This window comes from Lycorma delicatula, chromosome 2, assembly GCF_047948215.1.
Source record: "Lycorma delicatula isolate Av1 chromosome 2, ASM4794821v1, whole genome shotgun sequence".
NCBI classification, from domain to species: Eukaryota; Metazoa; Arthropoda; class Insecta; order Hemiptera; family Fulgoridae; genus Lycorma; species Lycorma delicatula.
This window is the reverse complement of record NC_134456.1, coordinates 158,530,266-158,818,076: the sequence shown is the minus strand read 5'-3', so window position 1 is coordinate 158,818,076 and position 287,811 is coordinate 158,530,266. Positions and strand designations below refer to the sequence as shown.

At 29.4% G+C, this 287,811-nt stretch overlaps 4 long non-coding RNA genes across 5 annotated transcripts; 3 read left to right on the top strand and 1 right to left on the bottom strand.

Annotated features, from left to right (window-relative positions):
• Nucleotides 1-69,983: 69,983 nt before the first annotated feature.
• On the top strand, nt 69,984-73,511 carry LOC142319354 (uncharacterized). The gene is made up of 3 exons (XR_012755180.1): nt 69,984-70,166; nt 71,499-71,607; nt 73,296-73,511. It is a non-coding gene; the product is annotated as an uncharacterized LOC142319354 (long non-coding RNA).
• A 42,880-nt stretch (nt 73,512-116,391) lies between these two features.
• LOC142319353 (uncharacterized) lies at nt 116,392-215,643 on the top strand. Of its 2 annotated transcripts, XR_012755179.1 has the most exons (4): nt 116,392-116,406; nt 127,453-127,545; nt 210,734-211,512; nt 215,275-215,643. It is a non-coding gene; the product is annotated as an uncharacterized LOC142319353 (long non-coding RNA). The 2 variants fall into 2 exon arrangements; XR_012755178.1 differs by lacking the exon at nt 127,453-127,545.
• On the bottom strand, nt 134,279-142,735 carry LOC142319352 (uncharacterized). The gene is made up of 2 exons (XR_012755177.1): nt 142,398-142,735; nt 134,279-134,860 (listed from the first exon to the last, which is right to left on the bottom strand). It is a non-coding gene; the product is annotated as an uncharacterized LOC142319352 (long non-coding RNA).
• A 48,384-nt stretch (nt 215,644-264,027) lies between the features above and the next one.
• On the top strand, nt 264,028-276,341 carry LOC142320282 (uncharacterized). The gene is made up of 3 exons (XR_012755335.1): nt 264,028-264,294; nt 270,212-270,440; nt 276,219-276,341. It is a non-coding gene; the product is annotated as an uncharacterized LOC142320282 (long non-coding RNA).
• The last annotated feature ends 11,470 nt before the right edge of the window (nt 276,342-287,811 follow it).

Genomic DNA, 287,811 nt, shown 5'->3' with positions numbered 1-287,811 from the left:
CTAATTTTACCAATAAACTTATTTTACAATTATATCAATATTTTAGGCAACTTTAGTATTTTGTAATTTACTTTTTTATTTGTATTATTATTTGTTTATTCTACTAAAGCCATCGGCTACAAAGGACATAAAACAATGTCAATTAACTACAGCAAACCATTTACTTGAATGCAGTTTATCTTTATTCGCATTCCATATACTTGGCACTCACCCGGATGTTAAAACCTGCGGAAATCAGGATAATTAAATGTTTTCGTATATTACAACTGCGTAAAGTGACAACAACCATAGGTAAAAGACAGGGTAATTTATTATTATTATTTTTATTATTAATTCTATAATCTTACTCAAATGAGTAAGATTAAAATGTTCTTATATTTTGTATCTCAACAAATATGTAAATAAAACTAAAACATCATATTCATTGCTAAGACTTCAACTTCAAAGTTAATAACTTCAAGCAGAACTTCATTTAGCATCAACATCAAGCTAAGACCATTTTCAACTACAAAGAAAAATAATATGAAAACCCATGAATATGTACATAAAAAGTATCAAATTCTGTATAGATTTTATTCTAAACAAAATTCACATTGTCTCATCCCAGTTCCTCTCCATCTCCAAGAACTAATCTAACATTAGCTAGATATCACTGTAGCAGAGCTATTTCTCTACGCAGGAAAGTATTGTAATCGATCCAATTTGTGCATATACGATTTTCACCGGATTTTGATGTTTTAACACCTAAGGAACCCAAAAAACCGCATGGAAATCTTTTGGATGTTAATGTTTGTATATACGTGTGTGTGTTCAATATTGGCCCTTAAATCACCTTATATCTCTATTATTACTGAACCGATTTTTGGCAAACTTGTTCAGATATCCTTTTATATATGTGGCACGATAACATTAAATTCAACTTAAAAGGTCAAAGGCTGTAGAGCAAGGTCACCTAGGGTATCTCGAGATTTCGCCTAATTAACATCATACTTTTCTTAAGCAATTTGTTTACAATTATAAAAATAATATTTTAAAAAAAACGTTTGAATAATCGCACTCCACAACAAAATTGCTACTAATTTTGTACACGTAATTTCACAACTTACATAGAACAAATTTCGCTTGAGTGGTTGGCAGACTGGTATTGCCACGAGGCTGAAAAGGACCAGGTATCAAGTCAACCGGACGATCGAGTTCGTGACCCAGCCAGACCGAGTTACTTTTTTACACTTTAAATTTATTAATTTATTTAATTGTACCGTTCACCTGTGACGTTACAACTTAGCAGACGACTACAATTTGTGAAATTACGTTAGTTTAGTTAGTGCCAACCGTCACTGCTAGTAACGCCACAACCGCGCGAATTAAATACGGTAAGCATGCGGGCTTAATTAATATCATTGAATTAAATAAAAGAAAAGATATAATATTTAAGTAAAGTAATAAATATTTTAAATTGTGTGTGTCATGCTTATTTTTTCGATTTAGCAATTGTAACACTACTATTATGAATAATATTTAACTTTTAAGAAATAATCTTATATTAGGTTATTTAATCCTGATTGCAGTGGTATATCTCCGTGTCTCGTGCAACAGAAACAACTGTGTTGTCGGATTTTATTCATTTATGTTATTCATCCTTATTGTGACTGTATTGGGATAATTTAGTATCAGTCAGTTTTTTTTTTTTTAATTTTAACATGCATTTTTTTCTAGGTAATAGGAATCGTCGCGGCAAATGTTCTTGTAAAGGCTGTCCTGTATTTGGTGGTATATATCAAGGAAGTGGACAATTTACTCCTTTTGGAAATGCTATTTCTACTTCACAGAATATTGGCTCTCACATTAAGTAGGTATTCATTTCATAACTAACTTGTTCTTGATTTTTTTTGGGAGAAAATGTTTAGTATAATTTATATAGTTTTTAAATAATGCAGTAATTTTAAAGAATAAAATATGGAAATAGTATTTATATTTAATTAAAAAAATTATTATTTTAAAATTAACAAATTTTTTATCAGGAATTATTTTATGTTTTTTTTTGTTTTTTTTTTTTAACCTCCTGGACCACCGTTACGTACGTATTACTTCAGAGGATGAGATAAATGACAATGTTTGTAGCGTGTGAAAATGCCATGCCTGACAAGGATACGAACCCGGGACCTCGAATCCCGGTCAGGCATGGCATTATCGTTTACTATTATTAAAATAAGAAAACTGTATTAACTAGAGTAACACTTAATATGCTATTAGAGTAAAATAATGATTTTGCTCATGATAAACAGTTAATAATTTTTTTCATAAAAATGGGTTAACGTTTGTTAAAATATTCAGGAGACTTAAGGGAAAATTCTTAGTTAAAATTTCGGTTTTCAGATTTCAACGGAAATACCCATCTTGACCATTCCTGAATCCATTTTGTCTCGGCATGACATCTCAATGTATGTACGTACGTATGCGCGTATTTATCTCGCATAACTCAAACACGATGAGCCGAAGGATGTTGAAATTTTGGATTTAGAACTGTTGTAACATTTAGTTCTGCACCTCTCCAAATAAAATTTGTCTATAGGCACATCGGTTCAATTCCGATTTCAACTCATTTTTTTAAACTTCGTTTTAATTTAAATATATTGATTTATTAATAATTTTTAATCTCTGATTGTAAAAATACTTTTAAAAATAAATAATAATTATATGACAATAAAAAAAAAAATGTGAAAAAATATCAGAAGTTATTAATGAAATAAATTTTTATATACTTTTTATTTAAAATAAATGTGTGTGTAGTTAATAGACCTAAAAGGAAGTCATGTGATTGCGATGATTGCAATGCAATGCCCTCGGATGAGGTGAGGATAGGGACCACACAGTAAGGAGGTGACGGACAGCCTCCTGCGGAGTCGCCGCCCGTCCGCGCCTGCGTGGATGGGCGGCGATGATGTTGCCGGGGAACTCTAGATCCCCCGAGCTCGAAGGAACCTTCCGGGGCTGAGGATGCATAAGTGCTGGTCAGGCCCTGGGGAGGAGTTGGTGAGGTGGAGGAAGTTTAGTCGGTAGGGCGTAAGCACACATAAGCACCTGAATAGCATCTTGCGGACCTGTTAACGAGCCCGATACGTAGTGTGTAAATGGCATTCCTGCTCTTACCTGAGAAAAAAAAATGAAGTCATGTGGGGTCCAAATCAGATTCTTTGATATTATTTAACGCTCTTTTTCTTAGAATTAGGTAGGAGGGGTTAAATGAATTTTTAATACCGGATTTTTTTCTGATACTATCTCAATACGAGGTGGAGTGTTGCGCTTGTCTCTCTCATATTAAACATTTTATATGAAAATATTTCCTTTTCTTGCCTACAGAAAGCAAAGGAAAAAACCTGTTTCTATACTTACTTAATTTTTTCGTTTTCATTACACTTGTTAACTTAATTAAAAATGTAACAAAAAATTATTTATTCTAATAATATCTTTTCTTATGTTGCAGTTCCAATAGTAACGGTTAGAGAAAACAAGGATCTATTGTTATAAAGAACGATCATCAATTTTTAAGTAGTAATACATGTAAAAATAAATAAAAAATATATGTAAAGTATATAAATAAAAGAAAAGAGTACATAAAAGGATTCTACAACCAATATTCTGTTAATAATATTATTAATATTTTTTCGATTTGACAACTGTAAAATCAGTATAATAAAGAATATTTAGCTTGTAAAAAATAATCTAATTTAATTTTATATTAGCTTATTTAGTCCTGATGGCAGTGGTAAATCTCCGCAGTAATTCCTTAACCTTTTTTTTCTCTTAACCCATTACAGTAATCATATAACCTCGTGATTTCAAGATGAATTAGATGACACACCGTCATGTCAAATGAATTTCGGTGAGCCACGTTTTTACGTTTAAGAAAATTAATATGGTCTTTGGAAAAACAGTCAGGTAAGTTGTTCTCCTTACAGGGGATTAGTTCACTAATTCTGGTTGGTAATACTTTTTCACAAAAAAAAAAAAAAACTAAAAATAAATAAATAGGCCCTCTCACTATATTTGAAGAAAAGTAAATTAAAATCCAGTCTGCTTCTTTTACAACGTTATACAGACTGAGATAGTCATCCCGAGGGCAGTGAAAAGATTGCCACACAGATTTAATATCTATCATCCTTTCTACCTTGACATACAATGAAAAACATCCTCATGAAGAACATCAGGATAAACTAGACGATCATTGTCCATGTCCAGATTCAGATCAAGATTTGATAAAACATGATTCAATATCTAAGTATGACCTTCTGGCAGGTAGAGATTATATTGATCTATTCTAATATTATCCATAAACTGGATAGGCCGCAGGCTATTCTTTAGCGTACTACTGAATTCTAGATTTAAGAGAGCGATCGTTTCAATTATCTCCGGCTCATTGAAGTCATTCACGCTCATTGATTAAGTATCCAATAAATTTTACAGGAAATGCGGTAGACTGGTGTAATGATTGCCAGTTAGCATGCTATTACCACTTGCCATCAGTACCTCAATTCAAACACACTCACAATTCACAATAAACTTTAAATCGTATCAGGAAATAAGATCTTCTTTTATTTCCTTTTTAAACAATGTGTTTTCTTATTAACCGTATTAAAGAAACCCCTTTACACGAGTTTTATCCATTTCAGATCATTTCTATCAGACATAGAAACCATCCAACTATCAGCAAATTAGTCCAAGAAAACATTAAAGTTAAGTGGAGTTATGAAAAGAGGCGTTAGTGGCACAGATATCGTCATGTACTTTTTTTACCTTCTCCTATTTAAAATAAAATATTTTGATGTATAAAATCTTTCTACAGTTTTATAAAGTTAGATACCTTACTTCGAAATTTCTTCAGCTAATAGTAGCCATGGTAATTACATCCAGAATTTTGAAAATATAAAGAACTATACTAGATTGTATTCGAAATAGTATTTAGAAGCGTGAATACTTTACAATCTTTCTATCCTTGCTGAGATAAAATTATTCTAATTTATTCTTTTACAGTTTTCTTCTAGTTAAATGCTAATTTAACAAAAGATATGCTACACTGAAATCTTCCTCATCTATAATTTCTGCCGTCTAGTTTACTCCAACGTATTAAAAAATTAGTAAAATTACACCCATACAGAGTGTTTATATAAATCTTGTACATTTTATACGTTAATTATTAAAAAAGGTTTTCATTATTTTTTGTATATTATGCTACCCTTTATCTCCTTTAATAAGTTATAAATTCATGTTTAATTGATATGTATAGGAGGAGAATACATGACCACATTGTCCTTTCCTAAGACAACGCATACAATTCTTTACAACAACTGATTAACATGACTTCACAATCGGATACATTTTACTCTTAGATCATACATTTATATCCACTTAAATTTAACTAAATTTTAAAATTGATTTTTCTTTTGTTTGATGCAACAACCTGAAAAAGGTATTTTATTGAATTTCAAATGTTACATGATACGTGTTTATTGGAATAGTTTTGTAAGACAGATTGTGTAAGATTGCCCAAAAAGATATAGACTTTCAGCTTTCAAAATTGATTACCTTTCATGCTGCGTCTATTCTTCCTTAGTTTTATTATTTTTTATCCCCTTTGATCTAGCAGTTGTCATTTTTACTACTAATGACAAGGAATTGAAATTTTCCAGTGACTGAGCTATTACTACCATTCACTACAAGATTTTCAGCTTAGCTAAACATTCAATAGTATGATTAGAGTTAGAAGAGCTGACAGTAATAATCGGAGGTAGTACAGATTCAGCCATCTTTTTAATATTTTCATTATTTTAATTAACTATGACATTTTTCTTAGTTTTACTATGCTAAGATTTAACTTTTGAAAGTGTAGTTAATTTTAATTTCGTACTACTGATTGTGATTGATCGTTCTTAATTGATGATTTTCCGATTTAGTATTAATAAATTATTTTTTTTTTTAATACTAATGTATTATCTTTAAGAAAATTATAATAACGTTAGATTTATTTTCAATCATTTACTACATCACACTAACAAATCTGGTTAACAGATCTCAGGCTATATTTTCATGCACTCTAATTTTATTACTATTGATATGAGTGGTGAAATCATCGTTAATCAGATTTAAAAGTTCCATCAAGTTTAATTATTATTATTGTCTTCAAGTTTTGTTTCTCTTAATAGTATTTCATGTCATCGTTTTTATCTACTCGACCACTCTTATCCACAATAACGTAAACATTACAAATATTCCTCTTTTGCATGCATCCAATCTATTTATAAGATAATTCTTGTAAAAGTTGTTGTCAACCTCCAAAAACTATTTAAGTTAATTAATAGTTTCTTGATAGTTACTCTTTCTTACAATAAACTAAATGATCTTTTAATAACAAGAATAAAAATTTTGACCAAGCAGCATTTCTGCATGCGTTCAATTAATATTCCATACCGTAATTTAAATTCAAATAAATATTCAGAACATTAAAAAAATGAATTTTGTGTAAAAGATCTTCACCGTACCGAATCTGCAATATCTAAATATTTACGAATTATTTATGTTCTGACATCTACGATAGGACAAGTTGTTGGCGATGGATTATTTCGTAAACAAAGTATTTATAATCGGATTACACATGATTAATATTGAATTCATAAAGCATATTTGGAATTGGAATTACTAAGGTGATGCCATCAGTAATTCGGAACAATAGATTATATTTTTAAAAGTTTTATCGATTCGCAACGCTTATCAATAACAATAATTGTCCCGACTAGAGCTGTTATAGGCTGCTTTGCACTATGTAACGTTTTTACTACATGCTTTCGTGTAAGTAAAGATTGGACCATAACATTTAAATCAAGATGAAATTAATATAAATTGAAGACAATTTATATATTTCTAAGTTTCTCCAACTGTAAAGAGTGAAGAAATACAAATGCCTTTGAAAGACAATGAACAAGATTAAACTATGGTTAATTTTTTCAAAATTTAGACTAAAATAATTTTAAAATCAATAAATAATTAAGGCATTTCTTACATCCACATTGCCTGTTAAGTAAATTCTCAATGTACTTTTAAATTCTTCTATGCACATCTTTTAAAAAATTTGATGCAACTGGAAGTATCGAAATCGGTTGATAATTTGTTAAATCAAATTGCAATCTAGATTAAAAATTGGGTGGAGGAACCTATCGCAGTCATTACTGCGATACTTCAGTAATTCTTTCTTTTATAGATGCATTAATAAAACAGATTATTTATAATTGTTAATAATCTAAAATTATTTAAAACCTACAAATTACTTATAATGTACACATTTTTAAGGTCAGAGTCTTATTAAATCAATGGTTCTAAATCTCTCTTCATTTAAAGATAAGTTTAATTTTACAACTCCCAACATTAACTACTAAAAAACGGGGTGATATAATTGAAATTTAATATTTTCAAACACTTACAATGTACATTAAAATAATTAATCAACAAAGTAAAATATTAACTTAATTTGTAATTCGTATGTTCAACAAAAAAAGGTTTTTAATGCTACCTGAATTTAATTAAATCTTAAAACCAAACAAACAAATAGGAATTGTGAAAAAGTGAAAACTAACATCGAATAATTCAAATTAGGACGCTATATTTCTTTTAATGTTTAGTTTATTAAAAAAAGAACCATTAGAAATAATACTTGAAATAAGATCACCATCATAACTGATTTATGTAATAAAATGCTATATGGGATAAACTGATCAAACATAGTGTGTAAATGGGCATGCTACATCATTCACCCGCTAGGTGGCGCTGTGATTGAGATATTTGGAAAAATTGCATTTATGACCTATTTGGTTCATATTCAGAATATATATTAGTTACGTGAAAAGAAAGATTTATGCAAAAATTATATCCGCTAGGTGGCGCCGATGTCGAGAGGTATTTATGAAACAAACCAATATACAAACAGACTTTTTTCTTCTACGAGTATGTATAGAAAAGGCAATGCTCGTATATGTGTCTGGTATAGACTAAAAAACTACTGGACCGATTTACGCGCGGGAAAAAGAAAGAAAGGGGAAAAGGAAAAAAAGGAAAAAATAAAAAAGGGAAATATTATCGCATTCATCCGATTACGATGAAACTTTGGTGAGTTGTGCGCATACCCGCAATGGTTTCTGAATTACTTTGGATTGGATCCGCTAGGTGGCACTGTGGTCGAGATATTTCGGAAAATTGTATTTATGGTCCGATTTGGATCATATTCATATTAGTTACATAAAAAAAATAATTTTGCCAAAAATGGACCCGCTACTGAACTAGTTATATAAATGACATCTCTGCTGGAATTTCTCAAAATGTTTTTCATTTTGCTGATGATTTCAAAATTTGTTCTAAGGAGAAGTTAAAGGATGCCCAATTAGCTCTGCTGAGTAACACTTTAGCCTAATAAAACCTTTGTCATCAAGAATTCAAGAAAGACATTAAAATGTAAATATTTTTATGAAATCTGTCGGTGTACAATATGAAGGAAAGGATATGTTATGTACTTGGATTTTTCTTTGAATTAACATGATTTTCGAGTAATATCTTAGGCCAGGAAAACTCTTTATTTTTGTGGATTTGTTTCAAGATGTTTGTGTATCCAAAATGGAGTAAGGTTATGATGATGACAGTAACTGAATGCAGTGTTCTGGTTTGAAATTAATTAGGGGTTATACTCATAATCAAATTGAGGTAGTTCAGAAAAGAAATTCTTTTCTGAGGGAGTTTTTAAAGAGGCTTTGGTAAAGCTTCTTCTGATTATGAAATTCATTGTGATTTCTGAAGCCTTAATTTCCTCAGTGGTTGGTAGTTAATTCAGCATAACATATTTTCTAGTAAGGGCTACTCAAAGGATGTCTTTAGATTGTAATATAAAATATTAGTGTTCGATTGCCTCCAATTAAGTCCAGGAACTAGGTCTATTTCTTTGGATAGAGTACCCAGCTTTCTCGATCTTTTCAGCAAGATGCTTACCGAAAGTGAATATCTATCTGGCTGATTCTTTTAATGTTACTGATGACATCTCTGTTGCAATAAACCCATCAGTCTGAAGTATGTTTCTGATATTGTTGTAAAATACCTTCCAGTCGAATGAGGAGGATCCTATTCCCGAGCTTTTTTTCGTATACTATTTCTAATTGGAACACTGTGGTTTAAATTTCTGTAAATTTTCGAAATTGTATTTTTAGTGTAATAATAAATAGATATTTTATGTTATTATTTCACTCTGTATAGTTCATTCTGAATTTTCAAAAAATAAATTTTCGTTTCTGGTTTTAGATGGTTTTAAGAAGGGGTTATGGAGAGGAGGCCGTAATAGATGTAATATTATTAAAATTATAATTGAAACAGTAAAGTAAAAGAAGACATTCCTCAACAAATATAAACTTATTTGTTTTTGTCGATGATAAAAAACACGAGTAATTTATCAGATAGTACACATAAAACCATAATAATTATTTCCTTCTTTGATATACAATTGACCACGCTTTGATTCAAATAATTGTTACATATTATTTTAAGTCGCATAAACCATAAACATGTTTTCCTTCTTTAGCATTAATTAATCACACTCTTTCCGGTAAAATAACTTCTAAATAGAAAATTTTATCATTTAACTCCATAGGAAAACACAATTATAAAACCTCATTGCGTTAAAAATACATTATTTATTTATTTATTAAATACAAAAAGAAACAGAATTTAGGCAATTTTGATAATGTAGAACAAGATAATTATCCGGAAATAAGTACAGCAAAAATTAAAGCTAAAAACATAAATATAACGTTGCAATTAAAATCTATAAAAAATAAAAAAATACAAGGGAAAAATAAACAAGACTTATAAAACATCCCTCTACTGAAGGACAATTTATTTTATGTGTTTTTCCCTTCAATTGCATTAAAGATGCAGTTTTCATAAATACTGTTTTTACGTTATAAGGTAAGGAATAAATAATTTTATATACGTACACCAAAAATTCTTATCAAATATTGTTTACCATCTTTCCAATATTAAAAGTATGCTTGGGGATATTGTATTTATATATCATATTTAGGATATTGTATTTTAACTAACTGACTCGATTCAAATTATACAACTATGTCTTTCAAGAAGTGTTGAAACAAGATAATGAAAAAAGGGGTTCATCGGAGAAATTTTTAATATGTTGGTTTTGATTATGACATGTTCCTTGTTAAAAAAAAGTCGAAATCATAAATGCAACATTAATTCTCATTTGGAACATAGGAGGAAAATAGAATAATTTTAAAAAAGCGTGAGGTATCCATAAAAAGGGAAAAGTAGAGAAGATATGAAGAAACTGGTAAAAAAAAGTAATAAGTTTAAAATTTCAAATTATATTTTAGGATATTATTAAAAATACTCTTTTCTGTATTCCAAAAGCACTGCTCATCTTTCAATTATTATTCATTATTATTTATTTCTTATGCTGAAATACATGCCTGAAATACAATTGAGAATGAACGGCACTTTGTTTAGAACTTTTCTAATTATTTACGTGTCTGTTTACAAATCGATTATAATTTACTGCGGTTTATTACCCTTAACCCTATGAGATTAAGGTTACTTAAGAATAACATTATTCTGTTTGAAATATAACCACTGCTTATTCGATATAAATGAGATAAATCGTAGAGCTCCGTTACAATTAAAAAAAAAAATGTTGGCCGTTTAAGTGGACAGATGTTAGGAGTGACATATTTGATTTCAATTCATTAGAAACCTATTTATTGTAATTATTTATTATTATTATTTATGAGCTTATTTTTTTAACTCTACGTACATTATTTGATGTCTAAATATCGGTAATAGGACGATATGAAATATGTTCTTGTGTCGTTACAGAATTCTGCTTATTTCTTTACGGTACTGTAGTAAATATTTTAGAAAAATATAAGCAGAACGTACAAAGAGAATATTTAGAATATAAATGTTCTGATATTTTGATAAATTTATCAACACATTCACAGATATTAAATTTTTTTAAATTAGTACAATAGTTTTCATCTGAAAACATGAATTTATTAAGTGTGGAAGAAATTAAATAATTCCGTATTTAATTAGAAACGTCAATAAACTCGTCCCCCATAAAGTAACTAACATATAAAATTTATTAATAATGTAACTTTACTAATTTTTTTTCTATTTCTTTAGCCTAATTTTTACACAGTTGTTTAAATTTCATATTACAGTTTCTTAAAGAAATAGTTTTTTGTTAACATTATTGTTTGACTGTATAATTATAAAATCTTTATCCGTAATTTTTTTAATTTCTATTATTATAAGAAATAAAATAAAACTTTGGTAGATATTGTAAAGAAAAAAAGAATATTTAATAACTCCCAAGTTAAAATTTTTCGCTATATTAGGGAGTGACTGAAGCCTTGGATAAGATTTTTGCCATTTTTGGGTGTTTTCAGGAAGATTGACTGTCGAAGTTTTCAAAAGCTTCGAGTATTCTATCTTTTTTATTGTGCAAAAAAATATAAATGTAACTTATTCCAACCCCGTAGAGGAAGACATCCGCCTAGTGACGTTTTCCGGTCGCCATCTCCCCCACCCGCTCTTGGGCTTTAATGGGAATCGTCTATCGCCCTCTGACTGTTTACATCTCATAATAATAAGCCTGGCCTCGTTTGGATGCCACCGATGCAAATGCCTCGGTAGACATTTACATCGGTGATTTAATAACTCAGCTTATTGCCTTCGCTGTAGGCCTCATCCGAAATAAGTTACAGCAAGAACAAGGAGAAAATATTAGAGTAGTATTTATCACTGTGAGGTTTTTCTCATTCAATGACATTATAAATGTTTATATTTCCCCCATTAAACAAATGTGGATATATACAGAATTATTAATTTTCTTTAAAAATATTCAAAAATACCAGAATAAATAAATATATACTATTAATTATATTTTCTGATTATAAAAAATTCTTATCATCAGGATAAAAAACTGGTAACTTTTCCGCTTTGTTTATGGTTTTCCTTAGTAGATTATTGATAACAATTAGTATATAAAGTAAGACTTTTCTTGATAATTAATGATATTTGAAGATTTCTTTTGACCACTAGTAAAGTTTGATCGATCTCTTCTAATCATGAAACAAACGACACTTATCTTCCTTGCTCTTGCATTTGTAGCTGTCATTTCATCAGCAGTTGCTTTCGACAGTTATTATTACGAGCCCACGTACACCAATGGTAATTTTATCGATTTCAAATAAGTATTAGTATTTAATTTTTTATATTTAAAAAAATATAATTATAGTCAACCTTTTTTTCAAACTGACATTTTTATGTTTATGTTAAATAATCGAATACATTTTTAAGAAATATTATTTATTGTATTTTGCGTAAAATTAATTTCAATAAATAACCTTAATATATATTTTTTAATCTAATATGAGTATAATCTGTCACATATACACAGTTGAACAATGTTAACTTTAGATTGTGTGATATAATTGTTTAAATATATTAAATTTGTAATAACAACAACATTAATTATATTTTTTTATTATGGATTAATAATTACATTTGTAGTTTAAATTATTATTTATAAGTTTTAGGTAAAATTTATAAGAAAACATTCTAATTAGAGTGACTTTTTCTTAATATGGACCTTAGACCAATAAATGATGATGCCGTAACTTGTTATCAGCAGCTAGGTTTATCTAGAAAGGATATACTTAATAAAATAAGAAAACTAGTCATCGAAACTTTTAATTCAGTTTTCTGAATTAAAATAATCAGAAAGTTCTTCTAACTGCAAACGATTTTTTTTTAAACTGATTCTATTATTACATCTAATAAATATGTAGTTTTAATATAAATTCTTCTAACTTTACATACACACACTCTAACGAGTGTGTGTATGTAAAAAAATATTTTGCGTAATTTTCTGAATTTTAATTTTTATAAGTTATTTTATGTAGACAATGTTTCTTGGACATATGTTTATCATAATTGTTGATCCTTTTAATGCACATTGTATAAGATCTGTATACACATTTATTTGAAATTTTTCAATGGAAACCCTTCTAAATATGTAAATTTTTTGAATATAGTTCCGATAAATTGTAACCGATAGTAAATTAAACATTGCGGCAAAAAAAAATTGTATTGACTACTACTAAATGTTTTTCCATATATCGGAAAGAAAATTTAATAGCTCATATTTTTCAAGCCATCAGATTAACATTTTATTAGATTGACGTCTTCTAAATATACTGATAAAATATATTCTGAGAAGTTATATTTTCATTTTTTTCTTTAATTAAGAATAAAGTATAATTTAGAATTTTTAAGCCCCGTTGTCTGATTTCAGGTTAATGTTCTGTTTCATTTCATTAAATATTTTATATAAGATTTCAGAAAATATAACTAGAATACACATATTCATATATTTTTATTTTCTCTCCTTCATAAGAAATAATAGTAAAATAGACGTCTTACATATATTATTATTATTATTTTTATTTAATTTATATATATTAATTTATTTATTCATTTAGTTAATTATATATTTATTTATTATGTAAATAGATACCATGTTAATAATTAGATATATTATAACATTAAAACATATTTTATTTAACAGGTGCCAGATTTCGCCGATTTTACCATGGTGGATCTTTCCAAGGAAACGGGCAATTTACTCCCTTTGGAAATGCAGTTGCTACATCTAGTAATTCTGGCGGAAACGTTGGGTAAGAACTTACATGTTGTTCTACTATGAATTTTACTAAATTTATAATTACAGTATAAATATCGCAAATTTTAAATACCACAAAAGGAGAATTTAATGTTATTGAATTTAGAAGAGGTGATAATAGGTTATGTAATACCTTTTGTATATATATACTTACAATGTATAGTATAATCTGCAATATATATTTTAAGTATATTCTGCAATGCATAAATTTTTATAGTTGAAAAGGGTGAAATTAAACAAAAAAAGAAAACTATCCTCTAAAATCAAATCCAGAATAGTAAATATTCAAAAGATTTTTACAATAATTATTTAGATTTAAAGCGCATTTACTGATAAGGGCGTGTCATCCAAGAAAAGAAGGCTTTACGTAAATTAAAGTAAATCTATCCTGCTAATCTTTAGAAAAAAATGAATTTAGAGAAACCTTAGTATTGTGTGTAAGAATACAAAGTGTGGAAAGCAATAGTTAGCAATGGAAACTGTGTTAGCGGCGATTTAGCGTATTCCTTGAATTATTCTATCAACATCTGAACTTTAATGTAAAACACTCACGTTGTAATTTTCAGGTGTTAAAAAAAGTGTAAAAAGGTCTATGTGAACTGAAATAGTATATAAATTTATATACATATATATATATTTTTTGGGATTATTTCACCATATAAACTTAGAAGCTTGTGCATGAGAACATGAGAATACGAAATGGAAATTTCTAGCGTATGAAAAATGTCATGTCTGAGCGGGATCGAATAGATTGACAATAGATATAGATAACAACAAAAATATAGATTATAACAACTAGATTATAATATAGATTATAACAATTAGAATATAAGTTGACAATATAAGCAATAATTTCTCATAAAGAATATTCAGAAATACTTTGTTACCGGGTTTCTACTCAATAATAAAACGAAGCAATTCTAAAATTCATAGGTCCCAGAATTAAAGGATACATTTAGAGATGTTTTTCACCTAAAAATTTAATAAAATTTGTCAAAACGTATCTGCTGCAGTTTCTGAGAAAACAGTGACAAAGCTCAAAGTCAAATTTAAATTTTCTTTTAAGTTTTTCGTAACTACCTTTCATACCCTCACAATAACAAATAATCATTTCTAAGGTAATTTGTAGAAAATTGGTCTCTGACGTAAGTTTTTTTAAATAAGCCTTATTAATTAAATTAGAAAATCTAAAAGAAATTACGAATAAATTATTATTTATATAATTATAAATTATTCTTTAAACCTATTTCAAGTAATTTAATTTCAAAAAATTTTATTTTTTATCATAAGAATATATTTTCATTTTGTTTCAATATCAGAAGAAATTACGTTTAGCATTCAAAAGAAATATTTAGATAACTTAATATTATATCGGACGGTTAGTCTAATTTGCATTCAAAAATCTGAAGCACCGTTTGTAATAGTGTTTTAAATTAGTTACAATTGAAACATAACGATATGAAATATAATATCAGTCATTTGCGTTTTTTTTTCTAAGAAAGCAGAATATAGAACAAATTTCCAGCTTGAAAAATTACCGCTTACTAAAAAACAAACTCACTTTATATTAAAAAATACCAATGAACACCTCTATAATAACCGATAAAAAAACTTAAGTAGGGAAGTAATTAGGGTTACAAGAAAGGTCGTTATTATGGTTTTGTTTTAATTTTTAACAAATTAAAAATTTGTGGGGAGAGAACCTACGGTTTTCTGTCTACAGTAATTTTTTTTGATACTGTTATACGTTTATAAATGTTAAGTAAGAATACTGGATTTAATTATTTTTATAATTTTATGTATTAATTATTCACCATTATGTATCTTTTCTTTAATTTATTAAGTTGATAAAATATACTTTATGTTTGCCTTCATTCTTATTAAAGTTACTTATTAAAGTAACTTATTCATTCTTATTAAAGTACTTTAGTTATAATTATGTAACAGTAGTTACTGAACAGAGAATAAAAATTATTTGAGAAACCAAATAATTTTAGTTTTATTAGTTTATGTTAGTAAGTTGAAAACCATAAATGTTAATTACTTATTGATTCTTTCTTTTGTTTTAGTTCAAACACTTTTGGTTAGTCGGGAAACTTTTATGGAGATTTTTTAACAAGCTTTATTACAACGTTATATTAAAAAATTGGTATGTTTATTTTTAAGTAAGATTATGGAATATGCTTTATATATTCAGAAAATTCAATAAATGATGTTAATTATGGTTTTTCCACATTTATTAATTCAAGAATTGATAAATAAATTCTATTAAAGCAATACACATGTAGCTGTTTGTACTCTTTTACTCATTCATTGTTTTTTTTCCAAATCCTCAGTCCAATGTCATCTAATATCTAATGTACGAAATTAGGTTATTTATTTTCATGATATTATTTGGAAATGTCCTTATACGTAAAGAATTTCTGCTGCATGTTTGCACTTTTGTTACGTAAATAAAATTCCTTAGTAAAATATTGGTTTATTTAAAAAGATCTATAAAAATCAAATCTATCGTCATACCTTACCGTAGTATATGATTCTAATACATATAAAAACAGTGATTTGTTTTACTATAAAAAGTGAAATGATCTTAAATAATAAAAGATTTTTTTTTTTTTTGGTTATTAATCTACTTAGTTCCAAGCATTTTCTCTGACATGAAGACAACTGACTTCTTTTGAATATTAAGAAAAAAGCTATAGATATTAGATTCCGTTATCACTGTTGCTGATGGTTCTCAGAAAATTATAAAGTCTGTTTAGAGAGCTGATTTCTGCAGAACCAGAAAGAGAGGATGTATCAATTTTTGAGTTGAATTTCCTGAATTTTGGGGGGCTTGACTTACTGAACGAACAGTTTAATCTGCAAGATGAAGAATAATCGTTTAAGAAGAAACGGAAACCATTTCATTCAAGAAATCTTAACAAAAATCAAAACACACACATACATGCGTATATGTATATACGATAATGCGCTGAATATTAAATCATTATTCAAGGATTTCAGAGAATTAAATGGAAGTTCTTGGGTATTAATACTTAAAATGTCTCAAAATACAAATTAATATATAACGGACGTGTGCTTATCGACTTGAAAAACGTTTACCAGTGGTAGACGTTTACGTATACCATACTGAATCATTAGCTACAATGAGTAATTGATTTTTCTTGTAACAAAAACCAACATTTTCCATAAATGTTTAAGAATATTCATAAACTATTTAATTTCATCTTTGTATAAATTTTGTTACATAACAATGTGACCTTTAGAGAAGCTCCTCTATGTTATTTAACAATTTGATGACTGAAAAAATGTTGAAATTGGGGGTCTCAATATTGAAGAAGAATTATTCAAAAATTGCTAAAAAGTATTTAGATCCTGAAATTTTTTTTTTGAAATCTGTAATCAGGTAAAAACATTAAATGATTAAAGAGTAGAAAAATAAAACATAAAATCAAATAACATTATGGAAAGTTAAAAAATTATAAGTATAACACTGATCAACAATGTTGTTGTAAAATGAGAGTGAATAACTGATTCTTATAGTAATTTTCACGGTGATTTTATATATAAAATCAGAATTCTTCTATCAGGCTTAGTTTTTTTGTAACTACCATTTTTATTTTCAAGTAGTATCCATGAGGTCCATAAGCATAACATTTTGTGTACGTATTTTATTATATTATTTATCAAATAAATAGGCCCTTAATTGTTGTCACTTTGATTTGTTAGACATTAGTCATCACGTTTATTATTTACGCACTAATTAAAATGAACAAGAATGTGACTTATTCTTCTTATTTGCATCTTATTATAAACATATAATCCACTCATTAGTTATTTTTGTCGTTATTATATTTAATAATAAACTGTTGTGTAGACTAGGAATATTTTTAATTTTCATTCAAGTGCGAGTTCTCGTGTGTGTAACATTCAGTTTTGTAGCTGGCTTTCGAATTTGTGGGTATATATTGTTCAGTAAAGTTTTTTTTATTTGCATCGCATTTCTCCCTCCACCACTCCATTCGGTCACCCTAAAGATCGAATGTCTGTCCCACAAACGGCTACTGAACCTCGAATCAGTTTAGCGACCAGTGTCCTAACTAGCTCCTAGAGCTAATCTAATTGCGTGAGCGAACTAAGCATGGTACCACACACCATTTACTTCGTGCCCCACAGCTCACTTGTCATACATACAGACGGAGTAGGTGTACCCCGTCAATTACTAAAATATATATGACATTCAATAAATTAAATTTACTTCGTCAAGACAGCAATTCGCTGTCACGTCTAGGTAGCTTATTGCCAGCAAGTACCCGTCCACCAATATTAAAGCGCTTGCAGCTTTAATTGGCTGATGACCAACCATAACTGTCGGGTAGTTTCCCACAGCAGCGAGGTAGGAGTCTTTCCCTTAAATAAACTATTGATAATGGTTGAATAAACCAACAGCATCAAGGAACACTCACGCGGTCCGACAATGAGTCTCATGCCACATTGACTCGCCGCTTATGAGTGGCCAACTTTCACCTTGACCTCTAAGTTCCAAGGTGGCCCGAGTTCTGGTCCCCCAAGAGCTGGGCAGTCGAACATCATATGTTCGTCCGACTGGACCTCCCCGCAGACGCACAGCTCATCAGCTGCCAAGCGGAACCAAAACAAATGTTGGTTCAAGTTCGCGAGGTTGGAGAGCACCTGGGCACCCATTGTCCTTAAAAACAAAGGAGAGGCATACCATCCTCCAAAGTCCTGTATAAATCTATACAAGGACCTTCCCTTAGTCCTGGTGTGATCATTCTTGCTGCCATGCATCCTTCGTAAGGCTGTAAAGCCTCCTGCGCAGGGGAGAGATGGCAACTGAACGAAATTTAGAACCAGTGCATTGTGATCACCGTTTCAGTAAAGTGAGTGTATGTTTATTAAATTAGTGTCTTTATAAAGTTATTAGTGCCTTACAATATTAATTATTGTGATGTATTAGCAATGACTCGCAGTTGTATTGATCACCACACAATTTCTGCTACGTCTGTGGTGTGATAACGTTGAATTCTCAGAAAAGAGATATAACTCTACTGATAAAAAAGTCATATGAACTGCATTTTGGATGTAAATTTGAAGCTCAGGAAAAATCTTGGGCTCCTCATATTTACTGTGCTTCTTGTGTAATATTGTTCACTGGTTGACTAAATGGATCTTGTCACATGTCATTTGCAATTCCAATGGTTTGGAGAAAACCGAAGGATCACACCACAGACTGTTATTTTGTGTAATAAAGATATCTGGGATAACAGCTAAAGCTAGACGTACTGTTAAATAGCCTGATGTGCCTTCTGCCATGTGGCCAGTGCCACACAGCCAAAAGCTTCCAATTCCAGTACCACCATAAACATGGAACTTAGATGAAGATGAAAATGTCAAATCTTGTGTTGATTTATCAGGCGATGAAGAAAGAGATCCAAACTTTTTAGAAAATAGATATACTGAACCCCATTTAATTAATCAGCTAAAATTAAATGATCTGAGTCGTGTTCTAAATTTAACAAAGAATCAAGCAGAAATACTGGCATCAAGATTGAAAGGATGGCAGCTTTTACAACCCAACACTCAAATAAGTGCTTTCCAGGACAGTCAGAATGTGAACATTTCTTCTCAGTATGAAAACTTAGTATATTGTAATGATATGGACTCTACTGGAAGCTTTGGAACATATGCACCATCTTGAATAATGGCAACTTTTTATTGGCTCGTCATAGCGTAGTTTCTATTCTTCATTTTCTACCTCATTCCTCTCTATAGCTAGAGAAGATGAGGATAATATTAACATTTAAAACTAAACATACCTCCCTAAAACTGTATGTACAGCTAAATTGGATGATGTAAACTTAATTGTATTTTATTTTTCAATGCTTGTCAAAACAATACCTTCATTTCTTTTGATAGAATAGTTTTTGCTATAATCAGCTATGACAGTGAAGGTCACATGATGCCGTAGACTAGTGTCATTGCCTAAGATTTTTATACTGTAAGTGAACTTTTGTTTTCATCTTCAGAAGTATTATAATTGCATTTGGAAGAATAACTTTGATATATCTTATTCTGACAAAGAGTTAATGATGTGAACTAGATTTTCATTATTCCTAGATTTCCCAGTACTTTTAGAGAGGTTATAAAGTAAACGGTGTTGTTAAATCGTGATTTTTTATTTTACATTTGTTGAAAATAATTTAATCTTGTACCTTAATATAATAATTTCTGTATGTTATAAATAACATATTTTATATTATTACATAACAATTATTTTACAAAAGTATATGAAATACGTTTCAAACATTTCAATAAATTCTCCAAAATTAAAAAAAAATGAAAGATAATTTTTTAAAAAATTAATGTAAAAATTAAAGTAATTGAATTATAAACAAAAAGATAAAAGTATAAAATAACAACAACAAAGTATAAAATAACAAATAAGTATAAAATAACAAAGTCAAAATAACACAGATCAATTCCAAAACATAAAAAGAAAACAATGAAAACAAAGAAATGTATCTCTCAGTTACATAAAGAATCACAAAAAACAAACCAAATGAAGAAATATCAGAAAGAGAAAAATATTATAAAAATAATGAAAATAAACGAGTTATTTCGACGAAGCATAATGTCCTAACGTAGTGGATTCATCCATATCTCGTACATTACAAATCTAATACATGCAGCCGCTTTAGGCTTCGAACTTCTTCGTTATTATCCAGGGGGTTAACTGCGAGCTAGCTCACACGACTGTTTAGTCTCATTTTGTATTTGGTATATTTCATTAGTTTGTGCAAATTTTAAAGGACATACCTTTTCTTTTAATTTCTTTTGTATAACTCTAAGGAGTTAAAAAATATACCTTAATCATCATAATAATTTGATTTGGTTTAACTACATGTAATTTAATTTCAAAATCGAATCATTGTAGTATCATGTACCAGATATAAAAAATTTCTAAAATTACAAAAAAAATAAAATAAATTTCATAGATAAACGAAGATGCACGGCCAGTAATTTAGCTTTGCAAAACGTTTTATGGGTGTATATTGAGGTCTAAATGTAAATATTAACTTCACATCTATAGCTGTAGAGGATAACTAACTAGAGAATACAGAAGATATTACTATTAATCTTTATATTATAAAAGCCTGAAATACAGTAATTTAAAATCAAAAAAATGAACTCCTAATCTCTTGACGTTTCATTATCTAATCTCACTTTTTGTTTTAGTTTGATACTCTTTATTCATTTAATTTTTTTACTCGTTTCGGATATCAAAAAAATATCTGAGGTCCAATACGTTTTTGCAATTCGTGAATAATTAATTCTTAACTATTGTTCGGCCCATTTTGAATTTTTTTCGGACTTGAAATTGTTAAATAACATAGAACAGCTTCTTTAAATGTCACTTTGTTATATAACAAAATTTATACAAAGATTAAATTCACTACTTTACGAATATTCTTAAACATTTATGAAAACTGTTGGTTTTTATTATAAGAAAAATCAGTTACTCATTCTAGCTACAGACACAGTATGGTAAACGTAAACGTGTGTGGGTGTGTTTTGTTTTTTGTTAATGTTTTAAAAAAATCCAAACAATTGACAATTAAAACAACTTCTTCCTGCCAGAACTATATGGTGAACTGTTGAAAGAAACAATTTCTGTTTTCTTCTTAAACAATTACTCTTCACACTGCAAAATAAACTCTAGCCTTTAGCAAGTCAAAGCCTCCAAAATTCTGAAAAATTCAACTCAAAATTTGATACGCCCTCTCTTGCCGATATTGAAGAATACAACTCTATAATAGACTTTATATCTTCTGAGAACCATCAGCTACGTGAGAACAGAATCTAATATCTATAGCTTTTTTCTTATTATTCAAAAGAAGTCAGTTGTCTTCTTGTTAGAGGAAATGCTTGGAAAAAGTAGATTAATAAAAAAAATATCTTTTATTATTTAAAATCAATTTTTATGGTAAACAAATCACTGTTTTTATATGTATTAGAATCATATGCTATAAGGTATGCTGATAGATTGATTTTCACATTTTTTTAAATATTCCAATATTTTGCTAATGAATTTTATTCATGTAACAAAAGTGCAAACACGTAACAGAAATGTTTTACATATAATAACATTTCTAAATACGGTCATGAAAAGAAATTATCAGGTTTCATACATTAGATATTAGATAACATTGGAGAGAGAATCTGAAAAAAAAACAATGAGTTTAAAGTACAGCTGCATGTGTACTGTTTTATTAGAATTTATCATTTTTTGAATTAATGAATGAGGAAAATCCATAATTAATATCATTTATTGATTTTTCTGAACACAAAAACATATTGCATAAACTTTTTATTTTTAAATACCCCCCAAGGCAACCGGGCCCTGCCAGTTAGACATAACTGGGTTGCTTCAGGGTGTCGTGGCAGCTGCCTACCCTCCCTAGTTTCATTTAACACAGTCACCCATCGGGGTCCCTCCTGGATTGCAAGGACGTTCCAACTCCCTCTACTGGGCAGCCAAGACACCCCTCCTCAGGAGGGCTACCCGTCTGTTCCAATTCTACTAGGATCCAGGCATGCATTACGATGCCTTTCACCTTACCCGTGCCCTTTCACACTGCGAGGGTCTCTCATGCCATCAATAGAAGCACCCGACTCCCCCGCTCTTAGATACTTGCATGCAGACGAGCCAGGATGTCCTAGGCAAGGGGGCTGCCTATCTGGCCACACACGTCGCCACGTTTCAGATGGTTGTTTTTTCCAGATGGTTGGTTACTTTGGCATTGTAGAGAAAGACACACAAGTCACAAAAACAACAATCCACAATAAACATATCACAAAATACAATATTATTTCATTTATTATTTAATATATTATTTAAATTATCAAAATACATAATATGGTAAATAAACACAAGAACGTAAAACATGAAAAAGAAATAGAATCACTTATATAGAAGACTTCATACATATATATATATATATATATATATATATATATATATATATGACATAAACTTTAAGCATTTTTGTGAAGATTTATTTCGACTGAGCGGGTACTTAAATAATGCTTTCGAGTCAAAAATCATTCGTCAGTTATTTGGTAACTTAAATTTTATTGAATTTTGAAATGTAATAATTTAACTCAAATAACTTGCTTTTTAGCTCCTCAAAAACACAGAATAGTAATTTAATTTCTTTTATGAGGAATGAAATTATTTCCACTTCTCCAGTTGCTACGATGTCAAAACTGTAAATAATATACCAATAAAAGATAATTGCTTCGATAAATTTTCTGGTGTTGGAAATATATAATACGAGTATTAAAATATTACCAAATAATTAAAAAAAAATGTTACAAATTAAAAAATAATGCTTATTTGCATACGATAACAGTATCAATATGAAAACATATGAATTTTGATTTTTGTTTACTCAATCTGGTTTTAAACATTTGAGACGATAATCTGCAGATTAGTGTCTGTTAGTCTTATTATAGAACGTACCATTATTAGTTTTGCCAGAAGAGTAAATATCATAAGATAAATTGCAAACCTTTTCATACTTTTTATTCTTTTACCCGCGACCAGGAAACCTGGTTAGGTTGTTATTAATAATTATTTCAAATAATTATTATTACAAATTTTTTGTGTACAATGTTGTGTACCTTTCGAACAGTCTGATACTGATCTTTTACCAACCCAGAATGGGGGCTTTTTTTACACATATTAAATGCAAGTACGAGTAATTATTTTAATTTATGAGAAAAATGTTTTTTACAAATATTAGGAGTAAAATTTTCTTTATGTTTTGATTATTACCTTTTTTTTCCTTTTTAAGCACCCCTATGGTAACCGGTCCCCACCGTTAAGCAAAGGCAGTTCCCATAGGCATGCCGTGGCAGCAGACTGGCCCTTCTACTAGGGCTTCTCCCAACGGGGTCCCCATGGTATCGACAGAGACCACAGACATCCCTCTTCTGGCATGCCCATGCCAGAAGAGGGGCCTCCCCCGCAGGGCTACCTTCAGCATCCTATCCACAAAAAACCATCCTATCCTATAATGGGCAACATGTCCTCTACTTGTCCTCATTGCCCCTTGCGACTCATCTCGTTACCTCGAGGGTCCCCAGTGCTTCATCGAGTAGCGCTGACCCACCTTCCTCTTACATGTCAGGTGGACCTGCACCCTCTCCACAGTAGGGCTGCTGGCTCCCTGGCCCTAAACGTCGCCATGCTTCGTCCCCATGCCCTGCCCACTGCTTTTTTTTCTTTTTTATGTTTTATTAGAATAACCTTTCCCTCCCTTTTACGCAGTGGACTAGGCTTTTTTCCCCCCAGGGCGCGACTTGTAAACCCCCGTTACAAGTCAACGACGATTGGGTGGAAGCAACTCACTTAAATCTACCTTATATCTAGCTTAATTCTAATCACACATAATAGTGTAGCTAGCAGGCCGCCTAAATTAACTTACACTAACTTAACATAATCTTTGCTTGCCCATTGGTCAGGGTGGTTCGCCTGACCAGCACAAGTCCTTTCCTTACACCTATACGAGCTCGCAGGCTCATCACCTACTTTTATTTAACCATGCCGACTGAGTATAGGTGATAAATTCCCTATCCTCCACACCCAGCGCACGTCCAACACAGCACTCTTAACAACTAGATCACAGCAGGCACGCTGCCTACGACTATCTGCTTACCCATTGAGTGGCAGTGAAAGGCATCCTTCCACTACCACTCAGCATAAGTCCTCAATTCCTAGCCTACCAATGACACGCAGGTCACGAAGGAAGTGCTTGCCAATTGGAAGCTGCTGAGGACTTCACACAATTCCCAGCACAAGTCTTTCCCACCCACATCTATCTTATGACTAAATGAAGCACACAGGCTTCCTAATTTAAAACTTAAACTAAGCATACCCATTGGAAGGTCCAGGTACCCCACCCTGTGCCTCCCAGCGAATGTCGTTTGCCCTAATACTAGACTTAAATCTAATACCACTTATGCCTATCCTACCTAAGGGTCATGCTCTAAAGCGACCCTGTGCGAACATGCTTCGCCCAACAACTAACTAAGACTGAGAAGCCGAGCTACCTGCCCATTAGACCATGCAAGTCCAGTCCCACAGCGAGATTAGCATGGCTCTCGTAGAGAATCCACTCCGCCAAACTCGTTATTCACAAGCTAAAAACCCCATACTCATCATTCGCCTAGGCGATCACAGGAAAAATAAAACAAAGCAAAAAGAAACAATACAAACTTAACCTACAAATAACTCGCACTTCATATCCAAGATGCGTAAAACCCTGGTTAAGTGGGCGAGCATGTTCACCCACATTAATCTACTCACATTACATTATGTTACACAATGAGAGTCCAGCTTCCACCCGTGCACTCTTCCTTTGGTTCCGGAAAAACCCCATTGAAAACCATAGGGCCCCAGGACCATCCCACCCAGACTCCTGCCCAATGGCATCCCATAGGCAACACATAGACATAAAAAATTCCTAAACCTAATTTACATCCAATCTGAGCCTAGCCTCACGCAGACGTCCCTCATCTTCCTTAGTTCGCAGGATTGTGCATACCAACTTCTCCACCTGGCTCCACTGTCTCCTTCCTGCCAACATGTACTGTAGCGTGTTGTCAGGGGTGAGCCATGTCAAGCCCTCTCTCCTCGGGAAATGGTCCCACCTCTGGCACTCATAAATAGTGTGATGCACCGTGTCCACTTCTTCACAGTATGCACAATCTGCCAAAATTCTTTTCCCGAACCTGCAGAGGTAGGCCTCAAAATCACCATGACCGGACAAGAACTGTGTGAGGTAATACCCTACCTCACCATGTCCACGCCTAATCCACAGTGCCACTTGCGCTATGAGCCGTCTCGTCCACTCTCCTTTATCCGAGGCAGCCCATTTTCCTTGCCACTCTGCAAGAAGTTTCTCCTTCGCCTCTTTTCTCAGCATACCCGTTTTGACACAGCCATACGCCGAGGTATTTTACCTTCCTCGACGCATGTATACGGACTCCCTGAGCCAGGATGCTCAACTCTCTCACTCGTCGTCTCCCTACCATGGCCACCATCGACGTCTTCTCTGGCGCCAGGCTCAGACCATTTTGTTGCAGCCATCCTGCAGCAATTCTCACAGCCTCCGCTGCCCTGTCCTCTACATTATCCTCCGTGGCACCTGCTATCAGGAGAGCCAGATTATCCGCATAGGCCACCGCCTGGACCCCATCCGGATAGTTCAACCTCAATATTTCATCATACGCAATGTTCCACAAGTACGGCCCAAGGACCGAGCCCTGTGGAACACCCGCCCGCATGTTGAAGACCTCCCTGGCTTCTTCCGTGTCAACAAGTACCCTCCTCTCGTGTAAGTACTCGTTGATGATAGATATCAGATATTCGCTGAGGCCTTTCCTCCTCAGCGATTGCATCATCACACGCCAGGGAATGCTATTAAAAGCATTTTTGATATCGAGGAGGACCACCAAAGGGATCCTCCTAGTTCTCCAGGTACCTCCTCGTACTCGCTTTGCCCAGTCCACAACTATCCGAATGGTATCGAGCGTCGACCTTCCCTTGAGAAAACCTTGATTATTACCTTAGTAAGCCTAAACATTACTCAAATCAGTAATTGATTATAATTAAAAAACATATAATTAAAGTATAATTTAAAAAATGTTACAAATTAAAAACTAATACTTATTTGAATACGATAAAATTATTATTGTTTATCTTATTATTATTGTTTATCTAGTAAACACACTGGCTCATTATAACTATTAAATGCTTCGTTTGCGGAAACGTTAGTTACAAATGTAAGGTGAAGCAAGATACAATTTTCTGCCTAATGGTTAGAAGATGAATTGTCAGTAGTAAGCCAAAGATAAATTTTCCAACTCTGTAAATTGTCAAAATGCTTCCGTTTTCTAAAAAGTATGATTTATAATTTAGTAAGGAAAAGAATATCTGATTAAATAGAGAAACAAATAGGAAATGGTTTTATAAAGTAATTTAAAATCTAAAAAGTTATCGATGTAATTTTTCTTTACTTTTCCTAATTTTATTTCATTTTGTTTTATTTTGCTAAATTTTACTCATTTATCTTTTTACCACATTCTGGATTTTAAAATTATTAAGGATTGATTTTTATTTTTATTTTTGTATAGTTCTTAAAATTTATTGTTCGACCATATTGAGTTCCCATTTTGAAATTTTTTTTCTGATATGAAACTTTTACAAATGGACAAATTCAATCGGTTCACGTACATTTTATCTGAATATTTTATTACTTTACCACTATGCCATATATAGCAGCTTTATATATGTTTAGTTAATAACGGTTGTTGACTGGATATTAGATAATTTACAACAGAAAAACTTCTGGAAGGATAAATTTGTTATGCTAAAAAACTAATACGAAGGTGAAATTAACTATTTTATTTATATACTTAAAAATTTCAGAAAAATGATGGGTTTTACAACAAAATGAATAACTAATTCTATCTTCACATACAATATAAATAAACGCAATGTATTCGTTTTCACGCCAGCACACGTCTGTTATGCAATAACTTGTAATTGGGAAATTTTAAGTGTCAATCCCCAAGACCTTTTACCTTCACTTTAATTCTATAAAATCGCTGAATAATAAATTAATATATAGTGTACTAATAAGCTTTAACATGAACCGATTAAACTAGCCCAGATGTACACATCCTGAACTTCAAAATTAAAATAAACATTCACCCACCGCGCGCGCGAACTCTCTCTTTCTTACATACATTTTTTGTGACTTTTTTATTTCCTTGTACAAAGTAACGGAAGTATTGTGATCGCGAAAAATTTCAGATTTCAGATTTCAACGGAAATATCCATTTGATCATCCCTGAATCCATTTTGATTAGCTTCGGCGTGACTTCTGTACTTACATACAAATGTACGTATATATCTTGCATAACTCAAAAACTGTTAACCGTAGGATGTTGAAATTTTGGATTTAGGACTGTTGTAACATTTAGTTGTGTACCTTCCTTTTTGTTGCAATCGACTAAACTAAAGTGTCCAAAAAAGCCCAACATCCAAAAAAATTTGACTTTTTCTTAACTGCAGTAATAAGTTCTCATTGAAAGCTTTTCAACGATATTAAAAGTGGTACTTATTTTCGTTGGTTCCAGAAGTTATAACCAAATGAAATTTTAATTAACGAAATATTTGTGTCTTACAAGGGGAAGAAACGTCGGTAAAATCAGACTACATTTCCTTATTTTTAATTTTTTTTTATTTGAATATATTAATTTATTAATAATTATTAACTTCTGATTGTCAAAAAAAAATTACAATAAATAATAATTCAATAATAACAATAAAAAAAAAGAAAAAATATCAGAAGTAATTAATGAAGTAGAATTTTATGTACTTCTCATTTTAAAAAAAATGTGTATATGTAATAATTTAGTAGGCGTACAAGGAAGTCATGTAGTGTCCACATCAGATTTTTTTTTTTTAATATTTTAAATAATTTAAACAACCATTTTATGACAGAATTATTTGGTGAGGTGCTGAATGAATGCTTTTCTTCTTAACCGATAATTATTCACTTTGCAAAATAAACTGTTGCGTTTCTGCATACTTAGTCTGCAAAATTCAGGAAATTCACCTCAAAGACTGATGCGGTCTCTAAAACCGATACTGTAGAAAGCGATTGTATAGTAAATATAATAATAACTCTATGAAAACCATCAGCAGAGACAAAGACGGAAACCATCAAACACTGAGAACCGTATCTAATAACTATAGCTTTTTTTAGCATTAAAAAGTCAGTTGTCATAGTCAAAGAAAATGTTTGGATAAGATATAATTTAGTCAAAAAAATAAAATAATATTTTATTCAATAAAATCATTTTACTTCTTATCGTAAAATAAATCACTGGCTTGATGTAGTATAATCATGTATTCTAAAGTATGCTAATAGATTCGAGCTTTTTAAATAAGCCAATTTTACTAATAAATTTTATTCACGCGACAGAAATGGAAGACGCGTTATTTTTGTTCCGTGTTTTATGGGACAAGAACAGAGGAGGAAACTTCTAAAATTATTTTATTATGGATCAACAACTGAATTCCAATTTTAATATCCTTTAATATTTTAGAAATTTTTTTCACAAAATATGTGGAAATAAATAATAAAAATAATCATTTACCTATTATGACATTTCTAAATTAGATTATTTATTTTCAGAAATGATCTAATTTCATATACATTAGGTAGTAGGTTACACTGGATGGAGGAAATGAAAAAAAAAAAAAAAACAATGCATAAATTACACAAACAGCAATATATGTATTGTTTCAATAGAATTAGCTCCTTTTAATAAATTATAAAAGAAAAATATATTTAATATAATTTATTAATTTTTCAAAAAATAGAAAACATACTGCATAAATTTCCTTTAAAACAAACAAATCACTTACTAAGTTAACGTTGTACTAAAAGTTGATAAATAATTTTCATAAACTTTCCTGTCTAACCAAAAGTGTTTGAGCTAAAACAAAAGAAACAATCAATACGTTATTCTCATTAAATGTTTATCAGCTTACAAGTAAAGTATATTAAAAAAAAATTTTTTTTTTCTCTCTCCATTAACTACAGCTTTACGCTCAAATAATTACTTTACTCCATTTTTTGGTTGGTTATAATTATGTAAAAATGTAAAATATTGGTCTTTAATAAGATTGAAGATAAATAAACATGGAAAATATTTGATTAGCTTATTTAAAGATAAGTTACAAAATAGAAATAACTTTACGTAAAATTATAACAATAATAAAATTTCATATTAGTTCTTTTATATTTATAAAAATACAACAGTATAAAAGAAAGTACTGTAGACAGAAAAATAATGTAACTCCTGCTAACATACGTAGGTTTTATAATTAATTTAAAAAAAAAAAATCTTAATCAGACCTTTTCAGCTCTATTGGGTGTTTTAGAGGTTTTTATTGATATTTCTTACAATAAGATAAATTCTTTTTTTTGAATTCAGCGGAAGATTTTCATTCTGAAAATTAGTCCTGATCTTCTGATTTCTTAAAACTCAAGTAACTGATATTATATTTCATATTTTAATGAATTAATTGTAACTGATTTAGAAGAAACTAATGGTGCTTCAGATTTTTGAATGCAAATAGGACTAACCGTTTTCATTTTTTAGATTGGCTAAATGGTTTTTTTTTATTGCTAAATGTAATTTCTGCTTATGTTGAAAACAAAATGAAAATATATTATCTTATTAATTGCAAATAAGAAATTTTTGAACATAAACTACTCTTACACAGGTTTAAAAAGTAATCACATCCTTTACGAAGTAATTAACTTGAATTTCTATCAATAACCTAATTTAAGAATTCTGAAGAAAAGTTTTATTATTGAAAAAGCAAAGATTTTTTGCTACATTTTCGCTAATAAACTTTATTAACAATTCTTGACTTAGAAACAGATTTTCTATAAAAAAAAATGTCTTAGAAATATCTGTGTTAAAATAATACATGTATTATGAGTTTATGAAAGGTAATTTACATAAACCTATAAGAAAAATTTCACTTCGACTTCTCTTTTCAGCTATGCAATTGTTTCCTGAAAATTGCAAAAGATATAGTTTTTCACCCGTTTTTTTTTTTAATTTTAGGGCAGAAACATTCTAATAAATTTATCCTTTCATTTGGAACCTATTATTTTCTGAATTGCGTCGTTTTCCCTGCAGTAAAACTCGATATCAAAGAACGTTACTAAACATTGTTTATGGTAACCTTTGCTAATTTAAATGAAATTAGTCTGGTACCAAAGATTGTAGCGCAATATTTTTTATCAATTGCTTATTAAAATTTGAGTGTCTTTTTCAGAAATTATACTGAACTAAAGCCTGAAATAGACACGTAATATTATTTATTCCAGTGGCAATGTTCATAATAATTTTCTTTTCTCTAAAGACAATCAATTTCTAAAAAAATAATTAAGTAATTTTTTTTTTAATTTAAAAAATCATACATTTTAAGATTAAACCGTACTTAAAATGACTTCAAGAAATTAGGGGTAAGCAGGCTCAAAACCCTTTGCAAATATAAACCTACGACAGATTATAAATTATTCTATTAGCTTAGAACACTTACTCTTGATTTATACAGTAACTGTTGGTTTATTAAATTTTCTTCCAAAAAATCATAAATATTTGCAGAAAATGACTGCATAGCAACGCAATTTACAAGATAATATAAATATATTTTATGGCTAACACTTTAATAAGTTAACTAGATTTGTAATATTTATGTGAATATAAATTTTAAAAAATCACTATATAATCATTTGATTACTTACTTGATATTGCTACCTGAATTTTGAGAAGAAGCAACTGCATTACCAAATGGAGTAAATTGTCCATTTCCTTGGAACGAACCACCGTAGTAAAACCGACGAAATCTGGCACCTATTAATCATTTTAATTATTAACATGGTATCTATTTAATAATATATATATAGAGAGAGAGAGTTAGGGAGAGAGAGAGAGAGAGACAGAGAAAGTTCTAGAAGTTTAGTTTTCTTTAAGTTATTATGTAGGAGAAAATAAAATTAATTACGGGATTTTATATCACAGATTCTGATAAAAAAATTTAAAAATTTGAAATAATATTTTTATTCTTTAACTAAAAAAGTTTATAGTAAATAATTAAAAATAATCTTAGACTAGACTTCATTTTAGTAAATATATTGAAAAATAAAATTTAGTTATTAAAATTTGAAAAAATAAACAATATTTAAATAATTCAAAAATTCATATTCAAAATATTTTATAAGAGTAATTTTGAAGTTTTATAATTTGTTTTTCTGAAACTTAAATTTTTTTATAAATAAATATATATATATTTAAATTTAATATTGGATATTATTATATTATTTCAAATATTATTTAAATATATGGTGTACATATATATATATATATATATATATATATATATATATCATATATTACACAACTTTTGTATTAATTTATGAAAAAACAAATTCTGAAATATAACAAATATATACAACTTAACAAATTAAATACTAATACATATTTAAATTCGATAAAATTACCATTGCTTAACATCGGCTCGTAATAATAACTGTCAAAAGCAACTGCCGATGAAATGACGGCTACAAATGCAAGAGCAAGCAAGATAAGAGTCGTTTGCCTCATGATTAGAAGAATTGGATAATGGATGAACTGTTACTAATAGACCAAAGGTAAACCTTCCAGGATAGTAAATCAGCAGAACAAAAGTCTTACTTTATATACTAAATATTATCAATAATTCCTTAAGGAAAACCGTATATAAGGCGGAAAACTTATATTTAAAATTCTAAGTAACGTATATAACTATGTTTTTAAGCAGTTACCTGGGTCAAAGCATAGCTTCCAGAGTTTTTTATCCTGCTGATAAGATAACTTTTTATGCAAATTTAACATAATTAATAGTATTTAATAATGAATTGTGTTTGTTTTGTATAGTTATAATGGAAATTAATAATTTTGTACGGGTATTTTTGAGTAGAAAATCATAAATGTCGTATGTGCCATGAGATGAGACATGTATATGTCTCATCATATATGTACAATAATTATAATAAGCATCTTTTATGACTCAATTAAACTGAGAGTGAAGGGATTATCTGCTGTTTTCTATACTGAGCAAATTATTTTTACATTGTATATATTATTTGATGTACTGACATGATTAACATTCTTGGAAGTACTGAACACTTCGACCTTCTTGAAAGTAGGCAAAAATGTTAAACAAACCTTATCTGAGTTGTAAGAGACTCCCTAAAACAACAACAAAATAAATTCTAAATTTTAGTTACTACAATTAATTCCTTTCTCCGAATTTTTATCTACAAAGTTGTATTTTTTATATTTTGTAATTTTAGAAACCTTTTATGTTTGGAATATGATAATATAAAGATCCGATTTTTAAATTAAATTGAAAGGTAGATAAACCCAATCCAATTATTATTGCCGGTCTCCGTGGCGCGAGTGGTAGCATTTCGGACTTTCATCCGAAGGTCCCGGTTTCAAATCCCGGTCAGGCATGACATTTTCACACGCTACATGTCATTCTTCTCATCCTCTGAAGTTATATCTAATGATGATTCCGGAGGTAGAAGAAAAGAAAAGAATTATATTACAAGGAGAATGGTCAATTTTTTCATCCCTTTTTTTACTGCGTTTAGTTATAGAAAAAAAGCTTAAAAGAAAAAGTACATCCTTTAAAATTTGCACAAACTTATGACATATTAAACATATATTTTTACGAATTAGTAAACAATTAAAATACATTCTGGTAAGTAAAAATATATTTAAGCAATATATTTCTTAATAAGATTAAAAAGTTACATATTTTTTTTTATAATTAGATGATTATAATTTTTTAAACTTACCTTTCAAATTTTTTTGTTTCTCATTTTTTTATTTTTTAACATATTTTGCTTAATTTTTTAAATTAACTTTCAATTTTGTATTGTAATAAAGCAAAATATGTTGTTTGTAACATACTGTATTTTATTTTATTATGAAAAAAATTAATTTTAACCAAAAGGAAAATCGGAAAGCAAGTCTTATTTAATCATAAACCACATACCAACACAGTATAAAACTCGCTCTTACAGTACTGAAGAATGTAAGAAATCCCGTTAAAGTTTGAAATCAGTAAAGGGAAAACTTTATATTCGTTTCGTGGTATAGTCGGAGTAACGATTGAACGAGTATATTAAAATTGCTATTACATACAAGCGTCTTACAAATGAAGCGATAGAGTTACTCTCGGTGTAACTTCCCTCGATTAGAGGTTCCAACGGCCTCTTCAGAGTACGGCTGAGCGATGATGTGTACTATATTGCCCTGAAAGTGGGTAATATTAAAAAAAAAATCAAAGCATGTTAAAAAAAATCATCTTTAAAAGCTAGCAAACTTTATTTCTTACATGATTAAAAATTATAGAAAACTTTTACTGAAAGTTCTTTTACTAAATATTTAAACTATTAAATTAAAAAAATATGTATACTAAAAGTTGAAAAAAAAACTGTAAATATTCTTCTTTCTAGCCGGAACAGACAGAACTAAAACAGAATCACAAATGTTATTTTAGCAAATTTTAATCAATTAAATGTAAAATATAAGCAAAAAAAAAAAAATAATCATGAATGAAATTTGAAGAACTTGATAAGAGCGATATTACAAAATATAGAATTACTTATAAATAAAATTAGTTAAATTCCATATTAATACATTAATTATGTAATTGTAATAATAGTAAAGAAATTTTTGAAGAATTTTAATAAATAAAATAAGCTAAAAAAATGACAATGCTGTTGTGCACGGATAATTTTCGAGCTTGTATTGATCGTAAGGTTAAAAAAAATCATCATTTTTCATAAAAATATTTTGTTCACTTTGATATGCAAAATCTGAAAATAAATAGTAATATATATTTTATATTACTAATATATTATTATACTATTTTATAATAGTAATATATAGTATATATTTTTTGTTATATTCTGCATATTATGACGAATGTTAATACAAATTGTATGAGCACTGAAGATTTAACGATACGATATTTTAGGATTTTTCTACTTTTGAGCAATAGAATTTAAATAAAGAAGGTTCTTGCATTTTAAGTCAGAGTTACAACCCTGAATACTTGCTCTTTCTTTCTTATACAGTTATTTTATGAACTTATCTTTATACGAAAGAAATTAATAATCTGAACTGTAATTGTTCTACATTAAAGAGCTCTGAATAGTAATTAAAGAGCCCCCCAACTGCATTTAAATATTTTCGTTGAAGGAGAAAATTTGCTTATCGATGCAAGACCTGGTGAGAACTAATCATTAAATAAATGCGTACTATTTCTACAACATGAAAAATTTATTTAAAAAAATTAAAACTGTCTGAAAGTTGATTAGTAACCCATTATTTTATTTAATAAAATACTGCATAATGATGTTTAATCCTTTATTTCCATGTTTTCTTTTTTAATTCAATTCATTGTGTTTTCTTAGTTCAATTTATTTTTTATTTTTATTTTTGGTAATCTTGTTTTTTAATTTTTATAATCGTTTTTGTTATTTAATACTTTTAAGTGATCATCGCGAAAAATTCATGAATCGAAAACTTATGGATATAACATATTTAACGTACAGAGCCAAATGAGGAAAGAATAAATATTTCAATTTATTTATTTAATTGGCGTATACCAATCTAAACTTACAGATTTTTTAAGCGATTAAGTCCCTCGAGAAACTTTTTATCGTGCGGATCACACAGTAATTTTCTGGGATCCAAACAACTAATTGTTAAACTATCCGATTGTCTCACACGATTCAGTGCTGAGCTAGGCCTGGGCCTTTGCAAAGATGTAAGTGCTCAGATCTACGACAGCTCTATCTAGGTTAGTCCTTTGTAATTTATGCACCGTCACAGTTCAGCACAATATTAGTGGCAGCATAGACCTTTCCGCAAAAAAACATTAGAAACCATCAAGTTTACCCCTTATATAACGCTTTAAAGATTTCAGTTCGACCTCATTTTACCAGGGGAACTGAATTCTGAGCGAAACTTTTCGCTAGGTGTAGCTCGATAATAAAACGTTTTCGAGTATAAGTTTGTAAGAACATTTTTCCTTCTTTCAAGCTTTAGAATCAATTTCCAAATTATTTTCCTTCCTTCTAATCACTCTGTGTATACTGAGTCATTAAAATTGGGTTATAAAAGGCCGTTAACTTAAATTATATTTATACTTTTGGCGTTAAAGAATTTAAAAAATCAGTAATTTCTATGAAGCTTAATTACAAAAATTTCGTGGTTATTTATCTCAAACTGTTAATTTCGACTCAACTCACACTGTAAAGATGTGGGTTGAAAATTTTAAAGTAATGATCTCCATATTCAGTATAGAGTACACAAGCCCTACAAAAAATATCCTTGAATGGATTAGCTTTTCAGATTCTCGTCGGTCTTTGAGAAAATATAACCTAGATTTTAAAATTTCATTTGTGCAAGTTTCAGATGTAATAATTAAATCACGGGTTTTAACGAGGGGAATATGTTTATTTTTTATTTTAGCAAAACTTAAGCAAATTATTATGTTAAATATATAATATAAAACTTAATATTAAACAATATTAATAATGCATATAGGTTAATAGTATTAAACTTAATAATAACAAAATATTATAAAAAAGCTTATGGTTATTGGCTGTAACCCATTTTCATCATGTTATAAAATATAATGTTTATTACTAGGCTGCCAATGTAAATAGTATTAGATGTCATCAAAACAATTTTTTTTTGGCTGTTGACTTTTTTTTCTAGATGATGATATCCCGCCGTCATTACGACTTCAGAATTATAGATCAGCATCATTCAGTTTTTCTCAGTAATAACCCACACAGTTACACTATGAAAGACGCCATTTAGTTTTAACAGAATGAAAATCTATAAATTACTCCCCATTATGCCCGCGAAAGGCGATATGGTTTGGCTTAAATTTAGGCCGTCTTTTTATAAACGTATAGGTATGAAAAAATAGTTTCATGATATATTTTTTGACATATTAATTATTAATGACATATTAATAATTCATGACATTAATTCGCCGAGAGGAAGTGGTCCTCTGCCGATTGCGGATAGGACAAACGAGAGCTACTCAATGGATACCTAATACATGTAATGGCAGCTGAAAGTGTACCGATATGCGTACAATGCAAGTGCCGCTTGACTGTGCGCCACATCCTTGTGGATTGCATACATTATGCGGCCTTGCATGGTAAATTTAATTTGCCCAGGAGTTTTCGTCACATTCTGGGGAATAATAAAGAAGTTTTGGACCGACTATTTTTATTTCTCCAATGTATTAAAGTTTTATATATTTTTTAATAGTGTTCTTGATTTTTTTTTTGTACAGTAGTTGTATATTTTTGTATTTAACGTTTAAGTTTTTTATTTTGTCTTTGATTTTAGTATTTTAGTTTGAATTTTAATTTTGTTTTTAAATTTCTACTTGAGGTTTATATTTTATTTTTATTTTTTAGTGTCTTATTAGATTTTCTATTTTATTTTTATATTTCACATTTTGGTTTTCCGGGCGATAACACAAAAATGTTTTTCGCCCACAAAAAAAGATAGATTTACTATTTAAACCACATATTACCGTGTTTAATTCGGCGGATAGGAAAGAATTTGAATAAATTATTTATATTTTCCGTAATAAATAAAGGAAGTTGATTTTAATAATGCTAGAAAAACTTTACACACAACCACAACATTAATAATACACATCTAAAAATATGTTTGTTTTTTAACTCAATAAAGTTTTATCACAAAGTTGGTCATTAAATAGAGAACTTCCTTATATAAGATAAAAATATTATTTATTTAATATTATACAGTTTTTATTTTATATTATATTATTTAATATTTTATTTTATATATAAACACACAATCATACTCAACTTTTCCTTTTTATTAATAGGTCATAGCAAAATTTTAGGAATTTTCCTTTTTCAGCTAATGATAAAATTTAATTTTAGTTTAAAATAAAGGAAATAAATTTTATTAAAAATAATATGAGAAAGAATTTAAAAGAAAAATGTAAGTTAATATGCAACTAATACCTAAGATAAAGTGAAATTTTTACAATATAAAAGAAGAAAAAATGCAATGGGTATTGCAATTTTTCTGCATTGCATTTCGTCGTATTTTAAAGATTTATACAAAAAAAAAAAAATTTCCGTAGCCTCTGTAGGCGGCCCTACAGAGGCAAAAGGTTCCGTTAATTTTCAATTAACGGAATGGAACGCAAGAATAACAGGGAGGGGGGATACATTTCCCTTATTCATCTCAGGAAGCCCCTTGCTGCTGGGTCTTTCTTATTGTCGGGCGGGTATTTGTTTATTTTTACTACCGGTTATATGTTTGTTTTGTTTATGGACGGAACTGTGGATTGCGTTTCAATCCTTACAGATCAGTTTGAAATATCAGTACTTGGGCTAATCATAGGAGATAGCAATCGAATTTGAGTCTTTCACCCGGCACGACTCCCTTGCAGTTTGTCCACTGAAGGCCTGTCGGTGCTAATGCCTTTCCGTGTAGGAGGAATGCGCCTGATGGGACCCTAATTATTGAAGAATGCAATTAACTCCCTTCGTCAGGAGGAAATCGCATGTGTTAAAGTTAGATCAAAATTGCAACTTAAAGAAAAGAAAGGTGGTTTATAAATTTATAAACTAATTATATTTTTTCTGTAAAAGAAAATTGTTTAATTGTATTTTAAATAAGTCGGTGAGATGATGTGCTAATCGGTTTTCACTTTCGCCATTTTTTTCGACTGGGAAAGACTGGGCCGGGTTCAATGTCATGGGACGTAGTTTTTTCATCTCGAAAGCGGTTCGCCCAATTTCCAAAATTCAAAAGTGAAATTAAATATGAGATTTTATCTGGATTTCATTCTCAAAAACGGTACAAACATTTCTTGTAGAACGTCGTTCGAATCTGAATCAAACAGATTTTTTATTTTTTATAAAGTGATATCTTTTTACTTTCCACATAATAGTTGAATTAATGGGAACAAAAATGTGGTGATCGTGTCAAAAGTAGAGTGTATCGGATTTTTTGCATATCTTTATATTTTAGGATCCATCTACTACATCTATCTACTTCATCTAGAGAAAAAAACACATGTAAATATGTGTACCGCACTGCTTTTGAATATGGTTTTTGGATTTTCGGTTTTTTTTAGACACTTTTATTCCAGTCGATTGCAATCAAAAGGGAAAGTGCACAATTAGATGTTACAAAAGTCCTAAATTCAAAATTTCAACATTCTACAGCTAGTCGTTTTTGAGTTATGGAAGATACATAGGTACGTACAGACGTCATCCCGAAACTAGTCAAAATTGATTCAGGGATGGTCAAAATGGATGTTTCTGTTGATATCTGAAAACCGAAATTTTTCGCGATCACCAATACTTCCTTTACTTTGTACAAGGAGGAAAAAATTACTAAATGTTTTACAGTTTCTTGAATTCTTAACTATTAGTAGGCCATACTGAATCCCAATTTTGAACATGATTTTTTTTAAAAGGAAACTGTTGATTAATAGCGACAAAATTCTTTTAAACGGACATATTAGAGTATGGTGGTTATACTGCGGTAAAATTAGGGAATTTATTATTTTTCTTTCAAATTTAAGAAAAATATAGGTCATATGGTAATAAAAACATACACTTCAACATTAATAAAAGGTTCATCTTTAGATACTAAACAAAAGATATAAACGCAGTTAACCTATAAACTGCGTTTATATCTTTTGTACACATATCAAAACCGGTTCAGCAATATTACATTTTTTACCACTAAACATCTTTCAACTTTATTTGCTGTTGCATTATAGATAATAATATTATTGTAGATCGGATTACTCCCTTTTACTGCACAAAATCCGTGTGTAAATAATATAATCTCAAGTACATTATCATTTTAAAAATATCTGTTTGCAATTGTCCAGCTATTATTGTTTGAAGAATGGTAAATTAAAATACAGATAAGATTTATATTCATCAGTCAAACCTTAATTTGAACTTAAGAGTATATTTATGCTACATTTTAATAGCAGTACCTGAACCTCTGGATTTTGAATAATTGTGTTATTCACTGTTGCCTTTATACTATAAAGTGACAAACGGTCTGTAGGCTGGTATGATTCTCTGATTGTAAAGTATAATCTTTGTTTTGCGAGTATAGGAACTTATTTTAATTTTGAACGTGTTAGCCGGATAACGGTGCTTTTATAAAAAAAAAAAAAAAAAAAATCTACGATATCCATTCTAATAAACTAGTACGATGTTGATCTTTTTAATTTTTAATTTTTTTTTAAATTTTGTATCATTATAAATATTTTTAATTGCAACAACCAATACATGTCAGCTTCTTCTGTTCAAAGTATGTCTGGTGTTATTAGAGTCAGAAGAAAGACTACAAAGCAGCTTTAAGCAAAAAAAGAACAGTAATTTTTATTTTAAAACAAAACGTAGTTTTTATTACTTGAGGAAGTATGTACATTAAATTTAATTTTTATATGTATTGTTATGTTGTATGTACATTAATATATGTTTATTAATTTGATTATTTTTTATATGGAAACGATATGGGTTTTGCATAACTCGCATACAAAAGTTTTTTATTTGGTTTTAAAATTTTAAGACATTTGGTTTTTAAACATTTGTTGTTTTTTTTAATACAGATAAAAAAAACCCGGTACGATTCTTTTAAATATTACGTCATATCTAAAAGTGTTCTTAATAATGAACGAATGTCAAATATAAGAAATTAGAGGACACTGAAAAGAGGAAATTAGAGAAAGGTAATGTACAAAAGGTAAACACAGCAGTAGGTATGTAATTTTAAAACAGTTTATTTATTAATTTTGAATTATTGAATGTAAAAACGCATAATTTTATAATTTAATGTTTTTCCTGAACACTGAAAACAAATTCCATTAACTTCATCAACAACAAAGAAACCGCTTACTAGAATAACATTGTACTGTAGGTTGATAAATGATTTCCATAAAAGAATACTTGTTTAACCAAAAGTGTTTGAGCTAAAACAAAAGAAAAAGTAATAAAATTTTGTTAATAAGTTTTAAGTAAATAAAAAAAATCAACATAACAATAAATAAATAACAACAAAATTTGGTCAACAGAAATAGTTTTAAAGTCACAATTTAACACTAAATATGATTTCTCCAATTTAATTATTAAGTTCAGCATAAAAATTTAATATTATCTATACGTTCAATCAATTATTTTCTTAGAAATAAATTATTAATTTAAAATAATATATGAAAATAAGTGAAGAAAAATTCAAGTATGTTTTTATTTTTTTTTAAAACTAATCAGAAAGAAAATATTGATTCTGAAAATAAATAAATACATTTGTAGCAAGACTTTTAAATGGGTTGGTAATTTATTACAAAAGCTAATAAAAGAGAAAAGGACGGGTTTTTAATTCAATGCGAAATAAAGATGAAGGAATATGATTTTTTTTATTTCGCGGTAAAAATTTAAGTTAGCTCTTATGTCTAGCATTATGCGTGGAAAGATACGAAATTTCTTGATTCCACGTTTGTTTAAATTACTTCAACAAATTTCAATTAATATTTTTTATTAAAAACTGGTTTAAAGTAAACCAGTAAAAGATATATTACCGACAGTATAATTAAATTAAACCAAAAATTTTACGTCACTTTATGTGCACACTACTAATAAACAAAAATGATCATAACACAACACAAATTAAAATTAAATTATATAAAATATTAACTAAACTGAAATTGTAAACGCCTTATAGTCATCAGCAGAAGGTTATTTATACTTAATTATTGTTCTTATTCGCTACCATACAAAGCCTTGGTAGCAACATTATTGAAAATATATTTTCAATCTAGAATTTCAGAGAAGCTTTTTTCTCATTTATCCTTCTGATCTTTAAATTATCCGCTAATGACACGTTATCTAGTTGTTAATATATATTCTACTTATAGTGTATTTCACCCTACTCTGATGAAAAATTACTACATCCTGAATGATATATAGAGTCAAAAATAGAAAAGAAAACACAATTAAAAATTTGATATCAAACAGCATACCTGACACCGTTTCCTTGATTTTGAGATGTAGCAACTGCATTTCCAAATGGTGAAAATTGTCCGTTTCCTACGAACGAGCCACCGTAGTAAGCCCGCCGAAATCTTGCATCTAATAAAATTAAGAATGCAAAATTCAGTGATTTACTTTACGTTTTCGTAAAAAAAAAAAAAATGGAAGGTAATTGAGGTTTTAATACTTATATATATTTAAATTTAGCTTATCCTACTTTCATTATAGAAATAAACAGATTGTTCTCATCCGGTAGAAAAAAAAATTATATATAACGCTGATTTAATTTTTCTATTGCTATTACAACATTTTTCACAAAATGTTTCAAAGAAAACTAGTAAATAGACTGACGTAGAAACGTTAATTAGTTGAAAAGATGATTAGCCTTTCCAGTTTTATGTTTGTTGATTTTCTACTTACCCTCCTGCCGCAAAACAAAATTTATGAAAACCCTTTTAATAAATAATTTCTGTAGTATTTTACCTTGGAAATTTAACTTGAAACAGTGAAAAATAACATTGAGCTAATATATGAATCGTGATGTTTATCTTAATAAGATTACTGACAATCAAACATTAAAACAGCATTAATGTTGGCATAATCTCTGAATTGTGTTATAAAATCACTTTTAAACACAGTATAAAATTGTTTATTAAGAATTTATTATTTCACAAAAAAAAATTTGAGAACATATATGGAACGTATTACCTTTTATTTGTTTTTATATTACGTATGCTGAAGCGCTGTCTCTTTGTGTTAGTGTTGGCATAATTTCTACAATTGTCAAATTGTCTTTTTGAAATGTAGTCATTTCAGAGTAAAGCGAATCATCATAAATTATAATTTAGTGTATTTATGGAAACATTTTATTCATCGGAATTAGAATGTATTTAAAAGTACAAATTCTTTGACTATTTTTGTATAGACATTAGCCCAGCTAATTTGCCGAATAGCTATAATAGTTGCATTTCAGCAACTAACCATTTCATAATGCAATCATGCAAAATAAAATTTACAAAAATCATAAAAACGTATTTATATTACCATTGTTATACTGACTGTCCATATCTTCCCATGGGTTAGCCGATGTTAGAGAAAAGACGGCGAAGAAAGCAACAAGTGCGAACAGGATAATTGTTGCCTGCCTCATCGTGTTTAAGAACTAGATGTGTTTACAGAACCTTTACTTGACAAAATGATTAAACAGGATAAGATTTGGTTGATTTTATACAAAATATTATCACTGATATTAAAAGGAAACCATCCAAAAAAATAAGTATATTATTTTCAATAAATTAAAACAATAGGTATGAGTATTTATCAAAACCACTAACCTAAATATATATTTTGAGAAATATTTCTCTTTTCTGTTTCCTTATTATTTCCGTTTTTAATAATATTACTTCCAGGAAATGTTTTTTTTTTTTATAATTGTTTTTGTTAGTTTACTTTTAGAACGAATTTAAACGAAACTACAATATTTTACGCTTAAAGTTATTGTTCTACGCAACTGCATTATGATCTCAAAAATAAGTTCAACTTGTCCGTTACGGCAAAAAAAGTTCTATGAGAACTATAATCAATTTCTGATTTCAATAAAAAGATCACTTAAAGAACAGATCAAGTGTTGATCAAAGATCAGCATTAGGAATAGTATGGATCGTTGCTACAATTTAAAGTGAATGCTATATACCTTATTATGTGATCTAATTATCATTCGCAGGTTTCTATTGATTTACTTATCATATGTTCCTAATGGTTAAAAAGTCACAATATTAATGCCTTTAATTGTGCATTATTTAGTTTGGAAAAAATTAATTTGTTGACTAAAAAATTATTAAACCCTATTTCAATTTTGTGAAGAAATTTACGTTTTCTTTTGCGATTTTGAAATTATGCAAATTTTTTTTTTTAGAATTGAATTAATTTTTGGACAAAGAAATTACGAACCGTTAATATTTTTTTCAGATAATTAATTAATTATTTTCAATAATTGAATACTGTCATGATACTGTCATGAATTAAAATTAATAGATCAAAATTTATTTTTCATTAACTTAAAACATTGACAAAAATTCAGATAAAAAATTAGGTATATTTTCAAGAAAAATTCGAAAATAATTATACACATTATTTTACATGATACTACCGAATTACATCAAATTATTTTATACCACAGAAGTGCTTATTAATGACTAATTAGTATTTTGAACTAGACAATGATCGCTCATATGATATGCACTGTGAATTGTCGTCTTTCAAAAGCAAGAAAAGAAGTAGAACACTCACTTATGGATCATGAATAATTAGGATTTATGAAGTTGTTTAAACTATGAAATCGGGCCGGCAAGAGTTTTTGCTTTTTCAATCGACAAAATTGAAAAAAATTTTACGAATTTTTTACTATATGATTTGTGTTAAGTATATATACAAGCATATAAAAAAGTTGTTTATCTCCAATTATTTCTGGATGATTTCATATTTGTTTTATATTAAAAAAGTTCTATCATTTAGTTACAATATTAGCAGAGGAATAAAATATTTAATATATAGGAAGTATATATTTAACGGTATATATTTTTGTGTTAGAGAAAATAAAGTAGGAAAGATATATAAAACAATTATTATTATCTCGCCTTTCATACATATCTGTATTTTTTTGATTAGGATAATGTTTTTTTGAAGAATTATTAATAAATAAATAAGTTGTTAAATTTTGATTTTCGATTTTTGATGTTTTTAACTGACGGCAAACTCTCGCCGAAACCTTAACAATTTTGTTGTTTTAGGAGGTTGGATATATTTATATGCAATGTAATTTATGGAAAATAATGTTTTCTACAAATATTACGAATAAGATTTTCTTAAAACTATATTTGATTACATACGTCTTATCACTTCCAAACTAATTGGTCCTGAAAAAAGAAAGAGTTTTTTTGTTACATGAATTCAGTAAGGTATGTCCTACAGTATATTTTTTTGAACTGATGTCAAATCTGCAAACGAAAATTAAATGGAGGATAGAACTTATTAGTAAAACCGATTTAAAGAAAACTATATTTTTATGGAATCATACTGATATTATCGTATCTAGTGTCTGCTTTTTCTTTAGTTTCCTCCTGTAATCAGAATCTGAAATATCCGTTTTCAGTCTTCAGCAGAAATCCACCATCACATTTTGGTTTGTTTTCTATGGTAGTATGTTTCCATAATTGATTTATCCTAAAGAGAGCCTTCACGGTGCACATTATTTACATCGCTAAGATTTGGAACAAAGTGCAAATATGATTGCAACATATGTCTATTTTTACTTCCTGGTACAAAGTAAAGGAAGTATCGTCATCGCTAAAAAGTATTGTTGTAACATATACTTGTGCTCCTTCCCTTTTGATTGCAATCGACTGAACCAAAAGTGTCTAAAAGAAGCCCAAAAATCTAAAAAAATTTGGATTTTGAACTTTGTCTTAACTGCAGTAATAAGCCCACATTGAGAGCTTTTCAACAATATGTCATAAGTGGTCCTTATTTTCATTGGTTCCAGAGTTATAGCCAAATAAATGTTTAATTAACGAAATATTTGGATCTTACAAGAGAAAGGCACATCGGTTGGAATCCAACTTCATTTCCTTTTCTTTTTTAATTTAAATATATTGATTAATTAATAATTATTAACCTCTTAAATGCAAAAAAGATGTTATGATAAATAATAATACAATAATAACAGAAAAAATAAAAAATATCAGAAGTTATTATGAAATAAAATTTTATGTACTTTTCATTTAAAAAAAAAAATGTGTATGTGTAATTTAATAGGCGTACAAGGAAGTCATGTAGTGTCCAAATCAAATTTTTTAGATATATGTTGCATATCAATTTTTATTTTTTTTGTTTTAAAAAAAATTGGTGGTTTTCTCACCAATTGCTCTAAACCTCTCTTACTCTTTTTTACTCGGAATGATTAAAATAAAACTAAAATGATAACCATGCTGCTTTTTAGATTCAATCAAATTCCTCTCAAAGATTGAATACTTCATTAGCTTATGTATTTGTCACCTTTAAGTTTCCACATATGGGCAAATAATTTTTTTTTTCATTTTTATAAAGAAAAATATAATCTCGTCATGTTTCTTTCATTTGTGCTGCAAAATTATTAGGAATTAATGTTTCTCATTTCTATTATGATCGAGGATGACTTTTAAACTCGTTTTAAGGAATCTACAATCAATTACCTTTTCATTGAATTGTGATGATGACCTAGTAAATAAAGAAGTTACGTCATTCAGTACACAATATTATTCCTTATGGAGAACAGGTTATGAAATTCTTGCTGCCTAAAAACATATTTTTTTGTCACTTTTGAGATGGTTTTAGCCTTGCATCTTAGAAGCATCTATTTTAGACATTAAAATCAAGAACCAGATCATTGAGTAATTTCATAACGTTTTCTGCTCTCACCTTGGAAATCTGAATCCTCCTCTGCTTCAAAACTTTGTATATCATCAATGCCTTCTTCACCATCAATATTTTTTTCTAAACTCCATGTTCCTGGTGGAACTAGAACACTAGAATATTTAACTCTTCATTGTTAGAATTGGTCTAATGGCTGAAGATCTCAGCTATAAAAAATTACAGTCATTTTTATGGTCTTACAATAACAGATTACTTGAATTTACTTGTAATGTATTTGATTTTTTGGGATTCAAAAACAGCAGCTCATCGATCGGTGCTTAAACTCTATTCGTACCACAGCAATACAAAAAAGGAATATGTCGAGGCTTCCCATTTTTAGTAAGTAAAATTCCACAAGAATACAGAAAATAAGAGAGGCCCAAGACGTCCTGATCTCCTACAGCCAAAACAGACTTCATATAATATTTTAACCAAAGGATTATTATTTCAATTTTGATATTAAAAAGGTTAATTCACCACACACATACAAAAATGTTTTAGGATGAATTGTAAACTACGACACCTAATATAAACATTATTAACAACTCACAAAGAAACAATATGAATATTAAAAAAAAAAACAAAAAAAACACGTCAGTGTAAGAAAAAATACGAATAAAATAAGACCAAATTGTGATGGTATTTCATGAAACCCAGAACAAACTGATTCTATGATCTGAGTTATTCCAGAATAGAAAGAATGACTGAAATAACTACAACTATTATGATGGTATTATATTTTAACGATTTTGGATACATCATTTAACAATGTGTTTTCTTAATGGACTTAAGAACTAATTATGCATCAAAAGAACGTAAACGTAGTGAAAATATTTTCTAATATATGTAACCGAAATGTTAGTTGTTAATTAAACAAATCTAGAGTGAAATTGGAAAGGAAGAAGTCGAAACTATTTAACGAAGTGTAACTTCAATTCGTACGGCCTTTAGTAGTATAAGTAGCGTCTCGGCCTTTCATTGGAGTATCCCAGGTTCGAATCCCGGTCAGGAATAACATTTTTTATATACACACAAAATTCTATTTCCTTATACCCACGTACAAGCTATAAATTTCTGAAGACAGTAAATTCACTAAAAAATAAAAGAATGTCTCGAGAGTTTCTTTCTAGTACAAATTGGAAAAAAACATGTATAAAAAATATTTATTTACTGCATGTGTTGGCAAATACGAGGTAAACTAACAAAAACAATTATAAAAAAAAAACATTTCCAGGAAGAAATATTATTAAAAACTGAAATAATAAGGAAACAGAACAGATAAATATTTCTCTCAAAAAATATATTTAGGTTAGTAGTTTTGATAAATACCCCACCCATACCTATTGTTTAATTTATTAAAATTATATACTTTTTTTTTTGGAAAGTTTCTTTTAATATTAAAGAAAAAATTTTGTATAAATACAACCAAATTTTATCCAATTTAATAAATTTTGTCAAATAAAGGTTCTGTAAACAGATCAAATTCTTAACCACTATGAGGCAGGCAACAATTATCCTGTTCGCACTTGTTGCTTTCTTCGCCTTCTTTTCTCAAACATCGGCTAACCCACGGGAAGACATGTATAACAGTATAGCAATGGTAATATAAATACGTATTTATGATTTTTGTAAATTTTTTTTGCGTGATTGCATTATGAAATGGTTAGTTGCTGAAATGCAACTATTATAGCTATTCAGCAAAATAGCTGGGCTAATGTCTATACAAAAATAACCAAAGAATTAAGGTACTTTTAAATACATTCTAATTCCGATGAATAAAATGTTTCCATAAATATACTAAATTATAATTAATGAGGATTCGCTTTACTGTGAAATGACTACATTTCAAAAAGTCAATTTGGCAATTGTAGAAATTATGCCAACACTAACACAAAGAGACAGAGCTTCAGCATACGTAATAGCAAAATAAATAGAAGGTAATACGTTCCATATATGTTCTCAAATTTTTTTTTGTGAAATAATAAATTCTTAATAAACAATTTTATACTGTGTTTAAAAGTGATTTTATAACACAATTCAGAGATTATGCCAACATTAATGCTGTTTTAATGTTTGATTGTCAGTAATCTTATTAAGATAAACATCACGATTCATATATTAGCTCAATGTTATTTTTCACTGTTTCAAGTTAAATTTCCAAGTGGTTAAATACTATAGAAATTGTTTATTAAAAGGGTTTTCATAAATATTGTTTTGCGGCAGGAGGGTAAGTAGAAAATCAACAAAGATAAAACTGGAAAGGCTAATCATCTTTTCAACTAATTAACGTTTCTACGTCACTCTATTTACTAGTTTTCTTTGAAACATTTTGTGAAAAATGTTGTAATAGGAATAGAAAAATTAAACCAGCGTTATATATATATATATATATATATATATATATATTTTTCATAATAAGAGTAATATTAAGAGTATTATTAAGTAAAAATAACTTTCTGCTGATGACCATAATTCATTTACAATTTCAGTTTAGTTAATATTTTATATAATTTAATTTTAATTTGTGTTGTGTTATGATCATTTTTGTTTATTAGTAGTGTGCACATAAAGTGGCGTAAAATTTTTGGTTTTATTTAATTATACTGTCGGAAATATATCTTTTACTGGTTTACTTTAAACCACTTTTTAATAAAAAAATAACTAAAATTTGTTGAAGTAATTTAAACAAACGTGGAATCAAGAAATTTCGTATCTTTCCACGCATAATGCTAGACATAAGAGCTAACTTAAATTTTTACCGCGAAATAAAAAAAATCATATTCCTTCATCTTTTATTTTGAATTGAATTAAAAATCCGCCTTTTTCTCTTTTGTTAGCTTTTGCAATAAATTACCAACCCATTTAAAAGTCTTGCTACAAATGTATTTATTTATTTTCAGAATCAATATTTTCTTTCTGATTAGTTTTAAAAAAAAATAAAAACATACTTGAATTTTTCTTCACTTTTTTCATATATTATTTTAAATTAATAATTTATTTCTAAGAAAACAATTGATTGAACGTACAGATAATATTAAATTTTTATGCTGAACTTAATAATTAAATTGAAGAAATCATATTTAGCGTTAAATTGTGACTTTAAAACTATTTCTGTTGACCAAATTTTGTTGTTATTTATTTGTTGTTATGTTGATTTTTTTTATTTACTTAAAACTTATTAACAAAATATTATTACTTTTTTTTTTGTTTTAGCTCAAACACTTTTGGTTAAACAGGAATCTTTTTATGGAAATCTTTCATCAAACTTCAGTACAATGTTATTCTAGTAAGCGTTTCTTTGTTATTGATGATGTTAATGGAATTTGTTATCTGTGTTCAGGAAAAACATTAAATTATAAAATTATGCCTTTTACATTCAGTAATTCAAAATTAATAAATAAACTGTATTAAAATTACGTACCTACTGCTGAGTTTACTATTTGTACATTACTTTTGTCTCATTTCCTCTTTCCAGTGTCCTCTAATTTCTTTAATTTGACATTTGTTCATTATTAAGAACACTTTTAGATATGACGTAATATTTATAAGAATCGTACTGGGTTTTTTTCTGTATTCAAAAAAAACAAAAAACAAATGTTCAATACAATTTTAAAACCAAATAAAAAACTTTTGTATGCGAATTATGCAAAACCCATATCGTTTCCATATAAAAAATAATCGAATTAATAAACATACATTAATGTACATAAAACATAATAATACATATAAAAATTAAATTTAATGTACATACTTCCTCAAAAAATAATCAAATTAATAAACATACATTAATGTACATACAACATAACAATACATATAAAAATTAAATTTAATGTACATACTTCCTCAAGTAATAAAAACTACGTTTTGTTTTAAATTAAAAATTACTGTTCTTTTTTTGCTTAAAGCTGCTTTGTAGTCTTTCTTCTGACTCTAATAACACCAGACATACCTTGAACAGAAGAAGCTGACATGTATTGGTTGTTGCAATTAAAAATATTTATAATGATACAAAATTTAAAAAAAAATTAAAAATTAAAAAGATCAACATCGTACTAGTTTATTAGAATGGATATCGTAGATTTTTTTTTTTTTTTTTTTTATAAAAGCACCATTATCCGGCTAACACGTTCAAAATTAAAATAAGTTCCTATACTGGCAAAACAGATTATACTTTACAATCAGAGAATCATACCAGCCTACAGACCGTTTGTCACTTTATATTATAAAGGCAACAGTGAATAACACAATTATTCAAAATCCAGAGGTTCAGGTACTGCTATTAAAATGTAGCATAAATATACTCTTAAGTTCAAATTAAGGTTTGACTGATGAATATAAATCTTATCTGTATTTTAATTTACCATTCTTCAAACAATAATAGCTGGACAATTGGAAACAGATATGTTTAAAATGATAATGTACATGAGATTATATTATTTACACACCGATTTTGAGGAGTAAAACGGAGTAATCCGATCTAAGACAATATTATCCATAATGTATCAGCCAATAAAGTTGAAAGATGTTTAGTGGTAAAAAATGTATTATTGCTGAACCGGTTTCGATATGTGTACATGAAAACCTATAAACTGCGTTTATATCTTTTGTTTAGTGTCCAAAGATGAACTTTTTATTAATTTTGAATTGTATGATTTTAATACCATATGACTTTCATAAATTTAAAGGAAAATAATAAATTACCTAATTTTACCGCAGTATAACCACCATACTCTAATATGTCCGTTTAAAAGAATTTTATCGCTATTAATCAACAGTTTCATTTCAAAAAAAAATAATGTTCAAAATTGGGATTCAGTATGGCCTACTAATAGTTAAGAATTCAAGAAACAGTAAAATATTTAGTAATTTTTTCCTCCTTGTACGAAGTAAAGGAAGTATTGGTGATCGTGAAAAATTTCGGTTTCAGATATCAACAGATTTATCCATTTCGACCATCCCTGAATCAATTTTGACTAGTTTCGGTGTGACGTCTGTACGTACATATGTATCTTCCATAACTCAAAAATGATTAGCTGTAGAACGTTGAAATTTTGGATTTAGGACTTTTGTAACATCTAATTGTGCACTTTCCCTTTTGATTGCAATCGACTGGAATAAAAGTGTCTAAAAAAAGTCCAAAATCCAAAAACATATGGATTCAAAATAAAAGGTGATATTTAAAACTGATAGGAAGCTAAAACGTCGCATCATTGTAAAACAGTATTAGTAAAACAGTATTAGTGGAGAAGTTCAGGCAACTTCCATCTATTACATTATAAATGTTCGAAAATTGCAAATTTAACGTTATTGTTTTTGCAAGCTATTTTCTTTGTTTTTTGGGGAGCTGTGGCGAAAACCAAATACTGCTAATGTCAACTGTCAGAGTTAATGCTTTACATATTAATAAAAACTTATAAACAATATGCTCGTATAGGCTAAACGTGAAGGAAAATTGTTATATTTAAAAAAAGATTATTTTATACATAAGTATTTTCAGGACATGAACAAAATGGACGGTAATAATTTATTATAATGGTCATTCACTCACAAAAATATCAATCAAATTGAAGAATATTTGAGGAGTAATAATCATAAACATCTTACGGAAATCACTCGTTAGAATCTTATTGACATATATTATTTTTTATTTTTTTATTTCCTGAAGATAGTTAAAACTCCACAATTTATTAAAGTGTACTCCTCTTTAATGTACGTTGGAAATGAAATATACAAAAAAAAAACAAAAAAAAAAAAAATGTATTTTCCAATGAATGAAAAACGATTCATGTGATGTGTGTGAATGCCACATTTATATGTCCCATATGAATGTATAAAACCGTAACTTTACTGGTCAACATAAAATTTGGAATTGAAAAGGGAGGGTGAAAAATGTTTGGCGCAGTGTTTTATTGAACTCCATGGTGAAATTTTTATGAAATATTTGAAGTAATTTAAGTATTTATAAAATAATTATTTTTATTATTATTTATTTCTGTAATATTTCAGTTTACTTTTTTCCTTAAAATATTTTGATTTTACAATGAATAAAAATCGGGTTTGTAAAACTTTTCCAAATATTTTATGTTACGTTTCCGGAGAATTCATCACGAAAAGTCAACGAAAACTAGTCTCGAATCTGTTGCAAACTGCTTGCAAACATTATTTTGACTGTCCCTTGAGAGACTAAAATAAATCCTGGGCTCCACATGTAGCACGCATCAAGTGCTACGTTAAAGTAACCCAGTGGTTAAAAGGTAAAAAAGAATATTTGACTTTTGGCGTACCTATGATTTGACGAGAGCCTACTAACCATTATGATGACTGCTATTTTTGCTTAACAAATGTTACCGGTTTCAATTCAAACAATAACAGCAGTATTGTATACCCAAATATTTGTTGTTATGAAACAAGTCCTTCATGGTGTTGATTTACCTATTCCGATTGGTCCAAATTCTTTGAAAGAAATCTCTGATTCCCCTGAAGACCCTACCGATCTATTCTCAACTTCAATATTAATTACATTCCAGAAGAATCAACTACTGAATCTTAACTCATCACACAAGCAGAACTGAGCGACCTAATTCGTCACTTGTGTTTGTCGAAACAATATGCGGAACGTCTAGGATCACGTCTTAAACAATGGAATTTATCAAACAAGAATACTAAAATTTCAGTATATAGAAATCGAAACGAAAATATACTGTAATATTTTAGAAGAGATGGTTTAATTTGTTTCTGCCATAATGTTAGGGAGCTATTCTATGAATTGGACATTGAATATGTTATTCATGACTGACCTTTATTTATATTTTCATCAAAAAGAAGTTTGAAGGCAGTGTTGTTGCATAACTCGAATAAGTTTTCTTCTATACCGGTAGCACATGCTGTAGGAATGAAAGAAATTTATGAAAGTATGTCAAACATTTAAAACTATTAACTATGATGAACACTCATGGCGAATCATTGCTGACCTAAAAGTGCAAGGGCTTCTTCTCGATCTTAATACTGGCTTAACAAAATATATGTTTCTTGTGTTTGTTGGATAGTCGGGCTACAGATAAACACTACAAAGTTAAAGACTGGCCTAAAAAAAATCAGTTTATCCCAGGAAAGGAAAATGATGTCAACAATTCACCTTGTCGAAGCAGATCATATTATTTTACCACCTCTGCACATAAAACTAGGTCTGATAAGAATTTTGCAAATGCATTAAATAAAGATGGAGACAGCTTTAAATATCCAGTTTAGGTTTTTTCACGATTAAGTGAAGCAAAATTAAAAGAAGGAACATTCATTAGGCCACAAATAAGATAAACAATTCGTGAAAATAATTTGACAGCAAACTGAATCCTAATGAACTAGCAGCATGGAATTCATTCACAGATGTCGTTACTGATTTTCTTTGAAACAAAAAACTGAAAACCATGATCAACATATAAATGAACTAATAGTGAACTGCAAAAATTTTAGGCTGCAGAATGTCAATGAAAATTCATTTTTTACATTCTCATTTGGACTTTTTCCCTTTAAATTTGGGTGACATCAGCAACGAACAAGGAGAAAGGTTCCACCAAGATATATTGCAGATGGAACAACGTTATCAAAGCAGATGGGATGAATCTATGATGATTAAATACTGCTGGATGATAAAAAGGAAGACTTCGCTGAACACAAATGAAAATAAGTAAAAAGAAATTCAGATAAACGTAAATGTCTGCAAAATAAAGGTACGAATTTTAATTGTAATTACTATATTTTGGTATTCTATCACCGTATTTAAGAAGTTTCTCAATATTTTATAGGGTCATAATTAAAACTATGAAGGTGATGAAAAAAGTGATTTCATTTTAAGATTCAGCATAAAAAATACATTCTAATTCATCTACTTTTATCTCCATTCGAATTTATTTATTTTTTTTTTTTTTTGACTTGCGATTATTAATAAAAAGATTTCTTAAAGAAACATTGTAGGAAAGAATGGGGTTTTAATTTGGTATAATTTCTTTCTGGTATGTAAAAATTCGTTAGAATATTACCATAATTAAATTTCTGGTATTTTCTTTTGTGTTCATATGACAGAAAATTGTGCTAAAAGTTTTTTTAGAATTATTGTTACTACCCTTTATTCAAATTCAAGGAAAAGAGCAAAAGTAAAATAGTCAAGATATTTTTAAGCTATTAACAAAACTATATCCTGAATACAAGCGGAAATAATAAGGAAACAGAAAAGTGAAATCATTTTTTATAACAAATATTTGTTCAGTGGTTTTGATAAATATATATTGTTTTAGTTTTTAAAAATTATATCCTTATCCTACGTTTTTTCAGCGGTACCGTTTTTGAGTTAGTGATTAGATTTTGTATAAAAGTAACGAAATTTTATCTTATTTAACAGTACTTTTAATAAAATTACTGAACCACCACGATGAGGCAGGCAACAATTATCCTGTTCGCATTTGTTGCATTCTTCGCCGTCCTTTCTCTAACATCAGCTAGCCCATGGGAAGACATGGATAGTCAGTATAACAATGGTAATATAAAAACGTTTTTATAATTTTTATTTTTATAATAATAATTTTTTTTAGCGTGAATGGATGACGTAACGGGTATTAGATGAAATGCTATGATTATCTACTGTTGTAAATGTTCTTAGATTTAGCAGGTCCAGATATTCGTACAGTTATGATATCTTTAAATGGATTTGAATTCTAATAATATTTTTGTACTTACGTGACTGGGGAATAATAGTGTAATTATGTTATGAATGATTGGTAGTAATACGGTAAAGATTAAGGAATAACGTTGTATTTCGGCTACTTCGCTGTACAAAGATTGGCATTGTTTAGACTTGCTTACTGACTTAACATTAAGACTTTGTTTTCAGAAAAATATGTATTGTTCTTGTATTTTTCTTTGAAGTGACTTCATTTCGCAAAAAAAATTTGACAAATGTAGAAATTATTTCAATACTAAGGAAAAGAGAGAGTCCTTCAACAACAGTATAAGTAGAATGAATACAAGAAAAAATCTTCCCATATATATAAACACATACACATTTTTTTTTTGTGAAATAATAAATTCTTTTTTTTTTTTTTTTTAACTGAATTTTTACGGGCATCGACTGCTAAGGTCATTAGCCCTCGTCACATTCTTTAAAAGAAATTACTATCACCATCAGGATCGTCATATGTAAGGGTGTAAAGGGCCCTTACATATTATTTTAAAACTCAAACTTCACAATAAACATTAAGACATAAAAGACAAGGACAATCAAAAACACGTACGGGGTGTAAAGGGCCCCAATATTAAAATTTGAGATAAGGTTCTCAAAAGACCATGAAATTAAAAATTCAACTTATCAATACCATTTCTTTCTTTATATATATATATATATATATATATATATATATATATAAAACTACCGCTTAGAGATTCTTTTATCACAGCTTTAAACTTTCATTTTATAGACTTTTAAGAAGTCCACAGACGTGTAAAAATACAACTATATTTTCTTCATTTCCATTATCCAGATCAACACTAATATTATTTCTAAGACGGAACCTCTTTCTGAGGTCCTCATATATGGTACACTCTTCTATAGATGCTTGATTGTCAGTGTTTTATTACAAACACCGCACATTGGTCTCACTTCGCCGGTTAACAAATATAAATTTGTTAATCGCGTGTGACCGATTCTAAGTCTGGTCACCGCTACTTGTTCACGGCGAGTCAACTTAAAGTCGCTTTTCCATTTATAAGGAGAAGTTTTTACTGAGTTTAATTTTGTATTTAAACTCCTCCATTCAGCATTCCATTTGTTTTTTACTATATTTGTTAGACGGTTTTTAACATCTGCCACTCTTACAGGAAATGCATCCAAATCATTGCAGACTGTGGCCTTTCTGGCAGCTTCGTCTGCGATTTCATTACCTGTAATACCAGCATGCCCCGGAGTCCATACAAATACGCATCGCTGTCCTCGTTGTTTTAGAACGTATAAAATGGACAGGATGTTTGCAATTAGGACATCCTTAATGTTCTTGTTCCGAATTGCGACAAGTGCACTTAAAGAATCGGAACATATTAACACTCTCTCTTCGCAATAGTGTTCAGTGTAGCGAAGAGCTTGCTGAATTGCAGTGAGTTATGCCGTGTAGACACTGGCCACATCTGGCAGTTTCCAAAAGTGGGCTTCTCCATTTACATATATTGAGCATCCAACATCATGTTCGGTTTTAGAACCGTCAGTATAAATTCTAATATGTTCTTCGTAAGTACTGACGGTTGCCAAAAATTCCTGTTGGATGATCACTGCTGGTTTCTTTTTTATTTCTCCTTGAGAGAGATCCAAACTTGTATTTACCGCTGGCAAGAGCCATGGCGGTATTTCTCTAGTAGAAATTGCCAATGTATCTGGAAAGGCAATTTCGTATTTACTTCTTAATTCGTGGTACCTAATTCCGGCTGGTCTGGAATAGGTAGCACGACGTTCGTATAATGCAGCCATAGGATGGTTATTGAAAAGTTTATTATTTATATGGGCAGAATAGGCCCATATATTTGCTGCGTATCTTAGTAAAAGGATCTCTCTTCTATAATGTAGTGGCATTATTCCGGCTTCAGACATCAGACTAGCCGCCGGACTTGTGCGGAAAGCGCCTGTTGCATATCTTATTCCACTATTATGAACTACGTCTAACTTTCTTAAGTGCGACTTTCTAGCGGATGAATATACGATACATCCGTAGTCTAGTTTAGAATCTTGGAAAATGGCATACCGCAGGGGTATGCCATTTTCCAAGATTCTTTCACATGAATATTCATTGTTGACGCGTACTTGGAAGGTACGGTCATTCATATAGTTGCTCAGCAGTATAGGCAGATTGCCACGAATGCCCCATTCATGTATCTGGAGCATTATACCATGACGCCAGGTATATAGTCTGAAGATCAAAGAAGACTCCGACACAATGTTTCCTTTTAATGAAGCTGTTATATATAACGTCCTCTAAGCTCATCATTTGATCAGTGGTAGAATGGTACTGACCGAAAACCTGCTTGATACGGTGATATCAGGTTTTCTTTTTCCAAAACCCAGACGAGTCGATTATTAATCATTTTTTCAAATATTTTTCCCATAGCACACGTTAAAGAAATAGGACGGTAGCTGTTGGGATCTGTTAAATCTTTATTTTTCTTTGGTACTGGAACAACATGAGCTTTTTTCCACTGCTGTGGGTACGTTCCATCCCGCCATATTTGATTATAAAGTTCTAATAATCTGCGTTTTGCAGTGGTATTCAGCTGCCTGATCATATTATAATGAATTTCATCCGGACCAGCAGCTGTGTTACCTGCTTTTTCCAACGCTTTCACGAATTCTTCCATTTTAAATGGTACATTATATGAGTAATTATAAATTCTTAATAAAGCTTTTATACTTTCTATTAAGTGCGATTTTATTACAGAATTCATAAATTATTCCAATATGAAGGCTGCCATATTGTTTCAGTGACTTTATTATTTATGCACATGATGACAAACATGTATGTTTATCACGAGTACAGTTTTCACATTTTTAACAAATCCATGTAATCACATTTTCATTAAAATCCAGAGTGATAAAATACAACAGAAATTGTTTAGTAGAAAGTCTAATAAATTTGCCTATACGACAGAGGGAGGGGTAGAAAATAAACGATAAATTTGAAAAGGTTCAAATTTATCCTTTTTTACATCCTTTTTCTTATCTCTTTATCATCTTTTTATCTTAATTAAATTTTTGTACATCGTCTTTTTACTCGTCTTTCTTTACAACGTTTTGTGAAAAAATATAGTAATAGCCATATTGTTATTATTGATATTATTCTTTTTATAAATTTAACGGAATTTTTATTATTTCTGAATTTAACTACATCAGGACAATATAACAAAATATTAGCTTACCAGCAACAAGACGAAACAATAACTTAATTGGGCATCGTTTTATAAAGAAGTATTGTTAAGTTTACATTTTAAAATTTTATTATTGTGTTCAAAGATTTTTTTTATGAAGTAAACATGAATTTGCCTATTTTTTAAATAAGAAAAAATTAAACTAGCAACTTGTATAATTTCTTCCACTGGATGTAAACAATCTGCTAGTTGCTATATTGTAGGTAGACAAAGTTAAATTTAAATATTTAAAAATGTATGAAACCGAATTATTATCCATCTTTTTATTTATGAAAACATAAATTAAATCACTGAATTTTGTATTTTTTATTTCATTAGGAGCAAGATTTCGCCGGTTTTACCATGGTGGATCTTTCGTTGGAAACGGACAATTTTCACCATTTGGAAATGCAGTTGCTACATCTCAAAATCAAGGAAACGGAATCAAGTATGCGCTTACATATTTACTTTATCTATTTTTGCCTTTATATAAAATTCTTAGCGGACAATTTAAAGATCTAAAGGGCAAATGGCAAAAGCGGCTTCCTTGTAATTCTTGGTCTCAAACATCTTTTCACTATTTTTATTACCTAAGCTTTGTATGGTAGAAAATAGTATTTAATTAAATATGTCACAATAGCATTAGTTAAATAAAAATAACCCTTGGCTGGTGAACATAAAATACTTACAATTTTAGTTTAGATAATAATTTAAATAATTTTAGTTATAGATTGTTATGTTATTTTGATTTTTGAATTTTTTTTACTAGTGTACGTAATTTAACGAAAAATTTTTATACTTAAATTATTATGTAGGTAATATTTTGTTTCACTAAGTAACCTTTATAAGGCAGATGTAGTTAAAAGTGTTTTCACGTAAACCAAAGACCATATTATTTTACATCTAAAAAATATTTAAAATATATTATACTTCGTACTAAAATTATATAGTATACTCGTAATTTCATGTAATAACGTTAACAAGAAAAGCCTTTTTACTGTTTTTTTTTGGCTTTTATAACAAATTACCGACCCATTGAAAAGTCTTGCTACAGATTTATTTAACGTCAGTTAAAAAATATTGATCGTTTTCAGAATCAATATTTTTCTGTTGATTAGTTTAAAAAATAATAATTTAAATAATTCATTTATAGATTGAATTTTTCCTTATTTATTTCACTTAATGGCTTTTCTGATGCACACACGCTTCTTTGTACAATTTTGTTTTTATCATTTTAATATTTTTTTAAATAATTTATTTATAAGAAAATAATTGATTGATCGAGTAGATAATATTAAATTTTGATGCTGAACTTATAAATTAAAATGGAGAAATCATATTTAATCTTAAATAGTGACCTTAAAATTATTTCTTTTGATCAAATTTTGTTATTTATTGTTATTGTTGATTTTTTTCCTTGTATTTAGTTACCAACTGATTAATAGAATATTGTTTTTTTTTTTGTTTTAGCTCTAACACTTTTGGCTAAACAGGAATCTTTTTATCGAAATCTTTTGTCATCCTTCAGTGCAATATTATTTTAGTAAAGCGGTTATTGATGAAGTTAACGGAATATGTTTTGTGTGTTCAGAATAATCAATAAATTACAAAATTATGCCTTTTTCACATTCAATAGTTTATAAATGATAAATAAATTCTATTAAAATCATGAACATATTGCCGTTTTTACTTATTTATACATTAATGTTTTCCCATTTCCTCTGTCCTATACCTTATAATATCTTACTTTTGTCATTTGTTTATTCTGAAGAATCCTTTTAGATATGACGTAATGTCTCAAAAAAAGATATAATGTGTGATGAATTATGACTCCAAATAATAAACTTCTGTATACATGTTATATAAAATCCAGAGCAATTCAATATAATACACAATCAGATTTACTAACACAGTTTAATATGCATACTGCGACTAAGTTAATAAAGCAACGTTTTGTTTTAAAATAAAAATAACTATTCCTTTGTTTTTTGTTTTTTTTTGCTTAAAGATACTTTCATAATCTTTCTTCTGACTTTAATGACACCAGACATATTATCAATAGAACATCAACTTGACATGTACTGGTTGTTATAATTAAAAATATCTATAATCTACGAAAAATCGCCTAATAAATATTCATCAAGATGGATATTTTACCTTTTTTTATTTTGCATTTATTTCAGCAATAGCGTTATCCGGCAACAACGTTCAAAAGTAAAATAAATCCCTATTTTGCAAAATAAAAATTATATTTTACTATAAGAGAACCTTACAAGCCTACAGATCGTTACTTTATATTGTAAAGGCCACAATGAACAAAACGGTATTCAAAATCCAGATGTTTACACACTGGTATTAAAATTTAGCAATAACACACACGCTTAAAGTTCAAGATACTTCGAAAAAGGGCAGTTTGACTGATGAATTTATATTTTATTTGTCTGTACTTTGGCATTATTCCAACGTTAGCAGACGGACTAGTGAAAAAGAGAATGGACTGAAAATTAAATTGCTTTCTCACGAATTTTGAAGAGTAAAAGGAAGTTATCCGATCTAAGCCGTTAACACGCATAATGCCTCAGTAAATAAAGCTGAATGATTTAATGGTTAAAAAATGAATTATTTCGGTTTATCCGGTTTTTATCAATTTGTGTCTGTACGAAAATATATAAACTGAATTTATATCTTTCTTATTGTGTAGAAAGATGAATTATTTATTAATTTTGAATTATCTTTATTACCATATGACCTATCTTTTTTTCAAAAATTAAAATAAATTCAACTACAGTGAAATTAAGTTATTTCACCACAGTTTAAGCGCTGTACTCTAATATATCAGTTTACAAGGATTTAATTCGCTATTATTCAACAGTATAATGACACAAAAATAATATTCAAAATCGGGAATCGATACGGCCTACTAAAAGTTAATAATTCAGAAAAACTGTAAAAAATGTGGTAATTTTTTTTATTATTACGATGTGATCCCTAAATAATATTAAATATCCGAAACAACGAATAAAATAAAAAATTATTAAAAGAGAGTAAACTAAATGAAAACTTGAAATCATGAAGAAAAAAATTAAATTTAGAAGTACTTTATTATGACATAAAATTATTTTATTCGGCTTTTAAAATTTACATAAATTATCATTATTATCTTTTGAACTTCCGGGGTTGTTAAAATATTCATCGTAAATCATTTAAGGTTACAAACCTAGTAAAGATAAGTAACTTCTATACGGATTTTATTATAGTACCGATGTACTTTGGTCGTTGGGATTCAATTAACCACAATCTCACGAATGTTCGGCGCGGTTCAGTACACCTCATTTACATGTACATATCATCCTCATTTTATTGCGCCACGGGAGGTTGCTTTCTGGGTCTGTTCAGTAGTTGAACAGTTTATAATGTACACTTTAAGAATAGAAAAGAAAAATAATATCTTCTGCATTCTCTGTATGCTAATATTTATAATAAATTTCCCTAACGTTTACCTGTCGTAGCGAAGACTGAATTTCGTTAATAGGCTTCCTAATAACAGTAAAAGTCGCTGATTGTTTATGTAATTTTATTTCATTATTAAATTATTTTTTAAAAGCAAAAAACTGAAGTAAAAACAATTTACTTTTATGTGATATTAAAGATTTCTCAATCTAATTCATTTAAACATCTGAGTGTTGTACTCAAAAAATCTAAAATTACAGGCTCTTCTATTAACCATCTAATAAAAAAATATTTATTATTGTCCCCATTCATTTTTTGATCAGCACTTTAGTTTTTTCCCCCAAAAATATCTGTTTTAGGCAGGAATGATTATTACAAGAAATATATAAAAAAACATTTAAGTTCGTTTTAGTAAGCTGCTAATATGTGATTATTAAGACACGGATAAATGGCATTCAGGAATAATAATATTATTAATCATAACGCGTTGGAATGGGTTTGAAGCTGTCGTAAATAAATAATTAACCTGTGCATTGTCTTAAGAGCCAAACAGAACAGAAGTAACGAAGGTAATTTTTTAACTTGGTTGATACAATACTCTTTTCTCTACAATAGTTAATGGAGTAGTTATTTCAAAAGTAATTTCTCTTAGTTCCAATAACGGTTACTTTTAATTACTGCATATGTGTTCTTATTCAAATTATTAAGACGAATACAGTAGAATTTTTTTTTTTCATTTTATAAATAACCATTCCTATTCAACGCCTAACACTTGAAGAATGATATATAATGGGTAAGTCGCTAGTCCAGTAATTCATTGCAACACTCTGCGTAGGCGACACAACCATATCGATTTCTGAATATAAATATTTAAACGGAACTGCAAATTCTATTAAGTAGTGCAAATATTATCCACAAAATGGATTATAATCATCAAAGCGTAAGGGTAAATATGGATATTATTTCTGTTAATAATAAAATGAAATTTCTGGGTCTATACTAGATGACAAATTCTCGTCGGAAGATCAAGTTGTTTCAGTTCGTAATTCATAAAAGAATATTGTTTAACTTTGAAAGCTTAAAACATGTCATCATTGTTAAATACTTATTATATCTACGTATATTCCCGTCTGAAGTATAATCTAGCTTTTGGGGCTTTCTCAAAAAGTCAGTAAATTAGTAAACGTACAAAATTTTAATACAAAAGAAGTGTTAGTTATTAGAATTCTTGTGATAGACAACTACTACAAAAACAACCTTGTTGAAATACGAAAAGTAACCAAAAATATAGTTTGTCGGGCAGAGTGCTTTATATAGTGTAACGGAGGAATTTTTTATCAGTTTATTTAATTGCTTGTATGTTATTTTATTGGCTTACATTCATTGTTAAATGATTATGATTAAATTAAATTATTATGTCACCTCTTGGGCTTCCTAAAAAATGCCAGCACTAGTTTTTAAGATACAAAATTGTACATGTAACTGAATATAAAACGTCGCTTACGAGAGAGGCCTTCATTATAGTTCCGTTGCTATTTTTAATAAATCACTAAACCATTTGAGAAATCTTCTCATCAGTTTATTTAAATAAATTAAAAAAAGTTTCTTTTACGTAAACAATATTACTTTGTTGATGTACTTTTAAATAATACTAATTAAAAAAAGCAACTGATTTTTGCGCAACCCGTTCAATGTGCGCATAAATGTGTTCAAAGTAATTTTCAATAGCGCCATCTGAATTTTGAATTCTTTTTTAGTCATTTTTTACATTTAATGTATTTATCTTAACATTATTTCATTAATTTGTATTTAAACATTTAATTAATTTAGTCTTTAATCACAACTATTATTTATATTTGTTACATATTATTTAAATTTGTTTAATATTTATCATTTTATAATTTATCTTATAAAGATAAATATATAAGAAGTTGATCTACGTAATGTATTATATAGAGCTACATAATATATTATTATTTATCGATGAGAATAGAAGATTTATTTATTTATTATTCATTTTATTGTTCTTGAAGATTGAAAATAACCCTAGATCTTAGCCAATTTTTCCTTCTACTTGGACGATTGTAAGCTCGACGTACATGAGTATAAATGAGTATTGCAAAACTTTATTTATACTCAGCTTATATATTCGGTTTAATTACTATTTTCCGTGTTAATAACTCAACGAGATTATTTCAGTTAAAAGCTTACATTAAATTTACAAAATACTCATAAATCCTTTCTATAAGAATTCTAACACAATTATTTGATGTTACGCACACCATAAAGTAACGTCAATTGTCACTATTTGAAGGAATTTTTGTGAAAAATACTTCACGTAGGCTTGCATTCATTTTTTTTTTTTAGTTTAATTTATATGCTTATGATACAGTCAAATCATTAAAGCTGTAGTTTGTAAACATAAAAGAAATTAACTAATGAGTCACACAGACTGGTTAAATTGGCTTTTCTTTGCAGACATTTATAAAACATGGAATATTAATAACAGTACGTATAAAGTAATTAACGTTAAATAACACTACAAAGTGTCTGGAACCCGCCGGGTTGGTCTAGTGGTAAACTCGTCGTCATAAATCAGCTGATTTCGAAGTCGAAGTTCTCAGGTTCATAAATCCTAATAAAGGTAGTTACTTTTATTCGGATTTGAATATTACATCTTTTTTATATAATCTTTGTTTATGCACATTTATGCAACTATCGCCTTGCAAAAATATATGATACTGCATACACCCAACTTAGTCACCGGGGAAAAGTAAGCAGCCTTCTAATAAAAGCTACGCGACCGTCCATCAAATATTTTCACTAAGTCCTGCAGCTTTGCATAGATCATCACTTCCATACCGACGTTTATATTTTATCATTCAGCCAATAAATCATCCCATTGGAATCGTAGGAGAAGACAATTCATTTTTATCATTCTTTAATCTGTTCGACCTTCGTTTTACTAGAGGCCAGGAACACACCAAGAACATAGCTGACATCATAATAAAAGTACGTGGTGAAAAGAAAGTCATGCAATGAATGCATGATTGTAATAGAATTTTTCATCTTAAGGTAAGTATGATGTTTTGTTTAAATAATTTTGCATCAATCTTTATGTTTAAGTACAATAAAATAAATGTTTTGATTTTGATTTATCAAAAATTCTTTTTGAACAATAATTGAAGATTTCACCGTACTCAGTAGATGACCGAAGAATTCAAAAATTAACACGATGATAACAATTTTAAATTAAAATTAAATAATCTAACTTTTATTGAAATTTTAGTTTATGAAAAACAACTCCCTGAGGAGAATTTTGATAGTTTCTATATAGTTTATATCCAGAATAAGAGATGGTATTTAAAACTGATGAGAAGCTAGAAAGACGCATCATTGTAAAACATTATTTCTAGAGAAATTCTGTCAGCTTCTATCTATTATTACAACGTAACTGCTCAAAGATCGCTATTTTATCGTCAAAACTTTTGCAACGCTGTACGATCAAGAAATTGTTTTACAAATATTTTTTTACGATGATGTTTCATAAATTTGAGGAATACAATATAGCATAAAACAATGTGAATATTGGTTTGACCTTATACTTTTCCCTAGTTTTTTGGGGAGCTTTGACGAAACGAAATACTGCCGATGTCAACTGTTAAAATTCAATACTTTACATATTTATGTAAACTTACAAATAATATGCTCGTAGAGGCTATGTATTTCGAATCGTTGACCGAAATTTGTTATTATAATTTTTAAAAAAATACTTTATACAAAAGTATTTTTAAAACATAAATTTAGAAGAGCGGTATTTCATTATTACAAAGGTCATTCATCACAAAGTGCTCATTACCAGAATTCTAATCAAACTCAAGAAAATTTGTAGAGTAATTAAACAGTTTCCGAAAAAAATGGTATAATGTTAAGTAGTTCAGAGAAGTAACCGATTGATTATCCTTTCTTTTATGTAAATAGGACTGCATAGAATACTTAAATACTTGTACTTAAATATTTAAAAGCACTGACAGCACTAGCAAAGCCAAATACATACAAAAAGACCCAGCCCATTTGGTAAGATACAAATTTAACAAATTTATTTGATTAAAATCATTTACAGTATTTAGAATGATGATAACAGGACAAGCATTTTATAATTTAATATAATATTTCTGGCACAGAGAGGTCAAATATTATTTAACGCTTCCTTTTACTTTGAATGCTTTCTTGCTTTCTAAGATACACTAATCTTAGTAACTGCAGAAAGCCACTTTTAAATTACAATTTAAAACAACGCTTCTGCTTATTGGGGTATATTCTTATATACTCGTATGTATATATATATATATATATATATTTATATATATATATATATTATATATATATTAATATATATATTATATATATATTAATATATATATTATATATATATTATTATATATATATTTATATATATATATATATATTTATATATATACTAGGTGTGTGAGAAAATTAATGAGATTGGTAACAGTGCGAGCGATCTGGCAACACTGTGTGTATCGGTCTGTGATAGACCGGTTTGTTCATCCCTTTCACATGCTCAGTACGAGTTTCAACTCCGTTCAGCCAAAATATTATTTTTGACACAGCGCCATCAGTGAAGTTGTGTTTTTGTTGTGTATTACGAAAAATGGAGCATCGGAATTTAGAGCAACGCTGTGCAATCAAGTTTTGTGTTAAACTTGGGGAATCCGGGAGTGTGACCTTTGAAAAGTTGAAACAGGCCTATGGGTAACATTGCTTATCAAGAGCACAAGTTTTCTGCCGGCACAAATCATTTTTGGAAGATCAACCTCGCTCAGACAGACCTTCAACTTAAAATCTGACGAAAACGTCGAATGTGTGAGGGTTCTTGTGAGATCAGACTGTCGTTTAACAATAAGGATGATGAGTGAACAGTTAAATTTAAACACTTTCACCGTACATCATCAAATCGTACATCAATCGAAGAAACGTGTGCGTTGATCTTCTTGAGGATTGACAATGACCAAGAATTCTTCAATCGTGTGATCAAAGGTAATGAATCCTGGATATTTGAGTACCATCGTGAAACAAAGCGGCAAAGAGAAGAGTGACACAATCCGTCATCTCTTCGACCGAAAAAATGTCGAATGAGCATATCAAAAATCAAAACCATGCTGATTTGCTTTTCTGACAGTAGGGGTATAGTGCATAAAGAATTTTTTCCTGCAAAACAAACAGTCAACCAAGTGTTTTACAAAGGTGTCCTTGAAAGGCTCAGGAAAAGAGTAATTCGCGTGAGACCAGACACTGCAGATGGATGCTTCATCATGACAATGCCCCGTGTCACACGGCCATTTCCATCAGGGAATTTTTGACCTCAAAACGCATTCCTAGGATTCCTCAACCCCCTATTCACCTGATTTGAGTCCTTGTGACTCTTTCCCTTTCCCGAAATTGAAACATGTCTTAAGAAGACGTCATTTTGGAACTCTGGAGAACATTCAAAAGATTGTGGCCGACCAGTTAAAAGCCCTACCAGTTTAAGCCTTCCAGCGCTGCTACCAGGAGTAGGAATAACGACTCCGCCGGTTTATAGCTGCCCAAGGGAATTACTTTGAAGGGCATAATATTGTTGTTTGAAAAAAATAAAAACTTTGGTAAGTAAAAAGTCAGTCTCGTTACTTTTCTCACACACCTCATATATATATATATATATATATATATATATATATATATATATATACAAATCAACAAAACAAAAACCTGTGCTATAGTATATTTATAAGAGGTGCGGTTATGTTTTGATCATATTAGTGGTGAGGCTTCATTCATGGCCTTTAAATTTTAAGTCAATGAAAACGATTTTCCTATTTAAAAATATTATATAAAAGTGAAAAAGAAGAAATTCTTGTTCTATAATGACATATTATGTTAATTTTAACTTCCGAAATGAGTGAAAATTTATAAGAAAAATGATTAAAATATATACTTTTGAATTATTTATTAATAGTTCTAATTTTATTTGCTTATTTATAAATTATTTGTTTGCTGGATACTTTTAATTTGATTTTGTATTTTCTTAATTGAAAAAGATTCTAATCTATCTGCTGATAAATGAAATCTGTATTATTATCAGAAAATTTAATATTTATTTAATTTTAAATGAATAGGTTGTTTTTACTCAAGCATTATCAACAAAATACTTTAAAAACAAAAAAAAAAAGATAAAAAATGTTAACTAAAAACTGAGTTCACTCGATACACTAAAACAGTAAAAAAATTCAAAAAATTTAAAAGTCTAGTTTGTAATAATTTATTTTTTCTGTTTAGCCTCCGGAACTACAATAAGGTGTTACATATAGAGCAATAGCTCTATGTATATCGTAAACTACATATAATTCTCATATAGAATCCAATATTTCAGAAATATTTCTAATTTTTTACTACTCCAAACAATTCAAGTAGTTTCAATTAAGAAAAAGAGTTTAAATTTTAAGTAGTTTAGATTTTATTCAAAAATTAACTGACTAACTCTAGTGATAAATTAAAAAAAAAAAATATATATATATATATATATATATATATATATATATATAGATATATATAATATTAAATATTAGTATTTTTGTAAATTCAGTTTAATAATTGTTTATACTGCATAAAACATTCTCACCTCTTTTTGGCCTAATATTTATTGGATTTTATTTCTACACGTTACATAGATTTCTGCTGAGATAAATTCTTTTTCCAACCCATCGGTATGGTTGTAATTTTATTCACATCTTGTACGTGTTCAAAAACAATACGAGTAGTTTACATAAACCAAATTATACAGTTCTAATCATGTTTCTTGCAAATTATTATTCATAATAAATACAGAACAAGAAATATAGAGAAACCTTGGTCCTACCTAGCTTGTATTCTGATTAATGCTATTTATGCAATGAAGATATGACGTTGCAGTTTTCCCTTCCCAATTTTTTAAAAATATTTTCTAAATCTGAAAAAAGATGTATAATTTGCAAAAAAAAATCGTTTAGAAAAAAACATTCATTCGATGAAATTTTTAACGGATCGGCGATCCCCGGAAATAAGACAGTCGTTTTTTGCGTAAAAATTGTAATTTACTATCGGTGAAAATAGGTAAGCAAACGTCCGGCTTTGGAAGTAAATAATTTTCTTTTATTTGATTGTACAATGTTTATACCCGGAGAAACGGGGGTTTTAAAACTATTTATCTAAATATACGTTTTAAATACAAAACAAAAAATATATTTCTAAAGACGGAGCTTTGCTTAAAGAACTTCATAGCTTGTCCAGATGAAATATAACAATATATACTGAAAAAGGCTATCAATTATGACATTTTTGGACTATGACCAGAGTCTAGATTTTTAATTTTCAAAATTTGAACATCATTGTAGAGACCTAATCAAAAGAATAATGATAATGTAATAAGCCCATTTTACATTTTTTATTTTGTCATTTCGAATAAAGTTAATAAAGTTCAAATTCCTTTGTAAACGTGTAATGCAAAGGGTAAAAATCAAATTATTTATAATTCGTAAATATATACTCGTATAAGATATTTATAGTTGCAAATAACGAATAGATTTTATTTCAACTAAAGCCGATATTAAGTTCGTTTTACTAAAATAAATTAAACAAATCAACGTAGTAAATTTCAAATGCATCCATTCCTCAATGAATTGAATAAGTACCTGAATATAACATTTACATAATCATGTAACATTAACAATTTTTACCACCAACAAATTAATATTCTTCTTATTTGACAGTGTTATCTTTAGAATATTACTGCATTTAACAATGAGGTAAACTATATGTTATAGTATAGTAGCGGTTTAAATGTAGTGTTTATTGCGCGTATACTGAATAAATTTAATTTATTAAATTAAATAATTTAAATAATTTAAATTAAATAATTTAATAAATTACGTGTGTAAATTAAATTTACACGCGTAAACGTGTAAATTTACATATACAGGCAGTCTACTTATATTAGGCAGTTTATAAATAAATGTATTATTTCACTACTTATAATTTGCACATTGCAGATATTTATATTTCTGTTTATTGAGGAGAAATAACTATTTCTATATGACGAGAGTTTAATGAAACAGTGAACGGGTCTTTAATTTGGTATAACTGTTTTCTGATATGTAAAAATCTGTTAGAAAATTAGCATAACTAAATCTCGAGTATTTTCTTAATGTCTAAATAACAAAAAAATGTGCACAAATAACTTTTAGAATTATTTTTACTGCTCTAATTATTTTTAGAATTATTTTAAATTTTACGGAAAAGAGGAAAAAAATCGTGCATTTAAGATATCTTTAAGCTACTAACCAAACATATCCTGGATAAATAATACAAGCGGAAATAATAAGGAAATAGAAAACTAAAATAATGTTTTTCATAAATTATGTTTGGTTAGTGGTTTTGATTAAGATATGTAACTACTATTATTTTATTTTTACTTTTTCGTCCGTTTTTTATATAAAGATTACAATTTTTTATAAAAGCAACCAAAGTTTATCATATTTAACAGTTTTTCTAATAAAGATACTGTAAACAGACCGATTTCTTAACCATGATGAGGCAGGCAACAATTTTCCTGTTCGCAATTGTTACATTCTTCGCCGTCTTTTCTCTAACTTCAGCTAACCCATGGGAGGACATGGACAGTCAGTATAACAATGGTAATATAAATATGCTTCTATGATTTTTCGTAATTTTTTTTAATTGTGTGTTTGCACGTTGTAATTGTTATTAGCTGAAATACAATGATCATCTTCTCTTGTAAGTGTTTTGAGATTCAACAGGACCGATCGTGCTATATAGATATTCGTAGAGTAAGGATACCTTTAAACACAATTTAATTCTAGTAATATTTTTGTACTTATGTAAATGGCGATTAATAATATAATTATAGTATGAATAATTGGTCGTAGCAATTTATTTCGGCTACTTCACAGTTTAAAAATTGGTATTGTTTTGACTTAGTTACTGATTTACCATTAAGAATTTGTTTTCAGAATCATATATAATGCTATTATATTTTACTGTGAACTTCCTTCATTTCGAAAAAACTGTTTGACAAATGTAAAAATTATACCAATACTGAGACTAAGACTGTGCTTCAACAACAGTATTGGTAGAATGAATACCAGGAAAAATCTTCTAATAAACACATTCAATTTTTTTAATGATATAATAAATTCTTAAATAACGCCTGTATACTTTGCTTAAAAGTTATTTTATTACATAATTCAGAAATTACACCAATTTTAAAGCTGTATTTTTGTTTCAGCGACTTTATTATTTATATACGTGATAAACATGTATGTTTAGTACGTGTATTGTTAAATATTTATCAAATTTAAAAAAAATTCATGTATCACTATTCTACGTAAATTTCCAGACTGCGGTAAAATACAACAGAAATTGTTTAGTAAAATAAATTGCCTATATTAAATAGGGATGGGTAGAAAATAAACGATGAGAAAAGTTAATCATCTTTTTCCTCATAATTAACTTTTCTCTGTCGTCTATATTCTTGCTTTATTTGCAACGTTTTTTTAAAAATACTGTAGTAGCAATATTACTATTATTATTATTATTATTATTATTTTATGTATGAATTAAAATTTTTTTTTCTGAATTTAATTACATCAGGCACAATAGAACAAACAATTAGCTTACAAGCAAGAATATGTAGCAGCAGTATAATTTGGAATCGTTTATTAAAGAAGTATTGTTAATTTCTCTTATTGTTAAATTTATATTGTATAATTTATTATTGTGTTCAAAGCTTTTTCTTATGAGGCAAACATGATTTTCCTATTTTTTTTAAATAAGAAAAAATTAAACGAGCTACAATTTCTTCTACTGGATGTAAACAATCTGCTAGTTTCTATACTTTAAGTAGTTGAATTTAAATATATAAAAATTTAAAAAACCAAATTATTATCCATCTGTTTTTATAAAAACATAAATTAAATCACTGAATTTTGTATTTTTTATTTTATTAGGAGCAAGATTTCGCCGGTTTTACAATGGTGGATCTTTCGTAGGAAACGGACAATTTTCACCGTTTGGAAATGCAGTTGCTACATCTCAAAATCAAGGAGGCAATGTCGGGTAAGCACTTAGATATTTATTTTTGCCTTCAAATAAAATTATTAGCGGACAATTTAGAGATCTGAAAGGTAAATTAAAAAAGCGGCTTCTCAGCAATTTTTGGTCGAAAACGACTTTTCGCTATCTTTGTTGCCTAGGCTTTGTATGGTAGCAAAGAGTAGCATTAGTTACTATTTAAATAATTTAATTTTAGTTTTTTATGTTATTTTGATTTTTTTATTAGATGTAATAAAGTGGAAGAAACATTTTTTTTTATATTTAAATTATTATTTGGTAAATATTAACATTTTTTTCAGTGGTTTACCTTAAACTTTATAAGACAATTATAATTAAAAGTTTTTTTTACAAAAATAATTGCAATGTGTTGGAAATAATTTAACAAATTTAAACCAAGAATATTTCGTACATTTATTTCCACTCATAATGATAGTCATAAGAGCTATACTTAAATTCCTATCGCGATATAAAAAATCGTATTCCTCCCACCTTTTATCCTGAATAGTATTAAAATTGTCAAAATCAATCATATAATCGGAAAATCCCTAACTTAGAATTGCAATACAAATTTTATTCTAACTTTGCTAACTGCTTTGAAAGAAAATTATCAATTATAATTGAAAGTATAATATTTTTTTTTCTAGAGCAATACTGGAATATTTGAAAAATAGTAAAAAATTTGCCTGCTAATTAGTTCATTAGTTTTAGGTTTTATTTTAGAAAACTAACCAAAAATTAATTTTATATTACAAAAAAAAAAAATTATTATTTGGTAAATTTCCGAAAAAGGAAAATAAATAAATGACCTGCTCAATATTGTGCATTAAAAAAATACACTATATGTGTACTTTACAAATATATTTATTATAAAACCCTTCAACGATTATCGCTAACAAGAATATTCTTTCTTTTTTTCATGTAATATTTTTGAACTAACTTTATATTGATATTTTTCTATTTAATTCCCATAACAAACGGTTAAACATAGTAGTACTAGATACAATCTTTTTGTATAACAGACGTTTTATACTTGACAATTAATACCCATTTATTTTTAATAGTTAATTGTTTTAACTAATTTTTATAAGATTATTTTCAAAATAATGTTTGTTTTAATATAATAGCTTACAAAATGAATAAAGAGTTGAAAAACGAATTTAGTTATACCAAAGAACATATCATTTATATCTTGTCTAATAAATATTTAAAATATATTACAAATCATACTACAATCATATTACAATTTCATGTAATAATAAGAGGAACAATAAAAGCTTTTGGTTGGCTTTTATAATAAATTACCGACTCATTTAAACGTCTTGCTACAAATTTAACATCAATTAAAAAATTTGCCTTTTTCAGAATCAATATTTTTCTGCTGATTAATATGAAAAAGAATAATGAAATTAAATAAAAAATAACTTAAATTTTCTGTAACTATTTTTCTTATATTTTTTAGGAAATTTATTTTTAAGAAAGTAATTGATTGAGCGAGTATATAATATTAAAGTTTAATGTTCAACTTATCAATTAAAGTATAGAAATCATATTTAGATTTAAAATGGGACTTTCAGACTATTTTAGCTGACCAAATTTTGTTGTTTATTTATTTATTATTATTGTTGATTTTTTTGCTTGTATTTTACTTACAAACTGATTAACAAAATTTTATTATTTTTCTTTTGTTTTAGCTCCAACACTTTTGGTTAAAGAGGAAGCTTTTTACGGAAATCTTTTATCAACCTTCTGTGGAATGTTATTTTACTGAAGCGGTTTATTTGTTATTGATGAAGTTAATTGATATGTTTTCTGTGTTCAAGAAAATCAATAAATGTTAAAATTATGCCTTTTTCGCATTCATTAATTAAAAATTGATGAATATATTCTATTAAAATAATGCAAATATTGCTGCTGTTTTTACTTATATCTACATAACGTTTCTTCAATTTCCTCTGTCCAATGCCTTTTAATATCTTATACTTGACATTTTTTTTTTATTAAGAAAACTTTCAGATATGAAATAATATTTAAAAGAATCTTACTGTTTTTTTATCACTGTTCCCAAAAAACCTTTAACGTGCAATGACATTTTAACTTCAAGTAATAAACTTCTGTATGCATGTTTTGTAAAACCCGTATTGTTTCCACACAATAAATAATCACATTAATAAACACAGTTTAATATACATGTTTCCACTAAGTAATAAAAACAACGTTTTGTTTTAAATTAAAAATTACTACCCTTTTTTTTGCTTAAATCTACTTTTGTAGTCTTTCTTCTGACTCTGACAACACCAGACATACTTTGAACAGAAGCACCTGATGTGTATTGGTTGTTGCAATTAAGAATATTTAAAACGATACAAAAATTAAAAATAAATAAATAAACATCATCTTAGTTTACTGGAACGGATATCATATATTTTTAATTTTGTATTTTTTATTGCAGCTGCGTTATCTGGAAATCACGTTCAAAAGTAAAATAAGTTCCTATACTTGCAAAATAAAAATTATATTTTACAATCAGAGAACCGTAAGCCATACAGAACATCACTTTATACTTTGCAACGGTGAACAAAACAATTATTCAAAATCCAGAGGTTTAGGTACTGCTATTAAAATGTAACAATAATATACCCTTAAGTTAAATAATATAAATCTTATCTGGATAACATTGAATAATTTACCGTTATTCAAACAATATTAACTGGACAATTGGATACAGCTATTCTTAAAATGATAATGCACTGGGAATTAAATTTACTCACGGATTTTGAGGAGTAAAAGCAAGTTTTCAGTTCTAATCCATTATCTCCCAGAATATCTAAGCAAATAATTGATGGCTCAGAGGTAAAAAAATGTATTATTTTTGAAGGGGTCAATTTATATGAGTTTGTATCTAAGCCTTTAAACTTTGTTTACAAGTTTCTTCTTGTGTCGAAAAGTGAATTTTTATCAATTTTGAATTGTTTATTTTTATCATAATACGAGTTAAATTTTTTACTCTATACTCTAACATGTCAGTTTGCAAGAATTTTAGTATCATCAACATGATGTCATAAAATCAGAAATCAAAATTGGGACCCAGTTTGGCCTATTAAAAAGTTATTTATTCTATAAAATTACACAAAGAAGTGTAAAATGTGTGGTAATTGTTAGATTAATATGCTTTGATAATCTGAAAATTACTAAATAAAATAAATATCATAAAAATTCCACGTTTGTCATAATATATATCTGAAATGAGAAATAAATTTAAGTGATTAAAATGATGAAGCCTAATTTGAAACTTGAGATGAAATTATTAAAAAAAAATCAAAAACTAAAAGTATAATTTTGTGATTTAAATCTATCTCATTCAGGCTTTTAAAATGTTCGTAAAATTACTATCACTGAATCCTCAGGATTTATCTAGTGTTTAGGTTCTTCCGGAACCTAAAACTTTAAAACCAAGATTTTGAAGTTCAAATGTTAGTATAGTTACTTTTATATGTATTTTAATATTAGACAGTAAATACAGGTGTACTCCGGACTACACTGTCTCCCCAAGCTGTAAGAAGTGTGAATTAATCACATTTCTCACGATTGATCGCACTTAGTCTGTACAAAACTATATCTACGTTACATGTCATACATCATTCTCTTTTCGTTGGGGCTTGGGGTTGCTTATTGTTCACAAGATGAAGAAACTTTAACGTTCACATTAAGAACAGAAAATAATGTTGATTTCTGTACCCTCTGTTTCCTAATATCTGTAACTACAGAAGATAAAGTTCTCATACTAAATTCTCCTGGTGATTAACTGCCGTAGTGAGGACTCAAAGACGTTAATAGACTACCTAATAACGGTAAATATCACTGTTTATCATACTTAATTATCCAAAGCTTTTTCGATTTTAATAATGATTAAATCTAACTCGATTTGATATCTGAGTGACATGCTCAAAAAATCTAAATATACAGACCCTCCTGTTTACCCGTAATAAAAATATATTTAACATTGTCCCAAACAACTTTGTGGTATTTCAACCAACACTTTAGCAGTTGTTTTGTTTTCAAGCAATACCTATTTCAGGCAGGAATGATTATTACAAAGAATAAATTTAAAAAACTTTTAAGTTCGTTTTAGTAAGCTGCTAAAATGTGGTTAAGAAAATGCCGTTATTAAGACGTGGATAAATGAAATTCAAAAATAATAACACTCGTACATACTTACTTATCCGATTGTTCACAAGCAGTATGGAATCTTGACCGAAGTAATGATTCTCCTCTCTATCTCTCGATCTAAGACTGCATCCTATAACCATTAAATAATCCCAATGTTACACATGTCCATCATACTACATCTCTTTCCAGTTATTTTCACATGTAGAAATCTCTTTATAATCTCTTCATGTGTTATAGTTTTGTTAATATTAATATCCACACCTCAAGTCCATACAAAAAATTACAAGATTATAATAGTATGAATAACACCTTATTTTGGATTCTCTATTTATAATATTTTTATTCAACTTTCAAATATTTTTTTATTAAAATAGCTGAAGATAATATTTTGAAGTTTTTTTTATTCTACGTGAACTAGTCAGAATTTACCTATAGGGCTGAGTTTGTAAATTTTATATAAATTTGAATTGATTAAAAATTTTAGTTTTTAAATATGTGTTCTAGTTTAGGTCATAAAGTCATAAGAATAGAAATAGATTTTCCACTTATAGGAAACTGATTAAGTTGTAAGCTTCATGCAGATGTTCCAGTAAAAATTCAACACATCTCTTGGTGAGATGATTTACATAATACCGTTTCATTGTTCTCGTATAAATTTCGTGTTACTTAGTCTTTATAATGAGAAACTTTATTGCGAGTTAACGGAATGCTGAATTAAAAGTCGTAGTGACTATAATGGATTTATAACGTAGAAATTTATTCATGTTTTAAAAGTACAGTACATAATAAATTCTCGGACAAAGACTGTTAGATTAAACTTGATAAAAAAATTGGGAATTTAAACTGCCAAAGCGGTACATAAAAACCGATTTTGTATTAAATATAAAAATAAAAAGTTGTATAATTTGCTCGTTAAAATGTATATGTACAATTTACTTATTATTATTTTTTTAATTGTAAAATTGGGTTTATATACTCGAACATAAAGATATAAAACAATTATATCTACTTGATGAAAATGTTTATTTATTCAGTGAATTAACAAGTTACTGCTACTAAAGAAGTCACACGCCTCTTTTATCCTTGGAGCTAGTAGATGGAAAAAAAGGTTTATATTACTGTAACAAACACTGATATTGAAAGACAGAATTAATTTAAATAATTAATAAGCAGAAATTTATAAATGAAATTCAAATTAATCTATTTTCTTGTCGTCACATTACCAACAATTAAAACATATGTTATAAATAGATGAACACACGAGTGGGTATATTTGTAAACACTATCATTTTTAGGATATTATATATTATTTCATTACATAAATTTCAGTTCATTAATAATTTCTTTATCATGTTACATTACTTGAAACATTCTTTTGTTTTGTTAAATATTGGACTAAAATATAATCTTAATTCATACGGCTGATTATTCATACATCATAAGATCTGAAACGCTTAAAACTTAATTTTTCGATAAAAACAATAAACGTTGATATTTACGTCAAGACGTAGAACGCGGGATGTTATAATGAACAAGTGCTTTGTCCCTTGCTCTTTTTTAATTCAAAGATTTATTTGACAGTTTTAAAAATGATACGTTACCCGTTCAAAAAATTATTCATTGTATGAATTATGTATGACTTTAAATATGAATAAAATCATTATAATGTGCTTCTCAGGTAGTCATAATACTGCTAGCAGGTAGAACTCCCATTATACAATAAATAATTATATAATAACGTATAAGTTAAAAAAAAAAAGAAAAAAGAAAATGGCTTTTAAATGTGTAATAAATTCTCGTGAGAAGATCAAATTGGCTTGATCTACAACAAAGTCTGGTCATCCTGTTTAAATTCGAATCGTCTTAATAAAACTGTAAGCTTATAATCAATATTAATTAATTATCGTGTCAATTTATCGTCTAAAATGTAGTATTGTAACGACTTTTTGCATACAAATATAAGCTTTCATCAAAACACTGTTTGCCATCCGTAAGTATTAATTTAGTAATAAATTTAAAATATTAAATTTTTTTAGTGTTTATATTATTAATTGCTAATAAAATCTAACTTAATCATAAAATAATAATAGTAGTATCATTTCAATGATATATTATTATAATTACACAAACCCACTTTATATCATTTTCTCATCAATTTAATTAAAATATTTTCTTATAATATTAATATTATTTTACCTTGTCGATGAGTTTTTTAAATAATACTAATAATGTAAAAAATTTAATTTTTGTAGTTTCATTTAAAGTGTAAAAATAATATGTAAGCAGATTATTTCAATTAACTCCCTCCAATTTTTTATTTTATTTTTTTATAAATTAAGAGTTTATTCTGTTTGTAATAGTGTATGAGTTTTGTTTATTTATGCTACTCGTGAAACCGTAGATCCAAGCTCTGTACCACAATCAGTTCTCTAATTTTTATGAGAAGAGTTCCAAGAATAGTATAAAAAAAGTTTTAAAATTCGATGGCAAAATATTAATGTAAAAATTTCTTAATTTGAATCTAGAACAATTATATTTCCCGAGCGATTCGCTCGATCCTTTGTTTGTAATTCTTTTGCTGTTGTTAGATATTACCTTATTTGTTATATGAACTATAACCATACTTCTTTTTTTCAGGTAACTGTTCCTAAATATTATAACTCTACTTTGATCAAGATTTTCCTACGTTTTCATTTTGATCATTTTCAGCAAATGCTGGGGTATTCCTCTTTTTAATCGTAGTGTAGTACACCTATATATTACTGATGTGATTTATCAAGAAATTCATTAGAACTTCGCCAGTAAAAGTTCGAAGAACTGGACGGCACGGTGAAGTCAACGAAAGCATGTTCTAATCTAAAAGTGAAATGAAAATGGAGAAAAAAATAAGCATGAAAACATTATATTTCAGTTCAATTAAATTTTTAATAAAGAATACTTTCAAAGAATACCTAGAATTTTGTTAGACAACGTTTTTTTCTTCCATTTGATGAACCGCGGGATTCGAACATGTCACTTTTCCTCAAAAAGGTGTTGGGTTTACGAATCGCGCCGCTAGGTAGCATTACTTAACGGAGCCTTTGAATTTACGAATGATCTCGTACGAAAATTTCATAATGTACTTGAAATAATAAAATTTAAAAGAAAATTTACTATAACTTGTTTAATAGTAAATGCTCTATGTAAATGAAACTGCTGAAGATGAAACAGTTTTTTTAATTCCCATCACTTCATTAAAAAAAAACTAAAAGTATTAGTTTACAAGAGTTTATAGCTGCTAATAAAATACAAAAAACACGAACAGTAGGAAACTATTGCAAATGTGACAACAAAGATTAGTTACATAAAACAGAAATAAATTCGATTGGTAAAATTTTTATTTATTTGAACTAATTGATGGAGAAATGAAAAAAAGTTAATTTAATAATAATAATGGGCCAAGCACGCGAGGGCCTTCACTGCTGGTCTCCCACCCATACCAATAGCTTTATAATGCTTGTCTGCTTCACACTGATCTTCGTTTCATCTTTTCTTTTTCTTATTATTAAGAAAACTTCATTTAATATTTTTTTAATTCTCACTAAATTTTCCTTTTCTGTTATTTTTTATAATTTTATTTTTTGGTCTTAAGTAAAGTTATCAGGAATTCTAATTTCTTTTTTATTTACTATAATCTTTCCTGTGGGACTACTTAAAGTAGAAAGTTTATCCCTCTAATTCCCACAATATTGATGAACTGAAGGGTAACATTCAACGAGAAATCAACGCAATTGACAACAAAGTGTTGTCAGACGACTCTCAATGTGATAAGTCGAGCACAAAAGTGCATCGATGCCCAGTGTGGTCATTTTGAAAATCTTTTTTAACAGTAAGGTAAATAAATGTAACATTTAAATTACGTTTTATGTTTTTTTTATTTAATTTATCGGTATCATTCATTAAATTTCATTCCAATATAACCTACCGGTTCTGAAGCGGTTACGTTATGGGTTTGGTTTTATGTTGCTCACTCTGCACAGAGACTTACAGTATTAAGGAGTGGTTTGTGATAAGTGTATGGATTTACTAACGACAACGCAATGGGTTAACAATAAAATAAGTCCATAGTGCGTTCCGGCAACGCTTTAATAAATCGCCAATAAAAGCATACTTGTTTGTACCAACAAGTATTTCTTACGGAAATATACTTTTAATTACGCAATGTTAAAGAGAAGCCGCGGAGTGGACATCAGTATTAACTAGTTTGAAAAAAGCCTCTGTTCTCGAATCCACTGGACAATATTTAATTGAATCAACTAGTAAGCGAACAGTTAAACTTCAATTTTCATGAACAGCAATGAAAAAGATTTTCTGTGAACCAAAAAAAAAAGATCAAGAAGTTTAGTTGTAGAAGCCATTTATGTTGTTTGTGAATGAGATTTCACATTCAAACATGAAATATCGTACTCGATCGTGCCGGGTTTTATTAGTAACATTCTTTATTGCATTTTTTGTGAAAAGATTTTAATTGGAATGAATGCATTATAGTTTATCGCATTTCACGCGATAGTAATATAATCTTCAGGACAAGAGAAAATCCTAGATTCATGAAAGAATTTCAAAAAATGTCACAATATAACATTATTTGTGCCAAAATGATTTCCATATCATTTGTCACAATTATTTATGGGCCTGTAAATTTTTAAACATAAAATTTTTTATGGGCCATAAAATTTGGTTTAAAATTTGGCGGATAAGGAGGGTAGGCCATTTCGCTCTTTCTATCAGAGCGTTCCTAAAAAAACATTTCCAGTCCGCTGGTATAGCGTCGTATTCCATCTGTTATCATGGCAACAAAGTTCTGATCTTTGTGTGCTGGTTAATTCATTGTAGTTATCATTAAGGTACACGAATCGACTTGTCGTTAGACCACAAGCGAAATATTGCGTCATATTGAGGAAGATGCCTTTCGTATTACCACGCCTTTCGTCACACGTTACAAGGACGTAGAGGCGCTTAGATTTGTGTTTGAAGCACTACAGGGTAAATATAAACTTACTGGATTGGTTAATTGATTAAATGGCCTATCGTTATATGATATAACGCTATCGTCAGGCATGAATTACCGGCCAGCCTGAGAAAAAACGCAATAGTAATTTATTGATCGCCAATTCCGAACTAAAATCCACCTATAACACAGTGTTGATAATTACAGTACTGTTTTTTTTTAAATCTCTAGACAATTTTTCGAAAAGTATATTATCTAATTATTGGAACCCATATTAATTTTACATAAAAAAATTGCCTATTTTTAGATAAAAAGGCCAAAATTAACTTTTTTACGATATTTCACACATTTTAAGTATTTATTATCTCAGATAAATAATACATGACGAATGAAACATGCATCATCCTTGAATTTACTAGAAATAATCGAAAATTATCAGAAATTTTCTAACTTAAATCTGTTGCTTTTTCTTTTTAATCTGTACTAAGCTTGAATAATTGTTAATTTTTCTTCTATTTAATACGAATGAACTAAAATATCTTTTCACTAAATTTTATATGAATTTACATATTACTGAATAGAACCTTTTTTTTATTAAAAAAAAAATCTGCCTGTTTGGTCAATTAAAAATCGGCTTATTATTTATATGCCGTTTCATGGATCATACGCGTATTAATAAATATATAACGCGAAAGAGTGGGTTTGTAACACTCAGAAGAAAATTATTAATTAACCTGAGCCTTTTCATAATCAAAATAGAACAGAAGCAACAAAAGTTGCAGGTGAAGTTACCTGCAAAGTAGCACCAATAGCTCGAAGTGTTAAAGAGTTAACAAATGGTATGTCTCCAAATTATGCGGGGGAAGTTGAATAAAAATGAATAAGTATAAAAATTAGGAAGGATATATAAAATACAATGGTCGGATTTATAAGAAATTAAAGCCCTGTTATAAAATAACATTTCAGTAATTCAACGCCCAGCAAAAACTACTAAAGTTAAATTGATGAAAATTTGTATACACGTTCTTCTTACGGTGTAAGTACACTTAGAAAGGATTTTTTATATTTTGATATAAAAAGTTAAATGGAGTAACGATGAAATTGACTATCTTTTTTTTTTGGTTTGTGTAATCAAGTGAAGATCTAAAAACAAATTTCTAGATTTTTTGAAATTTCGAATTTAATGTGTTAAAATGGGGTAAATTAAATTTTACTATCTTTTTAATTCCTCTGCAACAAATGAAAACATTAAAGATATCTAGATTTTTAAGATATTGATTTAAGATATTAATTTGATTTTTGATGTGTGTTATCTTCATGTGAACACCTAAAAATCAATTTTTAAATTTTTTAAATTGGATCTTGAAAGGGATGAAGAAAGGTAAAATAATGTCGAACAAAGATTCAAAATTTTCCCTATTTCTGCTTATACTAAACGAGATATTCACTCGATCTGGGCTTGAAAATAGTCTTCAGATAAATATCCTAAAACATTTTTCGAGTTTTGTGAATTTTAATATTTTAAGGGATAAAAAAACATAATAAATTGATTTTACATTTTTTTCCGTTTTATGTTGTTGCTACTAAATCAATCTTTATGAGATATGGTGACATTATAATGGTAATTTATGTATGTAATTCTGATTATGTATTTTGCGAGCGAAGTCGCAACGAAAACATAAAAATCAATTGGTGGATCCTGCACTGACCAAACTGATTTGAAGAAGTTACAATAGACTGATAGTTTTATAAATTTCACAGGCTTTAGTTATTATTTATATTTTCAAAAACATGAATTTAATGAAAAAAGGGGAGCTCTGCCTCCCTTGACTCCCCTAGACTGGAAGAACGAGTGAAGCAAGCCCTGATTGGCAAAATGTTCCCTGACCGCGACGGAAAACGCAAGTAAGCATGTAGTACTGACGAAGCGGCGAGGGTATGCTACTATAAAACAACATATTTATACAATATAAAATATATTTATATACAAAGGCAGGTTAGACACTCTGAGATAATAATAGTTTGGGCAAGATGTTACTATATATTACCGCAGACCGCTTGATTGCCATACGTTTTCGTTATTTGTCGAAATATATTTTATCAGGAGGAGTACATATAAGTTAGGCTCACGTAAGTATATAATAATTGTCTTCATATATATTTATAAAGGAATACGAGGAGAATATATGCTACTTGTATATGTGGTTAACTATGTGTTTCCGAGAAACAGAATTGTATATTTTATGTAATATGAAGACTTGATGATCTATGTTTTAGTGAAAACCATATTTATAGATTCTGAGAAAGAATTTTTTCATAAATGACAGCAGAAACCTTTGTCTGTCTTTGAAATATTACCTCTCTTTAACTCTTTACAAACCTGCCATGACAGAATTAAACTTACTTCTAATGGAACAATTTGTTTCCTAAAGAATATGAAAACTTATAATAATAATAATAATAATAATAATAATAATAATAATAATACACATACACCAGCAGTCAAGTTGATCCTATTATTTTTTAAATATAAAACTCTGATTCTTTTTCTCCGAAAAACTTTCACTGCATTAATATTAAGCTCTTCCAAAAAATATTTAAAAACCGTAGAAATTTAAATATTTCTTTCCAACTAGTCACCAGATTTTTAATATTTTTAGAATATTTGCTGTTGATCAAAATTTCAAGCCTACTGAAGCTTTTTATAGAATTTTATTTAAAAATGGGGTCTTAATTTTTGTTAGTCTTTTTTTTTTTTTTTTTTTTTTTTTATAAAATTGAAAATTACTGTATACTCTCGGAAAAAATTAATTGCAATTCATTGCCCTAGTCTAAAATTTGATACTGATAATAATAATTTTTAGATCTCCTTTTGATTCTTTTGAAAACTTTTCTACATAAACTGTCTGAAACTCTTCTTAAAATTTTTAATAAATTCAATAACATAATATGTGGCGATTTTAATGTTAGCCATCTAGACAATTCTAGTCTTGTAACGAATGAAATATTAACTCATTTTGAATTAGGTCTAAACATTTCGACTTCCAATCCAACTAGAATCACAAAGACCTCCTCGGCCACCTGTACAGATAATATTTTTACAAATTTACCGAATAATAATTTTCGAACATTCTCTTTTGCAGATTACTTTTTCAGATTATAACTATCACATTGCAATAACAACATTTATTGATGAAAACGTGGGACAATTACTGATTTTATTCTTTTAAAAAGATGATCGATAAAGATACAGTTAGAAATTTGAGAATAAAGCAGCCATAAACAAGTCGAGAATGTAATAACAAAATTAGCTTTGATGTTGATTTTGATGCCAACTTATTATGCAACAAAAATAAAAAAGAACCATAGAAATAGAGAAACTGTGCCGCTATCTAATTTTTATCCCGATAGGCTAAATTACCGTTATTTATGAATATTGAAATATACGTTGCAGTTCTACCCTCTTTATGTTTTAAAACTAATTCTCTAAATCTGAAAACGGATTTATTATTTGCAGAAACGTCAATCAGAAAAATCGTTCATTTGATAAACTTTTTAACGATTTACCGTTCTCCGGAAATATTACACTCTTTTTCAAAATAAAAATTGTTAATTATTATCGGCGAAATTCTGCAAGCAGACATCCATATTTGGAAAAATTTAATTTGATTCTACAAGATGTATTTCCTGAGAAACAAGGGTTTAACGTTTTCGTTTCTAAAACAACGTTTTATAAACCAAAAAAATATTTAATATTTCCAAGAATGAAGGTTTGCTTCATCACTCCCCGCACAATTAATCACAAAGTTTCTGCCGAAAAAACAAAAACTATAATAACCCAACTTTTGGAATAAGACCAGGATTTAAATTGTAGGCCTATTTATTATTTTAGCAAACATTTAACTTTAGAATGAAGTCAGTCAATAACAAAGATACTTTTTTTTCTCTTTTTTTTTTTGACTCTGCTCCCCTGGGCCGGTCCGACTGGTTGGTATTACGCCACCCAAGGGAGTGCCTGTTATACTCTAATGGGCCTCCCCACCTACCGGCTATATGTCCGGCAATGCAGGTCGGCCCACCGGTCAGGTCTTTTGAGTCTCATTTGCCCTTCTGTATCGCTACGCCATACCTTGGAAAGTCGTGACGCATCGATGGGTCTTTTACACTTGTATAGACCTATTCTCCCTCGGAGTCCCCAGTGGATCCTTGGAACTGACACACCTAAGCATGCCAGCCCTCACCACTGGGGCTATCCACCCTACCCTAATCTATTCACTCAGAAGCCCAGTTTCCTCTCGTCTTCGTTTTTTACTGTTAAGATATTCCTGATAATTCCTTCAATTCTTTTCCAATTGTCCTCACTATGTAGCATGTTACTAGTAATCTCCTCAGGTCTCATCGTTGATAAATTTGTGTCCCGTCTATTTTGTATCCATCTGATGCATTCCTTGAAGGTATGGTCTGCATCGTCCTCAATGCCGCAGTACATACAGGCCGGCGTTTGTCTTCTCCCAACTCTGTGAAGGTAATAATTAAAATTACCGTGGCCCGTAAAGTACTGCGACAAAAAGAAGTCCACCTCCCCGTGTTTTCTATTGATCCAAAGATACTGACAATAACAAAGATACTGATAATAAAAAACACCACTTTACTTTTTTTTATTATGAATCAAATTCATAAAGTTCAAATTCCTTAGAAAAGATGTAATGAGAAGGGTAAAAAATCAAAGTATGTATTAAACCTAGATAAAGGTGAGTCTAGTTGAAAAAATAAACAATAGAATGTGTTTGAACTAAAATCTATATTAAGTTCACTTTAATAAAATAAATTAAAGAAATCATAGAATAATCGAAAATGCATCAACTACTTGAATAAATACTTAAATGTAAAATTAACTTACAATTTTAATCAACAACAATTTAAAATAATATTGTTCCCTATTAAATATTGTTATCTTTAGAATCTTTTAAGACGGACCTGAACTATATTTTATTGAGTAAACAGTATACAGCTGCTACTACATACAACTTTGACATTGCGGATATTTTTATTTCTGTTTATTAAGAAGATGTATTTATTTCTATATTATGATAGAGAACAAATATAGAAAATAAAACCTCATAATTTATTAAACTGTTTCGTTTTTAACTTACGCACGAAGTCAATAAATATTACAAGAGGAAATAATAAGGAAACAGAAAACTGAAATAATATTTGTATAACTTATATTTGGTTAGTGGTTTTGATAAATATATGTAATATCTATTGTTTTAGTTTTCCTTAGTAAATCTTAAAGTAAGATTTCCTTACTTTGTTCCAACGATCACTTTTTGATATGGTGATTACAATTTGTATAAAAACAACAAATGTATGTCGTATTTAACAGTTTTTCTAATAAAATTACTGTAACCAGACCGACTTCTTAACCATGATGAGGCAAGCAACAATTATCCTGTTCGCACTTGTTGCATTCTTCGCCGTCTTTTCTTTAACATCAGCTTACCCATGGGAGGACATGGATAGTCAGTATAACAATGGTAATATAAATATGTATCTATGATTTTTTGTAATTTTTTTTAATTGTTTGTTTGCATGTTGTATTTGTTAGCTATGTACGATCATCTTCTCTTGTAAGTGTTCTGAGATTCAACAGGCCCGATCGTGCTATATAGATATTTGTACAGTTAGGATGCCTTTAAATGCATTTGAATTCTAATAATATTTTTGTACTTTTGTTATTGGGGATTTATTAATGTGATTATTAATACTGATTAATTACTAATTCTCACTATTAATACTGAGAATGATGCATTTTTATAGTTAAAACTGGTATTGCTTATATTAGATTTACTTACTGATTTACCAATAAGACTGTATTCAGAAACTTAAATTATGCTCATACCTTATAGTGAAATGACTTTATTAGGCAAACTCAATTTTGCAGATGTAGAAATTTTGCCAGTATTAAGGCTACGACAGTGTATCATCATCAGAATTAACAGAATGAATGCACGAAAAAAATCTTCCCATGTGTACTACTAATTTTTTTTCTGAAACAACAAATTCTTTTATAAAGCTTTTTTCCTTTGCCGAGACTTCATTATATAATGAGGAAATTATGCCAATATTAAAAGTGTAACATTGTTTTGCAATCAATACTGTCTAAACATGTGATAAATATTACACAAACATGAATTTAATCAGTATATTTTTCTACGTCCCCTAGATAGTTTTTTGCAGTGTTCTGTGAAATTTTATGAACAGCACTATTATTTATTTAGATATAAAATTTTAAGACATTTAATTATTTTTTATGAATTTAAAGACATCAGACAATTTTATATATATGTTTAATATATGACAAAATTATGTTTGTTTTTTTCTAAAAACAGATTTTTACTAATTTTTCTTGTTGTTAAGTTTAGATTGTCGAATCTTTATTGCTTATGTTCAAGGTTTATTGCATTTATTTTATTTAACTTAAAATTGTCTATTATTTGCAATAGAAAAAATTATAATAGCAATTAGTATATTTTTTCTTTGCTAGATGGGTTTCTATACTGTAGGCCAAATTAAACTTCAACATAAATGATGGTAAGAAACCAAACTTTTTCAGTTTTTTTTTAATTTCTTTTTTTTGTTAATGAGATTTATACTAAATCACTGAATGCTGTATTGTTTTATTTTATAAGGAGCAAGATTTCGCCGATTTTACCACGGTGGATCGTTCCAAGGAAATGGACAATTTACTCCATTTGGAAATGCAGTAGCTACATCTCAAAATCAAGGAGGTGCAATCGAGTAAGTTGTATATATTTAATTATATTAATAATTTTGTCTTTGTTAACAAACAGTTACGTTCAGTATCTAGTTGACTTACGGATCGTTAAATGATGATGAAATACGAATATATTAACTTAAAATTATACATCACCATATGGATAATGCATTCATTTATATAGCTGAGAATTAAATACTTAAAGCGGCTTCTCTATAATTTCTGGATTGAGAAACCTTTTACTTTTGTATGCTGCCTAAGTTTGTGTGGTAGCAAATAAAGACTATTAAATTTGCTATTATTTGCTTGAAAATAATTTTTTTCTATTTACAAGTTAAATAAAAAAAAACCTTTAAGATTACAATCAGGAAAAATACAATTTTAATTATGCATGTAGTTTAATCATTTACATCCTATTATTATTTTATACTGGATTAATTTGCTGGTTTTTATGTAATAATGTAGACTCAAAAATACCAACATTATTATAATTATTTTGTTTTAACGTTAAAGTAATTACAATATTAACTACAAGTCGGTTAGTTGTAATTAAACAAAATAACACTGATAAGAATATATAATATTTGAAAAATATCTATCATGTGGAAGAAGAAATTTATGAAGTCTGATTACTAAAAAATATATTATTCCATGCACTAATCACTAACGTAATATTTTTTTTTTAAATTACACCTTCCATTTATGTTTTAATACTATTAATGACCCTTTTCTTTTGTCTTCAGTCATTTGACTGGTTTGATGCAGCTCTCCAAGATTCCCTATCTAGTGCTAGTCGTTTCATTTCAGTATACCCTCTACATCCTACATCCCTAACAATTTGTTTTACATATTCCAAAGGTGGCCTGCCTACACAATTTTTTCCTTCTACTTGTCCTTCCAATATTAAAGGGACTATTCCAGGATGCCTTAGTATGTGACCTATAAGTCTGTCTCTTCTTTTAACTATATTTTTCCAAATGCTTCTTTCTTCATCTATTTGCCACAATACCTCTTCATTTGTCACTTTATCCACCCATCTGATTTTTAACATTCTCCTATAGCACCACATTTCAAAAGCTTCTAATCATTTCTTCTCAGATACTCCGATTGTCCAAGTTTCACTTCCATACAAAGCGACACTCCAAACATACACTTTCAAAAATCTTATCCTGGCATTTAAATTAATTTTTGATGTAAACAAATTATATTTCTTACTGAAGGCTCGTTTAGCTTGTGCTATTCGGCATTTTATATCGCTCCTGCTTCGTCCATCTTTAGTAATTCTAATTTCCAAATAACAAAATTCTTCTACCTCCATAATCTTTTCTCCTCCTATTTTCACATTCAGTGGTCCATCTTTGTTATTTCTACTACATTTCATTACTTTTGTTTTGTTCTTGTTTATTTTCGTGCGATAGTTCTTGCGTAGGACTTCATCTATGCCGTTCATTGTTTCTTCTAAATCCTTTTTACTCTCGGCTAGAATTACTATATCATCAGCAAATCGTAGCATCTTTATCTTTTCACCTTGTACTGTTACTCCGAATCTAAATTGTTCTTTAACATCATTAACTGCTAGTTCCATGTAAAGATTAAAAAGTAACGGAGATAGGGAACATCCTTGTCGGACTCCCTTTCTTATTAGGGTTTCTTTCTTATGTTCTTCAATTGTTATTGTTGCTGTTTGGTTCCTGTACATGTTAGCAATTGTTCTTCTATCTCTGTATTTGAACCCTAATTTTTTTTAAATGCTGAACATTTTATTCCAGTCTATGTTATCGAATGCCTTTTCTAGGTCTATAAACGCCAAGTATGTTGGTTTGTTTTTCTTTAATCTTCCTTCTACTATTAATCTGAGGCCTAAAATTGCTTCCCTTGTCCCTATACTTTTTCTGAAACCAAATTGGTCTTCTCCTAACACTTCCTCCACTCTCCTCTCAATTCTTCTGTATAGAATTCTAGTTAAGATTTTTGATGCATGACTAGTTAAACTAATTGTTCTGTATTCTTCACATTTATCTGCCCCTGCTTTCTTTGGTATCATGACTATAACATTTTTTTTTAAGTCTGACGGAACTTCCTCTTTTTCATAAATATTACACACCAGCTTGTATAATCTATCAATCGCTTCCTCACCTGCACTGCGCAGTAATTCTACAGGTATTCCGTCTATTCCACGAGCCTTTCTGCCATTTAAATCTTTTAATGCTCTCTTAAATTCAGATCTCAGTATTGTTTCTCCCATTTCATCTTCCTCAACTTCCTCTTCTTCCTCTATAACACCATTTTCTAATTCATTTCCTCCGTATAACTCTTCAATATATTCCACCCATCTATCGACTTTAATGACCCAACAGTAGTAACAATTGTCACACACTCCAAAAATTCCATAACTCAGAATAAAAAAATTTTACTAGTTTTCTTCAGTCCATTAATAGAATTCACAGCTCAGTCCATAATTTACTTAAAGATACGATCATGAATAAATAAAAAACGTATATTTTTCCCAACAATTTGATGACATTTGAAATATATATTTTATTCTTAATCAGTGTATAGCAATTTAAGAGAATATTATAATTTTTTTTAAAAACATTTAAAAAAAAAATGATTTATTTCATTAAAAACAAATAAATTATTAAACATTATTTAAACAAAACATTATTTCATTACAATTAGACATATTCTAAAACATTTATTTTTTAGTTTTCTACGATTATCAAAGTAGTTTTTCTTTCTTTTCTTATTGTTTTTCTGTGCCCTACATATATTGACATTTAGCTAATTTAAATCTTACAACAACGAATTAAAAAAAAAATCTACTACTACACTCAGTACTATGCAGGATTTTGGTAGAATCAAGAAATTACTCGTTCTTCAATCTTCTTGTTTCATATCTGTTTACTCTTTTATTTATTAATGTAAAATTATTCTAAAACAGTATTTCTTAATTTTAAAGTTTTTTTTAATAAAGGAAAATATAATCCCATTAATTTTGCTTCTCGGTAATCCATAATGTAGTAAAAAACATAAATTATGTGTTTTTTACTAAATAATTAATTTATGTGTTTTTTTACTTAATAATTAATGTAAATTATTCGTATTATAGAACAATAAGTACAGGATGTTTGTATCAGCAATATATTTATTTTATACCATATTTTATAGAATTTTTATTTTGTAGGGAACTTAAAAAAAAAAGAAGAAAAGCTTACTTCTAAGATAATACAGAAATTAATATTTTATTATAGTCCTCAATAATTGGATTATAAGAAGAAATTAGGTTAAACATTTTTTGTTTTGTTAGTCTTCTTATTTTTAATATTAATAAATCAGTTATTGTTTATTTGTTTTTCCTGATATTCAAATGATATACCTTAAATATCTTCTTTGTAGCGAATATAAACTCCCTTAATATAAATTAGTATATGTTATGAAACAAATGTGTACATCTATGTCTATAAGTCTATTAAGTACTATAAATGCTGTAAAAGAAATTCTAAAACTAACCGATAGAGTGTTGCTCAATAACACAGCATATTTTTGATCAGTGACAAATAAAAGCTTAATTTTCTTAGACTTTACGATTATCTTTTGTACGATTCAGCATGTTGAGATTACCCGTTAAACATTACTAACATATTCTGCATGAGTAAGTTCATCATATCTGGAACTGTAACTATCATGTTTCGATATACTTTCTCTAAATAAATTTTAAGAAATAAACTAAGGAATCTTAAAGAATTTTGTACAGAGAATTTTTGCTGATATCTTTGACTTTCTTTTGAAATTTCTAAAGATTATTAATTTATTTATAGGAAAGTACTATTATTAAAATAAAATTTAATTGTCAACTCATTTTGTTTATGAAAATCTGTAATCTACTGAAACCCGGAGATGATGTAAGATTTATTATTCTTGAATACCTAATAAAATATTTCATCTGATCCTTTTTTGTTTGTTTTGTTTCAGATCAAACACATTTGGTTAAACAAGACAAGTTTAAGAAATAATCGACCAAATATTATTTCAAAATTTTATTTGGTTTGCTTTAAACAGATTTGTGTAGTTAAATGAATATATTTTTTTGTTCCATAATTATTCATTAATTGAATCATTTAAAATAGAAGCAACAATCCTTTATATTAGAAAATAGTTAAATAATTTTAAATAAACAGTTTACATATGATTTAATACGTCTACAATTTTTAATTTAAAAAAATTTGAGAAATTTGAAAAATAGTACGAGTATTATCCATATGTGACTTGATTTAATAAATTTTTACAAACTTTACTAAGACAGGATCAAAGGTAAATCATTACAACTAGTCGCATGAAAATAAATCGACTTTATTTCACATTCTTAATACAATTTACTATTCTTTGGCATCAAGTAAAACTAAATTCATAACTGTTATATAATATATAATCTGTAATTATATAAAAAATATCAAATCATAACAACTTTTACTATGAAAACTAAAAGGAATAATCTCTTCAAACTAGAAGTCAAAAGCGAAGGATCTTTCTTCAAATAAAAGTAACTCAGTTTAATCGTTATTAGTAAATATTAAAATCGATTTAAATATACAAAGGTTGAAGAAACTAGCCTCAATTAATTCAGAAATTCATTTTCAATAAAAAAAATATAGCGAAGTACTGTGTTATACAATCTTTTGATTGTATTTGGCTAGAAATTCTAACCAATCGGAAATCAGTACAAAGATATTATCTGCTGGTTACTTAATCTCTGAGCTGCCGTGAAAATAACATGAAACCAGACTCATTAAGTAGGTACTAATAAATTTAGTACTTTTTTCTAAAAGGAGGAGGTATCATGATGGGAGAATATTCAACTACTGCTGCAGTAGTATTATTAATTAATCTTTTTTAATTTTTTTTTATAGTTTCAAAGTTTATTTATAATTGCTTACATTTATATTAACCTTGAGTAAATTGAATCACACTCTCATAATCACCTGAAAAGGCGTTCCCAGCAAAACTCTTCAAATATTACACGGTAGTGTTATAAAGAACTTTTGCGGCAATCAGCACAAACACTAAGTAATTATGAACATTTATCCCCTAACAGTAGAACAAGTTAAAGCAAAATGAAAGAAGTCTTAAATAGCAAGAGAAACTATGAAACGATGAGAAGCAAAAGAAAACAATATGTACTAAATTTGAAAATAAAAGTGGAAGAGATAATGCGCTGCATTCTCTGCTGAAGTTACACACTTGAAGACATTATAAAGTTACTAAAATCCAGAACTAGTAGCTGTTTTAATTTTTTAATATCATCTCTATTGTCTAGGAGGTTCAGAGCTAAGTGATTCACGTGGATGTTAAGTCGCAGTTAGTACTTTGATCTGAAAATTTCCTCCTGTATGCATCGTAAACTAAGTATTTGTGTATTTTACTGTTGTTTGCAAACCAAGGTGCTCTGATCTTGGTTTATTTTTCAAATTTTGACATTGGACTTGCTAGCAGTACCCAAATTTTGTATCTCATAAATCCAGATCGGTTTTAGTATTGTTGAGTATAACAGCAGCTTATTAAGTAAACGGTAACTGAGAACCCCTGTCCAACAACAAGAACATATCCTTACATTTCTTTTTTCAAATTGCCTTCTTTTCTGTCTTATATGAACTCTCCACCTTGGTTGAGGTACCGTCGACTAACCGGTCGAGGTATCGTCAAGAGTGTAAGTACCTCACAGAATGAGAGTGTGAGGTACATCACACTCTCAGTTAGAGTGTGAGTGAGTCAGTTTGCGGAATTACAGTTTACTTAGAGGTACAGTCAGTTTACTCTCAGTTCGCAGAATTACAATGCCATCAAGGTGGACCCATCGGCAGTCACCTCTCCTTATCGTGAGTGTCACATGGTTCGATTTTGCTTGGTTAACACGTTTTCTCTATGTATTGAACCAGCTATTTTTTAAATCCAACTCAAATTGTAGACTATTCGACTCTACAGCTGAGATGGTATTAATTAAATTAAATAATTTCTATTTAGGAAAAATCAATTTTTCACTATTGATATACTTTTAATGATACTTTGATAGTTATTCAGGCAAATCACCTAACTCGACACAGGACAAAATTTAAGTAAATTTGTACAACTTCTAACTGAATAAAGAAATGAATTGTATTTTGTTGATTCTATTTGTAAAAGAGAAAATAAAATCTACAGTAAAAATTACTTCCACTTTATAAGGTAGAAGCTATTATCAAAAATAACTTCTTAGGAGAAATTTAAATGTCTATCAATATTTTTATTACGATCGGCATATGCACACTTACATTTTAAATATTTTCTGAGAAGCAGATAGAAAGAGATAATACTTAGTCCTACCTACACGATTAGTCTCATGTATCCTGGCTTTACTTCATCATTTGTTGCTGCTAACAGTCTATAAGTTTTTCACTTCGTATCTAAATTCTACTTTTTCAGTGTGAAAAAGTTGATAACAGTGTCATCAAATCAATTGAGGCACATCCTAACAACTACAGCTCATATTATGTAGTATTTAAATCCTTCAATGTATCTTTGCAACCTGTCAGTCCTTTTTACTGTTAACAAGCATAAATACCGCAACTTACGTAGCCGAAACTGAACGTATACGACACTTTTCGCTTTCAAATTTTCAGTATTCTCTACAAATTCCTCTATTTCCACATGTAAGCTATTGAATATATCCATCAAATCTGTCATAGCCTCATTAGAAATTAAATCAACAGAAGCCATCTGTACCTCCAGCTTCTTTAAACTAGCAACCTCGACTTTCTTAGACTTCATAGGTGGTAAAACTTGTTTTACTTGGCTCATAGAGGGACCAGAAAGTTCCTCCATGAGCCGAGCATCCAAATTGGAACCAGAGTCTCTTATTTTCATTTCTTACCTTAACCCCTTCGAAGGAGATTTTCTTTTTAAACGCTCCCACTCATGACACAGCATTAATTGTCTGATGACTCACTGGCCGCACTGACAGTTTCCCCGTCAGTGACATTCCTATTCTCCCCAATGATCTCCATAATTTCCTTCGTTCAATCTTTGTTTTGTAAGAGAACCGCTTTCCAGAGCAATCGATTCTTCATGGAAATCTTGTCCCCAGATTGTTACTCATTTCTTTAGACATCTAATCTCAAATAGAAACCCAGAATAACAAAGCATCAAATAAATTTTATAAAAAATTAAATATATAAATTTTCAACTTCATATACTTATAATCACTTTTGTTATATTTGCCCGTAATGTTGGCCCACGCTTTTGCTGTTCAATATTTTTTTAAATGTGCGCAGGACCATACCGACTGCCGCAAATAAGTAATCGCGTGTTGGCAGGCCCCCAGGACATCACAGACTCACTAGAATACTGTATCATCATTTGAATTCCAGTACAGGTCATGAAATTAAAGGAGATTTTCCCATCTGCCTGCGAGAGATGAAGCAACTAGCTCCATTATAACCAGAAAATTATACCATTCACACATGTTCATCGCAAGACTTACGTCTGAGATAGTATTGGTGAGTCCGCCGTACGCCGAGCTCACAATCTGAGTGCATGTGCTGCCCGCTATCCTGCTCATTACCACAAACCTCAGCAGCGCCTGCTCCGACCAGGTTACAGACGCAAATTGCTGCCAGGGAGAGAGGACGCCACGACAATGTCGGCTACAAACCACCATCACATCTGGCCAAAGCCTTTACGGAGGATGTACCTTTGCCGACACCCTTTGTATTGGGAGGCTCTCATCCAGCACCACTGACCATACAGTGCCCAAAATCAAGTCACACGCAGTTTCTGACAACTACCATCTGTCGTAGTATGATATCACCATATCAATGCTTGCTACATGGGGCCCATTTCTACACCTTTACACACAGACTGGCATGCCGGATTCACCCCACAAACAATCGCCGATTTGTTTGATGGTTGTTTGGCGACTGTCATAGCAATCATTATTCTGCGTCATAGAAAAGACGACACATTGCTGACAAAATAGCAAAAAGCCAATACAGAATCAGTTGAAATTATATAAGCAATATGATTTACTTTGGCCAATCACTTTTTTTTATTTGAAACTGTACATTTCTTTTTACATATGGCGTGTACTTTAAACGACAGTTTTACCAGAAAAAATGTTTCCATATACTTGTTAGTAAGGAAAAAAAAATTTATTTATTTTTATATATACATATATATATATATATATATATATATATAAGATAAAACCTAGAAGTACTGTTTGTTAATTGTGAAAAAACAGTTGGAAAAAATTAATAAGCTGTGTCAGGAGCAATAGAAATAAAATTAATGATGGAAACAGTGCCTTAAAAGTCCTTCATGATTTATATTTTTCATCCTTTAGTTTCATTACAGATACAAGTATATATTTATATCAATGATACAATGAAGTATATCTCAAGTGTTGTCCATATTCGAGTTTTAACTGAATGAGCAAACTCATATGGTTTGTACGGTTGTGTACCGAGGATGGCATGCTTTGATAGATGTCATGTGTGCTTAGTGACAGAGCAAATTTCACTGTTTTCTTTGGTTTCAAATCGACAGAGATGAATAATAATCGATCAATGTGATTCTTCAGGGGATATCCATCGACATCGAACTCAACAATGTAGAGAATTTTTCCAAGCTTCTGGACTACAGTTCCGAGTCTCCACATCAGTTTGATAGTGGAAGGGTACCACCTTGCTTGTACACAATCTCCCATGCTTAGTTGACGTGCTCTGGAAGTGGATGTTGGAAGGTAATGGTGTACATGGTGGTGGTGGTGGTGGTGGTGTGGTTTCAGAAGGTCTAATTTAATGTGTAATCTTCATTAGGTATAATTCTGATGGAGATTTACCAAATGAGAGAGGTGTAGATCTGTATTGCATTAAGATTTCTTGAATTTTTCTTTGAATAGGTAATTTAGATGAAGTTTTTGCCTGTAATTTTTACTTGAAAGTCTGTACATTGGGTTGGGCAAGCCTGTTGGTAGCGGGATGACGCAGTGCTATAAACTTTTTGTGTATGTTATGTTCGAAACTGAATTTTGTAAAGGTTTCATTTTTGAAGATTGTTGCATTGTTGGAGACCAGTATTCTTGGTAATCCATAAGCTGAGAATATATCTTGAAAGTATTGAATGGTTGAATCTGTTGTTGGTGCATTCTTGGAGTAACAGACTTCCAACTATCGACATTATCTTGAAACAGTCTTGTGTAATCCAAGTGAACCCTTTTAAAATTTTCTGATGGTTCATCCCAGTGATGTATAGGTGTTTTTGAAGGATTTTCTTTATTTATCCAGTCTTGACAAGTTCTGGCAAGATTTTAAGTATGTCTTTATCTAGATCTTGCCAGTAAACGTATTGTATGGCCAATTGTTTCATCTTTACAATTCCCACATGAATGTGATAAGAGTTCTGTGAGAACTATCTAATGCACTGAAGTTTGTACAACTAGTTGTTGCCCTTCAAAAATTATGCCATTTTGAAGGTAATACTCAGAATCATAATTTTTGCCATTCAAAAGATTTGATAAGTGTTCATCACATCAAGTTTCTTCAGGTGAAGTTTAGCTGAACAATTACTGGAGACAGTAACACTATCTTTCTGCAAAAATAATCAAAGGCTTCCATGTTCATCTGCCGACAGCCTAATCTGCCAAGTAAAACAGTGGGGTCATATATTTTATAGAAAAAGTTCTACAAACTGTTAAAGCAAGGCCTTCCAGAAAATGCAGAATTTGTAGTGCTCATAAAAATGGATCAGAAACCGCATATCAGAGCAAAAAATATTCAGACACTTAGAACAGCATTTTGAAAAATTGTAAAATTAGAATTTAGAATAAATTTAAACAATATCACTATAAAATAACGTAGGTGGTCCTTTGGTTAATTAAAAGAAATATTGCATGTTGTCTATGAATAACATGTAATGTGTAAAAATAACTTTAAAAAAAAGCAGGATATATGTAAACGACAAGATACCAAACATTAAACTAAATCATTTAAAATCAACATACCTCAGCCAAACATTTAATAGATTAGTCTAGCAAGAGCTTTTTTAAATACCAGTAGTAGTTGGAAATCATGGAGACATCCCATGATCCCAGTACCTATTTTCCATCTCTTTTATGCTCTTAACTGAAACTCTCCTTCCTGTTTTGTAAATGCACTTTGTATTCTGGGAAATAATCAACAGAAAACTTCAAACAATGTAACTTTAAACTCATGTTAGATTCCAGTTCTTATAACTTTTAGCATGGTTTTTACAATCTGGTCATTGTTTTTTTTATTACTCAGAAAACTCCTTAAATGAGTCCCATGTCTGGAATTATTCATATGTTACTAAATACAGCCTGTGCGAAGCCAAAAAATGCCCTTCTTTATTTTCACATCAAATAAAGATAAAAATTTCCTATGAGGTTTTGATAGCAAAGACCACTTCTATCTAAAGCCTTGTCAAACTATTTCATTATCTCTAACTATACAGCATATGGAAGGTAACCAAATTTTTATGAGTCTAATTATCAAGGCATTTATTATATTTTTCATTCCTAGCACTACATTTTTTTATTGGAGGGCCATTTTGTAATTGTCCAGTATCCTTTCCTGGATTTACTATCCCATTCACACAAGAAATATGAAAATTTAAAGTGCTTTTTTTGTTGTCCCAATAAAACACTTCTTAGATTCCCATTATAACACACAATGTTTGGTATATTTTGTTTTCAGACAGTATGGTAAGACAATTTAAGTAAAAAAGTTTCTCTAAGGATACTGAATGCACAATTGATATTGAAGTATGTCTGTTTCTGCTGGAAGAACATCCTTTAGACTATTTTGATTCAATCAACAAATATCAGACTACAGATCATAAGTTATCTTTAGCTGACCAACTAATTAAAACAGAGATCTTGAAACAATATAAGTTTTTTTTCTTTATGATGAAAAATTTGAATTCCTTGTTATTTCTGTAGCAGTAAAAGTTTAACCAAAGAATAATTTTTTTGTTCAATATTGACCCTACAAGTTCACTAATTTGTTTAGTAAGAGACAAATCATGGATGAAATCCTTCATCTTTGCCTCACTGAAAGGATGTAGATTCTGATCTTCAAAGGCTGGTGAAGAAATTGTATCATCTTTTTCTGTATTCAAGGTGAATGAAATTTTATTAACTGGTAATACAACTAGAAGTGTTAGAATAGGAATGTGGTGTCTATGAAGCAAACATTTTATTGTTGATGGCAGATTAATGAATCAAATAGCATACTTTTTTTTTACTACAAACAAATATTTTTCAAAGAAAAAAAGCAGTCATAATGATTTTGTTTTTCACACCATATCATTACAACATGAAAAAGGATTGATGAATGAATTTATTTGTATAACTGCATTAAATTTTTCTGCACAAGATTTACATACGACATGTAAAAATCACTTCTTTTTTTTTATTTGCTAAGTTCAATTTAAAATATCCCAATCAAAAATTCTTGACAAGAAGACTAATGTTATTTTTCTATTGCTTTACCTCCTAACACCCTCTTGTACTGACTGGTATAAGTTTGTTATACTATCCAGTATAATAAAAACTGACCTTAGTATTTCCTCAGTCTTCCTCTCAAATCAGCAATTTTTAACAACATACAAACTACAAACTAACTCGCATAACAGAATACAAACTAAAACAATAACTTTTAAGAGGGGCTGCAGTAAGTTTGTTAAGTAACAGTTAACTTACCAGGTTCGTAGTGCTGAGGGTAGAAAGATAAGAACCTATCATTCTAAGAAAGAGAAAATTTGGTTTCCATTACTTATAGCCTTTGAGAGAAAGAGCTGGAATTGAATGTGAATGGGAAACAGCTTGGTCACATAATGAAGCCCTAGCTTTAATTTAACAAAAAATAGAACCTATAGCAGACTGTAGCAAACAGATATTTGATTCAACTAGTGAGACATAAAACATTGTAAAAACCTTCACAAGTCTGTGTTATTAACAAATAAGATTACATTAATTTTTTTTTTTACTTAAAACATACTGAACTCAATTATTGTTCCATTAAAATGTCTTACAATTTATTGTGTCAAAGATTAAAATCGTCTTTTTTCCAAAAAAAACCTTTACTTATTTTGTTAAAGAAATCTGCTAATGTGTTTTTAAACTTTTCCCTGTAAATGTATGTTAAGTTATACTAACTTGTCTCAACTAGACTTTGACTATTTAATCTATCATCAAATTGGCTCTTTTAAAATCTGACTTTTCATCCTTTTTTTGTTACATACTCATCAATACACACATAATTTTCCAAGTATCACTTTACTGTTTTCCATCATTAACTGGTTAAAATATCATAATTAATTGCTGTAACTGAAACAAACTTGAAATACTCTGGCGAAAAAATAGTACAAAAAAATCAAAGCAAATTAATAAAAGATGAGTTAATATTTTCATATTTTTGATTCTTTTGAAATAGAGTTCTCTTTTTTCAATCCTCATAACATCATTTTTTCATTATTAATTAGTTAAAATATCACCATCGTCTATATTTCAAACAAATTTAAACATTCTAAAACAAAATTAGTAAAAATAATCAAGATAATTGAAGAAAGTACAATTTGATGTACCAGAAACATACATGCATAATAAATAAAATTACACACAGGGAAAATTCCCAACAAGTCAACATGACTTAACAACATGCACTTAATTTTAAATAAATGTAACAAAACATTTTAAAATATAAATTTACACTTCATAATTGGACCTACTGGGGTTGGGAGTAGGGTACACGAATGCAATTTAACCTAATTAATTCTAACACAAAATACTTAATGAATCTGTAAAAAAACATGTAATTAAAAAAAAAACATTACAACCTACTGAAGGGCTTACTGGGGAAACACGATTTTTCCTTAATTCTAACATGAAAATTTATACTAACATGCTCATATTTATAAAACAAAACAAGAATATGTATATATAATACCTGTAAAATAAAGTTAATCCTTCTGGAATAGCAGCACCAGTTACAAAACAAGTAGTCCTCCCTTTAATTCTTATTATAAAACTTATTACTTAATCTACATTAACACTGTTTAATCACTTAACCTATGTTAAGTGACTGTTATCATACCTGCAACAAAAGAGAAAAAGAACAAACAATATTAGTATTATATATACTTTCAATAATAAAAATTTTTCCTTCTTTTTTTAAATAGCATTAAGAAAATCCACAGTATTTAATTGGTAACTACTCTATAACAATGTTACAATTCAATTTCACGACAAAAGAGTAGAAAAGCTTCTGTCTTGAATTGAAATATTTATTAATTTATTGATCATCAAGAAAACAAGACCATTTCTCCAAAATACTAAATTAAAAAGAATATTGTTAATCAGTATAATAGAACTAGTAATGAAGTCAGACATTAATGTTTTAACATTATATAAAGAACTCAAAATAACTCATTGACGAAATTAGCAAGTATATAATCAATAAAAGTTTACATTTGCTCACTAAAGAATACCAGAGATATTTACAAGCAGCTTGGGAATTAGTAAGTAAAACTGGAGTAGAATTAAACAATGTGTTTTTAACTAACACTATTTAATAGTAAATTATGTAAACAAATACTATGTAACACTAACACTAAACATAGTTTCTTAGTTATACAATGTTACTAACACTATGTAACTAATAAACTTAATTTTGGCAATGGATGTTTTATTGTGTTCCTAGTGTAACTTTTTATCCTGAATTAAAAGATAACAATCAAAATTTCTTTATCACCCACAGTTTTTGTGTGATAACATTTTTGAAGTATATTTTTTGCTGAATTCTATGTATTTTTTAGTTATGTATTTTTTTAGCTGAGTTTATGTATACCTTAATGCTTCCTCAGGTTCAATCAAACTCCTCTCAAAGTCTGAATCCTACATTAGTTACATCTTCTTCTTTTCCCTGTTTAGCCTCCGGTAACTACCGCTTAGATAATTCTTCAGAGGATGAAATGAGGATGATATGTATGAGTGTAAATGAAGTGTAGTCTTGTACATTCTCAGTTCGACCATTCCTGAGATGTGTGGTTAATTGAAACCCAAGCACCAAAGAACACCGGTATCCACGATCTAGTATTCAAATCCATGTAAAAATAACTGGCTTTACTAGGACTTGAACGCTGTAACTCTCGACTTCCAAATCAGCTGATTTGGGAAGACGCGTTAACCACTAGACCAACCCGGTGGGTTATTAGTTACATATCTGTGGTTCAAAAAATCTCTTCTTTGATTTTTGCCTTGCTGATTCAGGGAAATCTACTCTTAAGCTTTTTTAACTAGTTCTGTTAACCTTTTAATGCTTAATAAGTTTTACTATGAACAGGTAACTATAATTACAATGTGTGTTTATATTTTGTAAGACAACTGAAACTTGATGTTCATACCTGTTCATGAGAAGGAATTCATACTTTATAATAAATTTTATGGATAATGAAATCTCAACACTCTTCCGTAATTTTTACTACTTATTTAGTTCTTTTCTTACATAGTTTTATAATAACAGCAATAATAATAATAATCTGGTTAAAACTGGAATAAGAGGAATTCTTTTTTTCTTTTTTATATGTAATATCTAATTGTGCTCCTACAACTTTTTATTAAATGAAAAATAATTGATTAAAAAAAAAAAGAAAAAAGTGCAGCTGTACTCAATTTTGATTTTCTAGTAATGGATTTTTACACAATATTTAAATATTTTTTTCATCCAGTATTAATTTAAATCTGTACTAGATCCTTTTTTTAATCCAGCTTTCCTTAAATTGTATATAAACATCCTATTTAATTCTACATAATCAAAATACTTTTTTAGATCTACAAATATACTAAAACTTTATTTTCTTTAATTTGACATCCAAAAATGAATGCAAGAACTAAAACAATTTCTATGTTTTTAGGCATCTTCTGAAACCAAAATGGTCTCCATCGAACAAACAGTTTATTATTTAGTCAGTACTCATCTAACAAACTCTTGTTCTATTCTTCAAACTTTGCACTGTTCATAACTACATTGCTTAAGCATGCGCTAGTAAATTTTAGGTGGCTTTTACACTTCATAAAACAAGAATCTTATCAGTGAATTCTTTCTTCAAAAATACACTTTTCAAGACAACTTATTGAACAGTGATGATTATGCATATTTGCGTATTTATTAATCACAGTTTTAAACTGTTGACAAGGATCCTTCCACCCTATGATTTTGAAAGTAACATACATCTATTTAGATATATTTTTATATTAAAAATGCTCGTCTCTACCGAATAATTATTTACTATAATACTGTGCCTTTTACTCTTTATTTATAATATTTATATAATATAGGATGTCAGTAACAAAATATGTTAATATTTGATTGCTCTTCTTATGTTTTGTTTGTTTACATTAATTTTTTCTATATGATCTTTGCTCTTCTGCATATTATATTTTACCACCAACAGTATATTTTATTCTAAAGTTTCTTTACTACAAAGATTTTGGAACATAGTACTTTTATTTCATCAATTTCTATTTGCAAGACTTTCTAGCTACTGCATTTCTCCGAGTATCCCTCTATGTCTATTGCTTTCCTGTTTTGCTTGAATAATTTAGCTAACTTCACATCCTTAATTTTTTTGAGTTGTATAAACTATTTTAGTTTTCCTTCCCGATACTGCCCAGCATTTTATTCACACTAACATATTTCCTTATTTAATCCTGTATTCTTTCTTTTCTAGTTCTTCTGTATATGCTTCTCAAAAATTCTACAGTTGGAAGTTTCGGATTTTAATTTTTTGCGTGTTTTAGCACCAGACTTGGTGTGCTAAAACACACCCAGTTTCCTACTCTATGAGTAAGGATTGACAGAAATGTTTTATAAAGTACTTATTTGCATTTCACTGGCACTTTCTTATCTCAAATTAGACTTCTTACATATTTGTAAAAACTGTATGCATTCTGAACAATTACAACCAGTTCTGTAACATAATATTAACAGGTCATAGTTAAATATAGATTGACATAAATAAGTTACATTTTAATGTTAAACATAATTGATTGTTAAAGTAATAAATTGTATTTTTTCAAAAGATTTACATTTTTACAGAATTATCATTTACTCAGAAATATTATTAAAGTAAAGAGAAAGTATGATAAAGATGTAGGTGGGAGGATTTGGTTAAAATAGTTAATACTGGATTGGGTGTATGCTTTGAATTAGCTATATCAGCAAAGTAAAACAATACTTTTTGTTCTTCAAAAATCTAACAGAAGAACTAGTGTAACATGAAAAAGTTTAGTGTGATATTAATCAAATGTTTAAAATATGGGATGTGAGAAGGCGATTGTGAAACAATTACACTGGGCTGCAAATTAAATTTTTTTCTGCTAAAGTTTAACAAGACACATAGATTTGAATTAAAAAATTTATAAAACAAATGACGCTTCAGCATTATGAAGTGGATTGGATGTTTTTACAATTTTAAAATTTATGTCAATAAAACCCTTTAAGTAAACCCTTTCAGAAATTTTAAAATTCACTAACATTAAAATTTAGTCAACAACTATTTGTTCACTAACAAGTGGTTTTTAATGTAACTAGAGAACTAAATGAGGGAAGAATTTTCTACTTGGATAACTGGTACTTTTCCCCAAATTTGTTGTAGGACTATTGAATCCATTTATGTAACGATAACAGTTAAAACAAATCGAATAAATCTGTGAAAATAAATGTTAAAAACAGATTTGAAAAATGGAGAACTTCTCACAATCTGTTGGGCCCAAAAAAGTCAGACAGAAAAATGTTATGATGCTATCTTTTTGGCATAAAAAATTGTACTAGCTGTTAGTGGTTCCACGAAAAGAAAATAGGGAAAAATCCACATCCTGTATTAAAACCACAAGTTATAAATGAGTACAACTAATCTATGAGTGGCTTGGATAAACAGGATTAATGAATATGTGCTTTTTTTTGTCATGCCATTACAGCGAAGGGTATAAAATATTGTTTTGCTCACTTATTTGATGAGGCACTTTACATTGCCAGTGTGATTCATAGTTACTTTGTAAAAGTAAAACAAAACATACCAGAACTTTCACTGATCTTTGGTTAAGTGTAGCTGAACAATTAATTACTGGATAGAGCAACACTATCTGATGCAAAATAATCAAGGGCCTCCACATTTATCTGCTGACAGCATAATGGGCTGCCAAGTAAAACAATGGGGGTCATATGTTTTATAGAAAAAAATTCTACTAACTATTAAAGCACGGCACACCAGAAAATGTGAATTTGTAGTGCTCATAAAAGTTGACCAGAAACTGCATATAAGGGGAAAAAATATTCAGACACTTAGAACAGAATTTTGAAAAATGTTTAAATATTTACAAATATGTAAAATTTTTTCAGCAGTGTAAAATAAAGATTTGGAATAAATTTAAATAGTATCAGTTTAAAATAAGACAAGGAAAATTATGTGATCTTTTTGTTAATTAAAAGAGATATTGCAAGCAGTCTATGAATAACATGTAATGTGTAAAAATAACTCTAAAGAGGATAAATCTAAATTATGAAATACCAAACATTAAACTATATCATTTAAAACCAAAGTTTTTTTTAACATACCTCAGCCAAACATTTAATAGACTTACTTTTATGAGTCTAGCAAGCTTTATAAATACCAATAATAATTATTAATAAATCAATATAGTTAGATTAAAAAAAAAGTTAACAAAATAAAGGAGATGAAATATGATTTGAACCGATGTGCCTTCCCTAGTCAGATCTAAATATTTCATTAATTAAAATTTTATTTGGTTATAACTCCGGAACTAATGAAAATAAGTACCACTTATGATATATCGTTGAAAATTTCTCAATTAGGGCTTATTTCTGCAGTTAAGAAAAAGCCCAAGATCCAAATTTTGTTTGGATTTTGGGCATTTGGGACACTTTTGGTCCAGTCAATTACAATCAAAAGGAGAAGCGCACAACTAGATAGATGTTCCAACAATTCTAAATCCAAAATTTCAACATCCTACGGCTAATCGTTTTTGAGTTATGCTAAATACATACGTACGTACGTACAAACAACACGCCGAAACTAGTCAAAATAGATTCAGGAATGGTCAAAATGGATATTTCCGTTGAAATTTGAAGACCGATTTTTCGCGATCAAAATCCTTCCTTTACTTCGTATAAGGAAGTAAAAATAGTAAATTTTATTTTTACACCATTTTAACTCTGTAAACTTAAAATTTAAAAAAAACTTACTTAGTATACACTTACACCGTAAGAAGAACGTGTATACAATTATTCATAAATTTATCTTCAGCGGTTTTTGCTCGGCGTTGATTATGAATCATTCACGACATGTTCTTTTGTATATTTAGATATGTGAGGTGCATTCAAAAAGTAACTATACACCTATATATCATCACAATTTTATGTTGAGGCATTGATTTCGACTGCTGCGACATAGTTTTTTCTATAACGGTTGGACGATACAACCTCGTTATGTACGACATTGAGGATTTCACGTGCTTGATTATGAGGTTTTTACTCTTAATTACGGATTTAAATTCTGCCACAACAAACCAAATTTAAAACATTCTTAAAAAAAATAAAAAAAATACAAAACCAAGCATTTTGAATGCACTTTAGCTTTTAAACCAGAAAACGCTAATAAAAACTACGAAACGTAAGAAAAAGTGAATAAGTATTTATTATGAGTATATTATTTATTATGTGAGCATAGAATATTTACTAAATGTCTCTGTAACACAGACCAAGTACCATTACAGGATACAGGGACCAGAACTCGGTCCACCCTGGAACTTAGAGGTGAAGGGGAAAATTGGGCACTCACAAGTGGCAAGTCAATGTGACGTGAGCCGCATTGCTAGGCCGTGTGGAGTTCTTTGATGTAGTTGCGACGTTCAACCGGCAAACGTAGTTTACCTCTTTTTTCCTGTTTAGCCTCCGGTAACTACCGTTTAGATAATACTTCAGAGGATGAATGAGGATGATATGTATGAGTGTAAATGAAGTGTAGTCTTGTACATTCTCAGTTCGACCATTCCTGAGATGTGTGGTTAATTGAAATCCAACCACCAAAGAACACCGGTATCCACGATCTAGTATTCAAATCCGTGTAAAAATATCTGGCTTTACTAGGACTTGAACGCTGGAACTCTCGACTTCCAAATCAACTGATTTGGGAAGACGCGTTCACCACTAGACCAACCCGGTGGGTTATCAGTAGTTTACCTAAGAGAATGACTCTTAACGTTGCTGTGGGAAGCTACCATTGAAACATGGTCGGCTATCGAAAAATAGCTTCAAACGGCTAAAATTGGTGGACAGGCACTTGCTGACAATCAGCGACCTAGGCGTGGAAGTCAATTCCTCTCTTTAGATTTAACTTGACTATTTTTTTTTTTTGTCTTCAGTCATTTGACTGGTTTGATGCAGCTCTCCAAGATTCCCTATCTAGTGCTAGTCGTTTCATTTCAGTATATTCATATGCTAAAGGCACTGAAGGAAAATTGTTACCATGTGCAGAAGAATGCTTTTAAACTAATTTTTGAACAGTCTCCATTCTGTAGAGTTATGTTCATGATGTAGTGCATCCATTCTTATCAAACTGGACAATTTTGCTGATAAGATATATTTATTTTCCTGAAAGATATATTCTTTTTTTGTTATAAAGTTCTGAACTTTTTGTTTATAATAAAGAAAATGCATTAAATCTTGTAAAAAATGTGAAACACATCTGTGTGATTGATTGTTAAATAATAACATATTGTTTTATTTATTTCCATATTAAAAATGTTTACATAATGCAATAAAAATATAAAGTATTAATTAAAATTAATTATAGTATTACCATTAATTATAATTCAATTTATAAAAGAAAAAAAAAACAGAAAATTTTACAGGCTATAATGACAATTTACAGGTGATATGATGATAATCATTTTTTTCAGAACTAATTAAGTTCATATTTCATGTAAAGTACTTAGAAACATAATGGTGTTAAGTCAGTTTTATTGAATTAAACTTAATAGAAGAGTGAATATATTTTTATACTTTCACTTAATTTTTGTATATATGCATTTTTTATAATAATTTTGAGATATATGATACCCAGAGATAAACATAAAAACAAATTTTTCATAAATTACAATAGTTTACAGTTAACTGACATACCATTATGTTTCACAGCCTGCCCCCCCTCCTCCTAAATATATAAACACATAAATTACCTTAATTTTATTGTCCTGTGGTGGTAGTGGTCTTCAGTTGCAGCCATCTCGATAACAACCAGGTTGATTTGTCCTCTAATTCATCATTCAAACAAGATTGACCAGCATTTTTATGAGCATTTTTATCAAGGTATAGACTTCCAGGTATCCACCACTATTGACTTGCACCGGTGGATACAGATACTGAAATACTGCAAAGAAGACCACTGTACTGCCCATCAAACTGGATAATGATGACTTCTTAAAACTAAAAGTTCAAATCAAGATTTGCTCTTTTTTTTATGGTCCTAGTCAATACATTTTCATGAAATAACATGAAAATTATTATCAATATAAAATACATAATGAATTTATTAGGTGCAAATTAAAATAATTCAAAATGAAATTATTTCATACTCATAATAAAGAAAACGAAAAAAATTATAAAAAATACAAATTCTTTTATATACTTTAAATAAATTACAATATTTTATTTACACATTTCCACCGATTTTGAGCTTACTCTGATTCAAACAAAAACATAATAATACTGCTGAAGAAAGTAGATGATGACCGAAGATCACTGAGAGGGTGATAAGGGCCAGGGTGGACTATACCCTTCTTAATGAAACAAAAAATATATAAATTAAAAGAAATTAATTAACTTTTATTAATTAAACTAATTTTCAAATTATTTTGGTACTATTAACGCCACTGCAGGTACAGCTTTATTTAAAAACAAAGTGTTTTGATTATTTAAATAACCTCGACTAATTAACAGGAGTGTTTTGATTATTTAAATAATAAATAATTGCCATAATTACTGAATTTATTAAATAAATACTCAAAAAATTACAGTGTTAATTAGTCAATGTTAGCGGGCAAAGTGAGCGTAGGTTAAGTTTGGTTAAATTATATTTATAAAATAAATAAATAAAAAATAACCATTTATTAAAATTAATAAAGAGACTGTTTTGAATCTATGTTAAACTCTATATTGGCCCATTTTTCACCGAAATCCGATTGACTACTTTGTTTTTAAATAAAGCTGTAGCTGGGGTGGCGTTAATACGCAAGTACCATTATTTTCAAGCTACCAATTAAATAAACAAATCTGTATAATCTAAATTCTAAAAAATTCAAAAGTATTTATCTCTTATTTTAAATTAATTTTACTGTTAAATTTTAATTCAGTTAATAAAATCAAAATATCTAAATTAAGCTTTTATAAAAATTAAAATAAATCAAAAGATTAAATGTAAATAAGTTGTAATGGATGAAAAATCAAATTAATAGTGTAAATATTAAAAAAATATAATTTTAAAAAAAATTGCATATTTTTTGGGTGGAAAATATTATCCACCCAAATTAAAATTAATAATTAATAATTAATAATTAATAATTAATAATTAATAATTAATAATTAATAATTAATAATTAATAATTAATAATTAATAATTAATAATTAATAATTAATAATTAATAATTAATAATTATTATTGGGTGGATAATTATTATAATTTTTTGGGAGGGCTGGTGCTGTTGGTACTGAAACGATGAACTGAAAAAAATGTAGACTGTAGCTAGCTGGATGGGGTAAAGGGCCAAGCTGGAGTATCCTCCCTTTATTGAATAATAATATGCTAAATTAATTAAATATTAAAAAATTGATTAATGTCAAATAAACATGAATTATTGATTAAGCGTTTAAAAATATTCCTTAGGCAAATGATAAATGAAATGTCCTTAACATAAGTAATCTACATGATATAATAGAATCAGTTATTTCTTTAAAAAATGTAAAATAAATTAATTTAAAATTATGTATTAACAGTGTTTTTAATTACAAAAAAATAAAAATGAATAAATAAAACAAAAATTTATTGTATTTCCATTAAAAATGTAATTTTATGAATGCAATTAAAACTGGAAAATAAAATTAAAAGAAAAATTATTTTTAAATAGTAAAAATTAAAATTTTGAAAAAAATGGGTTGTTCCCCTTAAATGGATAATTAGGAGGACTGCTGCTGATGAACTGCTATGGTTGGACCTGTAAAGAAACAAACACAAAAATACATATGGGTGTTAACGTTAGTAACACCCATCTTATACCATCCATGTAACGATGGATGCCTAACACATTAACGATTTATGCCTAACTCCATATCAAAGAAAGAGCCGGTGTCCAACGCAGTTGAAAACACATATCTGTCATGCACTCACTTATTGAATTATTGCAACATATTTATGCTTATTACAGATCAGCCAATGAAGTGAATTACATGTAGAACAAGTATAACAACATTTATAATACTATGATAGTGTTATATATCATAAAGATATATTCATTTGTACTCTGTAATCAGGGCATATTTGTGATTGCTGATATGTACTGTTCCCTGCAGACAGCAAACATTGCTATCCATTAATATTGTACACTGTACACTGCAAGACAGAGCACAGATAAGGGTACCTGACATTATGTTATATACTTAAGTACAAATCATTTTAATGGTTACTGTTAATTTAACACTGAATTGTAGTGCCGCCGCCCCAAGTCACAGACTTAGCATTGAGGTAGCCGGCGATGATCACATTCAGCCATCTCCTGGCTTCACCCACAATCTCATCGATGAAACTTTCATAATCCTCTAAGCTAACATTGGAGATATACCCGATGATCACAGTAAATTCTCTGAGCTCAATGACTACAAAGCCTCTCCTAGAAGCTTTACTGATGACTGGAAAGACCTGAGACACCTCAATGAACACAGCGTCCACATTCTCATCTTGAACAGATAAAGAAGCCAGTCAAATAAGAACAGGATTATCTTGTTCTTACATCTTATGTTAAAGGATAAGAGTACCTTAAAAAAAAAAAATTAAAAATTATGTTACGAATACAGAAAAAAAAGAAAGCACCCCTCAAATTGTTTCTCATATAATTAATAATCATTTATTTATCTTAACCTCAAAACAATCAGATAATTAATTCTTTGAATATTTTGTTGATGACAAATAAATTCACCAGTGGTTAAATTTAATGATCTTAGTTTAAATATATTATAGCAACATAAATAATACACATCAGAACCCACCACCAGTTAATTTGCTTATAAATTTTTACACGTAAAGACCAAATTAATTGTTAATGTTAATTGTTAATTATTAGTATGTGATTAGTAGTTAGTTGTTAGTTACATAGTTTTTTATGCGCATAATGTCATCATAATTAAGAAAAGAAAATTATTTTAAGCACTAGCATAGAGAAAATATATGTAACAGTGTTTCACCAAAGAAATTAAAAATGTTATCTGATTGAGGAATTAAAATTATAATTATTATTATATGTGTCATTTAACTGGTTTGATGCAGCTCTTCAAGATTCCCTATCTAGTGCTAGTAGTTTCATTTCAGTATACCCTCTACATCCTACATCCCTAACAATTTGTTTTACATATTCCAAACGTGGCCTGCCTACACAATTTTTTCCTTTACCTGTCCTTCCAATATTAAAGCGACTATTCCAGGATGCCTTAGTATGTGGCCTATAAGTCTGTCTCTTCTTTTAACTATATTTTTCCAAATGCTTCTTTCTTCATCTATTTACTGCAATACCTCTTCATTTGTCACGTTATCCACCCATCTGATTTTTAACATTCTCCTATAGCACCACATGTCAAAAGCTTCTAATCTTTTCTTCTCAGATACTCCGATTTTCCAAGTTTCACTTCCATATAAAGCGACACTCCAAACATACACTTTCAAAAATCTTTTCCTGACATTTAAATTAATTTTTGATGTAAACAAATTATATTTCTTACTGAAGGCTCGTTTAGCTTGTGCTATTCAGCATTTTATATCGCTCCTGCTTCGTCCATCTTTAGCAATTCTAATTCCCAAATAACAAAATTCTTCTACCTCCGTAATCTTTTCTCCTCCTATTTTCACATTCATTGGTCCATCTTTGTTATTTCTACTACATTCATTTCTTTTGTTTTGTTCTTGTTTATTTGCATGCGATAATTCTTGCATAGGACTTCATCTATGCCGTTCATTGTTTCTTCTAAATCCTTTTTACTCTCGGCTAGAATTACTATATCATCAGCAAATCGTAGCATCTTAATCTTTTCACCTTGTACTGTTACTCTGAATCTAAATTGTTCTTTAACATCATTAACTGCTAGTTCCATGTAAAGATTAAAAAGTAACGGAGATAAGGAACATCCTTGTCGGACTCCTTTTCTTATGATGGCTTCTTTCTTATGTTCTTCAATTGTTACTTTTGCTGTTTGGTTCCTGTACATGTTAGCAATTGTTCTTCTATCTCTGTATTTGAACCCTAATTTTTTTTAAATGCTGAACATTTTGTTCCAGTCTACGTTATCGAATGCCTTTTCTAGGTCTATAAATGCCAAGTATGTTGGTTTGTTTTTCTTTAATCTTCCTTCTACTATTAATCTGAGGCCCAAAATTGCTTCCCTTGTCCCTATACTTTTCCTGAAACCAAATTGGTCTTCTCCTAACACTTCTTCCACTCTCCTCTCAATTCTTCTGTATAGAATTCTAGTTAAGATTTTTGATGCATGACTAGTTAAACTAATTGTTCTGTATTCTTCACATTTATCTGCCCCTGCTTTCTTTGGTATCATTACTATAACGCTTTTTTTGAAGTCTGACGGAAATTCCCCTTTTTCATAAATATTACACACCAGTTTGTATAATCTCTCATTCGCTTCCTCACCTGCATTGCGCAGTAATTCTACAGGTATTCTGTCTATTCCAGGAGCCTTTCTGCCATTTAAATCTTTTAATACTCTCTTAAATTCAGATCTCAGTATTGTTTCTCCCATTTCATCCTCCTCAACTTCCTCTTCTTCCTCTATAACACCATTTTCTAATTCATTTCCTCCGTATAACTCTTCAATATATTCCACCCATCTATCGACTTTACCATTCGTATTATATATTGGTGTACCATCTTTGTTTAACACATTATTAGATTTTAATTTATGTACCCCAAAATTTTCTTTAACTTTCCTATATGCTCCGTCTATTTTACCAATGTTCATTTCTCTTTCCACTTCTTAACACTTTTCTTTAATCCACTCTTCTTTCGCCAGTTTGCACTTCCTGTTTATAGCATTTCTTAATTGCCGATAGTTCGTTTTACTTTCTTCATCACTAGCATTCTTATATTTTCTATGTTCATCCATCAGCTGCATTATATCATCTGAAACCCAAGGTTTTCTCTTCCTCAAGCTTCTCTAAATTCCACCGATTCATCTGACACCTTTTCTTCAGATTTTTAAACCCCAATCTACATTTCATTATCACCAAATTATGGTCGCTATCAATGTCTGCTCCAGGGTAAGTTTTGCAGTCAACGAGTTGATTTCTAAATCTTTGCTTAACCATGATATAATCTATCTGATACCTTGCAGTATCGCCTGGCTTTTTCCAACTGTATATTCTTCTATTATGATTTTTAAATTGGGTGTTGGCAATTACTAAATTATTCTTCGTGCAAAACTCTATAAGTCGGTCCCCTCTTTCATTCCTTTTGCCCAGCTCTTATTCCCCACTATATTTCCTTCCTTGCCTTTTCCAATGCTTGCATTCCAATCTCCAACTATTATTAAATTTTCATCTCCTTTTACGTATTTAATTGCTTCATCAATCTCTTCGTATACACACTCTACCTCATCATCATCATGGGCGCTTGTAGGCATATAGACGTTAACAATCGTTGTCGGTTTAGGTTTTGATTTTATCCTTATTACAATGATTCTATCGCTATGCGTTTTGAAATACTCTCTTCCCTATCTTCTTGTTCATTATGAAACCTACTCCTGCCTGCCCATTATTTGAAGCTAAGTTAATTACTCTAAATCACCTGACCAAAAGTCGCCTTCCTCTTCCCACCGAACCTCACTAATTCCTACTACATCCACATTTATCCTATCCATTTCCCTTTTTAGGTTTTCTAGCCTACCAACCTTTTTTAAGCTTCTAACATTCCACGCTCCGACTCGTAGAATTTTTTTTTTTAATTTTCTGGTGACCCCTTCCTTAGTAGTCCCCACCCGGAGATCCGAACGGGGGACTAGTTTACCTCTAGAATATTTTACCAAGGAAGGCGCCTCCATCATTGTTATATGAAAATGCAGAGAGCCACATTTTCTTGGAAAAAAGCAGCTGTAGTTTCCCATTGCTTTCATCTGCGCAGTACTCAGAGGACTGAGTGATGTTGATATGGTCGTTTAAGTCATTGTGACTCACGCCCCTAACAACTACTGAAAGAGCTGCTGCTGTCTTTCAGGAATCATTCCTTAGTCTGGCTCTCAACAGATACCTCTCCGATATGGTTTCACCTTTGGTCCAGCTACTCTGTATCCGTGAGCACTCAAGCCCCCTCACCAATGGCAAGGTCTCATGATTCATAGAGGAGGTATTTGTATAGTGATTATATGTATAGGCCTCATATATTATATATATATATAAATAAAACAGTCAATTATATAACCTGAGAATGTTGATATAATCCAAAATTATTAATAAAAGGCAATTACCGTTTAGATGTGAAAAAAAAAAAATATTAAGTTGTATGAAAGAATTAGTTATTATTAGTTATTATTAGAAATTGCATTACTAAAAAAAAAATCAGGACATACGTGAAAAACAAAAGGAGCTGTTACTTCATTTGGCCATGAAATAATAATAATAAAACAAAGGAAGGGATAAATTGAAAATATGGTTTGAGATTTAACAAAAAATTACTGAAGAATAAAAACCCTTTTATGTAACAATTGCTGGATAATAATATCATTAAAAATTACTTATAAACATGCATTTATCTTCGGAATCTGTTATACTACTGAATTAATTAAATTTACAATAGAAAAATAATTTAAAAAAAAAATTTTACAAAAGATGTTGGTTAAAGTTTGTTTGCATTATGTGACTTAAATATGCAACTGGGTTCTGTTTCAACTTACCAGAAATATGGAACTGTATGAAATCTAAACATAAATCTTAAATTATCTTTCATTGTAAATAATTAATTAAAACAAAAGAAAATTCTTTTCGTCATGATTAAGAAATATCTCTTGTGATAAATAAATAAAAATATTATTCCTGGACAATTAACATATGTAACTATGAAGCTGTGTATCATTTTTTTTTAGTAACAGAAGTTTTGTTTATGAATACCTGGGGGTCATTGTGTATGTGTGTGTAACTTTTTTTTTAATGAATGTTAGTTATCGCATCCAGATTTTAATTAATGAAAGTAATTTTTAAAAGTCATGAAAAAAATTGTATAATTATAGATTAAATTATTTGATTAATTGTAAGCCTAATTAGGTGCTACTTCAATTCCATATTACTAAAAGAACATTATATGAAAAATAATTTATAAATATATATATGAAGTGAAAGCGTAAAAAACTAATGCTGTTTCATACATGGAAATAAATGCAAAAGTGTCATCTAATAATTTTGAATTTGTTTTTATATCTAGAAATTACAAGTGACCTCAAAACTAATGAAAACATACATATTACTGTGAACACATAGCATAATATTCCACTGGTCTCGGCCCATCATTTTATTAATAATTATTTAATAATGAACTTTAGCTAATACCATTTCAAACATTTTAATTAAATAGCTACTTAAAAGTTTCCAGTAATAACTGGTTTGATGCATTCTTTATAATTGATTATTCATACAATTAATTCTTTGCATACACTTTTTTCAGTATATGCAATAATCCATGGTGGATGGAATTTTTAATATTAATTATTCAAACGATAATTAATATTTTGCATACACGTTTTTTATACTTCCAGCATATTAGACTGCTAGGGGGTTTAGAAAATTACCAGCTATTTTTCAATACTGAAGGGCTATTTTTCAACAGTCTACACTCATAATCTTCATCTAATTTAGGCTGTAGAAATTTCAATGAATTGCATTTTGTTTTTCTGTAAGAATTTATTAAAATATTTTTTTAAATATTATGATAAATAAGAAGCAAATTTTAAAACCAAATACCATCAATAGTATAATGAACAAATTTAGAATTATGAAATAGAATTTCCAATTTACAACCTAAATTTGTTGCAAATGAAAGCATGGACAAAAGACTTGAAACCATTTTTTATAAAAAAATAGCAAATAAATTAAAAGAATATAAGAAAATAAATCATAATGAAATAGCAATAAATATTAACTTACATACAATTTAAATAAATTATCTAGTTCAGGAAAATAAATTTTCTAATTTTTTATCACTAGGTAGACTAAAGCCACATGGATTTATAATCAACAACCAGTTAAAACTGAATACTAAATTATATAATTATTTTAAATACTTAAAAACTATTATTTTTGCACATTAAAATTAAAATTAAAAAATATATGTTAATTTTCATCTTAATTATAATATAAAAAATATACACATCTTTCAAAGAAAACCGTTAATCAATTTAGTCTGATAACCTAACACGATCATACATTTCGTGCTCAATTCGATTTTTTAATGTACTTCAGGCATATTATCTACGTAATGTATAAGGTAATTTGAATAAAAAATTATGCTCATAAATGTTTAAAATTCTTATTGTGTTATTAGCATCAATTAATTAATTAGGCCTAATTAAATCAAAAACTCATAAAATTAAAAATATTATTTTCAGTTTTATTGTAGAGGTTATGTGTTACTTTTTTGCTTAGGTTATCTCGTGTATCATGTAAACCTAAAAAAACTGCTGGATAATTAATTTGTTTCGTGGTAAATATACACTTAAGAAAAATTATTAAATCAAAGATTTATGAGGGCGTATCATCAATCCAGTTTCCTGGAGTAAATACAGTTGCCTATTATGTGGTTTTTAATGTCGGAATATTAGAATCGTCTCTCATAGACTGTTGTAAAATCACAATAAGATTTTTTTTCCATTTATTTCTGAATATTTTTTATGGATTATCGTGGACTTTTATACCCCAAAATTTTTTTCTTTAAATCGTGTTCTTTAAACCGATATTTTTATTCATAATTTTTATTTCTGTGTAATAAATACTCAGCATTCGAATTTTAACACCGTCAGATAATAAAGTTTCTGTTTTATCAAAAATAGCTTGTTCTATTATATGAAAAAAATTGATTCTTTTATTAGACAATTAAAAAAAATAATAAAACTCATCATTATGAGTCCGTTTGGTTTTTAGGAATATTAATTACTAAACTAACACATAGTTTTGTTTCTGACCCTTCCTTATGTATGTTAGCTCCTTTAGTAAAAATCCAAATTATTATTTTTTTTTTTTAAACTGTAAAATAAATAATTAATTTTGTTCTGTAATGCAAGATGTTTGTGTATTTTTTTGGGTTGTTAACCCAACCTAACCTATTTACACATTTCATTAATATGTACTTGCAATGTCTTTTTTATTTATTGATATAATACTGAATTTAGCTTTGTTGTGACAAAATGCAAATCTGTTGTCTTAAAATGTAATCTGGTGATAGTAAAGTTTATATAGGTTAATCTAGTTGAATTTTAATTAATTGTTTTTTTTTTACTTTAATCTGCATAATCTGTATTATAGTAATAAAAAAATTATGTAAATTTTTTTGTTTTGTTTACTGTATTTCAAAGTTTTCGTTAGAGTTTGTTAATTAATTCATGTAAAATCTTAGTATATTTTTTCATTTTAATTTATAATACAATATTTTTATTAAAATGGGAAAGCAAGGTGCAAGTTAATTTCATTTTAATTGGAATTCTTATCTTTATATGTAACTTTTATTTAGAATAAGTTTAAATTAATTATTTTTCAATAAATTTCCTATTAAAGTAATAATAGTTACTCAATTTTGAAAATGGTGCATTACTTATTGGTTTTGGTTCATACTGAACTGTGAATTTAAGATACAATATGAATAAAAATTGAATTAAAACATACTCGTTTCATAAACAGGTTTTAAAATCGTTACGTTCAATCTAACTCTGTAAAATCCGTTTGGTCCAAACATCAAAATATTTAAAATAACATATTTACAATAAAAAAAATACATCACATGATTTCTTTGTACGATTAAATTACATATACATATTTTTTTAAATGAAAAGTACATAACATTTATTTCATTAATAACTTCGGATATTTTTTCTTTTTTTTTTATTGTAATTATTGAATTACTATTTTTTGTAAAACTTTTTACATTCAGAAGTTAATAATTATTAATAAAACAATATATTTAATTTTTAAAAAAAGTTAAAAAAAGGAGATGAAGTTGGATTAGAACCGATGTGTCTTCCCCTTGTAAGATCCAAATATTTCATTAATTAAAATTTTATTTGGCTATAACTCTGGAACCAATGAAAATAAGTACAACTTTTGATATACCGTTAAAAAGCTTTCAATGAGGGCTTATTACTACAATTAAGAAAATGTCCAAAATCCACTTTTTTGGATTTTGGGCTTTTTTGGACACTTTTGGTCCAGTCGATTGCAATCAAAAGGGGAGGTACACAACTGGATGTCACAACAGTCCTAAATCCAAATTTCAACAACGATATAACGTTCTTTTAATAACTGCCCAATTTAAATCCTACATAATTTAAAAATTTTACATTTCAATTTTACTAACTTACTTAAAAATCATACAGATTAAACTGTTACTTACATATTTTATTAAATAGAATGTTCTCTAACTTCTTTTTTAGAATTTTTGGATTCAGATTACTTGTAAATATGTTAAAATAAAATTAAAAATTCCTTTGTAAAAACGTTTTACTTGAGTATTTAGACTGATAATAAAAGCAAAACAAAATTGATTTATAAATCGATCTGTTAAATTTTATCGTTACGCAATAATTTATCGTTACCAATAAATCGATACAAACCATCTCGCTAAAGTTATAAATTTCCGACTAAATACTTTTTTTTACGTACACTACTATGGATCCTAACCAATATTATTTTTACTTGATTTATTTTTTATAAATCTACAAAAAATTTTGTAAAGATTTAATTTAAAATTAATTCGAAAAAAAATCGGTCGGGGGAAGGAGAAAGAAATTAAAATCCTAATGAAAGAAAATTTGTTTGTTTTAATATGTAGGTTGTTAATTTCGTAAAATTTAGAATACCAAAATGGTAGATCAGTGATTTCTAAACAAAGTATTGCTATTTTTGATTACCAAGTTAACACTAAATAAAATTGTAATCAAATGGTGCATTTAACCACAGCCGATCCAAACGACAATAGAAGATTGACTTAGAATCAAATAAATTGAATAAATTCTATAAACAAAATAAATTATATTAAAATTAAAACGAATTTATATTAAATTTAATCAATATAATAAAATATATCTTTATCGAAGTGGTGCTGATATTTAGAATTATCTTTTCGATGAAGGTGCTTAATAGTTTCATACCCGGTAGAACTCCAGTCATATTTTAAAAATAAGGCTTCTATACATATAAATATTCCCTCCCAATATTACGTTGTTGGGTTCTAATTAATAGTACATTCCCCCGGATTATTCGTTACATAATAAGTTACAGGTGTTCTAACGACACGAATAAAGGACGTAGTTGACAATGCTGGTCGAATCAAATAAACTAAGCATTTAGAAATTTCCAGGAAATCATATTAATAAACAAATTAATACTTAAATTTTTATCATAACTTTTCTGTAAAAAGAATCAAATCAAAATATATCGTATATTGTACTTACTTATATTATTAAAGTGATACTATATTTGTTATCAATTATAGAATTTTATTTACTACAAAACATATACACAAAATATTGTTTCACGCACTATATTTCGTTAATGAAAGAGATTCACTAATGACGTGTTAAAAAACTGTACCACATTAAAAAAACTGAAAGCAATATAATTAAATTTTAAATACATTATTTGATTTTTATCAGTTAAACGTTTCTTCAAACTCAAAAAAAAGAAATTAATTTCTAAATACATGATGTATATTAAACGATTGTTAACTGTACACTAAGTGTGGTTCTAATTTTTTCCCCTAGACAGCATTATTTGTTTATAAAATAAAAATCTTCGATGAAGATGCTTTACATCCCTCACTCCCTTGCGGCGATGAACAGTGGTCACGTACAAGGTTTTTTTTATTAATGTAGTTGTTTTATACTCTGTCACTTGTCCTTGAAATCTTAACATATAGTAGTTCTTTTTTTCTGCTGCCGTGTTTTAATAATACTTTTTTAAGTTGCAAATACTGCAATCTAGTTATAAAAAGTTTCAGAATTATTTATTATAGTTTTATACTTGTTTAAAAATTAATTCTTTTTTATGCATGCGCGTGTATAAACTTTCAGGCTTATTAGGAAATATTTGAGAGAATGAGAAATGAAATGTCTTTATAAAAAAAGGAATATTTTTTTTTATACATTGATAATGTGCCCTTCGAAATGTTAATAGTCTCCAAATGGTTTGTCTGTATAATAAAAATTTTCACTTTCATAGAAATAGAAATTATTAATCTTAATTAATGCTATTAATATAAAAATGTTATTTATATATATATATTATATTAATATATTTTATGATCGCGTAAGAATCACTTTATTCAGTCCATTATCCAAGTCTCTTCAATGGGACATTTTGGGCCTTGCAATCCTCCCAGTACTTTTTCATACGTTGCGATCTTTGTGTCCTTCTAATGTTGAAAATTTTTTTGTTGTGAGTTTTTTCTTATGAGTGTGAAGCGAGTGTTTTTTTACTTAATTTTCTTGTCTAACTTTATCTTATCTGTGGTGGCTAAGGCCAATTTCCTTCAGGTACTTTCTTATTTGTCTGATTCATCTGCATCCTATCTTGGTGTTTTTCGAGTCGAGTTTGTACTGTAATAGATTTTTCAGAAATCTTGAATCTTGCGTCCACATGATATATCCAAAGAAAGAATCCTAGTCTTCTCTTACGCACGGTATCAGGGATGGGTTCTAACTCTTTGTACAAGAGTTTGTTGGTCACAATCCACAACTGCCCTCATTCTGGTACTTTTTCATTGATGCAGGTTCTTCCAATTCTTCTTTCTATTTTCTGGAGTCTGCGTTTGATGGTTCATACAGGTGGAAGAGTGTTTTTGCTGCATAATGAAGAGTGTTTGTGATTTCTGGTTTTATAATTGTGTTGTAGTATCTTTATATATATATAGTGTGTCATTAGAAAAAAATGGAAATGATTGTGTAAAATAAGAAATGGATAATTTACTAATTCAATTAGTAGAAATCTTTTTGCGCAAAAATCCTTTAATTAAAAGATTTGTATTAAGATATGCCTCATCATATCTTTACCAGTTCAATGATGATACCAAATATCCTCAAATCGTTTATGTAGATTATTAAATTTTCTGTTCACATATGTTGAGAAAAGAAACTTTTTTTTCAGGATTACCACTCTGGTATGAATTATAAACCTTCTTCCTTTGAAAGTCAGTTAAAAAAAGTTATTTTTCTTTAGTATATTTATAAAAAAAAGAGAAAAAAAAAAAAGATTTTTAGTAATAAATGAAATACAAAAATTAATAGTATAGTTATTATGTAAACATGAATAGTTTTTTCGTTATAATGAAGGGAGATATTAAATTTAAAACTTATCAGCAAAGATAAAAAACGGTTAATATAACCTAAGAGATTGTTTATTAGTGGATTGTTTGTCTTCATTCGAAATAGCGGTCTGTTCCAAAAGCCGGTACTTTCTTTACGTCTGACTTTGTAAACCGATGTTTCTATTTAGTTTATTGTTTATGTGTGTACGTGTGTGCGTGCGTGTGCACCCCTGTGTAGTTGCGTTTCTGTTGTTGAAACAAAATATCGGAATTACTATATTACATGTATTTTACAATAACAAAATTACATTGATTATTTATCATTTAATATTAAAGTGAACACATATGTAAGTACAGTCACAAGGATTACAGTCTGGATTAATTTTATCGAAAAAATCAGGGCGGAATCTTTCGCCAACCAAAGTCAATTATCCGGCGAAAATTAATATTATAAAGTGTTGGGGACAGTTTCGTGCGCTAAATAATTAACAAAAGCAACTAAACCCGTATCAGATAAATTTCTATTTAATTTCTATTTAACAGTTGTAATCATTTTTTAGTACATAATGTACCATAAATGTTTAAAAACGGGTTTTATTTACAACCAAAAAATGTAGGTCAATATTAGATGTGCCAATGACTGAAAAGGTGTCAATATTTGTGTAATTTACTATTTTAATAGTACTTAAATATCGAAATATTACTTTAATTTAATAAGGATTATTTTTAGTTTTTATGAAATAAGGAGGATATAACTATTTTGTAAAAAAAAATTCAGAAAAGTATGTCGTAAAACATATCAAAATGAATTAAAATCGATAGTTGAAAACCGACTGTTATTGACTGGATTTGCTTCATTACCTTACAGACTATAATTTTGTGAAATTATACAATTTTTGGCTTTATTTTACAATATTTTAAAATGTAGGTCTAATTATGAAATAAAGAGTAACAATTTCCAGATTCGATAAAAAAATATTGATAAATCTCTGCTTTATGAACAGAAAAAAATTTTTATCGTTGCAGTTTTTATGAACAGGAAAATGCCCGATCCCATTATTTCGTATTTCATCTTTTGGTTTGACACCTTTGGCTTTAAATTAATTTTATATTTCGTTATTTATACAAGTTTTCTTTCCTGGTAACAATTACTAAAATAAATCTGATTGGATAATATTTTGAAAGTGTTTAGTCTATACCGTTTTACATTTTCAGTAATTTCTAAAATTATAGTCTTTAACGGAAAGTAAATAAGATATTAAAAAAATCCCTGGAATATCAAACTATGCTCAAAAAAAAATTTATTTTTTAAGTCATTCAATACAAAAACAAATAAAATGCTAAAACTATATAAATTTTTGTTCCTTCATATTATTCAAATATATTTTTTTGTAATAACAAAGTTCTATACGATCGACCAGTTAACATTACCATCCTAATTATTCTGAACTTAAATCTAAGTAAGAAAACATAGCAGAAAAATACAAAGTGTAATATAAAATAACCCCAAGGATTAATTTGAAAAAACTTAATTTCTACTTTTCAAATAATTATGTACATACAAAAAGTCTTCTTTATTAATTTATTACGAATCAATTGCATTATCACAGGTAAAGAATAACTAGTAGACTGAGTAACTAGTAAACAATCAATTTTTTATTATTATACATAAAAAACAAGTAAACGCATAACATATCTGAGCCTATAAAATTACCGTAAAAAATCAAAAATTCAATAAAAATATTTCATAAAGATAAACAACGCATGGTCATGAGAATCTAAAACAAATTAACAATCTGTCTTAATTTGTATAAATTAGTAGTGTATAAAAAGTAAACTGCAATCTATAAAGCGATTATAACGTATGATTTAAGTAAACGTATTAAGGTCTTAATCGATTTGTTTAATATAAAAATTTAGATTAAATTTTATGGAAAAATAAGGAGCAAAAGAAGCAAAACAAAAGCCAAACGGTTAAAATCGGTTTCTTTTTTGACAGTTGTATTTTCTTTTCTCGGCCACTATTATGTTCTTTTATTGTTCCATTATGATTATTTATACTTTTGTATTTTTTCATAATACAGTTAATTTAATTCATATGATCAGAATGTATTCCTGGGCTTTCTGACCGTATAATAATACTTTAATAAAATTTAGAATCTTCTGGAATTTAAATAAATTTTAGTTCTATACGAGGTAATATATTAAATTATGCGGTATATTACATTCTATTCATTAAACTTCCAAGATTTACTTTACAGTCAGTTTTTGAACGTTATGACTTCAGAATAATTCACAGAATTTTATTAAAATTTGATACATTTGCACAGCTAAATCAGTAGCAATATGCTTTGATCGGAGGCAATATAGAAATGATTCTAGTAGATGAAATTGTAAGATTAATATAGAATTATACTTATAAAAACAAACACAGATATATATATTATTATATAGCCTTGAACTTATAATGGTTAATGTTCTTTCTTAAAGTGAAATTCCTTCTCGTCCAAAATGACAGGACAAAGTAGACTTTTTTATAGGGATTAATTTAAGTAAACTCTAGCCGTCCTGCTTCTCCCTAAACACGGAAACCAAGAATCGAGAAGAAATTGTCAGATTTTCTGTTGAAACTTCGTTAAGTGTTTGCATTTTCATACCGGATCAAACTAAAACATTAAAAACAAGACAATTATATTCATTAATAAGATGATGAAATTCATTTCTCAGCACAACAGCGTGCGCGTGGTTGTTTAATATCAGAATGAGTGGGAAAAATGAAAAGAATTATTAAAATTTGAGTTTGTATTATTGTTTTAATTTCTGTTTATTTTTATTATTATTCTGAATTTCTATCTAGGTTTTATGTTTTTTGTTTTCATTTTTTATTATTTATTTTGAGTTTAGATTTTATTGTTGTCGATTTTTTAAATTTTCTTTTGCTTATGTTAGTGAGCGATAAGTATTTTATTTTATAAGTATAGTGAGCAATAAATTTAATACCGCAAGCCGAAATAAATTTATTTAACACGTTTAAATTTATTATTACACGTTTCCTTTTCTTTATTATAAGAAAAATAAAACTGGCAATTACTATCAGCTGTTTACTATTTTAACGTATTATTACTTTGAGGAAAACGAAACGGAAATAAAATATATTTTGAATATTTATAATTCTGATACAATTTCCTCATCAGTTTTTTATGGTTTTCATTGTTAGATTAGTGATAACTAATGTAATTACAACTAAAAACAAGTTTTCTGTGGTAACAGTTGATAATTTTTTTTTTAACACAAGCGATTTTCTATTAATCATGAAACATGATGGATTTTCTGCTGTCTTTTCCTTAACTTCGTTATATACACACAATCTCGCGCGCGCACACACACATATAACATATATATATATATATTACTTACATTAAAGATATCTAGGAAGAAACTCTGTGATTGATGATTAAATATCACTGTAGACCAGCTTTTCTCAACCTGGGGCTCCTGAAATTAGCCTACAACTTTAGACATAAACAATAATGAAACCATTTAATGAGAAAAAAAATCATTTATTATAAACACCTTACATTTATAAGTAAACGTAAAGAGAATAAATAATAAGTTGATTGCATTTATTTTACATTTAATTGTTTCCCATACGTGGATCAAGTTAGAAACACAAAAAACACGATGAGTTTTGAAGTGATAAAATACGATTCCTATATTTAATTTTTAGCACAACCATAGGCGAAAAATCCTTTTCAAAGAGGTAAGACGTGGCGAAAGAGATTAATATTTTCAATCTTCTAAGACTAAATTTCTATATCACTTCAACGAGCAAGCCAAAACGTATCTAAATTTTCAGATGTGAATTGTAGTTGTAACGTTTTATCGGCAGTTATTTCAATGAGCTGGTCGCGAATCTCAATTGGTAACTTAGCAGATGCAACAATGTTTTCACTAAATGGATTCAGGGCCCATATCTTCGAGAAATCATTTTTATTTTTCAGAAAATACTCCGCCAACTGAATCTTTAGCTCATGCAAATGCATCTTCATGCGATCCAAACTGTGGTGAATAATATTGTCTTCTTCATCCAAATTTTTTTCAATGTAATCGGAAATGAGTGGAAACATTAGTATTTGCTTTGGAGGCGATTAATCCCGATATCAAGCTTCTTAATGTAAACATGAACTTTGTCGGCCATTAATAGAATTTTTTTATCACGTCCTTGTAAATTTACATTCAAGTCGGAAAAATAGTATTAATTCATCTCACAATTCCAAAAACTTGACTTCTATATCTGACTTCTGTATGGAGAAGAAGAGATTTTTTCTATTCGCCCATTTCATCGCATAGTATAGCAAATAGCCTATTCTGTAATGATCTTCTTTCTTTTTCCTGTTTAGTCTCCGGGAAATAATGTACAGGTATTACTTCAGAAGATGAATGAGGATGATATGTATGAGTGTAAATGAAGTATAGTCTTGTACATTCTTAGTTCGACCAATCCCGAGATGTGTGGTTAATTGAAACCCAATCACAAAAGAACACCGGTATCCACGATCTAGTATTCAAATCCGTATAAAAATGACTAGGCCTTTACTACGAATTGAACGCTGAAACTCTCGATTCCATCAGCTGATTTGGGAAGATGCGTTCACCACCAGACCAATCTGGTGGGTTATTCTGTAATGATTTACTTTTAATAGAGATAATCATTTTTACAGTTTTACTAAGAATATTTTTGAGAATTTCCGTCATATTTTTTTGTGGCAATAGCATGCCTGTGAAGGAAGTAGAGCATATAAGACGATCTTTTTTTTAAAAAAATCCGCTGTTCTTTCCTTTTATTGCCTCGCACCATCACTTCATACTGGAATACATTTTGTTATTGCTTTTAGGAACTTCATAAAAAATAACAAAAAGACACTATCCTATTGCATGACCAGTTATTGGTTTGTAAAACAACATATTCTCTTTCATTCATCAGTCCCTGTCACACTGCATTCACATTTCACAAACCATAAAGAACTGAGAAATGTTTGCCATATCTGTTGATTCATCAAATTGAATACTAAAGAATTCACTTGAACTCACTTGCTGAATTTTCTGATCACAAATATAAACAGCCATGTCATTGATTTGCCTTGATACTCTGATGTTAGAAAGCGAATTTTTTTTTTTACTTCTTCTACGCCTATTAAAAAAACACTGACCATATCAAAATTGCAACAGCCAATATGAGGTTTTCTGCGATTTTACAGGATTTGGACATCTTACCCAGTCTTAATGCTACGAGATAAGATGCTTCAAATGTACTTTTATCAGTATGGATCGATTTACGAATAGAAGCTGTTGATTTCCCAAAGTATGTCATTTTCTTTTGAAAAATTCCAGGGTTTGCTTTTATGATTAGTATGTTTAGTTTCCAAGTGTCAAATTAATTTTGTTGGCTTCACGTTTTTATTGGAGAGGACTTAAAAGCAAATAATGCACTGTGTCTTTCCATCCAATGAGGTAACTCCATAACGTAAAATCTGTCATTGAACGATCTTGTATTTTTACGAATCTATTCACTATTTGTAGATCCCTTACGCCTCTTTTATACTGCTGAGAGCACGACGTATTCAAACGTATCATATGCTTTTTTGAGCTTGACGCTCTCACATTGAATATTACGCAAGCAGACCAAATTATTACAAGGAGTACATACACATCAAGTTGAAACTTGTAAATTGCTCATGTTTGTATACTTCATACATACATATTCATACCTGTCGCTTTCAACACAGATTTAGTTTTATTAAGGTTTCATTAGATTGGGGTTGAGGGTTAGGAAATACTCATTATATATTTTCTTTTTTTTACTTTCTGTGAGCCATGGAGCTAAAAAGGTTGTCAATCACTGTGTGTAGTCAAATGGTCTTGTGAGCTTTTAAGTGATGTTACTCAAAACTACTCAGTATATAAGTAGAGTCCAACATAATATATCCAATTGTGATTCAACAATCATTTTTCTGCATGTAGGTGTTGCTGGGATTCAGTAAACACTTCTGCTAGAATGACCAGCCCTGTCCTGGGCAATACTGGCCACTGCTAAAATATTTGGCTAGTCATAAGGTAATAGTAAAATCAAAATTCATTACTAATTAATTTGAAATTGTACATTTGTAATATAACTAGAAGTTTTTTACACAGCTGATAATTTACATGGTAATTGAAAATAACATTTAGTGAGTTATACTGTCAGCTGAAGAAAATTTTTGGTAAAAGTATACATTAAATAAGTTTACAAAATTATGAAAGTTCTACAATTATCCTGATATAACATGTTATTTGTTTTTAATATTATTTTTATTTGTGGTTTCTACAACAAACTGTTTTATATAAATCATTATCTAGTAAAAGCTGAAAAGATTACTTTGAAAGTGGTGGTGAATATTTCTTCTCTTAATTTTCTCCCTAGGGTAAAATATCCAGGTTAGGTATTATTTATGATAACAATAACAATAGTTTTTAAAAGCTTTCAACCAAAGCCTCTGACCCATTATAATGAGAACTTGTGTGATTTACCAGCTCAGGGATTCATGACAGAAACTTTTAAGAAACTCCAGTGAAATTAAAGAAAATCACCTTCCTGAAAAATTCAGTGAACAAGGATTAAGGAACAATCAAATTATTTAAACAATTTTTGTAGATAACACGTTTTTTATATATGATCAAGGGTACCCTGCCAGGTAATACATAAGAAGTGGTGCCAAAATAGTTCAACTAACAGCCAATTTATGTAAAAACAGTTTTTTTTTTTTTTTTAAATAAGAAATTTCTTTTTATGATCATAAGACGTCTTAAAAACATCCACATAATAATAGTAATAAGATCTTTTAAAAAACTACATATTTTTTTTAAAAATAAATTATTATATATATACACCGGGTGGCTGAAAACTTACTCATATTCCCCTCTAACTTTTCTTATAATTGAGATAACTGGATGCAGTTTGCTGCTGCATTTTCTTGTACTGATGGGCTTCTTCATCTTTATTGATACTATTTAATCCTTTTTGATTTGGTGTGGTAGGGAGTGGAGAGCAATTCAAAAATTTGAAATAGGACCAACATCATTTGATATACCATTTTAAAGAGCATAATGAAACAAGAAAAATGAAACGGATAAAACTAAATTCTGATTACATCCAAAATAGCAGCCATCAATGAGCTTCTTTCATATAGTTTGAAACATAGTTGTATGCTTCCCGTTAAATTTTGTTAATGAGGTATCCCAGTTCTCTTATAAGAAATCTTCTCCATTAAGTGTGGCTAACTAAGTAAGCCCCAATTTAGCGTATAAGCCTAAAAAGGGCTGTGAGCATGGGGCAGAGGGGGGCGCAAAAATTTTAAATGGGACATATGGTCATGTGGCAGGTGGTTTTAATTATCTTTGCGAGTCAAGCAAAACAGTAAAAATACAACTAAATTCTGACTATTTAAACCTAAATGGCTATCACATATGTCATTACATTAACTATAATTGAAAAAAATTAATTATTAGAATTTTTTAAATACTTTTATTAAACTTTTTTTTTTGAATTTAATAATAATTAATTTCTTAATTTTTAACATTAAATTTTACCTCATAAGAAACTTTTAAGAAAGTAATTTTTGATTCAATAGTTGGCAATATCAACAGCTGACCAGCATTTAAATAAAGGTAATTTACATTTTTTTAAATTTATGTTCATTTCTAATTTTGTGTAAGTAGTATAAGTGTTGAATTGTAACTGCATTAATGTTATTTTGTAGATGAAGTTTGATATTTTTTTTGTTAGTAAGCTTAAACAAGTTTTTATTATGAAGGTGAAAATATAAAAAAGGTAAAAAAATATTAAAGAAAACAAAATTTAAAAAAAACTAATTTAAATTAAAAAAGTTTAACCTGACTTCAAACCCAGGTTTTGTTTTTTAATTTGGTTAAAAAAAACCATAATCTAGGAAAAACTCTTGGATAAAAAACAGTGGTTTTTTTCAATTCTAGAAAGAATAGAAACAATATTTTTATTTGGAGAAATAAAAAACATACAAAGGAATAGCTGATTCATTTAACGCACAGCATGCTAACCTTACAATCTCTACACTTGCAGTCACAAATTTAAAAGAAAAATTTCAATGCACTGGTAGTATTTTAAGTTATAAAAATCCTGGCTGACTCAGTATAGGGAGGAATATTAGCAGAAATTTCTGTTAATAATCTACACTCAGCAAGAGTGATTGTAAGAAATAATAGTTTATCGAGGTGGTCAGTGCAAAACGTATTAAATAAGCATAAATACCACATAAAAAATTCAATTAGTATAAGAACTTACTGAAGATGACTGTAATAGGAAGGATGAATTCAGTGAAATTTTGACACAGAGATTTACAGCAAGAACTATTGAACAATTTATCTTGATTCAACATGTTGTTCACTGATGAAGCCTCATTTACTTTATATAGGGCTGTTAACAGAAATAATAGTGGTACTTCTCCTAAGAAAGCCTCACTGGTGTCGTGAATCATATCTAGCATTCAGAGCAGTTACATGTGTGGACTGGAATAATAATAGGTGACACACATCTTGGACCATTTATCATTAATGATAACTTAGATGGTAAAATGTACTGTATTTTGCTGAATAAGCACATAATCTCAGCTCTCAACAAGCTTGTAGACCAAATGGACAACCTTTATTCATGAGAGAAGATGTTTTTTTCTTGTTAGATGGTGCTCTCCCACACTATGCACGAAATGAGAAATGCATTGAACCAACAGTTTCCAAATCATTGTACAGGTTGACAGAGTAATATTAAATGGCCAGCCAGGTCACTTGATCTGAATCCCCTTGATTTCTTCCTATGAGGGGTTCTAAAATCAATAGTTTATAGCTCACAGCCAGCATCTCTCAAACAATTAAGGTATACATTAAGGTAGAATGTAGGAAGATTTCACCAGAAAAATTTCGCAATGACAGAAGCCTGCAAGCAGTGTCTGTATTATGGCATGGAGGTACAGAGAGGGCAGTTTTAATATTTAATATGAAATAAGAAACAATAACATTTTTTAAATGAAATAATTTTATTAGAAACGTATTTTTGATTCATCAAAATATAGGATTTTTTTTTTTAAAAATAGATAGAATTAGTTGAACATGAAAACGTAATTAAATTGCAGTGTTATTTATTTAAATTAAATAAGTCTTCAAGACTAAGTTTAATTAAAAGAAGTACAGTATTTAAAAGATTTTAATAATTAATTTTTTCAATGTTTAATTAATGTAATGACATTTGTTATTGCCATTTTGGTTTAAACAGTCACAATTTAATTTTGTTGATACCATTTTTCTTGTCTCACATAGACCTTTAAAATAAGATATCACATGAACTTGTGACCCGTTTACAATTTTTGAGCCTCCCCAACTCACGCCCAACCTAAAGGCTGATAATCTAAATTTGAGCTTATTGAGTTAGCCTCTTTTATCAGAGGAGATTTTCAAACAGAGAATTGGAATACCACAAACAAAAAGTACATTAAACAAAAGCATATAACAATAATTCTATCTGAAACAAACACATTGTAGGCCGCCATTTTGGATTGGGTAATCAGAATTTAGTTTTAATTGTATCATTTTTTTAATCTTTTTGAGCTCCTTAAATAGTCTATCAAATGACAATTGGTCCCATTTGAAATTTTTGTGTTGCCCTACCCCCTCCTGCCCAAAAAGCAAAAAGAGAGTAAGTATATTTCATTGAAGTCCCTTGTTAAAAAGAAGAATGCCTCTAACTACATCCTATTATTTCAATTATAAAAAAAGTTAGAGGGGTATAAATTACTTTTCAGCCAACTGATATATATATATATATATATATATATATATAGTGTGTGTATGTGTGTGTGAGTGTGAGTGTGTATATCCTTGTGTGTGTTGTGTATATATTAATTATTTTGATACACATTGTTTTATCATACGCTACAATATTATATAACAATTTACTGACTATTTATTGGCATAATTAAATAAATAGTTGTTTGTTTTGGGCAAACAACCATAAAGTGCAAGAGACTACTTTTAATCATATACACACTTTTAATCATATAATTAATCATATAATTATGAATAACAAATTTCTAAATTTATTAAGAAAACCAAGTAGTGTTTTAGAATGCCTAACAGACAGATTATTATTAGTAATATTAAGCTAGTCAGTTGAACAGAATCTGTTCTCTACTGGAACTAGCTGTCTCAAGGAAAGTAACTCTAAAATATTTTTGGGCTTTAAGAAAACATTAATTTAAGACCATCAGTGGTATATAACTTTTTAACTGGCAGATTGTTTATGCTCAGATGAAATTAGAGAAGAAAATCATGTATTGTGTTTTTCTGTATCAAACAATGTAGAAAAACAAAAATTTGTTTCTCTAATAATATTTGTGAAAAAAATATTAATTTTACTGAGGAAAATTTCTAAGAGGGCATGTAGGTCTTTTGATTCATAATTTTTTTTTATAAGTATTTAGCCTTTAATTATTTCATTAAATGACACATGTATATTTTTAAAAATAAGATTCTATTGACATAATATTTTAAGATTTTATTGGCTTTTTGTAATTTTAATGTACATATTTTAATCTCCATTTTTTTTTTAAATTTTACAAGGTGCCAAATAGCAGGTTTTTGGATGGTTATAATTATGTAGAAGTTGAAAATAGCAGTAAGAGCCTTCATTTTCTGCAAGAACTATGGAAATAGAGTGGAGGAAGATTATATCTTTATTTACTTGTAATTATGTTTAAAGTAAAAAATATGAATACAGATCTAACATTTTGTAGAATTTTTTGCCATCTTTAAAGGATAATTGTAAAGTGAAAACAGATTTTTGTTCAGAATTGATGTGCACAAGATTTTTTATCAGGTCCAATATTTGATTTCAATGAAATATATAATATATATATATATATTTGATATTTATATAAATATGTATATTTTATTCATATTTAGGAAAATTTCATGGCATTCTCACTTTTTTTGCTGATTATATAGCTCTTAATTATAAAGCATAAAGTTTCTGTTAAATTAATCGAATAATGAAAGAAAATTAGGCTCAGTTAGGTTGCAACTTAATAATAATGGTATCTTATTAATGTCATCTTATATCAAGTTTCAGTTAAGAGTAATTTGTTCAGGAATTTGTTAGCGAAATACCACATGTACTTGGGTTATAGGTTGTAAGTGTAAGATAACTGAAAGATCAAAAATATTAGTATTGGGTTTGAGTAATTTTTCAACATAATTTATCTTGGGAGAATCATGTAAATGGTCTTAAAATTAGAGTATTATTTTACTATCAAAATGATGAAAATGTTATACTTAGCTGAGTTGCTATGCTACTATGCTACTATGTTGAGTCCATATTGAGAAAGGATGTTGAATGTTGGGGAGGAACTTATTTAAATAAAATTTATCCTATTGACAGTTGCCCAAGCATCTATTGTTTGATAATCTTGTTAGGATAATTTTGAAATGCCTACCAGAACTCATTTTTCTAAGTTTTTTGGGATAAAACTGCTTCCATTGAAACATATTTTTATAAAGTATGATTTGGTTTATGAAGGCTAGTGAATTAATAGTAATTACACCAAAAAAGAATTGAATTTGCAGATCTTATCTATATATTGTCCCAGAAATTTTTAATTGTTTACCAAAGAATAAAGGGTTGAGATAATTTGATTATTTTTTAAATTTAGAAGATTGGCTGTTTCAAATTGAATGAGAATTTTTTTAACATTGTTGGATTCAGTTTCTGAGTCAATTATTAATTGATTTACTTACTTTAGATGTGTACTTTTCTAATGAGCATAAAGATTATCCACTTTGTATTGTATTAAATTTGAGTTAATATTCTTTTTGTTAATACCTCTTTAATGATTATTGACATTAAAACAGAATTTGTTATATTTTTCTTGTAATATCAAAATTATGAAAGATATCCCACATGCACTTTATTTTGACAATATTGTCAAAATAATTATTTATGTCTGTAACTTAATTATTGTTTGTAGCTGTAACAAAAGATTTTACATTTATAGTATTAAGATTGTCTCAAGTGCAGGTTCTCCTCAGGGCTACCAATATTTTCCAGAATTTGTGTAAGAAATATAAGTATTAAGTTTAGTTTTATTATAATCTATAATAATATTTTATAAAATCATGAGTAAAATAATAATTAGACTGGGTTTCTTAATTTCTGTACATATTTCAAATCTGTTTTGAAGTAGTCTTTTTACTCATTTATTGACTGTTTAAAAGTTAAAAACTTAAACAGTAGAAATGATGAAGAAATAAAAACAATTTCCATAATGTAATTTAAATTTCCATAACTAGACTTATATTCCTATACTTGTACTTACATTCCTATACAAATCTTAAACGTACCATCATATACTAATAGTGAAGCATATACAAGACTGAGTTTCACATACCTTTATTTTAGAATACTTAAAACAGAAACAATCACTGTTACTTCAAATAAATTAATACAATATATACAGTTAGAAATACTTAGAAAAATCAATGATATTCCAATATTCATTGGTTTTTATATAACACTCATGCAACCCCTTTAATCAAAAAATAATTCAAATCATTTTGATTATAATAGCCCATGTGGCAACTCTGCTCAGAACTCCACCTGTGCCTAACCCCTTATAATATAAAGTTAATGAATTCCGATTATTAATAACCAACTAGTAATTTTAAAATAAAGTACCCTCTTTCAGTTAAATATTTGCTTTTATTAGACAGGAATTATTAAAATCAAAAATTTCAAGTTTTTCACATATTTTTATTTACGATTTTCATCACTTATTCAGCTACTTTTTCTGAATTTCAACTAGCACATTCAAGAAAGATAAATTTGCTATTTTTGCTAAAAGAGTGAAAATGTTGCTTGTTTTATATCTGCTCTTGTAATATAAACCAAAAATACAATTATTTTATTAAATGCAAAAGAAAAAAGTAAGACTATCTGGAAATAAAATTTATTAAAATTTAACATAATATTGCTGCATTAATTAATGAGACATTGATCTGTTCAATTATCATAGTAATTGAATACTATATAAAATAAAATTATTGGTAGAATAAATAACAAAGAATTAGATTTTTTATTAATTTAATTGAACTATAATGAGCTTAATTTATGAACATGACTTCTAATTCCTGGAAATATATCCCAGGACCAATAAACATGGAAACTATAAGTTTTATATGATTTTATTTCCACTGCTAAGAAAAGTACCCTTTGGAGGCGTATGGAGTGGTTGTCTTTCTGAATAGAAGTCTATCCATTTATCAAAAAGATTTATTGGTTGAGCTCTTCTTGCAGTACGTACCCCAGTGATTTCTGTAACATATTTTCCATTTCATTCATTAGGCTTTATAATTAATTTAAAAAAGTATATCTAAATTTGTAAAACAATCTATTTTTTTTATTTTTAACTAAATATTATACTTTTTTTATAACTAATTTTATTGGCATATTACATAAAACCATAATAAATTATATTTAATTTACAAAAATAATTTATCAAGGAAACTAAATTAATTACAAATCAAAATTATTACTTTATAGTTTGATATAATTTTTTTTTTTTTAATTTTTAATTCCAGCATTATGAGGATTTTTGATAATTACACTAATCTAGTCACTTTTATTTTAGCCATTTTACTTATTTTGAGAGTTCCAATCTCATTTAATACTTCAGATCTTACAATAAATGCATCTAATTTTTTTAAAGTTTTATAAAAATATGCTTTTTAATCGTACAACCATACAAATAAAATTATTCCAATACAACAGAATAAAAATACCGCTTTGTATTTCCAACAACTGTAGTAAATATTTGTCAACTGTAATTGACAAAGTTCCCTTAAATACCCAGAAGAAATAAGTCAAAGTGTGCTATGTTGCACAGATTATAACTACGTCTACCCATGGTGATGCAATTATAACTCAGTGTTATAATATGTTAACATAAGAAGTACTTATATTTCCAGCTGAAATTTGGTTATAATCTGACATCTTTATCATTATCGGATTTTTTCTCTACTCTGATCCATTAACCATATTCCTTTTTTACTTGTTACAATTTTAATTAATGGATGTACAGTTATGTTAACATATTTTATTTTTCTGATAAGTATCTAATTTCACCTAAATAGGAAATATGTACGAGTACTGCTACTACTTAGAGACTTGACATACATAGTTCACTGAAAAAATATTTTTAAGAATAGTAAAAAACACAGTTTTTATAATTTTTATTACCTACTTTAATGATACCTAAAAGGTATCATTAAAGAATTGCTTGTTGTGGAATGCCCTTTTACAACTATTTTTATCTCAAAAGACTATATCTTGATAATAGTTCCCGATATAATTATTTTAGATAAAACTTCCTGTATGAATGTATTTAAATTTGTTACTGCCATTATTGATATGAAAAAAAAAATAATACATATTAACAGTACAAAATTGTCTTGTTTACATTAGTTCCTTTTTAATCATTAAGACTTCAAAGACCACATAATAATGAAAGCGTATACATAATAGTTTAATTTAATGGGAGAGTGCCAAGAATATCTAGATAAAATCCAAACAAGGAATTTTTTCTCACTAGCCCTAAAATTCAAAATTTCAAAACTGATTAATAAAATATATTTTTATTTCAATTACTTGAAACTGAAAAACTTTATTTCAATTAACTGAATAGTATTCCTAACTTCACTGAGGTTTCATATACCTTTATCACTGGAATTGAAAATCTCCAGTCCTGATCCTGATCCTTAGAATCAGATTCCAGTGTTTATTGGATGAGAAATGTTTTCTTTCAATCAAACTATTTTTTACCTATATTTTATCAATATCATTACCATAAAGAGTATCAAAATAGTGGTTGTGTACAAAGGTTTACGTAATTGTTACATAACTGTGGCATTTGTGAAGAGTAAGCCTTAAAATAGAGCAGGGATATTTCATAATTGGTTATTCTGACTACTCTGGACAAAAAAATGAACTTTATATTTACGTAGAAATACATGAAAAATAGTTTAATAACTACTTGAGATAGCTTCAATGTATTTATTGAAGCTACCTCAAATTAATAACATAAAAAACACCAATGTTATACTGTTAAATAATGATCACATCAATGAAATTAAGTGACACATGGTAAATAAAAAAGATGTGTGATAATTTGTTAGTACAGAATAGCAATTGACCCATAATGAATGAAGTAAGGTGAAAACACAATAACATGAATAATAACTTATCTCTTATGACCTAAGCATTATATTTTACCTTAATGGTAGAAAGCTAATACTATTACTTTAAGTTTTAGTCCTATGCCCTGTAACAGTAATTCCCAATGTATGGCCAACATACCCCAAAGAGTAAATATCAGAACTTTCTGAGGTACACAGAAAAGTAGTAACAGCAGAAAAATGTATATGTGTAAAATTATTTCATACTTAGGAGTAAGTAATGTAAAACATAAATTCTTATTCTTAATAATAAATTGCATGTGTACTTACTAAAATATTATTACAAAGGGAATAAATTATGAAAATCCATTGCCAAAGGATATGAATGGTGAGCAGCTGTCCTGCAACACTGCATCATAAATGAATTCAACCAGTTGTGGGAATATGTTATTATTTTAGGTAATTGCTTACAATTAGGGACTTGCTTCTGACTTTGATGAAATTTAGAATATAGGAGCCAAGTTATTAATTAAACTGAAATTTTTCATGGGAAACGCCTTTCACCCAAGTTATATACACTAAAGTTACACAATACCCGAAAAAAATTTCATAATTTAACACTGTACAAGTTAAAACACATTATTTATTAAGTAAATAACTTAGTTTAAGTGAAATTCAGTTGAGTTAAGTTAGTTTTAGGTCAAATTTAGGTGAGGTGAGGTAACTAACAAATCCATGTTCATATGATATCAACATATTAACACTTGCTTTACTCACTAACCTAATCTATTTAACGTAAGCAGTAAATTGGCTAACCCGATATAAACGTATATACATATACACCATATATATATATATATATATATATCATAATCAATTAATTAGTAGAATAGAATAATATTTGATTTTGTTATTAGCCATTTAATCAGAAAACTGAAATTTGTTTTGATTAAGTTATTGATAGATTTAATATTGGGTAAAAATGTTATTTAAATCTATAAAAATCTCATGTGGACAACACATGACTTCCTAGTATGACTATTAAATTACATATATACATTTTTTTCAAATGAAAAGTACATAAAATTTTATTTCATTAATAACTTCTGATTATTTTCATTTTTTTTTTTTTTTGTTTATTGTTATTATTGAATTATTATCTATTCTAAAAATTGTTTCCAATCAGATGAAGTCTGATTCGAACAATGTGCCATACTCTATGCCATACTCCATAAGTGTCACCTATGATATAGCGCTGAGTGAGGGCTTATTACTGCAGTTAAGAAAAAGTTCAAAATCCAATTTTTTTTTAATTTTGGGCTTTTTTTGACATTTTTGATCCAATCAATTGAAATCAAAAGGGGAGGTGCACAAGTATATGTTACAACAATCCTAAATCCAAAATTTCAACATCCTACGGCTAATAATTTTTTAGTTATGCATCCATACATACGTACGTACAGACGTCACGCTGAAACTAGTCAAAATGGATTCAGGGATGGTCAAAATGGATATTTCCGTTGAAATCTGAAAACCAAAATTTTTCGCAATAACAGTACTTCCTTTACTTCATATAAGGAAGTAAAAATTAAAAGAAATTTACTATTACTTGAAATGACTGTGTCTTTATGGAGTCATAATTCATTTGACTACTTTTGTGTTCTATTAATTTTTATTCAGTGTGAATCTTTTACAACTCCTACATCCTACACCTCAAATATCCATTTTAAATCCTCCAACCTTCATCTTTCTGTACATGTTTTACCCTGTGAACATCTTTTATTACTGAATTAACTATACCTGAAATCTTAAATACATGTGCGATTAAACTTGGTTTCTTTATAATATTCTGTCTGAAATTTTCATTTATTTTTATAAGTCTTTACACTTCATTTCTAATTTTATCAATGCGAATAATTTTGGCACTCTCATTGCAACACTGAATTACAAAAGAAATCTTTATTTTTTTTAGATTTCTTTTTAATTATTTGATCTAATTAGTGGGAGTAAGAGTTTACAAAATGTACAGTAGATAGTAATAACTGTAATATTAGGAATATACTAGTAATATAGAATTGAACAACTACTTTAAAGAAGAAAAATCTATTATAGTAAAAATGAAGCGTATCAAATGGTAGAGATAGTTTTCTCCTGTTTAAAAAGACATGATGTCCTTTTGTTTACGTACAGGAAGTACATGTCTTTTAGTATTTCTAAAACTCTCTATAACAAATTTATACATAATGTTATTTGTAGCATTATTTTACTTGATTATATATTATCACTTTTTTGCTTCAAAATTGATTGTTTTCTTGAATCAGATAGTAAATCTTACATGTATCACTTGATGGTTCTCTAACGCTGGTAACATTTCAGTGATTATTAAAAAAAAAATATATTATATTAATTGAAATTCTATAGCTTAAACCAACTTAATATTCTGGTTCCCACATTTCAGTGAAACAAAATAAAAAACACAAAAAACAAGGGAATAGTTTCACTGCAGGCGGTTGACATTTATTACTTGTTTGTACAACTAGTGTAAATAATTACGCAATATAATTTGTTAATACATTATCATTCTCTTAAGGATAAGATCAGTCCCCCTTGTTTTATTTGAATATAGGAGAAGCGATAAAAACTAAATGAAAAATTTAAAAGCTATGTAGAGCCCAGGGACAAGAAAAGAAAATGATTAAAATTGGCTTTTAATACAGTTATTTTAGCTGAAACTAAAGTTTAAAGAAGTAAAGAAAGCAAGTAATTATTATTGGGACAGAGATTAAATTTAACAGTAAATAAAATGAAAAAATTAAATGTCATAAAAAGGAGGCTAATTGTAATACAGAAGAACTTAATATATCAGTTTCAGAATTTTATTAGGTAATAAACAGATGAGAAAAAGATTTTTATTTAAATAGTAAATTAACAAAGGATAAACAAAATAAAGAATATAACAGAACTAACTGTTAAAAACCAGGATAACTTTTATGCCGAAAAGAAATGGCTAGAATTTAGGAATTACAAAGTAATTTCTAAAAAGAAATTATTAATAATAATAAAGAACAAACATCCTCTTATAAAAAAAATACTTCAAAATTCGAGAAATTTTGGCTGTTTCGGGCAAGTGGATATTTATATAGATAAAGTACAATTTTTTGTTATAGAAATATTAATAATATGTATAATAAATGAAAATGTTGGATGCAAGATGCATGTATTAAATGGGATATCAGTAGAGAATAGAAAAAATGAAGAAGTGCATTAAAACATTCAAACACCGATCATTCAAAAAATATATATGTACAAGTTAAAGCAAAGTGTAGTTTAAGTTTAAATATTTATCAGTATGTAAATAATGAAATAAAAGTGGTGTTAATGTCAAGTAAGAAACTAAAAGCAAAACTGATAAAATGATTCTGACTCAGTGATTGGGGAGTGCTCTTTATAAATGACTACTAGCAGGTGACAGATGAAAGCTACTAATGGCAACAGTGTAAATAGTAACAAACAAAGTGGAGTGTACTTACATTTGTTACTTATTTTACTTATACATTTGCTCGGAAAGACTATGTATTGTCAGGCCATCAAATGTACATGGTGTACCGAGGTGTCTTTGAAAGCATGAACTCTTACGCGGGGCCCGTTTGGGCGCATAGGTTGGAAATGAATAGAACTTCTTAAATTGAATGCCCAGCGCAGATTTAATTTTATGCACTGGTGTTTTTAGAACAACCTCCTAGAGGTTATCACCGTATTGGGAAAGGCTCTCCTAATCGATTTACTGGGTGAAAGTTAGGGAAGCCATGTGGAGATTGCGAAGAGTCCGGGAGGTCGAAGTATTTTGACTATGGTTTCCAGCCGAGCCAGTACTAGAGCGGAACGGTGATCACAATGCACCGGATCTAAATTTTGTTCACTTGTTCATCTCTCGCCTGCGGAAAAGGCTGCAGAGCCTCGTGATGGAAGCATCGCAGCTGGAATGGAACACCACGACTAAGGAAAGATCTTTGTACAAGTTTATAGAGGATCTGGGGGGAGATCTGAGGAGATGGTATGCCCCGAGCTTCTTTTTAAGGGCAATGGGTGCCCAGGTGCTCATCACCCACGTTAACTTGAACCAATATCTGTTTCGGTTCTGCCAGGCAGCTGATGAGCTATGCGTCTGCGAGGAGGTCCAACCAAATGAACACCTGATGTTTGACTGCCCTGCTCTTGGGGTGGGGGCAGAGACCGAGCCACCCTGGAACTTAAAGATCAAGGGGAAAACTGGCCACCACAAGCGGCGAGTCAATCTGGCGAGAGCCGCATTGTCGGACCGTGTGGGAGTTCCTTGTTGCGGTTGCTATGTTCAACCGGCATCCGTAGTTTACTGAAGGGAAAGACTCTTATCGCATTACCGTGAGAAGCTAACCACGGTTTTATTGGCTGACCTTGGAGCCAATTATTATGGCTCCAAGCGCTATAAAATGCTGGAAAAATGCTTGCTGACATTCAGCGACCTAGGCGTGCTGCTTGGACGAAATAAATTTTATTTATGGATGTCATATATATTTTTAGTAGTTAACGGGGTGCGCCTACCCATTTTAGCAAATATATGACAAATAAGCGGTTGGGACACGTAAGCCTGTGGTGTATGGCACCGCGCTTAATCCGCTCACGCTGTTAGGTAAGCTTTAGAAGTATCCTAACATAACTGTTCGAGGTTCAGTTGCTGTTTGTGACACAGACATTCTGTCTTATGCTTTAGAGCGACCGAATGGGGTGGTGGCAGAAGAAATGCCAAGCAAACCAGTTTACCTTCGTTAGTACAGTACATATATATATTTTTAATGACAGGTTAATTGAATAGTTTATTATTTTTATTATTACGATCTCATGCGTGCTACAAATGTTTAGCAAAGCAGTAATAAAATAATTCATAAAAACATGTTTTATGCCTGTCTGTTAGTTTTTATATATTCACTGTATCCAAAGAGATGTAGTAAATAAACCAACAGCTGTCTTTTATACATTTTAATAATTATTTATTAATTCTACAGCGTATGTCTTAATTACATCCAGTCTTTACGGAATTGCACAACAAAAATGTAAATGTGTAAATGAATATGCAGCCTGCTTGGCTTAGTTAGTTGCTTCTTCGAGAAATTTTACTCGTATCCTATTGGTTTTAAGAGCTTTTCATTTTAAAATTTGGCAACCGATTCCATTTTCAATATATTTCTGTAACATTAAATTTCACAGCTTCTGTCAATTTCCTTTTTGTTTTTATTATTATCTAAGTTCATTCCCAACGTGCTACATTCTAAATCTCTTAGTTTTAGAAAAGATAATCCGCACCCGAATGTTTCCTTCATGCAAGGTATTGACACCTTGGATGAAGGAATAAAAATAAAAATTAAATCTGATTTAGAGTGCTGGCGGGTATCTAAATAGTTAATACGTAGAAAGATCAGAGCTTCCTTCAAAATATCGAAAAATCTCATTACTGATTGTTTAAACGTGTATTATAATTAAAATGACGTCAAATTACTCAAAAAGTAAAATAAAGCTAGCTTATGAGATTCAGAACTAATTTAAATGTGCCAAGACATTTTAAAATTTTTTGGAAATTTACTAGTGATTAAAAGTTATTTAATTGCAGAATAAAATAAAGAAACTCGAAAGTCTCAACTTACCACTATTTATCTTGTCATCGTATTGTGCTGAGAAAGTTAAGCTAACTGTAAAAAAAAATACAGCAATTGAAGCCAATAAAACTGATATTCTCATCTTGGAAACAATTATTATTGGGCGCAATTTACTCAGTAAATCGATCAAGTTCTAAGTTAGATATTGTGGTATCTGCTTCCAACTTAGCTCAGTATTAAAAAAAGCAACGTCTGCTTGTGTTTTAAGGATATTACTCGTTAAAATGTGGTAATTACATTCTAACCACAAAACCGGAGGTACACAACAACGAGTTTCTAAGAAACCAAAGTAAAAACGGTTGGCTAACAAATAAATAACAAGGAAATATAAACCTTATGCTTTCTTTGTTTGAATTACATTTAAATTGAATTTATAAAGCTGTCAATGTCTACCACACAAAAAAACCGACGAAAAGAATGTTACAATTTTTAAATTGCAGAAACTGGTTTCGTTTCTAAAAAAAATTAAAACATTTATAAGTTTAAAAAATATTAATAGCTAACTGATGCGTAATATTCCTGGTAAAAACGAAAAAAAAATAGTTATTTAATATATGCAGGAATTAGATTTTTTTATCAGTCAAGTAATTACGTTATTTTGATGGAAAGGAGTCTCGTCTAAAAGCACAAACCTACGCCTCTACTACCGTTTTAATGTTAATACTTTTACCGCTTTAAGTTACGTTAAAACCTTTTTACATTTTTTTCTTGTATTAAATAGCATAACACAATATTGTATACAATAAAACTTTAACATAAATTAATCGATAAAATGTTGTTCGACAATTTATAAGGAATTTTATTAAAAAAGCCGACAGATTAACAGAAGTAGTAGGTTACTGTTATCAAATTTAATAATTTAGAATATAAGGTTAATGTTTAAAATACGTAATCAAGTGGAAATACTCGGTGATAAAAATGATAATGTAGTAGTTATAGGTTGTACAAACAACCAAAAGAAAGGTAATTTTTGTATCGATTCAGACGTTACCCATGTGGAGCTTAAAGCAACTTATGAGTGTGTTTCAAAACCCACTCTTTCGAAAGACAGAGACTAAAAATGACACTTTCAAATGGCCTATACTTTAAATAAAAGAGAAAAAAATGACTTCTCTAAAATAATTATGGATGTTATTCATATGAAACTAACTAGTAAAGAGACAATGGTTCAAAATTACATCTACAGAAAACACCATTTATGAATCTCACAGCCTTCCTGAAATCAAATGGCAATTTATTAAGAAGTATTCCAATTACAATTTAGTGACTCATTTTTTCCTCACCAGGTGACTTCTAAGATAAGCTTTTACCAGATTCAGCTCCATTTTTTGGCTCTTTCATCTTAACCAATGTCCATACCATCCAGTAAATCAAGGCTTGTGAAAATTGGGAACTATAAAAAATAAATTTGTTGTAAAACAAAGAAAATTTGTTTGCATAACAAAATTTGTTGTAGGACAAAATTGAGCCCTCACTATTTTGTTACTTAGTTTTATGTGATTATATCAACTTTTAAGGTGCTAATTGTCTAAATTCTACAAACTCCTTTCAATACTATAAAATTTAACAGAAAATTTTAACAGATTTCTTGGTTTAACAGCTAAGAACTGTAAAATACATATTATTGTTTGTTATTTGTTACATAACGTACAAGAAATTAATAATTTATTATTATTTATCTATTAGTTAAAAGTGAAAATAAATGTAATGTAAAAATTAATGTAATAATCGTAGTTATAATCATCGTTAACAATAACGATGTTAACAATAATCATAGTTAGGTAATACATGAAATTCTGTGTAGGTTTTATACAAAACCTTCGATGGGTATTCATTTTTCCAATACAAAAAAGATCATCTAAAACTCAGTAAAATTCAACATCATAGCTTCTATATTTATTGGTCCTGGATAGTAGTTCAGGAATTAGTAATCATAACTTAAGCTCATTATTGGTAAAATAAATTAGAAAAACTGTTATTTTATTTATTTATTAATTTGTATCAGTACCAGATTCATTAGTATATAAAACCCTTAACATCATGGAAGCATGTTACACAGCATTAACTTAATTTATTAATTTATGCTAAAAAATACTTCACTAATCTTATTCGTACCACCTATAAGTCAAAATTACTGACAGATTAATCTAAAAACAAGTTGGTAGAACTGAATCTGAAAAATTAATTTTTATATGAGGTTATATGCATATATACTGAATAAAATATATAGTATGTACTACACTATTTTATCACAATGCATTAAATTATTACTTAGTTGTGTCCTTGAAAGCTAACTCTTATATAAATATATTTTAATTATTTATTAATATTAAGCTACCAAATACTCATATAAAGTAAAAGAGAACTCACATTCAACTCAACTATAAAAAATCCTTTCTTTCACTCAGGTCTATCATCAGTCAATAAGAGACTATAATCAATATAATAATGATGTAATATAATATATGAGATATTTGGTTACTAAGGCTACAATCTCTTAAAACTGTCAACCAGATGTTGAAACAGATGTCAGTGCCTACTTTTTAATAGATCAACGTGTTCGAAATGTATTTGGTGGTTCACTAAGTTAAAATCCTTGTATATATAAATATAATATCTTTTAGTATAATGGAAGTTCTATAAACTTCCATTATACTAAGATTATTTACTAAGCTTGTAATCTCATGTACATCAGCGATCAAGTGATCTACCACATTTGAAAAGATTTCTTATTACTCTTAAACACCCTCAAATATTCTGAGAATCTCACCTTAATGATCTGTCAGTCTTTTCTATATATATGGCATTGCAGTCTGTGCAGTTAATTTTGTATATGCCACTCAAGTTAAATTTGTCAAAGATATAGATTGTATCATGACTAAAGAACTTTCTTGAAATGTTATTTATCGGTTTTTAAGTTGGCATTGACATCTACGCATTGACAACTGTTTCAACATCGGGTTGACAGTTTTAATTAATCTTAGACTTAGTAACCAAATATCTCATTAATTCATTGATTATAGTCTCTTATTACAGCCGAACCAGGCTACAGTTGTATAGAAATTCTATTATCTACGGGTTAAACTGGTTAAGATTAAATTGTGCATAACCTTCAATAAGATTTGTTTACATAATAGTATTATTCCAAATTTGCCAAATTAAAACACAAAAATATCAACAACGATTTTAAAATTTACAAAACCGTACAATATGCTCAGAGATATAAGAGTTAAATTGGAATTAAAGAACGAACACTACAAGAAACACAAGATGAATTTAGAATTATGTAATAATAACTTAGTTCTGGTTAATCGGTTTGGTTTATTAATTTTTAATGAAATCCGGAATTAAATGGAAACTAAGTTAGCAGTTTTGAGACAAAGAATTCAACATAGACACCATAAGAAAATCGGTAATTTATTGAAAAATAAATTTTCTGGGATACGAAGTATAGATTGTAATGAACCCGATATAATGGATAAGAATAGGGGAAGATATGATGGATACATAAGCATGACTAACATCCAATTTAGTCATAAAGATAATAAAGTGCTTTGTAATATTTTCAAACATAATATTCATATGATGAAACCAAATTATTGAAGAATATTACAGTAGGTACACAAATAAATTGGGATTATCTTGATGATGATGAAAAGGAAATGATTAGGAATAATATACATATTATACATATATATATATATATGTATATATACATTATATACATATTATTATATATTAGTATTACATAATACTAATAGACTATTGACCAAAAATAATAAAAAGTTGTATGAGAACTGATATTTCATCAATATAAGGGGTATAGTTAATCTGAAACATAAATTATTAGGTTTTAACGCAATGTCTATAAAGTCTGTCAAAACTAATACTCCAGTGGTAATACATAAGGAAACTTACAATAACAAAATTAATGATTGCATAGAGGAGAATGAATTCAGAGAGATAAAAGACCTCACGAATAAGTATTTAAGGATTGTAAAGATGTTGATAAGCAAATATAGAAATTTATTCAATTATAACAATAAGTTGACATCCCATAGCTGACTATCCATTCTATCCCAAGGCTGCTGCTTTATCTGGTTAACAAAATTACATAAACTGAACATACCTTTCAGGCTGTTGATAAACTTCAGGACTGCTCCATCATATTTCATTTCAAAGATAATGGACAAGATACTTAGGTTAAAATTGAATTTACTGTATAAATATAATATAAGGAATGGATATGAATTAATCGAAAAATTAGAGACATTGAATGTTGATGAAAACAATAGTATGGTATCTTAAGATATAACATACATGTATTCAGGCATACCAACTGTGGAAACTATAAATATCATGAAAAATGGCTTGTTGGAGACTGAAACAGAGGATTTTTTTTACATCCTCATGATTGTCATTCAAAATATATGTCAACAAAACTATTTTGAATTTGATGATAAATATTATTCACAGGAAGATTCTTTACCTACTGGTATGCCACTCTCTGCCATTATGTTGGAGATATATCTACAAAACTTTGAGAAGATCTATTTATATGATATATTTCACATTCATAATGTTCTTTTATAGGTGAGATATGTAGATGACATACTAGTGATATTTACTTCTAACATGGCATTGAAACATCATTTAATACTTGATGAACTGAGTTTACTTAATGATAAACTCAAATTTACTGTGGATACGGCCAGTAACAGAACCATATATTTTTTGGGCTTAAACATAAAAATTAATAACAATAACCAAATTGAAATGAGTGTATATAGGAAACTCTCCAGCACTAATACAACTATTCATAAAGACTTAAATAACCCGTGGTCACATAAAAGCCACACTTTTATGCTATGGTCTATAGGGCTGTAGTTTATTCACGTAATAATAAAATATTATTGGATAATGAACTGAAGTATATAAAAAATATAGCTTTGCAGAATGGCTACAATGAATCTTTCATTACCAATATTTACAGGCGGTATTTATATAAGATATTTTATGACAAGAAACTTGTCATAAGATGGAACCCTTGTTACACTGAATTGTTCTAAAAGTCGTAATAGGGGAGATATATTCTATACAATTATATAATCCAACACACACATAAAATATCGAACGTTTATGATAAAGAGAATTATGCGATCACATATTAACCAATAAATAACATTTCAAGAAAGTTCTTTAGTCATGTTACAACCTATGTCTTTGACAAGTTTAACTTGAGTGGCATATATAAAATTAACTGCATGGACTGCAATCCCATATATGTAGGAAAGACTGATAGATCATTCAAGGTGAGATTCTCAGAACATCTGAGGACCTTTAAGAGTAATAAGAAATCTTTTTCAACTATGGCAGATCACTTCATCACGAATGGGCACAAAATTACAAGCTTAGTAAATAATCTTAGTATATTGGAAGTTTGCAACTTTAAAAACAAGTTAAAGTATTTGGAAAGATATTACATCTATATATAAAAGGATTTCAACTTAGTGAACCACCAAGTATATTTTGAATATTATGATCTATTTAAGTTGGCATTGACATTTGTTTCAACATTTGGTTGACAGTTCTAATTGATCTTGGCCTTAGTAACCAAATATCTTGTTATTTTACTGATTATAGTCTCTTATTGACTGATGATGGACCCGAGTGGTCTGAAAAGGCCTTCTGAGTGAATGAAAGAAAAGGATTTTTAACACTTGAATGTGAGTTCTATGTTACTTTATATGTATAGCTGGTAGCTTATAACTATAAATAATTAATTATTATCGGACAAACAGGACAGCACATTTAACAAATATTTATATTATTTTTTTTTAAATCAATTCTTTTAAGAATTATACTCCTCTGTACTACATGCAAATATATTTATTTTATTAGATCAACCAAAGTACAGAATAAATAGAGTAGGATGACTTACCTTATTCCACTATGTATGCAGGACCGCTTCTGCGATTTACTAGCAATATCAGCTGCATTATTTATTCAACTCAGATTACATTACAAACTTCGTAAAATATAATAAAACATATCATGCATTTATTTATTTTATTTATAATTTCAAGCCTTTAGTCATTTTATTTGTTTATTTTAAACTTTTATTCAGTTAAATTAAAAATTAAAAGAATATTTAAAAAAATGAAAAATTAATTAAAATTAAAAGTAACATTAAAAATGAAATTGTAAAAATTCTTTTATAATTTATATAGGAAAGACCACTAGATTCTTGGAACAGTAGAAATTATAAAAAAAGGTAAATTGGGTTTCTATAATGTACCTGATCATCTGATTTAGAATAAACATAAAATATCTGATATAATGACAAATTTAAAAATACTGGAAATAAAAAAATATAATATGAATACAATTAGTAAGTTTTCTAAATACATTTAGAAAAATACAAACATAAAAATAAACGTAATATGATCAACCTTCAGACAAAATATCAGGATGACAGTATTTTGAATGGTGCAATAGGTAGCACCACTGTCTATTTTAATAGTGATGTACAATTTAATATATTTCAATCAGTATAGTAAAGTAAGTTCAGTTAAATGGACAGCCGGCCTCCATGGTGCAAGTGGTAGCGTCTTGACCTTTCACCTGGAGGTCCCGGGTTCAAATCCCAATCAGACATAGCATTTTCACACCCTACAAAAATTGTCATTCATCTCATCCTCTGAAGAAATTCCTAAACGTATTCCCAGAAGTTAAAAAAAAAAATTTTAATGGATAACATGCATAATTGCTTTACTTAAAATTATTTTTATTTGTTTTTAATTTTAATTCAACAAATGAGTGTTTTTAAAAATAATCTTTATTTTTTTAATAAACACTTTATATTATACAGTTTTCTTTTATGTACATGCAAATTCTAATTATATAATATAAGTTATGCATACATTCTAACTTTACAATAATAGGATGATGATGTGCATCAAATGAGTGCCATACATGGACTTTAAGTTACAACTTCATTGTAATGAAGAGAGTACAGAACTGCTTAATTATTATTACAATTAACAAAGGGTGCAGCTGCATTGCATTCAATCAGATGGTAGATTTTTTAGTATTTTAGTAATATATGTTTGCGCTATTGCGTAAAGTTGCTTTTCATTCAATAAATTCAAGGTTAGGGTTGGGTCTTGTAGTTGTTACAGGCTTGGAAAATTTATTGTGTTCTTTCGTAGGGCTTGTCATATGTGTACTTTTAGAATAGGTTGTTTTGGCTTGTTGTTTTCATTATCGACTCTCTCGGCGCCAGTTTGACTGACTTCTTAATAGTGTCAGCGTACTTCTATCACGCATTATTTAACCAAATTAGTCTTAACAGTTTTTGTTATCTCTAATTTTAATATTGTCATAGTTCCTAGAAGTGTAATTCTCTTTGTCTGCCTTGATGTCATTCTTCAACTTGTGCGTATTCAGAAGTTATTTTAGGTGGCTTAGATAAAGGTTGTTATTATTTTTCATGTGTAGCATATTTTATGTGCTATTAATGCCAACTATTGTTATTATAAAATCGACTTGTAATTCAATAGTACCTCAGAATTATAAAAAAAAATTTGTATGACACAAACATTCATGGATATGAATGTGTTGGTTGATAATATCTTATATACATTTTAGTGACTTCCAGGAATGTTTTCTATTGTATTTCATTGACTCATGTAACTGCACAAATTTTTGATTTCATTTGAAAAATAACAATTTTAATGAGACAGTTTATTTATCTTTTATTTTACATAATTTTAATGTGTTAGGTTATTGCTGTTGTTAATAATTTTAATCAATGTTAAATATTGTTTTGCTCAATCAAGTTTTATATTATTTTTACAAATTAGAAAAAAGAAGTCATTAACATGAGAATGGCTAAGAAACTCAAATATTTTCAAGAAGGCTTGCTTACTAAATGAACTCTTTTTATGATTACTTATTACAATTTAATTATTTTGTAATTAACTCTTTTTTTATACTGGAATATTCTCGTGGCCTTTTTTCTACAACAAACTAAAAATGCAAGTTTTAATTATTTAATGATAATTATGATGATGTTCATAAATCAGAAAAGGCCAGTGCCAATGATAAGAATTACTGTAGTTTATTTTTCTAAGTTAATGACATTTGTTCATTGCTAATTTGCATTATTACATAATATGTCAGTAATGCAACAGTTTTCCAATAACACTATGTTTATTGATGTTATGTTTATAAGTATATAATTGTAAAACAGGTGTTTTAAGTTCTTTTGTTTTCAGGCTTTGTTAAATTGTAGATTTTCGAAATAATTATTTGAAAAATGTATATTTATGTATTTGTCTTTTAATATTATAATTGATATGTTGATTCAGCTGATATTCCTTGTATAAATTCTGTATAGGATTAAGTTAAGTTTATTTCGTAACGGCCGTTACAGTGGTAGGCGCAAAAGCGCCACACCCTACCGACCAATCGCAGCGCCGGATTCAAAGCGGCCGCGCATGCGCAACACGTAGACCGTTACTGCAGCCGTTATACAAGCGTGCGGCCCCGAACGTTGTCGTCACCACCACCACCAACACCTAACTGAAATACAAGAAAAAAAGTCCGTTACAATTCAATAGAAAAACCAATTCAACGCTACATTACCGTATGATGGATTATAGCTTTGTTGTTGCATTTCCACACCACCCAGGAGGTAGCAACCGTGGCGCGTTGAGATTTTTTTTAGAGTGAAATCTCTCCCCTAGAGGCCTACAAAACACTCGTACAAAATTAAAATATAAGTTAAAAATCATGTTCTTTACTGCAAAAATAAAGAGAGAGCCTTGTATTCTATGTGTAAAAACGTCAGCTAATACCAAAAAAAAAATGGTGGTTGCATTTCCACACCACCCAGGAAGTAGCAATCGCGGCGCGGATAGATTTTTTTTTTAACGAGTGAAATCCTCCCCTAGAGGCCTAAAATACACCCGACTATATATCTTAAGAAGTGAAAACGCGTCTTCATGATATTTCTTTACAAGATCATTAATAAACCTAATTGTGTGTGTCTTGTACAAATATGTGTTTGTAATCTTTTAAAATTGGTCTTAAGATAGCAGATACCAAATATTTTAATATTGTTTTCTGACAAGTATTGTTTAAGGGATTCATGATTGATTACAAGACTTACAGCTTTCATATTACAATAGTTATTTATTATATTTTTTACATCTAAATTATTACTAATACTATCATTAAAATTTTTGAATTCAAGTTGGTTGAAAATAAATTGTTCATAATCGGAACTGTCTGCTTTTTTGTATTGTGCACGAAGGGCATTGATACTCGCAAGTTCTTTCACTGTTTCTTTCAACTGAACACATTTTTCAACGTATTATACTTTTTAAACCTTTTCTACATCTAAATTATTACTTATACTATCATTAATATTTTTGAATTCTAATTGTTTTAAAATAAACTGTTCATAATCGGATCTATCTTTGCTTTTTTTTTGTATTCTGCACGAAGGGCATTGATACTAATAAGTTCTTTCACTGTTTCTTTCAAATGAACAACACATTTTTCAACGTACAACACTTTATATTTTAAAATAGATTGTTTACAAGCTGATTCTAAAACTGAAAGTTTTAGTACACTGAAAGTACACAGGAATGTTCTATAAAAAATGTATAGTTATTTTCTGGATGAAATTCAAATTCTAATTTAGCTATGTATCTGTATTTTATATAATTAAATATACTTGAACAATCAAATTTATTATAGTGTATTTTATTTTCTGTTTTTAAAATCATAGCTGTTTTTTTAGCATTGTTTGAGCTAAAAATTACCTTGACTGCTGGTTGTAGTTCTTGGGTATCGGGTTCTTCTTGTTCGCCTTCGCTGATTGATATGATGTCTTCGTTGTCGTACATGTTTGCGGATGCTTTTTGTTTTTTGGTGTTGTCTGAAATTACTGAGTTTAGCGTTCGCCACAACGGGGTCCTTGAGTGGCGGGTGACGCCTGTCAACAGGCACTTACAAACAAAATCAAATACCACTAGTCTATAAGGTAGTAACGATGATATGTATAGTATGCGTTCAAGTCAAGCGACAGTGACAGAATGAAGAAAGACCTTCGTATTCACTCCTAGAATGCCTACCCATCCGGTCGATCTCGAACATGTTTGAACAGGAAAACAACCATACACAAACAACGACTATCTATAGTGTGACCTTGACGTCACACACGTCACGACCAATAGGGACACAACCGACTAAAGTGCCACACATAAACCGACGTTGAAGCCACATGCCTGGTAGTGTACAATAAAGTGGTATCAGTTACGAGTAACCTTGAACATCCCTGAACAGTGTTTATCGTGTAATTCTAAGAAACGACTACGCATTCTCAGCCGTTTAATTGCGTAAGTAACCGGAAATGGCATATCCTGTTACAAAATGCATCAAATAATTACGTGTCTTATAAACTTAATTTTAAATCTTCAGTGACACCGCCACCACAAGAACCACCACCTAACTGAAATACAAAGAAAACAATAACGTCCCCAGTAGGCCGTAATTTAAAACGAATTAAAATATAAGCCAAAAATTATGTTGTATACTACAAAAATTACCCCGAGCAAAAATAAAGAGAGACTTGTTATGTTTCGCATTCATAATTTGTGTTACAATTAAAAAAAAATAAATAAATAAAATTACTTACCGGTTATTTCCTCCTCTATGAATCATGAGCCCTTGCCGTTGGTGAGGGGGCTTGAGTACTCAGTGATACAGAGTAGCTGGACTGAAGGTGCAACCATATCGGAGAGTTATCTGTTGAGAGCCAGACTAAGGAATGATTCCTGAAAGAGGGCAGCAGCTCTTTCAGTAGTTGTTAGGGGCGTGAGTCAGGACAACTTAAACGGCCATATCAACACTACTTAGTCCTCTGAGTACTGCGCAGCTGAAAGCAATGGAAAACTACAGCTGCTTTTTTCCAAGAAAATGTGGCTCTCTGCATTTTCATATAGCAATGATGGAGGCGCCTTCCTTGGTAAAATATTTCGGAGGTAAACTAGTCCCCCGTTCGGAACTCCGGGTGGGGACTACAAGGAAGGGGTCACCAGAAAATTAAAAAATAACATTCTACGAGTCGGAGCGTGGAATGTTAGAAGTTTAAAAAAGGTTGGTAGGCTGGAAAATTTAAAAAGAGAAATGGATAGGATAAATATGGATGTAGTAGGAATTAGTGAGGTTCGGTGGGAAGAGGAAGGCAACTTTTGGTCAGGTGATTTTAGAATAATAAACTCAGCTTCAAATAATGGGCAGGCAGGAGTAGGTTTCATAATGAACAAGAAGATATGGAAGAGAGTAGAATATTTCAAAACGCATAGCGATAGAATCATTGTAATAAGGATAAAATCAAAACCTAAGCCGACAACGATTGTTAAAGTCTATATGCCTACAAGCGCCCATGATGATGATGATGATGAGGTAGAGTGTGTATACGAAGAGATTGATGAAGCAATTAAACACGTAAAAGGAGATGAAAATTTAATAAGAGTTGGAGATTTGAATGCAAGCATTGGAAAAGGCAAGGAATGAAAGAGGGGACAGACTTATAGAGTTTTGCACAAAGTATAATTTAGTAAATGTATAAATAGTTAATTTAAAAATCATAATAGAAGAATATACACTTGGAAAAAGCCAGGCGATACTGCAAGGTACCAGATAGATTATATCATGGTTAAGTAAAGATTTAGGTATCAACTTGTTGACTGCAAAACTTACCCTGGAGCAGACATTGATGGCGACCATAATTTGGTGATAATGAAATGTAGATTGGGGTTTAAAAACCTGAAGAAAAGGTGTCAGATGAATCGGTGGAATTTAGAGAAGCTTGAGGAAGAGGAGGTAAAGAAGATTTTTGAGGAGGACATCGCAAGAGGTCTGAGTAAAAAAGATAAGGTAGAAAATGCAGAAGAAGAATGGGAGAATGATAAAAAGGAAATTCTTAAATCAGCAGAAGCGAACTTAGGCGGAACAAAGAGAACTGGTAGAAAACCTTGGGTTTCAGACAATATATTGCAGCTGATGGATGAACGTAGAAAATATAAGAAGTAGTGATGAAGAAAGTAAAAGGAACTATCGACAATTAAGAAATGTTATAAACAGGAAGTGCAAACTAGCGAAAGAAGAGTGGATTAAAGAAAAGTGTTCAGAAGTGGAAAGAGAAATGAACATTGGTAAAATAAACGGAGCATACAGGAAAGTTAAGGAAAATTTTGGGGTACATAAATAAAAATCTAATAATGTGTTAAACAAAGATGGTACACCAATATATAATACGAAACGTAAAGTCGATAGACGGGTGGAATATATTGAAGAGTTATACGGAGGAAAGAATTAGAAAATGGTGTTATAGAGGAAGAATAGAAAGTTGAGGAGGATGAAATGGGAGAAACAATACTGAGATCTGAATTTAAGAGAGCATTAAAAGATTTAATGGCAGAAAGGCTCCTGGAATAGATGGAATTCCTGTAGAATTACTGCGCAGTGCAGGTGAGGAAGTGATTGATAGATTATACAAGCTGGTGTGTAATATTTATGAAAAAGGGGAAATTCCGTCAGACTTCAAAAAAAGTGTTATTGTCATGATACCAATGAAAGCAGGGGCAAATAAATGTTAAGAATACAGAACAATTAGTTTAACTAGTCATGCATCAAAAATCTTAACTAGAATTCTATACAGAAGAATTGAGAGGAGAGTGGAAGAAGAGTTAGGAGAAAACCAATTTGGTTTCAGGAAAAGTATAGGGACAAGGGAAGCAATTTTAGGCCTCAGATTAATAGTAGAAGGAAGATTAAAGAAAAACAAACCAACATACTTGGCGTTTATCGACCTAGAAAAGGCATTCGATAACGTAGACTGGAATAAAATGTTCAGCATTTTAAAAAAATTAGGGTTCAAATACAGAGATAGAGAACAATTGCTAACATGTACAGGAACCAAACAGCAACAGTTATAATCGAAGAACATAAGAAAGAAGCCGTAATAAGAAAGGGAGTCCGACAAGGATGTTCCCTATCTCCGTTACTTTTTAATCTTTACATGAAACTAGCAGTTAATGATGTTAAAGAACAATTTAGATTCGGAGTAACAGTACAAGGTGAAAAGATTAAGATGCTACGATTTGCTGATGATATAGTAATTCTAGCCGACAGTAAAAAGGATTTAGTAAAACAATGAATGGCATAGATGAAATCCTACGCAAGAACTATCGCATGAAAATAAACAAGTACAAATCAAAAGTAATGAAATGTATTAGAAATAACAAAGATGGACCAATGAATGTGAAAATAGGAGGAGAAAAGATTATGGAGGTAGAAGAATTTTGTTATTTGGGAATTAGAATTACTAAAGATGGACGAAGCAGGAGCGATATAAAATGCTGAATAGCACAAGCTAAACGAGCCTTCAGTAAGAAATATAATTTGTTTACATCAAAAATTAATTTAAATGTCAGGAAAAGATTTTTGAAAGTGTATGTTTGGAGTGTCACTTTATATGGAAGTGAAACTTGGACAATCGGAGTATCTGAGAAGAAAAGCTTCTAAGCTTTTGAAATGTGGTGCTATAGGAGAATGTTAAAAATCAGATGGGTGGATAAAGTGACAAATGAAGAGGTATTGCGGCAAATAGATGAAGAAAGAAGTATTTGGAAAAATATAGTTAAAAGAAGAGACAGACTTATAGGCCACATACTAAGGCATCCTGGAATAGTCGCTTTAATATTGGAAGGACAGGTAGAAGGAACAAATTGTGTAGGCAGGCCACGTTTGGAATATGTAAAACAAATTGTTAGGGATGTAGGATGTAGGGGGTATACTGAAATGAAACGACTAGCACTAGATAGGGAATCTTGTAGAGCTGCATCAAACCAGACAAATGACAGAAGACAAAAAAAAAACCGGTTATTTATATAAATTAGCATATCTGATGGGGAACCACCAACAATCAACCGTCGTCTCTAAGAAACTGCTATAACCACCAGTCGTTACGTGTCGCACTTGTGGTACACCTGGTTCAAAAACCTCTCCACCGGACTTGGATGTAAGCGCAAATTATTATAGGGAATTACTGATTCCACCCTCCCGTACTCGCTCTCATATAACTGGCAAACATGACAGAAATTCACAATGTCCGCCCCTACGAAGAACTTCTCTAACGCCTCACTTAGACTCATCTCAACCGAATACAACCCGTACTCCTCTCTCATGGTGAAATACAGTACGGGTTCCACCAACTCGTGTACCGGTGATGTCTCGTATACCCGACGGAGTATAGCCATCATTTCCTCTCACGGCGGTTAGGTATTGCTTCAGAGAATGAGATGAATTTTGGTGTCGTGTGAAAATGTGTATTTGTAATTTAATATGTGTATAAGGAAGTCATGTGGTGTCCACATCTGATTTTTTTAATATCAAAAAAATTGACAAAATATGCAAGAAATAAAAAATTTCTAAAAAATACTTTTTTTCAGGAACGTGGTGAAGCTAAAATAATCATAAATTTTTGAGAAATTAGATTGTGAATTTTATATTTAATTTAGATTTGAAAAAAAAGTACCTATTTTTTGTATGAAAGAGCACACAGCAACAGCTACGGTCATTAGCCGGTTGGAAACTGGTAGCGTATGAAAAGATGCCATGCCTAACCGGGATTCAAACATGGAATCTCAGCACGAAATGACGCTACCTACTCAACCACGGAAATCGGCAATAATTATTTTTTGGTTACTTAAAAAAATATAATAAAGTAATGATTTCCAGTGACCCTTAATTATTTCCTTACTATATGTTTTTCCGTTCATTTTTTAATTAATCCGTTACTTTTAAATTATTCGTTCATTCATATCTCCTTTTCCAATTCTTTGTAAATTTAAATTTTGAAATTGTATGATGTAGTGAATCAATATTCGTAAAATACATAGTAAAAAAGACTGAAAAAAATATTTCCCAAATTTACTGATAGCTATAATAGAATATTTTTTTAAAAAAATAATCCTTATATACAAACGAAATAACGTATAAATGTTTCTTTATTATTTAAAAAAAGGAATACTCAACAAAAATTTCATAATGGATTACTCGTACTTATAACTGATTATCCTGAGACCATGAAAAAAATTGGGATTCCTTTTATGCGTAATACCGTAACGTAATTTTCCGTAAGAAAAAAAAGTTTTAATAAGAGAGAAAACTGAATTTGTTTTCATGAGTATAACGTAATATTTCAAAGAAAAGTTTTGTTTTTTGTTAGGATGTCTGTTATTTGACTGTCTAAATGAAAATTAACTTATATACGCTAAGCAAATCCCAAGATCTAATTAGTTGTATGGAACACAATATTGTAATATACAAAAAATGCTTTTGTATTAATAATATTTTACTAAATCTGCCTTTTTTTTGTTGTCTTTTGTATCTTCCCGCTAGTTTTTGTCAATGAATTTTTGGGTTATTTCATTAATAATAAAATGTAAATATTTATTGTAATTAATTACATGAATTTATTTATTTATCATGTACATTATACGTAACATAATAAAAAGTATATTATACAGTGTTTCTAAAATGGTGGGCTGGCTATACTTTTTCGGTTTCTACTTGTAAAACTAAACAAAAAATATTCTTAGGAAAAATGGCAATTTCTCCTTTGTTCTCCCACTGTCCGCCATTTTGTTATTATTATTTAATAATTTATATCTCAAGTTCGAATAGTCGAATGACATTAATATTTGGTAAGCGTGTTTATAATAAAGTTTTAAAATTATCAAAAAATCAGGTCTTAAATACCTTCGCAAATTACAAAATGGATTATTTTTCAATCCGTTATATCTCCATAAATATTAGTTTTATGAAAATTTATGTTATTTGTTAAAATATAATTTCCTTTATTTTGAACAAATGACGTGTTGTTTTTTTAAATCGGTTATTAAATAGTAGAATTATAGGAGAACTAGTTGATTGTGTGAATTTTGTGTCATAATTATAGTTCTATTCTTTTGGAAAAATTATTACGTAATTTGATACTAATTTACAATATTAGAATTGACAATAAATAAAAATAATTAATATTTCATCGAATTGAACGTAAAGTGAAATACATGAAAACAGACACTAATAAAAAAAAATTACCTTGTATAATTTGTTAATGAAAGTTTTTCTTTTTTAAATCTGAATTTCAGATTAAACCGTATTTAATCGATAATATTAATTGTATTTATTTTGATTTCTATGAAATGATGTTCGCTATCAATTAATTTTATACTTCATTTCAATTTAAAGCAATTAGTAATTTTAAATTACATTAGAACACATTATTTCATTGTATCGAAAACATAAATAATTTTTGTTTCATGTGATGTTATAGAAGGGTTTTGTTCTTTTTTTTATTGTAATGTAATTAAAATTGGACGACTCGCTAGTAATTATGTAATTTGCGATTTGTTGTCTGATTTCCCTGATTTCCTGACATGGTATAACAATGTTATAGAAATTATTAAATTGATTGAGATTGAATTTGTTTAACTTTCACCATTATATCGATTAATTAACCTATTCTACCAAATTAATTATGATTGTTCAACAAAGAATATATTCTATTCTTTCTATTATTCTATTTTATATGTTTTTTTTTTTTTATATATAAATAATTACTGACATCGTAGGGAACAACTTTTTTTTATATGTCATGTATTTTTTTAATTTTATATAAATTAATTATTGCGATACTTCTATTATTAATTTAACGAGGATGGAGAGTTCTAGAAATATCGTGATCGTTCAGGCATTTTATCTCTTATGATTTCTTGTGTTTATTTTTATTCTAAAAAAGGCAGAATATTTTCATGAGGACATTACTTTTTTCTGCTTATTTTGTTTCTTCAGTAAGTTCTTTTCCATTGAATCAATTGTACTTCAATAATTATTTAACTAACTTATATTTTCAAACTGTTTGCTTTTTCTGTCGAAAAATTGCAGTTGAATAATTTAATATTTAAAAAAAGAATATTTTAGGTAATGTTTTATACAACATAACTAGATTATCCTACTAGTTTTAAATAAATCATGTATAACTTACGTTAATTTATTTTAATGGTATATGCATTCCTTTGTGTATTATTGTAATATAAGTTATTATTTTCTTAAATATCTCTTTTTTTGTATTCTTCCATTAAAAATTATTCTCTAACATATTATATTTTATTACATACTTTTTCTTTTCATTTTAATGTAGACTTGATATAATTATCTAATGTACGTGACAGTTAATCACTGTTGTACAGCTGTGAAAATATCTCTTTCTTACATATTTTTTATTCAACATTTTAACACTTAATACAACATAATAAATAAAATTAATTTTAATATTTCACTAATATTTGACTGTTTATAAACATAAACAATTCAAACATAAACATTCAATAATCAATTCATCTTAATATGTATACAACATTTAATCAAAATTAATAATAAGCATTAAAATATTTTCATCAATACAATAATTCTTCTTTAAATCATTAACTTAATTATTTTATTTCCTTACCAGTCCAATATTCGAGATTTATTATTTTTATTTTGATTACTTCTTCTAATTTTTTTGATTGGTTCTAATATCTAACGTAACGAAATTCTTCATACAATTAATCATATTGAAAAACACAACCACCACCATTTCTGTTTTAATTTTTCTTAATTGTTCCTTCACCACGGGGACCTCCTTGGTACTTGGATTGAGATGTCTCTCTCTTTTTCTGTATAACTTCCGGAACTACCGTAAGGTATTACTTCAGAAAATGACCCTAAGATCGATCGTTACCGAGATATCCAATTAATTGAAAAACCCAACCACCACCAAAGAACATCGGTATACACGCTCTAGTACTCAAATCCGAATAAAAGTAACTGCCTTTACTAGGGTTTGAACTTTCAACTCTAGACTTCGAAAATTTTCTAATTGGGTGAAAATAATTAATAATACTACAAAAAAATAATACTACTTATTATTTTTCCGAAAAAAAGAGCCGGATTTTATTCACTAACTAGATTAAATTCTCAAGTATATATTTTTTAAATTACCCCAATTACTTTTAAAGCTGAGATAATAAAGGGTGAGAAGGACATAAAAAGAGGGGTAATATGTCCCAAGCCGAAACTAGTCAAAATGAATTCAGCGGGGGGGGGGGGGGGTCAAGATGGATATTGCCGTTGAAATCAGAAAACCGAAATTTTTCGCGAACACAATACTGTCTTTATTTCGAACAAGAAAGAAAAACGGGAATTTCTCTCATGGTTACATGCGTTGTGTCTACGATTTTTTTTATTAACTTTTATTCTACTATTAACTTAACTCGTGCTTTATTTCTTGCATCGGTTCGAATATCAAACTGAAACTATCCCTTAAATGAACAAGATCACATTTCATAAAAGAAAAAACTCTATTTTGCCTAGAGACAACGCACCGATTCTTTATTTTTCCATAAGGGGGGGGGGAGGCAATAACGCTAATAAATTGGTTCGTATCGCCCCTAAACGCTAGACTTAGCACAACTGAGGTTTTATTATATGTTTCTTAATACGAAAAAGAAGATTGCTTGAAAGCGATTTACGCGTGATTATTGCTATTATTGCCAAAATATCAGTAATATTAAAGATTTAATTAAATCACACTGTAAGAGTAGAAAAAGAAACTTTAGCTTCTTTGGACTGTGAGTTAGACTTGAAAGACGGTTATCTACAAACAAAAAAAATGTTTTAAGAAAAAACTTGCGTCTTTATTTTGCACGAATTTATCAAATACCTCACGTATTTTAAAAGAAAAATAATTTCAATTTAATCAAGATGGTGGTGGTGTTGAACGATTAATTATAATTTTTGTAGTAATTAGAAAACTAAAATTATTTGTGTTGTTTTGAATGAAGCAAGAAGAAAGATATTTTGCATACACACACACACACACACACACACACACACACACACACACACACACACGTATTATAAACATGATGATGTTCTTCATCAAATTACAACAATGTTTATATGGAATGAAATTGCAACGTATGAAATATGAGGTATTAATATCAGTTATCTACTGTGAAAAACAAACATAAAATTATTACACGAGTCTACATGTAAATTAAAACATACAACTGATGACAAACATAGAGAATTGTGCTCTCTCTCTCTCTCTCTCTCTCTCTCTCTCTCTCTCTCTGTGAGTGTGTGTGTGTGTGTGTGTGTGTGTGTGTGTGTGTGTGTGTGTGTGTGTGTGTGTGTGTGTGTGTGTGTGTGTGTGTGTGTGTGTGTGTGTGTGTGTGTGTGTGTGTGTGTGTGTGTGTGTGTGTGTGTGTGTGTGTGTGTGTGTGTGTGTGTGTGTGTGTGTGTGTGTGTGTGGTTTTTGTGGATTTAAACATAATTTCTGATTAATATGGGTCTGTTGTATAATATTTAGTTGATACTGTTGTTTAAATGGAGAATAACTGAATTAATTAACTCTTCTGAAAACATATTCTTTACTTACACAAACCAGAATGTATTTGCTAGTAACGATGTCGCATATAACTTCGGTTACGCTTGAACAATCTAAGTGACTCTTTGACTGATGTACTTATTAAACTATAAGGAAGCTTTTAAACATGAATTTTATCTAGATAAATCTATTAGTAGCTACGCAGTAGGGTTTAAACTGAAATAACGTTTTTCAGGTTATTTTTCGTTTAATATTATTCTGGATCGTAAAGAAATTAGGTTCTAAGAAGAAATAGCTGTATGGTTCCCAGTAATAATTTATTTTAAATAGATTGAATTTTAGTTCGTTATCTCTATTTTAGCGGCATTTTCGTATTATAATATTAGAAGTTACCAACCTAGTCCGCATTCTGTAATTGAAAACTGCACGATTCATAACAGTGAAATTAAAATGATGATGTGAGTTTTCTGTATGTTTTTCATTTATCAGAATCGGGCAGTCCGTTTAAAAGATATCGGGGATTGAATAGAAACTTCTGTTTCACTTTTATTGTAAGTACTGGAGTGACATAATACTTCGTAGTTAATCTATTCTGTATAATAATAAAAGAAGCGACTCAGTTTTGAGTGTACGCTATTTAGATTACACGTAATTAAAATTGTGTTTATAAATTGCTGAGTATGCGTTTTATTTTGTACCCATTACCAAGTCGGCGTTTACAATTTTTATCGTTATTTATTTTATTTTATTCAATATATAAAACAGTGTATATATTTAAATTTTCATCGTTCATAATTTTTCATGGTAATTTAAATTATTTCAAGGTACTGAAAGTAAATATGACGCATTAAATATTAACATCAAGTTTCTGCTTTTCTCGTCTGGAAGGTTCCTGGTTAAAATCGCAGTATTTTTCTTGCTGTAAAAAATGTGTTTCATATTCCCGTATAACCTAACCTTAATATCTGGTAAATTAATAATTTATAAAAAACTGGTTGTAATAAATAAAAATTATCATGATTTTTATTTTATCTCCATAAACTAAGCAAAATGAATTTTGCTATTACTACACTTAATTTCACTTAAACGTGTTACCCCAATATACGAATGTTGTAAACTTTTTGTGCATTTTTATATTTGTTAATATATTTTTTTTTTTTTTTTTTAAATTCTCAATTTTTATTTAATTTTTATTTTTTACTTTTTAGAGGGTTTTTATAATTTGTTTCCTTTTTTATTAGTGTTAATATTAATATTAGTTAAATAAAAGCTTTTTTAAAAAATAATTTTTTATATGTAATCAAATATATTTTTGTATTTTTTATTTTAGTATATTAGCCAGCGAATTCAGTGACATTATTTTTTGAGGGGTTAGGCGCACATGGAGTTCATTAAAGAGTTACCAGATAGGCAATAACAATCAATATGATTTGAATTTTTTTTATTAAATATAACAATAACAATTTTTATTAAATATATAAGTATTCACTATTGTAATAAACCTAAACTTAATACTTATATTTATTATAAAAATATTAGTAGCCCTGAAGTGAACCTGTACTTGTGGCTAGTTTCATACATGTAAAAAAAATTAATACTTATAAGAATGTAAAGTTTTTGGGTTTAGGTACAAACAATGATTTTGTTATAAACATATGTAATTATGATGACCATAGCACTAAAACAAAGGGCTTTTAGAATATTTTTCATAATTTTGATATTACATACAAGAGAAAAGTATAATAAATTTTGTTTCAGTGTCAATAATAAAGAGGTATTAATAAAAATAATATGAACCTAAAATCTAATTCAATTTAAAATGGAGAGTCTTTATACTCAGTAGAAAATGCAGTAAAATAGGTAAATCAACTCATAATATATCTCAAAAACTAAATCCAACAATATTAAAAAAACGAAAGAAGATAAGAACTTTAAACATAAAAAATGTTGTTAAATAGTTGTAAATAATATTAATAACAACTTTTAAATAAGATTGAGATACTGCAATAGTTTGCAATAGATGGTTTGACAATCAACTGTTTTATGGCTTCAGTAAATTGAAAGTTATAACGCTGCAACTTATTAATTTCAAATTTTACTTTAACGCTACGTAGAATAACAGTTTAATCTATAAAAAATGTATTCACATTCATATTCTATGAATTAAATTATGAATACAAAATTATGTCATTATATGATTTTAAACCAGAGATAAACATAAGATATGTTACTGAAGATTGATTAAACTATTTGGATTTTGTAGAATTTTTAGGTATGTTATAATTAAGATTTTATTGTTATTGAGAGAACAAGAATATTGCACTATTCACTGTTTAAATCACTGAATTTTCTAGAATAAACTTTCTTTCTATTAACCTTCACATGATTTTTATGTATACAATAAAAATTAAGTAGAGAGTTAGACTCATATACCTCAGTGATACAAAAGTATGAACAATATAAATGATTTTAGGTTTATTTTTACTGAATTTGTTGTTGTACAATACACTGTAAAACTTATCTGAAAACAGCATTAAAAAATTTTATTGATTTTTATTTGAATTTTCAAGATGGTCGTTTTGAGACTACACAGCACTCACAATTCCCAATATAAAAAATTTCTATTTTCCTCATAGGTGTTTTTGTCTTTTGATAAAATTTCATTTTTCCATTCGAAGGGATTATTCATTTAGATCATTAAAAATCGTTACTTGGAAATGCATAAGTAGTTACATAGTAAAAATTCAAAATTCAACATTATATTAATAAACTTTAGTTTACTTTTTAAAATATATTTGTGTATTTCTTACTTTATAATATTTATGCCATCACTTAGCAATTTCATCAGTCAGCCATCACCTTCACGATATATAGTTAAATTAAAATATTTAAAATTTAAAAAGCGCTTTAATATGGGATAAATTTATTAAAATATTTAGATGTTTATGCATGTTCTTTCAACTTAAAAGTTTAAAAACATGCTATAAACATCATATTTTCTTAGAGAGGTATGTTAAAAATGTATTACCAATTTTTACTCCTTTATACTTCATACTCGTTAATATATACTAAATATAAATGAGTACATAGGAAAAATATAAGTAAATAAATATAACAATAAATACATTAAGGCTTTAGTAGGTGTGTAAATGATGAAAAACCAATCATTAAAATTAATTGTGTAAAAAAAAAATTAGCTATAAAATCATAAGCTCTGCAGCCTGCTTTAACTCTCCTCATTATTCCACAAAGGGTCAAATTTCACTTAGTAACTCTTTGTGAGTTCTCTTTTGTTGGGTAACTGATCATTTTTGTAACATAAAATAACTTTTTTGCAATATGAACTTATTGCGGTCAGGTATTAGTAGTTAATTGTCTTTCCACTACGTACCACTCCTTTTCCACATATTTGGTTATTCACCACTGATAATTTTTTTCAGTTCTGTTTATATAGCACTGACTATTATAGGTCCGTATTGATAGATACCTTTAGATTTAGTGCATCTTCGGTGTGATTTGTGGAGAATCCTTATGAGCTGTTCTGAATCTCTGTTCCCTGTTTTTTTTTTCCGAATCTCTATGTTTTTTCAAACATAGTTTGAAAGGTGAGTTCAGAAATAAATCTTTTTTTCTCATACATTAACCACTGTAATGTTTAAATGATAGTTTTATTAACGTATTAAACACAAATAATCTTAGAAAAAATATGTTGTGAAATAATCTAGCATAAAATTGGGGTTGGTTTGCCTTTTGAGAGGATAAATGGTCGTTCGTGGAATGAGTTGACTCTCATCAGATTTGACCATGTGGGCAGAATCAGCTTTAGGGAGGTCTCTGATGAGATCTCATCTGGCGATCACCGCATCATCCTGCTTGAGGTTGATGCCGTGGTCACGAACAGGAATGGGTTGACTGGGTGGTGGTATCTACCTAAGGTTGCGTAAGATTTAATCGCGGCTAGGCTATATCAAGAGGACGAGATGAGGTCGGACGTTCTGGTGAAGCCGGTCACAAAAATCTATGAGATCACGGGGGTTTTTGTTAGATCAACCGAGGTCAAGCGGGTCTACTGGTGCTCAGCTGAACTGGCCGAATTGAGGACTTGTTGGTCAGCACGGCGGAGTATTGCAGAGGTTGATCCGTGGGGTCGACCCAGATAGGAAGAAACAGACGAGAGCTTCTTTCGTCAAGGCCCGGAGAATTTATAATCTGGCTATTATCAAATCCAAAAGAGATCGCTGAAGGCAGCTGTACGAAGATATTGACAGTGACGTCTGGGGCGGGGATACTAGATCGTGCTTAAGAGATTGAGAAGCTCTTTGAGAAAATGCTAGTGGTGAGGCTTGCCGATAACATTGAGAGATGTGATGGACGAAGCCCACATCAGTACGGATTCCGAGCAGGCATCTTGACACTGGAGGAACATTCCGGTCCCCATCTTCTTCGACATCAGGAATGCTTTCAACATCCTGTTGAGGTCATCTATATTCGAGTCGCTCCCGGATAAGGGGATCGGTGCCTACTTGATGAGAGTGTTTTTTAATCCTATTTGTGCCAAAGGACTACAATCACATCTTGCGTCAGTGGTTGGGAAGATTTACGGCTGATCGGGGTGTGCTATAAAGGCGAATCCTGGGTCGCTTATTATGGAATATTGTCTACGATAGGGTCCTGAGGCTACTGGTCCTCTGAGGCTGTTGTCCCTGTTGCCTTCACGAATCATTCTGGTCGTAGTGTGCAGAACCGAGCAGAATATGATAGACAGTGACAACGAAGCCACCCAATTCAATTTAATCAGTGGCTGGCTACTTGGTTAATTACTGGCCTGACTAAGGATAGACCAAGGTATTGATCATGGCTGAAAAATAGAGATTGAGCCGTATCGCCTTCCAGGTGCAGGATGTGCCTGTACTTCTCGAAACTTCGGTGAAGTATCTCGGGGTTTGGCTGGATGGAAGGCGTTCCTTTCGGAGACATATCCAAAGCCGCGATGAGAACTAAGATGGTGACCGCGCTGAGCAGACTTCTCAGCAATGTTCGCGGTCCTAGGTTGTCTAAACAACGTGTTTATTTAAGCATTATAAGCTCGGTAATTCTTTAGGTGATCCTAGAACGGATTCAGAGAAAGATGTCTTTGAGAGTCTACTCTAGGTGCAGGACTATTTCGTCGGAGCGGCGTTCGTTACTGCCGGTACGCCACTGATGGGCCCGTTGGCCAGATTCAGAGATGACTACTACCGTGCAAAAGATATGACATTCTTTGTAATTGGTGGCAGACCAGATGAGAGACATCAGGGAACGATAGGTGGATGTTTTGAACGTGTCGCGGCATGAATCGGTAGGGTTTCATCAAACCTCATATAGACTGATTCAGTAGCGGTAACATAAATATTACGAACAATTTACGTTCTTAAAACGTTAACTACAGTTAACGTTTTAGTAAAAATTAAACGGATTACAATCCGTTTAATTTTTACTTCTTAAAATGTTTAAATTCAAAAACCGGAAAATCAGGTTGTTGATATCTTCATTTGTACTATGGTATTAAAAAAATAATAAAATTTAATGATACACCATTATAACCCTTTAAACTCCGAATTTCAAAAATCTAGAAATTTGTTTTTAGATATTTACACAAAGATTACACATACCAAAATAAGGTTAACATCTTCATTTGTTAATAAGAAATTAAAAAATAAATAAATAAACTTCATTGTTACTTAGTTTAAACATTTAAAAGGAATTTCAAAAGCCCTTTGTAAGGTGCACTTATTCTGTAACAAAAACGTTTATACAAATTTTCATCAATTTGTCTTCAGTAGTTTTCACTGAGTGTTGATTACGGATCACTAACATGTTGTTTTATATATGTCGATTTATGATAGTGACACAGAAATTAAAAATTACTTTAAAAAATGTTAATTTTTCAAGAATACATCAAGTTAATTTTTTAAAATTAAACAGCATTAAATTTATTTGCCAGAATATTGAAAATAATATATATTTGTCTTTAGATTAAATGAACCATTTAAATCAGACTTTTACTTTGAAGGAGGTTTGGAGATTTATTTTTTTTTAATCTATATATTTCACTGAGTAAAAAATATAAAAAAAATTTCAGTTGTAGCATTTTAAATTTCTATTTAAATAATTAAATACATAAAAGAATATTTTATTTATCTCATTAAATAGTTAAACATTTTATAGATAACTTAAGAAAAAAATATGAAATCTTTACCACTCTAATACCAAACGGAACTTCTGTATTTAATTAGAGAAGGTAAGAAAATTTTTATTTTTCTTGAAAATTCTTGGGTTTGAAAGCATTTTATTTTCACAATATCATAAAAACAAACTTTTTAAGTTGAATATGTTGTTATATTTCATATTAAGAATTATATATATATAATTATATATAGATATGCAAATTATAAAGAAATTCAATTTGTGTGGAATAACAGCATTTTTTCAATTTATTCAAAACTTTTAACTATGACTTGCTCTTACATAAATATATAGTTTACATTAATTTATATTACTTCTTATTCTACTTTTGTTGAATATGAGTATTTTTTGGAAAGTAATACTCTGTACATCATTAATTATTGTTTTAATTATATGTTTAATAACTCAATAAACGAAATCTTTTCTTAATAATAAATTAGGAATCACATCCACTCCAAAAACTAAGTGATGAGTGAAATGGGTCTCCTGAAAAAAAATCAGTGAATATATTCCGATTTACTCGATGATGTGTGGTGCTGCTGCTACTCCAGGTATAGGACGTATGTTTGATACTTTGACCTGAAACATTTAATTTGTAATCATCAGTATATCTCCTGAAATAATCAAATTATTTTATATATAAAATTTGTACCCATTAATATGAATGTGATTTTATTCATAGCTTAAACAGGCAGGCTGATTGTAAACAAATAAAATTTGGTGCTCTTGTTATGTTGAAAGTTAAGATAGAGTAATTTAATTTTTATTTTAACTGCCAAATTTTAAATATAATTATTCTCTCTGTTATCACTTTCAGTTCTTTCATCAACAACAAGATCTATTGTTTTATATATCTTAACAAATCTAGTTTTTATGTAACAACTTCAATTTGAATTTCATATCTTGTTTAACAAATAGTTATCAATCAGAGCATAAGGGAATTATAACAACAATCCATTTTTTCTAGCTTGTACACTTTAAACTCTTAGTCAATAGTTGATGATGAACTTTTTTGAGAAGAAATTTTCAGATGGTGATTGATGACTTCATTTTGAACTAACAGTCATAAAAAAAAATCATAAAATTGGAGAAAAACAATCAGTTGTGATTATTTGTCAGCTCCTTTGTCAAAATGATAAGCAGTATTGTAATGATTCTCACGTTTCAGATTCATTAAGTGTTAGTGAAGGACGGCAATGCTAACAGTTGTTCTCACTTATTACCAAGAAAAGGAAAAAAAAACACTTTGTGTATTAACAATACAATACATATAATCTGGTTGAACATATAATGATGACAGAAGTGAAAGGTAGACAATAATGAGATTGGCCTCAAACAAAAATATTGAGAGCTTTAAGGAACATATTTTGCCTATCCCAAGTAGGTAATTTACAAGAAAATTTCATGGATATAACATGGCTTGTTGCATTTTTCAGAGTATGACAAAATTACTTACGTGAAGCTTGTGTTCCAGTTTTATGAAGCTTCTGGTAAGGAAATTTGTAGTACGTCATTGTATTGGTCTAGGATCTTACATAGTGAAAGTTTACAAATCTATAGTTTACATTTAATTAAGTTATATTATGCTTGGTGTATAAAACATCCTATTTGTTGCTAGTCTATGGTTAACAGCCATAGACTATATGGAGATATAAGAAAGGCAAAGTCTAGAGACAAACTCTAGTTGAATAGATAGAAAAAAATAGAAAGATTGTTCACTGCTCAGTACATTATCAAAAGTTACGTGAAACTTTCTGTTCTGCAAGATTATGTTTGACAACCCTAGATCTATGCTTTATTCTAAAGTATGCTGATTTCAAAGTTCTATGGGTAGTGGGGAAGTCCTGAGTTATTTTTTCAGGTAGCGTAGTTAAGTTATACTTGCACTATATCTCAGGTCAATTACCCCTACATGTCTCTGTTTACATAAAATTATCTTATATGTATTATTTATTCACAATATATTATGTTTTTCATTAATTAAATATCTTATGGATTTTTAAACCTTAAGTATGGAATAAATGATCCTCTGCCAATATTGAAAGGTCAGTATTAAAATTAGTGAAGAATAAAACAGCTAAAATATTTAAGATATTCATAACAGACCTTTCGAACCAATGATAATTAGTATTTTATGAATATAAGGAATGTTCCAGAAGGTGTTACCTAAACTTAGGTACTGATTCAGGACATCAAAATAAACCAAAAACTTCATGTGGAAAAAACCTTGCTGTTTTCCCTTTGTTCCCAATTTTGTGTTTTTTTTCAGAAAATTTAGTCCCTGTTCTATTATTACTAATAATAGCAAATACTATAAATTATTTTTAATTTCAGTTAGTGAATGAAGTGAAAACAGATACAAAATTGTTAGACTTTGTGATCCATTTTAACAACTTCTGCCAAAATTTCAGCTGTTTTTCAAACAATTTGAATAAATAAGATGTTATTTTGTTTGCACTAAAAGGATTAATATTTCATCTAACAAAACGTCATTTGATATACATTTATTAATGATTAAAAAGTTTAAATAGCCACCATTTTGGGACTTGCAAAGGTAAAATTTTTAAACATTTTGTATAAGAGGTTTTACTATATATCTTCTTAAGATATAAATTCTATTGATAATACATAAAATTGTGAACAAAGGAAAAATTAAACATGAATTTTTTGTTTATTTTGATATTCTGAATCATATTCTGAAGAAGTTTGACCAATATTTTCCAGGATGCTTTCTATATCGAGAAAAATATTTGAAAAAAAAAGTTGTTTTCAAAATTTCAGTAACAACGGGAATGAAAAAAAAAAGTAACAAGCCAGCCTTTGTGGCATGGGGGGTGTTAGCGTCTTTGCCTTTCATCTGGAGATACCGAGTTTGAATCCCAGTCAGGCATGGCATTTTAACACGCTACATTGTCATCCATTTTGTCCTCAAAAGCAATAGCTAACTGTGGTCCTGGAGGTTAAACAAAAAAAAAAAAAGATGTAACTATGGGAATATAGTTGACATACTGGAGTATAGTTTTCATTCATTTCCTATCAAATATATCCATCTCATTCTGTTCAAACATTTGCTTTCTATGATAGATTCTCGTGTTATTCCAAAAATGTTGGGAGATAGATTCAGCTTTGTTGATCTGGGATTGCTATACAACTGTGTTTATGGACATGTAGTGAGAACATCTGTAGCTTTTTTTTAACTCTGGATAGCCAGTACAAAATAGTAATTATTTTAGTATTATCAACAAATTGGTGGTGAGAACAATATTGAGTAGCAGTTTAATCATTTACGTCATTTCAGTTTTTTCAAAATGTACAATTGACAATTTTTTGACTGTTTAAAAATTTCAGAAACTAAAATATTAAAGTAAATTAATCCTTCATACTACTAGTAAAAAAATGCGTGACTTATGTAATGCAATACTATGTTTATTTGATTATTTTCTAGGTAAAGTAGTTTTCCAAAACATAATTAACAAAATTAACTATTTACCATTTAAAATATATTTTTTGTATTTTTTTATTAATCTATGCAAAAAATTACATTAAAGATGAAATGTATAATTTCTAATATAAACAAAAATCGCTTATATATTATGTAAAAGAATTTGAATAAGTACTCATATTTATTTAAAAAACACAAAAAATATAAAGAAGCATGTAAGGTATGACTGCTGTTAGCGACCTTAGAAGAAACAAAGGTTGATATCATAAAATACAGCTGTACTTATTCATAATCATTCATAATAGACAGACTAGGAACAGTATGAATTAAGTGGTTTCCTTTTTCTTCATTAAATTGAATACATTTGCAGCATTTGATCATGCTAATGCCACTGCAGTCTAAATGATATTTATATCTCTAGACACATTCAAAAGTAAAAATGAATAAAGATAATCACTACTAGTGTTTTTTGCACATTTTTGTAAAGAAAAGAAAAAACTTTGATTCTTGTTTTTCTTGTTGTTTTCTTTGGTTGTTTAAAAACCCATATATTGTACTTGATTGTAAGGGTAGAGTTGGATTAATAGGTTGAATTCAGTACTAAGAAAATGTATATTTAATTACATGTATTAAATCTCTTTTTTGGCCTGCCAGCAACCTACAAGCTAAATATAAAATTCCTCTACACGACCAAATGATTGAGGGTGTGGATTTTAATTTTCAGGAAAGAATAGTCATCCAATATTCTTTGAAGAAACAATAAATTCTTCAGCTCAATATGGATTCTACAAGAAGAAAGTTCATGGGAAAGCTAACAAAGGACAAAATTAATAGCTCGGATTCTGCAGGATGGCGTGACTGCATATATAGCCAGGCAATCTATGAAGTTACCACAACAGGTTTTTGGAGATCAAATCATTTCTAAGAACTTGTTGACACCTCGTTCTGCGGACTTAAACCCACCAGATTTTTACCTCTGTGGTTATGGCAAAAGTAACTTTAATCGAGGCAACCTCTACATCCTCCAATCTGCTACTCATAATTTCACCGTAAACATTCCACATGAAAAACTTGTCTTTGAGAAAAAGAAGAAATGCGTGCAGGTATGTGTGCAAGTTCATGAGAATGATTTTCACAACTACTATAAGAAAGTCGATGTTATTGTTATTTCTATTAACTTGGAAATTATCTTTGTTGTATTAGTTCATGACAGGTGTATTGTTACACTTACTCATACTTTTTGTATGCACTTATTGTTGTGTCTGTGCTTACCTATTGCTGTAGTAATTAAATATTTTTGCATTTTATTGAAATATCGTTGTTCTACTAATCATTAAAACAAATTTCTCTTATTAAATTATGTATTCATTGTGCTTTTTAATACATATTCTATTTAAGAATTAAAAATTCTGATATTCATTTAGCTTGTAAATAATGGTTAATGTATAAAATATATTAACAAAAAATATATTAAAATATACTTCCTTTATTAAAAATAAAATAATAATATTAAATAATATATTACATATTTATTAAAAGTTATAGTTATTATTTTAGAAAATAAAGCAGTAAACAGATCCTGGATTAATAAACAAAATAATATTTTAAAATATAAAACAACTGTGAGAGGGTTATGATTAAAAATGTTAGGATCATTTATATAAATAATTTACTAAATCTTGTTTGGTAGTTTATCATTGATCAAGTGAGCTATACAAAAATGCAAATACAAAAGTTACTTACTGCTTTGAATTCTTGTTCCTGTAGGTATAGTAGGTGGAGGGCATCCAATGACAATTGAACAAGTGGTAAAGAAGACTGCCACGATGAACACTAGTCGTACCTTTATCTTCATTTTATTACTTTACTAATCAGTTTATTGCTGAATTTTTTAAACCGGTTACTTTAACTGGCAATTAAACCAATAACGGTTTTATTTGAACGATAGAATAAAATATTCTAAATTCTATAAAAAATATTATGTGTTTTAACAATGGAGAGTTTAAACAATATTATCCATAAATCTGACCACAAATTATTCAATTTCCTTAATTACGCATATTTAGTGTGAGAATAAGGGCATACAAATATAAGGAAACTCAATTTTTTTTCAGATTTCCTGTTTTGATTAATAGGACTAATAACATACTGCGTTATACAGCCAGGCAATCTATGAAGTTACCATAATAGGTTTTCGGAGATCAAATCATTTCTAAGAGCTTGTTTGCACCTCGTTCTGTGGACTTAAACCCACCAGATTTTTACCTCTTCATAAGGAAGCTAAAAGTTGAAAAATATTTCAGAAGCTAAAAAACTGATATATCGAAAATCCTTCCTCCTGTTGTCAGATAGATAGACCAACCCATCGGGTCGGTCTATCGTCATTTCAGGGCGGTGAGCTTGTCATTGCAAATCAGCTAATTTTGAAGTCTGAGAGTCCTAAGGTTACTCTGACGTTTTATATGATTTGAATCAAAATCTGTATCACTTGATCATGGATACCGGAGTTTTTTGGTGGTTGGGTTTCTATTAACCATACATCTCAGGAATGGAACTGAGATTGTACAAGACTACACTTCATTTACGTTCGTACATATCATCCTCATTCATCCTCTGAATTAATATCTTACGGTGATTCCAGAGGCTAAACAGAAAAAGAGAAAAAGAAGGTGGTAATACCACTATGTCTTCAGTATCTGTGGAGGAGGAGAAAAACTATTAATTTATTGCTATTTAAGAATCATTCGGGCCTGATATTATGTATTTAAGAATTTCATTAGTATTTTTGTTGATCCTTATGTCATATTTTTAATCTGTATATTGTTAATTTATTTTTTGATGTTTGGAAATTACTTAACAGTACTTCTCTTTACAAAAATGCTAAAAAGCGAATGTTAAAAAAAATCGGTCGGAATCAATATCTTCCGTCCAGTAAAAATAATTAAACAAACTTTATACAGAATATTTTTCTCTATCGGTTCTAGAATATCGGTTCACCAGCATGGCTTTTTTTCTCTTGTTGCTCAACCACTTTTAATATTATCGGTTTTTGCGAATACCGGACTCCTGGAGTTTGAAAAAGGATTATGCAGGTTGATGTTATTTATAATGATTTTTCAAAGATGTTTATAAGGTAAATCATCAAATTTTATTAAATAAATTCTTATCATTTGGTTTTTCTAGTAATTTTCTGACCTTTTTCTTTTCCTAGTTGGTAAATAATTCGTAATTAGTTCTTCTGTTATAAAAGTTTCAAATCCCCTGATTTTTTTATATTATCAGTTGTTCTTCAAGGTTCGATCATGGCGCTCTTTTATTTATTTTGTTTATAAACGATATTGCGAATCGCATTAATAATTAGTATTTGTTACTGGATGAGAATGATCTGAAGGTTTATACAATTGTATCAGCCGTGGATGATTTTACAAACATTAAGGTGGACGTAAAAAAAAACTCAAAATTGATCTGTTGAGGATAAATTCTTATTATATATTTTCTAAGTGTCATGACATATTCAAGTAAGGAAAATATATTTCCGTACAATAAGTACGTATTGTACATCAATATGTATGTATTTTAATAAGTATGTATAATTAACCCTTTCGTGGGTACTGAAATTTCAGATTTGGAGGTTTTATCTGTTTTTATGGTCTCGTTTAAACTTCATATAACAAAAATTGCTTGTCAGGCTGCTATGACCCTCGGTCTTGTTATTAGTTGCAGTAGTTTAGAAATATATTTGCAATAGAATTTTTTTTCCTTGGTTGAAAATACACGACAATTAGAAAACTGATGATGATGATGATGATGATGATGGTGAATATTACGGACACCAGATGGTATATTCAGTTTTGTTAACTCTATTGAGAATTTATAGAAAAGATTTCTTCGCTGTTTGTTTTATAAATTATATAATTTGTATACATTTTATAATTTTTACATACTTCATTGGATATTTTTTTATATTTATTTGTAAATTGTTTAAATATTTTAGAATGTATTATTAAACCTATGGAGTTAGTTTCTACTGCAATAAAATTCTATTTTTTCTTAATTTTATAAGCGTGATGACGGTGTATTCTCATTGAAATTTATTATTGCATAATTTTTATTATCATTTGCAGAAGTTGGACCTAATTATGGTCTGCTGTCAGTAACTGAATAAATAAATGATATCGTTCAAACGTTTTTATAAAACCTCTTTGAGCGAAATTAAAAAATTCGGAATAAGATATAATTGTGTTTGAATTATTATTATTGTATATAACATTGTGTTTCTTGAATTATGCAGTGTAAAAAAAATGATCCTTTCATCATGAATTTTTACAGAATACTAATATTGTTTCGTGAAACTACAAAGATATTAAATTTAACGGCACGGTAAAGAAATATATGAATGTATATGAATTTCAGAATAATCAATATTATGACTAAGTTTTTTTCTCGTAATTTTTTATCGCTTAATTTTGTTGTATATTCTCGTAGTTATGCTAAAAAAAAAGATATCAAATATAATACATTTAAAACATACATCTAAATTTAATATAGATTAATTATTATTTAAAATATCTCCTCCTTAATGTTGATATAGAATAAACACAATTTTATTTGTTTAAAATATTTTTCTTAATTCGTAAAGGGTGTGGATTAATTTTTTTGGCAAGTATTTTGAATAAAAAAAAAACTAACGTGTAGTTTTTGTAATATTTATTTAATTACGCATATACTACTACATGCTTTCACATAAGACAGATTAAACAATACTGATTATAAATTGATTACCACAGGATGATTACTTACTCTTAGTATACGTTTCTATTTACTGGATCATTCAAAGAAGTTTCTGTAAAATAGTAGAAATTTTTTGTTAAAAATAATGTTTAAAGTGAAATTATTATCTAACCTAAAATAACTAAAATAGAAATAACTATTACTAATAGACTAATTTAAATTACTAATTTTGTTAATAAAATAGTGGTATTTAATAATTTATACATATATATCTTTATATATATATTTCTTGTGTGCGTGTGTATGTCACTGAACTCCTCCTAAACGGCTGGACCGATTTTGATGAAATTTTTTGTGTGTGTTCAAGGGGATTCGAGAATGGTTTAGATTCACAATTTGGTCCACTGGAAAATGTTTTTTTAATTAATTTATTTATTTATGTGTTGTTGTTGTTGATCTTGGGATGGTAAAGGTTCACAATTAAATCCAGTAGGCAGCGCTGTGATCGCGTTTTAATTTTTTTTTTAATTTTTGGCATATCAGTCAGAACCGGTAGTTGGTGGTGCGATCGGATTCTAGGAATTTTTTTTATTTTGTTGCTTTTTTGCATATCAGTAACTTACGTCGTAGCTTAATGTTGTTATTACATTAAAACCCGTATTTTTAACAGTCAACTGTGTTTAGAGATTAGTTTGAATTAAATCCGATAGGTAGTGCTGTTCTGACAATTGGATTTATTTACATTCTGACTTTTATAAAGTGAACGGTTAAATTTTATGAAGTTCCTAAGCTTCAGTTTTTTTAAGGTTTTATGAAACTTTCAATTGTGTTCATTTAATTTGTATGTATACTCAAATCTAGCAATGGCGAAGCATTACAGGGTCTGCTAGAATTACGCGCTTATTGAGAATTTTTTTTTTTTTTTATCTGAAGTTTTACGGGCATCGACTGCTAAGGTCATTAGCCCTCGTCACATTCTTTAAAAGAAATTACTATCACCATCTGGATCGTCATATGTAAGGGTGTAAAGGGCCCTTACATTTTATTTAAAAGCACAAACTACACAAAACATGAAGACACAAAAGACAAGTACAACACACAACACTTACGGGGTGTAAAGGGCCCCGATATTAAAATTTGAGATAAAGTTCTCAAAAGACCACATCCTTCTTTCTTTCTTCTACGAGTCTCGTTTATAGTTTGTTTAAGCACCTTCGGGGCGACCAGAACCGCCGTTGAGCAGTATATCAGTCGCGCCAGGGTGCCGTGGCAGTGGAATCCTTCTTATAAACAGGCTACAGGCATGCACCGCGCACACCCATAGCCTCGCGCCCTCAATCCACCCTTGAGGGTCCCCCATGCCATCATCGGACACACCCCGACTCACTGCTCTTGAATGCAGGTGAGCCAAAATGGCCTAGGAAAAAGGGCTACCTCCCGTTACTACACGTGCCACGCTTCGAGACTCCCATACATATAAAATTTCCATCTTAGAGATTCTCTCACAGCTTTAAAATATTCAAACTTTTACAGACTTAAAGAAGTCCACTGGCGTGCAAAAAAGCAACTATTTTTTCTTCATTTCCATTATCCAGATCAGTAGTAATGACATTTTTTAGACGGAACCTCTTTCTGATGTCCTTATATATTGTACACTCTTCTATTAAATGCTTGATTGTCAGTGTTTTATTACAAACACCGCACATTGGTCTCTCTTTGCCGGTTAACAAATGTGAATTTGTTAATCGCGTGTGACCGATTCTAAGTCTGGTCACAGCGACTTGTTCACGGCGAGTCAATTTCACGTCGCTTTTCCATTTATATGGAGAAGATTTTACAGAGTTTAATTTGGTATTTAATCTCCTCCAATCAGTACTCCATTTGTTTCTTACTATGTTAGTTAGACGGTTTTTGACGTCTGTCACTCTTACAGGAAATGCATCCAAATTATCGCAGACTGTTGCCTTTCTGGCAGCTTCGTCTGCGCTTTCATTACCTGTAATACCAGCATGCCCTGGAGTCCATACAAATACGCATAGCTGTCCTCGTTGATTTAGAGCGTATAAAATGGACAGGATGTTTGCAATTACGACATCCTTAGTGTTCTTGTTCCGAATTGCAATAAGTGCACTAAGAGAATCGGAACATATTAGCACTCTCTCTTCGCAATAGTGTTCCATGCATCGAAGAGCTTGCTGAATGGCAGTAAGTTCTGCCGTGTAGACACTGACCATATCTGGCAGTTTCCAATAATGGGCTTCTCCGTTTATATATATGGAGCATCCAACACCATGTTCGGTTTTAGAACCGTAAGTATAAATTCTAATATGTTCTTCATAACTACTGACGGTTGCCAAAAATTCCTGTTGGATGATAACTGCTGGTTTCTTTTTTATTTCTCCCTGAGAGAGATCCAACATAGAATTTACCGCTGGCAAGAGCCATGGCGGTATTTCTCTTGTGGAAATTGCTAGCGTTTCTGGTATAGCAATTTCGTATTTCCTTCTTAATTCGTGGTACCTAATTCCGGCTGGTCTGGAATAGGTAGCACGATGTCCATATACTGCAGCCATAGGATGATTCGTAAACAATTTATTATTTATATGAGCAGGAAAAGCCCATATATTTGCTGCATATCTTAATAAAAGGATCTCTCTTCTATAATGTAGTGACATTATTCCGGCTTCGGACATTAGGCTATTCGCCGGACTTGTGCGGAAAGCGCCTGTTGCATATCTGATTCCGCTATTATGAACTACGTCTAACTTTCTTAAGTGCGACTTTCTAGCGGATGAATATACGATACATCCGTAGTTTAGTTTAGATTGAACTAATGCTTTATACAATCTCAATAATGTCTCTTTGTCTGAACCCCAATTTAAGTTCGATAAACATTTTATAATGTTTAGGGCTCTTTTCCATCTATCACTCAAGTCCTGTATATGTAATCCCCATGTAAGGGACTTATCCAATACTAGTCCTAAATATCTTACGTTGTCTTTATATTGTATTGGATTATCATCAATTGTCAACGCAGGACTTTGATGAGGAATTCTCTTCCTACAAAAGTGCACACAGCACGTTTTTTCTGGTGTGAATTGCAAGGAATCCGTTATTCCTTGCAACTTCATTTAGAGCATTGATCGCTCGTTGCAATTTGTACCTCACCATAGGAGTCTTGTTGCTGGCATACACAATTGCCAAATCATGAACATAGACGCTTTTGCTGATTTCTACTGGAATGGCTAATATCAATTTATTAATGGCGATGGTAAACAAGGTACCGCTTAACGGCGAACCTTGTGGTATGCCATTTTCCAAGATTCTTACAGATGAATATTCGCTATTGACTCGTACTTGGAAAGTACTGTCATTCATATAGTTGCTGAGCAGTACTGGCAGATTGTCACGAATGCCCCAGTCATATATCTGGAGCATTACTCCATAACGCCAGGTCATATCGAAGGCCTTCTGAAGATCGAAGAAGACTCCGACACAATGTTTCCTTGTAATAAAGCTGTTATATATATTGTTCTCTAAGTGTATCATTTGATCGGTGGTGGAATGGTACTGTCGAAAACCTGCTTGATATGGTGATATCTGGTTTTCTTTTTCTAAAACCCAGACGAGTCGATTATTATTCATTTTTTCCAGTATTTTTCCCATAGCACACGTCAAGGAAATAGGACTTCAGCTGCCTGATCATATTATAATGGATTTCATCCGGACCAGCAGCTGTGCTACCTGCTTTTTACAACGCTTTCACGTATTCTTCCATTTTAAATGGTACATTATATGAGTAATTATACTCAGTTCTGAAGTTTAGTAGACCTTCGAGTTCTTTTTTGGTTCGAAAACCTTCCTCGTAGTTGGCCGTTTTGCTGGCCTTCTCGAAGTGATTGGACAATAGCTCTGCGATTTCGTTTGGAGTGTCCTTAATTCCATCTTCATCTTGAAGGCTAGTTATGGGCGCAAAATGTTTACGCCCACAAATCACTTTCTTCCAAACATCTGATGCAGTAGTGGTTCTGTCGATGGATGACACGTATTGCTGCCAGGATCGTTTCTTTGAATCTATCATAAGACGTTTTGCATACGCCCTGTATTTCTTAAAGGCAACAAATTTTTTTGTGCTAGGACGCTTCTTAAAGGCGTTATACGCCCTTTTCTTTCTTTTTATAGCTTCACTTATTTCATCGTTCCACCATGGAACGGGTTTCTTCGTAAGTTTCCCAGATGTTTTGGGAATATATCTCGATGCCGACTCAAGTATTGCATTTGTTATGGCGTCGACATCGTCCCCGATAACTCCAGTTGTTTCTGGGAGTATCGTTCTAGCTGTGAAGCTCGTCCAGTCTGCCTTATCAGATAACCATCTTTGAGAGATGGGATATGTTTTTCTTGTAACATCAGTTACAATTTGCACCGGGAAATGATCGCTTCCATGCAAATCGTCTAAGACATGGAAGCTGTACCTCGGTGCTATCGATCCACTTATAAGTGCAAGATCTATACAGGACGTCGATCAATCTCTGGCATTGAAAAAGGTTCCTGATCCATCGTTTAAAATCCAGTTCTCTTCCGCGGGGATCTACTTGATCCGATCCCCAGAGAGAATTATGAGCATTAAAGTCACCCACCAGTAAAACAGGTGGAGGGAGCTCAAAAATTAATCTTGCTATGTCTTCCTTATTCCAATCAAAATTCGGCAAGTATATGCTGCAAACAGTGACCTAAAACGGACGCTTCATTCTAATGGCGACCGCTTGCAGGTTTGTATTTAGATCAACAGCTTTGGCGGTAGCTCTGGTCGATGTTGGTATGGCTACTCCACCGCTAACTCTAATATTTGGCGGATTTGGCGGCCGAAATGATGATACATTTCGGCGAGATCAACCGCCAAATCCTTTTAGTTTAAAATTTTCATTTCGGTTGAAATGCGTTTCTTGCAGACATACACAAATCGAGTCTACATCATGTACCAAGCGTTGGAGCTCATGGATGTTTGAAAACCATCCATTGATGTTCCATTGTACTATCGTCTCGCTGATTTTAAATTATATTATCGTCTGGGTTTGCCTTTCGGCCACCCTTTTGTCCTTTTCTTCTCCATCTTACGAACAGCATCGTGTTCGTGGAGAAGGTTGTCGCCCGTGAAGCTTCCGGTCTCCGAATCGGAGACCACCGAAGCCGCCGACGACGACGGGCATGAATCAGCACCGATTACAGGCGCCGATTGTGGGGCGGCAACTTGGCCGACCCCAGACACGGGGGTCGCACCGGTCACCGCCTGTGGAAAGGGGGAAATTTTTTGTGGCCTGTGAAATTTTTTGTGGCCTCTGAGGCTTAGAGGCCACTTCAGTTACAGGAGGCTTGGGAGCCTCCATAACAGAATCTGTAGCTGTCACTTTCTTTTCATCAACTAAAATCTCACTAAGACGGACTTGGATTTCATGTTTAGTGTCCGTTTTCTTCTGTACTGGAGCGACTTTCTGTTTTGGAGATGTGTCTTCAGGAGGCTGTACTATTATTTTTGGCTTAACAGGTTCTTTAGTGCTGAGAGGCTTCATTTTATTTTCAATTATCCTCTCAATTAAGCCAGCCGAGGTAGGTGCAAGTTTGTTGATGATTGTATTCTCATCAACAGCCATTGGAGCAGGAGCAGGAACAGCAGCCGCAGCCTGAGCATAGGTTGTTGTTGCTCTAGGTCTGCGGGCGTTTACGATCTTCTTTGCTTCAAAGCAGCTGACCTTTTGTAGGGTTTTTACTTCCTGCACAGCTACTTCGTCTTTGTATACAGGACAGTTCCTGGATCTACAAGAATGCTGTCCTCTGCAGTTTATACAGGTAGGAGGCTCTTTACGCGGCTCTCCCTCATGCACCTCTTCGCCGCACACGCATATTTGCATTCTCTCACATTTGATAGCGGTGTGGCCAAAGCGTTGGCATTTGAAGCATCGCATTGGCTGCGGGATAAATGCCCGCACATCCAATCGATGTATCCCCGCTCTTATCTTCTCCGACAAGGTAGGCCGGTTAAATGTGAGAACATGAGAGGCTGAAGGTAGGACTTCGCCATTCCTCCTCATGTTCAATCGGCGACACTCTATTACTCCGTGTGATGACAATTCCTCAACAATTTCTTGCTCCGAGCAATTTAGAAGATCCCGACAGACGACCACACCCCTTGAGGTGTTGAGCGTACCGTGGGGATCGACATGTTCAGCCAGTTCTCCAATCTTTTTAAGCCCTAGGATCTTCTGAGACTGTATATCATTTATAGTCTCTACATGAAGTCCCCTGAAAGTTTTCCTAATTTCCTTAACAGGGCCTCCAGCACATTTTGTTATTTCTCGAGCAATGAGGAATGGACTCACCTTCGAGAAATTACCGTCTTCTTTTGTAATAACTATTTTGGCTTTGGAACGTTGCTTTTGAAGAAAGCTTTTTGCAAGCTTTTCCTAGCCTCAACTTCAATTTTCCTAGATTCTGCCCTCTTTCTCCGTTTTGCCTCAGGCGAAACGGCTGGTTCTAGACGAGGGTGTTTACGTGAACCCTCTGCCACGTTTGGTTGTTCAATATTCATGAACGGTTGATCCCTTCTGTAGTAAGGCTAGCCGCCGGGGTACACCCCCACTCCAGGGCTACCAACCCTAGAGGTCCGTTCCAGTACTCCGGTGGAAACGGAATATGTCCTGGCAGAGAGCGGATGCGCAGTCTCTGCACTGACTCCAGGCCCTTACACACCGAGGCTTTCAGGGCTCCCATGCCCCGAACAACATGGGCACCTAACTACATGCTTGCCATCGCGGGGGGCATGTGGACAGCGAAAGGTCTCCGTAAGACCTGCAAATAACTTCGACCGTGGCCGCCACATCGCCAGCTCTAAAGGTAGTATTAATCCATTTCCATAATCTTTAAGAATTTCGTATCTGCAGGTGGCCGCGAAGTCCAGTCCTGTAATACGGCCTATTGATGAAAATCGGCCGAAAAAAGCACGTCCGAGAAACAACACTCGGAACCCCGTTAGCCAGCTATATGTAATGTACGTGAGTACAGCTGTTGCCGCCCTGGACGTGGAGCGTAGATGTTGTGTTCCAAACGTGGGGATTATCTACCTCAGGGCAAAAATATTATTTATTTAAATAACGTTTTAAAGTGTAATTAAAAAATATACATTGTGCAAATTTGTAAGATGCAGTATTGAAGTGGGTATTTTACATGACTTTTCATGAATTTTAATGATGTCTACACATCATTCGTTGTGCATTCAGTAACAATCAACTTAACCTACAAATATAAATTGTCAGTTCTCATTTGATTCTATGCAACTTATGAAGTATTGAACGGCTCTTTGAAAATAAAAATGTCAGTTTGTAAAATAAATTTTAACATTTATAAAATTAAAGTATAATTTACGTATAATAATTATAGTTTAAAGTATATTTAAAAAATTGAAGTTATAATTTTTGTAGCTGATTAATTTTGTTAAAAATTTTCTAAAATTGTTTTTAATTTACAATTTTCTAAAATTTGGTAAAATAGATGTTAAAATAAAGAATGAGAAAAATGATAAAAATGTCTACTATAATTTTAACTGCGTTGCTTTTTTTACAATGCTTTAATTTTTTATTAATTGATTAATTAAGCTATCACATGGTTATGAAACTTCAAAATTATTAAATTAAAAAAAAATGCAGAAGGTACTTTTTTAAAATGATCTAAGTGAAAATTCGAAGTAACGTAGATGAAAATTTATTAATTACACTAATTATTAATTTTACGACGTTTCGATTTTTTAATTCAATTTTCGTCAGATATCTCAATATTTAGTGAAAATAAATATTAACCATACTACACATAATTAATCAATAAACCCATTACAATAATACAACAATCACAAACTGATAATAGTCATATTAATGAAATTTCGTCCACATTCCTGCTAAATTTAACTTAAATAAGTTACTTATATTTATGTGTTGTGCATTTATTACAGAACAGTGCCACGTCAGGACAACGTCTGTCAGGTCCGCTAGTATATATATATATATATATCAGTTTAATGTGTTTTTTGTTTTTTTTTTAGTTCTGTATAAATTAAGTTTTTCATGTATAAATTTTAAACAAATGTACATGATAAACAAAAGATTAATATTAAAAAAGCAACAATAGAAAACGCTTAAGAACGGTATTTTTAAGCGTAGTTTTGCCAAAACTAAACAATATTGTAATTTAAATTTAAGATTATCTATAAAACAAACAAAAATGGCGGGGCTAAAATTATGACTTTTATTGAAAAATAAAAAAGTTAAGAAAACAAAAAAAAGTTAAGATACTTAAAAAGTCTCATTTTCTATTAATAAAATAAAAAAATCGTGTTAAATTATTTATGCCGTATTATTTTAGATAATCCTTGTCAAAAGTAGCTTAAAAATTGTCCTAAGCACGAAAACTTCTAATCCAAACTGCCCAGTGTGATCGCCTGAATGAAGCAGGATCCGATTAGAGAAAAATGATTTCAAAAAAGTATGAAGCTTAAAACCAATCAAAGAAATATTACTTTTAATTTTCTTTAATTTTTAACGAGTTTTATGCTCTCTTTAATATTCAATAGCTGTTTAATTGCTTATAGCAAACTTAAAGTACGTATTTTCTAAATTTAAAATTCTGAACGATATTATGTTTACGTTCTCCCTTTTTATCCAGAAACAAAATGTTTTCGTTATTGTTCATGAAATTCATTTTTGTTTCTAATCTCGTAATACTGTTTTGTTCAAGTATATTTGTTAAGGTAATTTTTTTAGTGATTTCCTGGAAATGATGGGCTACAGCTGATTTCTATATTATTTATTTCTATATTCATAATAATTATTGTTTTTTGTGCAATACTTTCCTTACATTGTAATAGGTTACATTAGATTACCTTATTTCTTTGTTTATTTCAATTTACAAAATATGACAAAAAACTGCAATATATGGTTAGGAAAAATATACCTGGAAAGGAAAACTTTTTTTGTTTTTCGTCAAAAATGGGAAAATTTGCCTAAACCAAACGCCCAGCAGCCCACACGTACTGGGTGTGTGGGGTTCACCGCCTACTACAGTGGGACCCACTAAAAAACCACTCCCACACGCAAATTGGTGCTGAAACTGACGTAAAGGCATAACATCAGCACCACTTGCGCCACAAGCACACCTCTCATCCATACCAATATTTACACAACAGATTCACACCGTATTTACAACTCAATATTTATAATTAATATTATATACAACATTTACAGCTCAGAATTTACAACTCAGTATGTAGTCGCTGTACACCGTGATTATTCTTAACATTTATGCCAGCCTCAGACGGCAGGAACGGGTCCCGCCGATCATACTACTTTATTTCTGATTGTATGTAATTTTCTTTTACCCATGTACAGTAATTTTTTTTTCTTTTACTCTAGTCTTTCTTGCTTTTCTTTATCTGTATTCTATTCTGTACTTAATATACATTGTGTTTTTATTAATACTATCTCTTTATTAAAATTCCTGCCAAGCCGTTAATTTATTTTCTAAAATATCCAGTTTATTCCATTTATCTATAGTTATATTTAATGTTTCTTCCGTTGTAAAAACCCAAATTTTATTAAATGAATAATAAATAAATAATTTAAATAGATTAAATTATTGCAATTGTTAATTAAAAATAGATAAAAAATATTTGCCACAAATTTATTCTTGCCTTATTATTATTTTTTAATGAAACAAGATAAAAACACAACATAAACCACACAATTGGGTTACCATCATTCAAACTAGACCTATGTCAGTACTGTGACATAATGTTTATAATTACTTAAATAAATGTTTCTGCTCTAACTAATCCTCTCCAATACACTAACGTAATGCATATACATATAAAACCGAATATAACCAGTGTTCCTTTTTCAACTTTTTTTTTATTCTTCTTTTTTAACGTATAATGACTATTTTTTAACTGACATTTTTTTATCACTGACTCAATAACCGTACTACTTTCTATCTGAATTTAATTAATCTCATTCAGACTAGTTTAATCCTCAGAAAAGGCAGATACATAAATTTACATTCAAAAATCTAACTCAAATGAAATTAAAGTACTTTACAAAGTATTTAGAAAAATAACTACTTAAAATTGCTATATATTACATCAACTGTTATAATTTATTTTACTAGAGTTTTCTAAAAATTTCAAAAGAACGTAACTTTTTTCCATTCTATGTATTAAGAAATATAGGACGAATAACACAAATATATTATTTTACAAGTATTAAGTAAAGAATACTGATGATTTAACGGCGTAATTATTAAATTTTTATATACTCTTATACAAATACATAAAGGCTTAGAAATAATAATAATAATAACAAAATTATAAAATATAGATGAAATACATACCGTTAGGGGATTGCCATAGTCATATTTAACTTAAAATTCACCAGTATAATGTATAAAAATATTTTATAGATTGTTTTGCAATTCCAACCTAATGTTTACAAAAAAATATAAATTAAAAAATAATATTGGCCTTTATCTTGAATTTTTACCTGAATAACTGCGTTTCATTGGAAAAGGAATCCCGAATCTGAAGAATATACGCCTTTTATACCTTTCCGAATCCTTTACGTTTGCTGAAAGAAAAAATTATAATTGTAGTCTTATTTATTTTCAGCATAACAAGCTTCACTTAAAGAAATAGTGTTATTAATACTCGTATAGTAATTTGATTTAAATATCTTAATACCCATCTCCTTGAATTGGAAAATACTAGAAATTTAAGCTCTACTTTTAAATAGTTTTACCTTTTCCATCAAAATAAAATCTTTTTATAGTTGAAAATTAGTGTAATGGAATCAACTGGACTCGATTTATGAGCGGAATATATAAATGAGCACGTAATCTCAAAGACTTGTTCTTCACATAATGTTTTTTTTTACAGAATTTACCATTCACATCAGTGAATAAACTGGAAACACGGAACTCCTTTATCCGCTTTCTTTTACTTATTTATTAATGTTATCAATTACAGGCTGATTGCTCCATTGTAGTTTTTGTTCGATTACATCAGAAATAATCTTTTTTATGAGTGAAAAAATGTCAAACTTGACTAGAATTGGGATTAGAGGTTTTCAGATGAAAGGCCAAGACGCTACCCCTCGACTTCCGTGGTCAGCCTTTAGGTTAGAACAATGATTGAAGGGGAAATTTCGAAATATATTTTTATAAAATGTTTTGGTTACCATCTGTAGGAAGGTTTTAGAAGACTAAAAATCATGCATTCCTGTTTCGCTATTCTATTCATTATTTAAAGAATGGACCTTTAAAATAACGGTCCATTTTATTTTCAATCGTTATTTTTTTATTAATGTTTTTGGAGTTGCCATCGCAAAGTCTAACTTCTATCAGAAGCATCGAAACTATATACGTTATTTATGAAATAATTCTGTTAGAACCTTTTTGAAGAAAAACGTTTCTTTTAGAGGAAAAAATAAGATAATTTTAAATTATAAGAACTTACCCAAATTCAGCTGATATTCGATATGTCCATCCATGTTTGCGGAGATAATAACAAACGTAGATAAGAAAATCATCGCAATAAATGTCACTGGAACCATGAGTCTCATATTTTTGTTTGTTCATCCGAAGTTGTTTTTGTAGATATCTGTAGTAGAAGATCAGTATTGAATTTTTATTCAGGATAAAAATTTTTGTTATTAAGTATTTGTAGCAAATAAATAATTATCAAACTGAAAAATCTAACCACAGAATTGTTTTCCTTAACCCATGAACATTTTTATGCAAAAATCTATTTTTACGTAAATGAAATGGAATAAAAAAATAAGGAAAAGATATCAAGTTATTTCTTATCTTAAAAAACCTGTTAACAATATTATTATTTCTTTGTTAAAAAAAAAAATCTGATGTGGACACCGCATGACTTCCTTGTACGCCTATTAAATTACATATACACATTTTTTGCTGCACTTCATTTAAACTTATTTCATTTGAAAGTGAGATACGATCCTCCAATTCTTTAATAAAGTGGGCAGTTACACAACTGCTGAAATATTATTTTTTATTAACATCAAATATTTATGCAATTATTAATTCGACAATCTTACATGAAATATCGTGAGTTGCTGATTAACAAACGTTTTAGATTTCTGGTGTGTCGTATAAACAAAAGTTAATAATAACTAAACTATTCCGTTTAGTGAACTCCTGTATACGGGTTACAAATGTTAATTTCGACCTAACGGTGTAAAATATTCAGTTTTTATTATTGGATTATTTGGTGAATAATCAAAAATGAAAAAGAAATAATCATACAGGAAAAAGAAATATAAAATGAAAAAATATATCTCAAAAAACGACTAGAAGATGAATATGAAGGGGAAGAAAATGTTAAGAACAGGGGAAGAATATAAAAATTAAGAGAAGATGATAAATATAGAGGAAGAAAATTTTAAAACCAAAGAAAGAATAAAAAGATTAAGAGAAGATGATAAGTATAAAGAGGAAGAAAATGTTAAGACCAAGGAAAGAATAAAAAGACTAATAGAGGATGATGAATATAAAGAGAGAAACAATTTGAAAACTAGAGAACGTGTACACAAATTAAGATCAGAACAATTATATAAAACTGAAGAGCGATTAAATGATTGACAACAAAGAACAAATAAACGAAATGATGATCAACTCCTACTTAAGGAAAATATTATCCGACAATATCAGAAGAGTAATGAAATAAAAGATAAGAATTTTATGCAATTTATTAAAGATCGGGCATGCAACCCTTAGTTTATATATTGTTCTTGTAAGGGTCTATTTTTTAGTCACTCTGTAGTTAACTTTAATGTAGAAAAACTAAACAGATGTCTACAATAATTAAATAAAATTAAACAAAAAAATTCAAAAATAATACGATTCTAAATTATAATTTTCAATTAATATTAAATAATTAGATGTTTCACCAAATTTATTACATATACGCATATGTAATTCCTATTAAATTACATTTATACATTTTTAAAAGAACATAAAATTTTATTTCACTAATATTTTTTTTTTGTGGTTATGTGTGAATTATTATTTATTGTAAAACGTTTTACAATCATGGATTAATAATTATTTAATCAATATATGTAAATTAAAAAAAGAAAAAGTTAAAAAATAAACAAAAAAAGATTAAAAAAAAAATGAGATGAAGTCTGATTCGAACCGATGTGCTTCCATTTCTTCATTTCCATGTTCTTCCATTTAAGATCCAAATATTTCATTAATTAACATTTTAATTTCGATTGCAATCAAAAAGGGAGGTACAACTAAATGTTACAAAGTGTTAACTCCAAAATTTCAACATCCTACGGCTAATCTTTTTTGAGTTATGCGAGATACATACGCACGTGCATCAGCCGAAACTAGTCAAAATGGATATTCCGTTGAAATCTGAAAACCGAAATGTTTCGTAATCACAATACTTCCTTTACTTCGTACAAGGAAGTAAAAATATAATCATTATAGTATTATAACTGCATAATTCAATTTTGCATAATTAAATTTTTTATTTTTATAAATTAAAAAAAAATATGAATCGCAAAATGAGATATTTTTTTTCAGCTACGTTTATCCATATACTACTAATAAAAAAATTATACGTAAATAATAAATCAATGCTACAAATTTACTTATAATTTGAGTACGTTATTAATATTTGAATCGGTTCATACAGTTAGGTACCTAAGCCCGTATTTGGGCATAAATGAGTTACGAAATTGCAGTTTATTTTTTGTATATTTGTGTGTTTTTATCTTTTCTTATTACAATTGGCCTTCTAAATATAATACAAAAGAATATATCAATAGATTGAATTTTTCGTTTTTGGGCGAGAAGCCGTAAGTAAGTTCTATAGGTTTTTTCTTGCATGAGTCATCAATGAGATGCCTAAATCATGATATACTTTCAGCACTTCATTTAAACTTAGTGGTAATTTGTGCTTAAATGTGTTTATGTTTCTGGATAACAATAATACGCTACAAAAAGATGTCATTTTATTTTAACCTGGACTATAGTGTTAATTTTATTATCGTACAATGAAAAACATCCCAAAGAGTAAAGTTAGTTTCACTAAATCTTTAAATGAAGAGTTTTTAAATAGTTTTAAATTTAAAGTTTTATATTGTGAATTATTCTAACTCACAATAAAATTTAAAAAAACTAAAACCAAAAACCTTAGCATCCTGACCCCCGTAGGAGAATACACCCTCCGTTCCTAGTCCATACGGGCTTTACCGGAGGTCATCTTCAAAATCTCGGCTTTTGAAACATTCCAGTCCGCTTTGGCCAGGATGCCACCGATGCGAATTCCACGAGTAACATTCCCATCGATGTTCTACTATTTAATGAACTCAGAACAAAACACATCTTACCGAGTCTTAAGTATGACTGAAAGAACTGAACTAAACAAAGGGACTGAACTACCTATCCGTAGAAGGTAAAAGAGAGTTCAACACGAAACATAAAAATATTACACGTAACAATAGCAACACAGTAACATTGAAACAAAACAAAGGACAAAAACAACAACAAAAGCATAATTAAAACAAAACCAGAATACAAGAGAAATCCAAGCAGGCCTCTATATCCCCTCAGCAATCCTTTCCTTTACTAAGTACACAATAAAACTCTCTTCTATCGCCCATTCGGCCTGGCCCCTTCAGTTTACACGGAGATTCAACGCCGAGTCCCAATTAGATTGTTGTTGCGAATGTAAAATCCTGAAAACTAAAATTAAAAGTTACATACCAGAGAAGTAGAAAAAGGAACAACCAAGAAGACTTATCAATTGATAAACCCAGACTCAACAAAATTATACACGAAATTATAAATATATAAAAATACTGACACAGTTGCTGACTCTGGAGAAAATAATACTACTGCCAGCATCGGTTTTGATTTCATGAGAACTCTTATAGTTCCAAAGTACCTATATAAAACACATGTAAACGTTTTATGTACACATAAAAAATTTAAAGTTTTTGTACACATAATAAAATGTAGTGGCACAAGAAATACGGAAAAATTTAATATACGTTAAAGGTGATAAAAAAAAGACCAAACAAGGTTTGTTCTTTCCTGTACAGCTACGTATTGAATGACATTCCCAAATCCGTTAAAACTCTTAACGTCTATTCGGAAAAACCAAAACAAAGTCATGTTTTGTGTAAAATTTCGTTGATAGATGTGAAATAAGTTTTAAGAAAATTGAGTATACACTACTCAGAGTTCACAGCTTTATTTTTAACGATTTCAGTGAGAAAAAAAGTGAAAATAATTTAGTAGGCTCTATACTATGAGCCAGATAACAAACGTATTCTTCACAGTGCGAAAAATAAAATCCTGATAAGTTTTAAGCAAAATACGTTAAACCTGATTAATACTGAGTTTTAAAGAATGTTTGTCTTGATATTTCAAAAGGAATCCAGTCTGTAAAGGAGTCAAAGGAAGGAAAGTGAAAAGAAAGACAAAATCTGTTTTGGTATTGTCAGTTTCCATCACTTCGTATTGAAATCGGTATTTGCAGAGGTACTTAAACAAAAAATTTCATTTATGAAGTGGTTAAAAATAACTTTAGTATGCTGAAAGGAATAAATTTATAGTAATTTTCAATCCAAAAGGCTTATCCCTCGGAAAAATTCTGGTGAACCAAGCCAAAATTAGTGATGCAAAGAAACTACACCAATGACAAATTGTAATGAATTGTTAATCAATTGGCCAACTGAAAACAGTGTAGCAGACGATTAGAATATTGATTCATGACTATGTTAGTAAAAAGTTTTGTTTGAACAATAAAATACATATTATTATTTAAGATACAGTCACTGTATGTTAAATAGTCTCTTATTCTGTTTTATTATCTCATTAAATTTTTAATTTTAATTTTTTTATCTTAAATCATATGTAACACGTATTTGCAAGTTAAATGATTCTATGTCTTGTTTATTTGTTAGAAAATAACGTTGGATTTAATGTTTTATTTAGTGTGCTTCCTTTATGATTTCATTCTAAAAAAGACATACGTCCAGCAATTTATTAAAATTAAAAAAAGAATTGTGAACATTCGAGGAAAAAACAACTTACTTTTCAATACATCCCATTATAGAGAATATAAACCTAATATGGAACCAGTATCCTTAGAACAAAAGTTTATACAGAATTTTCCACTTTTCCCAAAACTTTACTAGATGAAATTTTTTCTTTCTGGATGAACCAATTCATTTAATACAGCGGGGATACGGAATTGTAAATTCACACCATGCAGCCGAGAGAAAAGGATCGGAAATAGAGATTAATTGAGCGGGAATTAGTCAGCAGACGGACAATTATTATTACAATTTTACAAAATATTACTTTTCTGACATCATAGATTTAGAGAGATAAGCTCTAAGAATGAAAGTATGGTAATCAGTCAAAATAAGGTTTGTTTTTTGCATTTCTCGATCCAGTGTGGCCAAGTGGCAAAAAAAGTACTTTGGTGGTAGGGGAACCGACTAAACTTTAAAAATATATGTTTTTGGAATATTTTAATACTTTATTTTGTTTATTTAAACTTTTAATAATAATATTGCAATAAATTCATCATAATTCCCTCCCACCCACAGAAAATAAATAAATCTTAGGTAACTTTTTATTGGTTGTACATTTTTCAGTGGATATTTTCTAGTTCTTTCATTAAAATAGTAAACGTAGACAAAATAATAGATTTTCTTGGAATATGATTTTCAAGGTTGGAGAGTAGAAAAAATAAAAAAAATATAGATAGATATATTTTTAACTTTTTTCATGTATCATTATTTTTCTACTACATGAAATAAATAACGAATGCCAGAAATTATAACAATTTTATTGTCAGATTTTTTTTTATTGTACAATTTAGGATCAGAAAGTAAACCATCTCTGACTCTTTGTTTTGATCATATTCAGATCAAAAGATATTTTTGTTGAATTCTAAAATGCTGTTTGATAATAGCAACTCTGATTATCACAATGATTACGAATTAGTCGTTAAATGAAGAAAGATTAGCGTTCTGTCCTCTTCCTTAACGTTTACTCGGTTACTAATTACAACCTTAACTAAAATTCACTATTACTAATACTGGCCTGTCCCTAATCATGCAGGGGCTGTGTAGATACCGAGTGGTTTAGATCCGGCCCCTGCATGATAAAAGGGGAAAGTTTTTTAGCGGGTGGGAGCCCCGCACTGCCATCAGTGAGGGCCTTACGGCAGCTGGAAGAGCTTTTTCCTTCCCCTACGGGGAAAAAAAAAATACTATCACTCAAAAAACTCTTTTCATACTGAAAATAATTGTGTATTTAGAGACAATGTGTTGTGTCTTGCCAACTTACTAAACACTGATTATCGATTTCACGTTCAACATATGAATCATCTTGAGTTACGAATGCGTAATATAATGCTATTTTTCTATTTTATAAATTTGATTTATTTATGATGACTACACTTCATACTTCAATTCTTACACTTCATTATAGCTATATTTTAATTTTACCTTACTTTAATCTATCTTCATGTAATCAGATTGAACAAATGGAGCTGAACTCATGATTGCCTAGTCTCAGCAAAAATGATACAGCGCCTCTAACTCGCAATAAATAAGTATATGCAGGTTGTTTAAACTGCAACTGTTTATAGAAAGAATTTGAAAGCATTACTTCTCCCGGAATGTGAGTGCGAGTGTACTACACAATGCTCATATGCACTACTGCTCTCTACCGTTTCACGAGCCAGTCACTACTGTTTGACAAACCATTTTTTCTCTAGTGTTTAAGAATTGGTTTAAACTCGTTTAAAAATTGAGTTATTAACTTAACTGGAGAATGACACTTTAGATTCATATCAAATACATTTTTTAAAACTTAGTTCTATATTTTTCCTTATAGATGATTTTTCTCCATATTACACGTCTTTCTCTATGCGTGCTAGATAAATAATTTAGCTTTGGATAAAGCGATATAGCAAAACTTTCTTTATTGGTGAACAATTTTCTCTGAATAATATATATGTAAAATAGACTTTTTTCTTGTTTTAAAATAAAACAGTGTCAGAATGGCATATAAACATGACATGAGTGTTTTATAACACTACAATACTTGTAACTTTATACAGCTTGTTTCAAAATCGTGTTACCACACAATTGGAATGAATATGTATCTACCTATCTATTAACCATGTACCAAATATATAAAATATTTAACTTTAGCCTATAGCATATAGAGTGACGTCAGGAAGGTTCATCATTCATAACTAACACATAATAAGCATACACAAACATAAACACTAGTCTTGAGGACTAAGGTTCAGTATCGCACTTGTTTGGTGCGATGAGACAGATAGATAAATATTCATCCTAATTGAGTGGTAACATAATTTTGAAATATTCTGTATGCATAGCTGTAAATATTCTTCATTCTTTGCATTTAGCGTTGAACAGGTTAGATCGAGTTCATGTATTACTACTATTCATTCAGCTTGATTATTATACACAGGTATTGTTTCCAGTTACTAAATCCAGTGTTATTTATATTCTTATTTTAGACTGATTCCTATAAATGGGAGTCCTATGAATAAGTCCTACATAAATGAACAGTCTATGTGTTCGAAAACAAACAATGGAATCGGAAGAAGGAGAAAAATATGATGTATTATACAGTATGTCTATCAGTAGGAAAATATATTGTAACAGGACAAGTATAACAGACCAGGGTAACGCGTTTCTTTCAATAAAGAAGAAAGAAAAAGAAAATAAAGAATCTAGAAGGAACTAAACGGATCTAAATAATAACAGGTCTGTTTAAAAATTTGTCCTTTGTAATAAAATGATACCTCCAACAGCTCATGTTTGACCTGAAGGCTTACCGGACTGGAAAAGAATTTATAGAAAAACGTAAGGACACGGACAATGAAAATTATTACGCTTTGACAAGTAAAATAACAAGGCGGGTGCTGGTTCTGCAGGTTAGGAGGTATAAACACTGCTGGGGACCAGCGGACGGAGTAAGTAGTTCTTGTGAGACCGTACTCGGCTTAATCGTGATAACAGGCGATAACTGTAAGCGTTTGGTAACAGCGACTGAAGAGTACGTTACAAGTACTCCAGTATGAATAGTGGGCGAATGCAAGAAGTTTTTTGGTGAGATATTAGTAAACAGTAGTGAAAATGACAGTATTATATTCCTTCATAAAGTGTAGGGTAGTTCTTTTATAAAAAGTAAAAGTAATAATACTTGCAAAAATTGAATTGTATGAAATTTAGACTTTTCTAGTGTTATCTTGTTAATGCAATAGCACGTTCTAGTGGTCATTTTATTGATTTTAGTAAATTGGACTGTATTGCCGTGAAATTGGTAAATGAACACATAGAAGAAAATTATTGCCGTTACATCGAGCTCTGGTGAAATGTTTGTGTTTAAATAACTATTTATTTTAAAAATTGTTCAGTATTCAAGGAAAATAATCTGTTATTTTCTTTAAAATTATGTGATTCCAACATATTTGTGTTGGTAAGAAAATGTATCACAAAAAATTAGATAAGGTTTTATAATTTTATAAAACACAGTTATAAAAACCATGAAATATAAAATTAAAACCTATTCATTTGTATAATAATTTATTAAAAATCGATTTAAACAATAAAGAACACGTTTTATATGATACATAATAATTTAATTCGTTATTTATAAAATACATCGCTGGGAACGGGATGTTGTTTTTTTCTGTTTTTAAGTAAACGATCAGAGGTAAAATAACAGAAAACCGTAACTAAATAAAATTATTAAAGAATCTAGATTTTCATGAGATGATTATGAAAATTTATATTTTAAATTGCCTTATTATTCCTTTTTTATATAAACTGGAAGGTTATTTTCGGTGATTTTTCTTACATAAAATATAATAAATCAAACAATACAGAAAAACTACGGAAATAACGTGTAAAGCATTAAGCATTTTTACAATTTTTTTATGCAATGTTAATTTGAATTATTGCTTAATATGATGGATAAACAATATAAGTCTTGTAATTTATCATTGCCCAGGTTTAATAAAAATTAAACTTCCGTTTTATTTTTCCTTTAAATTTCCTGTAAATTTTTGCATATTATTAAAATTAAATAGGTTGTGGTTCTGCTTTATCTGACATATCAGTATACTTACTTCCTTCATAAGAAAAAGGAAGTTGCAACACCATTCAGATAAGAAATTTGTAAAGTTTTTGTGTGCATAATAACACAAATTTCATATTAATGATATGAAAAGTAGTTTGCAAATGGCATAATAAAATAAAATGTTTAAATGATCTGGACTTTTTATATTAAATTAAAACCCATTCACAATCACCTGACTGAGTGATTCATCAACGCTCAGCAAAAACTACTGAAGATAAATTGATTTACATTTGCATACGTATTCTTACGGCGTAAATGGACACTAAGAAAGGTTTTTTGAAATTCGTAGTTTAAAGGGTTGAAACGGAGTAACAATTAAATTTTCTATTCTTTTAATATCTCGCTAACAAATGAAAATATCAGCTTGATTTTTGGTACGTGTAATCTTCATGTGAATATCTAAAAACGTATGCCTGGATTCTTTGAAATTCCATGTTTAAAGAGTTAAAATGAATTTTGAATTTTTCTTGAAACTCAGATATATATATTTTTTTAATTTCTGGATAACAGATGAAGATATCAATTTGATTTTTTATGTGTAATTTTCATATAAACAACTAAAAACCTACTTCTAGATTTTTCGAAATTCGAAATATCTGTTTCTTGAAAGGAGTGAAGAAGGAAAAAAATGTTTGCAAATTTTCCCCATTTCTGACTATACTAAACGAGATATTCGCTGGATTGAGGTTTGAAATTACTCTTCAGTTAAATATTTAAAAACCTTTAAATATTATCTGGATACCTTAAATATATCGCACCCCTTTTTAAGGGGTGCGATGGTGTACGGCTTGGTTGTTCAACCAACTTAGCCACAGTTATTGTATATACAACACGACTAACTGGACCTACTTCCGGTTACTTGATTAAAAAGCATAAAATAAAAGTTATTAAAAAAAAAAGATAAACGAAGTATGGACACCTCCTTTTTTTTCTTTTTTTTTGAATAGTGGCAAGGTAACAAGGGTGAGCGCAGCGAGCCTTGACCGACTAAATATCCTCGTGTCGGGAAACACAACTAATCTTATAGCGTGGGAAGCCAAGACTGAGGAATGCTAGCATATATATATATATATATATATATATATATATATATATATATAAGTAAGTATCGTTTAGAGTGATATCGGATATAGTGACCAAAAACTTGTCTATTGATTGGTTTGGTATGCTGTTAATATATAAATGCAGTATGAATATATATTGTTTATAATTACATCGGTTGTAGTGACGTATCGGTTATTATGACTTATTTTTTCTACTTCAATGTAAGTTTTATCGCTTATAATGACGGTCGGAAGTGACTCGTCAGTAACGTAGTATATCTACATTGTTGCTACAAAAGTAATTTGACGGTTAAAATGATTCACTTTTTCCTTTTTACCGGCATATGTACTATATAGTTCTTATTTTTCTTATCTTCTTTCTGTACCATATTATTGTAAACTGAAGTAGCCACATTCAGTTGTTATTAATCTTTTGCTGTGAGCGTATCATATCGTGCGGGTACAGTATTTTATTTTACGTATCCTGCGTAATTCATTCAATAGTAATTTAATTATAACTTCTTGAAAATTATTCACGATAGAGGAAAAGGCACGTATTATCTGGCGGTTAGAGAATGGTGAAACTAATAAGGAAATAGCACAAGTATTAGGGGTAGGTCATTCGACAATATCGGTGATATGGAAGAAAATATTTGAAACAAATTCTATAAAATCAAAATAATTACGGCCTAGTCAACATAATGATGTAGACCAAGCGCTGTTAAAATGGTTTAAATACCAGAGAGCTAGTAATATCCCTATTAGCGGCCCTATGTTGCAAACTAAAACTTTTAAGTTGCAAACTGTTAAGGCGAACGATTTTTCTGAAAAAATTGGTAAATCACTTGAAATAACTTCAACTTGGATACAATGGTTCCGTCAGCGTTACGATATTGTGTCGGGGATAATAAGCAGTGAGGCCGCAGCACCTCCAATCGGTGTGTCAGAAAAATGGCTAGAAACCATTTTTTTTTTTTAGAGGTGGAGGAACCCCATTTCCGGGTGCCTAGGCAGTATCGGACTCGCTAACAGGTTCCGCAATATATTAGGTGCATATGTGTTCCTGGGCACTGCCGACTAAACCTCCACTCCTCCTGAAAACCGCTTATGCAGCATTACTTCACGAAGGGGGAAATACCCCCTCACAGAATCGGTCACCGCAATCAAGGAACACCAATACAATCACATACTCAACACAAAGATACAAAACACAAGTGACACAAGACAGCAAAGCACAATTACGCCCACATACACGGTTGGCGCTTACAGGCAAAAACCAAACGCACACAACAGTCAAACAAATTGCGGTACACACATACACGCCACACACATACACGCACACACGCAGCCAGCATCATTCACACTCTCAGGTAGTTACAACATTCTTACATAGAATTTACCAGGACGTCCACAGCCTAAGCTTCAGAAGAGGGAAACAAACTTACCTACGGGCCCATGTCAGTGTTGTGACCATGGTTTTATTGCATCCAGTCGACCCTCACAAGATCCCTCACAAGATCGGGGTCCCCAAGAAACTCGACCGCAGCCCTGTCCGCCGCACGCAACACTTCGGCCTTCTTCAGCGACACTCAGTTTGTCTACAACTACTTTGGTAAATCTCGCCACTGCGTTCCAGTTCTCTTCTTTCACTAATATAATCTGCTCGAAGTCTTCAGGTAAGAACATACCCCTCCTGCCCAACGTGTACACATCTTCGCCACGCTCTAGTTCAAAACGGGTACACAGGAAAAAGGCATGATAAGACGTCTCTTCAGTTCCAGAAACAGGGCAGCTATCCGTATAATCGAGCCCAAATGTAAAAAAATAGGCTCTAAAGCTCCTTTAGCCCAACAGAAGCTGCGTTAAATTGAAATCCATTGAGCCATGGATTCTCCGGACCCATCCACCAACGTCCCCAATCAATCTATATGTCCACCTCTCCTGCCACACCCCTATCCATAATATCCAAATTGATACGTTTCTTTTCAGTAGTTTCGGTAACAAGTAGTTTCGGTGACTGTTACCAAAACTTCCGACTTTTTGTAGAAAAAGTAATTTTTACAATTTTTCTCTATCTTCTTTTACTCTACCAAATTTGTATTTATTATTACATATTTTTGTATTTTTATATTATTTTATTACGGAAATAAATTATTATTATTATTATTATCTTTAATGATTATTATTTTACTGTATTACAACACCCGTGTAGATGGTATATTAAAGTAGTTCACTAAGCTACCTAAACATCGGTTATTGTGACTATCGGTTATAATAACCTAAAATCGTTGATTCCTTGGAGGTTACTATAAATGATATTTACTGCGTGTAACACATTTTGAATGGTATGAATTTAACGTTGTATTAACTCGTTACTTAGTCGATGGTTAAGGCATTTACAGTCACAATCGTTGGTATTAAAATTGGACTAGGTGCGGGATTCGCGCTTCCGCGGACTCGGTAAGCTAGTTCAGAGGGTGATATAGTAGGAAAAGAAGAGTGAAGATGTCCGAAAGTAGCCTAAAGCGAAGGCGTTGGCTGAGATAATAATTTTTACTGATGTAAATGTCTGTCGAGGCATTTGCAATGGTGGCATCCCGACTGAGGCCTGGCTATGACTGTGAGATGTAATCAGTAAGAGGGTCTAAAGATGACTCCGGCTCAGAACGGAGGAGGTGGTGTGCTTACCAGAATCGCCACCAGGTGGGTGTCTTTCCCTACGGGATTGGAATATATATAAATATATAACCGCGACGTGGAACGCTAGTATAATATATATGTAGGTGTGTGTGCGCGCGCGCACGTGTATTTGTGCAACGTAAATGATGTTTATAAAACGTATAAATTACTTATCATTTATTTGTTTGCTCGTCAGATTAACCTGATGTTGACCTTATAAACTGTACAAATTTAAATTACATTATAACCTAAGTCAAAATAATATATTACGGAATATTAATAAAATTAAAATGAATAATTAAAAAAATCTATTTTAGGGAAATATATAAAACTAATAAAAAATGAGTTAATTTATCAGAAATTCTTGATATAATCACTTCTTTACCGTATTACAGTAAAAATAATAAAAATCAAATGGAGTGCCAAAATGATAATTCATTACACCTAATTATACGCTGATAAATGAAACCAAAAAATAATTAAATCAAAATAATTTAGGGACAAATACGATATCAAAGATCAGGCAGTTCGCTCAACTAATCTGCTGTTCAAGAAATCCCGCAAACTAGCATTTACAACATACCTCATGCTCTAAAATGAGATATGATAGGTCATATCTATATTATCTACGTCATATATAGATGCTTTGTAGCATTATTCTTTTGTAATTCAAAGATACGGTAATGGAAAAAACAAACAATGCTAATGTTACTTAGATTTGACTGTCGAATCATAAGTTTGTCTTCATCATTAAAATTTCATCACACTATTTCTAGTATTTACTTATTATATAAGTTACATCATAGTATTAGTTTAAATCTTAATATTTCTAAATTCTATTTTCAATTTCCGGAAACATTGTATTCACTTTATAATTTTATATATATGGACTTACAAAATGGGGACTTTCTGTTAACCCACTTAAAAGTTCGTATGCCCTTTTAATTTAAGAAATGAAAGGTTATAAAATTACTCTGATATTCCTCAATGATGCTTAAAACCATTCTTACACAAACTTTTAACTGCTACTAAATATGGATAAAGTGAAAACATTTTTATTCTTCCGCGACTTACAGCAGTTCTTGCTGTAGCCGCGATTTTTCACAAGTGAAGGCACTTGCTAATACAAATTTTGGCTTTTACTCAATAATTTTGAGTTGTACCATATTGGCAAGTAGTCTTAATAATTCGTTGTTCAACATATCCTGAATTTCCTATGATTTTCGGCTAAATTTTGGCTTCTTAATAATTGACAAACTGAACCTCTATTAATTTTATTCAGTTCAGCTGTTATTGTATTTCTATTTAAATAGCGGCATCACCGATTTAGATCACTATCAGTCAGGAAAAACGTACATCTTTGCTTAGTAATTTCTACTACGAGTCTTTCAAGATGATTTATGTCCATTTTCAGATTGTGATAGGCTGATGCAAAAATAAGATAATATTAATGTGTTTCTATAGTTATAGGTTAAAATTTTATTGTTAGATTCTTTAATTCTTTTCTGATTTTGACTGTTGTTTGATAACGTGTAGGCTATATATAAAAAATAGACTATATAAAATTCCATTCTGGAATTTTACACGTTATTAACATTAAATTTTGGCATACTTGTTTTCATTTCCTAATTAGTTGCAGTAAATTTGGTTATATTCATTTATAATTATCTTTAGTAAAGAAGTATACGAAAATGCATTATTACATCAAAAATGGGGGTTTTTTAGTTGTGTTTTTCTATATTTTTTCTTGTAAACTAAAACTCTGACGTAATCTCAAGTTGAAGGAGTAAAGGCGAGAAATCGGGAGATTTATAAAAAATTTTAAAACAGCAACTATCATAATTGAAATAAAAATTACATTTATAATTACGAAACGGGCAGAAATGAATTTAGTGAAAATATTCAAATATTTTCGGTTTTAATGTCGTTATTTTTACTAAGGTAAAATAAAATTATATAAGTAATTGTAAAATTTAACCCTTTTCGATAATTTATAACGGTAGGCGATTGATGTTCTCTTACTTTCAGTAAAATATAAGAAGTTATAAAAGATTAAAAATTTTATTACTGATCTATAGTTACAAAAATGCTTTACGTAACTTAAAAAATTTTGAGATGGGTCAATGTTCAAATTAGAAAGAAACCGTAACATCAAACTTAAATTATAATAATCGACCCAGTAATTATTGAAATTTGAGTTTGAGAAGTTGCAAAAATTAAAATTAAATGAAATATTAATTAAAACATCTTGTCATGTTGATGGTGGTATAGCTTATAATAATTTATAGAAACCTATTTTTTCGTGAGGAAGTAATTAAGTAATAAAATCATACTATTAATATTTACTTTAAATAGGATCAAATTTGAAAATATAAAAAATGTAAAATTTAACCACATAAATGAAATTTATCTACATGACAGGGAGCAGTAGAAAACTTTATAAGAAAAAGCAAACATGAATTTTGGAAACAATCCATTAGTAAAGAAGTTATAAATATATAAATATTTTAATGGAAAGTAATATTTAACACACTTTATTGAAGAACAAGACATTATCTAGTAAAGATTGTCATACTCGTATGTCTTTGTGGTAGGTTAAAATCTTACAATAGAAAAAAATGATAAAGAGCGGAAGGCTAGTTAAAACAACATACGAAATATTTGTTTTATAATTCCTTATTTAGGTACACGTAGATCTAGGCCAGATATTAACTTAACGGCCCCTTTACTGAATTTCCTTCGGTTGGATCTGGATTTCATTTCCCGAATTGAGTATAAAGTTTTTTTGTGCTTATTTTTACAATCTAATAAAATATTTTAGTAAAATGAATATTTTAATTTAGTTATAAAATAGCAATACAAATATATAATTTATATATTTTTGAGAAGTGGTGTTATAAATTCATCTAATATTTAACAGCAACGTGAGAGTTTATTGATATTGTAAATACCTTTCAGAGAAACTAACCCCATCAAAGTAATAGAAACATTCTTCTACAAGAAGTTTTTAAATGTTCTTGTTATTAATATTAGTCGTTAGACAAAGAGTTGATATTGAGTTCCTCTATACATTTGCAATTTCTTTTTCCTTAAGAAATATAAAGAAAAATAACCTGCATTAATAATTTGTCATTTGTATCCATCTGATTGCAAATTCATAACAGAATTTTCTTTTTGGTATTTTACTTAATATTTTCTCTATATATTCATTGCTTATTATTTTAACTTAATAAAATCGTACAAAGTTCTTTGTGGTTAAGCCACATGGAATCTTCATGGAATTTCCTTTTGCATAAAATAAGGAAATACTATTCTTACTGGTAACAGTTTTGCTACAAAATGATTCACGTACAATAATTCAGGTGATAATAATTTATCAAAATATTATTGCAGTAATTATTTCCTTCACGTAAAAACTCACTTACTACCAGTACTTTTTGTATACAATTGCTATTTTTTTATTCAATGGAAAATTTCTATGCTCTAACGAAAGATTCAGTTATTTAAATTAAAATTATCAAAAAAATGAATTTAAAAAATTTTTTTTTTTTCTCAGACGGCTATCATTCATTTTAATGTCTTCAGTAATTTCGCTTAATGTGGGGTATTTACGATAGAAAAACCACATGTAGGGAATAGTTTTGAATAAATTTCAAAATTATGTTAATGACAACTAAACCTTAAGTAGACCTTAAATAGATCAACTAAAAATGTAAATAATTATAGTTTCTTTCATTTTATTTTTTTTTGTCCTTATTCTCCAGTTTTATTTTCGTTTTAATATAATTTCCAGAAAATAAACAGATTTTGGGTTTGCATTTTGAGTTACTATATTTTAATTACTACATAAGAAAAACTGAAGATATTTTTCCTTATACAGGCCTTCTATAGAAATGGACAAAGTTCAGGATATTTGCAGGAAAATTTTACCATATCAAAGTTTCTAAATTGTAGTTTTACTTAAAAAATATTGCTGGTAATTGTTTTCATGTGGTGGCTACATCAAAATTTCAAAACTTTAAATTTAAAGAGTAATTTAAAAAGGTCTCTTTTCACTTTCTATGAACTTATTTTGAATTCTTTTTTATTATTCATTTATTTTTAATAATATTTATTCTATAATTTAATTTAACGGATTGAATAAAAAAATCCAATGCTTTATGAAAATTTCTTAATAAACATTTCTCCAACAGAAGACATCTAACTTTGAAGAAACTAATTTGTATTGACCTAAATAAATCTATCTATCCAATTGTGCAAAATTATGCTACCCTAAAAGTTTAAAAAAAATTTCCGCCTCTCATATTTTCGGAATCTTAAAGAAAAAATAAATCTAAACTCATTTAATTTTTCTTCTCCTATTATTTTTCCTGATCTTTTAAAGTTTCCTGTTATAACACCTATCACCAATCAGAAATTCCTTCAATAAGAACTGATAATTCAGTCACTTCCTCAATGTATTTTCTAAAATAATTCAGAGAACCTATTTACAGTTACGTTCATCAACGTTTTATTCGCCTGTCAATATAGTTTTATGAATAATCGCTCGACTGCAACCAATTTAACATCTTTCTGGTCATCTGTATGAGGAGTTTTAGAAATATGGATCAGGTCAATGCCATTTACTTGGAATTTCAAAAAGCGCTGGATAAAATAATACGATACATTACTTCCTGCGACAGATTTGCAAGTATTATTTCAGCGAGGGAGATTCGTCAGGTTGTTTGCATAACATCTGAGATAGAAGATTTAAAATACGGTTTGCTGTTTTTTTACTTTAAATGTGACTTTTAGAGCTGGTTCTGGGGACCCCCAAATTTGGGTTCATTGCTATTTTTATTACTCATTAATGAGGTAGCTGAAATAATAAGTTTCTTCAGATATATTTAAGTAGATCTTAAAACATTTATGTACCCAAGAAATTCGTTGTGAGTTTGCATTTTCCCATTTTTGATGAAAATTGTTTATTTTGATCTTATGTCTTGAATGACATACAAATAAATATAATTACGTATGCTTAAAGGCTTAAAAATTGAGAATAATATACAGCACATTTAATGTAAGCAAGGCAAGAAAATATAACACCTAATATACAGAATGTTTCATTTTAATCGCCCCAGGCGATTTTCTCGTAAACTAAGCACAATAAATGAAAATTATCTATACAAAGGTTACTCAAATTGGAGAGGGATATCTCATGGTGTCCTTGGATTTGATTTTGGCCGTATTTCGAAGTTAACATGATTTTTTCGAATGGAATGAACTATTTTTGACCATACTAATGAAAAGAGCAAAAAATTTTAGATTGGAATACGTGGTCACACAGATGACCTTGGACCATTATTAAAAGTCCATACGGCTAACCATCAGATATGGTGTTATACGATACTTCTTAAGGTCATTTTATGCTCTTTTCCATAGTTTGCGAGATAAATGGCCTGGAATAATATTCCAGGCCATAAAATATGACAGATTTTTTGCGTCTTATGAATTTCTTGCTGGTAACAATAAAGTTCACTTTATCATTACAGGAAAAGATATACAAATTCTCTTTATATTCAAAGACATCAATTCTGTTTTTTACTCGTTTCTATTTTTTTATCTTCGACTGACCTATTTCTTTAATATATTATTCTTGTTTTCATTAAATAGTTTTCTCTCTATGGTTATTATTTTTTTTTATTAAACAAAATTAACCTAGAATCCATAAAGTAACATCCTCTTTTGCTTACAAGATTTCATTCTTCTGCAATATAAGTATATAATGTGAAGATGTTTGATGAATTATAGTTTAAAAGTATAATAAGGATTCTAACGCATGATATTCTGAATAAAGGCAGACTCTGTACTAGTCGCCAAAATTACAACTTACTGAAATAATAAAGTGGAATTTACAAAAATAGGAATGGAATGCAAAGTTGGCGGGATTTTATTTCTCCCTACAAATCGCAGAACCTGGACAGAGTCCCTTGCTGCTGGATGATTCTAATCGGGCGTGTTTATTTTGTAAAAATTTTATTTTCAATGACGGGTCTAATTTCTCAAGTTTTGTCTTAGTATTTTATGTTTTAGGGACGGATTTAATTGCATTCCAATCCGTTGTTAAACCAGCGTTATCGAACCCATTTTATGGGCCGACCGCGGAAGGCTAGGCTTATGCAACCTGTCCTCCCGACGTAATTTCCCTTCAGACCGTCCACTGAAGTCCTTTCGGTGCTAACGCTTCATAGGCTAGCAGGAATACGCCACAACGGGGCACTAACTATATGGAGGGAGCAATACGCCCCCTTTTCCGAAGGAGTCGCAATTGCTGATTTGTGTTAATTTTTATGTAGGTTTTAAAGGAAGGGTTGTGTAGAAGCTCTTCATCCACTTCTGTTATGGCTGCCTTTCAGGACGTATCTCTGCTGGGCTCTTTTCCGGACTCCAGTCCGTGATTTTGGGACGAGTAGAGGGTCTTCCTTCTTCTTCATCTCTCTCTTCTTCTTCCGATAACCTCTTCATTCTTCTTTGGCCTACAAAAATAGAAATATCTGATAATGATATAATGACGTTGTCTTTTTCAATATCAAGAGTTATCAAGTGAAATAATGTGTTACACTTTATGACAAATTTTTACCTGAAGAACAAAAATATTAACTGCTAAAGTAGATTTAGTATAAAAATTATTTACTTTATTGCAATCTTCGGAGTGAAAATTAAGATAGAGGACAGCTGTTTCTGGAAATAACATTTTTTCAACTAAATTTTCATAAAACTTATTTTATGTAATGTTGTTATATTTTTACATTTTTATTTTGCGTAAAAGTACACATAAAAGAACTGGAACTTTGTTATCCCTGTTATAGGTGCAGTTTCCAATTTTTTTTTTTTTTTTTTTTTTTAAGAGCGAAGCATAAGCTTTTTGTAAAACGTTTAGCCAATTCAGAATGATATAAAACCTTTAGAATTTCTGGAGCATTTAGTATTATTAGAAAACTTATTACAACCTTTTGAGAAAATACAAACTTTTTATTCAAACATGGTATTTTCCAATCTTCTAAACACATTTTTTAATTAATATTCCTTCCACTAAAATCTATGCTGATAAGATAGGAAGTTATTTCCCACTTATGTTAGATGATAATTATGTAAGAGTTGTAGGTGATCTGACATAAGATGCCAATCAAAGTGGAACAGTTAGCTATTTTCAAGAACAAATATATTACACTAGTTTTTTCAGGAAAAATTTCTCATTGTTTTGTTCAGTGATCTAAATATATTTTCATATTTTTAGTCCAATTCCACCAAAATTATAATTAATATTTAGCGTTACAAGTTACCATTTCACGGCGTTCATCAGAGCCATATTAATATTCAAGACAAGTGTCACTTTTACTGTATCAGTTATTTCTCAAATCCTTTCAGTGATTGACAGCGTTAAGAAAAACTTGTGAAGTTAGTGTAAAATGGCAATTATTATACTTTTTTTTCTACATATTTGTTATTCACTAGAAGAAATTTATTAATTTTTCGCAGTAACTGTTACATCGAATTTTTCCCAAGGAAATTTATTTAAACTACGTATTCACTGATTTTAATGAGTTGATGTTACGTGTTAAAAACAGATATTATGTATTAAGGTTGAATTAAAAGTATTTCTAACTAAATCAGGAGACATGTATAAGTATTTATTTCTTTTCAGTTTTATATTATGGGTTACGAAGTGCCAGGTACACTTACTGGATTCACTATTATAAAAAAATTGTGATTTTCTATAGATCCCCGCAGATAGCTAGATACATTTATACTATAACTAAATTTGAACCATTGCTGGACAATCACTGGAAAAATTTATGTACATAACAAACAAACTTCGGTGAAAAATATCTATTTCTGTTGGATTATTCTGTATTTAATAATTAACAATACAGTGTTCTTTAATAGGAGAAATTAGACATAACATATTCTTTTAATATGACTATATTGAAAGAACGACGCAATACTAAAAATCAAAATTTTGAATTATCTTTTTAATTTTTTTATAAAATATAAATTACACAACTAATAACTAATAAATAAAAATATATTTTATAAAAAATCCATATGAAGATGATTTTATCAGATATGATAGACGTGGTATTCGAAACAACCAAAGTTGGATTAAAGCCATTAAAAAAATGAGTTAGGTTAGGTTTAGAAAAAAGTTTGGTAAGTCATTAATAGAAGTTAGGTAGAGTAGAAAATCTTTTGAAGAACGATGTCTTTCATAAATTTATACTTTAAATAGATAGTAAAAAGTATACTATACAAATAATAACGTAAGGTATGAACTCTATAAGCAAATTTGCTCAAATAAAGAATTTTTAACACTCAGCAATTATATCGTATAGTTTACATTTAATTACAAAACGTAAATTTTTCTACTTCGTGAAAATGTGCTTACGTTAGAATAATTTAAAATTAACAATTTAAAAAAAAAGTGTAATTAATTAAAGCAAATAAAACGATTTATAATTTTAACGATATGGTATTTTTTCATTAAGTAAAACACGGGCTATTTCTGAAATTCAAATAGGAGTTAAAAGATTACTGACTTGAAGACTTTCTTTCTAAAATAAAACAGTGGCATTTTAAGGCAGCTAGTTTAAATCAATGATATTTCCAAAATTTAAATGATACTGAATAAAATAATAGCTCAAAAAAATTTTATGTGACGAATTAATTAAAAATATATTTAAAAAATGTAATACTTAGAATATTATGTAAAAATACCCGTAAAACAATTAAAAATTATATAATGATAAAAACGATGGTCGCATAATTTTCGCTTACGAGTTCTTCATATCTGCTCTATATTTATCATATTATTAACTATTTTATAATTTTTAATTAAAAAAATAAGTAAAGAAAATATGAAATTCTGTTTAGAGTTTTGTAAGTATAAAAAACTTATATTTGTAATTTTATTAAACTTTATTAATAATTAAATTTAGTTAATGATTTTTTTTTTTTAAATTCACCGGTTTCAAAGTTAAAATTTTTATATGATAAATTTTATTTTGTTTTAAAAAATTATTTTGAAATAAATGCTTAAATTACAGGAAATTTGGTAATAATTGGGTTAACTCTTCTATCTAAATATCGTTGGGGATAAAAATATATTATATTTTATATATTTTAAAATACATAAATAATATAAATTTTATATTTTTATTATTTATTCTACTCGAAACCTATTTCCAGTCCGTTCCGATGTTCTACTGGACGGACCGGACTGATTTTTTTTATTCTGTTCGGAATTGCCCGCAAATATGTCTCCAAGCATTGACGATCTTTTCCTGTGAGTAATAACCTCGGTAATTTTCTCAATTAAGGAAGAAGTGAGGATTTCTGGTAGGAGACTCAATTCTGGGGTCCGATGAGGTACATAATGATACATGTATTGATCATTCCGAGAACAAAAAAAATCAGGCTGATATGTCCAGTAGAACACCCGGACGAGTTGAAAACAAGTCAAAGTCATAGAAATTTGAATACAGCTAAACAAAACTTAACTTTTAACTCAGGATACTTTCATGTAAAAAGAATTATATTTTCAAGTAATTAATTATTCTTTATTCCTAATATCTTTTTTTCAAAACATGTTAACATTTTGCTGTATATACTGGTGCTCGGTTTAAGTAATATAATATGTTTAAAAAACAAAAATAAAGAATTAGTAATTAGTCCTACTTGTAATTCTTTCCGTATGGCCTTTTATGAACCCTTCTTTTACTTATTTACTTAAACCATTAATATATAAAACTCAACATAACAAACAGCATATTTAAAATTTTTATGATTTTCTTTGCAATTGCAAAGAAAAGCAACGAAGGATTTATGTATTTACATTATAAAATTGTTTGTTGATATAATCTAAGGTTTCTAACAATTAATTATGATTTGTATTTACGCGATTAAATTTTATATATATTTACTATTAAAATTTAATCTTATTTATTAGGATTTTTATGTATTTGTTCTGTTTTCTTTGTAAAGGTATTTTATGACTAACATTAAAATTTAATTTCTGTTACATATATTTTACACATTGATTCAAGTACTCGTGTATCATACATCTAAAAGAACTAAGATAGATGTTTAGTAAGTAGGCAAATAATATCTATTTAATTACTATAATGGTATTATTCTTTTTTATTTATATATTATATTAAATTACCGTACAATTTTTTTGAGGGTATTTACACTGGAGTAATTTAATTTAAAGTAATTTGCTTAGAAGCTTTTAATTACACTATTATTATTGTATAAATCAGTTTTCAGATTACTCTCTTGTTTTGATGTAGAGGAATTTTTTATTTAATTATTTTTTTTTTAACAACGAGCATTTAAGATAATAAACAAAAAATTTTTGATTATTATTTATCTTTTTCAGGACTGAAATCCTAGAATTCCCAAAGATCGCACGATATTGACATCCCCAGGAGCCTGCAGATACGGTCTTTTCTTTGAGAAAAAGTTCTATGGATGAAGATCTCTTTCGAATTTCAAATTAATAAGGATCTTTGAAGCCAATGTGATCTCAGATTGTTCTGTCGGTGGATGGCTGCAAGTGACCTCAACTAATTATTCTGTTTCCTTTTATAGAACACCTCTATTTCACAAGTATTTCTCTTGTGACATAGAGTGACTAATAAGAATGCTTATTAGTCACGGTGAAAACCACATGCAGGGAAAACTTTCAAACAAATTATAAAATTGATTAATAAATATAGTAGGACTTCTAAGTAATCTATTCAAAATCAAAATATAAAAAAAAATTAATTATCAATTTCCTGAGTTTGTTTTTTTTATTATATCCTTGTTCTTTTAATTTGGTTTCCTCGGAATTTACTGTCCAAAAGAATGGAAAGATTATCTGTTTGTGGTTAGATATTTAAAACGAGTGTCAAGAAGTGTCAGGAAGTGCGTTTACACTCATATAAAAAGTTAGAAGGCCTGACTTATAAAAGGGACATTAAAGTATTTACGAGTATTACTCTGAAGTTACTACGTACTAGAACATCCGGACTGTATACTGTGCAATAAAGCAGAAGAGAGAAGAAATGAGGTATGCAATTTTTTTGGCCTTTATGGCAGTGGTTTTCTTTGCCATCATCTTCATTGTTTCAGCATATCCAGGTGAAGATGCCTTAGAATTTGATCTGAATAATGGTAAGTGAATCTGGAAGTTGTGATCTGATTACCATATTGTTTTATCTAAGGTTCTTTAATTATAATTAAACTTTGAGAGTTTCTAAAGAAACTCATTGTTTAGGTAAATTAATAATATACTTAGAAGATATCGTTACCCAGTTAGAAAAACTTTGTAATTATATAACATTCATTTCTATAGATTATAGGAAACATAAATTATAAATTATTTTCTATAAATTATAAAAGAAACATAACAAATTACAAAAGAATATTTAATTAAGATTTATTATTAATTCTTTAAAAAATAAATTATAATTCATTAATTTAAAATAAGTATAATAAATAATCATTAATCATTCCAATCCCACGGCTGTAATTAAACAAATTAATTTAAAAAAAGTAATAATTACTATTTTAAACAACTTTCAATGACCAATGTATTAAAGAGATATAATATCTTCTTTTTGAGCTCACAGTAAAGCTTATAGTATGAAGAACTTTGATAATTATTTGTAATTTCCCGTAATGTAATACGAAAGGCTATATCAGAAACTTTAAGATAACAAAATGTTTTGTACAAGAAAGAATGCAAACTGTATTACTTGATCTTTTAAAGTAAACGTACTTATATCTCATACATTTATATCAAGATGAATAAAATTGTATGAAGGATAAATGGTCTATAGCACCTTTAAAAAATTTTAGTCTTGATAATTGTAAAACGTAATGTAATTTTAACAGTTACGAACATGTTTCTTCCAATTTAATAGCTCATAAGACGTAGATCTGGGAATTTTTCAAAAATTAAGTTTGGGTTGTTTGCATTAATATTATAAAAATCATATAATTCGTGTTATTCTACAAAAAATTTGAATTTTGACAATTCAAATTTTGACACTGTTTTTTAGCAACACACTGAATAAGTTTTACAAATATTTATTTAGTAATAAAAGTATTCTGCAAATCCCTTACACAAATATTTAAAGTACTGCGATTCTTGAAGAGATTTCATAAACGAATTGGACATTTTTTAAATTTACTCGTCACCATATATATATATATATATATATATATATATATACTTATACCAATCAATTAATTTTAACATACGTCGTTAAAATCTAGCAGACCATTAACATAAAGGAAAATAAAAAGTTGTTTTATTGAAAATTCTGAAGCGAACATTTTGCATTTGGCACTTTAGAATATTTTCTCTTAAAATCCTTATTATCTTTTTGAAGTATTTCTACCATCTGCCGTACATTAGGGCCAAGTCCGAACTTTAATTATTCTGCAACAAATAAAGAATTCCGTAACGCTCATGACTGGTTTATGTTAAAGGATAAAACGGGGATTATAAAATTCGCAAATCGTTTCACAATCCTTTGTTAAACACTCCATGCTATCAAAATAATTATCTATTGCCGTTGATAAAATTTGTATCCATTCCAAACTTCAAATACTTCGTTATTGGTATTTAAAAATTTAGAAAATATTTTTAGTGGTTTTATCTAAATTATTATTTGATAAAAATGTAGCCATTTTTCAACTAGTGATGCAACCAAAATGGAAGCCATCTTAATCAAAACATATATATATATATATTTTATATTAATGTAAACATCATTATTATTTCTCTCGCTAATTTCGAATTTATTTTTTTCCATCATTAAAACCTCTATGACATCTCCATTGGGTTTTCTTACACGATTTCTAAGGCTTCAATTATTTTATAGAGCTCTTAACCACTTTGACAAAAATTTATAACTGCATCTAAAATCGAAGCAGGCCAGAATGAGAGCCTTGAACAAATAAATTCCACCATCAAATAAATTCCACCACGAATAAGTTTTTTGATTAGGCACAGGATTCATGAAAACCAATGTATGAGTATTTTTTTTATTAATTTTCTTTTCATTCTGAAAACATGTCATTTATTTATTTTTCAAAGTGTTCTTAAAACAGAATATCTTAACAGAGGAATGGATTTGTTATATTCAGTAGCTAATTCCAGGTTTAGCAATTAATTAGAGAAATTTCTTTTTAAATTTATTTAATAAGAAGCTAACTAAGGTTGGAGTGGTCGTAATAACGTGTACCGATAACATGAGAGAATCATTAATATGAAAGCTTTACGCAAATGCCAGAGAAATTACCAGAATCGTTTAAACAATTATTTTATTTACAAACACCTGCATATTTTGGTGTTATCTAGTAGGCGTACTTGTTTAACCTGTAATATATATTTATATATATTTTTCTTAACTTTATTATTTTACTTTACATTTACTTATTTTCTTGAGAGTTTTTAAGCATAACTATTTTAAACGGGTTTTGAGAGCTTTGTTTTTTAGTTTATTTCTTTTAACTTCATTCATATTTAACTCTTTATTACTCCTAATTCATATCAAATTAAAATTAGATATGATATAATTAAATAGAAATTATTTATATTTTAATTATAATTATATAAATAATATAATAAAAAAAATAATAAGTAAAATTACAACACAGAAATATTATTCTTAAAATTCGATATTAATGTATGCTGTCCTAATCCGTATCGAATTTTGACATCATATGAAATACTGCCATATATCGTCGATATGTTTCCTAATTCATATCGAGTTAAAATTCAATATCAGTTAGGAAATGAATCCATAATTTTTACATTATTTTATCAAAATTTTAAAATAACAATTGTTTCTATAATATTTGATAAATGAAAGATAAAATGATACTACCCGATCTTACGCATAGTTTTCTTCTCTGTTTTATAAAACGCGCAAAGAAGTAACACACACTGAAGTTAAGAATACTGAATTTTATCAGACTATTATTTACTTCCATCATCTACCATTTTGGCCTCAATATAATCTCAGGATTATAAATATTTTTCTACAACTTAGTTCAGAAAAAGAGGCTGCAAAATAACTAATGATGATGTAACGTAAATAAAAAGTAACATACACTTATTTTAACGAAAGGCATTAAAAATTAGCTAATCTACATGTGCATTGTACGAATAAATACAAATATCTTCATAGTTGCTAACTCCATAAAAATATCAGATATGGTTGTACATATTAATATAGTTTATAAATCAACAATGCAACAGAATATACTTTTCAGAAAAGTTATTTAATAGGGAATTACTATAAACTAATTATCTATTGGGTTCAAGAAATATTCCGATTGTCGCTACACTAAAACTTTATTTAAATATATAACATTTATCTCGTATTAATTTGACAGTTTGAAAATGAATTCATTAATTAATTAGCTTACCTTTTAATTCTATGCACTTATTTATTTTTTCCGGAGAAAGCAGAAAATTTATACCACGATTTTTACGATAACTGTTTGATGCCAATCTACTGGAGTTAATACAAAACATTGTGAGAATAAATTGTTATCCATCAATTACTGATAAAAAAGGAAATGTTTTAATATAATATTATGCTAGTATATATATATATATATAATAGTATATACTAGCATAATATATTATAGCTAGTATATATATATATAATGTATATTACTACAACCGTATAGACTAATAAACGTTTCTACTGAAAATTGTACAAAATGATATGTAGGGCGTGAACAAGTTTTACTCTGAAATATTTTGATTAATTGTGCTATTTATGGTATTTAACAATGCGAATTGTTATTGTTCATGGTATATTGCTGAAATAATATTACTTATTTTTCTTTATTTTGTTTTAATAAAAACAGATTGCATATCTTATCATTTAAAAACAAAACTATGTGTTACAGAAAATGCATATTATGATGATTTAGTCAGAAATGACAGAGGCATCTATAATCCTAGAACATGGTATAAAGGCATAAAAGGAGGATTTCAATTTGGAAAAGGAGTACGCAAGGGATGGAAATCAGGCTAAGTAAAATATTGAAAATAAATTTAACAAAGTTCCTTTTCATTAATTGTTTCTTTAAATATATATTAAAAATACAGAAAGTTTACAAATAAATCAATTCAAATAGAGTTTTACATTTTGTAATCCATTTTATGCTTACATGTTATTGCATTGATTATGATATCAGCTTTATGAAAATTTTGTGCTTGTGTTAAAATGTTTTGATTATCAATATAAAAAATAAATAAATTATAATTACAAAAAAGTTAAGTATTTTTCCTGTGTTTCTCATTCGATTTTATTAATGTAATGCGTAAAATGTTTTTAATTCAAATTATAAGCAATAGATCGACTGAAATGATGTCATACTGTTTACTTCGGATTAAATTTACGTCTCGATAATGGTTTTAGAACAGAAAGGTCTAACAAGCAGCATTTGTAAAATTTCGAACGTAATAAAAATTCGTGGCTGTGAATGTGTTTCTAACAAATAAGCAATTATAACACATAAAATGTACTTATACGTGGTAAGTTAATTGTTTATAAGTATAAAATATTGTTTTTTCTTCAGGTAATGGAAGCGCAGGAAAATAACATTCCTTAGCTTCCAAATAAATTTTTCTCCATCACTAGTAGTAGTATATGAAGAATAAAATTACACATATTTTATCAATGAATCATTCATCCGATTCCAAAATGCATAGTTTAACAGAAATTAAAACTTTTGTTTTCGTGACATTTTAAAATTATTATATTAACCATACTATTACTGTTAGAATTTTTTTGACAATCTCATACGCTAATGGCAATTTTCAATTTAAATGAAAAAGATTTTTTCCAAATTTATTTTATAAACGGTTCAAAGTTATTTTCAGTAAGAAAGATTGGCGGTATTTCATTTATTCTTTTCTTTTGGTTCAATATAGAATCGATTAGAAAAATAAAATAAAATTAGAAATAGTAATTCAAGAGAAAAGGGAAATAATTTGGGAACTGTTTCTAGAGCTTGAAATAAAAGAAACATGAAATATTTGAAACATATCATGAAACATGATATGTTCGAAGACTCTTTGTTATCGAATTAAGGCTAGCAAAAGATTTCACTCCGATCTCAGTTCCCCTCGGGTAAAATGAGGTCATACTGAAATTTTTAAGACTTTATACATGGAGTAAACTTGGTGGTTTCTTATGTTTCTTGACCGAAAAATCGAATAAAACAGGTTCTAGAACTGCATCTCCTGTAGTTATGATATTCAACGTAAAACAAAAAAAATTCTCTGACTAAAAACATTTATTTTAGTTATGAAGTACAATAACTTTGTTAAATGATTAACAAATGCTTAAACGTTTTTATTAAAACTTGTAAAAAATTTAATTTAGAGAACGGAATAAACCGGAGAAAAAAATCAACTTTTATTATTAAAAACTAAACAGAACAATACTTAACAGAAAATTGTTATTAATTTGTAAAAATTCAAAACAGCTATTTATAGTACAATAAATTTAGATGTTTGACAAATAAAACCTTTAAAAACCTTCTTTAAAATGATACACTTCGTAGCACTGTACGTCATTCGGTACATTTATCTGTACGTCATTCGGTACATGGTGATGAATGGGAATACATTCTAGCGATGGCACAGCGTAGTCCACAACAAGCACGCGAACAATTTCTACACGACTCAACAAAGTACAGTATTAAAATACGGAGTATATTACATAGTCACGGACTGCGTCCTTACCGTGATCAGAAATTTCAATATTTCCATCATAGTGAGCCTGACAAAAAGACTTCACCTTTGTCAGTGGGTTGACAATATTTACCACTTAATTCCGTTCATACGATTTTCGGATGAAACTACTGTTGGGTAAAATTAACAAAAATAAAATGATACATAGCTCGTATTTACCAAAAGAAATTGGACTTTAATTATCACACAAAAACTGCATATGCATATAGGCTAATATGAATATAACTGCATATGCATATAGGCTAATATGAAAATCTACAATTAAACAAAACCTGAAAAACAAAAAAAACTTAAAACACCTTTTTTACAATCATATACTTAAAAAAAATTAAATGACATTACGAAATAAACTTAAGTTAATTCTATACAGAATTTATACAAGGAATATCAGTTGAATCAACATATCAGTTATAATATTGCATGAAAATACATAAATATACATTTTTCAAATAATTATTTTGAAAATCTTTTGCATTAAATACGAGTCTAAAAATAGTTTAAATAACTAAATACATTATTATTCAAACTACAAGATGGAATACAAAAGCAATAAATATTACTAGAACAAATTACAATATTAATTACAAAGCAGTCCAAAATCATAACTTCACTTCAGAAGTTATTTTCTTTAGATTAATTTAAGAAAAGTAATATGAATTCAGTTCATGAATAGATAATAATTAATCTCTGCACATAACAAATTAAATTAAATGATAGTGTCAGTATTTAAAAACATTTCAAGTAAAAACGTAATTTACCCTCAGCAACTGACTTTTAAACAAAGACTTTTAATGAACAACCAGAATATTATTAATAATAGTTATCATTAATAACATATAAAATATGTCACACATGAAAAATAATAACATAACCTTTATCTAAGCCACCTTTCATGACTACACTTGAATGAAGAAATGGTTGTTTAAGCCGATCTTGAAATTCAAATTCATAATGTACAATTAATTAAGTATTTCACAAATTTTACTAATAACATGACTGTTTAATATAATAAATAAATGTCTAATTTTAAATTGCCTTATTCACACATTATTTTTTGTAAGAAATGAACACGTGAATTAAAGTACACATATATACATACAGTTTATCCTTAGCGTAATATACAGTGGTGTATCAGAAAATACAGAAGTAACACTATGTTACTAGAAATTGATAATACGGAGCGTCACAAATTTGTAGTAACCAGTTTGGAGAGACTCTGCGTCGATATAATTGGCTGATTTGTAGTAACTGAACTACTTTCAACACTAGAACGTTATCTACTGAATTTGAAAATTAACTTATCAAAGAAACGATGCAAAACGAACATAGAAATCTGTAAATTCACAAAATACTGACGAGTAGAACAAGAGAATATGGCGAAAAAGTATTGCCACAAAACGGTGAAGGAGAACTTGAGCGAAATTACAGTCAACCACACATCATGAGAATCTGAATTACACTAACTAAAAAATGCCGCGATGAGAAGAGGGGGAAACAAACTAGGCAATGGACAGAAGTGTGTGTGTGTGTGTGTGTGAAAGCGTTAGTGTGAGAACGATTGGAGAAAACGTGCGGAATTCGGGAACGAAGACAAAACAAAAATAATTTACAAGCAAGCAGACCAATAAAGAATTACGTAAGACTGATAAAATAGTTTCTGAATACGAACAAGTTGAGGAATGACATCATGCTAACAAAGAAAATTAGACTTCTAGGAACTATGACAATATTAAAATTAGAGATAACAAAAACAGTTAAGACTAATTTGGTTCAATAATGCGTGATAGAAATACGCCGACACTAATAAGATGACGCAACAGTCACTCAGACCGGCACCGGGAGAATTGATAATGAACAACAAGACAAAACAATCTATTTTAACAGATACACATATGACAAGCCCTACGGAAGTGCACAATAAATTTACCAGGCCTGTAACAACTACAAGACTCAACCCTAACTTTGAATTTATTGGAATAAAGCAACTTTACGCAATTGGCGTAAACAGCTACTTTTACCCCTAATGAGATAAACAACACACGGAATTCACATCGTAGGTCTGAAAATGATTTTTCTGTAAATGAATTTTATGAACGTACAGATTTAACTTACAGACAACCATGTTGTAAATTTTTGCCTTGAAAAATTATTAATAATAATTAAATGAGGAAATACCGGGTAAGAAACGTCTATCCTCAACACATAGCAATTGTACTCTGGGAATTTCCAGCCTATAAGGGAAACAAAAAAGATTGAAGTTGGGGTTTCTTTATTTAACATAAAATTCCGAATTTATTCTGATTATTCTTCAACGAACTAATGTCTCTCTACAAGTATCAGGAATATAACTTTTTTTTTTCTTTTTGACGGCTGGTTCAGTGTAATCACAGTTAATTCGATTAACCGATCAAAGTAATTCAATTGATCGGCTAAGTTTAATAACTTAGCCGGACTGGATTTTAAATAAAAATTTAACGGTAAGATTCATGGAACCAAAAAAAATGTTTAGTAATGTTTTCTATTAATTTATACAATTTCAAGGAGATTATAATGTATTTTTAAAGATATCTTAACAATTCAGGATTGATTTGCATCCATCTACTTGTCTCTTTTCCTTAGACAAATATTACTAGATATTGGGGAGGGGAAAAAATGATCATTTCTTAAATACAGAGAAATCATTTTTCAATTAAAATACTGATTAAATTTTTGATAATGTTTAATCGAGTTCAAATTGAAGGTGATTTTCATTTCGACCCCTTCTTACCTTAATGTGTATCCGTGCGGGCGTGGTGAGTTCAAGTTTTTCACCGAACAAAACGTATTCGTGATTTATTTTTCTTATTTCTAGAAAATTTTCATTTTGTTGGCGCAGTAGTAATTTTATTCCGGTTAATTTAATGAAACATTTTCTAAAGAAAAATAAAATTTGACGAATAATTTTTATTATCTTCATTGTTTAGTTTAGGATTGTTATACCGTTTTGTAAACAAACATTAATACTAAAGAATGAATATGCAAAATGCTTGTATAATCCTTATTTTTCTTTTCTATTTTTGGCAGTGTTCGAAACGAATATCAAAATTCTCCTTCTTTCCAACATAAGTAGTATGACTTATTCATAAAAAAGAACATCTTTAACGATGTTCTTTTAAATTTTTTTAACAAAAGTTAGTAAATGTACTAACTTCTTTTTAAAATTCATTTGTTCAAACTACTTCACTAAAATTAACTAGTTGACCAACATGTATTAAAGTACTAAAGTAATTTGGTACTACGTATTAAAAGTCTTCTTTAGTTTAAAGTTAGCAGTGAAAATTTAGTTAAAATTAGTGAAGGAAGTCTTTCTGTTTTTTGACGAAAACAGAGATTATTAGAAGAAATCATACTATCCCTTTTTCAGTTGCACGAAGCGCTGTGAATTACTGTTGAGAGTGGCTATGCTGAATAGGAACTATTGAACAAAAATTATGTTGATTCCTCCCACCGGGAATCGGTCTTTACGCTACACCTCAAGTGAGGAACCATAAAGGGATCCCCCAACGGGACTACGGTCTTAATTTACCCCTTCAATATGAAGTTCCAAGAAAATCCCATGGGACTTCCCGCTCAATCATCGGCAGTAGGACACCTAAGCGGCCCACCCCTCCTGAACGGGGCTGTTCCAATGCAGGTCTTCTCCAAGGCACATCCCAACCCCGTAGGGGAAAGACATCCACCTTTTGCCGTTACCGGTCGCCAACCACCCCCTCCGTTCCAAGCCCTGAGGGGCTTTACCGGAGGTCATCTTTAGACCCTCTAATTGATTACATCTCACAACATCAGCCAGCCCTTACAGGCGACGGGTCTCATTTGCCGGAGCTGCCCCTGCAGCCACGTTCCCCGAAAGAGTGACCCCGAACATTAAACAGAGAATGTTTAATGTTCTCTGTTAGTCTCTATAGAACAATCCGCTCGACGATGTCCCACAACCCCACAGTTGAAACAATGACCTCGTTTATCGGGACCGCTACAGGATCCAGCCCGGTGCCCGATCCCCCAGCACCGATAACAACCTTCCTCCGCGGACCTCCTCTGAACTCGGCAAGACACCCACCCAACACGGATGCGGCCGTCCTTCAGCAGTTTGTCTGTCAGTTGCGGAGGAACCGCCACCGTCACCACTTTTGTGTCCCCAAACGAGGGCCGTAGTGAGAGAACATCAATCATGACTGATTTCCCCGCCATTTTCTGTATATCATTCACACGTTCTTCAGAGGAGGAAAGGGCGTCGACATCCTTAACCAACAGATGGACTCGCCGAATGCCCCTACAGTAGTTGTAGGGTAGTACTGTAGTTGTACAGTAGTTGTAGTTTCCTCTACTTTGTCCATCGGCGTAACTGCTCAGCTATGTCCCCAGTATCCTGGATCCTGATATGGAGGTCCATATCAATTTAGATTGAATGAAATTGGCCAGATGTATATTTCAGTGGTTGGTTAAAAATATACGGTATTCTTATTGGTTGGAAATCAGTGTAATCAAATTTTTCTGAACGAATCAGTATTGAATTATGAGGAAGAGTTCCTTATTAGTAGTATATCACCGAGATGAATGTGTTTTGTCAAGGGATTAGATTCATTAATTTTGGTGGGTTCATATTTCATTCTTTTACTCTCACTAATTAGCTGTTATAAAGGAACAAAATTGCAATATATTTTCAATAAAACTGTCACAATTTTGAAAATATGATTACTGGTATCTTAATCTATTAGTTATTCATAGATATTTGTTATTGTCGTCTGATATAAATTTTCACCAAAACAAACTATATAGTATAATTTACGATTACCGGTGTAAATCTTTTTCCACGTTCGAAAAATAAGCTTTTATTACTGTTCGAACATTTAAGAAAGAAAAAACTATGCAATGAACTTACACGGAGTATACTAATTAATTAATTTGTATACTAATCTTTACAAAAAAATTTCGGCACTCTTAGAAGCAGTTTGGTTATGGTATTAAACGCCAGTTGTAGTTTGTATATCGTTACCTTTAACGCTGTACAATTTATGACTAGTTTAATAATCATATTCCTATCAATTTTTAACTGCGAGTGTTTTTACCACAAAATGCTAAACATTGCTAATGTAATTTATTGTTTCTAAATAAGAATTCTAGGATATAACAAAGCTGTCCGTTGATGTTAATTAAAAAAGTGCTATTACATTCATCCATATTAACATCTAGTTAAGTAAAAATCTGAATGTCCGTGTATATATATATATATATATATATATATATATATATATATATATATAAGTTTTGTAAATCTGCATACAACGATGTTCGCTTAAAATTCAAGAATTGCTCCTTCAACATCACTGATTCTTTTACAAAAAAAACCATTACTTGTTGAAATTTTCCTTATGTTAATTTTCTAAATTACACCCAGATTTCTCATTATTTAGCGTGCAGGAAAGCTTAAACTAAAAAGGAATATTATTTTACAGCGTCATTTGTCGTATAATATTATTTTTAAACGATAAATAAATCAAACTTGGTTAGGGTGCCGGCCTCCGTGGGGCGAGTGGTAGCGTCTCGGCCTTTCATCCAGAGGTCCCGGGTTCAAATCCCGGTCAGGCATGGCATTTTCACACACGCTACAAACCATTCATCTCATCCTCTGAAGCAATACCTGACGGTGGTCCCGGAGTTTAAACAAAAAAACGGTTGGTTACTAGAAATACTTTCGTTGTTGAATACTTACCATATAGCCTGTATTTTAGTAATATATTTAATTTATTTGAATCCGCTCACTGGGTTCCTGATATCAGCTATTAAATACATAGTTATTTTGAACCACTAATCTCGGAAAACCAGATGATGAATTTCTTTTAAATGAACAATATTTACTACGATATATATATTATTTATCTAAATAAATTTACTTCAATTAGTAATTGATAAAATTGGTTTTATGTCTGTGATATTTGTTGATTTCGCGCACGCACGCGTGTGTAAATACAATGAAAAATTGGTCTTCAAAGTTTATTGTTATCATCTACTTGTCTTAACTGCAAAGTCTTGAACTTGTTATTGGAGCTCGCTCTTTAATAAGCTACATTATACAGGAGAAATTCTCATTCCTTTAACAATTCACAACCAAATTGGTAAGCAAATTCAATCTTTATATCGAACTCCTGGTTTGTACGTACAAACTGATAGGTTAAGTAATCCTAAATTAAGTAATCCTCTCCAAAATAAAAATCCAAGCAATAAAACTTACAGAATCGATTTATGAAGAGATTCTTTCATTATTATGGGAACATGGTCAATACCTATTCACTGGGCAAAATCCACTATTCAAAATCAACTAATTATGGTCAACAATTCTCTAATCGAAAATGATGTCAGACATTTTTACAAACCTTTGAAACGATTTCATGATCGTAATCCAAACGGAAAATAACTATAACATAAGGTTACGTATTAAGTTGATTGATTTTTTTCAAAGATAACAAAATAAATAAAGCAAATTAAAAAATATCATTGGGGGTTCAATACAACATTACTATGTTATTGGGATAATACAAATGAAAAGAATTAATTAAAGTGGTTCAAAGGATTTTAAAAGAAAATCAACTAATATATTTCCAAAGCAAAAAGTAAATTTGTTTTTCAATTACATCATCTTTAATAAAATATTAATCGTATTTTCCTGTAATAAAACTTATTTTTTCCTTCACATTTTGAGCATAATAACATATAAGAAAGGTGCTAAATATTAACAATTAAGAAAATTATTAAGTAACCAATGACACATTTAAGGAAACGACTACATTCTTTTTTCTCATATATTTATCTTTTGTTAGGAAGTGGTAACCCTACAAACTGTTCTAATTTACACATTCTGAAAAAAAAATGAGTTCTTGTTACCTTTTTTTTTTCACTTATAATTATTATTTTCCTGCGGTTTCATAAAGTTTTATGTGGGTTTCCGTATGGTTTTTATGTCATTTTAATATTAATATTTGATTAAATCAGTAATGATAATTTGTTACTGTTATCAGTATATTAACCATTACTATTATTGTTATCTACATATTGTACTGATTACTTTAGAACAAAAAGCAAATAGAAGAATTGACTACATTTATTCCTTTTATTGAAATCAGTGTGTGAAGAACGTATTACAATGAAAACTTTTATTATTTTTATGTTTATTATTTTATCACTGTTTCTTTTAATTCATTCCAATGCTGAAATGCTTTACAATTATGACACCTTAGGAACAGCTTTAGAGGAAGGTAATAAAAAAAATAAAATTTACTATATAAAAGTTTATTTTATATATATATATTTCTTATATATATATATATATATATATATATTTTTTTTTTTTTTTTTTTTTGAGTGGATTGTATAACATTTTATAAATTTATTTCATTGGAAATAACTTGAATGGACAATTAATGTTTGGCTGTTAATCTTGTCAAATCTCAGGTCAATGAGCCATTTAATAACTACCGTTAATTAAATTTCAACTAACTAAATTGTAGAATCAATTGTATTTGTCTATTAATCAATCTTAAAAGACCTGAATTTACTCTGCAGATGCCTCAGCTACTGAATTTATTATAAAACATTGAATAGGAAACATTTTTTGGTATCTCTGCATGCAAGCTCTTTCTAATAGATTATATATTAGATTCAATCAGATTACAAGACCTCACAACATTTGATTATAATTCGTGGGATCTCACAGAACCCAAAACTGGCTGAGGAAAAAGGCCACGAAAAGGAAAAGCTACGATAATAAAGGTCGATCAGTTGTAACCTTAATTTATTTCTTATTATAACCACATATATTTCCATTGGTAATATAATATTGTTTCTTGAAGACCATTCATAATAAACACAGTTTGAAGGACACAAAACTACAAAATATAGGATGAAGGATCACAAAGACCGATAATTCCTAATTTAAAAATTCTATCATTGGAAAATTTTCAAATATTCAGAGTTTAATTTTATTTTAAATAAAATTATAATAGAAGTAGTCATCTATTTTCATACTGTACTTAATAATAATAATAGTATGTTTATTTCTAACTAAAAATGCATTAAATTTGAAAAGACAAGAAAAAATTTCATTCAATTTTAAAAAGAAATATAACATAATATATGTATATACTTGTTACTAATATAACAATAAACAAACTGAAAACACTTTCTTCCATACCTGGACATAATTTTGTCTGTCCAGTTGGCAACAAAATTAGTTATTGCTAAATTACTCATTATTACTTATTATAAATTTACTTATACTTTGTATCTTTTTACAAACAGAACAGAATATTCCTCCTTTCCGCCTCATATTTGACCATTTTATGCAATATTCATACAATGGGCATGCAGTGATAATAAAATAATATTTATAATAAAAAATAAAATATTTATAATAATTTAATTTAAATAACTTACTTCAATGAAATATATTTCTATTAAATCAAACAAACAGTAAAACTACTTTCATTTACCTGCATATAATACTGTAGAATAAAAATAAAAGGTCTTACTATGCTGCTCCCTTAGTCGTATGTAGTTAACCCACTTTAAAGATCTTGTCAGTACTTACTTATAATTTTAAAAAAAAAATTATTTTAAAAAGGCAATATTATTCTTCCAGTCAACAATTAAATATAGCCTGTTAATTAAAAAATTGATTTTCCCCCCCTTCAAATAACATCAGTAATGTGCTTAGAGATACTTATAATTTTTTAACGTTTTCTCTAGTGTGTTTATTTGAGTAAAAGTTTAATACACATTTTTTGTATTAAATTGTTTTCAATGAATAACATTGATCGTATCTTTTTTTATTTATTATCTTTGAAATTTACAGGGAAGGTTGTTTACATTAGAACAATTTGAGGACTTCCTAATACCTTTTACAACCATTCACATTTACTACATTTTTTTTGTAAAATACTTCAAATTCTTAGTGCTCTCATAAATTTATGTTCTATTTTGAAATATACTACTCATATACATAAAAGTAAAAAATTTAGAACTGGATCCAAAGAAAATGGTTCAGGTTGAGAATCCATAGGTTTCATTAACATTAGAACCTGAAAGTTAAAATTACAAAAAACAGCAATTATTAATAGAAATACATGAAACAAGTTACTTTAAAACATTAAATAAATTCCTATTGGAAAGCCAAACCCAAATCTACAGAAGATAATTTCTATTTTTCCGGCAGATGTTGATTCAGAATCTTAGCTCAAGAGTCTATTTATCTGAAATTAGGTTATCCAAGGTTCTGATATAGCCTCTTGATTAAAACTAAACTATAATTTATTAAAGTACTTCTGAAGGACAATTTATGGACTGAATGAAGTACTTGCAAATTATATGATTAAAATCGGTATGTTATATGCTTGGTAAAATAAAAAATATCTTTTTAATGAAAGTAATCAACGTTTTCTAAGATTTCTTCTTCTTAATGTGTAATTAACAAAACGTACAGAAATCGACAGATTATCCTAATGTTACAGCATTCCAGTACAATTACTGTTAGTGTAGCTAATACAATTAATATATCAGTTCTAATATGTGTAAAACCAGAGTTGTAAATTCTATGCAGCTACTAGCAGGTCACTTTTCTTGACCACTTGCTGATTCCTTTAATGTGAAAATTATTCAGAGACGTACAAAAACCTACAGTACTAAGAACACAGGCTAATGTAGTATCTATGCTTGTAATGTCTCTAACATGGTGCTATTATTTATGGAAAAATAACGTTTATTTTTCTTAGGAAAGCTACAATCAAACATTAACAAATGTTTAACATTGGTGATATTCCTTTATTGCTGGATAATTTTTCTATCTGGTCAAAAATTTTATTTAAATTCTCCCTGCTAAATCTTTTAGCTTGGCCTAAATCCTTTAGGTTCTTATGTCTGATGGGTAAAAAAAACACGTAGTTTTGTTTCATAATGCATAAAAAAATTTATCTAATTATGTTTTACTCTTTTTTTTTAAATTATGAGGATTTTATTTTTGAAGATTTATTAAAGTCTACTTTACAATCACAAAAATCTTTTCTTAATTTAAAAAAATGTTGTAAGCAGGGATCGTTTTCATTTTTAAGATAAAATTCTTATCTTAAAGAAGCACTTAACATTGTTTTTGAAAATATATATTATGTGCAATTTGCATTTTTCACAGTTTTTATATGCTACCATAGGCAACTTTCAATTACCGTTTTCTTCTTCCATTTTCCTTATGTGCCTTATAATGGTGCCATTTTCCTTATCTTGAATATAATGGCTATTGTTAAAGTTTAACAAAATTTTATGGGGGGAAATCCTGAAAGGGATGTATAGGCTGCAATAAATGTGTGGAGTGAAGAAATTCAAAAATGTAGAATGCAGTTTGTTGTTGCGAAGAATAAAGTGATTTTCCAAGTCAGAAAAAAGCGATATTTAATGGATGTAACTCTGAATGGTAGAAAAACAGAAAGGGTAAAAAGTTTACTTAGCTAGGAACAATTTTTTCTGAGGATGAAAGAAAAAGATTAATGAAATATATACAAGAGTACAGAAGGCAAGTGGATTTTATCAGTGTATAAGTCTGTTCTGGAACAAGGAAGTACTTGTAATGAAAGAGAGTATTTATAAAGCCTACTTTGGCCCAATTCTTACCTACACAGCAGATATCTGGACAGGTGGCCGAAAGATGGAGGGTCGAGTACAGGCAGCAGAAACGAAATTCAAACAAGCATGCTAGGGAAGACAACATTTTATAGAAGTCTTAACTCAAAAAAACTTGGATTAAAAGGAACTAAAAATGATGATGGTATAAAACATCAAATTAAATACCACTTTTAGAACGTATAGTCACTAGTTAATGAAATAGGCTATGAAAATGTTCTACAAATATGCTCATTACTTTGCCTACAAGCAGCTACAAAATACATATCATACATACAAGATATGTATCACAATAATTCCCAGACTATGTAAAGCCTTTATGAACAATTTTTCTTAAGAAAATGACACCAACTGACTGGCCCAGCAATTTTTCCAACCTCAATGTTTTAAAATACTTGTATATAGATAAGGCAACAAAAATTTGGCAACTGTTCAATTTCCCCTATTTATTTTGTATATATTCTCTCTCCTAATATTCAATTTTTCTATTACAACCTACAAGCATTATTTTTTTATTGATATGAATTACAATAATTTCTTTATTTTTATTTGATTATGTATTTTTTGTGGGTTTTTATCAAGGTTTTTCAACACTTTACCTTGTCTTTCCAGAAAATTCTAGTGTAGATCCTTCTGTTATTTGTAAAGAAAAATCCAATACACTAATTCATCTAATCTACCAAAGAAATATTTTAATGCTTTAGAATTAGAAACTTTAAATACTTTCTTTAGATACTTTATTTACAATTTTGAAATGTTTATTATAACGATTGAATCAGCTTTTGTTTAGTCTTGACCTGAAATCTCAAAACGACTACTTACATGAGATCAAATAGTTTTATTATAACAACCAAAAAATACTGGATACATGATTACCCAAATCCAATTATAAAGCTAATTATACTTTAACTGGATTTCAGATCCCTGCAACATTTCAAAAAGGTGTAATGATATGGATTTTTGATTATACCAGCCACTCATGTTTTGTTTAATACTTAAATACTTTCACTCATAAGTATTAAAGAATTAATACAATTAATATATTTAATTTACTGATTTGTGAATGTATCTGACAGGTTTACTTAGATACTCGTATCGAATAAGTGTATATTTATTATTTATTATAAGAGTATATTTATTAAAGCAAATAATTTTTTTAGCAGTTTCTTTTTGGTCACTTCTTCTTCAATGCAATAATAGGAACAGATAAAGGTGTTTGATTTTTCTATATTCAGTAATGGTTTATTATGATAACTATAAAAAAATACAAGACTAAAGATTCTTTTATTTACAATCTAATGAATAGATTGAGTTTGAGCTAATATTATCATTATTATACTATACTGATTTGGAGAGATTTTATCTAAGAATAAGTAAATATACCAAGTGAAGTTTAGGTAACTGATTACACTGGTCAAGAAAATTTAATTTTTTGTTTGTTAAATGAGAGTCAATGACTGATTCTTGTAATATTTTTTATGCTGATTTCATATATGTTAATATATTTTTTCTATCGAGATCAATTTTTTTGTAACTCAAATTCTTTTAAAACAAAAAATTTATTGTGAATGTAATGTGACAATACATTACATGCATTTTGTACTCACTTAAATCTATTTCTTTTATTTTTTCTGGTGTAATTTGCTGTAGGTAGATCCTCTTTAGATTCCAACAGTAAGCAGCTAAAATTTTTGGGTTCCATTTTCCCTGGTATCTTGTTTCCATTGTAGATATCTCCTGGTGAAAGCGTTCTCCATGTTCATCACTGATAGGGCCAAGATTGTTAGGGGAAAAAATCCAAAAGTGAATGTAAGAAATGGGTTTGGAGTGACATGTTACACCCAAGTTCTTTGTAGTTTTGAAGAAGTTCACTCACAAGTGCTCTGTAGTTACTGGCCTTATGGTTTCCACGGAATTTGTTTACCACATTTTGAAATGACTTCCAGGCAGCAACCACCAAGTCATTCTTACATTCTTCGAATGCTGGCCACTCATTAGTTTTCTTATTTGTAGTACAAGAAATATACATTCCTTTATTTTAGCATTGCTTATATGAGGGAATTCATTTTTTAGACTGAAATCATGCACCGTTATGACCAATTGCTTTAACCAACTTTTTGAATAAACCTAGCTTAATGTGCAGTGGTGGAAGATAAACTTTTTTTAGTTTTACTAATGCCTGACCAACAACATTCTTCTCTCCTGCAGTCAGTACCTCTCTCTTTGGTCATAAAAGAGCTGTGGCTCTTTTATGTAATAGTCTTTCCTATTCCTGCTGTCCCACTCGCACAAACAGCAATATAACTTAGTGTATCCAAGTAAAATTGCTATTACTTTCAGATCTCCACAAATATCCCATAAATATTTCTCACACTGAATCCTGCTCAATACAAGTTTCATATTTTCATAACTTTCCTTCACATGAACAGCATATGCTAATGGTATTGATGGGTAATTATTTCCAATAAAGAACAGCTTTCAAACTAAGCTTTGACGAGCCAATAAAAAGTCGCCATTCATCAGGATGGTGCATATGTTCCAAAGCTTCCAGTAAAGAGTTACACATCATTACAGTATACTAAATTTTCATACTGAGAGAAGGAATGTTCAAATTCTGACTATATGTCACGGAAAGCACTTATTTAATATTTGGTTGTAAAAGCTGCCATCCTTTCAGTCTTGATTCCAGTATTTCTGCTTGATTCTTTGATAAATTTAGATCACAAACCAGATCATTTAATTCTGGCTGGTTAATGAAATGGGGCTGTCTGTACATCTATTTTCTAAAAAGTTTGAATCTATTTCTTCATCGCCTGATAAATCAACACAAGATTCAACATTTTCATCTTCATCTAAGTTCCATGTTTCTGGTGGTACTGGAATTGGAAGCTCTTGGCCATGTGGTACTGGCCGCACGGCAGAGGGAATATCAGGGTATTTAATAATACGTCTAGTTTTAGCTGTTATCCCAGATAACTTCATTATACAAAAATAACAGTCCGTAGTTTGATTCTTCAGTTCTTTTCAAACTATTGGAATTGCAAATGGCATTGATGAGATCCATTTACCCAACCAGTTAACAGTGTTACACAAGAAACACAGCAAATATGAAGAGCCCAAAATTTGTCCTGATCACCTAATTTACATACTAAATACAGTTCATCTAGCTTTTTTAGCAGTAGAGTTATATTTTTTCTGAGACTTCATTATCTCACCACAGATGTAGCAGAAATTGTATGTATGATTAATGGAACTGCAAGGCATTGTTAATACATTGCAATAATTAATGTTGTTTAAAAAAAAACTTTATAAACACACTAATTTAATAAGCATACACTCACTTTACTGAAAAACATATACCCATAAATATGAAAGCCAGCTACAAAACTGAATGTTACACACACGAGAACTCACACTTGAATCAGAATTAAAAATATTTCTCTAGTCTGCACAACAATTTGTAAGTAAATATAATAATAGAAATAACTAATGAGTGGATGGTATGTTTACAATATGATGAAAGTAGGAAGAATGAGTCACATTTTTGTTCATTTTAATTAATGTGTAAATAATAAACATGATGACTAATGTCTAAAAAATCAATGTGGGAACAACAATTATGGAACTGTAATAAATAAATAAAAGCTATTTAGTTGATATATAATATAATAAAATATGTTCACAAAATGCTATGCTTATGGAGTTTGTACATGGTACTACCTGAAAATAAGAATGGTAGTTACAAAAACACTAAGCCTGATAGAAGAATTCTGATTTCATATTTGAAATCAGCATACAAAATACTATAATAATCAGTTATTCACTCTCATTTAACAAAATCATTTCTGATCGCTGTTATAAATACTGACATCAAGACTTTGTATTCAATTTGTAGTACCACACAGAAAAAAAAATAAAAATCTCACAGCAATGTAAAAATAATTAACTTTCTGATAATTACATCTATGAATAAATAAACTATGTGTATTATTATTTTAGAATAGTTATTGGAATTTTTTTTTTAATGATTAGATTAATCTGTTGCACAAACATTTTAAGTATCTACTACTACTGACTAAATTATACTGTAAAATTAAAACTAAATTACTAATAACAATTACGTTTATATGTAACTATATTAAAAATATATATATAATTTTAAATAAAGGATAAAACACTGTGCATTTACAATATTTTGTAGCGTATTTTGGGTGAGGTCTCATTAGGTGTGACTTGATTCTCTAACTGTCTAAAGCCATTGCTCATCAGAATATCAATTAGGTCTTGATTTATTGCAATTCATGTTTTCAGCATTTTTGTTACCATTTTATAATATAGAGAAGATTATTATTATTATTATTATTAGTTCTAATAATAAATAAATCTATTCTGTTTTTTATCTGCTAGTAACTTTTATATAAAATGACTGATAAACTGGTAAAATTGAACTGTACTTTGTCACTCTCTTTTTATAAATTCTCTAAATAATTTTTTTTTTCATTTCAAAGAAATTGTCAAATACTGAAGAAATCAGAAAAATATTTTTTAATATAAAGCTGTGTTTTTCAAATATTCATATGGGAGTCTACCAAAGACTACAAAAAACTCTTACAACTTAAGGTAGCTTTGATAATGAAATCCATCAAATTTTAAACATTTATCCCTACCATTTTTTGATTTGTTTTATGGATATCTTAAATTTCAACAAAATCTGCTAAAAGCCATTCACTATCCGTTTTAACTACAGCGTAATTAAATTGTGATAAATTAAAATCATCTTACTTTTTTTTTTACAAAACTAATTGCAAATTTTGACTAAATATTTATCCCTGTTTGGTATTTTTTTAGGAAGTTATGGTCGTAAAATATATGCATAAACTTTGAGAGCACTTAATTAGATGCTCATAAAAAAATTGATTAAACAACTTAAAGCAGACATTTAATATACTAAATGAACAGACTAAATGTGACCAGATTTTTAATGTATATTTTATCGGGGCAAAACCCACCATCAATTACTTTAGATTTCAGCAAAAATTGCCATGTATTAAAATGACATCAACAACAAAAACAAGTAGTCATTCATGAAGGCTACTTATTTGCAAGGAGAAAGATAGTTTATTAAATGTTGTTTGATGTTCTGAATAGAAACTTACCATTAATATCTGCTTCATTGATCTGTTGAAGCATAACAGATTTACTATCTATCTATATATTTTATCTTTGTTCAGTTAGTCCATTAGAAAAAGTTAAATAAAATATTTGTAAAGGTTCTTCTATCATCGTTATGTAATATATCAATGTTATACCCCACAAGCATGAAATATTTTACACACGTGCACATGCTCACACACACACACACACACACACACACACACACACACACACACACACACACACACACAGTGTATATATATATATATATATATATATATATATATATATATTTACAGATTATATTTAGGCAGTTATGTTTTTCAGTAATAAATTATTTCAATTTAAGATAAGAAAAATTAATTAATTTCAAATACTAAAAATTCAAAAGAAATTTATTTATTTCGGCTAAATAATATATATTACTGTATTGATATATTTTGACAGATGCCGATGTACAGTTGGATTATCGACGTTCAGTAAGTAAGCCTCTTTGCAAAAGTAACGTGAGAAAAAGTTCTCTAAAGTACGTTCATCATAGTAACTGTATTGCAAAGTGTGTTACTACAAAAAAAGCCAAGGAGGGAGTTTGTCATGTAGGCAAATGTTACTGCCGACATTAAAACTGATTTACTTCAACGTATTATGGTTTTATTTAAATGAAGAAGAAAAGAGGTAGTTAAATTATTTATTGATAAAATTGTTTAGTATAAAATATGTTTGCTATTTAAAAAAAAAAAATGTAATCCATAGTTTTCCAATTAATGAAGAGATATAATTTTATGTAACTGAATTATATGCTAACTGAAATTTTATATATATATTTTTAATAGCTTTCAAATAAATGTGTTCATGAATTGTAATAATAATTATAAATTTATTGTCTCCTTATCAGCCCTTTGCAATAACTTTTGAAACTGCCTACTAAATTTATGTATAATTTTTAAACCAGTCACATATGACTCAAACTTTTAGCTGCAGTTTACATTAAATGCATTCAACACATCCAAGCATATTAAGGATCCCTACACAGTTCTGATCATATTCTAAGAAATTTTGAAACTCAATACCAAAAATACCACCTAAATCGTGTTGGAAGATGACTATAGTGATAATTTATGTGGTGGAAAGAAGATTGCTAATGAAATAACTGGTCTTTTCCCAAAAGTAGGCAACAGCAAAGTGATTTCAGAAGGTGAATCCAAATGGAGAAGCTTTTCATTCTAACAAATTTCCTAATGATTTGTCAACTGTATATCCGTTCACCGTCTCTTATGAAGTTAAATTTATGTAGTAAATTTTGGTCTGAATCAATCATTTATCACATTTTTTAAGTTTCAGCTGCAAGAGTCTGGTGAAATTTTTGTTGAAGTGTAAAACATTCACTTACAAACTGTAAGAAAATAACCAGTGATGCGATAAGTAACGAGTATTAGTATCGGGAAAGACATAGAGGTCCAACAGAATAACTCCAGTGAGAGAAGAAAATAATGATGCAAGTAAATTTAAAAAGAAAGAAAAGAAGATATCTTTTAAAATTTAATTTGTTGCAATCCACTATTAAATATTTGGCTTGTGTTGATTTAAAAGTCTGAGTGGAGGTCGGTAAGTATGGTAAATCGAGGTCTTATGTAAACTTATACGGATTATTTTTCTGTAAAGCTTCTTTTGAATCATCTGTTTAATTTTAAGAAGGCATCTGCTTGTGGAATTTTCTAATGATGCAGTGTCTCATTTTTAATATCAAGGTGGATCTTACTTAAACCTTTTGATTGAAATATCTGAATGTCATTCTCTACAATAAACTTTACTACTGCCATATACGATGGGTTATTCCTGATAGGGGAGAAGGAAATTTATATATTAATAACTTTATTTGTACTGGAATTCTTAAGTGCCAGTTAGTATCTAGTATGTGTAATAGTTTTAGTCAATTCTTTATCAATTAACAATTTATGTCAACATTACCTTTCCCAGTAAAACGAATGCCTGAATGCAAGCAAAGATAATGAATCTTATCAGTTTGCAGGATAAGCTGCTACAAATGAAGTCTAGTGTATAACATCACCTACAATGTGAACATAACCTGGGAATTCTTCATCATATTATATGATATGTCAAAATGTAGTTTATCTGTTTTGTAATGATTTTTGTTTAGAAAATTTTATGATTAAAGTATGAGATACAATTTAAAAATTAAATAATAATAATAATAATACTTGTTTCTGTTCATAAATATCTAATATTCTAAAATTTCACTAACAAAGAATTTTAAATGAACATACAAAACATTAAATTGTTTTATTTGTTCACGAAATTTACAGAGAAATAGAATTATATTTTTAATTATCAAATAGTTAAACTCTAAGGTTCAACTTTTTGTATTAATTTTTTTTTACTACTGCTGTTCTCTACCTAGAATCTATAATTCTGATCTAACCAGTATACCTGGCAACTACTTGCTGGTAGTTGCCTTGGCCGATCTCAGGCTGACTATTACTTATATCCAAGCTGTGTTATTAATTAAACTATTATGACAAATTTAAAATTGTCCTTCTTGATCAAGGATAATCTCCACACTCGTATAAAAATTTTAAATAGAATTTTTCAGTAACTCAGTACAGCAACAGTAACTAATGTTTGGCACTTTTTTATAATAAAGGTGTAATGGTGTTAAGGTATAAAGGTGTTTAGAGGTTAGCGTTCTTTGCAGTGACCATATTGTCATGGCAAAGAAATGCTAAAAATTTTTATATTTTTTTATTCTTATAATTCTAATATGAAGGTGCATTGTTTTATTAAAACTAAAATGTTGGCTATCAAAGTCAACAGCTGAGTTTGAAATACTGCGTATTTTTAAAAATGATAATGATATTAATTTGGTTAAAAAAAAATATTTTTTGTAATGATCAGTTAGGTTGCTACTAATTTGGGAAAAAATCTTGGTTTCTGACCAGATTTATAAAAATTTAAACACTATAATACAAGAGACTTAAAGTTTCTTATTAAGACAAAGACTATAAAATTCTTTGATACTTTTTTTTAAGCATGAATTAATTTCCAATTTTTCTGTCATTTCAGTTATTTAGGTATGTGTTATGTATTCTACTACTGAATAGGAATACAATAGAGAACAGGATTATGGATTCTACTAGTGTAGCAATTAAAAAGTAATAAATAAATAACAAAAATAAATCAAGTGCAGCAATTAAAAAAAAACAAAAAGTAACCGTGTTTGGCTTGATAAATACCTATTGCTAGCAAAATGGCTTATAATGAAATGCTATAAAAATCTTCTTTATTAGACTATGATAAAAGGAAAATATTTGTTAACAGCCAGTTTAAAGGATGCAGTTTTAGACAGTTTTTACACCTAGCACACGAGACAAGTAAAACTAAAAAAAGTTAACAAAGTTTCTTTGGTTTTTATTCTTATTTTTCTGAGTTTAAAGAAATAATTTTAGAGAATAAAAAAAATTGTCCTCCATATTCTACCGTTATTATGAAATTGATTAAATTTCCCAAAATTATAAACATATCTAATTCAATTGGTATACGAAATACTATCTATTTCATTATTGTACAGTTACAATGTGAGGCTAATCAAAAAGCAAACTGTTGGATCCACAATGTTGGCACTATCAACCCATCCATTTGATCAAGTTCGTTTGAATTTCTTGTTCAACTTAGTCTGATCAGTATCAACAAGTTAATTTAAAAGTCTTCTTACATCATTTTCTGTTAAATCTGTATTTTTATTTGTTTACTAAGTTCTATATGCAATCACTATTTCAAATAAGTATAAATAACCTATAAAGTACAAATAACTAACCTGAAACTACAAATAACTAAAACAACTGAGTTAAAAAATATTATTTACTATAATGAATCTAATCATTTTTAATTAAAAAAAAAAAAAAAAAAAAAAGTCACTGTCTGCATCGTGATAATTCTGGATGATTTTCTTATGATTTTGGCAGGGTGGTGAAGTGGTCTTCATTGCAAAGTAATAGACAGTCTGCTGTCCAAATCTCGGTCTTGATGTTTTCTCCGCGCACCATGTAGTTCTTCAAATTTTCTGTAGCAGCTTTTCTTATAGCTTTGCTCTACCAGTAGTGTGATGTTAGTCTTTTTAAACGGTACACTGATATACTTTGTGTAGTTTTTTAAATGATTCCAAATCATTTCTACATAAATTATTTGCAATGGTAAGATGATAACTTTGATAAAACTAAACGCTTTTCTCTTTATGAAATTCATCGATTTTATATATTTAATTCATTTACTTGCTTATTTATCCGTGAGGAATTAGTCCCTCTTCTAAAACATTTACTTCTTTCTCCTACATTGAATCTGGGATAGTTTAATCTTTAACCCATTTATGCTGAAGTATATCTTTTTTGTTAATGACAGTTTCTAACTTTTCTGGGTTAACAGTACCACAGCTACTTCAAAAACCCATCAGTTTTTGAACCTTATTGTGCTCATCTGCAGTATTTCTTTACAGAAATTTTAGTTGGCAATTTTTAACCAGACTAATCACAAAATTTGCTTGAACCAATACAAACAACAATGGCATAAAATAAATGATTCACTCGTTTCCTACAGCAGTTTTACAAAACCAAATCGCATGAGCAAGTAAAGAATATCATTCTGGTTGAATATGAGTGGTGTTCTTGTTGGGTTTTTGGGTGTAAAATTTTCTGGATCTATAGTAAGTTAAATTTGTGTTTTTTTTTTTTTTATGTTACTCTAAGTTGTATCAGAATTTTGAACAATTTAGAGCAAGTTTCTCATTGTTGATTTTTATTATACACAGGAAATAAATTAGAAAGAAAATTTATATTTATATTTTTGTATAGATCTTTTGGTAATTAAAATATAATCATTATTGTTCACAGTAGTAGCTGTAATCTAATATACTTATGATTTAATTTTAATAAGGGACATGTTTGAACAACATCCAAGATAAAGATAAAGTCTAGAATCCTTTGTTGAACTCTGAAAAAGTAACAGAGAATTAATTTATAAATCAGATAATTTTATCCCATTGAATGTTACATATTCCTTTGTTGAGTAGTTTTGGATGGAAACGGAAACTAGACACATTCCTTGCTTAAAGTTTTTATTTTGTGAAGCTGCACTGCTCAGAATTTACTGATACAAAATTGATTTATTTCCCTATTTTTTCCGGATCAAGGTAAATGCTGAGTAAATGAATGAGAACAAATGCTAAAAATGTTCCTTCCTTAGTCTATGAATTATCACATATATTATGTATTCGTATTATTGATGGGAACCTTTTAACATCTGATTATGGGTTAATATGAATAAAATAATCAGTTATTTATAACCTACAAGAATAGTGTTAACTACTGTGTTACTTCAAGACTATAATCGTCAATATAAAATTAAAATTATTTATCTATTTCTGGCTTATTAAAAAATTTATGATTTGCAGAAATAAATTTTTGAATGTTCTGTAACAAGTTTCTCACTGTTGACATTATAGAATGCATAAAATTAATTAAAAAGAAAATTTATATTTATATTTTAGAATATTTTTTTCAAAAAGTAAAAACATAATCATTATCGTTCACAATAGCAGCTGTAATCTAATATCCTTACTACTATTGAAATCTATAATATTGAATTTCAAGAATAGTATTTCATTTTTTTTAAAAATTGTATTCTTTTTTAATAACAGACAACAGACAAAAATTATATAAAACCTGATCACAATTACCCATGAAATGTCATTCGATATGATAAAAGTACTAACCGCATAAATATTTAATTAATTTAACCTATTTGCATCAACTTTTTTTTTTAACTAAAACAATTTGAAACAAACAAAAAAGTAAAATAACGATTAATATTTAAACAAAAAAAAACATTATTAAAAGAAATAAACTCATGATTTTAGATAAAATACGAAAAAAGTTAATGTAAGAGATTTATATTTAGGATGTGTTTGTAAAATAATAAGACAATAATTTAAGAAACAAGTTCCATTGCATAACAATTTAGTACTTTCCAGTATTTTAACATCTTAATGCCAAAATTGTCAACTTGAAAAAATAATCTTCACTTAAATTTTTATTTAAATGTATTAAATTATATGTATAAAAAAAAAAACAAAAAAAAACAGTTCTTAAATTGTATGAACCGCTATTAATATTCTTATGATTACTTTTATGTTGGCAGAGAGACATGAGGATATATATCGTCCCACTAGACACTCTTGTAAACAAAGTGACAATAGAATGTGGATTATGAGAAAATTAAAATCGTGTAGCTTCTATTGTATGAAACATTTTTATGCTGTTAAAGGAATTTGTTTTTCAAGAAAATGTTATTGCCGGTTTTAAACCGTTTTATTCATACATACCTCTATCTTCACTGAAACAACTTAGGCTTTTTAAAATAGAGGTGATTTAACGATTGACCAAAATTGCATGTTTAATTTTAATTTCGTACAACATTAATAATTTTAAATTTGTATGTCACTTCTTGAAATATTGAAATAAATAAGAGCAAAGTATTGTTATTACAATTATAAATAAAATAAATTAGTGTGTATATTTATTTATATTCATACAGAAGTCAAATATAATAACACTGCAACTGATGAAATGTTAAACTGTCATTTATTTATTAAAAACAAATTTCAAATCACTAAGTACTAAATTTAATTGGAACGTAATTTTAAGTATTTATATCTAACTGAACTGAAAGCAATCTAATGTATAATTATTATGTACTAAAAATAATTCAGTATAAAATCTGTCCTAACCTGTTTAAGAATCCTTTAAGTTCTTTTGTAGATATATCACTCACTATTACTTTTCCGTCTAAATAGCGCTGTAGCAGAGCTGCAGACAGTTAGTTTTATACGGATTTGAATACTAGATCGTGGATACCGTTGTTCAGGGGTGGTTGGGTTTCAATTAACAACACATCTCAAGAATGGATGACCTGAGACTGTACAAGACTACACTTCATTTAGACTCATACATATCATCCTCATTCATCTTCTGAAGTAATACCGTACGGTGGTTCCGGAGGCTAAACACAAAAAGAGAGAGATCTATAGCACGAGAAGGGAGAGTATTATAATTGGTCCAGTTTTGGCAAATGCGGTTTTCTCCGGATGTTGGCTTTTGACACCTAAGGAGCTCAAAAATTCGAATGGAAAATTTCTGGATGTTAATGTTCGTATGCACTTGTGTGTACGGTGTTTATCTCTAAATGACCTCATATCTCCCGAACTACAGTACCGATTTTGACTAAATTTGGTCAGATTACTTCTATATATAGGGCACTAATGCCATTACATTTTCAACTTAAAAGATCAAGGGGGTGATACTATAGGGCAAGATCACCTTCAGTATCTCGATATTTCGTCTAATTAAGGTCATATTTTTCTAAGGCGCATTTGTTAACAATTAAAAAATAACAATATCTGCAAAAAACGTTTTTTGTAAAATTGCACCCTTCCGAAAAAATGCTCTAAACTAGTGGCTAAGTGAGCATACTGCGTCAATAGTACCCCTGTAATATTGACGTTAGTTTGCGACACTAACAAGGAACGTTAGTGTCGCAGTCCGCCATCTTGGAATTTTCCCTTTTCCCTCGTCCTCTTGGACCGGGAAATTTTAAATTCCATACAGTTGCCAACCAAATTATTTTTTACACTTTAAATATTAATTTAGTTAATAATTAAAATAGCATTGATATACAACTGTTATGACTTCTACTATGTTGTGACGTCACAGGTGAGCAGCAGAATTGAATAAATAAATAATATTTAAAGTGTAAAAGAGTAATTCGGTCTGGGTGGGTCTCGAACTCGATCGCCCGGTTGACTCGGTGGTTGTTGCGTTATACCTTGCGGCTATACCAGTTTACCGACCGTATAAGCGAAATTTGTTGTACGTAAGTTGGGAAATTACATTAATTTAGTTAGTGCTGACCGTCACCACTAGTACCGCCACACCCGCGTGAAAAATTAAATACGGTTTGCACGCGCGGTTTAGTTAGAATCATTCAATTAAATAAACGAAAAAATATTATATTTAAATAAAATGATTAATATTTTAAACTAATTTGTGTGTGTAAGTCTTGCATCAGAAACAACCCACAGTTGTAGGGCAACCGATTACAGTCAGTACAAAAAGTTACAAAATAGCCAGCTTTAAAGTTTTTACTAGGAACATGGCGCTCAATGTACAAAAATATCGCTTTGGTAGGTAGTTGTTTCAACCCACCGGGTTGGTCTAGTGGCGAACGCGTCTTTCCAAATCAGCTGATTTGGAAGTCGAGAGTTCTAGTGTTCATGTCCTAGTAAATTTACTTATTTTTATACGAATTTGAATACTAGATCGTGGATAACGGTGTTCTTTGGTGGTTGGGTTTTAATTAACCACACATCTCAGGAATGGTCGAACTGAGACTATACAAGACTTCACTTCATTTACACTCATAAAAATCATCCTCACTTATCCTCTGAAGTATTATCTGAACAGTAATTAAAGGAGGCTAAACAGGAAAAAGAAAGAAGGTAGTTGTTTTAGCAGTTTTTGTACTAACAATAAGTCATCATAATGAGAATGAGAACGTATTCCTGTAAGCCTCACATCGTTCTTGTCCTATTATTGTTTACTTGTATCAGCTGTACAATTTACGTTTAATTTCTACATTCACCAACTGACCGACAGAAAACAGTGAATTCTTTATTAAGAATTAATTTTAAAATTCTTAATCTGCATATTTTTCAAACAAAAATATCTTTATCGATTAGGAAAAAGAAAACGATAGTGTCAGTTTTTGATTGAATGAACCTTTTCCAAGACCAATTGTAAATCAATTTTTTTTTTCAACGGGTAACTATGATTTTTGTTTCAGATCCGTATATAAATTAAAACTTAATACTCAGCCTATTTATATTTAAAATTTTTTGACGGAAGTTTAAACATACTACTTGAAAAGTAAATTACTTAAATTAATATATACGAGTAACTCGATATGAAAACGATGTGATAAGAATTATATTAATAAAATTGTTCAGATAATACAAATAAAGTTTAAAAAGTGAAGAAATCATAATTATCATATCATAATCTTTTTTTAGAACAATATGAAGACATAAAAAGCCATATAACCAGATTGAGATTTACGAAATAGACTATAAATTATTAGAATAGTAATCAGAAAATAAAATATTAAAAGCATAATGTACGTTGTGAAACAAATATCTAAATTACATGGAATTGTATCAGATATTTAAAAAAAATCTGAGATAGGTTAATAAGCTTTATAAAATGTTTTATTGACAATATCTCTCTAGAGTAATATTAATGTAAAAAGAATCGATTTTTTTAGACCTCAGCGTTCTTTTGTTTAGTTGTAAAAGAAAGTAAACAGTACCATGAACGATTCATAAGAAGTTTAAATATTCGTAAAGCAGTGTCTGGAGTACATTCCTGCAACAAGGTATTCAGATTATAACTTTATTTTGGGGCTAATGTTTATCACAAACAGATAAAAACTTAAATAATGAAAATTAGAAAGAAGTGATAACCGTTCTAATATGAATAATTCTGATACTTTCTGAAATTTAGTTTGCAAATGAAATACAGATCCTGTCCGTAAAGGAAAACAGTATACAAAATTTCTAATAGCTTCATCATCAGAATTATTTTGTTTTTCTTTTACAATTACAATTGAATAGAAAGAAAACGTGGTGAATAATAAGCTTAAGGTTACTGAGAATGGTAATCTCAAAAATATGACATTTTTCAGTAACCAATTAATTCAATAACCTCGATTTTATTTACTTTCTTAACTGACATCTTTCAAAATTATCATTATATAATAATGAGATTAAAAAATAAACAGCAGAAATAAAATTAAACTAGTAATGACTACGTTGAGAAACTAACTAGAGAAGAAAAGAATCTCCTAGTATAAGCGCTTTTCGCACTATCCAAATAAATTATTATTCTTCAACGAATGATTATTATAAAAATGTTTTATAAACATTTTTATTACAGAGAACAAAGAACTTCAAAATATTTTTTTTAATAAAAAAAATAAATGGAATATATTTTCATTTGGTTTTCCTTGCGACTTTTAATTGTCTTATAATTTCAAACATACATAATAAAAACAATTATTAAACATCCGAAGTTGGCAGAGAAATTTCTGCCCCTTGAAATGTCATGGCGGATTTTGTAAAGATAACCACTAAAAAAGGATAAATTTTACTGACTAAGATTAAGGTATTTCTTTGTGAGGACACTCGGAACAAACAATGATTTTCTGTAAAAAAAAAAACACTATTTGAATTGAATTCTGATAATTAACTGAATTAATAATAATTAAGTAACCTATTTGACTATTAAAGTGAAGAAATCTTGTAGAAAGTTATTCTGATTTTGAATTATTAGTCTACCTCAAAGTTACTTTATTGTGTTGTCTAATAAATGTTATGTTTTCAGTATATATATTTTTTAATATTTAATAACTATTAATAAGCTAAAATTATATATATATAATATATATTATTATATATATATATATATATATATATATATACATAATATTATAAGTTAAATTTGGTTTCTATTGTCCTTTCAATAAAATACCAAAATTTCTTATTTAATCAATCGCATCCAGACATATTTCAAACTTCGAGCCTTTTTTACTTGATGCAATTCAGATAACAGCATTTTAGTTTACTTTAGATATATCTGAAAATTTCCAGGCCAATATTTATTTGACCTAATTGTTTTAGTAATTTAAATTTTCATATTTAGTAGAGCATTGTGAGGGTTGTTGATAGAGATTTATATATTGTTTATTCTTTGAGTATTGTAATGCAAATCTGACGTCAAGAAATGGAAAGTGTATGAAATAAATATTCTGCGATTGAAGAATAATGATTTGCTTCCTAAAATAGTTAAATAAGATTTATGGATAACTTCAAATTTTGTCATTAAGAAAGTTTTTAAAAAAACTACCTAAATATTCTCGCAACCTTAGCACTAAAAATTGCAGCAAAACCATCCGTCTAGACGACTACAGGTTTTTTCTATACAGAGTATGTGTGTGTGTGTTATATATTAGTGTGAATTACTTTTAATTAAAATTTGATTATTTTGTTTCTGAATTTAATAATGACTATTAAGCTAATAGCTACATGACCAAAATTAATTTAAAGTTTTTGAATTAAGTATGTAAATATTTTGAAGTTTTACAGGGATATATCATATATTTATATATTTGTATCGGATTTTAATAAATTAATTTCGGATTGCAATAAATCAGTTTATTTAATCTTGTCCTAAAAGTTCTGATAAATTCTGTCTATGTAGTTCCTATAAGTATATTTTCGTACAAATGTCAAATAAGTTGATGGTAGCAAATCTAATTTGTTAAATTGGTAATAACAAACCAAAAAATAATTAATCTACGAAAAACGTAAAACGATTCCAATTTTTTTGGATTTGCAACAATTTCCTCGTAAACTATTAGAAATGCTGTTCTAAAACCCGTTTATTCAAATTTTTTTTCAGATCAAAAAAGTTGTTAAATCATCATTAATTCCTCTTAATTTTTGATTTTTATGATATTACTTTCGGCTTCATTTTTGCCTTTGGAGCAGATTCCAAGAGTAAAGGCAAGTTCTGGAGCGGGCTTTCGATTCTTAATTAAGTTAAATGAATAGAAATAAATTTTCGATGATTTCTAAGTCATTCCAAACATGCATTCCAGATCACTCTCTCTCTCTCGATCCCTCTCTCTCTCTATATATATATATTTTTTTTTTTAACCCTAGAATTACCAACACTGCATTCATCTATATATACGAATATTTATATATTTTTTGTTTATTGCCTAATATAAATGAAATTAAATTTACAAAGTTAACTGAAGCTTCTTAATGACGAAGCTTTTTAAAAAATAAGTTAATAGAGCTTGTCATAGTGAAGGTCAGTTCTGATTCTTTTACTTACTTTTAAGCTACGTAGTTATACTTCCTGCCTGGTATTTAGGGCTTACGCTACAGTTCAATACGAAACCCCATATGCTGTGTTTAGTAAAGAATTGTTAGTTTGGTTTCAGCTGAGAAAAAATTTCATCCACATTAATGAGATTGATGTACAACAAGAAAACTTTAAAAAAATAACCCAAACCATTGCAATAGAACCGGAAAGGATGTAAGATTTAACATAACGAAACAGAATATTCTTGCTTTTTAGGCTCCACAATCGTTCAAGAAATAATTATTTCAAATAAACAGTAAATCCTTGTTTAATGATATAATTACTTAAACTTAGTTACTCAAATATTATTATCAATTACATATTAGCCTTCCATTCATTCTTATTTAATCCCTTAAAGAACGTATAGGTGAGGGTGAGCTCGGAACCAGTACGTTGTGGGTGCCGCTGGAAAACGAGCATTTGACTCGTTACTTCCTTGAAACGAAGTAAAGAAAGTTTTGTGATAGCGAAAAAATTTCGGTTTTCAGATTTCAACGAAAATATCTATTTTTACTATCCCCGAATCCATTTTGACTAGTTTCGGTGTAACGTCTGTACGTACGCATACATATGTATAAATGTATGTATGTATATAGGTATCTATCTCGCATAACTCAAAAACTATTAGCCGTAGGATGTTGAAATTTTGGATTTAAGCGTGTTGTAATATCTAGTTGTACACCTCCCCTTTTGATTGCAATCCTGAACCAAAAGTGTCCAAAAAAGAACAAAATCCAAAAATATCTGGATTTTGAACTTTTCCTTAACTGCTGTAATAAGCCTTCATTGAGATATTTTCAACGATATACAATAAGTGTTATTTATTTTAATTGGTTCTAGAGTTATAGCCAAATGAAGTTTTAGTTAATGAAATATTTGATCTTACAAGGGCATATCGGTTCGAGTCAGACTTAATCTCCGGATTTTTTTTTTAATTTAAATATATTGATTTATTTATTACTATTAACCTCTCATTGCAAAAAAAATTACGATGAATAATAAAAAAAAAAAAAAAAAAAAAAAAAAAATTAAAAAATGTCAGAAGCTTTTAATGAAATAAAATTTTATTAACTTTTAATTTAAAAAAAAATGTGTAAATGCAATTTAATAGGCGTACAAGGAAATCATGCGTTGTCCACATAAGATTTCCATTGGGTCATGCCAACATTTTACGGCCTGTCGGCAGCAGTTTTCACCATAGTCACGGGCTTAGGACATTCCAAATACTAATCAAAGAAACAAAAGTCACTGTCAGTGCTCAAGTGTAACATAAAATAATCCTTTCAATGTAAATCAATTTATAACAAATCAAATTAAATATAAAATATGCATAAATACGAGGGCTATTCAGAAAGTAAGGAACGTTTCCACCTGACGCTGCCAGGCGCACGCCAATCGCGTATATATTGGTGACCTCAGTCAGCGTCCAGCCGTGACAACGGGAACGTCTCCGCACTGCCCGTTTTTTTTATATACAAATTTTAAATGTGTGCTGCAATCTAAAATCCCGCCAGTTGTGAGGTGCGGTCTGTGATTCGTTTTCTGTTGGCAAAAAACTTAAAACCAATAGAAATTCATCGGGAACTGTGTGAAGTGTACGGAAACAACGTAATGAGTGAAAGTTCTGTCAGGAAGTGGTGCTTCAGTTTAAAAATGGCCGAAAAAACGTTCACGATAAAGAGAAGAGTGGACGTCCGAGCATTGTGACTGACGATCTGGTCTCCAAAGTTGACGAAAAGATTCGTGAAAACGTTTCACAATAACTGAGCTTTCTCTATGTTTCCCACAAGTTTCACGGACTTTATTGTTTGAAATCGTTTCACAGAAGCTAGGCTACCACAAATTTTGTGCAAGATGGGTGCGTCACTGAGTGGTTGAGATCACAGGCGGCAGAATTCTATGACAGGAATTTCAAAGCTTGTCCACCGCTATGATAAGTGCCTAAATTTGTATGGTGATTATGTTGAAAAGTGGTATTTTAGTCCCTCTTTCACATGTATATAATAAAAAGTTTTTCTTGTACTTGGTTTTTTAAATTCCAAAACGTTCCTTACTTTCTGAATAGCCCTCGTAAATCATTACCAAATTTAAACAACATCCTAATAAACAAATCCTAGCAACCAAAAAATGTTTCCAAAATATCACTTAAATAAGTAGAAAAATATTTCAGCCACTCAAATATAGCATAAAAATATCCATTAATCATAAAGTAACATAAAAATCCAAGAAAAAAAAAATCCAAATAGCTTCCTTAATAAATATCAATAGACCAAGGCTATAGCAACCGAATACTTACCACGAATTATTTAACTTTTAAGGAACAATTCATCATTAATACAGTAAGTATCCTCCAAAATGCCCATCAAACTCAATTAGCAAACTTTTTAATGAAAATAATCCAAAATACACTTATTACAACAAAATTGAGTTAAGTAACTCAGAAACCTAGGTAACCAGTAAGGTTACCTATACGTAAAACTCTTAAAAGGGACTTTTAATTAATTCAGTGTAACATAAATAATTGTCTAAAACACAGAACACCAAAATCGGAACACCACCAACACAAAAATATAGAAGCATAATATAATTAAATCGTATAAAATTCCAGTTATGAAGATGGAGGCCGACTGTGTCAAAACTGTTTAACCTACTTACCTAATACATTAATACATATCTTTTAATTTTATTTGTCTATTCCCTGTTTATTTTAATATTTATTGTTCACTATTCTGTATTTCTTCTGACAAGCAATCCGACAGTACGTTGTGGCGCTAATATATTTCTACGACCTACAATATTAAAATTGCAATATAAATAGTGATACGTTAACAGCTACTATAAATATTAATTGTAAGAAGCTTTCTCGAGTGAAAAGAAAGAAGATAATATAATACATTAATTAATACAGATTGTAATTTGTATAAACGCCTCGGACGTTTTTTTTTTAAAGAAGATATTGCTCAAAATGTCTCGTGTAGAGTTAAACTGAGTTTAATTAACTAGTTACATTAAACATAATGAACAAAATTCCTATTAAAATTAGCAAAAATCTTAAAGAAAAAAACTGCGTCAAAGGTCGTACAATCTGGTTACCCTTTATTATGAGTTACATAGGAGCAGATCATTTGGTTTTATCTATACCAAAGAGATTGCTTACCACAGTCCACTTGAAGTTCAACTACCACGGGGCTTGAACGAAATGCACCTGCAGAAAGGCGGAGAAATGAATGGAGGATTACATTGAGAATTCAATAAATAAACCACGCAGCCGTAGTCCAAACGCACCAGAGGCACCGTTTGGTGCGTTTAAGTTAAAATCGTGAAATTTGATATCACTGCTTGTAGTTTACGGGGTCATTTTCTATTAAATTTTGCAAAATTAGATTAGCAGTTGTCAGATAAATTAAAAGTTTAACAAATGTTGATAAATCTGCATTTTATTTTTTCTTAAGATATTTTAAACTCATAAGAAAATGATCCGCAACTTTTTCACAATACAACAAACAATATGAATTTCACAAAACAAACAGTATGAATCCTTAGCTACTTGAAATGCTAAGAAAGATCATTTACTTCTTTTTCAGTGTTCTAATTACTTATTACTTATACACATGTAAAGTTTCGTTTTTCTTCTTCATTTTGTAAAATAATACGATTATAGTCTAACAATCGGGATGGACGTATAATTGTTTCTTAGTATGCCTATAAATTATATTTGAACAAGTAATACTGCTTTTTTTATAAATAGCTTGATTAATCTTCTTTTTTTTTCTTTCTTAATTTTCCTCCATCTTTGAAAGTATTTCTTGTAAGATTTAAAACGACACAATAATATTTCAATTAAAACTAAAGGAAATAGATTCTGATTATATTTAGTATGAATTATACTCATAAACAAGTGAAGTTATAAGGATAGTGTAACCGCAATGTAACCACAACTTTTTACCTCAAAAGTAAACAAAATAAGGAAATGATGACTCTTAGCATAATATGGTATTTTTGTCGATCTTAATCAAATCTGTGTGCAGGAAAGGGGTTAAAACCGTATTTACTTAGATTAAAACCTTAGATTAAATAATTATATTAAAAAATACGCAATTTTTTACAAACATTATACACGTTCAATATTTCCTTCAAGTAATAGAAACTGGAAAGGCAATTTAAGAAAATGAGAATTTCATTTGCATTGGTATTTGTACTAATTACATTCTTTGCATTTTTTTATAATGTATCAGCTATAACAAACATGAATTATGACGGAGAAATAACCAGAGGTATTTTATTTTACTGAAATAGATAAGTTTTAATTAATTAATAAATTAAATATATAAACGATTAAAATAATTATCATTTTCATTTAAATTGAACGATTTCTTTTCAAATTTTTGTTTGTTTGTCAGAATTTGTTTATGCCGTTGAATTTTAGCTTTTTTTTTAATTAAGTTACTAGGATACTAATCCTTACATGTTTTACATATTTCCAGTTTGTTAGGGTTATAACTTAGTTTACCGTTTAATCTAACATACGTAATTACAAATTAAGTACGAAAAGGGTATTATTACATAAAAGTAATAATACATAATTTTAATTAGTTATAGTACATTTTTGGAAACTCTAAGATATATGTACATAGTAGTAACAGAAATTTAAAAAAATTGTTAGCATTTGTTATCATAAAAATAAGAGCTCTTATTTTTATTTAATAATTTACTTTTTTAATAAAAATAGTTTTCTGATAATAAATAACTATATTACAAGTCTTGTTAATATTATTATTAACTCTACTTACAATTATTATCATACACAGACTGTATATATTTAAGGATTAGATGGTTGTCTGTAAATATTCATACGAATCACTTCATTATAGTAAAACACGGACAATTGGTGAAACATGCATAATAAGATAAACATAAGGAAAAAAATAGAGTCTTTAAAATGCGGGATCACAGGAAGATATTAAAAATTAGTTGCATCAATAAAATTTGAAGTGAGACGTCTTAAGACGATTGGGAGAGAAGAAAAATTTGAGACGAAATCATGTAAAGAAACGAACGTTTGATGCGTCATATGATGCGTCATACTTAAGTCATCAAAGTACAAGTTACTTTGGAAATAGAAAGATGAGTATAAAATAAAATCCTTAGAGGAAGATAAAGATAATACAGATAACTGACATACTGAATATAATGAGGTTAAAAAATTAGAATAGAAGGAAATGAGAGTGGATGATTGATATGCAAAAAAGTGTTAAAATATTTTCTCTCTAATTATACTTGTTCAAAAAATCAGCAAGATGCAGATTAATAGCAACAACTGTTTTTTTAATCACATTTTTTAAAGAATTTAAACATTTTTATAACTTATTCAGTTTGTCTACCAAAATGCACATTGGTAGTTGTAGGTTTTTATGATTACCTGTAGTAGTAACAACATTCAGAGAGTTGTAGATGATGAACAATTATCTACACTGTCAGCAAATACTAGATTAACCTTCAAGCCTTCAAGATTAGATTAACCTTAAATTATATTATAGTTACAGCTCGAATGAATCTAAGAAACTCATTATGAACCAATTCAGAACCTCAGGAAAAAAATATTTCATTTCCTTTTCATTTTTGTCATATAAATTTACATTGAAGTAGTTTTTAAAAAGAAATGGGTTAAAGTAGATGTTGAGCCTAAGCATCTCCATGTTTTCACTCTTATTTACGGTAGTATGCCGCATCAAATTACGCTTCACCAACTGAATTACTTTACATTTCCCCATTTTGTAGCATTCATTTATTTTGAGAGTATCAAACAATGATTTTTACAAATTTAATTTGATTGCATCACTGGTTATGGTAGTGTTTTAAAATTAAGAAATCTCAACAAATAAAATAGCATTATCAGCAATTAAAATAAATAGCCAAAAAAATATATATTTTCAACAGAATATAAATTATTATTAAATATTATTTATTTCTAGCACAGCATTATTTTTGACTTACTGGCTATTAGGCTTGCATACGATATAAAAATCTTATTTCTGGTGATATTTAATATAATGATTGTTAATATTACTATTATTTTTAATAATAGATTACTCGATTAATGTTAAAAAAAATATTTATAGTAGATGGCGTGAAATTGGATCGATATCCACTGATATCTTTTACAAGTCCCATTCCTCAGTCGGTATGTTATGAATTTTAACGACATTTTTCTCACTTAAATTTATTTTACTTTTTATTAAAGGCTAAATTCAAAGTATTCGACCAATTGTGACTCACCCCAGTCAAATAAGTTTTCAGTGTACAGCTAATTTTTGAAAATTATTATATTTTAAATATAAAATATCAGCGCAATATTTTTCAATATAATTCAAATTTTGTTATGATAGATTGCATATATGTACCTGGTAAACAATAGGACGAATCTGATGACAAGATCAATTGGCACATTTACTTTGCAAAATCTGAATTCAAAATAAATAAATTATATTTAAAACTTTGGATTTCTTTCAACTATATTTCAAGAAATATGGAACTTTTAAACATTTTAATACAAAAATAAGCCCATATGTGAAAATGTTATAAGAAATAAATATGGAAAGAAATTGGAAGAAGATAAATATCCTTTTATTTAACACCCTTTCGTTAAATGGGGATGGATATGTTTCTTGGAGAAGCTGCAAAAGTAAGCTATCTCTATTTTGGTTGTTCTGGATGATGAAAAATGGAAGTCACACAATGAACATGAAAAAATTGCAACGGGTTTGACAAAAATGATTAGATTTGCAAAACAAAATTGTGATTTTTAACCACAAAGACGATTGGTTAAATATTACTTAACATAGAAGAGCCATTGAAATTGGAGTAATGATCTAAAGTAAATGGATTGAAGGAAGTAATTAAAATGTCTATAACTGAGGATGAAATTAATAAATAAAAAATATTGAGTATGAAAAGTAATATTCTGGTGCTAGAAACATACATACGGTGTAAGATGAAATCTAAATGCATGGATAATAATTCAGTGATTAGAAAAAATACAAGAGATGCTTGCGTAAGAAAGCAATCAAATTGTAAACATAAATCTTCAAATGCAGATTATAATTTGTAAGAGAAAATCTGTTATAATGATAGTCTACTTTTTTTTCACTCCAAATTTATTTAGAAAAGTTTAGAAAGTAAAAAATCCCAAAAAATTTGCAAGTAAAATATAAATAGTTATTTGAGGTAAACACCTGTAAAGTCTCTGTTAGAAAGGATGATGTTTTCTGTTGCTTTCTCCACCTCTTTTCAGCTACATCTGTCCAGATGAAATAGACAGTTGTAGATGTGTAAGGAGACCATCAAAAAAAGTGTTGCTATTGGACTTTCATATGTGTTTTTATTAAAAGAATTAAACTTATTTATTGAAATTATGTGTGTTGAGGTGGTAAATCGGTTTACTGGTTTAATTGAGGAAAGAATTATAATCTCTAATGTGATTTTCTTCACAATTACGTGCCTTTTATCCTCTTGTTTCGTTGTGTTACTTTTAGCTTTTTTAAAATATCTTCTGATTGTTTTATGTGTGTAGGAATAATGCATGTTAGTGGACTTATGTTACTTATTTCATTTATCATCATAAAGCACTATAGTACTACTTAAAGTGGTGTAAGAAAATGACACAGAATGATAAATCATTAATAAGCAAGGAAAATTAGAATGTAATCATTACAGGAAACAGAGATCTAATTTATTCAGTGATATAGGAAATATAATTACATCAGTAGATTTAAAATACAATTTAAATTTTGTAAGGCAATCAGTGGAAAAATTGTTAAAAATCACTTTTACACAATTAAAAATAAAATGGATCAGGCAACTGAGCCGTTAAATTTAAATAAATGAGAAATATCTAATCTCTATTGTAGTATGACTTATTAGAGAAATCAGTTGCACTTTAAAACAGATTGTAATACATAGACCAAGATTTACAATAATCTTTAACGATATTTTAGGAAAAGAAATTTTTTGCTGTATGGAATATATTTATGTATAATGTACTGCGATAACTGAGATAGCATATGGAGTTATGATGAAGGTATGCAAGGCTGGAATCAACAGTAGTGATTTTATAGTTCAACATTTACCAATGAAGAGATTAATTAGAGAAATCTTTAGTTCAAAACACAAATAATTATATTACTGATTGACAAAAAAAAAAATGTTTAATGTTTCTCAAATTGTGATACCATTTTCTTGAATTGCTTTTTTGCGTATGTTACAGATCTGTAGATACAATTTTTCTATCACCCTTACTTTTGAAATAAATTACACTTCAAAAAAAATTAAGGGAAAATATAGTTAAAATCTGTAAAATTTATTTTGCATGGCCAGAGCTGTGCTAGAATGATTTTGCTGATGCTTTTATTTTATAAATTGCCTCAGGTACATGCTGAATTAATGTCCAATAGTAATCGGCTAGCATGTTAATATTCCATTTTCCTTTGTAGCGACTTTCCATCACCAAAATGTCTTGGTGGAAATGTTTGTTCATCACTTACATCTCTGATGTTGTCCAGGAGAAAATCCAGATGTGAGTGAGGAAATGTATTTTCAAATTCATATTACATTGCATAACTTTGTGTGAAGTAAGAAGTTGATTAACATTATCGTGGTAATTGTCGGATTTTTGTTTGTCAAGAAAACTTTTGCAAACGTCTTTAAATGAAGCCCAAGCTGCACTTTCTACATTATATAACATTGAGTTAAATACATCATCTTTGACCAACTCTCTTATTTGAGGACCAACAAATATTCCTTCTTTAATTTTTCCTTCACTTACATTCAGAAATTGCTACCTGATGTACAAATGTAAATCCGGGACTATCCTTCTTCATTGCTTTTACAAAACTTTTCATTATCCTAGCTTGATATGGAAAGGGGTTAGAAATAATTTTTTGGGTTCAATGAAGGACTCATTAATAATATTTTTTTCTATTTGGAGTTAAGTTGTCTCATTTCTTCCATTCTTTGGTAACATAATGTTTATCCTTAGTTTGGCTGTCCCACTCGCAAAGAAAACACATGTACTTAGTACAGCCTAACTGCATGCCTAATAAAGTAGCTAAACTTTCAAATCACCACATATGTTCCAGCTCTGTTTTTTGTAAATTCAAGAACGTCGTTCATCACATCGAATATCTCATTCAAATTAATACCATAAGCAATCGATATTGCAGGATATTTGTTACCGTTGTATAGTAGAACCACTTATACTTGGACAAATCTATGAAAAGGCACAAGTCCTCAGGTTTATGAACTTGTCCTAATCGCAACATATTTTTTTTTTTTTTTTTTTTTTGTCTTCAATCATTTGACTGGTTTGATGCAGCTCTCCAAGATTCCCTATCTAGTGCTAGTCGTTTCATTCCAGTATACCCTCTACATCCTACATCCCCAAAAATTTGTTTTACATACTCCAAACGTGGCCTGCCTACACAATTTTTCCCTTCTACCTGTCCTTCCAATATTAAAGCGACTATTCCAGGATGCCTTAGTATGTGGCCTATAAGTCTGTCTCTTCTTTTAACTATATTTTTCCAAATGCTTCTTTCTTCATCTATTTGCCGCAATACCTCTTCATTTGTCACTTTATCCACCCATCTGATTTTTAACATTCTCCTATAGCACCACATTTCAAAAGCTTCTAATCTTTACTTCTCAGATACTCCGATTGTCCAAGTTTCACTTCCATATAAAGCGACACTCCAAACATACACTTTCAAAAATCTTTTCCTGACATTTAAATTAATTTTTGATGTAAACAAATTATATTTCTTACTGAAGGCTCGTTTAGCTTGTGCTATTTGGCATTTTATATCGCTCCTGCTTCGTCCATCTTCAGTAATTCTAATTTCCAAATAACAAAATTCTTCTACCTCCATAATCTTTTCTCCTCCTATTTTCACATTCAGTGGTCCATCTTTGTTATTTCTACTACATTTCATTACTTTTGTTTTGTTCTTGTTTATTTTCGTGCGATAGTTCTTGCGTAGGACTTCATCTATGCCGTTCATTGTTTCTTCTAAATCCTTTTTACTCTCGGCTAGAATTACTATATCATCAGCAAATCGTAGCATCTTTATCTTTTCACCTTGTACTGTTACTCCGAATCGAAATTGTTCTTTAACATCATTAACTGCTAGTTCCATGTAAAGATTAAAAAGTAACGGAGATAGGGAACATCCTTGTCGGACTCCCTTTCTTATTAGGGCTTCTTTCTTATGTTCTTCAATTGTTATTGTTGCTGTTTGGTTCCTGTACATGTTAGCAATTGTTCTTCTATCTCTGTATTTGAACCCTAATTTTTTTTAAAATGCTGAACATTTTATTCCAGTCTACGTTATCGAAAGCCTTTTCTAGGTCTATAAACGCCAAGTATGCTGGTTTGTTTTTCTGTAATCTTCCTTCTACTATTAATCTGAGGCCTAAAATTGCTTCCCTTGTCCCTATACTTTTCCTGAAACCAAATTGGTCTTCTCCTAACACTTCTTCCACTCTCCTCTCAATTCTTCTGTATAAAATTCTAGTTAAGATTTTTGATGCATGAATAGTTAAACTAATTGTTCTGTATTCTTCACATTTATCTGCCCCTGCTTTCTTTGGTATCATAACTATAACACTTTTTTTGAAGTCTGATGGAAATTCCCCATTTTCATAAATATTACACACCAGTTTGTGTAATCTATCAATCGCTTCCTCACCTGCACTGCGCAGTAATTCTACAGGTATTCCGTCTATTCCAGGAGCCTTTCTGCCATTTAAATCTTTTAATGCTCTCTTAAATTCAGATCTCAGTATTGTTTCTCCCATTTCATCCTCCTCAACTTCCTCTTCTTCCTCTATAACACCATTTTCTAATTCATTTTCTCCGTATAACTCTTCAATATATTCCACCCATCTATCGACTTTACCTTTCGTATTATATATTGGTGTACCATCTTTGTTTAACACATTATTAGATTTTAATTTATGTACCCCAAAATTTTCCTTAACTTTCCTGTATGCTCCGTCTATTTTACCAATGTTCATTTCTCTTTCCACTTCTGAACACTTTTCTTTAATCCACTCTTCTTTCACCAGTTTGCACTTCCTGTTTATAGCATTTCTTAATTTCCGATAGTTCCTTTTACTTTCTTCATCACTAGCATTCTTATATTTTCGCAACATAAACTCATCAATATTTGTGTAATAAATCAAATTAGTTTCATCAATAAAGTATTGAAAAAGTTCTTTTTGTCGGCTTCGAAAGCCTGACATTTTTGTATTTTTTTAAAGTAAATTCCAACCTTGTAGTCTCGATCCAAACAGTTCAGATTGATTTTTTGAAAAATTTAATTTCCTAACCAAGTCATTTAATTTACCTTGTGGTATAAGATGTGGCTTATTGGAAGATAATTCAAAATCAAAATCATTGTTGTCTCCTTCAGTACTACCTGATTCTTCATCGCTGCTTTCAAAACATCCATTCACCAGGTGGCTCAGCAACTGGAATAATTTCACTGTGAGGTACAGGCCTGATTGCAGATTGCAAGGAAGGATATTTTACAGTATGTTTAGATTTTTTAGAAATTCCAGACACACTTGTTAAACAAAAGTAACAATTGGTTAGATGATCCTTTGGTTCACGCCAAACTATAGTTGGATTATTATATGAAATACTAAAAGGGATCTAATTAATTTATTTACATATAATGAGGTGAATTGTCAGAGAGTAGATTAGGAAGGATTACTAAAAAGAAGTTGCAATTAAAAATAATTTACAGAAATTTTGTATATATTATTAAGATGTAGACAAAATTTCTAATTAAAGATTTTATTAAGATATTTCAGTATTTAGAATTAGAGCAAGTTTAGGTACTAAAACGTTACACGAATTATTTTACAAAATATCATTTTTGTATTGAAATTGAAATTAATTTTCTTTTAATATTAACTGAAATTAACACACTACTTAACTGTAAAAATAAATATAATCTTAAAAATTAGTATGGAATGTATTTGTATATCTGATAAAAGTAGTTGAAGTAATGTAATATTCGTCAAAAAATGTGTATATAATTTTATGTTTCTGATATGACATAATTTATTATGAAATCTAAGTGTCTGCAGTTTACAGATGCCTTTAGATGGATACTAAAAGGCAGTTTGCCTTTTAGTAATCCATTGTAGTTTTTCAGATGCAATATGCTCAAATACAGCTTTCTAAATTAGTAAAATATTTGGGAATTTATATATATGGCTACTTTATATGGACTGATTATACAAGAATTACTGTGAAAATATGAGGGTTCTTACTTTCATTTTTCTTGTAAAGATAATGATATTAGTCCTTGCAAAAAAAATTATATACATATGCATAATGTGAAAACTGATTTAACCTTGTGTATTCATCTGCACCAAGTTTATTGTATAACCTTTAAGTTCACTCTATTTTAGAACCAAAAATTTCATTTAAATCCCAAGAGTTATCAGTGTAAAACTTACTTCCTCTATAGAAAAGTTAGCTGAGAAAAATCATTAACAGATTTAAGATTTAGGCTATTATCTGAAAATGTTAACTTCCTAAATACATTAAACTTACGGTAAAATTTTTAACGTTCAAGTTAATAGTTCACAAACTATTAAACATATCTTCACCACTAATATAAATTAATAATAGTATCACAATGAAATTTAAGAAAATAGCTTTGAAAAATAATAAAATAACATTATAGTTTAGTGGCAACAACTCTATTAAGGTAAATTCTTCAGTATATACTGTGTATATCTAATAGATTAGTGATAAGTTTCTTCACATTACACAAACACAAGTTAGTCAAACATCTGAAAAAGCAGGAGCGGTGGTCGCTGCCCTGAGTAGGCTACTGGGTGTTGTGGCTGACCCTCAAGCCTCAAACGGACGTTATATAGTCATGTGGTAAACTCAATACTTTTGTATGGTGTTGTGTGTCGCAGGCGATGAGGAGTGAGCTGAATCGACACATGCTTGAGGGTGTTCAAAGGAGGGTCGCTCTCCGACTAGTCTTTGCATATTTTTCACTTTCAACTGAGGCAGTGTTGCTCATTGTGAGGTTCCTGCATTTCAGCAGCTTGCGGGCATGAGGATTGGGTTACTCCTCAGAGCTGGAAAGCTGGATTGAATGTTCTGCGACTAGCAGACTCATTGGGATCGGTCCTTTAGCGGGCGGTGGATGCACCAGCCAATCCAGCAGGTGAAACAATTGGTCAGTTGTAGGTTTGGCGAGGTCTCCTATTGGTTGACCCAGTTCCTATCTGGTCATGGCGTGTTCTGGGTATATCTGCATGCACAGAGGAGGGTGGATGACCCCTTCTGTTTATTCTGCAGGGAGCTGGATACTACGGAGCACATCATGTTTGCCTGCCGGACAAGGGCATAGAGCGCCTAGGCTTTGAGCTGGTTACTGGGTCACTTACGGTGGAATACATCAAGGACACGGATCCTTCAACAGAATAATAGGGATGATGGGGCAGCAAGGGCATGAGGGACAGCTCTCTGTTGAGTTGTCATTCATTTGTGCATACAAAGATGGATGGCAGTGATGAGGCACGAGGACTCTCTCATCATCTTGCGAAAAAGACCAAGTTCCGGTGCAGGTGCCCTTTATCAGGTATTCGCATTTGAGGCAGTGGTCCTGGCCTCTGGGGTGGGATCCGAGAACAACATAATCGGCCTTGGATACCTCGCCTTGGAGGTTAGATGGAGGCACTGAAAAGATCTGAATCAGCGGGCTGACCTGTCATGATGGATGTACTGCTGGTGGACGGGGGAGGCCTGTTTGAGTGGATATTCCCTTGGGCTGTGCTGTGCTATGCTTCACTGTGGGTCCAACCCAGAGCTACAGGGGCAAAAAAACACAAGTTTTAAATAATAAATTTTAAAGAAAGGTTTTGAATTAAGAAGGTAAAATTTAAAATAAATACTATAATTATTAAATTTATATTGTGATGGTAAACTTTGTTGTAGGTTATAGAAGTGTGTTGATAATGTTTGTCTTCAGTTAATATCTGAGTGGAGTAGTTAGCTGTAAACAGTTGACAGAGTATTTAGTCAGGTTGGCAATATCAATAGTCATTACTTATGTAAATTTTATTTCTTAATGTAATATATATTTCTTTATATACATTTTTTTTTTATTTCTGATCTATTAATTCTTACATTTTTTTTATTATTTATATATTTACTAAAAGTTTTGTTTAGTTTGTTAATTTTGTCTTTGATGAAAACTTTTAGTCTCTCATTATTATAATTATGTTGTGTAATTATTTTATATTTTTCATGTATTTATTTTAATTATTATTGCTGATGATTATGAATTATGTATTCTTGATGTACTCTGGATCTTTACTTTGTATGGTTTACTGTTTCCGCTTTTTCCTCTTTACTTTTGTAATTACTATACTTTCTTTAGTTTAGTCTGTCTGGTTCCAGTTTGAGTAATGCAGCCGATGTATGTGTATAAACTACTCTTTTTTTATTATATATAAATATTTATTTATTTATTTATAGATATATAAATAGAAAGCTTAAATTTAAAATTGTAGAATAATATTATAACTGTATAAGTATATATAAATTAGTAATTAAAGAATACATAATACAAAAGAAATTTATGTTTCAGAACTAAATGGAAATATTGCTCGTAACAAACGAGGTTTGTGGGGAAATGAAAATTACAGGCTTCCTGAACAACATTGGACGGACTTAAACAAGCGTATTTATAGAGTTTAAAATCTATATCTTGGAAAACATAGTCGATTCCTCTACTTTGAAGAACAATATTTCAATATTAGTAAAATTTCTTTGTTTTCTTTTCATTTAAATTGTTTACTTTCATTATTTTATACTTGTTTCTGTAACTTTCTAGTAACAATTTTCATTCTTAAGGTATTTTTTAAAAAAATATATGCATTATTTTATCTAATGGAAATAGAGCAAATTTACTTTCCTAAAAAATATACTTTCCTAAAATTTCAAACAAAGTGGAAACTAATTTTCTGATTTGTTAGGGCCTGTGATAAAACTTTTAATGCTATGTAACCAAATTCTTCTAACCACTGCTGGTTATGATTTTTAATATTGGAAATCATTTCACAATAGTTATTTCAGTTATATCATAGTTATAAAGAAATTTCAATATTTCTTTCTTTCTTTGTATCTGTGAAGAATATTTTTTATTTATTCTTTAATGTTATGTTTTTGATGTCAAGGATACTAAGCTGATGAAACAAGAGTTGCATACAATTATTTTTTCATTTTCTTAGAATAAACTTAAAATTTTCCTTGTATTTTATTTAAAAAACTACTTTGTCTTTTTGGGAAATTTGGCTTTTACGTAAGATAAAAATGGGAAGAGTGTCCAACATAGTGACTTTTACTTTAATTGTACAATGTCTGGTTTGTTGACTGTCATACATTACACATTACTCATATAAAAATAAATCCTTTCCTTTTGAAGTAGGGGCATTTGCTACATTTCATTATTTTTTTTAAAATTGAATATCTAACGTATATAAACTGTGTCCACATACACAAACACACAAATATATATCCTGTATACTTATACGTACTATTAAATAAATACAGCATATATACACAGGATAATAATAAATTATGAGAATTTTAAATAACCTTTCAACCATAAAACAATGAAATTTAGCAAATGTTCCTAATGCAGAATAATTTATTTTTCAGTATGAAACCATCATAATCCCAAGTTCTAAGTAGGGGAGCAATTCAAAAACATTAAATGTAAATTGTATGGTTGAGAAATATTTTTAAAGTACATTGAAAGACAGAAATTTTGGCTTAAAAACTTCAGACTATGACAATCTAACCAAAACCACCATACTGAAAAGTAGATAGTTTTCAGGTATGTCCGTTTGTTAAGTTTTATATTTTTAGTGTTTTACTGTTGAGTAGTTATTTATGATGTACTATAGAACACTTTTAAACATAGCTATAAAAGCATTAAACAGCTTGAATTTTACATCAACATTTTTTTTTAGTGTTCTTTAAAAAGATTAAAAAATTTATCACTATCTTACACTTATTATTTGAAATTTGTGAGTTCTTCCTATGGAGAGAGACCCCTGAGATGCTTCAGTGAGATAGTTTCATACTGAAAAATATTTATTTTTTTCAAAGTAGGAGCATTAATAATTTTGTTAATAGGAATCAACTTTAATAACATTCAGTAAGTATGAGTACATCTGTAAAATTTTTATTATATAATAAATGACTATGAATGTTATATTCCTATTTGATCCAATCTGATTAATGTAAATTCGCTAGTATCCTACAATTTGTAAAATTGTAATTTAAAATAATATTTAGTTAATACCAATATAATTATCCCTGTCATCCAAAATGTTATCATTAAAAACATTGTATTTTAAGTAAGTAATATTATTTTTATAAATATTCTGGCTTAAATTTTAATCTGCCCATATTTTTACAATAGTTAAACTTTTTCAACATTTTTATAGGGAAGTTATTTTATATTTTTTCTTTAAGCCTCAGAAACACAGAATTATATTCCTTACCAATCACTGTATGTTTACTCACTAATAAAACTGAGTAAATCTAAGAAAAAAGAATATTAAATTATCTAAATAATAAATAAATATAACTTAAATACATGTAAATAATATTAATAATAAAAAATATATATATATTTAAATAATTCTTGTCTTAAAATTGTGCTCAATACTTCATTTTTAACTGACTGTAAACTGATATTACTTATTTTATAATCTATTTTATACATAACTAAATAAAAAAGGACAAACTAATATGGATTTAATCCATTTAAGTTCTTTACCGTGATACACCCATCACTGATATTTAAAACAAAATAACTTATGAGAAATGGTTTACAAAGATTTAGAAAATATACTGCAGCCATATTACTATTTCACATTTAAAAGAAATATATATAACCCCTTGTCAAGATTGTATTTTTAACCACTGTTTACAAATTCAATTAGAAATCATATTGATCTGTAGGTAACACTTTGAAAGAACTTTTAATTATCCTTTGGTGTATTTATTTACAATCATTTAGAAATGGTTGTTTAACAAATCCAGAATAACACAATATAGAAAAGAATTAATATACTCTACTATGCAATTTTAATAGCAATCCTCACTACTCAGTCCCGTTTACAATTCAATTGTGCGCTGAGTACTCAACTTTTAAGTAGCCTAAAACTTAGTTACAACAACAGAAATAACATTATTTTGAAAAATTTCCACAAAAAATGAATGTTAAAAACTTTTAAAAATCTCCCTTATGTATTTGTGACAAAGATTACAAACCACTACAGCCATTAAAAGATTGTAATGCTTAATTTAATAGAAGATAAAAAAAGTTTCAAGATGTTTACCTTGAAACATTATATAGTTAAAATGGTTAATAGAACCCCTATTTTCATGGTTTGGAAGTATTAATCCACTAACCTTGCAATAAAAAACATAAGCTCTGATAAAATTATTATCAATTTAGGGAAAAATGAAGTAAAAAAAGTCCATAAGCAGAAACAGTGTAAAATTAGTAAAATTCATATACTTGTGAATGACGATTCATTGATTCCAATAAAACTTTAAAACCATTCATATCCCGATAACTATTTATTCAAGGAGTTGAAAAAATTAATAAATTCTTCAATAGGTTATCTTATTTTTAAAGGTAGCGATTCCACCTTAAAAAAGTGTGTGTTTGTGTCTCTCCTTCTCCTTCTCACTCTCTTTCTCTGTATGTTTGTGTATGTCTCTCTCTCTCTCTGTGTATGCGCGGGTGGGCGTTTGCGTGCGTGTGTTGTGTATTTGGTGCTAACTGGCATGACCAAACGGTTTCACATTACAACGATTAGACATTTTTCAACTAAACTCTGTTGGTAATTAATAAGTTTATTATAGGCTGTATGTAGAAAAATGAGATCAAAGTTACTTTTGAGATAGTTTATAGTTCTTATTTTTTCCTAGAAAAATAAACTTCCAATACCAAGGAAAACTTTCTGATAATGAGAGACGATTGCTTCCATCTTCATAACACCAAAATATAATTTTAACAATTTTGCTTAGATTAGATTGCTTTAATAGGATTTTTTAATTGGATAGCATTAAAGTAAATTTTTAATATAAATTTACATTTTTCAGGTGAAATCAATAATCTCGAAAAAAATTGTATCTTGATTGTGGACCATCGTCTTTTTAAACATAATTTTTTTTTAACCTACTACTCAATCATCACTTTTTAGGATTTTTGTAAAATTTTGAAATAACATAGAACGTTTATGTTGTTTTTAAGGATAAACAACGATATTTTTAGTTAAAATAATCAAACTAAGTCAGTTATAAATAAGATCACTAAACCAATTCGTACTCGTAGTAAATGAGCTGATTTAGAAGTCTAGAATTATCAGGTTTGAATCCTAATAAAGGTAGTTACTTCTACTCAGATTTTAATACTAGATCGTGAATTCCAGTGTTCTTTGGTGGATAGGGTTCAATCAACTTCACGTCTCAGGTATGGTCGGCCTGCATCTGTACAAGACTACATTCACACGTCACGAACAATTGACGTGGCTGCCTACAGGCCCGAATCTAGAAAGCATTATGGCATATCTAAAGACTTCCGGAATATTTGTTAGAAAAAGAATAATAAGTTATCTATAAAAGTACATCATAAATCAATTAAATGTCATATAAAATAAATTTTTACGTTACTAGAGATCGCATTGCACCGACTGCTTCGTAAAATTGAAGTTTTATTCATTCTGGGTTTCTTTTAATTAGCGTATTTTTTAAAAATATTTTGAATGGTAAAACAGGAAAATTGATGGTATTATTGCAAAAATAACTTTTCTTTATCTGAGCTCGGAAATAAAACCACAACCTGAAACGACAACTGTTAGTTTATGTGTATGCATATTCTTTGTAATTGCTGGCTCTGTATTATTTGCGAGAGGTATTTTTATGACTTCCTTCAGATAAGTAATAACCTCAAATCAAACGATTGAATTTTTCTTACTTTATTGAATCGTATTTATTTATAATTACGTTTTTTATGCACGCCAGTATATCATTAGATTTATTTAATATGAAACAGGCAACAGTTTTCCTTTTTCAACTTATTTTAGTGTCCATCATTATTGCAACTGCATTCCCTAATCCTGAGACGGATATGAGTCACTACTTGGGTAAGATACTTTCAGTTAAAACTGTAGTTTGTAAATACAGTATAAATACACACTACATAATAACAATTCTTTGAAATGCACTAACTATAAAAGTTTGTATTTTGGAAAACAATTTTATGGATATAATTTTGGTGTATTCAAACTTCTTGAAAAAATAAAGTAAGAGCTAATTGCATGTTAAAATTAAGAAAAACAATTCTAGCTATTGTCACCTATACAGTAGAAGGATAGAAAGATGCGAATTCTAATATCGAAATTAATTATCAGAAACGATAAAACGGACTTTACAAATATTTCGTAGCGTTTTCTTCCTTCAAATCATGTACCTAGTTTATGTCTCAGGATTGAGACAAAACGTATATCTTATTAAAAAAATTAAATACTTATTAATTATATAATTAAAAAATCCTTTTCGGCACGTCGGAAGGCGGAGGTAGATTTCACCGGTGCTAAATAGGGGATAAAAGGATTTCCTCCTTAAAGTTAAGAAAACTTCAAATTTACTCAATACGACAATGTTTGCACGTTAAAAAAGTTTCGCGTGTTTAGCATACGACAAACCCCATCTTCTTACAATTCCAGTAACATTTTTATCATCCCTTGCCGTAAGAGTTATTCATATAAAAAATTGTTTCAGACAAAAGTTTTAGGTAATGTTGAAATGACTAATGACCACTTTAAACCGATTCGATACTGTGTCTAAGGGAGGTATGACATTTTTGTCTTCAAAACCCCATTTTTCCCACCCCCTGGGGCAGTGGTTGCTGATATCAGAAAGCTTTACTTATATACGTTTTAGGCCCTTATCCAAAGAATAGAATAACTTTAAACGAACTGGATATTTTACTTAATAAGAAAGTTATAGGGATATTTTGTTTTTTGAAAAGCCCCTCCATTTCAGTCCCCATGATCCAATTTTACCCATTAACGAACTCGATCGAGAATTTTGGTCGTTATATTGCATGTATCAATTTGGTATATATATATATACATATAAACTTTTGAACTGACGGTGGTTTTGGGGTCTGACGGATGTGAAACACGAAGATATGTCGAAATTTTCCGGTAGATTTCTTATGAAATCTACCACCTAAAATCTACAAGTGTAACATAACTTTCCTAGCTTCATCCTTATCTATTAATTCAACCCTTATTTTTTTATGGATTCATCCTTATTTTTTATTCCAAATATACTGTTGATTTTAATAAATAATAATGACTATTCTTTTTACTTAAAATTGATAAAATAATTGAAATAAAATATGTTACATGATAATAAATAGGAAATGATTTTAGAAATAGAGTGTTTCTAGAAATACTGGTGTTATATAATTAGATGGTATCGAATGTACTAATCTTATCTCATGTAAAAATTAATAACCTATTGTATGTATATTTCATTAAAACAAAAACATTTTAATTAAATTTTGCTCGTTAATATAAAATTTATTAAATAATATTAAAAGAAAACTAATAAAGGAAATTTACCTGATTGTCTGCATTGGTACAGAAAATTATACAGTCTGACAATTTTACAAAAAGTAAAATTGCTAAAACTACCCCTCGCTCTTACTTAATTTTTCCCTAAATTTAATGTCATCAGTTTTCCACGTGGAAAACCTTTATAAGTCGTAAAGAAGAATCTATGTGGATCCAGTCTGAAGATAATCAAAATACCTGCCAACACACGCAAGTACGTTCGTACATACGTAAGTACAGAAATATGGTAGAAATTTCTATGATTTTTTTTTTTACGTTTTAGTACTCAGGTGGTCATGATATTTCGATAATCGCAAAAAATTATTTTCATTCGAATCTTGGGGTGATCATGTATATTTTCCTTTTGCATCTACAGCTGCGATGTTCCAGTAATACAACTGTGGCTGGAAAAGTAAAAGTCATAAGTTTTATTTAATTTTATAATTTAAATATATTTTATAACATTTGCTCGTATGTGTATATTTTTACAAAAACATTTTAATTAAATCTTGCTCGTCAATATAAAATCTGTTTATTAATATTACAAGATCGTCTCTGCAATGTCTTTTGTTTATTAAAACAGAGAAAATAACAAAATTTACATATTTATTCCTAATATCACGTGGTTGAGCAATATTGGATTAGTACATTTTTATTTGTACACTGTATGAAAGATTCTGTACCTTTATTTAGCAAAGACCATCCTGACCCTAAGGGGAAGATCCTGCCATGTGACGACTCCGGTCGCCACGCCACTCCCTCCGTACCTAGCCCTGATGGGCTTTACCGGAGGTCATCTTCCAGACCTATAGATTAATTGACGTCTCTCAGTCATCATCTTGGCCTCTTCTTGCTACGAATGAAATTTCCACCGATGTAAACTCTATAAACTATCATAACGAAAAATAAATACCCAAAACTACTCATACGAAATAAACTGAGTAGAACAAATTATAAATTTTGAGCTAAATGCTCTATAAAAAAAGAAAATTAAACGAACAATACCGTAAAATAACAAAACAAAAACAACCCCAAAAAAAATTTCTATCACGCCAACTAAAACACCCAAGCGACCCTAGCCACCTGTATGACGTTAAAATCCTTTACTATGCGCCTCCCAAACTCCCTGAATAACCAAATATTTCATAAAATTCTTCTGCTATAACCCATTCGGTCGGCTTTTCCAATTGACAGTCAAATCCAAGTAAGATCTAATATCTTCGAGCTTCACAACCTCTTTCGTCTGTCCTCATAACGAAGACAGACATACAAAACGTGAAAAGCATCGTCCATTATACTACAACTCGGACACAGATCCGAATAAGTCTGGCCAAAACGAACCAATTCATCCCTAAAACCACCGTGGCTCGAAAGAAACTGTGTGGCATATTTATTAGGAGAAACCCAAGAGGTGCCCCTATAAACGTGCCCCGTAAACTCCTCAGATCAAGGAAGAGACCATGCGTATAACGCCCATTGTTGTTTCATCCCAGCCGAGTCAAGTAAATTAGCGACTAAAGGTTATTTACATCAGAAGAAAAATGAGTAATAATAATAATAATAAACATACAGAATAATTACTACAATATATTTATAAAATTGATAGAAAGTAATTTTTAAATATCTATCGATTCCTAACGTTGTAATATTTAAGCGACATTACAATATTAATTATCATTAGTATTTATTAATTACAAAAATTCCCCCAAATATTAATCATTGAAGTTTTGGTGAGTAACGGAAATTAAATTTAAAAAATTAAGAACTAATAATTACAATTATTGTGATAATAAATTTTATATTTATTAAAGCAAGGTTGTTGTCCGAGGTAATTAACCTTTGTACGAATAACCACATCCAATTGTCTTGGAATCATTCACCATTGCTACCTTTGACTTTTACAATTACTCTATGGCTACGGCCACTTCAGTGGATTTTCAAGCTGTAACCGCAGCTTCTATTCACGCAGCTTCAAAATCCACCTCACAGCCACAGCTCTCATTAAAGAAACACGTGCCTGATTTTTAATGCTAGCTCAGTCGTTTGTTTGGGCTCACCAGTACAACATAAATTCATTTTTAAAAAATAAAAATTCTGTTAACACATTAAGTGCCTTATTAATTGTTCACCGACGACGCTGTCGACGTCAAAGAAACGTAGCGAGTACATGATATTGCAAGTGACAGATCAGTAAAGGGAAATTTACACTTATACACAGTAAGCGAAAGAATACCCAGACAATTTGTTTGAGTATTATAGAATGTCCATATCTTGGTTTGAAACGCTACTATCTAAGTTTGAAGATCCATGTAGAAAAAGTGATACTGTATTGTGGGACTGTGTAAGTGCAGAAGAAAAGCTAGCGGTAACTTTAAGGCGAGTGTTAAGTTTTTACACCATAGTATTTTTACAACGCAGTTTATTTTTCATAAAATTATAATTATCAGTTAATTTTAAAGATTGAAAAAGGACAAAACAGAATCCTCATATTCTTCATAAAACTGTCTATGTGCTATTGATGGTGCTCTCAACGTGGCAGGTGACGATGTAGGGTGCTGTTAATATAATAATGTAGGGTGCTGATGTAGGGGATGGAGTTGATATGGAAGTAGTATCGCACAAATTAGGATTCGGATTCCTGTACGTCTGAGTAAGTTGCATGAATTGAATTTGAAACTGAAGTTTGTCACTTGGTTTCATCTTTTTTATACGTAGCAACTGTTACATCAAATATTTCATCTGGGTCCACACAGCCAACTGTGGAAGAGTGGACGGCAATCGGTGATCAGTACGAAAAAAGCGCAAATTTTCCTCATTGATAGAGTATAATTAATGGCAATCTTATAAGAATTATAAAACCGTGGGGTTCAGGGAGTGAATATTTTTAACTACAAGAAGATTTTTTCTATCGTGTTAATGGCTGAAATTGATTCTAACTATTATTTCCGAAATATTGATGCAGGATCTTTTAGCCATGAAGGATACTCAGATATATTGAAAACAACTGAGCTAGGTAAAAACGTTTACAAAAATTTTAAACTTGCCACAGCCTGCCTTTGTCTGACGATCCGGCTGAACAATCAATGTCGTACGGTTTTGTAGCTGACGAAGATTTTGCTATGTGTGAAAATGTCATGAGGCCGTATCCTGCAAGGAAACTGACTTGACAGCAAAGAGTTTATAAATATAGGTTGTCCAGAGCACGGCGTTGCATTGAATGTGGATTTGGCATATTAGCAGATGAATGGCGCATTCTTCATCGGCCAATCGATGTTAGTATTGATATGGTCGACATCATTATCCAAGCATGCTGTGTAATTCACAATTTCGTAAGACAACGAAATGTTTACAATTTTGAAGACACTCTGTCTTGCCCACTAGAAAGTATTCCTGCAATTGAAACAAGAGGAAACAACATTAGAGTTGAAACCAGAGACGGTTTCATAAGATACTTCTGCGTTCTTGCATGCTCAGTAGCGTGGCAAAATCGTTCTTGCAGCATATGAACTTTACAGTACAAGCTACTTACTAGTAAAAGCAATAATTTTGTATTAAATTCTTTAAAATTGTGTACTAGTAAATTTTGTATAACGCCCTGTAGTAGATTATAACTACCACCTATTTACAACCTACTTTATACGACTTGTAACTTAAAAATAAAATTTAATTTGTATTACTGGTTATCAACATTAGATCTTGTGTTTTCGTCTATCTGGTCCCATTTTTCACCAATAACATTCTTAGTTACAGCCATCCAAGCATCTCTTTTCAGTTCACAGGTTTTAAATCATTATGCCTTGTATCATAAAGATATGGATATTTTTCAATTTCAAAAATTGTAAGCTCATCAAGTAGTATTCCGTGATATAATTATTTTAAATATAAAAAACTGAAGAAAATGACACGAATATAGTATAAATAGAAACAGTGATATGCACTTCCAATTTTTCTTTCTTTAAGAGAAAAATAAATAATTTTTTAGTGGCTAAAAATCCTCGAAAAGACTTTATTACTGTATTTACTGAAGGTGTATACTTTACATTCTTACCAATGTACTAAAAAATAACGCTCATCGACAATATTCAAATAAGACCAGTTTTAGAATAATTACTACCATTCTCAGTAAAAAAATTAATTTAATAAATTCTGAAAAAAATTTTGGCAAGTTTCTTATACCAAATCCACAGACATATTTTATAAATTTACGGTAATAAATAAACACATTTTTACTTTAAAATTACAAATACATGATTGGAGAGTCTAGGTACTGTTGAACATTTCTTAAAAAGTGAAGTAAGAAAATTCAGTTGATTTTAAAATTCTTTCTCCAATCAAAAAAGAAGAAACATTTACAAAACTGATAATTATTTGCATTAGTTTGTAAGAAGAAAAATTATTTATTTTTAATTTTCCTACAATAATGTGTTTAATTTAACAGAAGCCGATGAACCGATGCAGTATGCCCGTTTAACTAGAAGTAGCCATATTTGTAGATACTATGACAACAAAGGTAGATTAGTAAAAAACAATCACAAGATGTGTTATGTAAGCTGTTATGTAATACGTCAAGCAATAAAAGGAATCTGTTACAAAAGCGAATGTTACTGCTTGTATGAAAACTGATTTAATTCTTCATTTCATGGCATTATTAAAATTAATAAAAAAAGGTAAACAAATTTATTTGTTGAAGTTATTTTATTTACAAGAAAAAACAGTATGACGATGACAATGTAATTAATAGTATTCCAATCTAACTTAACATTTTTGGTAGTGACCACAAAAATTTATGTACGCGTATTCTTTTTAAGAAATGTTGATTTCTTCTTGAAAATCAATATTATTGTGAATCTTTGTACTAGGTAAATTTTACCCACCAGGTTGATCTAATGCTAAATCATTGTCGTAAATCAGCTGTTTAACTGCTAATTTTCGAAGTCGAAGGTTATGAGATTCAAATTCTAGTAAAGGTAAGTTACTTTTATACGGATTGGAATACTAGACAGAGGATACCAGTATAATATTATGGTTGGGTTTCAATTAACCACAAACCTCAGGAATCCTCAGCCTGAGTCCATATGACTAACCAAGAATAACTACATGGAAATGATATGCACCTCATTTCCATGTAGTACATATCATCTTCATCTAAAGTTCATCAATTGACCAAAAGTTTGGTTCGTCAATTTGACCATGGGGTTGTTTATTGTTCCCTACTTGAACAGATTGTAAAGTACCTAATGCATGGTGTAGAAGTTTGAGAACGTTGCGTAGGTAGCAGAAATATAAAACAAAAATCTCTGCATTTAACTAACAATAATTAATATATACAGTCCCGCCGATCTTCATAAATGAATGGCATGACTCTTGAGTTTTATTTAGAATGTTCCGAGTTCAAATCCCGGTTAAGTATGACATTGTTTATACCCTCCAATAATCAATGATGAAAGAAAGAACTATATCATTACAAAAAAAAAATTAATGATAATAATAAAAAACGACTAATTCAAACAATAATTTATCAAATAATCAAATTTATCCTATATAAATATATATAACCAATAAAATGATCGATATGAAAAGTTTAAAGTTTTTATTTTGTTTAATTTTCCAAAGAGTTAGTTGGAATGTATTGCTGTAATAATTGTTCCAATAAATATAATTTATTTCAAAGCTTCATTCTTGCCTACGATACCAGATTACAGAAATTTATGTATTTCTCATTATTTTCAATTAAATACAATATTATTTTTATCTATAAACGAGCTTTAAGTCTGCATAGATTCCATTCCTGAACAGGTATAATCGCAAGTATTTATTAACACTTTTGTTACATGAAAATCAAATGGGGGTTTTCTATGTGAATGCTATAATAGGAAAATGTTTAATAAATTCGAAAACAATAGCTGCTTTGAATTATTACTTTCATAGAAAATGATGAAATAGTTAGGCATTATGGACAACCTTAATTACTTCTGATCTGCTGGAAAACGGGAGGGAGTTGAAGAGAAACCTCTAGGGAACTATATTAACATAGGATTAATAGTTTTTTTATGTGATCTGGACGTAGTACTAAAAAGATACTAATACTTAATTAAGGGGTCTTTCAAATTGAGCACAAAAGATTAGTAGATTGTGGTGACATTGATTTTTTTCTTTTCAAGCGTCATTTGTTTGACAAATGACAAATCGTCGTGGAACGCTACACGTCTCAACAACGTTTACAAATCATAAAAATCTATTATCGAATTATGAAATCCATTACAGTAATATATCGTTTACTTAGCGATGTTTATGAAATAAAATAAAATTTTATTTCATAATTCTACTTTCGGTGGGCATAATCGGCCCAATTAATTCATAGTTTGGTTAAAAAATTCGAATAGAATTTTCTCTACTTGATGTTGAATCGCCAATTCACAAAAGAAGCGCAAGGAGTCAAGAAAATATAGCTGCTGTAAGTACAAGTGTTGGTGAAAACCAAGATTTATAGGTCTCACAAGAATTAAGTCTTTCTTTAACAACATGGTAAATCTTCAAAATCTCGGTCTACACTCATATAAGATTCAACTAACTAGAAAATTGATCGGACTATTCTTTACGTAGGCAGTTTGCTGATGGGAGTCTAGAGAAGCTCCAAGTGTATCCAAAAGTTTTCATGAGAAAAAATCATCTTTTCAGATGAGCTCATTTTTGGCTTGATGGCTTTATACCCAAGCAAAATTGCCGAATTTAAAGATGATTCCAATCCACAAATAATTCAAAAGCAACCACTACGTCCGAAAAAATTATTGTTTGGTGTGGATTGTGGGTTGATGTCATCACTGAGCCATTTTTTTTTTCTGAAAATGAGCAAGTACATGCTGTTACAGTAAATGGGGAACTATTCATGATTTTTTGTTTGCAAATTTTTAAAATTTGATTTGAATGAAATGTGGTTTCCACAGGATGGTGCCATATGCTACATAGCGGCAGAAACAATTATGTTATTGTGTCAAAAGTACGATGATTCGATAATTTCACCAAATGGTAATGTTAATTGGACATCAAGATCGTGTTATTTAACTCGCTTAGAATTTTTCTCTGGGATTACGTTAAGTTACACAAGTTTATAAGCCAGTAACGATTTATGACTTGAAAGAAAATATTCGCCTCGTTATTAGTGGAATTCAAACTGTTTTAAGCGAAAGAGTCTCGCAAAATTTTGTTGATAGACTTTGCTACCTACGTCAAGCATAGCTTAGTGTGTCTTATGAATGATATTGAAAGGTAAGGTAAGGTAACCTTCAGAATCATCCATCCCATGTATAGAGAAACGCCAGTCTCTGTACAGTCTTTCTTTATATCATATAAAGAAAGAAGGTATAAAAGGAATAAAAGCCTTAAAAATCTCAGTATGGCCAAATTTTACCGTGGGAACTGAAATCCGGGCGAATTTTTTCTCTAGTCGTAGCTCGACCGTTTTCAGCCATATGTTTGTATGTTATAAGCTTAAAAAAAAAATCGGTTGATATTACACATAGGTTTTGTTTTATTGCTATTTTACTTTTCACACGGAAAATGAAAGACCCTTCATAATCGTGTAATTAAAGAAGGCTACAAGATGTTCCATTTATCTAGGATTCTATAGTAATTGTTGAAAATGCAAATTAATTTATAGTAAAATTTTATCTTTTAAAATAACAATAACGCCTCAAAATATTGAAAATATAATAGTAGGTACATCAATAACATTAGAAAAATTACTCTGCCTCTAATAATATTGTCATTTTTCTTCAAAGAAATTACAGATGAATAGTTCCGTCGGTTTTATCGAATGATGTTAGCCGATTTAAAAAAGGTTTTTTACCACCACATAGACTTGAAGCTTGCGCATAAGTTTGATTGCACGGTGAATACGGGTAACTTGTACGTCGTATGGGTAAAATATGGAAATTTTTTTGTAAATAAAAAATTATTGTCTGATCTGGAGTCAAGCGTGGAACCTTACGGATGGATGGCCGAGATACTGCTACACTGCCTTAAATGTTTCATACATAGTCTAATCATGTTTAACAAAAGAAAATTAAAAATTGAAATCAGAGGTAAAACGCTAAGGAATCATACGTTATATTTTTTTAAATTATAATCTTTTTTAACTGGTGTAGTGCAACAATTTGTTTTTAATTTATCGGTTTCTTAAAACCGATCTTATCAGATTAAAAAACTGTAAAAGTACTAATCTTTCAATTTGTGGCGCTTTTAGATTAATTTTTGATTTTATTTTAAATATGAATACACAAAATCCTACTCAAAACAAAACAAAATTGGGTCGACTTTCATAATCATCCCATGTATACAAAAACGCCAGTCCCTTTATATCAATAAACACGCAAAAAGAAGGTATAAAAGGAATAAAAGCCTTAAAAATCTCAGTATGCCTCATTTTACCGTGGGAACTGAAATCCGGGCGAAATTTTTCGCTAGTCGTAACTCGACCGTTTTCAGCCATATGTTTGTATGAACGTTTTTTCTTATTTCAAGCTTTAAAATCAGTTTCCAAACTATTTCCCTTTACTCCTGAATCACTCTAACCAATATATAACAATTGCACGTGACGAATGTTTTTAGTCGAACCATATCCTATCGTAGTAATTTTTTTTAGTTATCCGATCTTCCTTTTAAGTTTAAAAAATATTCTATAATAACATTATGATAAATAATTATTGATTCTTTTACAAATGTGGAATACTATAAGTTACTATAAATTAAAGCTTATATTTATTTCGTTACTTACACGCTCGTACGCACTCCTGAGTTTATGAGATTAATAATATCAAGACCAAATTCAACAGTGATGAATCTACTTTTACTTTCGTTTTAGTTCCAAATTAAAGCTGTAAATACTTAAAAATATATCATCCCTGCTAAATAATATTTTTTTTAAACACCAACCTATTAGATGAAATAAAAAAATATTTTATAAAGCGTGTTTTATGATTACTAAATTTAGTAAATCAGTAAAACTGGAATTAAAGTTTCCTAATTTCAGTAGGTGCCCATATAAAAGGGACAAAAATTCTGAGAAATAATCAACTTGTTCATTAAAATCTAATTGTTCATTAAAAGGGAGTGACCTAGTCGAGGAGTTTATAAGCTTAGTTTTGCTGAATACTTCCACACATCAAATATTTCCTTGGATGGAAATATTTGGTATGTGGAAGTATTTGGTGTGTATTTCCAAAATTCCAGAAGGTTCTCCTTTGGGAATTTTGCAAACGACAGTTTTACAAAAGAGAAATTTTTTTAGCAGCATAAATTTAAACATTGTGAACACAAAAATGTTAATCAATAATCCCACTCACTACCATACTGGTATTTTACCTTACATATGTTAAACACTTACATATGTTTAACACTTTCGATACTTTGTTTTATTTTTACTTACTTGTACGAAATAAAAGAAGTATTGTGATCGCGAAAAATTTCGATTTTCAGATTTCAACGGAAATATTCGTTTTGACCATCCCTGAATCCATTCTGACTAGTTTTGGCGTGCCGTTTGTACGTACTTATGTACGTACGTACGTATACATCTCGCATAACTCAAAAATGATTAGCCGTAGGATGTTGAAATTTTGGATTTAGGACTGTTGTAACATCTAGTTGTGCACCTCCCATTTTGATTGCAATCGACTGAAGCAAAGTGTCCAAAAAAAGACCAAAATAAAAAAAAAAATTAATTTTGGATTTTTTCTTAACTTACTGCAGTAATAAGCCCTCATTGAGGGATCTTCAAATATAAATATCATCAGTAGTACTTTTTCATTAGTTCCAGAGTTATAACCAAATAAAATTTTAATTTATGAAATATTTGTTTCTTACAAGGGGAACACACATCGGTTCAAATCAGACTCCTTTTTTTAATTTAAATATATTGATTTATTATTAATTATTAACCTCTGACTGTAAAAAAGTTTTACGATAAATAATAATTCATTAATAACAATAAAAAATAAAAATCATAAGTTATTAATGAAATCAAATTTTATGCACTTTTAATTTTTTTTAAAATGTGTATATGTAATTTAATAGGTGAACAAGAAAGTCATGCGGTGTCCACATCAGAATTTTTGGATTCTACACAACTAGATTGATCGGTAATAAATTCATAGCGAGGATGCAGAGATCCTCTGAATATCTGGTGTAATGTGGACTTTCGGGTACTTCAAGTTTTGCCTAAATAATAATAATCTTTTTTTAGATGCCACTTCGGAAGTGTCCGGAGGGCAACTCATAAAGTATAACTGTTTTTGCTAAAATTAAACTTTATATTCCCACTTAAAATACAAAAAAACATCTTAAATTATTTATGTAAATTTTCTATTTAAAATTGTGAAACTTATATAGAATTGAATGTTGTTCTTATTTTTTTTATTCAATGTTAAACCATTTTTCATTTGTTGCAGGATTCTATTAGTGCAAATGTTCTACAAATATCAATACAAGCATTAAAGTTGTCTTGTAATTTATTCATTCATATGAATAAAAAAAAAATCAAGGTAATATATTTTGTGATAACGTAATGAAATAAAATGAAATTTTTTTTCGTAATAATTTTTTTTTTCATACCTACATCCGACTTTTTTTTATACTGATTTTCAGAATATATGAAAACATAGAAGATATTTTTGGAACGATGATGCATTTCCTTTCAAAAATCATAGTTTTAAATTTGTACGTTTTTCAATAAATATTTTTAAAAATATTTCATGTCGTGTTAAAACTTTATTTTATTTTTTTATCTACCTCAATTAAACATTGTAATATATAAATATGAGGAATTAATAAAAAAAATAAATAAATAACGAACGATTCCAACAGAAAAAAATAACGAATGAATGATCAGGATGCTCCAACTATTTTAAAATTGCAACACGTATTATAAAGGATGAGATTATATCAGTGACTGCGTGTTTTACACATGCGCATTATTTTACAGCAGTACTTTTTATCTACGTATCAAGAGACTAGGTACAAGGTAATTGGATTGGACATCTGAGACTCAGTTTAATGAGTGCTTAGTTCATTGCTATAAAATGATAGCATTATTTTGACAATGATTAGATAATTCGACAAGTTTAGTTTCTTACAAATGCTGTGCTTTTTATGACTGTACAATCTCAATTTGTGATGTAAAATCTATTACCACTATAAATAGTACTTTGTATATGTTAATGCTACAAAGCTAAAGTTTCATGTTTTCTTAACAATAACAAGCATCTTACGCAAGGCTTAGAGACAAATTGATCCTTGAACCTGTTTCCCGCTGATTTCTTCATCAAGGTTCACGATTATCTACCTACAATTCAACCCCATCAAAATGAAAGAGATATGCCTCATTCATTTATAAGTGACAAACTGTGAACAATATTATTCTTAGAGAAGTCAACTCTTGACTACTGACCCTTGTATTTTATATGCTGCTTATTCGTCATAGCCTCAAGAAAAATGAAGGATAGATAGTATCAACTAACAAAATTTATCTGCGCTCTATTTTCGGTCGTGAAAGAATGCATTAACATTCTGCTTCAACTCACCAGTGGAAAATTACATTTTAATATTTATTTTGTTTATAACGTTACGAGAGATTAAAACTTTGTTACATTTACGTACATTTTTTATGACCTGCTGAAAGAAAATAATTTGGTGGGGTTAAAAAATATTGAGTATAACAGTTGAGTTCGGATCTGGAAACTTCGGAAAGTTTTACAATAACGCTCAACTAAAGACTGCAGACATGCCGAGGAAATCATTTCATATACATACATATATATATATATATACACGAGTAACTTTTCTTTAAGTTATAATAACATTTTGTACTACAACTAAAAAATAAATGACTTTATGTAATACCAATAAATCTGTAAACGTCGGAAGTGGGAAAATTTTCCTCAAACAAACGCCCAATAGCATGTACATACTGGGTGTAAGGGGTTCACCGTCTACTGCAGCGGGACCCACTAAAAATCCACTCTCTCACGCAACGTGATGCTGGAATTGCCACCGATAGCATAACCTCAGCACCACGCGCATCACAGGCACACCTCACATTCATACAGATATTTATTTATACCTCTCATTCACACTCTATTTACAAAAATATATGTATGCACTATAGACATAACTCCTGACAGTGATGCCGACCCCAGACGGCAAGGCCGAGTCCCCCGGGAGCCATCGATGACGACAATGCAAGGGCACCTCCGCCATCCGCCCCCGAGAGCTGGCAACCCATCACCGCCCTCACCCGACATCTTCACTGTTCTCCACGGGTTCTTAAACTAATTTTTGCCGAAGTACTCCTCGGACCATTGAACACACATGTTCCAGTCCTCACCGGAAGATAGCATCAACTGCATGACACTCTTCGGTGAGTCCAAATCTTCCTGAGATTTCTTCTCCAGCCATCTTGGGCAGTCAAAAAATGTATGTCTTACGGAATCCACCGCACCGCAGTATTGGCAGCTATCCGTCTGTCTTCTTCCAATTTTACGGAGGTAGACCCCAAACGACCCGTGACCCGTCAGCCACTGAGCCGTCCAGAAGTCCACCTCCCCATACGTTCTGGTAACCCGCGCTGTAACATCAGGTATTAATATATAATTCCAGCTTCCCTCTTTTGCTCTACGCCACCTCTCTTGCCACTCCGTAAGCATTCGTGTCCTCGCCTTTTCCCTTCCTCTTGTGGCCCTGTCCAACCTCTCCCTGGCCACGAGGTCCAACGGCGGCAATCCTGCCACCACCAGTGCCGCATCAAGAGAGACCGTTCTGTACAGTTGTGTACCCTTAACGCTATCTTCCTCTATACCCTATTTAATCTCTGAATGTTTCTTCGAATGCTATAAGCTGCATATAACATGGCCGATACCACTGTCGACACTATCAATCGACGCCTGGAGGTTCTGGGGCCCTCAACGTTGGCCATAAGCCTAACCTGTGTCGAGGACATCCGCTCTGTCTTCATAACCACTTGCTGCACACGGTAGGCGTATCTTCGAGACTTATGGAGCCATTACCCTGAGGTACTTTGCTCCAACCCTTGGAGTAATCTGCACACATTAATATACAGTGTAGTCATGAAAATTAAGTGGAATTTTTCTTGATAAAAAAGTAAGAGATTATATTATTTTTGCAATATACATAACATATCATGTTGGAATAGTTTTTTTATAAAATTTGTGAAATTGTTATTACTGAACGATGACATGTTTAATTTTAAATAAAATTATATGTTTTGGCATTTAGATAAATTTTGTAAAATTCAGCTGTTTCAACTATGATTTTAGTTTTCTGGCCCAACAATCACATATGAATGTTTTTAGGATTATAATTCAAACAAGGAATATATATATATATATTCTTCTATCTTACTATTAAAGTAGTAGTTACTTCAAGAACAATTAGTTCAATTGATCTAACTAATATATATATTCCATACTACTTTACAGATGAATCGAAGAGTTTTACAATAATTAGTATTACAATTATAATTATATTTAATTATAATCTGTATTACAATAATACAGAGCCAGATAATTAGTAAAGTTACAACAACCTCAGCACTATTCTTATTTAAAATTTATCTCTATTTTCTCTCAGTATATTCCAACGTATTAATCAAACAGTCAAGATTTAAAACATTGTGTACATTGTACTAACCAACAGATTTTTTTTCAGAGAAATATAATGGTCAATATTTATATTCTCAATATATTAGGGAGGAATCCTTAGAGAGATTCACAACATCTTAAGGATGTTGTGAAGTTTTATTATTCGAAAAATCAGATAAGTTGGTCATCGTTCTTTTCCTTCTGGAAAACTGGGAATTGGCTAATCTGAGCTAAGGATTCAAAATCATGTATTGATCATGTGTTTTTCGAAAACACATCTTTCTGTCCCCAGAATATATATTGATTAATCTTTAAAACGCACATTATAGATCATTTCTGTACTTGTCTGCAACTAGGACATTATAGTAATTTAAAGACTATTATGATATTATATCAAACTTAAAAATTGAAAATTGCTATGAAATATCCAATTACATTATTGGTAAATTAGTAATTTAAAAATGAACTATGTTATTATATAAAACATGCAGCCACTGGAAAAATAATAGCACATAATTTAGTGGATAACTACGGGATTTTTAAGCAAACATGATAATATAAAGTCTTTGATAAACAACATTTCAACGCAAAATTAAAAACGGGATATCTTAAACACCTAAATCATTTAATAAATTATTAAAACAATGCAAATATGATTACTAAATAATAAAATCTCTGATTCTAAAGGTAATAATAGGAAAGCATGGAAAAACATAGATGAAATGCTGAACATAGAACAGGACTCACAAAAACCTAATATAAATCCAAATATTTATTTCAAACACTCATTTTACACAACAGTAGGTAAAACAAGGGCAGAAAAATAAAGAAATATAATCTAATTCATACCTTGATATGAGGATAAATTTCCCGTATTCCTTTTTTCAATCTCTAAGGAATGAAACTGAAATTTTAAAGTTATTAGATCTCTTATAAATAGCTCATCTCTTGGCATTGAAAATTATTTCACATTGTATTTCAATACCTCTGAAAGAAATAATAAATGTTTTGTAAAAGCATATTTTCCCAAACAATTCAAAACTGCTAATATCGTACCCCTTTTTAAATCTAGTGATTCCGAAAATCCCTCAAATTATCGCCCAATAATATTGTTAAGCAATTTTTCTAAAGTTATAAAAGAAATAATAGACTTATAGAATATTTAAGTACGCACAATAGAAATCAATACGGCTTTCAGGCAAATAAAATAACTAGGGTACAATAACACAAAATCAAAATTATACCCAATAATTTCAACAACTAGCAATTTTCTATAATGTAACCAAACCTTCGACATCATCCCACATTCCGTACTTTAACAAAAATTGAAAGTTCTAGGACTGCGTGGTACACCCTAAAATTATTTAACAGTTATCCACAAAAGTGAAGTAACGGTATTTGAATACGGACTGCCTATTTTGTTCATAATATATATAACGATCTTCTCAATTTACACACAAACTACGCTGACATTATATCCTACGCAGATGATACAGCAGTATCTGGGAGGGGTCAAAGCATCAAGCGAACGAGGCCTTAAAAATGTGGTTTAAAGTTTTGTTTTTGTTTGAACTAAACAAGTAAGTACTTACTACAAGTTACTTACTAAAAGTAAGTTTTAAAAAAATAAGTACTCCTTAAAGTAGGTACGTTAAAATATTATGAAGTTTCTATGCGAATATTACAAGCCAACAGTCTAATGTAATTTATATAAAAATTCATTGGTTCAACTGCATTGAACCTTCACGAGCTAACTGCAAATGCTCAAAATTACAGAGATTTAAACAATTTAAATATCAAGGTGTCGTACTAGATCCATATTTACGGTGGGATGTGTATAGTAATAATTTATGGCGGAGACTAAAATATTTAAAACATTTTCAAATTTCAATATATCCGGACTTGTTTATTTTACTTATCTGCTCTTCAGTACGGGATTCGTGTCTCGAGTAGTGCCGTAAATACATAATTGAATAAAATCTAAAAACTCTGATAAAGGCAGCTCTAGGCAGACCGAGACTTAACTCAAGTAAGGATCTATTCAAGGAGTTCAAAATTTAAACGATAAGGTAACTACATTAAAAATTTATTACTATATACTAATAAAAAAACACTAACCCTCGTGAAAAAATATATAATCTGCGACTATTGAATGGCGATTTTGAATTACCCAAAACAAATTTAAATGTCTGCAGAAGACAAATTTTGTACACATCGTGTAAGTTGATTAATTTCATTCCACATAGCTTTATTTGTAATAACGCTAATAAAACGCAGATCAAAGATATGGAAAAATGGAATAAATGTAATACCTTCATTATTAGCATTACTTTTTAATATTATCTCTTTTCTATGGTTAAGTTTAAAGAAAACATAAAACATGTAATTTACACAAAATTTTGCCAGATTCATGGAAATTAATTGTTAACGTTATACTTCATTATTTACTTACATAAACATGCAATTATATACAACATTACTTACCATTTACATGTAATTAAATGTGCAGCAACTTATACCTGCACACAGAATACTTTACACCTTTACAAGTATTATATATTTTATATAAATTTATGTGTAGTATTTTTTTGTTTGGTGTTAAATTGGAAATCATTCATTCACAACTCCTAAAATTATTTAAATCATTAAGTTATTAAAGACAAAAGGTAATTCGCAGGGATTTAAACTAATTATGGACTTGTGAGCGTTCTCGTCTTAACTTACGTTGCAGTGAATTTCATCTATACGATACACAAAATATGCAAGAAATGTTTTTGAGGAATTTTCTTTTGAAAAATTTTCTCAACGACTATGGTTAAATGAATACAGTCAAATCATGAGTGAAATTATTTTTTAATACAATATAAGGGTCACTCTAAAACAGTATCTGTTTTTCTCGTCAAAATATCCACTTCACTTCACTAAAAACACACACCGGAAAGTGTGTAATTGCTATTTTAATTTTATTACTGCCAAAAAATCTTTGGAGTACAGCAATACGATTCGGTAAACTAAATATATGCCAAAGAGAATATGCCAAAGAGAAAATGCCAAAAAAAAGTTTGTCTCATGCCATATTTTTTGGTTAATTTCGTCCCTACCTTAATCGTGATAGGCTTTAATAAAGTTCAATATATTAAACCTAATCGTCTTCAGCTTCTGTAAATTGGTAGACTTACATTTTTTTTTATAATGAGTAATATTATTTCTTTATAAATGGTAATTATCCGCTTTCGATTATGGAGTATTAAACTGTACACGCTGCAAATCTTTATTAAATTTTGTTATCCTCGTAGTCAGTGCAGAAAGAGATAATACATGATCTTACTACTCTTCAGTTCTAGATTTTTTTAATAAAGCCACATTAAACAAAATGGAGTCTACATAACGAATAATTGCCTTAAATGAACGTCGATTAATTTCTATTGAAAATTTATGGTGAACTTTTAAGTGACATTTCAACTGTACCAGCAAAATAAACTAACATTCCAGACGAGTCAATGACTATTGGAGATACAAACAACTTAATTTAACTTAGTTCCAGTGGAAAACAAGCTTCAACACAACGTAAATACTGTATTCGTGATGAAAAATTCGTTTTAAGAAGAAAATCCTGAATTCAATATATATTTTGTGCTTTAACTAAGACGCAAATATACTCTGTATCTTTGTTAATTTAATTTTTAAATGTAGTTACAATCTATTTTGACAAGAAACATAAAGTTTGGCGGCAATCATAAAGAACTAACAGGTAATGTGTAAGGGGTTCAATAGTCAGTGTAACAACAGAATGACAAACATGGAGTGCATAACCGGGCCTTCATTCGAAATCAACCAATTCCTAAAAAAATTGGGTGGAATATCTTTAATTAGTGTTAAAGTACCACATTACTGATCAAAGATTTTTTCCTACCGGTGAAAACATAAACTAAAAGAAATCACTTTTATTTCAGTAACCAAATAACCACTTCAAAAAATGTGAACGCTTGGAGAGACCGCCCAAGGAAACTGCTAGACGATTTTCTTCCTTGAAGGAAATTGTTCAAAACGCAGGAAAAATACTAATTAAATATTTTAAGGTTAATTAATTAAAGTCTTACAAAGCTTACGTACGATAATTATATTTTACTAAAATATTATAACTACAGTTCACGTGGCGACTAAATGCTGTAATCTTACATGTTTTACTGATCCAATAGCATTAACTACAAAAAGAATGTTCCCATATCAAATAGTATATGTTTTTTTTCAAAAATCGAGATATATTTTTGTTTTCGCTCAGCTATTTCTCTTGCAAGTTTTTTTCCTAGGCAAAGATCTTCTATTTTGAAAAGTACTAAACGTTTCAGCTCTGAAAAAAGTGAAAATCAGGAGATGAACTAATGAATTCCACTTCACGGATTCAGTATCATAATGACACATAATTACTTTTAAATTATATGAAAAGTTATACAAACTGTAATTAAAACTAACTAAAACTAAACTATGCAAAACTAATTTTCTAAATGTATAAGAACGTACAAATGTAATCTAATGTAATATAATGTATAATGTAATTTTCTAAAAGTATAAAGAATTAGAAAAAAACCCTAAAAACAGATTATTTTACGTTAATAATTCTTTTTCGTCTTACATTTCCAGGAAAGATGGCTGTAATAATGGCAATTCCTTCACTGGTTAATATCACGAACGTTGAAAGTTTACAATAATGTCAATTCCCGTTACGAAGAGAAAATATTCGTCAAAATGATTGTCCTTTTGACTTAAAACTCACCTTACAAACTCAATTTCTCGGGATCATTTAGACTTAAAGAGCATATCTCCGTGAGAAAGATATGCCAGAGTAGAGTGTAGGGGTACCATCTCGGCCTTTCATTCCGAAATCCAAGGTTCGAATCCCGATCAGAAATGGCATTTTTAATACGCTACAAATTCTCAGTTTCATTTTCCCATGCACAAGCTTACAGCTTTTTGGTAAATTAATCATAAAACAGATTATTTTGAGTTGCATGACAATTTTCCAACAATTTCTTGTTCGAAGATAAATCATCAGTTATTTATCACTACTTGATACTACTATTTTTCACTACGTGAAAAGTAATCAGATGATATCAACCGGTGGGCTTTTAATTCCAAACAAATTACAAGAAATACACAAAGCCTGTGATGCTTGAGTTTTTTAGTTTTTGATAATTAACTCTTATATTTTAGCGCTGATTCCGACAATAACCTTCATTTTTTCCATTACGCCAGGATTTTTTGCAAATTGTAATAAATAAATAAATACAAAACTTAATTTATTTTTTGTAATAAATTAATGTAATATATTCACTTTTTTGGCTTATACTATGCATTCTTGTAGCTAAACAATCTATCTGAAGAAGCTGTCAGGGGGGATAATTGACCGCTTAATTTCTAATGAAAACTGCAATAATATAAGCCTAATTTTTATTACAGTGCATTTTTAAATTAAATTATTTTTAATTATTTAATTAATTTTTATGAGGTACGTCATGCCTTTGGAAAACACGCCCCCTCTTCACCCACCCGTAATGACGAAGTATGTAAATATTTACACTTTTTTCCATGTGTCTAAGTTTCATTGAATGGCTTATACTCTATTTCGTGCTTTTCCTTGTATGTTCCCTGAATACTTAATCTCTGTGTAACATCCAGCAATAGTCTGCAGTCATCTAGTAGTTCATTTTCCTTGATACTGCTTTTATATTTCTGTCATGTCCTGATGAAATCTCTCACCCATCTCTTTGCTAACCAGATTTTCAGGAAAATATTCCCTTCTGAATTTAGGTAGTGAACCTTCAACGTCATGGAACAACCTAAATTTTTGTACTTTGCAGCATGTTCTCAACGATTGATTGAAGTTCGGATTCTTCTTATTGCCCAGAAACTTCGTTACTAAATCTTTAAAAGCTCCCCAGGCCTTTTTTTCTGCAACTTCCATTTGTTTCTCAAAATTTCCATATTTGAAAAGTTTTCTAATGTCAGGACCAGTTTGTCAGGGCCAAACGCAAAGTATGCTTTACGACCTGAAAATATCTTTTCCATCGACAAAACCCCGTTTAATCACGGAGGAAGGACCAAAACTCGATTTACGCACGCTAATGGTTCAAACAGCACTCATAGAAGTTGCACGGTGCATGAGTGGCGTGGACAGTTGCCAATAAACATGTTACACCTTGCTACGTCTTGTCACAACCCGTCGGTCAAGTTCTCCCACCGTCTCGTCACCTTCAACCCAAAACTTACCCCACCCTCCTCTTCAGAGTACTCATCTGTTTAGATATAATAATGGATAGTATAAGCTGAAATGTGAATATATTATATTAATTTATTATTAAAAAAAGTTTTGTCTATTTTATATAATCACATTTTCGCAATTTTTCAACTTCAAAAAATTTTGAAATTAGCGATTTGCAACAAAATCCTGAACAGATGGAAAAATTAAGATTACGTACGTTCGGATTCAAGGCTAAACAATACATACGAATCAATTATCAAAAGTTAAAAAAAATTCCACAACCCAAATTTTGCAGGCATATGATATGTTTGCAAAGAAATATTTCTTTCTGAATGACTATAATGACTGATAAGGTTTTTCAAAACACAATCAAACTTGCTTATTATTTAGAGCTAGATGTTTTCAATTCTGTTTTCCTTTGTTTCCTAAGTTTTTAATGCATTACCTTTGATATATCCTTAAATTCTAGTATTTTTTCCTTTAAGATATTTTTTAATAATAAAACCTAAATCTTTTGTTCTTTATTTTTTGTTCTTTTTATCTTTTTGTTCTTTTATCTTTTGTTCTTGATTTGTAAATAAATCAATATGAAACCGCTCTTGCTTTGTATAATTTTTTCTGAGTTATTTTTTATTTATCCCATACCAAGATGTTTATATGGATTTCTAATTCCTTTAATGACATTTCTAATTCCAATTCCAGAAATCTGTTTTAAAGCCTGCCTTCTAAAAGTTAAAATTCTAGTTAAAAGTGGGAGGTTATGATCATATCTTCCCTTTGTGACCAGAGTTTCTAGGAAATTGTTTCTTTCATTCCATAATCACCATCACCCCACTGTCATCACCCCTATCCCAGTCACCTATCATTGCCATCACCAATCTCGACAATTACCATCACTCACCACAATCACAGTCACCACAACCACCACCAATCATCACCATCACAGTCATAGTCACAGTCACCACAACCACCATCACGTCACCATCATCAGAGTCACCACCATCGCCACAGTTACCATCAATCACTATCACTTTCAATAACCATCATCACCACTAAAACCAAATTAACTAAGACCAAATTTTATAGAGAATAAACTCCTTCCATTAAAAACTCATATTTTACCTTCACTTTCTTTTTGTTAAAAGATTAATTTAATGAATTAAAGATTTAATTTTATCATTAGGAATTTTACATTGCAAAACTACTTTTGACCTATTGAGCCTTTTGTGAGTGGTTGATATTTAATTCTGCACTTTGAAATACATGAGAGTCAGCAACACTGTCCTAAATTTCTTTTTTATCATAAAAAATAAGTAATTATGTATCTTTAGCCTTCCATGCACATTTACAGGTATGTTTTTGCTTGCAAAATCTACTAGTAGTTTTAAACTGATTTATTGTTTAAAATTTAGCTTTACATCGTTATCAATTATAGCTTTATCTTCAAATACATAAACACCCATCTGAACTGATTAATTACAAACATGATCAATAAATCTCCAGTTACAAATGTAGAGTCTGTTTTACCTTATCACTCTTTGAAATCAGTACAAACATTTTCATTATCTTCTATTCATACCTCCTTCAGTAAAAATAAATTTCATATACGCTTACATTTCTAAAAGATATCTATAGCTTTTTGCTACAAATTTTCTAAAAGATGATTTTATAAAAATATAACTATTCTTTTTGTTTTAAATTTGTTAATAGCACAAGTCATCAAACTATTAGAGAGAAGAACTGCATTTCTTGCTGTCCTCTCATATTTATTAATCTGTATAAATAATTAAAAAATGCTCCAGTTCTTTTCTTCGTTTTATTTACTTTTAGTTTCTGAAATAATGGCGTTATCTATGTTTCTCCTATATGATTGATTGTGAAACTCTTTTTTATTATTAAGTCCTCTCACACCCAAGTTGCAATCCTCATGAATGAATCATTGTTTTGTTTTTCATGAAGAAATTTATGTCAGTTCTGTTTTCTTTGGCTCATCCATTTTAACTGATTTTCACCTCTAACACTACGCAGGATACTTACAAGATAAATCATTTGAAGTTAGATGTACAAATGCGTTTTTGCAAGGCAGCGTTATTCCTCCCCTTCACAACTTTCTCTTGTGTCATGGAC